Source organism: Cervus elaphus, chromosome 8 (genome assembly GCF_910594005.1).
Source record: "Cervus elaphus chromosome 8, mCerEla1.1, whole genome shotgun sequence".
Classification (NCBI taxonomy): domain Eukaryota; kingdom Metazoa; phylum Chordata; class Mammalia; order Artiodactyla; family Cervidae; genus Cervus; species Cervus elaphus.
This window is the reverse complement of record NC_057822.1, coordinates 17,131,783-17,381,761: the sequence shown is the minus strand read 5'-3', so window position 1 is coordinate 17,381,761 and position 249,979 is coordinate 17,131,783. Positions and strand designations below refer to the sequence as shown.

Sequence of the window (249,979 nt, the reverse complement as noted above, 5' to 3'; positions counted from 1 at the left end):
TCAACCTGGCTTTTGACAGTAAGTCAAGATAGAGTTTCTGGCAAATACCTCAAGTGTAGATGATCCATCTTGTTTGGAAAGAGCTCTGTAAGATTTTTTTTCTCTGTAAGACTAGGTCTTTTTTTATCCCTCTGAAATATTTTAGATTTATTGAGGTATAATATATGTAGCGTGAACTGTATATATTTAAATGTACAACTTGATGAGTTTTAGCATAAGTCTGTGGAACCATCAGCTCAATCAAATAACTCCAAAATTTTTCTGTGCCCTTTGAAAGCCAGCCACCTCACCCGCCCCCAAACTCTCATCTGCTTTCTGCGAAGCTTCTCCTCTGGACCATGGGTACTTTGCATCCAGAATACCCCCAAAAGGCTTTTCTTTTTTGCCCTTCCAACTTTATTGAGGTATAATTGACAAATAAATTATACATACTTAAAGTGTACAACATGATGATTTGATACACACATATATTGTGAAATGACTATCACATCACAATCAAGTCAATAAAAACATCTATCACTTCACATGTCACTGTTTTTTTTTTTTGTTTTTTTGTTTTTGATAGTGGTGAGAACACTTTGTATCTACTCTCTCAGCAGATTTCATGCATACATTTAGTGAAAGTGTTAGTTGCTCAGTCATGTCTGACTCTTTGCATCCTTATGGACTGTAGCCCACCAAGCTTCTCTGTCCATGAATTTCTCCAGGCAAGAATACTGGAGTGGATTGCCATTCCCTTCTCCAGGGATCTTCCTGACCCAGGGATTGAACCCAGGTCTCCCTCATTGCAGGCAGATTCTTTACCATCTGAGCCACCAGGGAAGCCCTAAGCATACATTACCATATTGTTAACTATAGTCACCATGCTGCACCAGAGATCTTTGACCAGCATTTCCACATTTCTCTCACCCACTAGACCCTGGCAACCACCGTTCTACTCTCTGCTTCCATGAGTTCAACTCTTTTTTTTAAGATACTACATATGAGTGAGATCCTACAGTATTTGTCTTTCTCTGCCTAGTTTATTACACTTGCCACAATGTCACAAGTGGCAGGATTTCCTTCTTTTTTAGTAGCTGAATAATATTCCATCATGTATATATCACATTTTCCATCAATGGACACTTACTTAGATTGTCTCCATATTTTGGCTACTGTAAATAACGCTGCAATGAGCATGGGACTACAGCTGTCTCTTCAGGACACTGATTTCATTTCCCATAGAAGGCTTTTCCAAGAAATCATGTTATCTTCACAGGTGTCATTGCTCTTAACTGTCTGGCAGTCTTTTGTTGACACAGCTAGGTTGAAAGCAGACCTGGAGCAAAGGCGCTCACTATCTGAGTCACAGATTGGTGTGTCTGGGTTAAATGAGTAAAAAGCCATTCTAAACCAGAACATTAAAGAAAAGCGCTGAACTCTTTGCATGTATCTGAGGTAGAAGACCCTGACATTATCTCTTGAGTTCTAGGCAAATCACATATCGTTCCACAATAGTAATCTTACTTTAAACTTCATTGTATCAAGAAATAACCTTGTCCTTTAAGGAGATAAAATGACTCAAGTGCTGCTTCTAAAAGACTTTCCTCTTAGTTTTTATTATTCATTCAGCTGATTTCAGAACTCATTGTTGAAATTGAGGTGGAACTAAGGTTGTGGACAATCTGTGCTTCAATTTTGGGGCCTTGTGGTATGGATTAGACAGAAAGTGGGAGCAAATCAACTTTTGAGGAAGTTCTACCACAGAATATTGAAGGTTTTAGGATAAGCAGTGCTCCCCAACCTTTCTTGGCACCAGGGACTGGTTTCCTGGAAGACGATTTTTCTACAGACCAGAGAGGGGAGGGATGGTTTTGGGATAATTCAAGTGCAATATTTTTATTGTACACTTCCTCTTTGTTTGTTTGTTTTTGCTGTGCTTTATTAAGTAGTTTCTTCTTGAACATACACAATTACCATCTCGATACAATTTTGAACAAACTTGTAATTAGCAAATTATTCATATGCACTATTTATTTATAAACTTATATGCTTAAGCATTACTAGTGAGGTAAAATTGTTGGGCAAAGTCTGTACATTTTTAAAAATTTTTATACACACATACACATAGAATCAGTTCAGTTCATTTCAGTCTCTCAGTTATGTCCGACTCTTTGTGACCCGTGGACTGAAGCACGCCAGGCCTCCCTGTCCATCACCAACTCCCAGAGTCCACCCAAGCCTATGTCCATTGAGTTGGTGATGCCATCCAACCATCTCACCCTCTGTCGATCCCTTCTCCTCCTGCCTTCAATGTTTCCCAGCATCAGGGTCTTTTCAAATGAGTCAGCTCTTCGCATCAGGTGGCCAAAGTATTGGAGTTTCAGCTTCAGCATCAGTCCTTCCAATGAACACTCAGGACTGATCTCCTTTAGGATGGACTGGTTGGATCTCCTTGCAGTCCAAGGGACTCTCAAGAGTCTTCTCCAACACCACAGCTCAAAAGCATCGATTCTTCGTCGCTCAGCTTTCTTTATAGTCCAACTCTCACATCCATGCATGACTAGTGGAAAAACCATAGTCTTGACTAGACGGCCCTTTGTTGACAAAGCAATGTCTCTGCTTTTTAATATGCTGTCTAGGTTGGTCATAACTTTTTTTCCAAGGAGTAAGCATCTTTTTATTTCATGGCTGCAGTTACCATCTGCAGTGATTTTGGAGCCCCAAAAAATAAAGTCTGCCACTGTTTCCACTGTTTCTCCATCTATTTGCCATGAAGTGGTGGGACCAGGTGCCATGATGTTTGTTTTCTGAATGTTGAGCTTTAAGCCAACTTTTTCACTCTCCTCCTTCACTTTCATCAAGAGGCTCTTTAGTTCTTCTTCACTTTCTGCCATAAGGGTGGTATCATCTGCTTAAGGCTAGCATTAATGTGCCAACTGCACACTTATTTCTAATCTAATGCTGCTGCTGATCTGACATGAGGTACCTGTCTGCAGTCTGGAGGTTGGGGACCCCTGCCTTAAAGTGTCAGCTTGATGAAACTGTTTTTATAGCCAGTCCAGATATGAAGGTGACCTAGAAGCTACATAGTTATCTCAGACCGTCATTCTGCCCATCTATCAGTTTAGAAGGCAGCCCACCCACACCCGTCCAGGCTTAATGCAATAGACTGTGATGGTTGATTTTATGTGTCAACCTGACCAAAATGTGTTGGTGAGGATATGGGGAAATTGGAACCCTCATACACTTTGCTTTGAAAAAGAGATTGGCAATTCCTCAAAAGTTTAAACATAGAATTACCATATGGCACAGCATTTCCACTCGAAGGTATATGCCCAAGATTAATGAAAACATATGTCCACTCAAAATCTTATACGTGAATCTTCATAGCAGCATTCTGCATAAAAGCCAAAAGCAGAAGCAACATAAATATTGAGCAACTAATGAGTGGATAAATAAAATGTGATACATCCATATACTAGAAGTTTATTCAGCAATAAAAATAAATGAGGTATTGACACATGCTACAACATGGATGAGTCTTGAATGCATTATGCTAAGTAAAAATGGTCAGTTACAAAACAGCATGTACTGTGTGATTCAATTACATAAAATGTCCAGAATAGGTGCAGAGAGACAGAAAGTAGATGAGGGGCACCTAGGTTGGGAACGTTGGGGAGGAAATAGAGTGTCTGCTAATGAGTACAGGGCTTGTTTGGGGTGATAAAATGCTCCAGAATTGATTTTGGTGATGGCTGTGCAAGTCTATGGAAGGAATATAAGTAACTTCTACCTAATTAAACTTAAAAGCTTTTGCACAGCAAAGTAAACCATGGACAAAGTGAAAAGACAACTTACTGAATGGAGAAAATCTTTGAAAATGATATGACTGATAAGGGGTTAATATCCAAAATACATAAACAGCTCATACAACTTAATATCAAAAAACCGACCAACTCAAAACATGGGCAGAAGACATGGACAGACATGTTTCCAAAGAAGATATAATGGATGGCCAACGGGCACGTGAAAAGATGCTCAGCATCATTAATCATCATAGAAATGCAAATGACAACCACAATGACATACCACCTCACACCTGTCAGAACGGCTGTCATCATAAAGACTACAAATAATAGATGTTGGCAAGGATGTGGAGAAACAGGAATCTTGAACACTGTTGGTGGGAATGTAAACTGGTGCAGCCACTGTGGAAAACAGCATGGAGGCCCCTCAAAAAACTACAAGTAGAACTACCAAGCGATCCAGCAATTCCACTGTTGGTATATATCTGAAGAAAATGAAAACACCAATTTGAAAAGATTCATGCACCCCAATGTTCATAGCAGTATTTAAAAAGCCAAGATACTGGAGCAACCTAAATGTCTATCAACAGATGAATGGATAAAGAAGATGTGGTACACACACACACACACACACACACACACACACACACACAGTGGAATACTACTTAGGCATAAAAATGAATTAGATTTTGCCATATGCATTTGTAACAACATAGGTGAAGCTGGTGAGTATTATCCTTAGTGAAAAAAGTCAGACAGAAAAAGACAAATGCTGTACGTTATCACTTATACATGAATCTAAAAATTTCCTGGACCAGGGATCAAAACCACATCTCTTGCATCTCCTGCATTGGCAGGAGGATTGTTTACCACTGAGCCACTAGGAAAGCCCAAAGTTTAAATATTTTTAAGTTCATCAAACTCTGTCCAGCTTCCTGGTTCTTGCAGCCTCCCCATTTGTCTCGCTGCTGGCACATACATATCTGATGAACATGCTGCAACAGAGACCTCGTGTTTTCCTGCAGGTCCAGTTCACAAGACCATGTGAGAAGCCCGTTTGTTTTTCCCAACGGATATTTATAGCAAGCAGGATGGAAGAGAAGTCCTAAGTGCTTCAAGATTTTCTTTGTGGTCTAGGACTTCCCCAGTCTTTATTCCAAAACACCTTCAAAACTTCTCCTGCCTCTGGTGATAGTTACAAGCTTATATTTACCTTGGCTTCAAATTCAAAGAACAGATCAAGGGTGAAGAGATGCGTAGCCAGATTAGCAATGTGTTCCAGTCTTTACATTCGTCTTCCAAGTTTGTTACATTTTTCTTTCTAATAAAAATATCCAATATCCTCATATAGTAGCATATGCTTTCATAAATGTACAGGTCTAAAATGCCAGTTCTGCCATTAATTTGGAAATCAAACACTTTCTCACACATATGTCTTTAAAAAGTAATGCTTGGTTCAGGGGGTTGTATAGTAGTTTTCTTGGCTAATATTATAAATTGTTTAAAAAAATTTTTTTATGAAATCAGTGATGCTAGCAAATGATTATGGCTTTTTCTTACATCTGTAGATTTTTGTTCTTTTCTTTAATACCCATTTCCCTGACAAGTGTCACATAGGTCAAATCTTATTAATATTTTAAAAGCTGTCAGGGTATTCGCTAATGGAATTGCAGGGAATCCTTCTGAGGCTAGAAGAATCCTCATATACTGATATGTTTCTATATCAACCTATCTATTTAATAGGTATGCACTTAAATTTTATTTCCCATGAAACAGAGCATACTTGTAACTTATATTATTTTTAAAATATTTTTGTGGGTCCAAAAATGGGTCATTGGCATCAAACAATCGTGTTTAACATTCAAAAGTCAACTCCAGAACATATTCTTTGAGAAGGTCATTAATAAATAGGACTAAGTCTGGATGAGAAAGATCTAGTGCTTTTTCCTGTCAACCATGACTTCAGTGTGACTTTACTTGCAGGAGCAAATGGTTCTGATGAAAGCAGTTGAAGATATGAGATGTGAATGCCCTAACTTTAAGAGGAAACGAGTTTGGGAGAAGCACTGGCACCATGTTTGTGGAATAAATGTGTTATCTGGTAAAATTAGTACAAGCTACCAAAGAATAATATACAGATGTTTTAAGGGAGAATCAGTAGGTAAAGGTTCTTTTACCTTACATAGGAGGAAGATGGTTCTCTTTTCTATGATCATTTTTTTTTTAATGGATTTCTTATACTTCTACTCTGTACTTTTAAGCTGGACAGATAAACCTAGGAAACCTACTAGCCAGAGATTAATCAGAATGGGTTGCAGCTGTCCAGCCCTGTTGTAGCAATGATCTTGGACCTCTTTGCTCTGTCCTGCCCTTGACCTTGGACTTTCCTCCTGACTCTTGCTCTTGTTGACCTGGCCTTGTGTCTCAAGTCCCCAGATTTCTCTTCACCTTGAGAACAAGTTGACCTTCCGGTGCTCTGAGATACCAGTGGACCTTCCGGCCCCAGGCCAGTTCCCTAGTTGGGCCTGCCCTGGCTCCTCTGCAAGGGAGGATCAGATGATTTCAGTGTATTGTGAAGGCCGAAGGCCGGCATGAGGAAACTCTCAAGAATGTGTAACCAGTGATCAAAGCCCAGGAGCTGTCCTTGTCCTGGTTGCGAAGCAGCAGAGCATAAGTGCAGAAGCCAAGAGAATGTAGTGCTTGGAGGTCCACGTGGTGAAGTCAGACTCAAGTGGGGAGCCCCGCGCCTCCCCTCTGTTCTTCAGAGCCTGGGCATTCACCTGAGAGTGGGTATGATGACAGAACTGCTTTGAAGGGATGTTGAAAGCATTCAATAAGATAGCACATGTAAAGCGCTATGTTGGCACAGTGGTTGGCACACAATTGAGACTTGTTTCTAACGTTGTGATAATGGTGTCATTGAAAGCTTTATCGTCTCAGAGAAAACTGCCTTCCAGCAGAGGACTTTGGAGAGGCAGCAAAAGTGAGTGATTCAGAGCATACACCCTGCAGCTTCATTTGTGTGTGTGTGTGTGTGTGTGCGCGCGCGTGCACATGTGCTCCATCGTTTCTTTGCATCATGACTCTTTGCAACCCCATGAACTGTAGCCTGCCAGGCTCCTCTGTCCATGGGTTTCTCTAGACAAGAAGACTGGAGTCGGTTGCCATTTCCTCCTCCAGGGGAATCTTCCTGACCCATGGATCGAACCCTCATCAAAAGATGTGTCTCCTGCATTGGCAGGTGGATTCTTTACCACTAGAGCCACTTGGGAAGCCTGCTTGCCTGGATTCAGACCCCAACTTTCATCACTTATTTCACCTTTTAATGAGGTTACTTAGCATTTGTAAATCTCAGTCTGATCTTCTGTAAAATGGGAAGAAGTAGGGAAGAGGATTGAGGAGGAGGAGGTAGAAGAAGAAGAACGGGGAGGAAGAAGAGGAGGAGGAGGTTTACCCTTTGGACACTGGTGGGGTGTAAATGACTTAGACTCTATGAAGTCAATCAGTGTGCCCCCCGTCCCCCCAGAGCGTGATACCCTAAGCACACAGCGTCTTTTGTGTGAGACTCTTGACAAAAAGGATACGTAACCTCCATCTAATTGTGAGGATGCATCAGATAAACCTGAATTAAGGGACATTCTAAAAAACAACCGGCCTGTACTCTTCAAGGTCAGCATCATGAAAGATGAATGAAGATTCAGGAACGGCCCAGGGTAAAGGAGACAAGAGAGCTATGACAACCTAACACAGCGCATGATGCTTAGATTGCTTTTACCAGTTGGAGGGGGACAGCTGCCCAAGTCCGACTTAGGGCCAGAGATTAGGTAACTGTATTATAACTTTACCGAATTTTTTATTTTGGAAACTTTACTGTAGTGTCCTTATTTTTAGGAAATGCTCCCTGAAGTATTTAGGAGCAAAGAAGAATTTAGAAAGTATGTAAAGTCCTTAGAACAATGCTTGGCAGGTAGCAGGACAGATGTGTTCTCTGTTCCTTTAACTGAGTTTTTCAATGCTGGATTCCCTATAGTATCAAACAGTGTTCTTATGACCTTCATTAACAATGTTGCACTGCTTTTGCTTTCCCTGTTTCCCAGCCTTTGGTTTCAGATCTTCTGCAGGCCTGGGAAATATATCAGAAAGTTACAAGGAGTTTCCTTTGCTCAGACAAGTAGAATCCCTTAGTTCCTCCGGGTTCCTCCTGCGCCCTCCACCTCTCTCATGGCTCTTTTGTGAGGCACCTTGTGCATTCAGATTGTGGAAGGTAAACCCACCTGTGACCCCCGGAGTGAGACAGAGTGAATCAGACGTGTCGACCCCCGTGGAGCAACCTGCTGCTGGGCACTGAGAGAGCTGCTCAGCTGAAGAGTGAAGGTTTGCAGGAAAGAGTGTCCCCCTTTAGTACTTAGAGAAATGTTCTCTAAGTACTTTACTGTGGTCTCCTCTCCCCTTGTGGGATGAGATGAAAGTGTGTTAGTCACTCAATCACGTCCAACTCTTTGTGACTGTGTGGACTGTAGACAGCCAGGTTCCTCTGTCCATGGAATTGCCTTGCAGGCAGATTCTTTGTGGGATGAGATAATCCCACAGGTGGAAGATGGGGGAGGGTGTTTAAATAAAGATGTTGACCTATAAGTCATGTGCTGGTTCCCAATTCATGGTGTGAATAGCTCCACAGGGACCAAGGTGGCCAGACAAGGGAGCTGTCTTTCAAAACTTCTGTCATGAATGGATGGTTCAATCCCAAACCCAATCCTTAGTGACTTTTTCCTCAGGGTGAATGGACTAATGATGGGGATTACTTTGGCTACTTAGTTGCTCCTACACAAAGCATGGTTGACTCGGCTTCAGTGTAGCTGATGTGAGCATTGTGCACAGATGTGTAACTAGCCTGAGATCCTACCTACTTGAACCACAGTGGGGTCTTTAGGAAACATGGAGTTAAAAACAAAACCAAAAACCTATTCATAATCAAATGTGCTTCATGTGGTTTTAAACCTCTATGGAGAGAGGTGTGTCAGTAGGAAGGATGAAAAACATGGTCTGGCCCACCTCAGTTTGTATATGCCTAAGAGGCCAACAAAGGTCTGTCTGGTCAAGGCTATGGTTTTTCCAGTGGTCATGTATGGATGTGAGAGTTGGACTGTGAGGAAAGCTGAGCGCCGAAAAATTGATGTTTTTGAACTGTGGTGTTGGAGAAGACTCTTGAGAGTCCCTTGGACTGCAAGGAGATCCAACCGGTCCATCCTAAAGGAGATCAGTCCTGGATGTTCATTGGAAGGACTGATGTTGAAGCTGAAACTCCAGTACTTTGGCCACCTCATGCGAAGAGTTGACTCATTGGAAAAGACCTTGATGCTGGGAGGGATTGGGGGCAGGAGGAGAAGGGGACGACAGAGGATGAGATGGCTGGATGGCATCACCGACTTGATGGGCATGAGTTTGCGTAAACTCCGGGAGTTGGTGATGGACAGGGAGGCCTGGCGTGCTGCGATTCATGGGGTCGAGACTGAACTGAACTGAACTGAAGAGGAGTGAGAGTGATGTTGTTCCTTGAGGTTGCGTTGCAACATCAGGGGGAGGTGCTTCTTGGGTGTCAGGACTGGCTGTCAGAATGACTTGAGACAATATCTTCCAGAGAGGGAGATGAGAACACTGGTGATTTTCAACTGTGCAATACCTAGCAATGGCTAACTGAGTCTCTCTCATACACTGGAAAATATTATTGAGCTCCTACGAGGTGCTGGACACTGTTTCTAGATGCTGACAAGTCAGTAATAAACACATGCATGTCCAATTCCTTTTTAGTCCTTTGAATAGAGAAGGAGAAAGTCTCAGGAGTTGAAAGGCTGTAACACTTCTCTCTGGTTAAGGGCAAGAACAGGCTTCAGGCTTAAAAGTCATCTCACAGTAGCCCTATTAGCTGAAATTTAACCAGCTTGTTTGTTTTCATTTATTTATTTATGGCTTCCTTTATTCATTCAGGGCTTCCCTTGTGGCTCAGCTGGTAAAGAATCCGACTGCAATGCGGGAGACCTGGGTTCGATCCCTGGGTTGGGAAAATCCCCTGGAGAAGGGAAAGGCTACCTTCTCCAGTATTCTGGCCTGGAGAATTCCATGGACTGTATAGTTCTTGGGGTCGCAAAGAGTCGGACACCACTGAACGACTTTCACTTTCTTATTTATTCGGCTTCTCGGATGGCTCAGTGGGTAAAGAATCTGCCTGCAATGCAGGAGCCACAGGAGATGTGGATTCCATCCCTGGGGTGGGAAGATCCCCTGGAGAAGGAAATGGCAGCCCACTTCAGTATTCTTGCCTAAAAAATCCCATGGACAGAGGAGCCTGGAGGCTATACAGCCTAAAGGGTTGCAAATAGTCAGACACAACTGAGCACAAGCACCTTCCTGCCTTTGTGTCATTTATTCACTTATTTAACAATAGTTATTAGCTATTAAGAGCTTACCGTGGGCCATGTTAGTTTCCATGATGCAGAATGCTACCCTTGGCAAAGATGGCCTGAGCCTCTGCACTCATGGAGCCTATATTCTAGGGGGGAATAAAATGAGCAATATTTCAGGTGGTGTGTATTAGTGTTAGTTGCTCAGTTGTGTCCAACTCTTTGAGACCCCATGGAATTCTCCAGGCAAGAATACTAGAGTGGGTAGCCATTCCATACTTAGGGGATCTTCCAGACCTAAGGCTCAAACCTGCATCTCCTGAGGCTCCTGCATTGCAGGCAGATTCTTTACCCTTTGAACCAGTATAGAGTAAAACAAGGACTTCCCTGGTGATCCAGTGGTTAAGACTTCGCCTCCCAATGCAGAGGGTGCAGGTTCAATCCCTGATTGGGGAGCTAAGATTCCACATGCTTTGGGGTCAAAAAACCAAAACATAAATTAGAAGCAATATTGTAACACATTCTAGAAAGACTTTAAAAATGGCATACGTCAAAACAAATCTTTCAAAAAAGTAAAACAAAATAGGCTAAGGGGAACAAGGAGAGGGTTCTCTTTGTTCTTTTATATGTTTAGGTAGGTTTGGCAAAGGATAAGCATGTCTTCTATTTACACTATTGATATGACACTTCCTTTTCATATAAAATGTAAGTTAAAAGCCAGCTTCAAAGAGATTTGTAAGTAGATAGCAGTTCAACAAGATGGTAGTCAAATAACTGACATTTGGTATGTTTACTTTAAGGCAATGTTCTCAAGCACTGGCTGAATGTTAAAAATCCCCAGGTGAGTTTTTAAAAAATTCCAGATGGTCAGTCCACACTCCAGATTAATCATTTCAGACAATTAGCCAAGCAATGCCCATCTCCCAACCCACAGTGGGGTTATCTTCTGGAGAAATTGAACTTGAATTTCAATTTCAGGCAGAGAGCTGGAGAAGGCGGTGCAGTACAGTCTGCTCCCTGAACAGTGGGATCCCCCCACCTTTCCCCAGCATCTTTCACCTGCCCTGCTCGCCAGATGCCAGAGGTCTGGATCGTATTTCCCAAACCTGAGACAGGACGAATCTCCCTTTTGTTGTAATTGAATGGGCCCAAGAAGAATAATTTGCAAATAATGATGTTTTGGGGGTACTTGATGTAGAAGTTGACTTTCTTCCCAATCATAATCAGTAAAGCACAGCCTTCAGTCCTTGAACACAGAGCTTCTAGGCAGCTTTCCAACAAAGGGATATGGGAAGGAAGTCCAGATGGACTCACGCTAAGTTAATCGAGTTTGAAGAAGCTGGTTACAGCAGTGGAACCGGAGGACTGGCCCTGTCAGGAATAAAGTAGGTCACACGGGGGTGTGGCCGGTAGGTGATGCCTCTCAACTGGCCGGCCCCTGGTGTGTGCTGGCTCAGAAGAGCACTCACAGCGCTATGCACTGTATTACACAATCCTCACAACTCCTCCGCGAGGGAGACACTCTTATTCCCCCATATACAAGTGAGTAAGCAGGCGCACAGACAGGTTAAGGAACTTGCCAGATCCACACAGCTGAGATTTGAATCAGGGCAGTTTGGCTTCAGAGTCCCTGCACTTCACCACTGCATCTCACATTCTCCTGCTGAGTAAGTATTTCTAGACCAAAAAAAAAAAACAAAACCCACAAAACCCAAAAAAGGCAGGGACACACTCCCTGGTTTCTGCAGGTTACAGTTGCCTTGAAGAACAGGCATACCAGTTTCCCTAAAGCAACTGCTTAAAGATCTCGATCCGAGCCCAGCTCATTTTCTGATGTCGTCCCCTCTATATCTCTGACAAAGGTGATCCAGGCAAAGTGGGTTTTCCTGAGTTTATGCCTCTGTGTTTCCATGTGCTTTTTCCTTCCTTGGCCTGTTGTTGTGCAACTGCTCAGTCACGTCCAACTCTTGGTGATCACGTGGACTGCTGCACACCAGGCTTCCCTGTCCTTCACTATCTCCCTGAATTTGCTTAAACTCTTGTTCACGAGTAGATAAGTAAACAAATAGGTGACTTAACCAGACAGAGATAAAGGCAGAGAAGTGACACATGGAAGATGATGTGATAGGGAGAGGAACTTAAAGGCTATGAAATGTTTTCTTGATCACTCTTATATGATACACATCAGAGATACCTTGCATATTCCCAAGCTCAGAAGCATTTGGGGAAGATGAATAGAGGAATAAACAATTAGATATATTGTAACTCCCTGAGGGCTATATTTATTCTCACTGATTCTAGAATCTTGAGAGGCTCTTAGGTAAAGAATCCGCCTGCCAGTGCAGGAGAGGCCAGAGACACAGGTTCAATCCCCGGGTCAGGAGTAGGAAATGGCAACCTGCCCCAATATGCTTGTCTGGAAAATTCCCTGGACAGAGGAGCCTGGTGGGCTACAGTTCATGGTGTCATAAAGACTCAGACATGACTGAGCGGCTGAGCACACGGAGAATACACATGAACCCTTGTGAACTTACCTTTAGAGAGCCATTCACAGCAGTTCTTACTCATAGATTTCACTGGGAGAGCGCACTCTTCTCACTGGAAGCAGCTAAACACAGATGATTCCCCAGTTTCTTAGGAGAGCAGAGAACTGAGGGGATGAGGCACAAGGTAGGGTTTTTATATAGGTTGAAAGTTTCAAGAGCATGGGATGCTACGTGGCTGCTCCAGCATGGCAGCCTTGCCTTAGCTGGATGACGTATATGGCAGCTCCAACTCTGAGGATGAGTGCTCCAGAATGCTCAGAAGGTTCTCTAGCAGTTGAAGCAGTCACAGCCCACCCTGATTCCAGGGGCAGGGTCGCCTACCTCTCAAGGGCAGGGGTGGCAAAGTCACATTGTGGAGGAGCAGAAAGAGTGGAAGATTTTGCTGTAACCATCTCTGAAAAAATGTCATCTGTCAGGGGTACTGTCCTGAAATTCTATCCCCTGCTTTTTCAGGACCACCTCCAAAAAATGACCCAGCTGAGAGAGGAGTTTTAAGATGCTGACGTTTGGCAGAAACCAAAAAATTCTGTAAAGCAATTTTTTTCAATTAAAAATGAATAAATTTAAAAGAAAAAAAGAGGTTTTCTCCAGTTTTCTTAGCCCTGCCCCCCTCTCAGTTGCTTTCCGGCCTCTGCACAACAGTGGTGCCACGAACTACCTGGCAAACCCTAGATTGATTTCAGTTTGGACTTCGATGGCTATGTCGTTTGGTTCTTCTGTGCTTTGATAGTAAATATATGGTTTTGCACAGGTGGCGTTAGTGGTAAAGGACCCTTCTGCCAATGCAGGAGAAGGAGACCTAAGAGATGTGGGTTCTATCCCTGGGTTGGGAAGATCCCCTGGAGAAGGGAATGGCAACTCACTCCAGTATTCTTGTCTAGAGAATCCCATAGAGGAGTCTGGTAGGCTACAGTCCAGTTCAGTTCAGTTGCTCAGTCGTGTCCAACTCTTTGTGACCCTGTGGACTGCAGCATGCCAGACTTCCCTGTCCATCACTGACCCTGGAGCTTGCTCAAATTCATGTCCATCGAGTTGGTGATGCCATCCAAACATCTTGTCCTCTTCTCCACCTGCCTTCAGTCTTTCCCAGCATCAGGGTCTTTTCCAATGAGTCAGTTCTTCTCATCAGGTGGCCAAAGTATTGGAGCTTCAGCATCAGTCCTTCCAGTGAATTTTCAGAGCTGGTTTCCTTTAGGATGGACTGGTTGGATCTCCTTGCAGTCCAAGGGACTCTCAAGAGTCTATCTAACATCACAGTTCAAAAGCATCAATTCTTTGGTGCTCAGTTTTCTTTATGGTCAAACTCTCACATTCATACATGACTACTGGAAAAACCATAGCTTTGACTAGATGGACCTTGGTCTGTAAAGTAATGTCTCTGTGTTTTAATAAGCTATCTAGGCTACAGTCCATAGGGTCACAATGAGTTAGATACCACTGAAGCAAAACTTAGCATGCAAACATGCATCATTCATTCATTAAAAGAACAACAACAAAACCCTAAATTTATGGCTTTGCACAATCATTTTCTCTATTGCATGGTACTTAACAACTTTGCTTTCCTGATGTTAAAGCGGGGTTGGAACACAATAGAGGTCATTTGACCATTTTCAGGAAGGTCTTTTGGAAAATTTCCAGGAGGGTGAGAGGACTCATTTTCCACCTCTTTCCTCACTACCTTCTGGAGGAAATTGTCCGTCTGCTTCAGGAAGGCCATCTGACCCTGGGAATCTGGGGAGCTTGGCCACGGTCTCTTGCTCTGCACAGCCCCTGATACAGGCCACGAGACCCACACCTGTCTTTCCTCCTCTCTCTCACTTTTCCCTGGCCAACAATTATCCTACTGGCTTTGAGAATTTTTGAGTAGTTGCTTTGGGAAGAAAGCTTATTATATAAACATTGGAATCAACACTTTTAAATATTCCTAACCAGTACCAGCAGTTTGAGAGCTAGTCAAGCTGTTTAGAGAAGAAGGAAAGAGCTTGTAGGAGAAAAACTGGATTATTTACTATTAACTGTCTTATTTATCATTTGTGTATGACTGAGCCATTTTGTAACTTGGTATAATTCAAGTCTGTATCAAAGGGAGGAGAAGGAAATGGCAACCCACTCCAGTATTCTTGTCTGGAGAATCCCATGAACAGGGGAGCCTGGCAGGCTATAGTCTATGGGTCGCAAGAGTCAGACATGACTGAGCGACTAAGCACACATCAAAGGTAGAGTTTTTCAAAAAGAAATAAAATCTGTGATCTTTAACAAAGATATTAGGCAGGTATGTGTGTATACTTTATTTTTAAATTTTTTCTATTTTTCTGTTTTTAATATGTATTATTTATTTATTTTGGAGTATAATTCCTTTACAATGTTGCATTTCTGCCACATAACAAAGTGAATCAGCTATATGTATACATGCATCCCCTCCCTCTTGAACATGCCTCCTTGCTCTCCCACCCTGTTTATATAATTTATAAACTGAATAGTTTCTACTCCCCTCACTGTAGGGAACCCACTGTGAGTTATCATCGACGCTGTATTTGGTTTTTATCCACTGGTGCACGTTCCATCGCAGCTATGTGCTAGTCCTGGCCAGTCCCTGTCCTTCAGAAAATCTGGGCAGTAGGTGGAAGATGTAATTAGGGACCTGTCATGCCCAAGATCTCATTTTTCCATTCCTGGAGTTGGAGACATTTTCTTACACTACCAAGGCCCCTAACTTTATTTGCATTAAAATCACTGCAGGTGTTTGTGAAAACACAGCTTCCTGGGCTTCATCCCTGAAGAGGACCTATGTTGTAGTTCTTGGTGGGGTGGGGGCAAGGAATTGTTTGCCATAAACTGCAAACTGCACTTTGCTAAAGATTTTGCCCATCTCAGCTTCTGTACCTTTTGCTATACTGACCCTCAAGTGAGGTGCTACTTTCTGCTGAACTATGTCCTGAGTGTTTTAAAAATAGATAAATAGATGATAGAAACACCTAAGGGGCAAAGATACAAATCCTCTGCCTTCATGATGTTGTTGTGGTTCATTCACTCAGTCATGTCCGACTCTTTGCAATCCCTTGGACTACAGCATGCTGGGCTTCCCTGTCCTTCACCATCTCCTGGAGTTTGCTCAAACTCATGTTCACTGAATTGGTGATGCTCTCTATCCATCTTATCCTTTGCTGCCCCTGTCTCCTTTTGCCTTCAGACTTTTCAACACTGGGGTCTTTTCCAGTGAGTCAGCTCTTCACGACAGTTGACCAAAGCACTGGAGCTTCAGTTTCAGCATCGGTCCTTCCAATGGATATTCAGGGTTCAGTTCTTTTAGGATTGACTGGTTTGATCTCCTTGCTGTCTAAGGGACTCTCAAGAGTCTTTTCCAGCACCACAATTTGAAAATATTAGTTCTTCAGCGCTCAGTCTTCTTTATGGTCCAACTCTCACATCCGTACATGACTACTGGAAAAACCATAGCTTTGACTATACAGACCTTTGTCAGAAAAGTGATATCTCTGTTTTTGAATACACTGTTTAGGTTTGTCATAGCTTTTCTTCCAAGGATCAAGTGTCTTTTAATTTCATGGCTGCAGCCTCAGTCCACAATACTTTTGGAGCCCAAGAAGATAAAGTCTGTCATTATTTCCATTTTTTCCCCATTTATTTGCCATGTATTTGACAGTCCTGAATATTCATTGGAAGGATTGATGTTGAAGCTGAAACTCCACCTGATGTGAAGAACTGACTCATTTGAAAAGACCCTGATGCTGGGAAAGATTAAAGGCGAGAGGAGAAGGGGATGAAGGAGGATGAGATGGCTGGATGGCATCACTGACTCAATGGACATGAGTTTGAGTAAACTCCGGGAGTTGGTGATGGACAGGGAGGCCTAGTGTGCTGCAGTCCATGGGGTCTCAAAGAGTTGGACACGACTGACTGACTGAACTGAACTGAACTGAACTGAACAGCATAAATTTGACTGTTTAGCCTGAAGGGCCTCTGACTAGGGGTGGAATTCAGCTAAAATAAGCAGTTTGTCAGAGGAGCCCTTCTCTTCCTCCTCTCTCCATCCTCTTGCTGAGAGGGTCTTGTGCCACCTCTGGAATGATTTGGCAGCCAAGCAGCCATTTTAGGTCACATCTAGAGAAGTGGGAGGAGGTACAGCGCTTTTTCCCCAGCCTGAGAGTGAAAAGTTTCTTCCGTCTTTCTGAGCTCACAGCGGGGAATCAGGCTCATTCTCACCAAAATCTCTGTGGCCTCTGAAACTTTCAGGTGCCTACAAATCCCCTGGGGTCTTGGCAAATTGCAGAGTCCAATTCACGGGGTCTGGATGGGGGTTGTGTGTGCATGCATGCTAAGTTGCTTCAGTCAGTCCAACTCTTTGCCACCCCATCAAACTGTAGCCCTCCAGGATCCTCTGTCCATGGAATTCTCCAGGCAAGAATACTGGAGTGGGCTTCCCGTGCCCTCCTCCAGGGGATCTTCCCAACCCAGGGCTCAAACCCAGGTCTCTTAGGTCACTTGCATTGGCAGGCAGGTTCTTTACCACTATCACCACCTAGGAAGCCAGGATGGGCTGGTGGTTCTGCCTTCCTCAGAACCACCTAGGACTATTCCGATGCTGCTGGTCCTCAGACCCCACTTTGAATGGTTAGGAGGTGAACACCGACGAGGGTCTCACGGAAGAATGCACCAAGTCTGCCCTGGGAGGCCCTGACCTGAAAGGACAGGCCAACCAGAGTAGGTGGGTAATTAAATGAGTTTCAGAACTGAGATCTCCTCTGAATTGAGGGCAGGTAAGGAAAGTCGGAGGACTCAGTCAGCAAGCAGAGAAACAGGATGAAGTGAGAAAAATCGTCTGGGGAAATAAGAGGGTTGACTTCCCTACTAGCTGCATTTGTAGGGCTCACGGTGAGGCGGGGGGAGGCGGACTGAGGGCACTGCTCACCCTAGGACCCTCCTCCCAGGTGCAAAGATGCCAGATTTAGCAAATAAAAGCATGGGATTCCTAGTTAAATTAGGTTTTCACATAAAGAGTGAATAGCTGTAAGTATGCCTCAGGTATTGCGTGGGACAAACTTTTATGAAACGATTACTCATTCTTTACCCAAATTCAAATTTAATAGAGCAGCCTGTGGTTCTTTATCAATAAACTGATTCATTGCCATTAGGATAAAGTGAGTGAAACGTGTTTGACATTTGTACTTGCACGTAATATGGCTGTGACTGAGCACTGTTTTCCTGGCTCTAAAGATTTTTTTTTTTTTTGGTCTTAGACTTCTTTGTTCAGGATATGAAAGTCAATGAGGCCCATAGTCACATTTATACTACAGAGAAAGTCATCAGGAAATGATGTGCTTATCAATGATTTTCATAGCCTATTAGATATCGGTCTTAATCAGTAAGAGGGATAAATTTAAACATGGTAACAGTACTGAAGATTGCTTTTTAAAAAAATGCACAAATTGCTTTTGCTTGTTTGTAAAATATCTTTTCAGATTTCTCTGGATTCCTTACTGCAGCCATGCAAGTCAGAAGGAAGGCAAATTTGAGAGCTCTAATTTGAGAACAAGTTTTCTGTTGAGAGACTGAGACTGAGTCACTGGTATTCAAAGAGGAACAACCCAAACAGAGCTTTTCTGACATTTCTGCACATTCTTACACTCTGGCAAAGATGCTCACTGATGCTCTGAACCGCATATTCCAAGGTAGTTAAACAACCTTGTAGATCTAACAGGGCTTCCCTAGTGGCTCAGACTGTAAAGAATCCACCTGCAATGCCATGTAGTACAAGCCCCAGGCTGGGTACCAGAAGTGATGAGATAATGAAAGGTGCTGGAACCTCAAGGAGGTGACAACCCAGTTTGTAGAGATTAGCTTGGTACCAGGGGGTCCGGCCCCAGGGGATTCTTTGCTTTCTTCAACTCCTCCCATTCCTGCTCCCATCACTTCTATTAACAGTTGGAGCTCAAAAACTTACTCTGAATCTGTCCAATGCTCTCTCTTCTCTACCGTCATCCAGATCCAAGGCATAGACATTTCTTGCCTGGATATGGGTGATGGCTGCCAATGGTCTCCCCAGTTCAGCTCTGGGGCCATGTGGTAAGCTGAATAATGTCCCCCAAAGACATCAAGTCCTTTACATGTTGCTTTATTTGGAAAAGGGTCTTCACAGGTGTGATTAAGTTAATAACCTTGAGACTGAGAGATTATCATGAATTATCAGGGTAGGATTGTGTGTGTGTGTGAGTGTGTGTTAGTCACTCAGATCTGTTCAACTCTTTGCAACCCCATGAATTGTAGCCTGCCAGACTGGTTGGCCCATGGAATTCTCCAGGCAAGAATATTGGAATGAGTAGCCATTCCCTTCTCCAGGGTATGTTCCCAACCCAAGGATTGAACCCTGGTCTCCTGTGCTGCAGGCAGATTCTTTACCATCTGAGCCACCATCAGGGTAGGAGCTAAATGCAATCACAAGTGTTCTTATAAGAGGGAGGCAAAGGGAGCTTTGACGCATGGAGAAGAGAAGGCAATGGGATGGCAGAAGCAGAGGTTGTGGTGATGCAGCCAGAAACCAAGGAATGTCGGCAGTCACCAGAAGCTGGAAGAGGCATCTTCTGCCATGAGAGGACACAGAAAGAAGATGGCCATCTTTGAACCAGGAAGCCAGTTTTCCCCACACACTGAATCTGCCAGAACCTGGATCTTGGACATCCCAGCTTCCAGAGCTGTGAGAAATACACATTCTGTTGTTTATAAGCTGTGTTATTTTGTTTTAGCTGCTCAAATGGACTTAGACATTCTCTCTTACTATTCTTTCTAAAATAGCAACCAAGTCCTTTGCTATGACTCCACCCTTTTAAAATTCCCTACATAGCAGTTATTTAATATGTTTCTTATGTATTTGTTGGTGCATTTATTACTTAGCTTTTCCTTTTAGCCTATAAAGTTTGTGAAGACTTTTCTGTGTTGATTATCTTTAAATCCCCAATGCCTCAAATATCACCTGGCACTTACTGGCGTGGGTGCACGTGTGTATGCATACTCAGTCCAACTCGTGTCCGACTCTTTGCAATCCCATGGACTGTAGCCCACCAGGCTTCTCTGTCCATGGAATTTTCCAGACAAGAATACTGGAGTGGGTTGCTATTTCATACTCCAGGGCATCTTCCTGACCCAGGAATTAAACCTGCGTCTCTTGTGTCTTCTTTATTGCAGATGAATTCTTTACCACTGTGCCACCTGGGAAGGCACATACTGGCATGCAAGGAAAATTTGTGGAATGAAAATGAAGGGGAGAAATAAATGCAATAGCAGGATCTTTAAAGAGCGTCATGGGAGCACAGAAGATAGGACTTTTCTAGCCTCATAGCCTTGACGCTTTATCAGGTAATTGCTTCCTGGGGCTGTCATAAGGACTAGATTGATAAATAGCCAGCCTGTGTGCTCTGTGACGTGATCTAACAAAGTAAACTCCTGACAAAGCCTAAAGACACACCAGTCTTCCTGCCAACAATTATCTGTTGCTAGTTGCCACCAAAATCCTTTTTTAAAATTTTGAAATGGTCTAAAATGCACCTGGCTCCCTGCTGTCAGACACAGCTGCACCCTTTGCAATCCCCTCACCCTTTGCCCCTCCCCCACAGCTCAGAGACCGCTAGCAGATCTTTGTCTTTCAGTAGTGGAAGGGGGCAGAAATTGCTTGTGCTTTTCAACCCAGAAATATACCTTTGTCTAAAGAATCCCACTGAATTCCTAAATCCTGGGGTGCTTTGGAAGTCTCTAGAGATGAGTCTTCCTATATTCTGCCTATGGAACCTCATCTTCCATCCATCTTATCCACATTTTGTCCCTGGGTATCTTGTCGTGCTCAAATAGATCAAGTGTAGACACCTGTCGTCTTTGGTTAAATCCTATAGGAGCTCTGAAAAGATCCCATGCTGCATGGGATCCATGAGTGGTAGCCCTGGCATCACCTGGGAGCTTATTAGAATTGGAAGACTCAAGACCTCCTACATTAGAATCTGCATTTGATTCAATCTCCAGCCAATTCATCCAAGCCTGAAAGTGTAAGAAGCAGTGGTATTAAATATACCTTGGAGCTGTCTTCATCAGGCACAAAGGAGTTCCTGTATCTACCAGTGCCAGTACAGGACTGCTCCCAGGGGGAGAGAATTCTTCCAAGGGGGAATCTGGTTTACCAAGTGCAGTAGGCAGGTGGACTTGGGCAACGTGAGGGTAGTCTTCCAACAAAGAAACAGGCTGGCTGCTGGGAGGGAAGGCATATAACTAGGGAAAATAAAAAAGGAATCAAAGAGAGTGTGGGCAGAGCATGGATTCTGATTGCCACACCTCTCATAGGAACAGATTGGATCCAATCTCATCTCTCCTGATTTTATCCATTACTGCCCACAGTAAACTCCTCTGAGAGGAAGTGAAAACGCTTGAAACAAAACATCTTTCCAACTAGCAGCCAGGCTGCCAGCCTTAAAACAGGAGTGTCCAGGTTGGAGGAAGAGAGAGAGACAGTCCTAGCAAAGCTAATTTCTTTCTCAAAAAAGTAAGTAGTCTGTTGCTAAAAATGTCTACAATGCTGGTGTTGTGTGAATGTTCATAGGTGCTTAACTGTGTCTTAAAACTGAAGATCTGGAGCAGGAAATGGCAACCCACTCCAGTATTCTTGCCTGGAGAATTTCATGGACAGAGGAGCCTGGCGGGCTACAGTCAGACACAACTGAATGACTAACACAGAGAAACTGAAGAGGGTTTCCTTTTCTCCACACCCTCTCCAGTGTTGATTTTTTTGTAGATTTTTTGATGATGACCACACTGGTGTGACATGATACCTCACTATAGTTTTGATTTGCATTTCTCTAATAATTAGTGATGTTGAACATCTTTTCATGTGCCTCTTGGCCATCTGTATGTCTTCTTTCAAGAAATGTCTATTTAGATCTTCCACTCATTTTTTGATTGGGTAGTTTTTTTTTTAATATTGAGCTGCAGGTGTTGTTTGTATATTTTGAAAATTAAGCCCTTGTCTGTTGCTTCATTTGGAAATATTTTCTCTCATTTTGAGGGTTGTCTTTTCATCTTGTTCCTTTGCAGGGATGTGGATGGATCTAGAGACACATAATGATTAAGTCAGAAAGAGAAAAACAGATATATTAATCTGTATATGTGAAATCTAAAAAAAGGGGTACAGATGAGCCTATTTGCCAAGCCAAAATAGAGACACAGATGAAGAGAATAAATGTGTGGACACTAAGGCGGGGTGGGGAGGTGGGATGAACTGGGAAACTGGGATTGACATATATACACACTAATATGTATAAAATAGATAACTAGTGCGAATTTACTCTGCAGCACAGGGAACGCTACTCAGTGCTCTGCGGTGACCTAAATGGGAAGGAAATCCGAAAAAAGAAGAAATATATGTATACGTATGGCTGTATACACACGACTAAACAACTATACTCCAACTGTTGTTTAGTCACTAAGTCATATTTGACTCTTTGGACTGCATGAACTGCAGATTGCAAGGCTCTTCTGTCCTCCACTGTCTCCCAGAATTTGCTTAAATTCATGTCCATTGAGTTGGTGATGCTATCTAACCCATCTCATCCTCTGTTGTCCCCTTCTCCTCCCGCCCTCAGTCTTTCCCAGCATCAGGATCTTTTCCAGTGAGTCGATTCTTTGCATCAGGTGGCCAAGGTATTAGAACTTCAGCTATAGCAACAATTCTTCTAATGAATATTCAGGGTTGATTTCCAATAAAATTAACCAAAACAGAGAATGAAGAGTGTAAGTTTTTGAGGAAGTAAAGCTACCTGGCATTCTTTCTTTATGGGACTCTCCTCACATTAAAAAAACTAATACATTCCATTAGCTTTTTTTAGAGAGAGGAGGTGGATTAAGATAATGTGGTTAGTTTTTTAAAAAATTGGATTTATTGAAGTATAATTTACATTCAGTAAAAAAAAAAGTCACACTTTAAAACATACTGTTCTCTGAGTTTTAACAAATGTTGACAGTTGTATAATCACCAGCACAATCAAACAATAGTACAGTTTCATCAGAATGAAAAAGTTTCCTTCTGCCCCTTTGTAGCCATCTTTTTCTTTACCCCTAATTCTTGGCTTCTGCTAATCTGATTTCTGTCTCTACAGTCTTGGAATATCTTCATATGATATTCTTTTGCAGAATATCATAAAAATGGAATTAAGCATTTGGTAGCTTTTCGGGTCTTGTTTCTCTCACTTGACATAATGCTTCTGAGATTAAGTCACATTGGGTGTGTAGGTGTGTGTATATAGCTTAACTATTTCTTCTTTTTTAAATTAAATTTAATTTAATTTAATTTTTTTTATTAGTTGGAGGCTAATTACTTCACAACATTTCAGTGGGTTTTGTCATGCATTGACATGAATCAGCCATGGAGTTACATGTATTCCCCATCCCGATCCCCGCTCCCACCTCCCTCTCCACCCGATTCCTCTGGGACTTCCCGGTGCACCAGGCCCGAGCACTTGTCTCATGCATCCCACCTGGGCTGGTGATCTGTTTCCCTATAGATAATATACATGCTGTTCTCTCGAAACATCCCACCCTCCCCTTCTCCAACAGAGTTCAAAAGTCTGTTCTGTATATCTGTGTCTCTTTTTCTGTTTTGCATATAGGGTTATCATTACCATTTATATATATATATGTATATATATATAATTACCAATTATATATATATGATTATATATAAATTCCATATATATGTGTTAGTATGCTGTAATGTTCTTTATCTTTCTGGCTTACTTCACTCTGTATAATGGGCTCCAGTTTCATCCGTCTCATTAGAATTGATTCAAATGAATTCTTTTTAATGGCTGAGTAATATTACATGGTGTATATGTACCACAGCTTCCTTATCCATTCGTCTGCTGATGGGCATCTAGGTTGCTTCCATGTCCTGGCTATAATAAACAGTGCTGCGATGAACATTGGGGTGCATGTGTTGTACTCTTGGTATGAATGTACCAAGATTTGTTCATCCATTCACCAATCAATGGACATTTGTATTGTTTCCACTTTTAGCTATTAGCCAAATGCTGCTATGAACGTTTGTGTATAGTTTTTTGTGTGAACACGTGTTTTCATTTCTCTTGGGTAACCATCTAGAGTAAAATGGCTGCACCATATGGTAGCTGGATGAATTTTGTAAAAAAAAAAAATAATTTATTTATGGCTGTACTTGGTCATCCTTGTTTTGGGAGGACTTTAGTGGTGAGCAGGGGCTACTCTTCACTGTGGTACTTGGGCTTCTCGTTGCGGTGGCTTGTCCTGTTGCAGAGCACAGGCTCTGGGCACACAGGCTTCAGTAATTGTGGTTCCTGAGCTCAGCAGTTGTGGCTTGTAGGCTCTAGAGCATGGGCTCGGTGGTTCTGGTGCGTGGGCTTACCTGCCCCACGACATGTGGAATCTTCCCGGACCAGCGATCAAACCTGTGTCCCCTGTGTTGGCAGGCGGGTTCTTACCCACTGTACCACCAGGGAAGTCTGTAACTGTATTAACTTCTAAAGAAACTACCAAGCTGTTTCATAAGCTGATTGTACTATATCACATGCTCACCAGCAGAGGATGAGAGTTTCAGTGGATTCACATATTTGATAGTGCTTGGTACTGTCAGTTTCCCCTCTGTAATTTTAGATATTCTAATAGGTATATAATCAGTCTCATTGTAGTTTAACTTATGTTTTCTTCATGACTACTGGTGTTGGGCATCTTCTCATATCCTCATTGGCCTCTCCTCTTATCTTTTCTGTAAAGTATTCAAATGAATTTAAAAAATGGAATTGTTTTCTTATTAAATTCTGAACTGTGATAGATCTTTTATATTCTGGTTACCTTTCTTTTATCAGATGCATGCTTTGAAAATATTTTTTCCTCAGTCTCTGTCTTACCGTTTCCTTAATGTCTTTCAAAGAGCCAGTTTTTTGTTTTTTCTAAAACTTTTAATTTTGTATTGGAGCTTAACCAACTAACCACATTGCTTGTGATAGTTTTAGGTGGACAGCAAAGGGAGTCAGCTGTTCTTAGAATTTTTTTTAAATCTGTTTCTTTTTAAAAAAATGGAGCTAAAATTCTGTTTTAAAGTATACAATTCAGTTGTTTTTAGTATATACACAAAATCTTACAACCACCATCACTATCTACAGGACATTTTAATCCAAAGAGAAACCTCAGACCCACTGGCAGTCACTCCTGGTCCCCTCCTCCACCTAGATCCTGGAAACTGCTAATCTACTTTATCTCTTTAGATTTGCCTATTTGGGATATTTTATATAAATGGCATCATAATATGTGGCCTTTGTTTTCTGGCTTCTTTTACTTAGCATAATGTGTTCAAGATTCACACATGTTGTAGCATGTATCATTCCTTTTACAAGCTGAATAACATTTCACTGCTGAGTTATAACCTACTTCATTGGTTCATCAGTTGATGGACACTTGGGTTGTTTCCTTTTTTGGCTATTATGCATAAAGCTGCTAAGAACATTGGTGCACACATTTATGTGGGGGGACATATGTTTTCTGAGTATACACGTTGGAATGAAATTGCTGGATCATATGGTAATTCTGTCCTTTATTGTGCCCATCTTTGCATGAAATGTTCCCTTGGTATCTCTAATTTTCTTGAAGAGATCTCAAGTCTTTACCGTTCCTATTGTTTTCTTCTATTTCTTTGCACTGATCATTGAGGAAGGCTTTATCTCTCCTTGCTATTCTTTGAAACTCTGCATTCAGGTGGCTATATGTTGGCTCTTCTCCTTTGCCTTTTGCTTCTCTTCTTTTCACAGCTATTTGTAAGGCCTTCTCAGACAACCATTTTGCCTTTTTGCATTTCTTTTTCTTAGAGATGGTCTTGATCACTACCTCCTGTACAATGTCACAAACCTCCATCTAAAGTTCTTCAGGCACTCTATCAAATCTAATCCCTTGAATCTATTTGTCACTTCCACTGTATAATTGCAAGGGATTTGATTTAGGTCATACATGAATGGTCTAATGGTTTTCCCTACTTTCTTCAATCAGTCTGAATTTGGCAATAAGGAGTTCATGATCTGAGCCACAGTCAGCTCCCGGTCTTGTTTTTGCTGACCGTATAGAGCTTCTCCATCTTCGACCACAAAGAATATAATCAATCTGGTTTCAGTATTAACCATCTGGTGTTGTCCATGTGTAGAGTCTTCTCTTGTGTTGCTGGAAGAGGGTGTTTGCTATGCCAGTGCATTCTCTTGGCAAAACTCTGTTAGGCTTTGCTCTGCTTCATTTTGCACTCCAAGGCCAAATTTGCCTGTTATTTCAGGTATCTCTTGACTTCCTACTTTGCATTCCAGTCCCCTATGATGAAAAGAACATCTTTTTTTGTGTGTGTTAGTTCTAGAAGGTCTTGTAGATCATCATAGAACTGTTCAACTTCAGCTTCTTTGGCATTAGTGGTTGGGGCATAGACTTGGATGACTGTGATATTGAATGGTTTGCCTTAGAAACAAACAGAGATCATTCTGTCATTTTTGAGATTGCACCCAAGTACTGAATTATGGATTCTTTTGTTGACTATGATGGCTACTCCAGTTCTTCTAAGGGATTCTTGCCCACAGTAGTAGATACAATGGTCATCTGAATTAAATTCTCCCTTTCCGGTCCATTTTAGATCACTGATTCCTAAAATGTTGATGTTCACTCTTGCCATCTCCTGTTTGACCACTTCCAATTTACCTTTATTTATGGGCTTAACATTCCAGGTTCCTATGCAATATTGTTCTTTACAGCATCGGACTTTACTTCCATCACCAGTCACATCCACAACTGGGCATTGTTTCACTTTGACTCCATCTCTTCATTCTTTCTGGAGTTATTTCTCCACTCTTCTCCAGTATCATATCGGGCACCTACCAACTTAAGGATTTCGTGTTTCGGCGTCATATCTTTTTGCCTTTTCATACTGTTCATGGGGTTCTTAAGGTAAGAATACTGAAGTGGTTTGCCATTCCCTTCTCCAGTGGACCATGTTTTATCAGAACACTCCACCATGACATGTCCGTCTTGGGTGGCCCTACATGGCATGGCTCATAGTTTCATTGAGTTAGACAAGGCTGTGATTCATGTGATCAGTTTGGTTAGTTTTCTGTGATTATGGCTTTCATTCTGAAATGAATGAAACAGAAACAGAAGACATTAAGAAGAGGTGGCAAGAATACACAGAAGAATTGTACAAAAAAGATCTTCATGACCCAGATAACCACAATGGTGTGATCACTCACCTAGAGCCAGACTATATGGAATGCGAAGTCAAGTGGGTCTTAGGAAGCATCACTACGAACAAAGCTAGTGGAGGTGATGGGATTCCTGTTGAGCTATTTGAAATCCTAAAAGATGATGCTGTGAAAGTGCTGCACTCAATATGCCAGCAAATTTGGAAAACTCAGCAATGGCCACAGGACTGGAAAAGGTCAGTTTTTATTCCAAAGTCAAAAGAAGGCAGTGTCAAAGAATGCTCAACTACTGCACAATTGCACTCATCTCACACACTAGCAAAGTAATGCTGAAAATTCTCCAAGCGAGGCTCCAACAGTATGTGAACCTTGAAATTCCAGATGTTCAAGCTGGATTGAGAAAAGGCAGAGGAGCCAGAGATCAAATTGCCAACATCTGTTGGATCATAGAAAAAGCAAGAGAGTTCCAGGAAAACATCTACTTCTGCTTTACTGACTCACCAAAGCCTGTGATTGTGTGGATCACAGCAAACTCTGGAAAATTCTTCAAGAGTTGGGAGTACTGGACCACCTACCTGCCTCCTTAGAAATCTGTATGCAGGTCAAGAAGCAACAGTTAGAACTTGTTTCCCCATCTACTTGTCATGAAGGGATGGGCCAGATGCCATGATCTTAGTTTTTTGAATGTTGAGTTTTAAGCCAGCTTTTCACTTTCCTTTTCACTTTCATCAAGAGGCTCTTCAGTTCCCCTTCACTTTCTGCCATCAGGGTGGTGTATTGTGCCTTTTAAAAAAAACAAACTTTTTATTGTTAAGTTGTGAGAGTACAGAGAGCAGATGTTTTAGACACTGGAAAAAATTATGCAATTTTTATTTTATGGTTTGAGCTTCTTGTGTTCTATATAAGCAATAATTGCCTAACCTAAGGTGGCAAGGATGTTTCTCCTTTTTTTCCCCTACAAGTTGTAATGTTGTTGGTTTTATATTCTATTCAGGTTTATGATCCATTCAAGTTGAATTTTGTTTATGATTCTGGGTACAAGTCAAAGTTCATTATTTTTGTAAATGAAGTGAATAAATATTGCAGCACTATTGAAGATACTTTCCATTTACTTTTGATTTACATTGACATCTTTGTCAAGAATCAATTGCCACATATGTATGAGTCTTTTTCTGGACTCTACTCTGTTCCACTGATGTCTAGGTCTACTTGCATACTCATTTCACATTTTCTTAATTATTGTATCTCCTATAGTAAATCTTAAAAGTCAACAGTGTTGGAACATCCATGGTGGTCCAGTGGTTAAGACTTTGCCTTCCAATGCAGGGGATGTAGTTTCAATTGCTGGTTTGGGGAACTAAGATCCCACATGCCTTGAGACCAAAAAACCAAAACATAAAACAAGCAATAAAGACTAAAAATGATCCACATCAAAAATATCTTAGAAAAAAATCCTAACGATCTAACTGAAGTAAGTATAAATAACATGATTTAAAAAAAATTCAATAGTGTTATTTCTTCAACTTTGTTTTGCTTTTCCAAAGTTGTTTTGTGTACTCTAGGTCCTTGGATTTTCCACATAAATTTTAGAATCAACTTCCTGTTTTTAAAAAGAATTTTTAAAAATTTAAAGTAAAAAAAAAAGAATTTTAGAATTTCTGTTTTTAAAAAGCCTGTTAAGTTTTGTTCAGAATTGCATTGGACATATAGATAAATTTGGGGAGAAATTAACAATATTGAGTTTTCTAATCTATGAACATATCCATGAACAGATCATTCTTTTTTTATTTTCTCTTGGCCATGCCACGTGGCTTGCAGGAATGAACAGATGTCTTTGGAAGGCTCATTGCTAGTCCCAGTCTGGTATGTTTATCTCTCATGATTAACGATCAGTCAAAGGGTAATTCCCTTCTTCTTGCAAAGATGGGTTCAGGAAAGGGTTTGTGACTCGATTCTGGCCTGTGAGGCTGGAGGGAAATTGGCTCTTAGAGTTCTGGGAACAGTGTCTCTGTCCTAAGAAGACACAGGAAGGGAGGCCCCTTTCTTTCTCCGGATGTTGTGATGTCTAGATATGATGCCAGGAATCGCTGTGGTCATCTTATGAGGGGAACCAAAATGAGGCCAAACTGCCAACATGCAGAGGATGACGAACCAAAAAGACAGAAAGACCCTGGATCCTGACAATCACGCTGAGCCAGGCTCCAACCAACCCTGGAGTCAACAAGATGCTTCCTTGTTAGGTGAGAAAAAGATCTTCAGGACAGTCAAGTCTATTTGCATTGGAGTTTTCTGTTATATGCAGTGGATATCAGCTAATAACTTATCAAACTGCTAAAACACAGTCCTGGAAAATCTATAAGCTATAGATTTTTCATTTAAAGAATTTGTTGGCTTATTTTTCCTAGTCTTTATTTAAAACTTTTGTACTGTTTTCCATTATGCACTCAGTATATGAATTCAGCCTCATTATAAAAGTACAAACAATATAAACAATATAAACCAACAAAAAGTCAAATGTTGGTGGAAATGTAAATTTGTGCAATCTCTGTGGAAAACAGTATGGAAATTCTTTTTAAAAAAATAAAAATAAAACTACTGTAGAATCCAGAAATTCCACCCCTGGGTATAAATCTAGAAAAAATGAATACTTTAATTATAAAAGATACATGCACCCCCAATGTTCATAGCAGCACCATTTACAATAGCCAAGACATGGAAGCAACGTAACTGTCCACAGACAGATGAATGGGTAAGAAGATATGGTGTATATACACAATGGAATATTACTCAGCTGTAAACAGGATGAAATAACGCCATTTGCAGAAACATGGATGGATTTAGAGATTATCATAAGTGAAGTAAGTCAGACAGAGAAAGACAAATGTCATATGAGGTTACTATGTGTAGAACCTAGAAAACATTATACAATGATACAAATGTACTTACTTTCAAAACAGAAACAGACTGATAGAAGAAACAAATGTATGGTTACTGAAAGGGCAAGAGGGGGGATATATCAGAAGTTTGGGGTTGACAGAAACGCACTACTATATATGTAAAATAAACAATGGTCCTACTATGTAGCACAAGGAACTCTATTTAATATCTTGTAATAACCTATAATATGAAAGAATCTGAAAAAGAATATATATACAGAACTGAATCACTTTGCCGTACACCCAAAACTAAGACAACATTGTAAATGAACTACACTTCAGTAAAAAAAGTCGGTTTCCTCTAGCTCTCCCTTCTCCCAAAGGTAACCTGATACCTTACTGGAGAATAACCATTATTATCAATTTGCTGTGTATCCTTCTGGATTTTTTTCTATGAGTGAGAGTGACAAATATACATATTTTAAAAACATAGCTTATTTAAATATCTGTAGGTGCAGGTGAATGAATAAAATTTACAAGGAATTTTTTTTTTAAAAATAAGAACTTTTGTCACATGTATATTGAAAGGATTTTGAATATTTTTCCTTTTACAAGGAAAACGTTATGCATTGAGATACATGTGTGAAAGTGAAAGTGTTAGTCACACAGTCATGTCTGACTCTTTGTGACTGCATGGACTGTAGCCTGCCAGGCTCCTCTCTCCATGGGATTTCCCAGGCAAGAATACTGGAGTGGGTTGCCATTTCCTCCTCCAGGGGGTCTTCCCACCTCAGGGATTGAACCCAGATCTCCTACGTTGAAGGCAGATTCTTTACCATCTAAGTCACCAGGGAAGCCCTGCTGAGTTACATATTATATGTTATATCTTAGAATCCAGTAGAAAGTCCTGGTAACCTTTAAAAAAGAAAAAAATGGAAATCTAAAAAGAAATATGATGATGTCATTGAATATTGGTCCAGAGTAGTTATAAAATACACATTGGTTATTAATGATATAGTTCCAGACTCAACCAATTCTGTTAGAACTAGACTATTCCACCTGTCATATTCTTGCACCCTTTCCTCAATTACACTTTTCTTCCACCCATTCTGTCTAGGGCTGTGACTTTACATAAAAAAGGGCTGTTAAAAGAAAGTGTTTAACCACCTTGGGTAATGTAAGTTATTGAGTCAAAACAACCTGGATTAAAAATTGATAATTTCCCCCCCAAATTCCTACAGTCTCATTCCCTGAACTAATAATGTTAACAGTTTGGTATGCCATTTTATTTATCTTCTCTTATGCTGGTGTGAGTGATTGTGTATTGTTGTTGAGTTGCTCAGCTGTGTCCGAGTCTGTGCGACCCCATGTACTGCAGCACGCCAGGCTTCCCTGTCCTTCACCATCTCCCAGAGTTAACTCAAATTCATGTTCATTGAGTCTGTGTTTGTATGTGTGTAAAATGGGGTCATGCATTACCATTTAATTTAGAATATGGGTTTGACTGTAATAAAGACCCAAAACAGTGGCTCACACCCAGCAGAAGTTCAATTTCTCATTTACAAAACAGTCCAGTTTTAAGTATTAATAGTCTAGGAGATATGGACATTCCCCAGTGTCCGGGACCCTGGAGCCTCCTGGCTTGTAGTTCTGAACTTCCTAGGTATTGTACTCATGTGTCTGATTACTGTCACTTATTCACTCCAACCTAAGCAAGAAGTGAAAATCTAAGGAGAACACATTTCCCTTTCTAAGGAGAACAACCTTGAAGTTGCGCACATCACATCAGCTCTCATGCTGTTGGCTGTACTTTAATCACAAACCACGTCTGTGAGGGAGGCAGAAAGAAGCAGTCAGGGATGGAGGGAGGCAGACAGCGTCCCAGCTGCCTCCTAAGGGGACAGAATCTCAGGCACCCTGAGCATCAGTGCGATTATGCCAAGATCATTTTTATGAGCAGAGGCTGAGGCTGGAGGACTGCAAGTTCTCTGATTAAAGAATGACACAAAAAGTGCAGAAACAGTAAAGGGAAGGATTGATAAACTAAAATTTAAAACTTCAGAACCGTCAGAAATATCATATGCAAGTGAAAAGGCACATGGTATGCCGTGAAAACTATTTGCAACATGTATAATAGGTCAATGCTTAGTAAACTCAATATATTAATAGCTCCTACACATATGGAAGAAATAAACAAATGCTCTAGTTGAAATGGGCAAAGGATATCAGTGAGAACTCAGAAAAGGAGAAATACTATAAGCAAATAAATATATGGGAAAAATCCTCCAAGCACTGTATATGGTTTTTAAAAATGCAAATTAAAACAGCAATGGAGTACCATTTATCACACGGAGCCTTTGTGTTGAAACTTTATGTATGTTGAGTGTTCTGGGCTGGGAGAAGTGAGGGAGTTTTTTTGGCATTCTCTGCTCTGTTGGTTGAAATATAAATAAAATAACCTTTTGGGAGAGCCATCTGGCAATATGAATCAAAAATCTTTCAAAAAGGACAGACTCAGAAATTCTACATTAGAAACATGTCCTGGGGAAATAACTGTGTTTTCTAATATTTAGGAGACTCAACACAGAATTGTTTATATAACATGGAAAAACCTGGAAATGACATAAATACCTCACAATAACGGATTAGATATTTAATTTAATATCTGTCCATACAACAGGTTACTCTGAAGCAATTAATAATTTTGTAAAAGTATATTTATCTTGAAAATGAATGATGATTATGACATATTTTTAAATAGGAAGTTATAAATAGTATGTTCAATATGGCCTGACTTTTATAAAAATATTGAGATGGATACACTGTTACAAGTCACAGAAAATTCAATTTAAACTGATTTCAACAAGCAAATTTATTGGTTCATCTAACTAGTGACTCCAGAAGTAAGACAGATTTGGGCGTTAGCTTAACTTAGCAGCTCGGAAAGCTCTTTGAAAACCTAACTTCTTTTTCTCTCTCTTTTTTAACCTCCGAAGCATCTACCTCACTGAGAGCTGATTTGTCTTGTGGAGGCAAGATGGCTGCCAATAGCTCCCAGGTCTCTGAGTCCAAACCCAGAGGAAGAGTGAGTGAGTGTCTCCCCTACCTCCGCCCCGCCCTTTAGTGAGAGTCCTAGGCTTCCCTCTAATTGGATCATCTAGATCACGTGACTTTCCTTGTGGTCAGAGAAGAGCTTTGTATTAATGACTTAGGTCTGGGTTAGATGCTGGTCCTTAAAACACTGTGGCAAGGGCATGAGAAGATGATAATTTCGTTTAGTCAAATCAGGATCTACACGGGGGGCTGAGAGTGGGCAAATCCCAAGAAAACTGTGTGAATGTTCCACAATGGCGCGGCATGGAATGGGTGTTGAGAAGCTCACACCAAGATCCACCTAAACACAAAAATGTCTGGAAGGATATACACCAAAGTGCCAACGGAGGTTATCTTCAAGTGGCAGGAATATGGGGACTTAAAAACCTTGCTTTTTAGGTTTGTCTGCATTTTTCATTTTTGACAACAAGCATGCATGATTTGAATAAATTTTACAAATGAAAACTCTAAATATAAGGAAAAGTTGACACGTAACACTTGCGATGCAATTAATTGCTTGAGAGATTAAAGCAGACGTGTTGGCAAACAGAAACTATGAGTTTTCACAGTGATACCAACTGTGCTTTGCAGAAGTTTCTAACTGTCTTTCTCTTTCCTCTGTTATGAAATTGTGGTCATTTCTAAAGGCGTAATCTGAGATCTTTGAAGGTTAGTCTGGTTTGAAACCACCGGTTCCAGTGGTTAGAATTTTCCCCTAATGTTAGGGTGGGAAACATTTTAGCTTTCTCTAGAGATATTTTCACTTGTCACCTTTCAACACTATGAAGGGGGTCCCAATACCATATGGGGTACAGAGCACGTGTGTCTCTTTGCAGCGGAGCCTCTGTGGGCAGAAGGGGAGGAGCTGGCCCTGTTCCCCCACTTCCTTCTCGGACAGAGGGTGCTGAGTGTTCCTTCAGGAAGTGGCCACCCTAGAGAGCCCCCAGCTTTCTCTGCTCCCTGAATCACAGTGCGACACTGGCTGTAGGCACCACAGAAGGGGCCCCAGGTCTGAAGACTCGGGGAGCAGGGAGAAATCAAAGTGGGGTGCGTCCCTGGCTTCACTTCTGTTAGGTGCTGGGTATCAGGAGTTCTTCCCACAATTCAAGAAGAAACTCCTGCTGCTCTTCCACATACTTTATCCTAGAAAAGAGCACTTTTTCCACTGGCAGAAGAGACTTCCACTGGTGAAAGAAGGTAAGGAAATCTCATGGCAGCCTGGGCATCCCATGACTCCCTTCTATTTCTGCTTGAAATTGATTCTCAGCTCTGCATTTTCAGAAACTTGATTTTATCTGATCCGGCACTTCTGAAAGTATTCTCACTGCTATAGGAAGAAATGAACTGGCAGTTCTGTGTCACAGTGAGAGCTGTACTTACCAAAAGGATCAAAATGCTCCCGTTTGAGAGGCCAAGGCACTCTGGTCTCATTCGGAAAATACATGTGGGAGAGGCAACGAGGCCAGAGGGTGGATATTGGGTGGTCTGAAGGGAACATTCTGTGTTTCTCCTGGTAATGTCATCCACTCCCTCCCACAGGAATGGATTAAAAAAGTGCCACTCAGGGAGGAACCTTGTTTGTCTTGTTCAGTATTGTACTCACAGCATCTAGAACGATTGGAAGTACTCAGCACATCCATGATGAATAAATGGAAGACCAGCTAGTTGAATAGATGAATCTTTATTAATTTCTAGGGATGTTGCCTATGAGAATTTTCCCTGATGCTTCTGGGAAGATTAGACTCCCTCCTCTGGGTTTCCATGACACTTTGAATTCAAGCTCTTAACTCATAGTATTAAAACTATTTGCTTATGTATCTGTTTTCCTTAAAAGACTGTGAGCTCCACAAACATAGGGATTCTGTCTTATTTTTTTTTTAAATGGGATGTTGTTTTCCTTTCTTTTTAAATTAATTTTACTTATTTATTTACTAATTTTGGTTGCAATGGGTCTTTATCACTGCACATGGGCTTTCTCTAGTTGCACCGAGCGGGGGCTACTTTTCCTTGTGCTAAGAGGCTTCTCATTGCAGTGGCTTCTTTTTTTTTCAGAGCATGGGCTCTAGGCACATTGGCTTCAGTAGTTGAGGTTCACAGGCCCTAGAGTACAGTCTCAGAAGTTGTGGCTCACAAGCTTAATTGCCCTGCAATTCTGTCTTATTTTTCCAGATAGCTAACTATAAACATTTTACACAGTACTCTGGCACATGATAGATACTCACTGAATACAGTGATAATACTGTGTCAGGCGAATGTGATAACCACTACACTACGGAAACATAACCACCACATTACGGAAACGATAATACAGTGGCAGCCTTGTGAATATCTCAGCTTGTGGGAGGTACGTTGAGTGGATCAGGATATTACATTAATCAAGGCCCCTTTACTTCTTTGCTCTTGGCCTTTGCTTTTTTTTGCTTCCCAGGGAACAAGTATTCTTCTTCTTCTTTTTCAAAAATATTTATTTTTATTCATTTGGTTGCTCCAGGTCTTAGTTGTGGCATGCAACTCTTAGTTGTGGTGTATGGGATCTAGTTCCTCAACCGGGCATCGAACCTGGTCACCCTGCATTGGGAGCATGGAGTCTTAGCTACTGGATCACCAGGGAAGCCCCAGGCATCCTTTTATTTTCAGCTGTTATTACAGTGTCCTCTCTGCTGAGGATACTGTAATGCACTGAATGGTTTCCATGGTTTACGTTATCTATTTTCAGCTGTTATAACAATATCCTCTCTGCTGAACCCACAAATATGCTGACTGGTTTCCATGGTTTACGTTACCAGGATCAAATTAGTCACCTCCTGATGTTATACAAAGAGACACCTTAATCTTATCAGCAAGCCATCTCTGTGTCTTAGAATTTCCACAGTTTGTTGTGATCCACACAGTCAAAGGCTTTGGCAAAGTCAATAAAGCAGAAGTAGATGTTTTTCTGGAACTCTCTTGCTTTTTTGATGATCCAGTGGATGTTGGCAATTTGATCTCTGGTTCCTCTGCCTTTTCTAAAACCAGCTTGAACATCTGGAAGTTCACAGTTCACATACTGTTGAAGCCTGGCTTGGAGAATTTTGAGCATTACTTTGCTAGCATGTGAGATGAGTGCAATTGTGTGGTAGTTTGAACATTCTTTGGCATTGCTTTTCTTTGGGATTGGAATGAAAACTGACCTTTTCCAGTCCTGTGGCCACTACTGAGTTTTCCAAATTTGCTGGTATATTGAGTACAGCAGTTTCACAGCATCATCTTTTAGGATTTGAAATAGCTCAATTGGAATTCTATCACCTCCACTAGCTTTGTTCATAGTGATGCTTCCTAAGGTTCACTTGACTTAGCATTCCAGAATGTCTGGTTCTAGGTGAGTGATCACACCGTCATTGTTATCTGGGTCATGAAGATCTTTTTTGTATAGTTCTTCTGTGTATTCTTGCCACCTCTTCTTAATATCTTCTGCTTCTGTTAGGTCCCTACCATTTCTGTCCTTTATTGAGCCCATCTTTGCATGAAATGTTCCCTTGGTATCTCTAATTTTCTTGAAGAGATCTCTAGTCTTTCCCATTCTATTGGTTTCCTCTATTTCTTTGCAATGATCCTTGAGGAAGGCTTTCTTATCTCTCCTTGCTATTCTTTGGAACTCTGTATTCAAATGGCTATATCTTTGCTTTTCTCCTTTGCCCCTTTAGCTTCTCTTCTTTTCTCATCTATTTGTAAGTCATTTTGGCTCATCTCTATTATCACCTATGATCCTCTGATCTGGAGACTGCACTTCCTCCTGTAGGTACATTTGCCTTCTGACCAGGTCACATTTCCTTGGGGACCAGGTGGGGATTTACATAGCATCACTGGTAACTCTGAAAAAAGCAAGTGGTCACATGTGGGCATCAGTCCTGGATCATCCATAAATAATATCCATTGTTCTGAGACCAGGAATCTAGAAAGTCAAGACCTAAATTAAGTGGCAGACACACATGTGTGCACGGGGCAGGCTGACAATCTGAAACAAGGTAAATACTCAAGTAGGGTAAAATTGGCAATAACCAGGAAATGGTGATGGAACCTGATGCTTTGGCAGAATTTGCTACAGCAGCACACACGCACGAGGACCCCATGGATAGGTTCCTGGAGCCCATGGATGTGGAAATCCTCTTAGTTATTTGAGTCAAACTTTAAAGCTGGCCAGTATGTAGATCTAGCTAACTGTACCCTTCATGTGTTTCCTAAACCAGATACTTTTCTGACTGATTCTTCCTCTGTATCATCTATAAGTTTGTCTTTATCAGGTTTGCCCTCACCTTCTATCCACAGTGCCAGCCTGTTTTTGTTTGTTTATTTGTTTTTTTAGCAGTTGTAGTTTTCTAGAGGCCTTCTTTGGGCTTCCCAGGTGGCACTAGTGATAAAGACCCACCTGCCAATGCAGGAGGTGCAGGAGACATGGGTTTGATTCCTGGGTTGGGAAGATCCCCTGAAGGAGGGCATAGCATGGCAACCCACCCCCGTATCCTTGTCTGGAGAATTCCATGGACAGAGGAGCCTGGCGGGCTACGGTCCATAGGGTTGCAAAGAGTTGGACATGACTGAAGTGACTTAGCATGCACACACACATCGAAGGATTCTTTACAGCTTTCTGTTTTTCTCAAACAGGCTTATTAAAGGTTTTGATGCCCTTACTTTTTCTAGGAGGTTTTCCCTGCTAGCCCCATGTCTGTACTGCCGGGGATTCATCAACATCTCCCACCCTGACTTTTCATGCAAGAGAAGAAAGAATACCTCCTCTAGAACCTCCTTTTGGGAAAAGGAGAAGGGAACTCACCTGTCTTTATTTTAAAGGTTTGTGGTTTCATATATATTCTTCAACGTAAAATATTTGAAACGTCCATGTTTTTGCCATCTTTCTCATAAATGATACCAGGTTCTCAGAACAGGGAAACAATTAAGACATTCCATGAATTTTCACTTTCAATTTTTAGATTTGTTTAAAATCTTATAGTTAATACAGTTTTCAGGTCTAGAGAGTTAATTTTGAGTGACATGTATAATATGAATGGCGCAAAGATATCTGATAAAGATAAGAATACTGGGACTTCCCTGCTGATCCAGTAGTTAAGGCTCCAAGCTTCCACTGCAGGGGGCACAGGTTCAGTCCCTGATCAGGGAAGTAAGATCTCACGTGCCTTAAATATCTTTTTTTTAAAAAAATAAGAACTAGTTTAACCCAGTAATGTTTATTATATGTAGATTTCAAAACCTAAGGAGTTCTTTTTCCATAAAACCAATCACACCATACAAAAAAAGCTTAGTAAGACTAGTTAAAATTCAATTGTACTTTAATTTGGGGTAGTGAAATCCAATCTGACAGAAAGTTTATGATCATCCCCAGGGCCGAATCAGAGAGAGAAAACCAAAGCATTTCATGAAAGCTGCTGATTGCAACTTTGCCAAGATTGTACTGATAAAACATCTAGTTCACTGCTAAAGCCAGGTGTGGTCGTCTGAGACAGAAAGAGTGTATTTATTGCTTAGGATGGGGCAATTATCACTAACTGTGCAAAGAAAGGAAACCATAGACTATGGAGCAGAGGGCTGCCTGCTAGCAAACACAAAATTCACCATTGTGGCTGTTGTATGTTATTTTATAAGCTTTAATAATGCTAAAGTCATATACAGGTAAGTTAACTTGCATCTAGCTTAATAATTCCAACAATGTAACAATAAAATCACCACAATATTATAAAGTAATTAGCCTCCAATTAAAATGAATAAATTAGTTTAAAAAAAGAAAGATAGCTTTAACATATTTCAAAAGTGAATGCTGCAAGTTGAACTTGTGTTATTAATAGAAACTGATAGACCAAGGACAAAAATCCTTTCAGATTCTGAGAAGTAGTATTGAGAATTATTTTCTCAGCAGTATTTAGATTGCTGCTTGCTTTTTGTGGTTTATAGACATAGTATTGACCTTTGGCATCCGGAAAAACAGGCAGGAAAGGAGAAAGGCCAATTATTTACTACGTGCCAGAAGACTCAGGATTGTGTAAATGCCCTAATCCCAGAGCCTTGACCTGTGTTGGTTTCTGAGTATCTGCAGCTCTTGATCTATGCACATAGGCAATTGGAATTCACCAACCTATTGAGTAACTGTTCATCTCTACCAGTTTTGTTCCTTGGCTAGTCCCATGTCAATGCAGAGAGCTCCATCCAAGTAGAATTGAATGCCTGTTTTATTTTAACCAGTGTATTTTAATTTCATATACATTCATTACTTAAGTTTCTATGATTTATGAAAATGCTATTTTCATATGATACCATTATAGTTAGCATTGCATAATCTTGTTCTGAAATTCTGGAATGACCCCCATGCTTTATTTCTGTTTTCATAGTGCATAGATGTACATAGTACAGTGAGATCTGTCATTAATTTTTGTCCTCTTTGTTCATACAGATATCACCATTTCTGTAATAAGTTGGATCACACACATCTATCAATATCTAAGTTGTAAAATGAAAGAGCTTCATCAGCATTTTTATGAGCAACCTTCTTTCCAATACTTCTTGAGTATTTGTTTATATTCCAGGTCTGGAGATTTGTTTCAACCTGCCCTTGTGAATGGGCTGCCTGGTGTTTCAAAATCTCAAGGTATTCAATAAAGATGTGAGCACAAAATTTTTTTATTATTATTAAAGTAGAGTAGATTTACAATGTTCTGTTAGTTCCAGGTGACCAGAAGAGTGATTCAGTTATATATGTATATGTGTCTGTGTTTGTATATGTGTATACCTTTTCAAATTTTTTCCATTATAGTCTATTATAAGATATTGAATACAGTTCCCTGTGCTATACACTAGGTGCTTGTGCCTTACCTATTTTACATAGAGCAGTGTGTATCTGTCAATCCCAAGCTCCTGATTTATTCCCTTCCTTTGCTCTCCCCTTGGGTAACCACAGGTTTTTCTCCTATGTCTATGAATCTGTTTATGTTTTATAAGTAAGTTTATTTGTATCATTTCTTTTAGATTCTGCTTAGAAGGAATACCGTATGATATTTGTTTTTCTCTTCACTTAATATGATAATCTCTAGGTCCACCCATGTTGCCACAAATGGCAGGATTTCATTATTTTTTATGGATGAGTAATATACCCTTGTAGATATATACCACATCTTCTTTATCCATCCACCTGTCACTGGACATTAGGTTGCACCCATGTCTAGGCTATTGTAAATAGTGCTTCAGTGAACATTAGATACATGGATTAGTATTATTTTGAATTATAGTAAGCATTTTCCAGATATATGCTCAGGAAGGGGATTGCTGGATCATATGACAACTCTAGATTTTTAAGGAACCTCCATAGTGTTGTCCCTGGAGAAGGAAACGGCAACCCACTCCAGTATTCTTGCCTAGAGACTTCCGTGGACAGAGGAGTCTGGTGAGCTGCTGTCCATGGGGTCGCACAGAGTCGGACACGACTGAAGCGACTTTGCATGCATGCATTGGAGAAGGAAATGGCAACCCACTCCAGTGTTCTTGCCTGGAGAATCCCAGGGACAGAGGAGCCTGATGGGCTGTGTCTATGGGGTCGCACAGAGTCGGACATGACTGAAGTGACTTAGGAGCAGCAGCAGCATAGTGTTCTCCAGGCTTCCCTCATAGCTCAGTTGGTAAAGAATCCACCTGCAATGCAGGAAGCCCAGGTTTGATTCCTGGGTCGGTTAGAGCCCCTGGAGAAGGAAATGGCAACCCACTCCAGTATTCTTGCCTGGAGAATCCCATGGACAGAGGAGCCTGGTGGGCTACAGTCCATGGGATTGCAAGAGTCAGTCATGACTTAGCGACTAAACCAGCAGCATACTGTTCTCCATAGTGCCTGCACCAGTTTGCAGTCCTTCTCTTCACATCCTTTCCAGAATTTGTTATGTGTAGACTTTTTGATGATGGCTGTTCTGACCTGTGTGAGGCAAATCATTGTGGTTTTGATTTGCATTTCTTTCATAATTAGTGATGCTGAGCATCTTTTTTTTTTTTTTTTTAATTTTTTTTTTTTTTTTATTCTTTGAATCAGCCATGGATTTACATGTATTCCCAATCCCGATCCCCCCTCCCACCTCCCTCTCCACCCGATTCCTCTGGGTCTTCCCAGTGCACCAGGCCGGAGCACTTGTCTCATGCATCCCACCTGGGCTGGTGATCTGTTTCACCATAGATAGTATACATGCTGTTCTTTTGAAATATCCCACCCTCACCTTCTCCCACAGAGTTCAAAAGTCTGTTCAGTATTTCTGTGTCGCTGAGCATCTTTTCATGTACCTGTTGACCATCTGTGCGTCTTTGAAAAAAATGTTTAGTTCTTCTGCTCATTTTTGATTGGTTTGTTTGTTTGTTTTATACTGAGCTGTATGATGTTTGTATATTTTGGAAATTAAGCCCTTATCTGTCACATGGCTTGCAAATACTTTCTCCCAGTTCATAGGTTGTCTTTTTGTTTTATTTATGGTTTTCTCTGCTGGCAAAAGCATGTAAGTTTGATTGTGTCATTATTTTATTATTTTTTAAAAAAATTTGGAGGGGAGGCTGTGCAGTGCAGTTTGTAGGATTTTAGTTCCCTTACCAGGGATCATCTCATGCCCTCTGCTGTGGAAGTTTGGAATCCTAAGCATTGGACCCCCATGAAATTCCCTCATTTGTTTATTTTTGCTTTTATTTCTTTTGCTTTGGAAGAGCAGCCTAAGAAAGTATTGCTATGACTCTTCTAGAGGTTTTATGGTGTCATTACTTATATTTAAGTCTGCAAGCCACCTTGTGTATGGTGTAAAGGAGTTTTCTGCTTTCATTGATTTACATGCAGTGTTCCCAAAGTCACTTGCCCAAGAAACTGTCTTTTCTCTTGCCTCCTTTGTCAAAGATTAATTGATAGTAGGTGTGTGGTGCATGTCATTTTTTAAGAAGTGTTTTTGAGCATTAAGGAAAGGTCATGTTTCTATTAAAGCAAGGTCTCTAGATTAAGGAATCTAAGCAGTGCTTAGAAGAATGTCTGTAGATCAAAGTTTTAATCAGAAAAAAATTGGGGAAGGAAGCTGGAGGATTTCCTTTTTTATTAAAAAAAAAAGTTTTGGGGGGGCAGGTTAACAAAAGTTAACTGTGTGGGAAAGCACTCACTAGAAAAATATGTGATTCCTCTGTCTTTAGAAGTCACAAGATATACCTTCATGGCTTTGTGATTTCACGCAGTTTCCCATGTCACCTCTGGGAGCCATTACCAGATGGTGGACACTCACAGCTAATACTAAGTGCTTACTCTTGATATCAAGTGCCCGGTGTTCAGTAAATACGGGCTCCCTCCCTTCCTTCCTGCCCACTTAGAGAAGAAAAACAGAGGCGATCACAGAAGCTTCACAGGCGGAAGTGATTTTTAAAGTACCAAAGAAGTAAGGCTGCAATTAGAGCAAAGGGGAAGACATGTTTAAAGAGAAGGTTGCAGGTTTATTGTGGGAAAGGAGGTCTCATTTGGAAAGGTTTTGGGGGCCATTCTGGAAGCATCCACTTTTTCTCATTGGCCTTCTGTCAGCAGCCATTCGCTGCTGAGATCATTTCTGAAGTTTGTTTTCAGCTCATGCAGCCTTCTCCTTGGCAATAAGTCTGACACTGGCCCTAGTCTTGGCAGACGCTGCCTGACTGACAGTGGGCACCCAGGAAGGAAAGGCTGTCTCCGTCTCAGAGAGCGGAGACTTTTCCTCCTTTAGAAATTCCCAGATGCAGGTTCTGGGTTGGCCGGGCGGGGGGGAGTCTAGTTGGACCCAAGAGAAGCTGTCCTCAGCTTCCTGAAAGTAAGTAAGTTCCGGCTTCTCGATGCCACCGTTGCCCGCATTTTGGCGGAGAACTACAGACAGACAGAGGAGTAGGAGAGCTCTCTGATGGAAACAAGGGAGGGTTTCAGTACCCTGAGGGGGGGACTGTGGGCCTAGGGAAGCGGGAGGTGGCCAATGGGAAGTGGGGCATCCTATGTGATCGGTTGTTATTGTTGTCGTTTATAGTCACGCAGTCACGTCCGACTCTTTGTGACCCCATGGACTGTAGCCCGCCAGGCTCCTCTGTCCTTGAGATTTCTCAGGCAAGGATACTGGAGTGGGTTGCCATTTCCTAGTCCAGGGGATCTTCCCAACCCGGGGATTGAACCCACTTCTCCTGCATTGGCAGGCAGATTCTTTACTACTGAGCTACCAGGGAAGCCCCATGTGATCAGTTAGGGGTGCATATTTGGCTTCTACTTGGTCCTAAGTTGGAAGCAGGGACAAAAATTAGAGAAGTTGGCAGCTGTTAACCAAGGCTGGCTGTTCGGGTTTCATAGAAGTTGCTGGTTGGCTTCCTGTATTGTCAGAGACAACCATCCAACTTTCCCCAAGTCTGACGTGCCACAGGCAGGCTGCCTTCCCTGGCCAGTTACCGTAGATAAGGGCTTGGTTTGGGGGCAGGGTGCTGCAGGTGGTAGGTGACAGCTGTGTTTTCATATATGGTCAGGCTACATCTGTTTGTGGATTCAGTCTCTCGCTGAGGGCGGCATGTTGCTCTCAGGGGTTGGTCCTGAGCAGGGCTTTTAGGACGAGACCCAGGTGCTTTGCTGGTCCTGTATGGACCCACTCCAGCCCCGCACACATCTGCTTCCTACAGGATTTGGGTAGGGAGGGGTGACGGCTGATTCTGATTTTTTTTTTCAGGACAGTTGTGGACATAATGTAATTCTTTGCTGAAGTCTCTTAGCTTCAGTGTCTTATTTCAAAACTGAAGCCAAAGTAGCATTTTGGGCTAAAAGGAAACAGTTATTCCCCATTTTAGAACTCCAGAAGGAAAGGACTTTAGGAACTGTCATTAAGTGGAGGTTGTATGTAGAGATGAGGGCTGATTATATGGGTTTGGTAGCTGTGGGTTCTTGATATGCAAATATACCTCTGAGAAGGAAGTATAAATCTGGAGACTGGGAGATTCTTTCTGGCTGCATGATCTTGAATATATTGCTGATCTTCTTGAAGTCTCATAAATAAATTAAAGTCAATATTATTGTCCTTGCTGACTTTGCAGAGTTGCAGCCCTCCTGGAGATTTCATGTGTTTAAAAGAGTATTCAAAGCCCTTTGGTATGGTTGTACTGCCTTCATTGAGCACATTTCTGCCTTGCAAGTTGCCTGCTCTGCAGAGTGAGTGAGCATTAGTGAGTGTTAGCCACTCAGTCATGTCCAACTCTTTACAACTCCATGGACTGTAGACTGCCAAGTTCATGGGAATTCTCCAGGCAGGAATACTGGAGTGGGTTGCTATTTCCTTCTCCAAGGGATCTTCCCAATCCAGGGATCGAGCCCAGGTCTCATTCATTGCAGACAGATTCTTTACTGTCTGAACCACCAGGGAAGCCCCCTGCTCAGCAGTTCAGTTCAGTTCAGTTGCTCAGTTGTGTCCGACTCTTTGCGACCCCATGAACCGCAGCACTCCAGGCCTCCCTGTCCATCACCAACTCCCAGAGTTTTCTCAGACTCATGTCCATTGAGTTAATGATGCCATCCAACCATCTCATCCTCTGTCATCCCCTTCTTCTCCTGCCCTTAATCTTTCCCAGCATCAGGGTCTTTTCCAATGAGTCAACTCTTCGCATCAGGTGGCCAAAGTATTGGAGTTTCAGCTTCAACATCAGTCCCTCCAATGAACCCCCAGGACTGATTTCCTTTAGGATTGACTGGTCGGATCTCCTTGCAGTCCAAGGGACTCTCAAGAGTCTTCTCCAACACCACAGTTCAAAAGCATCAATTCTTCTGTGCTCAGCTTTTTTTATAGTCTAACTCTCACATCTATACATGACAACTGGAAAAACCATAGCCTTGACTAGATGGACCTTTGCTGGCAAAGTAATGTCTCTGCTTTTTAATATGCTGTCTAGTTTGGTCATAACTTTCCTTCCAAGGAGTAAGCGTCTTTTAATTTCATGGCTGCAATCACCATCTGCAGTGATTTTTGAGCCCAAAAAAATAAAGTCAGTTATTGTTTCCACTCTTTCCCCATCTCTTTGCCATGAAGTGATGGGATCGGATGCCATGATCTTAGTTTTCTGAATGTTGAGCTTTAAGCCAACTTTTTCACTCTCCTCTTTCACTTTCATCAAGAGGCTCTTTAGAGTTCCTATCAAATACCGCTCTGTAAGCAGAAGTGGGCATATCTTATTGGCTTCCAACTTGGGGCAAGTGCTGCTCTTAATTTTAATCATGCAAGCCTCCTTATTGCCTACAAAATGAATCTGAACTCTTAGAGTGGTATCAAGGCCCTTCAAATCTAGTCCTGGCTTTAGTCTGTCCGTAGTCCTCTCAGCAAGACTTTACTCCCCCTAAAGGGATCAGAGGTTGGGTCTCAGGTCTTGGGAGGGGGCCTGGCAAGGCAAGGCAGGCCTGTCCTAGAGAGCCAAGGTTTCTATTCAAGTTAGTGAGATGGGGAGTAAGATGAGGATGTTCTAGGGGTAGAGGTGGGGCAGTCTTGTTCTCAAGAGTAAGGTACAAGCCCAGATACTCCAGTGCCCTTGAGGATGTGTGTGAGGTTGACTCTGACTGTAGAGAAAGGATGCTGAGCTTGGTGATGCTGCCTGGCTGTGATTTAAAGAACCCAGGACCAGAGAAGTAAAGTGAGTTCAGCATCCAAAGTCATATTCCACACTGGCAGCAAATCTAGGCTTAGAGCTCAGTTCATGTGATTCCCCCAGGCTAGGAGTGGAGTGGGCCCTCTGCGGGGTCTTCACACAGTCACTCTGGGGGCTCTCTGTTTCTCTGGTGGTGCTCTGTGTGTTCTGGGAGTGAGGGATTAAGAAGGAGGCATTTAATACAGGCAGGTGTGCATTTTCCAGTTTATTATTGACAGGTTCTAGGGTAAGATTTTGATGGAAAAATCTGCAGTTGAAAGAAAGCCTGACAATGACCATTACAATTTCTAGTCCTCTCTGAAGAGCTGGAGAATCCAGAGAATAAAAGCCTGGAGTTCAACAGCGTGACAATGGCACAGAAATCCATCAGAACAGGGCAAATTCTTCACAAAGACAGCACAGTATGTACAAAAAAACTTGTGCCTTCAGCAAGGGATTTCATGAGGAGCTTCAGCATTGGCAATTCTCAGGAAGTCGCCTGGCTGTGACTTGCCATTATCTCCATTATGACTTGCCCTTTAGGAAACTACTGGCATTTACTGTGCCTCTTCAGGGTCCATTTTATATATTTTGCTCTCTAGGAGCCAGAATGAAGGAATAGAAACCTATTTAAGCTAGCTCAAATAATCCATGGGTGTGTGATATTTTTAGAACCCAAGGCAGAAAATGCAAGGCATCTTAGTGGAATCAGAAACCCAGGTTGCTCTCTGCAAGGATTTTTGTGGTTCCACTTTGCTCCTCTCCAACCTCTCTCTGTCTCTCTCTTCCTCTTGTCTACACTCCAACATGAGTGACAGGTCAATTGCATGACATCACACTTGGACTACATTCTCTGAGAATCCTTGGGTTGGATTTTTAAGAGACAGACTCTGATGGATTCAGCACGGTCTGCAGAACAACTTTCCCTGAGACAGATACTCCATCACTCCCAGTCCAATCAACTTTGATGGAGGAGAGAGAGGTCTGGAGGAAGTGAGACAGCAGATGACTTCTTTCTTTGGTCCGAGTCGATGCTCTTGAAAGTTGTCATCGCCTATAGTGAAAAATGGGCAGCCTGTTCCTTGAGACTGTACGCAAGGTCAGAGAGTCAGAAAACCACGAAAGAAACTTTAATACAGATTCATTCTTTCTTATTATTTTCTCCTGCAGGAGCCAGGTTGCCCCGAAGACCATGAACTTGTCTTCTGAACACTGCAATATGTCAGATTGGCTGAGGCTGGAAGCAACCGTGAAGGCCTCCGTGTACGTGGTGGCTTTCTCCTTCGCCACGTTCATCACGGTCATCATTATCGCCATCGTATCACAGAATTCAAAACTGAGGAAAGAGGTTCGATACATCCTTCTCTGTCACCACCTGCTGTGCATCTCCTCCTACTGCGGCCTGGGGGTGGTTTTCCAAGGGATGCGAGCCTTCCTGGCCAACAGCCCTGTCCTGGTATGCTGGGTGGTGTTTGGGGCACAGCTGAGTGTTGGAGAAGGGATCCTCTTCACGCTGGCCTTGATGGCGGCCCACACGTACCTGGTGATCTGCTGGCCCTTGACATCTGTGTCCTTTGTAGATTCCGTTAAGTATAAGATTCTGTCTGGGACTTGGCTCATCATTATACTGAAGAATGCTTGCCTCTTCCTCATAGAGGGCACTGGCCCTACGCAGATTGCTCTTTTAAAATCTGAGCCCCTTTGCCCAGTGGTCTTGAATGGCATTCCTGCTAGAGCCACTGGCATGGTTTTCCTTTTCCTTCTTCTGTCTATCATTCTTATAAGTTACTCCCTGATATACAAAGAAGGGAAACGGACTGGCCACTTTAATAGGTCAAATATCAAAGCAAGGAAAACCGTCCTTATTCATTTAGTGCAATTGGGCCTGCACGTAATACCAACTCTGTTATTCATTGGTTTGGGAAAGATGTGTGGAGTGTTTTTCTTTGCTTTAAATCTGGTGCTTTTTGGAGTCTTTGCCTTTGCCCAGTGTTTTAACCCTCTGATCTACGGGCTCTGGAACAGAGAGTTGAAAAGCAGATTACACTACTGGGTGTGCTGTCAGCTGTGGTGTGGTCACTGTGGTGTGACCAGCAGAGTGTCAGTTTAAATAAAAATTCAGCCATTTTGAATCAATAATGCTAGTCCTAATGGACCACCATTAGGACAACCAGTTAGGGTTGATGCCTCAACCTAAAATTGATGCCTTGATTTGATTTTGAGAGTAATATGAGTAAATCAAATTTATCCATCTGACTTACAAACTTTGACTACTGTGTCCACTGAATTGGACTCAGAGAAATCGTTTTAAGTCTTTAATTCTATACCCAGATTAGCATTTTGGGTAGCATGCCTCGGTGTGTATCAGGAGTTGAGCAGTTTTTTTTTGTGAATGCACTTGTTTTTAGAAACTAAGAAACAGACCATGGTTGATAGGGAGAGAAGTTTGGCTGTTTCACGTATATTAAGTAGGGGTAGGTTTGGCTACATGGCAGCAACAAAATGAGAGTGACTTTAAAAAGTTAGAGGTTGATTTTTTTTCTTATGTAAAAGAAGTCTGGAGCTGCACAATCCAGGCCTATGTGGTAACTCTGTAGGCCGCAGAGATGATTAGTGTACTACCTCATGACCCAGGATGGCTGTTAGTGCTCTTGTCATCACATTCACACTCCAGCCAACAGGAAGGAGGAAGGGACAAAGAAGTCTCTGTACCTTCCTTCTAAAGACACTTTTCAGAAGTTACAAAACATTTTTTTTTACATCTAACAGGCTAAATTTTAGTCATTTGGCTACGACCTAGCTTTAAGGGAGAGTAGTAGTGTAGCAGTGTTCTGTTAAAAGTTAGGTTTCTTAATACTAAGAAAATAAATAGGAGGAAATATTGGATAAAAAAATTATTTCAGGGACCATTTTTCTCTTGACCAAATAAAATACAAAGAAAGACAATGGATAGATTATGATCATTACAAAAATATACTCTACCTTTTAAAATGATACATAGATACAGAGTTATCTGTTCTGGATCCCAGAAAATTTTAACTGTATTATGTCAAAAAGAATGGCATCAATAAAGAGATCACTGAACTGGTTTAAACATGGGAACTCATAATTTAAGTCAAAGTAAGTTTGGGGCCGCAGTATGAAATAACTTCTTTCACAGAAGTCTCCATATGATATTTCTTTAGATAAAACACCCATTTCTGAATCAGTCAGGAGTCAGTCCTAGAAACAGGAATCGTTACCATAAGTATATTGCCCCATAAACATTTAATACAGGAATTGGATGCATACAAATCACTGAAAAGGGCTAGGGAGTGGAAATCAGGGGACAACATTTGTGGATGTCAGGAGCAAACCAATGCAGCTGCAACCTGGAGGTCAGGCAGGTGTTTCTACCACTGCCTGCCCCTCTTCGCCCTGTCTCCTCATGTTACTCATGACTGTGTGACTTTGTCTGGGGGAGAAACAGCAACAGGAAGATGGCCTCCACCTCCTCCATCTTCCAAATCTCATGTGATTGGCTCTAACTGGTAGAATTTAACTGGCATCCAGACTCTAAGAACAAAGGAGTCTGGGAAATGTAGTTCCTAGTTTCACAGAATTGGTAGTACAGAAAGGCACCCTGAAAGGTGTATAAATGAGGATTGAATGGTCCAAATCATGGGCTCCACCATTATGATATTTATATTTTCAGGTAACAAAACAACAACAAGGATAACAGATGCCATGTATTGAGCAATTCTTATGCTCCTGATATTATTATGGAAGCTCTTTTATATACACTATGTCAAGTCCTCCCAACAATTTTATAATGTAGAGATTATTATTCCTGATTTACAAATGAGAAAAACTGAGGCTTATAAAGGTCTTACAGGAGCTTAGGAGGTCAGGACCACCCCTTTAAATTTCCATACACATGACTTGACTCAGGGTGATCATTTCATCACTGTTGAGAGCTGGACCTGTTGCTTGGGAAATTGGGGCCTTGGTTCTCCACTTTGCTTTGGGTGTGGACCGCTGGCTTGTAGAAAAGAGCTCCATTTTACTGATTGTTTTGACTACACTCTACATCCTTAGGCTGCCCATGGTTTCAGATCCTAGCGGTTTCTGAATCATGTCTGGACTCCATTTTGGCTTCCAGTTCTTCTTTTGTCCTCTGGGTATTCATTCTAAGTTTTCCTTCTTCCTCTAAGAATAGCTCTGAGACTTCAAAGCACCACCTTCTCTTTCGCTTGTGCAGTTCTCCTCCAGGGCAGGCGCAAGTCTCTTACCTTTGTCTCCCAGCACCCAGTATAGAGCCTGATAGATGGCAGATCTCAACAAATGATAAACTGGACTCATCAGTCAGTAAGACATGCCTTTGTACAAACTCTCCCCACAAAACCACAAAAACCAAGTTGTTTCTTTGTTTTTGTTGAACTATTAAGCAATCTGAGAGCAGAAAGAGGAAGAAAAACTAAAAAATTGTCCAGGCTTAACTTAATTGTGAGGCCTAAATCTAATACTCACAATTCAATTTATCCTCAGAACTTTTAAAACTGTTTTCTAATATCGAAAGGTAACTTCTACTTGTACCACTGATCATGAGAATGGTTGTTTTATACTTTTAAATGTAAATCATTGCTTTTTAAAATTAAATATTTTGAATTGGGAAAGTATAGTATAAAATTCAAAAGGCTCAAAATGGTATTTAGTGAAAATTAAGTCTTCTTTGGGCTTCCCAGGTGGCGACAGTGGTTAAGAACCCACCTGCAAACGCAGGAGATGGACCCTGGAGGAGGGCACAGCAACCCACTCCAGTATTCTTGCCTGGAGAATCCAATGGACAGAGGAGCCTGGAAGGCTACAGTCCATAGGATCACACAGAGTCAGACACAACTAATGCAACTTAGCACACAAGCATACGTCTTCCTCCTCCCCATTTTTTGATATCTTCCTTCTCTTCCAAGAGTCAACAGCTGATCAGTTTCTGAGCTTTCCTCAAAAGATGATCAATGAAGGGGAAATTATTGAGAATTTCTCATTTGTAAGATAATTTTGGTTTTCACTTCCTGGACTTGCATTTGAAAGTTGTTTAAACTGATATTAAGGATGATAGTTTATGTCATGAATGACATCAGCAATTATGCTTCCCATAATGTGAAAATTCTTTGAGAAACTTAAGCTTGGGCAAGATACAGAGGAAAGGGGAGAGGCTGACGTTATTTGCGTTGTTTGAGAGTACCTGTAAACTGTTCCTTTCCCTTATAGACGTGGTGCCATTATATTGAGTTTAAAGTCAGGAAGGATAGGAGTTTAGGGGAAATGTTCAAATAGCTCTAAAAAGCAAATTACTGAAACAAAAATGAATTTATCAAAATTCCCGAGTTCTTGGAAACATTTCATTTATTGCAACTGTTACCATATTATCACGGCATGAAACCATTTCTGGCTTAACTATAGATATGCTGTATAAACACACTGCCTTATATGTAGATATGCTCTATAAACACTTATTCTAAAAATGAACTCGGGAAACATTTTAAAAAGTAAGAACAGAAAAGTAGTTTATAATATCCATCATAAGAAAATGTAGAATGAATCCAGTCTGTTGTTCAGAAGAAGTTCAAGAAGGTAAGATCAGCCACAATAATGTACTTTAAGCATTTTTTGTTTTTGGAAAGGTCAAAGACTATGGCTAGAATTGCCTTCCTGGTGGCCAAGTGAAGACATTATCTCTGCAGCGGAGAGAAAATGGCACATCTGTCCCTAGGGGGAGTGGGGAAAGCATGCCAGAACATTCCAGTGAACCAAGAGGACTGTGGGAAGCATCTGGCCCTGGAACTGTTGGAAAGGCTTGTTCTAAAACGCTTCATGCCTAAGGGGAGGGGCTTTCATCAGTAAGAGAATGGTGGTTACCACTAGCTGCAGAAGATGAAGATGGGGTGAGAGGCAATCAGCCAGGGACAAGGATTGCCCAAGGGCTCGAGGGGATAACTTTGAGGACCCCACATAGTGCTACAGAAGAGAAAGAATTGTCGCTGGAAATCTATCCCACCCAGAAGATACAAAGGTCATACTATATCTACCTTAGACAAGGATAATCTTTGCTGTCTCATACATCTCCTCCCAGCTTCCATCTCTTCTAGGTCAAGAAAAGTCATAGGCAACCTTGGGGTTGGGGTGGGGGGTGGCTGTAGAAACCTTAATTCCATCTGCAACTTTCATTCGTCCTTATAAGGTAGCAAAACATCCATGGGTTCCAGTGGTTAGGATATCTTTGCCGGGGTAAGGGATGTTACTCTGCCTATCACATTTATAAAATGAGATTGGTCCTTGTAGCTGAAAATGACCAAAGGACACAAGAATTACTTAAGAATGACTAGCCAAAATGCATATCAAAATAGCAACAAAATAATACCTCATTCTCATTTGGATGACTACTATAAAAATAGCACACAATAAGTATTGGCAAAGATATGGAAAAATTAGAACCCTTGTGCACCCTTGGTGAGATGTTCCCATTTCCCAAATGGGAACTGTATAGCCACTACAGAAAATGAGTTCCAAAAAATTGAAAATAGGACTATTCCATGATCCAGCAATCCCACTATTGGGTATAAATCCAAAAGAATTGAAAGTAGAGTAAAAAAAAAAATGTTTCCACATCCATGTTTATGGGAATGCTCTTCACAATAAGCCAAGAAGCGGAAGCAAACCAAAAGTCCGTAAATGGATAAGTAAACAAAATGTGGTATATCCAAACAATGAAATATCATTCAGTTTTCAAGAGGAGGGAAATTCTGTCACATGTTCCAGTATGAATGAACCCTGAAGATATTAAGCTAAGTGGGCTTCCCTGGTGGCTCAGTCGGTAAAGAAACTGCCTGCAATGCAGAAGACCCATGTTCGATCCCTGGGTTGGGAAGATCCCCTGGAGGAGGGAATGGCAACCCACTCCAGTATTCTTGCCTGGAAAGTCCCATGGAGAGAGGAGCCTGGCGGACTACAGCCCATGGGGTCATAAAGAGTCAGACACGACTTAGCTACTAAACCCTCACCACAAAGAGACAAATGCTGTCTGATTCCACTTATAGGAGATATACAAAGTAGTCACATTCATAGGAATAGAAAGTAGAATGGTGATTCCCAGGAACTGAGAGGAGGGGGGAAATGGGAACTATTTAATGGGTAGAGTTTCAGATGAACTTTTTTTTTCAGATGAAAAAGTTCTGGAGATCTTTCACAACAATGTGAATATACTTAACACTACTGAACTGTACACTTAAACATGGTCATGATAGTAAATTTTATGTTATATTTTTAATAAGCATATAATAAAAAAGAATGATAAGCAAAAGTGTAAGAGCCAAGATCTCACCCAAGTTTTCGTCTAAGGTGGAGGGGTAAAGGTTGAATATACAAATGGGATATAAATGGGCCCCTCCTTTATAAGACCCTAATTCCATGGCTTAAGCTCCTCCCAAGCTCTCTCCTACTAATATCATCACATCAGAAGTTAGTGTTTCAGGATATGAATTGCTGTTCAGTCGCTGAGCCGTCTCCGACTCTTTGTAACCCCATGGACTGCAGCACACCAGGCTTGCCTGTCCTTCACTACCTCCTGGAGTTTGCTCAGATGTATGTCCATTAAGTCAATGATTCTATCTAACCATCTCATCCTCTGTCGCCACCTTCTCCTTTTGCCTTTAATCTTTCCCATCGGCAGGGAATTTTCTGGTGAGTTGGCTCTTCAAATCAGGTGGCCAAAGTATAGGAGCTTAAGCTTCAGCATCAATCCTTCCAATGAATATTCAGGGTTGATTTCCTCTAGAATTGACTGGTTTGATATGATATGATACTGCACAATTGCACTCATCTCACAAGCTAGCAAAGTAATGCTCAAAATTCTCCAAGCCAGGCTTTAATAGTACGTGAACCGTGAATTTCCAGATGTTCAAGATGGATTTAGAAAAGGCAGAGGAACCAGAGATCAAATTGCCAACATCCATTGGATCATTGAAAAAGCAAGAGAGTTCCAGAAAAACACCTACTTCTGCTTTAACGACTACACCAAAGTCTTTGACTGTGTGGATCACAACAAACTGTGGAAAATTCTTAAAGAGATGGGAATAGCAGACCACCTGACCAGTCTTCTGAGAAATCTGTATGCAGGTCAAGAAGCAACAGTTAGAACCAGACATAGAACAACAGACTGGTTCCAAATTGGGAAAGGAGTATGTCAAGGCTGTATATTGTCACTGTACTTATTTAACTTAAATGCAGAGTATATCATGAGAAATGCTGGTCTGGATGAAGCACAAGCTGGAATCAAAATTGCCGGGAGAAATATCAAATAACCTTAGATACGCAGATGACACCACCCTTATGGCAGAAAGCGAAGAGGAACTAAAGTACCTCTTGATGAAAGTGAAAGAGGAGAGTGAAAAAGCTGGCTTAAAACTCAACCTTCAGAAAACTAAGATCATGGCATCTGGTCCCACCACTTCATGGCAAATAGATGGGGAAACAATGGAAACAGAGACAGAGTTTATTTTTTTGGGCTCCAAAATCACTGCAGATGGTGACTGCAGCCATGAAATTAAAAGATGTTTGCTCCTTTGAAGAAAAGCTATGACCAACCCAGATAGCATATTAAAAAGCAGAGACATTACTTTGCCAACAAAGGTCCATCTAGTCAAAGTTGTGGTTTTTCCAGTAGTCATGTATGGATGTGAGAGTTGGACTATGAAGAAAGCTGAGCACCAAAGAATTGATGCTTTTGAACTGTGGTGTTGGAGAAGACTCTTGAGAGTCCCTTGGACTGCAAGGAGATCCAACCAGTCCATCCTAAAGGAAATCAGTCCTGAATATTCATTGGAAGGACTGATTCTGAAGATGAAACTCCAATACTTTGGCCACCTGATACAAAGAACCATCTCATTTGAAAAGACCCTGATGCTGGGAAAGATTGAAGGTGGGAGAAGAAGGGATGACAGAGGATGAAATGGTTGGATGTCATCACCAACAAGATGGGCATGAGTTTGAGTAGGCTCTGGGTGTTGGTGATGGACAGGGAAGCCTGGCGTGCTGCAGTCCATGGCGGTCACAAAAAGTCAGACATGACTGAGCAACTGAACTGAACTGATGTGATATGAATTTGATATGAATTAGACCATAGCACTAGGTCATAAAAATGATACCTTCACCTGGTGCACTTTCTCTTTCTCTCTTGGATAGCTCACTCTGGGGATGCCCAGCCACTAAGTCATGAGCACACATAGGTATCCCTTTGAGAGGTCCACACATGGCCAAGTTCGTGTGGGTGGGAACCAATGCACCAGCACCAACCTGCTGGCCGTGTGAGTGGATCCTCCAGCCTTACGAAAGAGGCTCCAGTGAGATCCGTAGCCCCATCGTCCATGTGAGGATCTGGACAAGAAGATCCAGAACAAACTGAGCCATGACTTACGTCTCATAACTATCATAGCTGATTTCATGGGCAGTCCTACCATATTTTTGGAACTTATAAAACTCTTTTTCTCTGGGAATCTTAGGAGTGGGGGTATATGGAACACCATTTCTCTCCTCTGTACACACTCATTCCCTGTGGCAGTGCAATTCTTGGCTTGGTGGCCTCTAAACTTGGAGGAAGCTATGAAAATATCCCTTGACTCCTCCGTCTTGCTTCTTTGGGGTGGGGTAGGCACTTCCTTGGGAACATTTAAGAAGAAGGCATACTGAAGAGGGATAGCAATCTTTGAGCTGATGAGATACAGGTCAGAAACTCAAGGCAGGATTGGTCAGAGTGGGTCAATTCTAGACAGAGGCTATGCAAAGGTAGAGGATGTGAGGGTGGGGCCCAGATAGGATTGGGGTCTGACTGGTAGACAGAACAGGAATCAGCTAAAATGGTGGAAACTTGGACTTCTCTGGTAGTTTAGTGGTCAAAACTCTGCCTGCCAATGCAGGGGCCATGGGTTCGATCCCTGGTCTGGGAAGATTCCACATGCCGTGGAGCAACTAAGCCCTGTGTGCCTCAACTACTGAATCGGTGTTCTAGAGCCCAGGAGCCACAACTACTGAAGCCTGTGTCCCCTAGAGCCTGTGCACAGCAACACGAGAAGCCACTGAAATGGGAAACCTGAGCCCTGCAAATAGAGAGGAGCTTCCGCTCACTGCAACGAGAGAAAAGCCCACACCGCAACAAAGACCCAGCACAGCCAAAACGGAAACCAAAAACCTTTGGAAACTCAGGCAGATCACAACATGTGCCACATAAAACAGGAAGTTGCCTCTTTGTAGGCCATGCCCCCCACTTGGCTCTCTCAGTGGTGCTGGCATCCGAAGAGACCCATTAAAGAGCCTGACTCCTAATGTGAAAATACACCGCTGGGCTCATAGACCAGCCCGGTCTTCGGAATAAGTCAAAGGGCAGAGACAGATCAATAGATGAGGTGCAGAGTCTTGAAATCTTCTTCTTCTTCTTTTAAAAAATTATTTAGTTATTTTTGGTTGCACTGGGTCTCCATTGCAGTGGGTGGTCTCATTGTGGGGGCATCTCTTGTTGCAGAGCACAGGCTCTAGGGAGAGAGGATTCGGTAGTTGTGGCATATGGGCTTAGTTCCCTGCAGCACGTGGCATCCTCCCAGACCAGGGATCGAACCCATGTCCCTGGCATTGGCAGGTGGCTTCCCAGCCACCAGGACCACCAGGGAAGTCCCAAGAGTTGTGAATTCTTTATCTATTTCTTTCCTGAGTAAAAATGAGTTGTAGCAGCTAAGCTTACTAAGTCTAAAGCCTCTTGTTCCTTCCTCAAAATCCTTGTGCGAAACAGCCTGAGGCAACTGTCTCCAAGTCGAGGTCAGAACTGGAGGTGACCACAGGGGTACTTGAGATGACCCCTGAGATTTCAGCTGCGGGCATGAGGGACTGGCAAGTATTTCAGTGATTTTCTGCTTGTCTTCTTTCTGGCTGTGCTGCGTGGTATTCAGGATCTTAGTTCCCCTACCAGGCATCGAACCTGTGTCCCCTGCAGTAGAAGTGCAGAGTCCTAACCACTGGGCTGTGGGACCTCTGAGAAGCTATTCAGTGACCATTAGGAAGCTGTGGGGGGGCATTCTGGCTCCCCAGCAGCCGGGTTCTGCATTGCCCCACCCCGTCACCCACTGCGTTATCTGGAGGCTGTGGGTGGTGGACAGCTAGGACTGGGTGGGAGCCAGTTCTTCACCCCTGCAGGATGTTATTGCCCTGACTTGACTGGACTGGCCTGTTCATCGGGGCAGGGTGGTAGGGGTGGACCCAGCCTTGGAGCCAGATCAAGTGAGGTAGGTGCCGGTGGTACCAGCAAAGGACTCTGCTTGCCAAGGTGAGGATGGAGGCTCTCACCTTGACCAAACCTTACTCAGGCTCCTCTAAGCCTTCTTTGACCTTGGACTTTAGTGTCCCTCCTTGTTGGGCCTTTATTGCCCAGTTTTAGCAAGAATCCTGCTAAGTCAGCTTAGAGAGAATCCCTCATCCTTGTTACCCAATCACCCTTGGTGTGTGATCACCCTCAACAGCTGGCCAAATTCTTCACACCCACCCCCCATTTTGGTATCTGCTTGCCTTCAGCAAGAATTCTACTCTCTTTAACCAGAATCCACCCTCTACCCCCTGACCCTCGATATTTCTTGTTATTAATTTTCCACCCACAGAATCCCTACCTACTCCTTGGTTATAAATCCCCTCTTGTTTTTGTTAGATTCGGCTCCATACTGAGGTGTCTTTGTCTTTCCACCTACTGCAGTGCTGTGGTTGTTTGGTCACTAAGTCATGTCTGACTTTTTTGCGACCCCCATGGACTGCAGCCCACCAGGCTCCTCTGTCCATGGGATTTCCCAGGCAAGAATACTGGAGTGGGTTGCCATTTCCTTCTCCAGGGGATCTTTCTGACCCAGGGATCATACCCTCAGCTTAGTTCCTGCGTCTCCTGCTTGGCAGGCGGGTTCTTTACCACTGAGCCATCAGGAAAGCCCCCTATTGCAATAGTTTCTGAATAAATTCTGTATTTCCTTCTTTAATGACTGCCAGCCTCTGTGTTTTTTTTTTTTTTTTCTTAGTGGAAGCACCTCTCTGCCAGAGCTCAGGTGAGCAGCATGGACAGGTAAAATAGCACAGGCTCCCACAGCCCCCAGAGCCCAGCTGGACCCCAAGTGGGCCAGGGCCAGGGTGAGATGCCTCCATCCAAGTGAAGCAAGGCTCTGGGCAGGGAGGGAACTGGGCCCAGACAAGACAGGCATGGGCAAAAGGGGGTCTCAGGGCAGTTAACCCACCCTGAAGCCTGGCTTACCACATGGGGGCCCGGGAGTAAGACCCCCGCCTCCTAACGAATGGTGTAAAACCATGGGAAGCAGGAGGCTTGCTCAGAGATGCTATGGACCCCCCAGGCCAGCTGGCCTAGACTAATGGGGCATTCAGTCAACAAATATTTATGAAGCGCCAAAGAGCTTGAGAGGGGGTATTCTGGCAAACAAAATAGAGAATTTTGTCCCCAAGGAACTTAATAGTGGTGAGAGACAGACACTGCAAACAATCCACAGACCACATGAAGTGTTAGAACATGCCCAGTGAGGCTCTGGGGAAAGCAAGCCAACAGGCAAGGCAAGAGAGTGGGAGAAAGATGAGGGATGCTGGGGTGGCCTCCCCCAGAGGTGACATTTGAGTGAAAACCTTGAGGACAGGAGAATGAACCCTGAGCATTTCTAGGGGGAGGAACCTTCCAGACACAGGGACGGGCTGGCAGAAAGGCCTTGAGCAGGGGTGACCTGGTGCTCCAGGCACAGTGCGGATGCCGGAGGAAAACCCACCAAGGGGAGTAGATGAGAGGAGGGCTCCCCCACCCCATCAAGGGCCCTGGGATTTCACCGTGAGGGGGGCGGGGAGCAGGGAAGAGCAGATGGGTTGAACTGGCCCAATCTGGCTGCTGAGCTGAGAACAGGCTTTGGGGTGGGGGTTGGGCAGGGTCGAAGTGGGGAGACCAGGGAGGCCCTGCAGACCCAGGCAGAGGTGGGGTCCAGCGGGGTGGAGACTGTGGGCAGCTCTCACTTGGAGGCAGAGCCAGCAGATCAGGGGCCAGCTCTTCGGGGCTGCGGCTGTCGGCCGTCTTCCGGATGCTGGTCTGGAATGTCCATGGAGCTGGACCTTGAATGGATCAGGAATTTCCACCCTGGGGACTTGGGGGAGGAATGGGGTCGGAAGGAGGCAGGGATGACGCCACGCTGTGAGTGCCTCTGAGAAAAACATCCTCTCTTTAAAAAAAAAAAAAAAGGTTTTCCACAATATAAACTACATCCAGGAAACAAAGCACAAGAGGCAGTCAACCTCAAGAATTCCAGTCCTGCAGCTCCCCTCAGCCTCCAGTCCCCTGGGCTGGGGCTGGGGGCCCCTGTTCTCTTTGGGGGTCCCCCTACCTGACCTCAGTGGGGGTCATGGAGCCTGGCTACCATGATAGGAGCTGGTCACTTGTGTTCTGCCTGAGCGGAAGCATGGAGCATGACGGGACCACAGCCCCACAGGCCACTGATGCGGGGTGGTGGAGGGGGGGACACCCTGGACACACAGGTCAAGGGCAAGGAACTCTGGCTGTCTCCTGATGGCAATGACTCAGCTGTATTGAGATGCCAGTGTGTGCCAGGCACTTTGCATGTGTGGCTGGATCAAAAGATACTTCTTTCCTCCTGAGAAAATCGGGATGATTAATTTTGGGCTGGGCAGCCTCTATGATGTGTCGTCAAAGGAAAACTTGACATACCCCATGCTGAAGGCCATGTTCTTTCAGCAGAATAAAGCTCAAGCCAGGCTTAGCAGTTCTTAAGAGATGATCCCCTGGAGGAGGAAATGGCAACTCACTCCAGTATTCTTGCCTGGGAAATCTCCTGCACAGAGGAGCCGGGTGGGCTACAGTCCATGGATTGCAGTCAGGTACAACTGAGCGACTAAACGTGCATACATGCAGAGAAGAAAGTTGAGTAGATGTGCTCTGCCAGCTGATAGAACTAGGAATCTCACCTAGGGATCAAGAGTGGGGGTCAAAAGGAGATGAACTCTTCTGGGTAAAAGCTGTGCCTTGATTATAGCTGTAGGTGTTTTAGGATAGAAAATGAAGCCTATGGTAGATCCATCCCCCCAGTACGTCATCTCCCCCTCACCTTTCCTGGAACAGGGTTCCTTCTCCCCCACCCCACTTCATCCCCCGAAAAAGCCCAAACAGTGGGTACTCGATCCTTTGAGGCACTAAGAGGTGGTTATACCAGAGGCAACTCCAGCCCCCTCCCTCATCTGTCTCCACTCCTCACCTGGTCCCTCAGGTGTTTTCAGCATCTCCCTGGGGCCCATGTTCCTTGTCTCTGGGTCCCTCCTCTCTTTTTTTCTTGCCTCCCTGTGCAGACACTGCAGTGAAGCATCTCTATCCCAGACCTGTCAATATTCTGAATTCTGTGTTTTTCACAACTGCCTATAGCCCCAGTACAATGAGGGTACCTGGCAGCCACTTCAGGGTAATTTCACATTCAAGGATGACACCAACATCCAAAGAAAACTTCCTAAGAATGTAAATATTTCAACTCTCTTGCAACTGACCCAGAGCAAAACATCTTAAAGATTCGTCTCTCTGAAGTCCTATTGACAGCCGCTTTCTTCCCCATCTCTCATGTGTTTCTGTCCCTCCCCCTTCTCCAGTCTGGCCCATTGGGCTGCATTTTCCCCTAGCCCTTTCCCTCTTATTCTCAGCTGCTTTCTCTTCCTGGTTCAGTTTTTCCTTCTGCAAACGGCTTCATTCTTATCACTGTTTCTGAAAATCAATTATACTTACATTAAAGTTAAGTTCAGTCTCTAAGTCGTGTCCCACTCTTTGTGACCCCATGAACTGCAGCACACCAGGCTCCCTGTCCTTCACCATCTCCCGAAATTTGCTCAAATTTATGTCCATTGAGTCAGTGATGCAATCCAGCCATCCCATCCTCTGCCGCCCTCTTCTCCTTTAGCCTTCAATCCTTCCCAGCATCACATTAAAGTTAAAATAACCACAAAATCAACCAAAGCCCACACAGAGGGCTGACACCACTCTGGATATTAAGTTGCGGGCTCCCCGGCTACTGCCTGCACCACCGATACATTCGTCAGATTTGTTCCTTTGTCTAAAGATAAAGACCAGTCTTACTTAGGGCGATGGATGCCAAACATAACTGGGGCAAAAAAGGATCCCTTAGAAAATTTGTGGTGTTAGAAACACCACTTCCTGGGCCTCCATCATAGAGATTCTCCTCCAGGGCCAGGGACCTCACAATTTGCATCTGCACAAGCTCCCTGGTGATTCTGAAGCAATGGTCCATGGACCCTTTTCATGGGAATTAGTCAGACGTGCAGCCATCTCAAGGGGACCCTCTTTAAATAGCATCTGGCCAAATTCACTTTACTGGGGCTGAAGACTTCTTTACTGGTGCAGTTTCTTCAGCAGATCCCCGCCCTTCAACCTCCTGGAGAGCAGATCTCATGAGGCATTCTTGAAAACGGAAGAGCCTAGAATCCAGGCCTGAGGATGCAGCCAGACATCTTCGGAATGGGCCTATCACCAGATTCCAAAACTCCTTCAAATGAGAAAACAAGACCTGCACGGCCCTCTCTCCCCCCGACGTTGCTCATCACAGCTCTGCTGTTACATTGTGCTAGCTGTGAGGCTGGCAGCTTGTGGTAAAGAACAGAAGGGACCTCCTATCACAGTAAGGAAATTCTCACTTACATGTCAGAGGCACAAGCATGTGCCTAACCATGACTGTCCAGCTGGTTATTCTTTATTTTTTAAAACCACATATGATTCTGTTTATATCAACTGTCCAGAGTCAGCTATAAGCTATAAAGACAGAAGGTAGATTGAGTGGTGGCCAGGATCTGGGGTCGCAGAGGGAAATGAGAAGTGACTTAGGGGTCAAGGGTTCTTTTTCTTTTCATTGAAAGATAATTGTTTTACTATGTTGTGTTAGTTTCTGCTATACAACAAATGAGCCAGCTATAAGTGGACATATACCCCCTCCCTCTTGGACTGCCCTCCCACCCCACCTCCATCCTACCCCTCTAGGTCATCACAGAGCCCTGAGCTGAGTTCACTGTGCTATGCAGCAGCTTTGCACTAGCCATCTGTTCTACACACGCTAATGTATATATGGGCTTCCCTGGTGGCTCAGTGGTAAGGAATCCTACCAGCCAATGCAGGGGACTTGGGTTCTATTCCCGGGTCGGGAAGATCCCCTGGAGAAGGAAATGGCAACCCACTCCTGTACTCTTGCCTGGGAAATCCCATGGACAGAGGAGCCTGGCGGGCTCCAGCCCATGGGGTCACAAAGAGCTGGACATGGCTGAGCCCTGCAGCCCTAGCACTAGTGTGTATATGTCAATGCTGCTGTCTGTCTGTCTGTCCCACCCTTGCCTTCCCCTGCTGTGTCCACAAGTCTATTCTCTGCATCTGCATCTGTAATTAATTCACCTAACCTGTGGACATCCTTGGCTGGCTCTCCTGTTCCTGGATGCTCAACTACAGAGCCTCTGAGAGCTCCTTTGACCCTGAAAAACCCTCACTACTTCTCCTAGTTCCCAGTTCTTACATGGTTCTTCCCTCATAGCTCAGTCGGTAAAAAATCCACCTGCAATGCAGGAGACCCGGGATTGATTTCTGGGTCAGGAAGACCCCCTGCAGAAGGAAATGGCAACCCACACTGGTATTCTTGCCTGGAAAATCCCATGGACAGAGGAGCCTGGTAGGCTACAGTCTATGGGATAGCAAGAGTCAGACACGACTTAGAGACTAAACCACCACCACCACCACGTTCCTACCTAGCGCCTCTGGAAGGGGTTCACACTGCCCCCTGGCGGTGGGGCAGCACTGTACCATCGCCTGCAGAAGTCCAGAGCGCCTACTGGGTTCTGAGCCTATTCTGAGAGAGAAGGAAAACTTCTTTTTTTTTTTTTCCTTTATTTATTTATTTATTTTTTCAGTGGGTTTTGTCATACATTGATATGAATCAGCCACAGACTCACACGTACTCCCCATGGAAAACTTCTTCTACATGTTCTGCTTTGCCCGGATTCTCCAAAGAGCTCAGGACCAGGGCTACAGGAGTTCAGGGAAAACTGCTTTGAAGAACTGGAAACTGAGATGGTGTTGATATCAGGCACGGCTGCCCAAATGAACAGGGTCATGGTCCAGACACAGAAATAGCCAGGTCTGCCCTTAGGCTCAGGCTGGGAAAATTTAGGTTGGCATCAGCACTTGTAGGCGTCATGCTTCCCTGTGTTGAGACCAGTCCTCTGTTTTACTTCTGAGGGGTTGCGCCTCTCATGCTGAGATATTCCTACCCCCAGGATGTAAGGATGTGCTGGAACACCTCTGGCTTTTCCTACAGGTAAGTACTAACGTGGCACTTCCCAGGTGGCTCAGTGGTAAAGAATCCACTGCAATACTGGAGACTTGGGTTCGATCCCTGGGTCAGGAAGATCCCCTGGAGAAGGGAATGGCTACCCATTCCAGTATTCTTGCCCGGAAAATTCCATGGACAGAGGAGCCTGGTGGGCTACAGTCCGTGGGGTCACAAGAGTCAGACACAATTTAGAGTCAAAACAACAACAAAGTCCTAACATGTGCCTGTGAACTTGAAGCCCCTTTCACTGGCTGCCAGAACCCACCTGCTTGTGGGCAGAGAGACCAGGCTGTCCCATGCTCCCCAGGGCACTTTCATGGGCCCTTGAATCAGCTCAGAACCTAGTCACAGGGTCAGTTGATCCATCCCCTCCTTCTGTATCTTGACTGCCAGGCACAGTTACAGCCTTGGATCTGAATGTTGCAACTGCGGTGCCTGGGGCTGTGGAGCCTGGAGAACCATTGTTGTGCCTGAAACTAGAGCCTTGATGTTGCCCATGTGAAGGAAGGATGTTTCTGCCTCCATCCATCCCCTACAGCGTTTATTCTGTCAAACTGTCACTCCACATTAAACAGACACTTGCCTAGGGCGGCCTGACAGATGAGTTCTGGTATCAGCTGAGACTCTGGACATGCACCCGCCCTTTTCGCTGCTCCTCAAGTCCTGTGTCCAGGTCTGGGTCACTGTCCTCATGGCCGAGTTCCTGCTTGAGGCTGCGTGCTGTCTTTTGGAAAACTGGCCTCCATGTGACATCCGGATGATGGAGGAGAGAGTTCCTGCAGGGTCTGCTCAACCTCTCTGTACATAATCAGGAGCCAGTGGCTGCTCATGGGGAGAAGTACCTCCAGTGCCAACCGTGTTAGCTCTGGCTTTATCCAGTTGGCATGCCCATTGGCACTTGGCCTGAGAAGTCCAGGCTGGCAGGGCTTCACTGAATGGTACTCTCTTTTCTAGATGGTTCCTGAGATGCAATGGTGCCTTGAGACCAGGGGAGAAGTATGTAAGACCATGGGTTCTTGGATTTCATGATCTCAAGTGCCACCTCACAGTGCTAAAGTGATAGTACGTGTGCTTTTCTTTTTTTTCCAGGGACAATAATAGAAGGGAGAGCTGAGATTCCTATAGCCCTCACACTCAATTGCAGGCAGAAAGATTCTAGGGAATGGAGTGGGAGCATCTTTAGGAGGAAAGAGAAACAGTCAGGGTCCTCACGGCTTGGGGCAGTGAAGAAGAGAAGGCATGGCACCCAGCAGGACTGACCAGGCCAGCCAGAAGCAGATCCCACAGCTACATGTGGGATGTGAGCTTGCTTGGCCAGGTCTGGCTCAGCAGAAGTTTGGAAAGTGTCTAAGAAAGGCACTCAGCCCATTCTGCTCTCCCAAGAGCAAGTGTTCTTGACCAGGAAACCATGCCTGCCCAGCTCCTAAGAATGACTTTTCCAAGGTTGAATTTCTGGAATCAGCTGGAGGGGGCACTATATTTTTATATATAATTCCTTCAGTCACTCTGTAAAGTTTTCTTTATTCAATTTTTGAAGCTGTAGCTCTGCCCAGCTTCAGAGGGTCATTTAAGAGTCATTTATTACCTCCTTCTGCCATGAAATTAAAAGATGTTTGCTCTTTGTAAGAAAAGCTATGACAAACCTAGACAGTGTGTTAAAATACAGAGACATCACTTTGCTGACAAAGGTTCATATAGTCAAAGCTGTGGTTTTTCTAGTAGTCATGTAAGGATGTGAAAGGTGGACCATAAAGAAGGCTGAGCACCGAAGAATTGATGCTTTCCAACTGTGGTTCTGGAGAAGACTCTTGAGAGTCCCTTGGACAACAAGGAGATCAAATCAGTCGATCCTAAAGGAATCAACCCTGAATATTCATTAGAAGGACTGATGCTGAAGTTCCAATACTTTGGCCACCTGCTGCAAAAACTCACTGGAAAAGACCCTGAGGCTGGGAAAGATTGAGGACAAGAGGAGAAGGGGGTGACAGAGGATGAGACTGTTGGATGGCATCATTGATTCAATGGACATGAGTTTAAGCAAATTCCGGGAGCTAGTGAAGGTTTCCCTGGTGGCTTAGACAGTAAAGCATCTGCATTCAATGCAGGAGACCCGGGTTCGAACCCTGGGTCCGCAAGATCCCCTGGAGAAGGAAATGGCAACCCACTCCAGTACTCTTGCCTGGAAAATTCCATGGACTGAGGAGCCTGGTAGGCTACAGGGTTGCAGAGTCGGACACGACCGAGGGACTTCACTTTTCACTTTTTCACTCAGTGAAGGACGGGGAAGCCTGGTGTGCTGCAGACCCCGGGGTCAGAAAGCCAGACACGACTGAGGGCCTGAACAATCGCAACAACGACAGTCACCTCCTGTGTCCCAAGGTGGGAGGAGGCAGTCCTGAGGGGACCCGGACTCTCAGCAGCTCGGGCCAGTAGGGAATGGGACCAGGAAGAGAGAAATAGCCTGGGTGCAGGACTAGAAGCGGTCTCCAGGGAGACACACATCACACTGTCTGCAGGGATGTCACTGACACTGATTTCATTAAGAGTTTTTATTTATTTGTCTACGCACAACAAATTGAACCAGTGGCCCCTGAAGTAGAAGCACAGTCTTAACCCTGGACCACCACAGAAGCCCCACACTAAGAGTTTTTATTGTTGAAGGAGATGGGGGCCAAAACTTGGTGGGCTTGGGCAATGGGAGAACAAAAGGAGGATGGATCTGAGTCTCCAGCTCAGAAGGATTGAGGGAAGATATGGACCACTGAGCTAAGTAGAATAAATCAAACCCCACTCTTTCAAGTAGGAAAGAGAATAGCAACAAAAGGAAGTTAAAGGAATAGATGGTCCCAGGGATAGGGGTCTTGGTTGTCATGGCAACTGAACTGATAGTGGCTGAAACTTTCAACTTGAAAGAAATGACTCTTGAGTAGTTTTCTTTTTTCCCCCAATGATAGAGCAATCCAGAGCCATGATAAAACAGAGTGAGAGAGACCTGATTCAGCTTATCAGTGCCAGAATGAAACAGAATGTCACAAATGGATTCGAGGTAATTTACAGCACAGCAGTCCTGCCTACTGGGAAACCAGTGGGAGAAGGGTCTTTCACCACAATGCATGGAGACTGTGTTGCAAAGAGAAACCTTTAGTGCTCGCTGCAGAAGGAGTTGGACATCCAAAGCCATCATTATCTCTAGAATCCATCATGCTCTCCAGGAAGGGCATCAGAAGTCCTTATGGCCATATTTGTCATCTTCCTTTCCAACTATAAAAGGAGCTCTGTTTCATTACATGCTTTTCTTAAGGTGCCCAAACTGCTTACACCCCTTTCTGGATGATAGGTGAAGTCAATCCATTTCACAGTTCACACTGTTGTGGAAACAGTAGGAAATCAGAACCAAAGGGATCTCTATGCATTTCCAGTTTATTAGTCTGTGACACTAGGTACCTAAATGGGAAGTTGCAAGATCCTGTTGAAGAGTTTTCGACTTGCTATGGGAGCAGGGATGGGGGGCTCTGATGATGGTGTTACTCGATTTTTATTTGTCAGCCTGTGCTGCCTAACAAAATCTCACAGACTGAGTAGCTGAAACTACAGCCATTTATTTCTCACAGTTCTGGAGAATTTGGGTGGAGCAGATCAGAGCAATCTAGTAATTTGTACTGACTTCCTATTTTTGTCTTGAGGGAAGAAAACCACTGTGATAAGAAAAGCTTTTATCCTTTGAGGCTTTGTTAATAGATAGCAATTAGCAAAATGAAAGTGCTAAAAGATCATTAAGTTTAAAATATTGACCATAGAATTGCAATTAAGTTAGTATATTTAAGTCTCATACTAAGAGCCTAAGAAGAAGAATGTTTTTATGAAATTCTTTTTTAATGATAAATAGGAGGACCAAGCAAGGATAAAAGATGTTCTTGACAGTAAGCCCAGAACAAATGGATCAGAAAGATGTAATGGGGCTGAAAATAGAACCACATGTGTATACTGAAAAGGCTCAGTGTTCCAGGCAAGACCAATGATAAGAATATCACACTGAATCCCATCCTGTCAAAAATAGCTAAACATATAATTACAGAGATAAAGGGGAAATTTCATATGTGTTCACACACTAGAAAGATAATTCTGACTGAAATCAGACAGTAGAGTTGCAGAACAGAATGCTCAAAGACAGTGGAACAAAGTCTAAATCAATTTTGAAGGTGAGAAATTGTGATAAAATATATATTGTAGCACAATATGTTGTTAGTTAATGAAAACAACAGAAGACATTCTGAGATATGCAAAGAAAACTTAACAGCCACGTGCCCACCTTTTAAAGTTGCTTAAAAATATACTTTGAAGTATACTTTAAAAATATACTTCTGTTGACTACAGAAAGATGTATCAAAAAAAGAAGTATGGAGATGCCATGGCAAGATAAGACCGGTGGGGAAACTTAAATAGTAAGAACAGAAAACATTACTATTGTTCTCAAAAATCACTGCAGATGGTGACTGCAGCCATGAAATTAAAAGACACTTGCTCCTTGGAAGAGAAAATATGACAAACCTAGATAGTATATTAAAATACAGTGACATCATTTTGCTGACAAAGGTTCATCGAGTCAAAGCTATGGTTTTTCCAGTAGTCATGTACCGCTGTGAGAGTTGGACCATAAAGAAGGCTGAGTGCTGAAGAATTGAAGCTTTCAAATTGTGGTGCTGGAGAACTCTTGAGAGTCCCTTGGACAAAAAGGAGATCAAATCAGTTAATCCTAAAGGAAATCAACCCTGAATATTTGTTGAAAGGACTGATGCTGAAGCTGAAGCCCCAGTATTTTGGTCACCTGATGTGAAGAGCTGACTCATTGGAAAAGACCCTGATGCTGGGAAAGACAGGGCAGGAGGAGAATGGGGTGACAGAGGATGAGATGGTTGAATGGCATCAGCGACTCAATGGACATGAGTTTGAGCAAACTCTGAAAGACAGTGAAGGACAGGGAAGCCTGGTGTGCTGCACAGTCCATGGGGTTGCAGAGTCGGACATGACTCAGTGACGGAATAACAGGGCAACTCTAAGTCTGACTATGGCAATATACAAAACCTGCAGACCTATCTCATTTATAAATACAAACGCAAAATCCTAAAAAATACCCTGTGCAATGGTATATTAGATACATAACAGAAACAAAAATTCCACACAAATTTAGAATTCAACTTAGTTTTTTTTCATAGTGTTATGAGTGTAGAAATTCTGAAAGTATAGTTATGGTAGTCTAGATTTGAGAAAATGAGTAAATGTACTGTGAGGGACAGACACAGATATTGCCTGTAGGAAGACATGGGAGAAGCCTGTGGTGTTGGATGGGAATTAGAGGGATATAATATTTATAAATCATGGGATTATCAAGGAATGGTCTCTGTCCTGCCAACACACAGCTGACTGGATTTCTGAATTGCTATGGACCAGTGACTGCTATATACTATCCATTTCCCCCTGTTTGAATGCAAGCGTCTATAGCCTGTGTCATCATTATATTTAGAAAGAGGGGGAGACTAACTTGTCCTTCAGTTCACAGGTCTTTGGTTCCACAGAAGGTGTACCTACAGGGCTGCATCCAATGAACCACGCCTAAGGAACTTATCTAATTTGAACCTGATTTAGATGATGAGGTCCTGGACTTTGTTCCAGTCCTGCAATGAGTGAGACTTATTGGGATGGGGGGGTGAGTGTCCTCTGCATGTGGGAAGGATGTTAATTGCTGTGGTCAGAGAGTAGACTATGGTAAGGTGTTTCTGAAGACAGTGGCAACATTTCTTGCCAAATAACATTCCCTTTGAAACATGGCTTTGCCATTCATCCTATCAAGAGGTACAGCCCATTTCCCCTCCTTTTGAATTTGGCCTGGTGATTTGCTTGGACTGATGGTATGTGGCAGAAGTAACATTGTACAAGCATGAAAGGGCTTGGTCAATACCATGTGGAATAAAGATAAGGCATCCACGTGGAGCTCTTCCTAAATTTCTGGCCCACAGACTAGTGAACAGTAAGATGACAGCTCCTTGAACTTTGGGGTCTTTTGTTACACAGCAATAGGTAGCTAATATGCTATCAAAGAGCCCTGGGGTCATTTCAAAAGAACTCAGGAGCCAACGTGAAGAGACTCTCACTCACTGATAAGCAATTTGAGCAGCAATAAAGATATTAACTGCAATGGTTTGGAGCACATTAAATATTTAAATCCATGAGCTCAAGATACTTTATAGGAAAAAAACAAAAAAACCTCCATGTCTATCTTTAGAGGCTATTAGGGAAACAACTCATTAACGTGAACATTTTAAATAAAGAATACAGAATTTATCCTTTATTTCCTATATAAACTGTACTTCAAGCTAACCTAATATTATTGAAGGGAGTCCTTTGCAGAATAATTCTAACTAATAAATATAGAAGGAATAGAGTGCTCGTGTGCTCAGTCATGTCCAGCTCTTTGCAACCCTTCGGGGTATAGCCTGCCACTGTCCATTGGATTTTTTAGCAAGAATACTGGAGTGGGTTGCCATTTCCTCCTCCAAGGGATCTTCCTGACCCAGGGATCAAACCCACATAGAAGGAGTAACAGAATCTAAATATCATCATTTTCCAAACCCTAATGAATTGGGTTTAGGCAATAAGCATCAGTGGCTGCTAAAATCATTAGGGGAAACAGTGATATGTAACAGATGGGTTAGGCTGATAACACCTGAAACTGCTTAAGATCTTAACACTAAAAATGAATACACAGATTCCCCCTGGAAAGTCTCTATACTAAACAGTCAACTTGAAACAAACCTCCCCCAAACCTGAATCTAAGTAAGCCTCTAGATCTAACCTTTAGGTCTAAAAAAAATGCCAGAGAGAAAAAACACATGCCACTAAGAGCATGAGGGATTCCCTGGTAGGTCAAATGGTAAAGAATCTGCCAACAGTGCAGGGTTCAATCCCTGGGACAAGAAGATCCCCTGCAGAAGGGAAAGGCTATCCACTCCAGTATTCTTGCCTGGAGAGTTCCATGGACAGAGGAGACTGGCGGTCTATAGTCCACGGAATTACAAAGAGTAGGATACCACTGAGCAACTAACACTTTCACTTTCACAGGAGGATGTAGAAAAACCCAGAATATGGGAATTCCAGTCTAGTGGTTAGGACTGTGCTCTCACTTCAGAGGGCACAGGTTCAATGTCTGGTCAGGGAACTAAGATCCCACAAGCCAGGCAGCATAGCCAAAAATGAAAACAAAGAACTAAGGCTCCAATACTTTGGCCACCTGATGCGAAGAACTGACTCATCGGAAAAGACTCTGAAGCTGGGAAAGATTGAAGGCAGGAGGAGAAGGGGACAACCAAGAATGAGATGGTTGGATGGCATCACTGACTTGATGGACATGAGTTTGAGCAAGTACCGGGAGTTGGTGATGGACAGGGAAGTCTGGCATGCTGTAGTCCATGGCGTTGCAAAGAGTCAGACACGACTAAGCAACTGAACTGAAGGTCCCACAAGCTGCATGGTGTGGCCAAAAGAAGGAAAAAGAAAATTCCAGAACATGAAAAATTTTGTAGGGCAAAGACCCAGGTTATCCAATAAGTAGACAGCAAGGAAGAAAGGAAGTGGGGGATTCACAGATGAAGAGAACCTTAAGAGACAGATTAGCTAAATTCAGTGTGTGAAAGTAGTTAGGATCCCAATTTAAACAAATCAATTGGAAAAGGATTTATGAGACAATGAAGAGAATGTCAACGGTGGTGAGGTATTTAATGGTATTAAGAAACTATTCAATTTTGAGGGGAGTGAAATACAAAAAGAATAAAAGGAGGTGGAGGACATGATGATTCTACATAGAGTCTGGATTTGAGTGAAGAGGGCAGCCAATAACATCCCAGAGTCGTTGGCAATCTAAGGATGGCCAGGGTACCATTATCTGGATCCTGAAGCTGGGATGCTTTAGTCCATCCAGAACAGGATCAAGGATGAACCTGGAAGCTGTTCTCACTGGCTTCATGAAAAATAAACACTTCTTTGAGGTCCTTTTCAAACTCTGCCTCTAAATCCAGTCCTACCTGACCAAAGTCGGAAGCCTGAAAAAGAAAAAAAAAAAAAACGCAAGCACACAGGGGCCTAAGGACAGAGAATTAGGATCATAGATCACTCATGCTTTCTTAGGAGATCTGCTCTCCTTGCCAGAAAGCTGCACGTCCCCAGGTGGCAAGCAGAGCAGGAGGGAGAGGCTGCCACTCAGACATTCAAATGCATGAGGCTCTGCCTGGTTGTTAACCTGGACCCAACAGGTGGTCTGGACCAAAGAGTTGATTTTGACCCCTGCAAAGCCTAACCTTGGGGCAAACCAGATAAAGCTTTTCTTGAAAGCCCACTCTCTGAAGGAAAGATGACCCCTTCCATTCTCCAAGGCTAAGACTGTGCCAGGCATTGAAGGGCTCCCTGGGTTGATTCTTTCCCCCTCCAGCTCCACGGGTGGACACCAGTTTACAGTCTGTGACTCATGAACACGTCAACTGGTGGCAAGCAGGGAGGGAAGGAGGCTGGGTGGAATTGAGAATTAGCTTTATATATGTCCCAAGAAATATCTGGACAAGTGAGAGTTAAAAATCAGAGTAAACACAATAAAGTTAAGAATGCCTTGGATTGCAATACAGTTCAACCAGTTGCTCTTCCTACCAATGAAAGATGAAATCAACACCAGCTGAGAGCAAATCTGGGTGTTTGGGTCCACTGGGAAACTCAGGAGTAAAAAAATCCGAGCATGAGCATCCTGAAAGTTTAATTCATTTCATCTTAATTAATTCATTTCTGTATTTCTGAGGCATGAAGGACCATGTAAACATAAACTGCCTCCCCCGTCCCCACCCCACCCCATTTGAACAAGGAGGCAGGATGAAATTGACCATTCTCAGTGGGTATGGCCTGTCCTTCTGGGACTGAAGATGAAATTTTTTTTCAGGTACCATTTACCAGGACCCTGCTTGCTGTTCTTTTTGACATCCTCCTCTCCACCTCTGGGGCTTCCCTGGTGGCTCAGTCGTAAAGACTCCACCTGCAATGTGGGAGACCTGGGTTTGATCCCTGGGTTGGGAAGATCCCCTGGAGAAGGGAATGGCTACTGATGACAGTATCCTGGCCTGAAGAATTCCATAGACTGTATAGTCCATGAGGTCGCAAAGACTCAGACACGACTGAGTGACTTTCAGTTTCTTTCTCCACCTCTGAGATTGGGAGACAGCTTCCTTCTATAATTCTTGCTTTTTGAGCTCTCCCCAGGACAAGACTAGGCATGATTCTTGCAAAGCTCTGCTGTCCCAGAAATGAGGAGGAAGTAGAAGGGATGTGAAAGGGAGGCAGGAAATTCCCTTTACCTTGTAAAATGTTTTGTGGTTGTGAAATATCAGACGCATGTCCCGTAAAAACCAAGCCATTGTGTACACTTTCTCAGTCAGCCTTTCTTTAACCAGGTCCAACCACATGGCTTCCCTAAAGGGCTCACCATAATCTCGAATCTAGGGGCAAAGACATCAAAGAGGTGATGTGAGCACAGGCAATGTCACTGGAATGGATCCAACTCCAGCCTTTATGTGCAGGGTAATACCCAAGTGGCTTAGTGGGTAAAGAATAAGCCTGCCAATGCAGGGGATGCAGGCAGATGGGAGTTCGATCCCTGGGTTGGGAAGATACCCTGGAGGAGGGCAGGGCAACCCACTCCAGTATTCTCACTTGGAGAATCCCATAGACAGAGGAGCCTGGTGGGCTACAGTGCATAGGGTCTCAAAGAGTTGGTCATGACTGAAGTGACTAAGCACATATGCACGCGCTGATAATGATATCTGATGTCTATGTGCCAGGCATTGTTCTAAGCACTGCCGATACATTAATATATGATCTTCACAACAGCCGTAAGAGATTGTTACTATAATCACCCCAGTTTTATTGATGAGAAACCAGGGAATGGAGAGGTTAAGTAACCGATCCAAAATTTCACAGCTAAAAATTGGTTGAGTTACATTGAACCCATAGTTCAAGTCTCCTGAGTCTGTACCCTCAACCCTATGCTCTCTATAAGAAAGACATTCCCATTGAAGAGAAAGAGAAACTAAGATACTGTGTCCCAGAGCCCGTATGCAATGCCTGTGAAGCAGGCAGCCCCACTCCAGAGCCTGCAGCTAAACCTTCCACCCTCGACAAACAGAGATGCCCGCAGGACGCACACTCCACATTTCTAAAATGAGTTTAACAGCGGAGGGATGCCCAGAGGATGAGAAATGTCGAACAGAACTTACATTAAGTGGGGTCTCCGCGAAGAAAGAGCTTTGTGGATGACAGTAGGCTTTCAAGAGGAGAAATTCACATTTCTGTAAAATACAAAGAGGGATTTAAAGGCAAATGCAGTTTGGAGAAAGTGAGGCCAAGCCTTTGCCCAGAAACCACACACAGGAGCAGCCAGACACAACCAGCCTTCCAACTGCATCTGCCAAGGTGCCGTGGTGGGGAGGTGGATGTTGAATTCTGTCTGTCCTCCACGTTTGGGCGCTGAAGCTCCATCCTCGGAAGTGAGACACTGAAGGCTTTCTTTGGGTGCCTTTCCCTGGACCCTCTGCCTGTTTGAGGGGAAGGTGAAGGCTTGGGTCCCCATCCCACTCACCAGCTGCTCCCCCGGCTGCATGGACCTTGCCCGAACTTCAGATTTCTGGAGACCCTGCTGGTTTCCTGAAGACTCCTTCATCCTGCAGAAGGTGCAACTCCACGGGCTCCTGTGGGGCCCGGCATAAGTGAGCAAGGACAAGGTCCCCGGAAACAGCCACCGTTTTCCTTTTCCTGGTGGATGCAGCCAGGGAAGGAAGGGGCCACCTCCTGGAGTCTCCAAGATTCCCAAGGCAGAGAGGGTTGGAGGTGGGGGGATTGGGGGGTGGGAGTGGAGTGCAGGAAGGGGTCCCACTGAGAGAGCAACAAAGCAGTCAGAGTGTGGAGGGCAGTGTCAGGGTGAGGGGTGGGTTCTCCTTTTCCTCCTCTGCCCTCCGGGGGGCACAAGGAGGGCTGGGCACCCAGCTGGAGTATCAGAAACTGGGTCTTAACCCCCTGGGTGACTGAGGCTCCATCAGCCTGTTGAGACTGTGGGGGAAATCGGAGAAGCAGGCCACGTTTCCTGGCTTTTCTGAGAAATCACAGAGCACAAATGGTGTTTTTCCGCCCTTTGGACCGGAGTCTGGGTTACGAAACCCGGAAAGGACAACTCCCAGGGGCAGGGGCAGTGTGGGGGTCAGCGTGACTCAGCCGCAGACTCAGAGGCACTGATGCCACAGGGAACACAGGCTGCAGGCTGATGGGGCTACACGGGGTCACCGGGCAGAGCCCAGGGTGTCCAGGATGCTCCCGGGCCGGCGGCTCTTCCAACCGGAGATGAGCGATCAGAGGCGGAGCCCGGGCGGGGCGCCCGCACCGGGTGGGGCTGCATCTCACTAACCTCTCAGCCTCCGCAGGTGGGATGTGACAGTCCTCGTGAAAGGCTCGCAGGCAAGTGTCACAGCGGAGCAGCGAGCCCCCTTTACAGCACACCTCACATTCCTTGGAGTTTTCCTGCTGGAAGGGGATTGGTACCTGAGACGGGTTGCCCCCGCTTCCAGGGCCTGGGCCAGAGATGCTCTCAGCCGCTGTGCGCAGGCCCAGGTAAGCTCGTGGGCAACACCAAGAACAGTCCCTGGGGTTACGCTGACACACGGAGGGACGTACATAAAGACACAGAGCTGTTGTGTCCATGGGTTGTTTGGTTGTGTGTGTGTGTGAGGGGGGTGGTTGCTCAGGATCCATAAGGGTCTTTCTCGTGGCCGTAAAATGTAACCTATAAATTCTACAAGTGACTTATGTGAGATGCGTGATCCTTACAGTTGGGTAAAAATTCACGTGGTGCTGGCAAAGACTGAAGGCAAAAGGAGAAGGGGGGGAAGGGGTGCCAAAGTGCCCCACTGTGGTCCTTTCCCCCCAAGACAGATGGTGGGTGGTCAGGTAGACCACCAGGAGACAGAGCAAAGGCTCAAAGCAACTGAGAATCAGTTACAACCAAGGAGAGGACCCTGCCCCCACCCGCCACTGTCCATAACACAAATATGAGCACTCTGAGGAGATGGTTAGATAGCATTATGGACTCAATGGACTTGAATTCGAGCAAACTCTGGGAGATAGTGGAGGACAGAGGAGCCTTGCATAGTGCAGTCCTTGGGGTTGCAAAGAGTTGGACATGACTTGGCCAACACGACTTAGCAACTGAGCAACAACAAAGATATACAGATGGGAGTCCTGATTCTGCTCCCAGCCCCACAAGACAGACAGGGTAGGGCTCCACACAATTGCTCAGTCGTGTCGGACTCTTTGTGACCTCACTGACTCTAGCCCGCCAGGCTCCTCTGACTGTGGGATTCTCCAGGCAAGGATACTGAAGTGGGTAGCCGTTCTCTTCTCCAGGGATCTTCCCAACCCAGGGATCGAACCTGGGTCCCCTGCCCTGCAGGTGGGTTTTTTACCATCTGAGCCACCAGAGGAACCCTCCACATGCACACAGGAACCTTTTCTTTGCATGAAGGGTAGGAGTCTGGAAGAGGGGTCCTTCTTCCTGTGCCCCACCGTGGTACTCTCACCCCAAGACAGATGGTGGGTGGTCAGGAAATAGACCACCAGGAGCCGGAGCAAAGGCTCAAAGCAACTGAAAATCAGTTACAACCAAGGAGAGGACCCTGCCACCACCGCCACTGTCCCTAACAGAAATATGAGGAGCCTGACCAAGGGCAGCAGGGACGGGAATGTTTAGTCCATTTGCAAAACTAGCCACTCAGCCAAAGGGAAACGTCTTCCTGATCTGGGATGGTGTTCATCTCTCTTAGCTGGGGAGTCTTCCTGAGCGCCCTCTCCACTTCCTAAGCCCCAAGGCCTCCTAAGGAGTGCTCCAAAACCCTGAAGGTCAAAGAATCTTTCTGGCCTTCCCCTCCTGGACTTGCCAGTCTGCCTCTCCCTGTCTTTAGGGTTGACACCCGACAGCCATTCTTGCCTCGATGACACCTGGCCCACGCTGGTCCAGAGTATAGAAGCCAGTGCAGACCTACCTGCTCCTCCTGATAGAGAATCTGGTTGGGCCCAGAGCCCTGATACCCCTGCCCCCTACCTCCTGGTTCTGGAGTGAAACGACAGGGAAATGACAGAGAAAGGATGCACGTACCCATGGTCACACTCTAATAAAGAATCTGACTCTGGTTTTCATATTTGATAACTGGTGGTTTCTCTAAGCCCTCTCTCTTCCCCTCTTGGCACACCTGGGCAAGGTGCTAAGAAAACTCATGGGCTCCCTCTTTCGGCCACAGTGAGAAGTTCAAGTTGGACAGACCTTGCCCCAGCAAAGGAACCCTCACCTTGGCCACACGAAGTGAAGAAGTGAAAGTCACTCAGTGGTGTCTGACTCTTTGTGACCCCATGGACTATACAGTCCATGGAATTCTCCAAGCCAGAATACTGGAGTGGGTAGCCTTTCCCTTCTCCAGGGGAGTCTTCCCGACCCAGTAATTGAACCAAGGTCTCCTACATTGCAGGCAGAATTCTTTACCAACTGATCTATCAGGGAAGCCCTTGGCCACATCCCTAACCATAATAAACCTTGGGCTATACCCTTTCTTGTGGTGACACTAGTGGTAAAGAACCCTCCTGCCCCTGCAGGAGACATAACAGACTCAGGTTCGATCCCTGGTTTGGAAAGATCCCCTGGAGATGGAAATGGCAACCCACTCCAGTATTCTTGCCTGGGAAATCCCATGGACAGAGGAACCTGGCAGACTACAGTCCATATGGTCTCACAGAGCTGGACATGACTGAAGTGATGTAGCATGCATACCCTTTCTTCACTCCAGCCACTTTCAGACCAGCTTGGGTGCCTGCCTTGCCTCTCCCCAGAAAGTCTCTGTATATGAGCAATAAATCTTTTATTCTCTCTTGGCACATGTATTGCATCATTGGTTTCAGTATCTGAACCCAGTTTTTAGTGCAGGGCTGAGCTCACTTACCTGCAGGCAACCACAAGACAGTTGGGTTGGCAAGCAGGAGACTGGGTGACCATTCCAACCTAGGGATCTCTCTTTGGATTGCTAACCGGCTCAGGTCCCCGCTGACTTATGCTTGAAGTTATGTTGTTCTCTTCTGGGCACTGAGGTTGCCATCATCCACCAGGAGGCACCATCCATTCTTTCCAAGTTTAAGAGCAGGCCATATTGGACATTTAGATGGAGAAAAAGTAGAGATAATCACTGTTGCTCTAAACAGATCTTGTATGGGCTTTCCTGGTGACTCAGTGGTAAAGAATCCACCTGCCAATGCAGGAGACTCGGGTTTTATCCCTGGGTCAAGAAGGTCCCCTGGAGAAGGAAATGGTAACCCACTCCAGTTTTCTTGCCTGGGAAATCCCATGGACAGAGGAACCTGGCAGGTTACAGTCCATGGAGTCACAAAAAAGTTGGACAAAACTTAGGGACTAAATAACAACACAACAACATGATAAATTTCTATTCTTGAAGGCCCTGCTTTAATTTCTACTGAGTTCTATTAACTATTTTAACAGAGTGGAGGTTCCATGGGCTCCAGTATATAAAACTGATTGTGTCAAAGATTTAATTTTATTTTTTACTTCATCATTTGTCAGCTCAAAGCATCCATGCCCACTACAGGATAGTTTTGAGCAGTGGGTGTTATGGCCCTGGGGCCTTTAGGTAAGGCAGCAGTTTTGATGGTTAAGGTGAGGTATACCTGTTTGTCTTCTGTTTTATGTTTGGCAAGTTCCTTGAAAGGATAGTAGGTACCTTGTTTAAATTTAATGGGATGCAATTACTCACAAAGGACCCAATGATATAGCCAATATCAAGGCCATTACCGATGCCATCCACTTAGCAACTGGCAAATGCTTTACATTCACAGATTTGGCTCATATGTTCTGTTCAGCGCCTATCTCAACAGCATCTCAGCTGGAGTTGGCCTTCCCCTTTGCAGGCCTACAACACACCTTTACCTGGCTATCCTGGGGTACCTTGACAGCTTTGCCATCACACACAGTCTCTGCGGACAAGATCGTAGCTGCAGCCGACTTTCCCCAGGAACACAGAAATGGTACCACATAGATGCAACCCTTCTCATTTGACATATTACGAATATACAGCTACAGAAAGGAACTCAGGAGAAGGGAAGGGTCATCACCACACATGTAGAACAAGGCCCTACCTGCTCAGCAAATTCCTGGGCATTGTTTGGTCAGATGAGGGCTGCTCTATCCCTGACATTGTCAAGAAACAATGACTGACCCTCTTAAAACTCAGTCCAACAACAACTGCCCAACATTTTAAAGCCTTTTGAGTTCTGAAAGTAACACCGTCCTCATGTACAGATTTTACTTATACTCATTTAAACTGTTGGTTGCAAATCAGCCCACTTGAATGGGCTTGTTGTGGCTGTTCAGTCACCCGGTCATGTCTTTGCAACCCCAAGGACCGCACATGCCAGGTTTCTCTGTCCTCCACTATCTCCAGAAATTTGCTTAAACTCATGTCCATTGAGTCCATGATGCTATCTAACCATCTTGCTATCTAATCTGAATGGGGACTCCTCAACAAAAAGTTCTAGGATTTGTTAAAAAAGTTAAAAAAAAAAAAAGCATAAAGCAGAAGCTGTCAGTTTCACCCTATACGCCTTTGGTATAGCAACGGTAGGCTGCCTACTGGGCCCTTCCAGTGGTGGAGATTCTCACAGGCCCGGAGCCCCTGATTCTCTGCACCAGCTGCCCAGGTTGCCTTGGGGTCCTTGGAGCAGCACCCTGCAGGCCAGCCACAAAGCAAACGTTTGCAGTATTGGGTTGGCCAAAAAGTCCATTCGGGGTTTCCCATACAATGTTATGGGAAAATCCAAATGCACTTTTTGGCCAACTCAATACCAGCATCAGATCGCTTGCTGGTACACAGAAGCAGGGCAAGGTGCCAGGAAAGACTTGGTATGCTGCAGCGAGATGGTGGCGTGTTGGGGGAAGGGCCTGCATTGGTCCATTTGCGATCAGAACTAAACTTGGTTTTTCTTTACCTCACTGTGACTCCTGATGGGGTGGTGGGGGGACTGAACGGTCAAGTGTGCCCCTGGCTGTCATTTGCTGACATGTAGCATTATGAGTAAGAAGGAACTATAATATTGGGGCCATTAATTAATGATCTGGATTTTAAAAATCTTTATTTCTTTCTGGTTACAAGAGTAATAAATGATCATTATAAAAATTTCACCTGTACATAGGTATATAACATGGAAGGCAAATGTCCCTTGTCATCCCATCCCAGAATAACAGACTCTTCCAGATGTTTTTTCAGTCATAGCCCTACACATTCACATAAACAAAACTGTGCTCCTTCTGTACATGTTATTACCAGTTTAAGCTTCCTGAAGCTTTCCTGACCTTAACACCCTTAGGTGACTATAGGATGAATATATACTTGCAAAACTTGCATTTTTAAAAACCACCATTCTGTTGATTATCAGTTTATTTTAGAGTACTGACGGACATCTATATTCTTCCTTATTATTTATTTTTTTTTTTTGCTATTACAAGGAACCTTCCTAAACATATCAAGGTATTTAAAATCAGCATGGAAAAGGTGACTTATATAATAAACGGCTTTGGGGGACCATTGCCTTATCAACTTTGAGTGAATCTAGTCAAGGGTCAGGCTAACCTCCTGGGCAAGATGGAAGAGGCATCATTGCACCTATTGGAGGTCCGTATCTAACGGGAAGCCCATGAATGGGACTCGAGACTGGAAGGCCTATCTACGTAAGTACAGGCACCTGAGGAGGAGGAGTGGGTACAGCCAATGAATGAATGCCATCGGGAGGCTCTGCAGAGACAAAGCTCAGTTTAAACACATTATTCCATTCTGCTGCTACCAATAAGGAGCATGTTGAAGTTAGGAATACTTGGAGTTCAATCAAGGATGATCTTCTTACTCTTACTTCTTACTATTTATCTATTCTTGTCTATTTCAATACCGTATTTACTTTTCAAACTAGAGCACTCTATTTCTGACATATTTGGTTGCTGATCATCCAAATATACAAATCTTTTTTGTAAAACACATGCTAGTGTCTCCATCTTAATTTTAAAGAGTTATCTGCTTCCCTATCTTAAGTTAACTATGAACATAAAGGCGGCATGTACAAGCATCAGTGTGCTAAAGCAGTCGTCAGGAAACCGCAGTGCTGAAATGGGAAGGTGACTCAGGCCTGGGAAGGTCGAGGATGCCCAGACTAGCCTTGGCACATGGAAAGTCTGCAACATGGTGGCTGAGAATGTGGTAGGAATTCACCTGCTATTTACCTCTCTCTTGAGATGTTTTCTTGAAGGACAGAGCAAAATTCCTTCCTGCAAGAGAGGACGGGTCAATGAATGGGACTGTTCTGAAGGCTTTTCTTTTGTAAATATCCAAGTCCCCACTTGTGAATGAATATTTGTACATGGCCAGCCTACTGGGTCTCCAACCCAAGAGAGCAGGAAGAATAACTAGCCCCCTCCTCCCATTGGCTCTTCTTCTGGACATTATTTATTCTCTGTCACTCAAACCCAAGACCTGTTCTTCTCTCTCTGTGCTATCCTACCCACTCCTTTTCCTTCCCATTTCTTCTCTAGATAACATCCTTATGATTTCATTTCAGTGATCACATTCTGAGTGTTATGGAGCGGTTTTGTGATGGGATCTGGGATCACAGAGACAAGTACCCTTGTTTGTTGCTCACGGGATGGAACAGTGTGCCAGGAAAGTGGGGAGGAGGGACTGGCCATGGGCAGGATGGTTTGGAAATGCATCACCAAGGGGCCCAGATGGAGTGTGGTCTTGAGGAGGCATTTATTGGGTGGTGGGCACAGGGAAGCTTTCAGAGGGGTCTCTGTCTTCATCTAGTTTCCTTCCAGCCCACCTTCTCCCATACTAGCAGGGTAAGTTTCTTAAATCCCTCCATCTTGCGTTTAGAGTTTCCCCTCATCAGCACCAGTCTGGGTTCCTAACTTCCTCACCCACAGTGTTTTTCTATGATCAGTTAGCTCTTTCTCAGTCACTCTGTGGAATCCTGATGGGAATTTCCTCACACTTCTGTTCTTGTAATTCCACTCATCCTTCAGGGTATTAAACTCATCACCTGTGTGTCTCTTGTTATTACAATACCTGCAGCAGCTTTTCTAGGCTCTTTCCTCCACAAAACACGCTCCGCTTCCAGTTCTTAAGATGTTTCCGCTTTCCTTCAATTTCAAATTCTCTTAGTGTGAACCAAACTCCCTTCTCATTCTGAATACACTTCTCTGAGGATCCTGGAAGGTAAAGACAGTCCATACAACACCCACTTCCATCCTCAGTGAATTCACCCTAAACCTCCATCCCCCTACTCATGATGTTCTACCCTTCTGGGTTCAGAGACTCCCTGTGAGGTGGGAGAAGGAGCGGGGAAACCCAGTTCCTCCTCTCGGATTGAAGGAAGCCCTGAAACCCACCTGAGTGGTGAGGCATTGGGACTGGATTTGCCTTTCATGTGGCAAGGACATGTGTCACAGGTCCATGGATGACTTCCATGCGGGAGGGCAGTGGCCTGGTCCCCAGATATAAAATGACATTGGAAAGGTGGAAAATCCCTTTATCAGAAGCCCAGCCTTTTCTAAAGCAGCCTCACTTGCAGGTCCCCGAACAATGACACACGTGGATACTCTCTTCCCTTCTAGTGATTCCTTCCTCTCGGGGTTCCAAAGGGCAGGAGGTCAAGGAACTCACCTTGCTTCATTTTCTCCGTATATAAAATCCCCTTTGCCTCCCCACAGGTCACGGGGAGTTCAGGAGAGTGAAAATCCAGAGTTTCATCTTCAGGTTTTTCTGAAAGTAGAAAAGAACAGGTTGGCGTTCCATGGTGGTTCAGGGGATAAGAATCTGTCTGTCAAAGTAGGGGACGTGGTTTCGATCCCTGGTCAGGATCCCTGATCACGTGTCTCAGGCGACTAAAGCAGGTGTGTCACGATTCCTGAAGCCCGTGCGCTAGTGCGCCGAGGGCCTGTGGTCCACAGCACGGAGTAGACCCCCCGCCAAGCCCAACTAGAGAAAGCCCACTCACAGCCACGAAGATCCAGCCCAACCAAAAGTCAAACAAATAAATCATTAAAAAGGAAAAGAACAGATTAGTATTCTTCAGTCTTTATTCTGTCTCCCATTGAATTTTCCATGAATTCTAATAATAATAGCAGTGACCAGAATAACATAAAGGAAACTGGGGAGCATTCTCTGGTTAATTCACAGAAGTCTTCCATTTTGAGTGGCAGACTACATGGGTGTACCGAGGGGCCCTTAATAAACAAAACGAACCCCGCCAACACCACATCACATAAAATACTTTAATAAACATATTGTGCTTCCATTGGGTGAATATGTTTTAATTTACAGACTAATCCACAATCACCCAATGCTCCTTTATTCCATAAGCATCCTGCTTGTCCCTCTGTGCTGATAGGAGTTGCCAGCCCAGAATATTCCTTTGCGTTCATGTAGCTGGAGACCATTTCTCTATGATTTTTTTTTCCGCCTGATTCAAACAAAGACAGGGGTAAGGGAAGCAGTTAGCACTGAGAGGAGAATGCTAAGTCTTGTCCCTTTTCATTTGATTGCTCTCCCGTTTCTTCCTCTAAGAGGAGAAGAAAACACCCTAGAGTTCTAGACTAGTCTGCACATTGCCTATGGAGAGATTAGGCAACTCACAGCCTTAGAGTAGGGATCTGGGGTTCTGATTCAGGAGAAGGAATTGTAAAAGTAGAAGGGGTAACATAAACATCGGGCTTCCCAGGGGCGCTGGTGATAAAGAACCTGCCTACCAACGCAGGAGACAGAAGAGACTCAGGTTCAATCCCTGGGTTGGGAAGATCCCCTGGAGGAGGACAAGGCAACCCACTCCAGTATTCTTGCCTGCAGAATCCCATGGATAGGGGAGCCTCTTGTGCTATGGTCCATTGGGCTGCAAAGAGTTAGACATGACTGAAGTGCCTTAACACGAACACAACATAAACATCAGCAATTCCTGCTTTCCCCATCCCCCGCCAACCTCACTGTGGGCAAGTTCATTAAAGACAGACACAGGAGCTGTTTCCTGGGGTGGGGGGGTGGGCAGAGAGAAAGCTGCCCAGAGCTGATGTGCATTCATCCTGGATGTTGTTGCATCTGCAGTGAGGCAAGGAGAATATATAACCCAACTCTTACCCTGGTTTCAAACACTTATAGAAAGATCTAAAGGAAAACATATGAAAAAGCAAGCACATCATTGGGGGAAAAAACCTGAAACAGAGCAGCATTAATGGCAAAGAAACCATGAGTTAGTTCAGAAAATATGAACTAGGTGGAGTCAGATGAGAAATGAGAAGTGAGGTGAAAGTTGCCTTCTATAGAACCCAAAGGAAGCTCAGTCTCGGGGAGCAGGGACTGTAGCAAGGTAGGTGTGAATAAGGGGTGGGAAGACCTTGGTGGGAAGAATAGCTGGCCGGTGCTCTTGCACAGAGATGCTGGCTCCACCACTGGTCCCCAGAACCCGCCCACTGAATATGACCCAGTGGACGAGAGCGTGGCACTGGGAGCCAGACTGGGTGGGCTTGTAATCCTGGCTCTGCAGTTCACCAGCACGGTTACAACAGCAAATGCTGATGTCATCAAAGCTGAGCGGGGCATTTGCACTACGGGTTCCTAACTTGCTGACAAGGCGGAGTCACAAGTAACTTTGAATCACTGTGAAGATCCCGAGGGGGATTCGGATGGCAACAGGGACCTGCCATAGTTGCCTGCGTCACCGAACGATCAAGTACAGGTCCAGTGGACACAGACATCCCAGACATGCCCACAGGCGGATGTGGCCGCCGTGTGTGGCTTTGGGAACTCTGGGCAGCCAGCCCAGTGTGCAGAGTGGTGCGCACGGGAGGCTCCCCCTCCTTTGCTTACTTAGGAGGGACCTTGTGTCCCTAATGATTCCAAAGCCACCCCACCCCCCACCCCTTAGGGAGGGAGAAAGTTTTCTGGTCTGCTTCCCACAATCTTTCATTTGGCTCCATCCCACCTCTCATCTCAGTGAACAGACGTTTAAGGATGGAAGCCTGAAGGGGTGGAGGGCGGTTTGAGTACCGCTCTCCCACATCTACTAGGTCACCGCTAGTAAATGCAAGCAAAGACGAGGAACTTGCTCGGGAAAGTAAGCAATTAAAGAGCAAAGGGAAGGACTTCCCTGGTGATCCACTGGTTAAGACTTCGTGATTCCAGTGCAAGTGGTAAGAGTTCGATCCCTGATTGGGGAACTAAGATCCGGCATGCTAAGCAGCGTGGCCAGGAAACAAACAAACAAAAAACAACCCAAAATCAACCAAACAACAAGCAACAGCAACAACACCACCACCACCAAAAAAAAAAAAAGAAAGAAAAAACAAAGGGAGTTCATAGAGATGAAAAACCTGGTGGAGAAAATGAAAAGAAAAGCCTAACAGAGACAAAGAAGAGCGGAATGGAAAAACCCCCATTAGTGATGGGGAAGACCACCTCCAGGGATTCTTACAGAACCTAGGGAAGAGGCACAGGTGAACACTATGCCTGGGGACTTCCCCGGTGGGCCAGTGGTTGAGAATCCACCTGCCAATGCAGGGGACAGAGGTTCAATCCTTGGTCCAGGAAGCTGCCACACGCCACAGAGTAGCTATGTCCATTTGTTGCAACCACTGAGCCCGCGCTAAAGAACCCTCAAGCAGCAACTACTGAGCCCATGAGCTGCAACTACTGAAGTCCATGCACCCTAGAGACTGCTCCACCACAAGAGAAGCCACCCAATGAGAAGCCCAGGAACCACAACTAGAAAGTACCCTGCTTGCAGCAATGAAGATCAAGTGCAGTCAAAAATAATAATAATAAATAAAAATTAAAACAAAAAAACCCCTCATAGCTTGGGGAAAAGTCTGGAGCTCCATGATCTATAGAGGAAGGGCCCATGTGGAGATGGAGTGGCTGGAAAAGCACTAGTTAGGGGACTAGTGAAAGCAGCACACATATGTTTTCTTGTTTATTTGCACAACAACCTTAAGAAAGGGAAGGCAGTGGCCATGGTCTTCATTTTAGAGTTGGAGACTTTGGCACAGGTTTGGAGAGAGAATTTCTGGTGGTCACCAAACTGAGATGGGGCTGGCTTTGGAATTCAGACATGCCAACCCGTATGTGTGTGCTCTTTCCACGCCATTAGAAACACTGCAACAAGATTCCACATCGTTTAACAGCAGAGTGTGTGTGTGGGTACTCAGTCATTCAGTCACGTCCGACTCTTTGTGGCCCTATGGACTGTAGCCCACCGGGCTCTTCTGTCCCACACAGAGTGTGTGCATGCCTCCTAAGTCACTTCGGTCATGTCTGACTCTTTGCGATCCCAAGACAAGGTGTTAAATCAGAAGTCAAAGCTGGGTGGGCGGACATGCTAAGGAGGTGGAGAAGCTGATGCTGACGGACAGCTGTCAGTTTTGTCTGGACTCTTGCCTCCTACTCGTGTTTACTACAAAGACCTGGAGGGGGAGTATTTATTTTTCAGTGTAAAACAAAGGACTTGAGATTAAAACACCTATGTTTGTTTTAGCTCATGCAAGTCCTTTATGTTCTAATTGAATCTGCAAAATGGACTGGAAAATACCTATTTGAGGATTAGATGGCAAAAAGTAGAACAAATCGGTTTCCAATTGTAAAGTGACGCACACACTTACATATCGTTGGCAGGGCTTCTGCGTATGGTTGTGTGGAACACACACTGAGCAAGGAGTCCCCCTTTAAGGTCGGGGGTGGGGAGCTCCTAGTGACATCAGAGCTATAGTCCATTTGCACACTTCCTGCCTCTTTCCAGCAGGGGGCAGTAAATGGCCTGGTTACAAGAATCGGCTCTGCCAGATGTCAAGTCAAGTGCGTCAAGGAAGGGGCTCTCTTTTCTAGTTGATAGGGGTCAATGGAGGCCCTGATACAGGTATTCATACTTGATGAGGAAGAATGGATAATGCATTGATCTGGCAGCTATTTAAGCACAAACTGCAAGGCACAGAGGAGAGCTGGAGCTAGGAGCAAGGCCTTTCTGACCCCATTTGATTTTCCCGTAGGGAATAGGATATACACAGACAGTTAATCATACTTGTGATAAAACAAACAAACTCACAGCCTTAGAGAAGAACTTACGGTTACCAGCGGGGAGCGGTGGGGGGAGGGATAGTTAGGGAGTTTGGGATGGACATGTACACGCTTGTATTTAAAATGGATAACCAACAAGGACCTTCTGTATAGCACAAGGAACTCTATTCAATATTATCTGACAACCTAAATGGGAAGAGAATTTGAAAAAGGATACATGTATATGTATAACTGAGTCAGTTTGCTGGACAGTAGAAATTAACAGAATGTTGTAAATTAACTATACTTCATTTTTTTTTTATAAAGAGATCTGACGACTTCCCTGGTGGTCCAGTGGTTAAGACTTTGTGCTTCCACTGCAAGATGTGTGGGGTCAATCCCTGGTGGGGGAAGTTCTGCATGCCTTGAGGTATGTCCGAAAAAAGAGAGAACCCCAAAAAAAACTATCCAAAAAAATAAATTACACTTGTGGTAAGTGTCACCAAGAAAAAACATTGTACCTGCTGGGTCCAAGAGGCTTTGTTCAAGGTGAGTCTGGAGCTGTGTAGCAAAGAAGGAAGGAGGATGGAGGGGTTGGCTATGGGGATGGAGTGTGTGATGGGGGAGGAGACGCATGAGCTGGCCCTGAGCAGGATGGAGCCGGAAGCACTGGGTGATGCTCAGAGAACCAGGCTGGGAGACACCCTGGGGGCTGTGGCTAGGGCTTGGAATACGGGTGTGGATTATGTTCTATTTCTTGACCCGGCTGTTGGGTATACCCGGGCTTTTCCTTTGTGTGAGTCCCTCAAGTTGTACACTACGCACCAGCATTTTTCTGTAAGCACAGTATACCAGTGCTCCTCAAGATGTCAACCTGCGATGAGCTTGACCAGAAGAGAAATCAATGCAGTGCTGTCTAGTATAATTCATTGTCTATTTTATATATAGTGTACTATATACACTATATTTTATATATAGTACTATATACACTATATTTTATATATAGTGTAATACTATATATAAAATAGACAACGAATAAAGACCCACTGTATAGCACAGGGAACTCCACTCAATCCTCTCTAATGGCCTAGATGGAAAATAACCTAAAATGGAATGGATATATGTATTACGTATAACTGATTCACTGTGTTGTACAACAGAAAGTAACACAACACTGTAAATCAACTACACTTCAATAAAAATGGAAAAAGTAATAAAAACAGTGCGTGCTAAGTCTCTTCAGTCATGTCCAGCTCTGTGCTAATGTATGGACTGTAGCCTGCCAAGTTCCTCTGTCCATGGGATTTTCCAGGCAAGAATACTGGAGTGGGTTGCCATTTCCTCCTCCAGGGGATCTTCCCCACCCAAGCACAGAACCTGTGTCTTATGTCTCCTGCACTGGCAGGCGGGTTCTTTACCACCAGCGCCACCTGGAAAGCCCCAAATAAAAACAGGGCTGTTAGTAAATGTAGGCCAGAGAATGCTGAAGTCATTTATGTCCTCTCAGAACTCAGTGGTTTATTGTAGATATCAACAAACTACAGCCCAGGAGCCAATCGGCCCAGTGTCTGTTTCTGTAAAGAATGTTTTATTGGGGCAGAGCCAGGCCTACTTGTTTATGTTTTTGCCCCTGCCAGTTTCCTGCTACCAAGTCAGGGTTAAAGTTATAGCAGTAAACCGGTATGGCCAGCCGAGCCTAAATGACTCACTCTCTGGCCCTTTTTAGAAAAAGCTTTTCAAGTTTTGGCTTGCAGTGGCTCTCGCATTTCTGTCCACATTTCTTTGGCCAAGTCACATGGCCCTTCTCGAATACACAAGGCAGGAGTCTGTGACCTTCTGGGATGCTGGCGAGCAGTATTGTGACCTCCCACCTCGTGTCTAACCCTGCGCAGCGCGCAAAGAAGTTCCGAGGAAAACACTGGCAGACTATCACTCTTGGCCTGTGTGTTCAACAAATGGAAAGGGCTTGTTATTTCTGTGTGTGTGTGTGCGTGTGTTAGTCAGTCGTGTCCAACTCTTTGCAACCCCATGGAGTGTAGCCCGCCAGGCTCTTCTGTGCATGGAATTCTCCAGGCAAGAAAACTGGAGTGGGTAGCCATTCCTTTCTCCAGGGCTCTTCCTGACCCAGGGATTGAACCTGGTTCTCCTGTGTTGCAGGCAGATTCTTTACCGTCAGAGCCACCAGGGAAACCCTTGTTATTTCTAGTGCTGGTGAAGATGTAGGGGAAAGTGTGTCCACACCACATTCATGGGAGCCTAAACTGGCAACAATTTGATCATCGGGTATGGCATTATTTATTTTATCTTATTTTTAATTTAATTTTTTGGCCACACCACACCACGCCACTTATGGGATTTAAGTTGTTTGACCAAGGATTGAACCCAGGCCCTCGGCAGTGAGAGCACAGAATCCTAACCACTGGATGACCAGGGGTTTCCCAGTATGGGATAATTTTATTTATTTGTTCATTTGACTGCGTCAGGTCTTAGTTGTGGCACACGGATCTTTGTGGCACACAGGCTCAGTAGTTGTGGCACGCAAGCTTAGTTGCCCGAGCAGGGATTGAACTCACGTCCCCTGCTTGGTTAGATGGATTCTTAACCACTGGACCAGCAGGGAAGTCCCAAGATAATTTTAAATATGCAAACTCATAGATCAGTCTATTTCACCTCCAGAGACAAACCATGAAGAAATAAGCCAGAGAACGTGTCCACTTCGAGGTTTGGTGCTGCTCCCGTCATTGGGAGAGGAGCCCCCAGGCTCCATGGAGCAGAGGCGACTCTGCTGATGGACGTATAAACAGCAGACCCTGGGAGAGGTGATGTGGGTCCACAGGACACAGCTGAGGCGACCTTCACCCCGAGAACACGATTACTTCTCCCAGCAACCACCCCCAGACCCCGAGACCCCAGCTCTGTCTTCATGCCGCCTCATCTATGCTTCTCCCTCCTTCTACTAGTCACTTTAGATCTGCGTCACCTGTGCGGGCTCCACGAGAGACCCTCCCACGCTGAGCATTCTGGTGACCAGTGCCAGCACCAGCTTTATCCTCATGTGCAGGCGTTTGGGCACCTTCAGCCTGTGCCTTTTGGGCTCTTGTCATGACCTTTGAATTTCCGGTTGAGTCGTCCTTCTTTTGAGTCACCTGATTCATCCCTTGGAGCTTCTCTTCGATTCTGAGCCCTGATGAGGCTTCTCCTGGACCAAATAGAGATTTATGATGAGTTTTCACTGGGGTCCCAGTGGCCCTCCCGTTAGCGACCTCCCTCTCACTCTCCCAGTCCCCTCACTTTGAGTTCCCTTTGTATCCCTGCCTGCCTCTGGTCTTACTATTTTTCCGTAACTACCCCTCTCTTTTTCTTGGATGTATCTTTCTTCTCCTCCCTAAACCCTATTTCTCTTTTTCTCCTTCAATTCCTCTTTCTGACTCTTCATTACACGTATCAGTGAGAATATCAGCTCCATGAGGGCAGGGATCTTGTTTTGCTTGTTGCTAAGTCCCCAGAACTGAGGACATGTGTCCAGAACATACCTCAGCTCAATGCATCTCTGTGGAATGAATGTGTAACAAGCAGCATAGTTTAGAAAATATTTAAATTATGTATTTTTCATCCTTATACATTGTATAGTCCATGGAATCTCCAGGTCAGAATACTGGAGTGGGTAGCCTTTCCCTTCTCCAGGGGATCTTCCCAACCCAGGGATCGAACCCAGGTCTCCCTCATTGCAGGCAGATTCTTTACCAGCTGAGCCACAAGGGAAGCCCCTTGTAATGGTCAGGGTTCCCTAATTATGAAGTCAGTCAATTTTCAGGAAAGGGCAGAATCTAGCCCAGGATCTCAGTCGAGGCCACTTTGGAGATACTACCCAAAATCTCAGAAACACAAGAGTGAAAGGGGAGTTCTATGTTCCAAAATTATTTTTATACACCAACAAGAAAAGCTCAGAGGTCTGAATGTCAAGTGTTCCCAGAAGTTGTTGGTAGAGAGAACTCAGCATGTGACAAGGAGGCAATGGGGCTGGGTACTGGGAGAACGAGACAAGGGGAGGAGAAGGGTGAGGGAGGAGGTTCTGGTCCCTTCCCAGGTCAGACCCCAAGACTGAGGGGTATTGGCAACAAGCAGAAAAATTGGGAAAATGTCCAAAGCAGTGAAAGGCATGTCATGATTCCAGTTTGGGAGCTGAGAGGAGATTTCATCCCAGGATGCCACATTACCTCCTAAGGGCTGGGAATCCAAGACAATCCCCACCAATCGGCACATCTTGAACTAAAGAAACAAGGAGAAAGGAGAGGGGCAGGGGAAGAGGGAGAAAGTGCAGAGGAAAAGGAGAAAAGGTGATGAGTGTGAAAAGGAATAAAGCAGAGGGTCCAGAAAAGCACAGAGTTACATACAGTTTTGTTTCTTGTGCTGCAAATAACATGCCTTTTCATGCATGGAGTCAGTGGCACGCTAAGCATCTCTGCGGGTGGTTTTGAACACTCAATGACCACAAATCTAACCCCAGTTTGGGACTGGGAATCTGAATCCTGCCTGCACATTCAGGTTTTTGCTTTGTCTTTTCTTCTTGGCTCTGAACTTGCACTGGACGTTGTGTGTGCTAAGTCACTTCAGTCATGTCTGACTCTGTGTTGTCCTATAGACTGTAGCCCCCCCAGGCTCCTCTGTCCATGGGGGTTCTCCAGGCAAGAATACTGGAGTGGGTGGCCATGCCCTCCCCCAGGGGATCTTTCCGACCCAGAGATTGGACGCGTGTCCCTTGTGTCTCCGGCATTGGCAGATGGGTCATTTATCACTAGTGTCACCTGGGAAGTCCCGTATCTCAAAATCGTCTGATGCCTCCTGTCCACCTCCACCTCATTCCTTCCCAGTGATAAGATAAAAGAAGCCTGTTGGAACCAGCATGGTTCTCCCTTTGTGAGGTATAGTCCTTGATGAGATGGTCTAGGGGTTGGGGTGGAGCTGGCCATGTGGCTGGAAAGAAGAACCCTAATGAACACCAAGGGAATGACACCTTCATCCTTCTTGCTTACCTCTTGAGGGACATTTCTTCTGTCTTTTTTTTGAACTTGACCAGTTATGTATTTTTCTCTTCCTTTCTGAAACAGAAAAGAAAATCATCTCTTGTGGCTATCTATAGTGATCTACAAGTTCGAAATTTTTAAGTAAAATTTTTTCTATCTTCCCATCGCTTTGGGGAGGAAAGAGACCCATGAATCCATGTGAAGAAAATACTTGGAAATGAAAAAGGATTGAATAAAGAATAACAGAGATGTGGCAAAGTATTAGCATTAAAATATGCCCTTTTTTCTATAACTAGTTTTTTCAAGACTAGAAGAAAAAATATAGATTGTTATTAGTCATAGATATAAATGATCTTCTTAGCCAAAACTTAAGACCAAAAATTATGAAGATAAAACATGAACAAATTTAACCATTTAAAAAATTTAAATGCCCATACTTCAAAAAACATCCACACAATATTAAAATAGAACAGGGAAATTCCAATATATGTAACATTAGAGGATGAATCACCTTAATAGTAAAACAAAAGATGAATAGTATACTAGGAAAATGGACAAAAGCATAAATTGAAAGTACTAAAAGACGAAATGACAATATTTTTTGAAAAAGCATCTTTAGACCACCAAAAATCCAAAAAATGCATTGCTTGGTTTGAATTATACCCAAACTTGTGAAAAGTTTTATCATGTCTGGGTTGACGAGGATATAATTAATGAGCACTTGTGTTGTTAAAGGGAACAACAACAACACAACAATATTTTCTGGAGAATAGTTTGGTAACAAATATGAAATTTAAGATACCTAAACTCTAACCAAGTAATTCACACTTAGAAATTAATTCTCAGGAAATTATTGGACAAATGTGTAAAGATACCAACACATGCAACATAATTTCTATTTTTATATAAAAATGAGAAATATCCTAACTTACTGCCAATAGGTTATTATTGAAATAAATTGTTAATCATATAGTAATGAGCTGTATATCCCCTCCCATCCAAAAAAGGAAAATAGGTAATGGATAACATTGACACAATGAGAAAAATGTTTAGAAGTGTTTATAGAATAGACTATGTAGAATAAGCATGTGTGTGTATATATATATATATAAAATGTATATACATATAAATGTAATATATATATGTAAAGAACATGTACATATATATGTACATGAATGCAGGCCTTTTTTGTAAGGTACAAAAATAAGGTGGCAGAAGCAGAATAAATAGATATTTCATTTCCTGATTAATAACTTTGCATACTGTTGGAGGATTTTATGAGGAACTTTATGTGGGGCTGGCCAGGATGGGTTACTCTTCAGCACAGCAGAACCAGGCCTTGGTGTCCTAACGTGCACAGTGTATTTCTCTGTCAGGCATAGTTCTCTGCAAGACAGGGGTCTCCAGGACAGCTGTCTGCTGTGGATGGTGCTGAGACCCATCCAAAGGTGCTTGACCTTTGGCCACCTCCCTCTTCCACACACCTTCCCAGTCAGAGGAAGAGAGTGGGGAGAGCTGAGTAGTAAGCGTCTCTTATGTGTTTTGACTCAGGAGTAACTGGCCTCTTGGTCAGAACTGGTGACACGGCCCTGTCTTCTGCAAGGGGCCGGCAAGTGTAGGCTTCCAAATGTCTGGGAAGGGAAGGAGAACCAGAAATAGTGGAGAACACTAGTACTGCCCAGCAGGCGGTGTGCAGGCCTGGTTGTTCCTTTCTGTCTTCTTCCCTTTTCCTTAGTACAGTTGCTCATTTCCACCTGGATAGTCGTCCTTCTAGAATAAAGACTACATTACCCAGCCTCCTTTGCAGCCACGTAAGGCCATGGAACCAGTCCTGGCAGTGAAATGGTAACAGGATTACTAAATTTAACCTGCAGATAGAATCCTACAGTGGAGGAGGTGTGCCTCTCCTTGACCTTGCCTCTTTCCTTTCTTGTGGGCTGGAGCCCAGTGGAGGGGATGCCGCATGCTGAGGATGATGGAGCGACAACCAGAATGAACTGTGTATGGTGCCAGCCCCGACCTCCTACTTCTCTATAGGAGAGAGAAATAAGCCTTTTTATCTCACCCACTATTTGGAGGGGGAGGGTAAGTGGTGGTTTTCTGTCACACACAGCAAGCTAATCTTAATGGCCACAGTGTATTGCTTTTATAGTACTTTTTTTTTTTAATGTTGCAAAAAGTTAAATTACTGCTGTAAAAAGCACACATCTTTTTCTAGCTTGGATGTCCTAAGGACATAACAATCAATAAAAATAATATCAACTCTACCTTACCAGAGACCAAATAAGTTCTTTACACTTACGCTTTTCCGTAGGAGATTTTCCCAAAGACAGTTTACTGTCATCATCTGTGGAATCTTGAAAGTAATAAGAAAGAAACTTTTGAATAAGCAATCTTTGTATTCATTTCCATCAATATTGAGCTGGTAAAGCTTTAATAGTATTATTTCTACCCCTTTTATTATAATGGCAATGGCACCCCACTCCAGTACTCTTGCCTGGAAAATCCCATGGACGGAGGAGCCTGGTAGGCTGCAGTCCTTGGGGTCGCTAAGAGTTGGACACGACTGAGCAACTTCACTTTCATTTTTCACTTTCATGCATTGGAGAAGGAAATGGCAACCCACTCCAGTGTTCTTCCCTGGAGAATCCCAGGGATGGGGGAGCCTGGTGGGCTGCTGTCTGTGGGGTCGCACAGAGTCGGACACAACTGAAGTGACTTAGCAGCAGCAGTATTATAATGGAGAATGGTGGCTCCTCAAGAGGGCTCTAGGGACCGAGAGTCTCTAGTCCTGCGCATGTACACAGCAAAGTCAGGGGCTCGTGCCCAGACGTAGTATTACATTTGTGTTTATGGCTACTGTTCACTTCCCAGAAAGGTCATGTGAGAAATATGGTGATTGAGGTCTTAGGGAAAAACCAGATGGGTTGGCAGTGTAATAAAGAACCATGAATACACTCAGAGCATGAATTCTTAGCGGCGGTGAAAGAAAGTGAGAGTCGCTCAGTCATGTCTGACTCTTTGTGACCCCATGACTGTAGCCTGTCAGGCTCCTCTGTCCATGGAATTGGCCAGGCAAGAATACTGGAATTGGTAGCCATTCTCTTCTCCAGGGGATCTTCCCTAGCCAGGGATCAAAACTGGGTTTCCTGCATTGTAGATGGATTCTTTACTCTCTGAGCCACCAGGGAAGCCTTAACAATTAGGGTTGCCCCCTAATTGGTTCCTCGGGTGAAAAAAACTTAACTCTTTTCATGTATAAATCATAAATAAATATATCCAGTACAGAAATGGATATATAATATACCTGTGTTATTAAAATACCCTGGGAGGTAGGGTTCATTATTAGAAAAAATTATCTAGATGGGCTCTCTGGAGCAGCGATAATGAACAAATGGCTGAGAAACACTGACTCAGAGTAAAACAACTCTCTAAGTTTGGGTTCCTGATTATGCACTGTGAGACTTGCAATCCCTCACCTTTGTTGTGGATGATTCTTGGTGGTGTGCTGGGTGGCTCCCAGGGTCTCTTCCCTTCATCCATTTCTGAAGGATTATCACTGATCTCTGAAAAAAAAACAAAAACAAAACCAACATTCATGTCACTTTCCTCTCTGGAAAGTCAATGGGGAATCTCCCAGAGAACCAGGAAGGACCTTGAACACTCTGGAGTTGAAGGCTGGAGGTTCCAGCCTTGCTTGAGCCTCCAAGACACCCTCCTGAGACTAACTCTACTACTGATGTGTCTGCCAGTCAGGGGAGGGCCATAGCAAAGCTGGTCAGTAACGGTTCCACTACTAACAGAATGTCCTTTGGGGAGCCAGTCGTTTGAGCCTCTGGACCAGAGGTTCAAAGTGAGGTTGTGAACCCCTTGGAGAGTCCTGGAAACTCTTTCAGGAGAACTTCCAGGTCAAATTGTTTTCATAATAAGATGTTCTTTGCCCTTTTTTTTTTTTTTTGCTATGTTGGCTTTTGCACAGATAAGGCAGGTAAAAATGCTGCTGCTTCAGTACAAATAAAGTCCCCAAATCTTAGAATTATCTATTGCATTCTCTACCACCAGTTACTCAACATGGAAAAAACAAAACAAAAGAGTAGTTTCATTTAAGAATGTTCTTGATGAAACAGTTAACATTATTAACTGTATTAAATTTATACTCTTGAGAACATATCTTTTTAATAGTCTGTGTGAGGACTTCCCTGGTGGTCCAATGGTTTAGACTCTGCCTTGCAATGCAGTTGGACACAGGTTCGATCCCTGATCACGGAACTAAGATCCCACATGTTGTGGAGCGACTGAGCCTGTGCTCCACAATAGAGAGTCTGTGCACTGCAATGAAAGATCCCGCATGATATAACTAAGACCCAATGCAGCCAAAAGGAAACAAGTCTATGTGAAAAAGTGGGGAGCACGTATAAAATAGTTTGTTGCATCTTGAAGTGCCATGGTTGTCTCAAGAACAATACTCAGGTGATTGCGTTGTAAGCTCACTGTAAACTCCAGTGAACCAATACTTTCCAGTTGTATATGATATTATAAAATCTGGCATGAGGAGAAGATTCATTTGAATCACAAGATAGTGTGAAACATCTTACTACAAAATAGTATGAAAAGCTCATTGATGTGGTTTCAGACTCTGGTTACAGCAAACCTTTAAGAAACTACCACTTGTTGAGTTTTGGTGTAGTATCAAAGGTGAATAACCACAGATATCTCAAGAGACTGTTAAAATACTCCACCCTTTTGGCTACAGATTTGTGTGGGGCTGGATTTTCTTCCTATGATTCAACCAAAGGTAAAGGGGATTAAGACGTACAAACATGCAGTTATAAAATAAATAAGCCAAAGGGATATAACATACAGTATAAGAAATAAAGTCAGTAGTATTGTAATAACTTTGAATGGGGATAGGTTGTTACTAGACTTATGGTGGTGATCATTTCATAGTATATGCAAATGAAACCCCTGTGTAGTGTACGTGAAACTAACATAATATTGTACACCAAACATATTTCAATTAAAGAAAACAAATTAAAAGGAGCTTTAAAACAGAAAGCAATTGTTAACAGGATATAGATTGAAGTTATTAAAAATGTTCTCTCAGCTCTCAATATAATACAGTAAAGATATGTACAAAACTATTGAAGAAGCACATTGAAAAGATAGTTAATAAAAGTTTCTAAAAGAATCCAGCTTTGATTAAGGTAGACATTAAAGAGAGTTGCAAAAATGTAAAATGATACCACTCACTTAATATTTTTATTTGAAAAGTGTACTATTTTTCATAAAAATATATTATTTATGGTAATAAGTTATTGGTCTTTTGTGGGTTGCAAGAGAGAGCCTCCCACACTGAGCGTTCAGATGACAAATTCCATCACCAGCCTTACCCTCTGATTTAGACATCTGGGCACATTCTGTCCTCTTTTGTGCCCTTGTCACGACCTTTGCATTCCTGGTTGAGTGGTCCTCTTTATGAGTCACTTGATCTTGCTGTTGGAGTGTCTTTTGGATTCCATGCCCAGGTAAGGCTGCCCCTGGCCAAACAGTGATTTGGAAATAGTCTTAATTGGGGTCCCAGTGGCCCTTTTCCTTCCCCAAATAGTGATTGCCTTCTCACACTCCCAGTCTCCCCACTGTGAGACCTTGGTACCCCTGCTCTGTACCTCACTTTTCTCCTGCTATTTCTTTGTAATTATATATATATATATATATATATATATATATATATTTTTTTTTTTTTTTTTTTTTTCCTTGTATGTACCTTCCTTTCCCCTGAAAACTTACCATCTATTCTCACTCTCTGTGCAACCTGCTGAAACCAATCAGATTAATTTGGGGGAACCCCAGAGCACTGGGGCTGATTTCCTATTTCCTGCCTTCAGACCCCTGCTGCCAGAAAGTGCCACATCCAAGTAAACATGACCAGATGGTCTGTTTCAGCAGAGGAAGGGTCTCGTAAAGCACTTTTCCAGGTTCCCTAGGGCCTGTGTGTGATACAGGGGACAGGAGAGACCCAGGATGCCTCTAGAAGGGAAAGGGCAAAAAGGCATCTAAGAATTGAGAGGCAGGGGCCCTGCAGTGGAGGGTGAGGCTGAGACCCAGAGGATGAAGGGGAGTGGGAGTGGGGGTGTTAGCATTGGGTCTCTCTTCCCCCTTTATTTTGCCAGTGGATTTTGTATTTATATCTTTGGACTAGAATTTTTTTTTTTTTTACTGAGTGCCAAATTGAATTCTCTGGTGGCTCAGATGGTAAAGAATCCATCCACCTGCAAGGCAGGAGACCAGGGTTTGATCCCTGGGTCAGGAAGATCCCCTGGAGAAGGGCACAGCAACCCACTCCAGTATTCTTGCCTGGAGAATCCCATGGACAGAGGAGCCTGGCAGGTTACAGCCCATGGGGTCGCAAAGAGTCAGACATGACTGAGTGACTTGCCCTTTCAAACTGGTGTACTGTGGGGAAATTTTCTCCTTGATTTCTCAGTGCTTCTGTGAAAAGCTCTAGCCTCCTGAGACACAGAAGTATATATGATATAAAAATAGGGGATGTTTTCTTTCATTTCCCCTGAAATTATTACGCTTTTCATATATCATAGAAATTAAATCTCTAGCTAGTTAATTACTGCCTAATCCAAAGAGGTGATAAAACCTCTCATTCTGATCACGATCAAATGGTTGTGGCCAGGGCTAGGCTCCTAGGTTAAGTCCCTCCTAGGTTAAGTAACAGGGACATTGGAGCACTCTATGCCTAGGTGTTTAGTGTCAAAAGGGATGAAGCCCAGAACTTGGAGAATCTTTAGTAAAAGCTGGAGACACCTGGGGTTTCTCTGGCTCTTAGAAAGAGGCATTTACATTCTCCCAAATTACAGTGAAGACTCAGGACATTTTCAATCTTATCTCAAAGCAGTAAAAAAAAAATTGCTTTTCTCTTTTCAGGAGCAAAAGAGGATGACTGTCCTTGTCCTGTATACAAACAGAAAATCCACCCTTCTTTCTCCTGTGTCTATAGGATGTAATCTGCATTCACACAGAAGATTCCATCAGCTCTCTCCTCGTGCCTGTGGGTCTCCATATGAGAAATGCTACAATGTTGAACTGGTTGTGAATATCAATAAAAGAATTCTTCTCCTTGACCCAGGCGCTTTGTGGTTTTACAATATTCATATATCTAAAGAACATCACTCTGCAGGAGGGGGTAATCTCAGAGCCTTGCGGTTCTTGACAAACCACACAGGTGCATAGACAGCACCAATATTGAAATGAATAAGTCAAAAATTGAATTATAAAAATTTCCCCCAATATATTTGCGTCCTTTCTCGGCAACAGCATCACCTACCATTCATCCAGCTGTTTAAGCCAGAAACTGAAGAACAAACCTTGATTTCTTTCTCTCATCCTCAGCTTCCAATTTACCAAATCTTGCCAACTCTACCTAAACTGATCTTGAATAGACCTTCTCTCCATCCACTGCCAGATCTGAATCCAAGCTGCAGTCAGCTCCCACAGCATCTGCCCCTTAAAGGAGTGCCCTGTATCCATTCTTTTCTATTTCCAATTCATTCTTTACATAACACCACAATTTTCTGTTGGTGAAAATTGAATCATGTCATGTACACACTGCTATATTGAAATGGATAACCAACAAAGTCCTACTGTACAGCCCAGGGAGCTCCCCTCAATGCTGTGTGGCAGCCTGATTGGAAGAGGAGTTTGGGGGAGAATGGATGCTGAGTTCCTTTGCCATCCACCTGAAACTATCACAACATTGTTAACTGACTGTATATTCCAATATAAAATAAAAAGTTAGAAAAATTGCATCATGTCACGTCACAGACTAGGTTTCTTCAGTGGCTCCCCATTGCACTTAGAATAAAATCCCATCTCCCACACCTTGACCGGCAAGGATGAGCGCTCTCTGGCCTCCAGCCCCCTCTTGTGTTCTCATCTTACTTCCTCGGTGGCTTTTTTTGTGCTGTCTCTTCTTTGTGGTGGCCCAGATACATCTTTTTCTTTTCTTTCCTGAAAAGATACAGATCATCTTTATAGCTACAAACATTGATCTATCAACTTCATATGTCAACAATGCTTAGCTTCAAATCACAGTGACCAGGAGGTCATTGGTGATCTTTGGTGATGCTGAAATTCTAAAGCATCAGAGGAGAGAGAGAGATGTGAAGAAATGGAGACAATAAGTTTGGGTAACTCATTTCTAGAAGTTTCATTGTGAAACAGAAGGGAGAGCGATGGAGGTGGCTGAAGTGAGAGGAGGATCAAAATTCCTTTCATGAACTGTGATAGGATTGGGCATTGGTTGAATGAATATCCTTGTGAGAAAGTGAAAGTCACTCAGTCATGTCCGACTCTTGTGACCCCATGGACTGTAGCCTGCTAGGCTCCTCTGTCCATGGAATTCTCCAGGCAAGAATACTGGAGTGGGTTGCTGTGCCCTTCTCCAGGGGATCTTCCTGACCCAGGGAACCTGGGTCTCCTGTATTGCAGGCAGATTCTTGACCATCTGAGCTATCAGGGGGAGATGCTGAGTTCTCAAGAAAGAGGAGGGACCATGGAGATGGTCAGGAGAGGTGGAAGGGTTGCTTTGGAGAGAAAGAATGAACTGGAAAGGAGCAGGCAGATGCAGCATTTACAGATGGGAGCAGGAAGAGAGGGAATTCCCATCTGATGCTTTTCTGTGAAACAAGAGGAATGGTCATCTTTTGTGCAAAAGGCAAGCAGTGAGGTATAAGAGGTTTGAAAATTAAAAACTGCTTTTTTTTTTAGATTTGAGAGGATCACAGTAAGTGGAGTGGTCACGCGGTGTGGAGGGTCATTTATGCTGGAGTCATGAAGACACAGTGACAACACGCTGCCCAGCCATGTGCCTCTCTCCGACTGTGCCTGATTTCAGGTACAGTGTGCTGGAAGCAGCTAGTAGTCTCCTCCAAGTTCTGCCAGGAAGTTCTAGGCAAAGACAAGAAGCAAAGCAGGTAAAGATAGCAGCAGGTGACTGAAACAATGGATTTGGTACTCTAAACTGGTAAGAAGGGTTATGAAGAAAGGCAGATAGGGCTTCCTTGGTGGCTCAGTGGTAAAGAATCTGCCTGCCCGTGCAAGAGACACAGGTTCCATCCCTGGTCAGGGAGGATCCCACATGTCTTTTTTTTTTTTTGGATCCCACATGTCTTGAAGCGACTCAGCCTGTTCACCACAACAATTGAGCCTGTGCTGTAGAGCTGGGCAGTGGCAATTCCTGAAGCCCTCATGCCCTAGAGCCCATGCTCCCCACCAAGAGAAACCACTGCAATGAGAAGCCCATGCACTGCAATGAAGAGTAACCCCCACTTGCCACAGCTATAGGAAAGGTCAAGCACAGCACAGAAGACCCAGCACAGACAAAAATAAATAAATAAAAGAAAGGCAGATGATTGAATGGAGACAGGAAAGGCCCATGACTGGTCACCCAAATGATATTGAGAGAAAGCTGCAGAGGAAGAAATTTTAAAGAAGAAATCAGGGCAGGATAGATATTTTTGAATTCATTTTTATAGAGAAGGAGAGATCAGAAGTTGAGCAATAGCTATAGAAGGAGCAAACTTGAAGCACTGAGTGTCAAGAAAAGGAAATCTCAACTTATTGGGAAGTTGAGCCAGATTTTTTTTTTTTTTTGAGCCAGATTTAAATGATGAAAAGGCCCTTTGGGTTTGGGAGGCCAAGAACAGGTTTGGGGGAAAAGTCATTGGAAATAAGGAGTTGAAGGATTTGAGAGGTCAGGGTCTTGGATGGGTCTGTAACTCACATGGACCTTGCAGGTGTCCAGGAGGATAGCAGGACTAGAAGTGATAGAAAGATTCTAAGTCAGCCTTGAGGTCCTTCAGGGAGTGGTGGAGAAGTCAACGTATGACAGTGATGAAAAGGGAGTGAGCCCTTTACTTGATGGTTAAGCCTCAAAAGAGAGGATGGGGAGCAAGGGGCTGGGTGGGGCAGTGGGCAACCAGGGGTGGCATTCAACCTACCTTCCTACGTGAGGAGAGGGTAGCAGAGAATATTCAGTGTTGTCTTAAGAGGAAGCAGTGTCCTACTGGGGACTTTCCATTAAAGAGGGAAGTGTAACTAGCCCTATAAGAAGTTGTGTATGTAGGAGACCTAGATGATTTCAGAACAAACAATTCCAATGGGTGTGTATTTCAATGGCCCCAAATGCCTTCTCATTTCCATATAATTTTCATGAAGGCCTTAGAGGAAGATGCAGTGAATGGGAAACAAACTGTGTTGGGCATGATGCCTACAGTCACCTAGTGGGTGCTCATGACAAGATGCAGCCCCAAAGGCAATCCTTACCTTTCTTGCTGGGAAGTGTCCTGGATGCCTCCTGGAGCTCCTTTGAGTCGCTTGGTTCAGGGACATCATCTCTTCTCACTGACAAAAAGTACAATTCATTTTAGAACTCAGAGCAGGCTGATAAGAAAGTGCTGAGGGATTCTGGTGGGAGAAGCAGAGAGTGGAGAGCACCCCTAGTACAGGTCTGGGGATTCACCAGGTTCCCCGACTTGGCCTGGGTTTGATCAACTTGTGGTTACTGCTCCCTGTGTGATTATCACAGTGAACCGGGAACAACTTCCCACAGAGGACTCAGTTGGAGTTCTTTAGAGAGATTCCCCTTTCCCAATGGAAGAAGAAGAAAAAAGACTCAGCAGCCAGTGTGCATGGTAATCTTGAATTCTGAGGGCCACAAAGAGGGTGAATGCCTTTGCCATATGAAAGGTACATGCTATTGCTTAGATATCTGTGATGGGATATTTTTAAGCCACTGTATCTGTGATTATTCATCTTGAGAAATAGTGAAGAAGACTAAGTGCCTTATATACTTCCATCTATCTGTTGTCGGGAAAGCAGGAGTCAGCTTATGCTTGCCAGCATTTGTTAGCCGCAAGAATACCAAAAGTTCTGCTAGTTTTTGCTGCCCTAAGAAAGACAGAAAGACCTGAAGCCATATCAAATAAGGGCCCATCTCACAAATGGCAGTCACTTTCTTGCTAACATAGTGCTATGAGATCTGTGTCAAGTTCCAGCCTGCAGAGGAATAGCTAACTGAGGCAGCTAGCCAGCAGTCCTCAGACTTTAAAAATGATTTGTTGCATTTCAAATTATTTAAATACCTTAAAAATCCAAATGATGTAAAAAAATGATACAGTTTGAAAATGAAAGTTCCCACAGTCAATGTGGGGGCTGGAAAGGAGGACCATCCATGTCTGGGGCACTGATTTAGAGTTAGGGTCACACAGTATTTTTGTTTGTTTTGCATTCTTTTTTGTCTGGTTTTCCTTTACTGTTCAAGCTATAGCTCAGGATAACCAAAATAGCTGATACGGGGAAGTTTATTTTTCCAGAAGCAATTCAGAGAGTTGAGCAGTTTGGATGGACACGTTACACAACATCATGGAATGCAATTTGCAAAACCCAACCTGTGTAAATATAAAGGGTAAATGACCCAATTTAAAGAGTAAATTGCAGGGGAGGAAAAAAGTCACAAAAGTTGAAACTTGCCGTGGTGGCAGAAGGATGGTGTCTTTATATATTTATTGGCTACCCCTTGATACCTGTGGGATCTTAATTTCCAACCAGGGACTGAACTCTCACTGCCTGCGTTGGAAGGTAGAGTCTTAACCAGTGGACCACTGAGGAATTCCATTTTTTAAAAAAATTTATTTTAAATTGGAGAATAATTGCTTTTGTTTTGCATTTTGATGCAGCAGTTTGGAGTTTTACCTACTCAAGTGGCCTCTGGGAGTTGCTGAGCCAAATAGTCCTTCCCCACTGGGATTCACACATCACCTGGCAGAGGAATGTTCTCTGTTTGCAGACTCCTTAGTGGTGTTTGGAGTCCGGGTCTTGATACTGTGCAGGACCCTGAGGGGCTCCTGGGCACAAAAGCTTTTCTCTGTCCCCCACTTCTTAAATACAGGAAATAGGCTTCATCTGACCTCCAAGGCCTCCCCTAAATTCCAACCAGCATGTTGGATGCTAATTAGGGAAGGGAGGGGAGTGTGGAGATAAGGGAGAAAGGAACAATAGTACAGCCTGGGCTCCCCCTCAAGGGATATACAGGGCAATATTGTGACCTGTTTTGCAGATACTGAAACCCTCACCAGGTGGGAGAAATGAACAGTTTGCTGCCCATAAGCACAGAGACCCCCGAATGGCAGAAACAAGAGGTTGATCATGCTGTCTCCCAATTACCTCACCACCAACCAATCAGAAGAACATCCCTCTCTGAACCACAAATATAAAACTTCTCACTTTCTCTGTCCAAACTGGGACACACAGTTTTGAGAACATTAACCTGCTGTGGTCCCTTTTGCCTGGCGAAGCAATACAGCTGTTCTTTTCTACTTCATCCAAAACTCTGTCTCTGAGATATATCAGTAATTCAGTGTCAGGGTACAGAGGCTGGATTCGGCTTCAGTCAGGTCAGTACTAGTGGGGTATCTGTCCCTCACCCTCAGTGTCCCTTCTCCATCCACCTTTCCCAGACCCATCTCCCTCACCCCACCGTCCATCCCCGCCCCGGGACTCTGTCTTCTTTCAAGAGCTCTGGTTTCCTGTCTGTTCAAGCTCCCGAGGGCAGGGAGTGAGCAGCAGTGGGAAAGCTGGACCAAGATGGAGAGTGGAGAGAAGAGACCTGGGCCTGGGTGTTCCGAATGGCTTCTCCTCATGGTAGACACAAAACTTAAGGTGAGCCTGCATATGTGTGTGTGTGTGTATGTGTTAGTCGCTCAGTCATATCCTACTCTTTGTGACCCGATGGACCCATCAGGCTCCTCTGTCCATGGGATTGTCCAGACAAGAATATTGGAGTGGGTTGCCATTCCCTTTTCCAGGGGTCTTCCTGACCCAGGGAACTTGGATCTCCTGCATTGCAGGCAGACTCTTTACTGTCTGAACCATTAGTGAAGCCCCAAGGTGAGGCTGAGTAGTCCAAATCTAGATTACCTGGCACAGAGTCTGAGGAAGTGCAGGGCATCTCTTGAGTGTCTTCTTTATCTTTTATTTGAGGGATCAGGTTGTCACTGGACACTGAGCAGAGGAAGAAAAGAAATTTCAGATAGCAGGACCCGCCAGCAGGAACCAGGGTGGGAGGAACAAGAACAATCTATTCTAGCAGGTAAAAATGATGGGCCAGCTGAATACCAAGGCTCCTCGAGGGTGGGGTAGGCAGGGAGGGAGAACTATCATTTCCTTTCTTTCTTTCTCCCCCTCCCTCACCTACTGGCCATGCTGCATGGCTTGAGAGATCTCAGTTCCCCAGCCAGGGATCAAATCCAGGCCCATGACAATGAAAGCACTGAGTCTTAATCACCGTACTGCCAGGGAATTCCCCAATCATTTCCTTTCAGTTAGTCTCTTATCAATGTAAAAATAGCACTTATTTTGTTTTAAATCTAGAAGATGGACTCTTGTTATTGGCGTCGTGATTATGTTAACCTTGTGTACACGCAAGCATGCTCAGTTGTGTCTGACTTTTTTGACTCCATGGACTGTAGACACTAGGCTCTTCTGTCCATGGAATTCTCCAGGTAAGGATACTGGAGTGAGTTGCCATTTCCTTCTCTAGGGGTTCTTCCTGACCCAGGGATTGAACCCACGTCTCCTGCAGCTCCTGCAGCTCCTGCATTGGCAGGCAGATTCTTTAGCACTGTGACACCTGGGAAGCCCCTATGTTAACCTTATTTGGATGGTAATTTTAGATGAGTGGAGAAAACATTTGGACCAAATAGGACCCTTTATTCCCAGTATTGGAGAGCTCAGAATTCATGATACCATTTTTAACAGTGGCCAATAATATTCCACAGTTACATTTTACATAATCAAAATGCTTTATCTTGATGGTTGGGGGAGATAAATGACATAACTGTAGAAGTGAAATCAGGCCCAGCAACTTTTAAACATTTGGTCATCTTTCCTAATAATTTCAGTAACATTCCTTGTAGAATCCAAGCTATATGAAAATAAATCTGGCTTAAACGGATGTCCCTGTAATCAGAGGGTGAGCAATCTGTAAAGCGTTAAGGCCGCTTGTTGCCCAAGTTACTTGACAATTCAGAGCAGTGTGTCCTAAGTGCTGGGTGGGCAGGGCTCTTGGACATCACAGCGTCAAATGGCTGTGACAGCATCCCTGACAAGAGGTTAAGAGCATGGACCGCTGCTTCTTTTTCCTTGTCACACCAGTTCTTTTTACTGGGGTTCCTGCCACAGCCCTCTTGACTTACAGGCAAGTGTTCTTCCTTCGCAGCCACCTTAAGCCGGGCGAGTCAGCTCCAAGCAACATTGCTCTGAACAGGGACAGGGGAGTGTGGGCATCCTTTATGAATATTCATCACTTATTTGGGGTGTTGTCGTTGGTCATTTATGTGTGTGAGCGTTAATCGCTCAGTCATGTCCAACTCTGACACCCCGTGGACTATAGTCCGCCAGGCTCCTCTCTCCATGGAATTCTTCAGGCAAGAATACTGGAGTGGGCTGCCATTTCCTTCTCCAGGCAATCTTCCTGACCCAGAGATTCAACCTGGGTCTCCTGCATTGCAGGCAGGTTCTTTCCGGTCTGAGCCACCAGGGAAGCCAGAAGAAAACCATCGTAGGCTACAGGGACAGGAAGTCAGGGAGAGGAGTGAACGGTTAAAATGCCAGGAGCCAGCAGAATACAAGAGCCAAAGAGCAGAGGCTTAGGCTGTTCTAGGGGTGGGAAGCAGGTGTTCTGGGCTCCAGGCCTTACCCAGGCTCCTGGCAGCGCCCACAGTCCCTCTTGGAAAGAGCTGTGTATGGTAATGGGAGCTCGGGAAGAAGCAGGTCAACAAAGAGACGGGACCCTGGGGTTCCAGGGCCACAGGCACCCTAGGCTGGGGAGGCTCCGGTATTGGATGGAGTCTGTGTCTCACCTGGACTGAGTCTTCCTTCCTGGATGGTTCCCTGGAGAGCCATGGTGGGGCTGGTAGGGCTGGGCAGCTCACAGAGGACCTCAGAGCTGTGCTGGGCCGGTGCTCTGGGCTCGCTGACACTGGGTACATAGGGCGGGAGGCTCCGTAGGGGTTGTCGGCAGGGAAGACGCGGCAGGGGCAGGGTCCTCGAGGAGCTCCTTCCTGCTGGGTTGGCTGCGGCTTCAAGAGGGATGGTTGTGATTCTGCTCCAGCCTCCATGGGAAGTGACAACTGGGATTGGGCAAAGGACCGCACATAAGTATGTCGGAATTGTTTGGGGAAGAGATTTCTTTCTTTTTTTTTTTTCAACTTTATATTTTGTATTGAAGTATAGCTGATTAACATTAACAATGTTGTGATAATTTCAGATGAACAGTGAAGGGACTCAACCACACAGATACCTGTATCCATTCTCCCCCAAACCCCACTCCCCTCCAGGAGGACATAACATTGACCAGAGTTCCCTGTGCTATACAGGAGGTCCTTGTTGGTTATCTATTTAAATACAGCAGTGTGTACATGTCCATCCCAAACTGAGAAGAGATTTCTTTAAACTTCATATTCAGTAGGACAAAGTCATGGAGGTATTCACTCTCTCACAGATGTGTAGAATGAATCCATCATCCATTTGTGGACCCGGTAGATTTTCTTTCTTTGATGTGGCCATATAGCGCAATATCAATAGCTGCTAACCTCTGATGTGACACCAGAGTGTTTTTCACCCATGAAGTTGAGATTGGTTTTGTACCCAGGGATTTAATTTTCTTCAGTTTCTCTCTAGTTGTGGCTTTAGAATTTAGACAATTATGTACAATGCTATAGTTTTAAATGTTGTCCTTGTTTTAAGCAATAAACATCTCACACCTCTCTGGAGCAAATGAGAGAAAATATAAATTTTTTCATGCTTCCCTGGTGGTTCAGTGGTAAAATAATCCACTTGCCAGTGCAGGAGATGTGGGTTCGATCCCTGGGTCAGGAAGATCCCCTGGAGAAGAAAATGGCAACCCATTGCAGTGTTCTTGCCTGGAAAATCCCATGGACAGAGGAGCTTGGTGGACCACAGTCCACGGGATCACGAAAGAGTCGGACACAACTTAGCAACTAAACAACAAAAACAACAATTCCTTTGCACACTGTATGTTTTTATTTTTATGAAAGTCGCTCAGTTGTGTCCAACTCTTTGCAACCCCATGAAACTGTAGCCCACCAGGTTCCTATGTCCATGGGTTTCTCCAGGCAAGAATACTGGAGTGGGTGCCATGCCCTCCTCCAGGGGAACTTCCCGACTAGGGATCAAACTGGGGTCTCCTGCAATGCAGGTGCATTCTTTACCAGCCCAGTGTACTAGCACCTCTATGTTCTAGTTTCTGCTCATTTCTGCAGACTCAGTTTCCATGCCTCCTTGCCTTGTACCCTATGCTCTGGCCACACTGAACTTCCCTCCCATCCCACAACCCCAGGGCCTGGGCTCTGCCTGCTGCTCCCCCGCGTGTCCAGGGCTGGGTTTCTTTTATGATTCTTCTCCATTCTGTCTCAATCAGTAAACAAAAAAAGGAAAGTAAGGCCAGATTTGGGAGAGGATCCTAGAACAAAATCACAGAGTTGGATCCAGAAAGATGCTAGAGCTCAGTCAGGCTGGGGGTGGGGGGTGGGTTAGGAGTATATTCAGTGTGTGCATCCCTTTGACTCTTAGACTTACTTAACCTGGCCTTTGAGAACTTGTTTCTCCCAGAACTGCCCTGATACGGCTGCGATCTCAGGCCCACGTGCAGCTGTGCCAGCCTGGGGGAGGTCTCGTCTCTTCTGCTGCCCCTGTAGCTCAAGGAATCATTTCTCCCTTTGAGGAGGAGCCTCTTGATGGTAATGTGTCAAAGAGCAGATGAAGAGCTGTCAACAGTGGTGACTCCAGTAGTAAGAATGATACCATTCAGTGTGATCTTTTCCTTGTGGTTCTCAGATAAATGAACCATATACTTTAACTAAACTAAGTGATTTAACTGCCTGCTTCTCTTACTCTTCCTTCTTTCTTCCCAGCAATGTCATTGCTCTTTTAATACCACTTTTTTTATTCAGTTTTTCTCTTTCTCAGGGAACTTCATTCTCTGCTTCTTACTCATACTCTCTGTTTTTATCTCTGTGTCCACAATTCATTCTCCCTTCTTCTTCAGCTAATTTTCTTACCTCATTTAGCTTTATAATCTGCCCTCTAGCAGATTGTTTAGAATAGTGATTAAAGAACATCCCTGGCAGTTCAGAGGTTAAGACTTCATTCACTTTCTAATGCTGGGGGTGTGGGTACCATCCCTGGTCAGGGAGCTAAGATCCATCCCACATGCCTCATGGCTAAAAAAACCAAAACATAAAGCAGAAGCAATATTGTAACAAATTCAATAAAGACTTTGAAAATGGTCCACATCAAAAATAAATCTTAAATTAAAAAAATAGTAACCAAAATCTTGGATCCTAGTATTAGGAGGTCCAAGTAGGATTCCTGGCTCTACACTTAGCAGACAAGTAACTTTGGAAAAGTTATTCTGAGCCTTAATTTCCTTATATGTCACATGGGGACAAGAATGACTTCGAAGGATTGTTTTAATGATGACATAAGATAACCATACAAAGTGCCTGAGATAATGTCTGTCACACAGTAAGCACTCAGAAAAAACAAAAAAAAACCAGCAACAAGGACCTACTATATAGCACAGTGAACTATATTCAATATCTTGTAAAACCTATATTGGAAAAAAAATCTGAAAAGGAATATAAATATGTAACTGAATCAATCTGCTGTATATGTAAGACTAACATATAACATTGTGAATCAACTATACCTCAACAAAGAAAAAGATACTTATTATTATCCATCCATATCCATTTTTCTTCCTCTCTGGCTCTCCTTCTGTCAGGCTAGGTCTCTTCTGTCACTTTATGTGTTCCCTTCCCTGGAGACTGCCCAGTATGCTGAATTGTACAGTCACCTCCCCCCCACCCTCCCACCCCATAGAACATGTAAGACAGAAATGGTTGTGTCATCTAGAAATTCACCTTAGAGACCCAGAGCCAGGGGCTGTTTTCCTGGCACACTCCTGAGAGAGAATGGTCCATCTCTTCCCAAAGAGAAAGTGGGGAGTTAAAGTGCATATTCCTCAAGGCAGAAAACCAGTTTGAACTTTTAGCATAGCAACTTCTATCATGTTCCTAAAGCCCAAAGGTATTCATGAAGCCTTGGACTTGGTCAAGAATCCACCTGTCAATGCAGGGAACATGAGTTTGATCCCTGATCCGGGAAGATCCCACATGCCACAGAGCAGCTAAGCCCATGTGCCACAACTACTGAGCCTGTAATCCTCTAGAAGAGAAGCCACTGTATTGAGAAACTCAAGCACTGCAACAAAGTCTAGGCCCTGCTCACTGCAACCAGAAAAAGCCGGCTCAAGGCAATGAAGACTCAGCACAGCCAAATAATAATAAATAAATAAATAAATAAAAATTTTTTAAAAAGAGCCTTATACCTCTTGTGAAGCTATTGAGAGTCGTTATCAGGTTGGGATATTCCTTCAGGTTGATTTGGCTGAACAGTATCTTCAAAAATGACAGACTAAATGTCTTCTCCTGTTGGGTAAGAATGTTGTACACGACTCTGGATAAAGGGACCAGATTTTTCCAGGCTTCCATAGATTCCTTAAAAAGCAGAATAAAGGATTATCATACATGAGTATAAAATGGAATGGAGATTTATCACACATTTGTGGTTTTCCAAGCTGTAAGAAAGCGATTTTTGCTCTTAAGGAATTTAATGCAAACTGTGTAGCCAAATCCTCTAACATAGAGAAACCACATTTCCACATGTTTATTTTTGGAGCTTCATATATATTGATATTTGAGTGGTTAGTCACAGGAGTTTAGCATCCTGGAAAATAAGTTTCTCTTGTGAACCTTATTTGAGGTACATTTGAGAGAAGAGAGAAATGTTAAGGAAGAAAAGTGGAAATAAAGACTGCTCTTGTCTAATTCTCCAAGACTCTGGCCAGGACTCTTTAGCTGTGGATCTACGAATTGGTCACAAGTGGCTCTGCTCTCTTTCCTTCTCTCATGAACTTGAAACGCCCTAAATGGGAAATCCAAGAAATCCTCCTGAGAGGTTGACCAAGAGGAGAAACATGGCAGGAGAGAATTCCTGAAAAATACTTGTTGAGCAATGACTTGGTTTGGTGAGCAATGACTGGGTTTGGGTATCTAGCAACAGATAAGACCAACATGGTGCTACCGTGTGGGAGGAAGGGCGCTAGTGGGTTGAAATGATAGGCGTTAAATAATAAACACAAATAAATACCCAGTTCCTATCAAAAGCAGTGTTATGAAGGAAAGTGTAATTTGCTATGAGGAAGAATACTAAGGGGGACTTAATTAGATGAATAGGCTAAGGATGCGTCTCTGAGGAGTGATGAGAGAGTTAATTCTGAGGTAGATTCATAAGGAGTCCAGGGCCCTCAAGGAGGAAGGGGTCTGGGGCCCTTGAGAAGGAGAAAGGGGTCTGGGGATCTCAAAGAGGAGAAAAGGACAAATGCTTTTTTCTACATTGCTTTGTCTTAGTCACATAAGATGTTATTTTCTTTAAGTTCAGAGCTAATGATTACACAACAAAACTCATCTTGAAATCTGTACTAAGGATTATATAACAACAACGCATCTTGCATTGAGGACATGTTTCTTCTTCTTAAAAAGGAACCTTCTGACTTATCTTGTTATCTTAAGACTGTATGTTGTGGGAGTGGGTCTGGTAAGACTTTTCCACTGTTTTAATCTTGTTAAATTAAGATATATGTTGTAGGAGTGGGTCTGGTAAAAGTATATAAGGCCTTGATAAGAGTAGTGGATGGGCACTCTTTGTCCCCCTTCTGATGTCTGTGTCAGAAGCTTTCTTTGTCCTTTTTCACTTTAATAAAACTGCTACACAAAAGCTCTTGAGGGATCCTGATCCTGAAGCTAAATCTTCTTTGGAGATCACAAATCTGACATCGTTCACTGTAAGCTATCAGTGACACCCTGACCATGATCTGAAAAGGGGTTGGATCCAACTGGGCCAAGACTGGGGGAAGATTGTCCTACCACTGCTAGCACTTTTCTGGGGCTCAGATTCTTAGGGCTCAATAAATGCTTTAAGTAACCTAAATTATAGGAAAAGAATCTCACTTTGTCCACATAATCATATCTCCCACACCAGGATGGGCTTTGAGTGACAAACTCTTATGGATTGAATGGTGCCTCCTTCTATCCAAAGATATGTCTGCTTGAAATCTGTGAATGAGACTGTGTTTGGAAAAAGGGTCTTACAGGTAAAATTAAGGTGAGAATCTTAAAATGAGACCATCCTGGATTATGGTAGGCCCTAAATCACAGTGACAAAGTGTCCTTGTAACAGAAGAAAAAGGGAAAAGGTACAGTTGAGAAGGCAGTGTAGAGATGGAAAGAACGTGTGAAGTGAAGTTTCTATAAACCAGGTTCACCACGGGTTGCTGGAAGTAGTAGAAGACAGAGGAATTCAGGAAATGGATTGTCCCTGAGTCTTGAGAAGGAGCCAACTCTGCCAACACCTTGATTTTGGACTTCTGGACCTCAGAACTATGAGAGAACATATTTCTTTGTTTTAAGCCATCTAGTTTGAAGTCACCTACCTTGGACACCTTCTTTCCTTGGTAATGACCATTTTAGTCTGGAACTTCCAAATTCTAGAAGCTCTGGAGTGTTGTGGTTTGAGACCTCAACAGTTGGGCATTCTTGGTGGGGGTGGGTTGCCATGGCAAAGCACCAAGTGACTCACCCTGTACAGTCTCTCAGTGATGAAGAAGTTGTCTCGGAGGCCTTCAAAAAAGGGAAATGGCTTGTTGATGGCATAAGCGATCTCCAGCTTCTGATGTATGAAGTGCTGAAGAAGAGCCTCTTTTAAGGCCCTGGTCATGGTGGCTCTCCTACGGAAGAGGCACAAGAAGAAAGGAGAAGCAAAGATTTTGCAGAGTTAGGGGAGCCATTCTCTGTGCTGCACAGACATCTGGAGACAAGCATTCTGGTTCCCAAAGGCATCCCTTAGTGGTCCACAAAGCCACCTCTGATGAAAAGACTCATGGGCATAGGAAGCAGTGACTATGCTCAGCAACACAGAGGGCAAAGTGACCCACAATGTGACGCAGGAATCCTGAAGGGGCAGCTGGTAATAAACAGGGCCACTATGTACCAAGTGCTTCCTGTGTCCATTTCACATCTCAGAACAGACATGGCTTTTCCCATGCCCGTGGGACATCATAATAGTTGACCATTTATAGGTTGTGCAGAAATATCAATAAGTTACAATAGGAAGAAAATGCACCTTTGATATTCTTTTTTTTTTTTTTAATTTTTTTATTAGTTGGAGGCTAATTACTTCACAATATTTCAGTGGGTTTTGTCATACATTGATATGAATCAGCCATAGATTTACACTTATTCCCCATCCCGATCCCCCCTCCCATCTCCCTCTCCACCCGATTCCTCTGGGTCTTCCCAGTGCACCAGGCTGGAGCACTTGTCTCATGCATCCCACCTGGGCTGGTGATCTGTTTCACCATAGATAGTATACATGCTGTTCTTTTGAAACATCCCACCCTCACCTTCTCCCACAGAGTTCAAAAGTCTGTTCTGTATTTCTGTGTCTCTTTTTCTGTTTTGCATATAGGGTTATCGTTACCATCTTTCTAAATTCCATATATATGTGTTAGTATGCTGTAATGTTCTTTATCTTTCTGGCTTACTTCACTCTGTATAAGGGGCTCCAGTTTCATCCATCTCATTAGGACTGGTTCAAATGAATTCTTTTTGATGGCTGAGTAAAATTCCATGGTGTATATGTACCACAGCTTCCTTATCCATTCATCTGCTGATGGGCATCTAGGTTGCTTCCATGTCCTGGCTATTATAAACAGTGCTGCGATGAACATTGGGGTGCATGTGTCTCTTTCAGATCTGGTTTCCTCAGTGTGTATGCCCAGAAGTGGTATTGCTGGGTCATATGGCAGTTCTATTTCCAGTTTTTTAAGGAATCTCCACACTGTTTTCCATAGTGGCTGTACTAGTTTGCATTCCCACCAACAGTGTAAGAGGGTTCCCTTTTCTCCACAGCCTCTCCAGCATTTATTGCTTGTAGACTTTTGGATAGCAGCCATCCTGACTGGTGTGTAATGGTACCTCATTGTGGTTTTGATTTGCATTTCTCTAATAATGAGTGATGTTGAGCACCTTTTCATGTGTTTGTTAGCCATCTGTATGTCTTCTTTGGAGAAATGTCTGTTTAGTTCTCTGGCCCATTTTTTGATTGGGTCATTTATTTTTCTGGAATTGAGCTGCAGGAGTTGCTTGTATATTTTTGAGATTAATCCTTTGTCTGTTTCTTCATTTGCTATTATTTTCTCCCAATCTGACGGCTGTCTTTTCACCTTACTTATAGTTTCTTTTGTAGTGCAAAAGCTTTTAAGTTTCATTAGATCCCATTTGTTTAGTTTTGCTTTTATTTCCAATATTCTGGGAGGTGGGTCATAGAGGATCTTGCTGTGATTTATGTCGGAGAGTGTTTTGCCTATGTTCTCCTCTAGGAGTTTTATAGTTTCTGGTCTTACATTTAGATCTTTAATCCATTTTGAGTTTATTTTTGTGTATGGTGTTAGAAAGTGTTCTAGTTTCATTCTTTTGCAAGTGGTTGACCAGTTTTCCCAGCACCACTTGTTAAAGAGGTTGTCTTTTTTCCATTGTATATCCTTGCCTCCTTTGTCAAAGATAAGGTGTCCATAGGTTCGTGGATTTATCTCTGGGCTTTCTATTCTGTTCCATTGGTCTATATTTCTGTCTTTGTGCCAGTACCACACTGTCTTGATGACTGTGGCTTTGTAGTAGAGTCTGAAGTCAGGCAGGTTGATTCCTCCAGTTCCATTCTTCTTTTTCAAGATTACTTTGGCTATTCGAGGTTTTTTGTATTTCCATACAAATTGTGAAATTCTTTGGTCTAGTTCTGTGAAAAATACCGTTGGTAGCTTGATAGGGATTGCATTGAATCTATAGATTGCTTTGGGTAGAATAGCCATTTTGACAATATTGATTCTTCCAATCCATGAACACGGTATGTTTCTCCATCTGTTTGTGTCCTCTTTGATTTCTTTCATCAGTGTTTTATAGTTTTCTATGTATAGGTCTTTTGTTTCTTTAGGTAGATATACTCCTAAGTATTTTATTCTTTTTGTTGCAATGGTGAATGATATTGTTTCCTTAATTTCTCTTTCTGTTTTTTCATTGTTAGTATATAGGAATGCAAGGGATTTCTGTGTGTTAATTTTATATCCTGCAACTTTACTATATTCATTGATTAGCTCTAGTAATTTTCTGGTAGAGTCTTTAGGGTTTTCTATATAGAGGATCATGTCATCTGCAAACAGCAAGATTTTCACTTCTTCTTTTCCTATCTGGATTCCTTTTACTTCTTTTTCTGCTCTGATTGCTGTGGCCAAAACTTCCAACACTATGTTGAACAGTAGTGGTGAGAGTGGGCACCCTTGTCTTGTTCCTGATTTCAGGGGAAATGCTTTCAATTTTTCACCATTGAGGGTGATGCTTGCTGTGGGTTTGTCATATATAGCTTTTATTATGTTGAGGTATGTTCCTTCTATTCCTGCTTTTTGGAGAGTTTTAATCATAAATGAGTGTTGAATTTTGTCAAAGGCTTTCTCTGCATCTATTGAGATAATCATATGGTTTTTATCTTTCAATTTGTTAATGTGGTGTATTACATTGATTGATTTGCGGATATTGAAGAATCCTTGCATTCCTGGGATAAAGCCCACTTGGTCGTGGTGTATGATTTTTTTAATATGTTGTTGGATTCTGTTTGCTAGAATTTTGTTAAGGATTTTTGCATCTATGTTCATCAGTGATATTGGCCTGTAGTTTTCTTTTTTTGTGGCATCTTTGTCAGGTTTTGGAATTAGGGTGATGGTGGCCTCATAGAATGAGTTTGGAAGTTTACCTTCTTCTGCAATTTTCTGGAAGAGTTTGAGTAAGGTAGGTGTTAGCTCATAGCCCCGAATGTCAACATACAGGCTGCCCAAGGTGACACCTAACACATAGACCCACCTTTGATATTCTTGAAAATTTGTTGAGAAAAGGGAAGCAGTAACAAAAAATTCAATCACCTAGAGATTTTTAAAAAAACAAAATGAACGCAGATCTTTTTTTCCAACTTTGTATCGAAGAGAAAATTGAACTGTAATTAAGGAGACACAGGAGACTCAAGTTCAATCCCTTGGGTTGGGAAGATCCCCTGGAGTAGGAAATGGCAACCCACTCCAGTATTCTTGCCTGGAAAATTCCATGGACAGAGGAGCCTGGTGGGTTGTAGTCCATGGGGTCGCAGAGTTGGACATGATTGAGTATGCATGCACAATGATTTTCTAGGTATTTAATCCCAGTGGCAGATTGAGCACCCCTGTCTTTTTCTCCTCATTCCCAAATATGTTAAGTTTAACAGAAAAAAAAATATATGTTGCAAAAAACATTCATCACAACAGTACCAGAAAACAAGAGAAGATGCTATTGGGATAATCATGAAGAAATCCTAGAAGATAGAGAACCAATGGGAAAGAAACTAACTGTTCACCATCTGCATAGGGGAAGGATATTGCAAAGATCAGCACAGAGCCAGAAAGCACCAGAAAGACCACTTGCTGAGATGAGGAAGGGGCCCTGAATGACTAATTATACCACAGCATTCAGAACGGAACATCCATCATATTCCTCACTCTTCATCTGTTGTGATTGCCAAGGACGCACTTGAGGCACAGGGAGGTTAAATAACTAGCCTAAAGTATTTGGAAAAGGTCCATTTTCATTCCAATCCCTAAGAAAGGCAATCCCAAAGAATGCTCAAACTACTGCACAATTGCACTCATCTCACATGCTAGTAAAGTAATGCTCAAAATTCTCCATGCCCAGGCTTCAGCAATACGTGAACCGAGAACTTCCAGATGTTCAAGCTGGTTTTAGAAAAGGCAGAGGAATCAGAAATCAAATTGCCAATATCTGCTGGATCATCTAAAAAGCAAGAGAGTTCCAGAAAAACATCTATTTCTGCTTTATTGACTACGCCAAAGCCTTTGACTGTGTGGATCACAATAAACTGGGGGAAATTCTGAAGGAGATGGGAATACCAGACCACCTGACCTGCCTCTTGAGAAACCTGTATGCAGGTCAGGAAGCAACAGTTAGAACTGGACATGGAACAACAGACTGCTTCCAAATAGGAAAAGGAGTATGTCAAGGCTGTATATTGTCACCCTGCTTGTTTAACTTATATGCAGAGAGCATCATGAGAAATTCTGGGCTGGAAGAAGCACAAGCTGGAATTAAGATTGCCGGGAGAAATATCAATAACCTCAGATATGCAGATGACACCACCCTTATGGCAGAAAGTGAAGAGGAACTAAAAAGCCTCTTGATGAAAGTGAAAGAGGAGAGTGAAAAAGTTGGCTTAAAGCTCACCATTCAGAAAACTAAGATCATGGTATCCGGTCCTATCACCTCATGGGAAATAGATGGGGAGACAGTGGAAACAGTGTCAGACTTTATTTTTTTGAGGGCTCCAAAATCACTGCAGATGGTGACTGCAGTCATGAAATTAAAAGACGCTTACTCCTTGGAAGGAAAGTTATGACCATCCTAGATAGCATATTAAGAAGCAGAGACATTACTTTGCCAACAAAGGTCTGTCTAGTCAAGGCTATGGTTTTTCCAGTGGTCATGTATGGATGTGAGAGTTGGACGGTGAAGAAAGCTGAGGGCCGAAAAATTGATGCTTTTGAACCGTGGTGTTGGAGAAGACTGAGAGTCCCTTGGACTGCAAGGAGATCCAACCAGTCCATCCTGAAGGAGATCAGTCCTGGGTGTTTGTTGGAAGGACTGATGCTGAAGCTGAAACTCCAAAACTTTGGCTACCTCATGCGAAGAGTTGACTCATTGGAAAAGACCCTGATACTGGGAGGGATTGGGGGCAGGAGGAGAAGGGGACGACAGAGGATGAGATGGCTGGATGGCATCACCGACTCGATGGGCATGAGTTTGAGTAAACTCTGGGAGTTGGTGATGGACCGGGAGGCCTGGCATGCTGCGATTCATGGGGTCGCAAATAGTTGGACACGACTGAGCGACTGAACTGAACTGAACTGAAAGTGTTTGGTGGCCAAGCAGAACTCATTTGACCAAAGTCCCATTTCTCACTAGTGCAAGATACAGCAGGCATCTCATAGATGAGTATTCAGGTGCGCATTATGTAAAAGGGTCTTAAAAACGAATGAGCAATGGCAAACATCCAGTAAGGGAAGAAACAAAACAAAAGACATACACAGACAACCGAGTCAAATGCACAATAAATATATTAAAAACATGGTAACCCGATAGTAATCAGAGCAGTGTAAGCAAAGACAAGTTCGTAACATTTGCCTGTCAAGTTAGTCAAGATACAAATAATAGCAATAATCATAGACACTCCTAGTCCAGATACAAACAGGTCCCAACATTCTGGAGATTAATTTAGTAACCAGTACCAAATACCCTAAAATATATACCCCCTCGAGTCCTAAATTCCATTTCTGGGAATTTATTTCAAGAAAATAATCATGAATGTGCTTCAAGAAAAAGTATTGAAAAGTGGACACACTAGAGCAGAAATGAAATATCCTCTCCTGAGTTTCCCTTTCCCACTAATTCCCAGCTACTTCTGGCCACTTGTACAGTGAATAATTAATGAGCTGCCAGCTGGGGCCAGAGTGCAGGATCACTCTTCATGGCCAATGAAGATAGAAAGCAAAACTTAAGTTCCAACCACAAAAACAAACTAGAATTTAGGGAAAAAAGAATTGAGTTGCATTTGCTCCCCCTTGTCATTTGTCTTCTTTTTAACCATCTCCTATTAAATCCCACAGTCCCCTCTCTGATTCTTTGGAAAATACTGTTTTACAAAGAAAGAGAGTCACAGTTGAAATTGTTTAGTTTCACGCAGCAGCTGCAGCTGCTGCCAGGACATAAATGGTAAAAGCCAATCACCCAAAGTGAATAAAGCAGCCTAGATGAAAACCCACCTGGATGCTGAGATGGCTACCTGTTCGTGCCCCCTTACGGATCCAGAGGCTGGCCTGGGGTAGCTCCTGGGAGACTGGCAAAAGGGCAGAGAGAGACCAGTGGGCAAAACAGGAAGTCTCTGCTTTGCTACACATGACGTCGGCCTGGCTTCCAGGAAAGGAAAGTGAAAGTACTTGGGCTGATCCTACAGAGCTGCCTCGGAGTCTGCAGCCTCCCTCTACCTCCGGAAACTGGTGAGATTCCCAGGGCCTGTGGGGGCTGCGGAGGGGGATTGCTGCTTATCGGTACCGTCCTGAGAGGTGGGTACAGAGGGGAGGAGGCCTAGGGGTCAGCCCCAGGGTCCCCAGGAATTGGGAATCTGCCATCTGTTTGCTTTCCTACCCACCTCTGTGTTTCCCCTGGACTCCTCTTCCTTCTGTACTTTTTGGAGTAATGAAAATGTACCTAAACTGAGTTGTGGTGATGGTGATGGTTACACAACTAAATAAATTTGCTAGAGATCATCAAATTTAAGGGAAAAAAACAAAGCAGAGGTGAGGTGGCTCAGAAATGCCTGTACTTTGTCAGGATAAAGTTACTACTCAAGAAAATTGAAACCAAAGGAAACCTGAACCTAAACTGAAATCATGCTGTGGCAGGCAGACCTCCAGGCAGAAAAGTGTCTTTGAATAGGCTGGCAGGTGGGAGCTGGGAGCATGTGGAACCCGGATCTAGGGCAGAGTCGGGGCTAGGAGACCCCTCCAGGGAGGCAGGGAATGCCCCCTCTGTACAGTCCATTAAAGATTTCTAATATGTGATGTTGTGCAGGGTCTGTGAGAAATCCTTTAATGTGGAAATCTGTTTAACTTTCTTTAAATCACTGCTTACTCCTTGGGGGAAAAGTTATGACCTACTTAGACAGCATATTAAAAAGCAGAGACATCACTTTGCCAACAAAGTTCCGTCTAGTCAAGGCTATGGTTTTTCCAGTAGTCGTGTATGGAGGTGAGAGTTGGACCATAAAGAAAGCTGAGCACCGAAGAACTGATACTTTTGAATTATGGCGTTGGAGAAGACTCTTGAGAGTCCCTTAGACTGCAAGGAGATCCAGCCAGTCCATCCTAAAGGAAATCAGCCCTGAATATTCATTGGAAGGACTGATGTTGAAGCTGAAACTCCAATATTTTGGTCACCTGATGCGAAGAACTGACTCATTTGAAAAGACCCTGATGCTGGGAAAGATTGAAGGTGGGAGGAGAAGGGGACGACAGAGAACAAGATGGTTGGATGGCATCACTGACTCAATGGACATGAGTTTGAGAAAACTCTGGGAGTTGGTGATGGACAGGGAGGCCTGGCATGCTGCAGTCCATGGGGTCGCAAAGAGTCTGACACAACTGAGCTACTGAATTGAACTGAACTGAAATCACTGATGCTCAAATGTATTCAGTTCATGGGTTCCCCTACCAGGATACATACAGTGTCCTATCCCTCAGGAAAAAAAAAAAAAAGGGAAATACAGTTCTAAGGTCTAAGAATCCTTGAAACCAAGATTAACCTACACGGGCAAGAGCTCAATTTTATTGAAGCATAAAATGCATCTGTTGTAAGTGTGCATATGGTGAGTGTTTACAAATATAATTACAACCACAATTAAGATACAGACCAATTCTATCACCCCAGAAAGTTCCCTGTGCCCTTTGCAGATAGCCTCCTCTCCAACCCCAGCATCAGGCAATCACTGTTCTACTTTTTCTATGACTACAGATTTGTTCTGCTTGTATTAAAGTTTTACATAAATGGAAACACCCAGTATGCACTTTTGGATGTCCGGCTTCTTTTGCTCATCACAATGCTTTTGAGATTCATCCTTGTTGTTGAAGGGCTAGTAATTTTTTTCCTCTTTAGGTGTGTGGCCCACCTCATCCTGTCTGATCACCACCATGTCACCAACATAATCAACCTATGTGATGTTCTTTGAGAGGCCCAGGTGATCCAGATATCTTTGGACTGTGTTATGACAAAGGACAGGTGAGTTTCTGTTACTCTAAGAAAAACTGTGAATGAATGATCTTATCTGTCCTGTGAGAATAAAAAGTTTCTGATCCCCCTTTTAAATCAGTATGGAAAGAATCTATTTGTCAAATCAGTGGCCACATACATGACCTGGGCCTGGGATCTCACTGCCTAGATTGCCTATTTTCTTGTTCCAGTCCTCCAGCCTTCTTATAAACTCTTTGAGCTACCCAATATACTTCTAAGAAATTGATTTTCTGCCTGAGTTAGTCTGAGTCAGTTTTGATTATTTGTACCCCCACATCCCAACTGGTTAAAAAGTTGGTTGTTGTTTTTGAGTTGCCGAGTCATGTCTGACTCTTTTTTGAACCCATAGACTGTAGTCCACCAGGCTCCTCTGTCCATGGGTTTCCCAGGCAAGAATACTGGAGTGGGTTGCCATTTCTTACTCCAGGGGATCCTCCCGACCCAGGGATCAAACCCATGTCTCCTGCTTGACAGTCAGATTCTTTACCACTGAGACCTGGGAAGCCCAAAAAGCTGGTAGCAGAGAGTGAATTGTGGGCAACAGATCTTCACAGAAATGTCATCAATCTGAGATGGGTTATCTGACCTAATTAGACATAAATAAATAATAAATAAAACCAATAGTGTTCAAAGATGAGTAGACTTTGGTAAGTTAATAGCAAATTAACTAATAACATTGGATTGTGATCAGGACTCTGCAATTCACACATCTATTCCAAATGTCAGATCTTAGCACACTTAACAAAGTGGAGAGACATTTTTTCAGGTAGAAAGAAAGTGTTAACCTGCTCCAGAGATTGTCACCTACTTGACCTAAGTCTGGGTGGGAGAATAGAGCAAGGAGGCAGGTCAGAATCTCCTCATCCCAGGTCATATGGAAGAAAAAGGAGACAACGCTACCCCTCCATTATGAGCCAGGGACCATCTGATGGTCATTGGTGGGCTTGCACCAGACATCCCTGATCTTATCCTAGAGACACTGATTCTCTAGTGAACAGAGATGAAAATAGACAGTGGGAAAACAGAAGCTAAAGTTCCTATCATTATCTGACTAATGCAGAATATTGCCAAGTAAAGTTTTCTTGTAAATTTGGCAGAAAAACCCCCTAAGCCCTAATCTTACTACCATCAGCTGAGGAACTCCAAAGACCTTGTGCTTATAAGCAAAAGAGGTGGCATATTTATGCCAGCTGGTCTAGTCTGTGTCCGACTTTGTTGGGGCCACTGTGCCCAATGGAGTTCAAAAACCAAGGACAGTGATGCCCACCAGAGGCAGAGCTTACTAGCCTCTTTGCCCACAAAGTGAGGGAGAGAGAGAAGTGGGCAGCCCCATGTATGTCAGCACGTGGTAGACACATGGACTCTGCTCATCTACTGGGCTCTGCTGGGCTCTGCTCATCTATTGGGATCTGCTCATCTACTGGGCTCATCACGTCCTGGCACCTGGAATCTGGCCCAGCCAGATTCGTGTTCACTTCTTTGGGGGAAAGAGAACAGATGAGGGTAGAGAGGTAGAAATCTTCTGCCTCCTATACTTGGAAAACATGTTTATGCAGATTTTTGAGCATTCCTATAGTGAGTCAGAAGCACTGGGATTCGGTGAAACATACTTCGGAAACGCTACTAGGAGTTTCCCAGTTCTCACCTACTTTGGCCCATGATTCTCACCAAGACCCTGGATTCTATAAACACCTTGACTCTCATTCACCTCTATCTTTGACCCATTGTCCTGCCTAGATTTCTATTCCTCTGGTTTTATTTATTTACCTGTGCTTTGCCCCTGTTCCTTTATCTTTCAACTTTATGCTAATAGTGTGCTTTTCCTGAGTGCCTGTTAAGTCGCTTCAGTCCTGTCTGACTCTCTGAGACCCTGTTGGGCTCCTCTGTGAGATTCTCCAGACAAGAATCCTGGAGTGGGTTGCCATGCCTTCCTCTAGGGGATCTTTCAGACCCAGGGATGGAACCAGCTTCTCTTATGTCTCCTGCATTGGCAGGTGGGTTCTTTACCACTAGCTCCACCAAACTTTTCCAAAGTTGCTTCAAATCCTTTACAAAATGAGAGCTGGGTATAAATGAAAAAATGATGTACAAACATAAATGTAACACACTTGTTGCTAGCGCTATCACTTTGTCCTTTAAGATGTAGGGAGTCTTAGTTCTAAATCCTTCCCCCACCCAAAGAAAAGCCTGTCACTTTGAGATTTCAGAGACTAGTTGAAGGGAGGAGCCAAGATGGCGGAGGAATAGGACGGGGAGACCACTTTCTCCCCTACAAATTCATCGAAAGAACATTTGAACGCTGAGCAAACTTCACAAAACAACTTCTGACCTCTAGCAGAAGACATCAGGTGCCCAGAAAGGCAGCCCATGTTTTCGAAAGGAGCAGGACTGAACCAGCGAACCTAAACAAGAGACCACCTCTGCCCGCCTGTGTCAGGGCAGAAATTAGACACTGAAGAGACCTGCAAACAGAAGCCAAATAAACAAAGGGAACCGCTTCAGAAGGGACCGGTGCAACAGATTAAAATCCCTGTAGATAACACTGACTACACCGAAAGGGGCCTATAGATATCGAGAAGTGTAAGCTGGAAGGAGGAGCTATCTGAAACTGAACCGAACCCACACTGACCACAAAAGCTCCAGAGAAATTCCTAGATATATTTTTACTTTTTTTTTTAATTAAAAAAAAATTTGCTCTTCTTTTCTTTTTTTATTTTTCTCTTTTATTTTCTTTTAAAATTCCCTATTACTCCCCCATTACTCCTTAACTTTCATTTCCATTTTCATATATTTTTACTACTTTTTTAATTAGGAAAAAAAATTTTTTTTCCTGTTTTATTTTTTCCTCTTATTTTCTTTTAAAGTCCTCTATTACTCCTCCATTACTCCTTAATTTTCATTTTCATTTCACTATAACCTTGCAAAAAAAAAAAAAAGAAGCCATATTTTTAAACCTAACTTCATATATATTTCTAAAATTTTTTGTGTTTTTGTTTTTAATATTGTATTTTTAAGAGTTTAACCTCTACTCTAGATTTTTAATCTTTGTTTTTCAGTATTTGATATCAATTTTGGACATTTAAGAATCCAATATTCAGTACCCGTTTTCACTCAGGAGTGTGTTGATTACTCTCTCCCACTTTTGACTCTCTCTTTTCTACCTCAGAACACCTCTATTTCCTCCTTTCCCCTTCTCTTCCCAATCCAATTCTGTGAATCTTTGTGGGTGTCTGGGCTATGGAGAACACTCTGGGAACAGACAACTGTGTAGATCTGTCTCTGTCCTCTTGAGTCCCCCCTTTTCTCCTCCTGCTCATCTCTATCTCCCTCCTCCCTCTCCTCTTTTTCATGTAACTCTGTGAACCTCTCTGGGTGTCCCTCACGGGGGAGAATCTTTTCACCATTAACCTAGAAGTTTTATTATCAGTGCTGTGTAGTTGGAGAAGTCTTGAGACTACAGGAAGAATAAAACTGAAATCCAGAGGCAGGAGAATTAAGCCCAAAACCTGAGAACACCAGAAAACTCCTGACTACGTGGAACATTAAGTAATAAGAGACCATCCAAAAGCCTCCATACCTACACTGAGACCAACCACCACCCAAGAGCCAATAAGTTTCCAGAGCAAGACATACCACGAAAATTTTCCAGCAATGCAGGAACATAACCCTGAGCGTCAACATACAGGCTGCCCAAAGTCACACCTAACACATGGACCCATCTCAAAACTCATTACTGGACATTCCATCGCACTCCAGAGAGAAGAAATCCAGTTCCATGCACCAGAACATCGACGCAAGCTTCCCTAACCAGGAAACCTTGACAAGCCAATCGTCCAACCCCACCCACTGGGTGAAACCTCCACATTAAATAGGAACCACAGACCACCAGAATACAGAGACTAGTTGAAGCTCAGTTTTTTTCCTAAGCACTCCTGGTTGCATTTGAAAAGTGCCCATAGATTCAAGAAAACTTAGAATTGCACATCAGTCTTCTCTGTCCAAACTTAGCTCTTCCTTCTGGTTGCAGGAGTTGGGAGAGGTCTTTCTGGCCTCTGGCTGCTCTCCAGAAATTTGAAGAATATTTTCTCCAGCGTTTTGGTTCTCTCCAGTCCTGGGTCTGAATGCTGGATCTGAATACTGGGTCCGATTTCATCCACTCCAGGCTCACGACTGTGCAGGGTCAGCCCATGGGCCTGTGAGAGAATCTGAAATGTCTGGCTTTCCTTTTTTTTCTTCTCACAGTCACGTTGGCAGGGGGCAGGAGCAAGTGTGGTTTCTTCCTCCTGGTCAGCACTGTGCCCCTTCACCTCAAAACACGTCTGATTTTTTTTTTAGTTCAAAGAGCTTTCCTGCCCTCTCTTCTTTGTAGGAGCAAGGGATTCCCTCTCTGCTCTGGATGCTTTGCTCCTCCTCCCTGGGGCCTGAGACTGGGAGGAGGAAAGACCAGCGTGTTGACACCCCGTTCACCTGTTTCACTTTTCTTTTACCCTTTAGGTGCCGTACCTGAGGGGCTGACAGATGGGCAGACTTTCTTGTCACAGCTCCGGGAAAGGACAGAGGAAGTAAAAATCTAAGCAAGAGTGATCTGGGGCTGGCTCCATGGTCTAAGAAGAAGATGGCAAGTGCAGGCAGCTCCTCTAACTGCAGGTTAGTCCTGGCCTCCTGTGTCCTGCATCTCTCCTAAGGAGAGAGCATGTCCTGGCATCCATACTCGTTATTTCTGTCTGCCCAGTCTCAGCTTGCAGGTATAAACAGAATGAGATGACAAATCAATCAATTAATGAGTGAGGGCGATTTCAAAAATGTCGGTGGATTAGCTGTGGGGGAAACTGAAGGACACCTTGACCGACGCCCCCTTCTTAATTTCCTGTAACCGCCATGGAGCTGGGTGGGCCCTGTTGGAACTCCCTGGTCCCTCGAGGACTTGCGGCAAGGCTGGGGGATACCTTGTGACCTCTGAACCCTCTCATTTCCCCCCAATGCCTTCTCCATCCCTACCTCCAAAGACAATTCTGTCCAGGAAGCATCTTTTTAGAAAAATTAACATCCAAATCAATCGCCCAACTCTTGGTAAAAACGTTGTGCAGTTTCTGGGTAGTAGTGGGGGGGGTGGGTACCAGTTTTGTCAGAGCCCTGAGTCCGAGAGTCAACTCAGGAACTCGCTTGGTGGAACTGAAAGTAGTTGGGGTTCAACATGAATGAATGCAAACAGGCAGGGAGGCAGCAACTGTCTTTTTCTATTCTGGGATGTATTACACATCTGGCTAGAGAAAGGGAAATTGTCTTTGAAAAAGAGACTTATTGTCAACCATCAATCCATTTTTTGTGGTAAATAATTTAAGCAATATAAAAGTGTATGCTGACTCCTCTAACCTGGGCTGCCAAGCTGGGGATATTTCTGGCACTAGCTGGGCCCCAGCATTTCTACCTGCAGTGGTGCAGCCTGCCAGGTCCTTAGTGCCCAGCGCCCTTTCTCGTGGAGGCTGACTCTGCATCCCTGCTCCCACTTGCTCCTGAGAGATGGGAGAATGAGCCAGTGGAGCTTGAAGTCCAACTAGTCTTTGGCTTCCAGGCAGGAAAAGAAAGGCTCTAAGAGGTGAGGGGGGGTAATGCTGATCTCATAGAATGAGCTAGGAGGGTATACCTCTTCTATTTCCTGGAAGAGGTCATAGTTGAAATGGTTTGGTAGAATTCACTAGTGATACCGTCTGGGCCTGGTGCTTTCTTTTTTGGAGGGCTATTAGTTATTGATTCAGTTCCTTTAATAGATACAGACCTATTCAGATGAGCTATCTCTTTGTGTGAGTTTGGAGGTTTGTTTCAAGGTTTGCCCATTTTATCAAATTTGTAGGGATAGCATAATCTATAGTATTATTTCTCTATTATCCTTTTAATGTTCATAGGATTAATAGTGATGAGCCCTGTTTTGTTTTTGATATTGGTAATTTCTGCCATCATTTTCTTTATTAGTCTAGGTAGAAGTTTATCAATTATTTATTTATCAATAGTTTATCAATTATTTATTGATTTTTAAAAATTAGCTTCTGGTTTGTTTTTTTTTCTGCTTTCCTGTTTCAGTGTTATTGATTATTACCTGATTTTTATGATTTCTTCTGCTTGATGTAGGCTTAAATGTCTCCTTTTTCTCTAGTTTCTTCAGATGGAAGCTTATATTATTGATTTAAATATTTCTTCTAATATGCATTTTAACACCACACATGTCTCTCTAAGCACTTTTGTGCTGCATTCTGTAACTTTTGTGAAAGTGTGTTTTCATTTTAATTTCATTCTAAATAATTTTAAATTTCTCTTGAGACTTCTTTGATTCTAGAAATAGGCTATTTTGTCTTTAAGTATTCTGGAATTTTCAAAATACACAGCTACATTTCTGTTATTTCTACTTTTATTGTGGTCTGAGAATATAATTTTTTCTGATTTATTTTCTTTTTAATTTGTTAAGATAAGCTTTACAGCTCAGAATGTGGTACATTTTAGTAAATATTTCATGTGAGCATGAGTGGTGTGTATATTTTGTCACTGTAGAATAAATAGCCTTTAAGTGTCAAGTAAATCAGATTGGTGGTGCTGTTCAGGTCAACTATATTTTTACTTACTTTCTGCCTCCTTGTTCTATCAAGTACTAAAAGAGGGGTATTGAATTCTCCAACAACAGGAGTGGATTTGTCTATTTCTTCTTGTAGTTCTATCAAATTTTGTCTCATATTTTGATGCTACTTAGATTAGTTGCGTATACATTAAGGATTGCTAAATATTCTTGGAGAAATTTGCTTTTTATATAATACTTCTCTTTGTCTCTGAAATTTTCCTTACTCTGAGGTTTTCTCTGAAATTAATGTAGCTACTACAACTTTCCTGTGATTAATGCTGGCATGGCATTTCTTCATCCCTTCACTTTTAACCCATCTGTGTTTTACATTTAAAATTCCTTTCTCAAAGACAATATATAGTTGGGTGTTACTTTTTCCACTCTGTCAATCTCTGTCTTTTAATTGGTGTATTTAGACCATTCATATTTAAAGTAACTATTCCTGTGGTTGGATTAAAATCTACCATGTTTGTAACTGTTTTTGCTTCCATTTTTCTTCCTTTCTTTTTCTGCCTGTTTGTTAATTGAACATTTTATTGAGCATTTTGTGATTTTATTTTCTCATCTCTCTTAGTCCATCAATTATACTTCTTTTAGAACATTTCATTGGTTTCCCTAGAGTTTGCAATATATATATACGACTAACCATATCCACTCTGAATTAAGCTATACTGCTTCATGTTTGGTGCTATACATCAACATGTTTTGTCTCTCCTATTTTGCTTGTATTTCCCTAAGAATTTATTAAATAGAGCCTTCCGGCTCTATCAGCTACAATCCTCACTTATTATTATACTGGAGCCCTCTTGATGAAGAGGTAAGGTGCAGAGGAGAGAAAGCATTCTTTAGTCTTATGATTAAATTTCAATCTTGTAGAGGAACTGTGTCCCTAGACTGTACTTTTTAGAATGACTTCTTAGATATTTTCCCTTTCCTCACTCCATGAAATGAGACAGAAACCTAGAAGAAGCTGGATTTTTAGATAATTTCCCTTCCCCTGGCTCCCCAGGAGTTCCTCATTCTCATGTAAATCCACATTGTGCCTCCATTTAAATTTACCGTTTAAGTGTTTCTGTGGTCTATGACTGTAAGTGGCTTTTATTCCAGATAGCTGATCTCATCTGTGATTCTCTGGATTTGTTTATCAATCAGTTTTGGGGGTGACCATTTGCCCTGTCACCCCAGTTTTCCTGTATGTACATGAAATTCATTGATTTTCAGGTTGTTTAGCTTTTTTTTTTTTGTAAGGATGTCAGTGATGACTTCTTAGGCCTTTGCATTGTTAGAACTGAAACCAAAAATTGAACTTTTTAAACCACTACAAGTTAGATTCTTTTCTTAAAATTTTTGTATTAAAATTATGGTTCTATTGTAATATTATCTTATAGCCAGAACTTGTAACCTATTTAATTTCTCTTTATTATTAGTTATTTCGATCAATTCAGGGCCCAATACTTGGTATGTTCTTGTGTTTATGACCAAGTTATTAATACATACATTTTGAAATTTTAAAAACTTATATCCAATATATCTTTTTAAATACACTTGTGGAGTTAAAAATTGAAAGTAAAAATTTTTAACAACCTTGAAAGATTTGTCTATTAGTAGTCTTAAAGGTTATTAAAATACAGATATTGTGAATTTTGCTCTCTGTCTTGTTTACAATTCTTTAATGTCACTTGCCCATTTTTTTACTTTTAACATTTTTACTGTCACTTTGTTTTTGTTGTATCTTTGGTAGTTGTATCAAAGCTAAATTGTATCTTTGATAGATGAAAATTTAATCTATATAAAATGACACATATCTTCTTGCTAATAAATTTTGAGGACACTTTTAATATCTAATCCCTCTTCATTTTTCTCCATTTAAGAAAAACAGTGTTTTCTTTACTTTTATCTTTTGTAAGATTTATAGTCCATTTTGATTCTATTTGTTACCCTTATGTTTCTAATTAATTCTCAAGTATATGTTTCTCTAATTCAACACATCCAATGTGAAGCCAGGCCGTTTGAGTTTAGTGTCTTTGAAATAAATAATTTAACTCAGTTTTTTAACTTGCCTAGATTTGGTTTGTTAAAATTTTTAATATACTCTGAGGTTTTAGATTAAGTTTACTATAATTTTATTACTATATGCAGTATATATCCTCTCTTTCTAGAATAGGTCTTCTGAAATTTTTTTTGTTTTTGAACCCTTTATATTCTGAAATATTATTAGGAATTCCAAAGAGTTAGCTTTTGTTTATGTAGGTTATACCTATTAATATTTACCATATGAGAAAGTAGAACTTTGGACAATTAAATATATTGTAATTTAATAATAATGATGGTGAGGAACTCATTACTTGCTAACATAAATGACCTATTTTATGAAAAATAATTATGTCTTCTAAAATAAACTAAATTAGTGAGATTAGTGATGTTCACACTTTTGCAAATCTATTAGCTGATTCTGTAGAGGACAGCTTGATTCTCCTATCTGCTTCTTCATTCAATCTCTTGTGATACCACTGGCCATGTATTCTCTGGAAAAATCTACTATACATTTATAAGAGGACGAGAGAGAAAAAGGGTAAATAACATCTTATATGAAAATAGTTTTGGCTTTGATGACACCTGAAAGAGTTTTGCACAAAATCCCCAGGGTCCCCAGACCACACTTGGAGAATTACTGTTGTAAAATAATTTTGAGATGTACTTTCTGTTCTCAAATTAAATTTACAGTTTTTAGACATTAGTATTTTGGCTGGTTTTAATAATGCCTTCCACTTCTTGTATAACAAAACTTGCTGGTATTGATTTCCTGATTCTCTTATTATAGACATCAGCAAATAATTTGTCCCAGACCATGTGTCAGTAATATTGGAGTAGATTATTTTGTTGTAATGAGCTTCCCCAGTGGCTTAGTGGGTAAAGAATCCGCCTGCAACACAAGAGCCACAGGAGATGCAGGTTCAATCCCTGGGTTGGAAAGTTCCCATAGAAGAGGAAATGCTGACCCACTCTAGCATTCTTGCCTGAAAAAAATGGATCAAGGAGCCTGGTGGGCTACAGTCCAAAGGGTTGCAAAGCGTCGGACATGACTGAGCGACTAAGCACCACAGCACATTCCTTTGGAACAGACAGTTCTAAAAATCTCACAGGTCCCTGGCTGCTTCAGGGACTCCTCATCCTGGACTGTCTCTGACTGGTGAAGAGCCACCATCTGAAGGGATAGCCACCACAGCAAGCTGAGGTACAGTGAGCATGACTCACACGTGCTGGCTCCGAATTCCTCTCCCAAAGTGACACTAGTCAGCACAGGAAGGCAAGGAGGTGCAACCCTACCTTTGCCCAGAAGTAAAGAACATTGAGGGCTTCCCTGGTGGCTCAGACTGTACAGAATCCGCCTGCAATGCGGGAGACCTGGGTTCGATCCCTGGGTTGGGAAGATCCCCTGAAGGAGGGCGTGGCAACACACTCCAGTATCTTGCCTAGAATTCCATGGACAGAGGAGACTGGCAGGCTACTACTGTCCATGGGGTCACAAAAGGTTGGACATGACTGAGCAAGTAAGCACACACACAGAGAATATTAAACATTGAAACTGTGTGACCAGCACAGAGAATGCGTGAGTGATGTGTTTTCTGAGCCTGGGTACAGCTATTTTTCTTTCACATTTCACACACAAATGACTGAACAGGGCATATATGTTTTACTCATTTCCTTGTAATTCTGAATCTACATACTTGCATAACTATTTTAGACAGTCAGATGTTTCAAATTTGCTTTCCATTCCTCCTTTATAATTTTTTTCCAGCTATGTTCTGGAAAAATTCTGTTGTCGTTATTTTATGATCATTTTAATTAAACTTTAAAGAAAAAATTCAGTAATCTTTTAAAATTTCGAGGCCCATTATCTTATTTTCTGGTCTTTTCTTCTTGGCATCCTGGACATAATATCATCTCCTATGTGTATGAAAATTGGTTTGTTTTTTTTTTTTTTTTTAGAAATTCTGTTTCCTGTAACATTTCTATTTATGCTGGAGTAATCTTTGCTCTCTTCTCATCTTGGTTCTGCCCTTTCATGCTGTTGGTTTCCATGAATGGCTGTGGTCTGTAATTGTTTGTTCATTCTTAAGGGCAAGGCACTGATAAGCTAGCTTGGGACTCTGCTTAATGAGATGGGCTTGAAAACTTGTGGCTTTGTTGGGTGAATCCCAAATGCCCAAAGGCAAAGATGTTTTTTTCCTGAGTCATCTACAGTCTTCTTAAGAAGAAACCTCTGGTCTCCTGCCTAGATGGAGAAGTTCTGTGTTGGGGTCAGGGAGGAGTGAGGGAGCACATTGATTTATATTTTCTCCTTTCCAACAATCCCTCTGTTTTTATCCTAGTGTCTTCTTCCCTGCCTGCACTACCTCCCCAGGGGCCTCTAAGGCACACTGCACCCCTCTCTGACCCCTGGGAGCATCCACCACCAGTAATAGTGATGAACGTCCTGGCCACTTTTTCAGACTTTGCTTTAAGTATCTCATCTAATCCTTCTCTCTTAGTCATAATGACTTTAATTCCTTTACTAATGTTTTATAGGACTCTCTAGCGAGAGAGGAGAAAAACACTTGTTTTCAATCAACTATCTTTAACCAGAAGTCTTTTTCACTTTTTAAGGAATTCAATGAAGAAATGGATTTTTTTCTATCATGATGTGTATTTGGAGAATGGGAAGTTCCAATGACCCTCTTACAGTGGGATAAAAAATATCCTATGAGTCTATATACCTTTTAGCAGCACCGAGAAGTGGATTGAGAAATAATCAGCAAGGGAAACAACTTATCAAGAAAGAATCAGAATTACAAAGCTTTTTGAGTACTAAAATTGCTTCTCAGAGATGTGGTTATGTCTGAAATCCAGAGCTCTTACAGTTCTTCGTGCATGTAACACTTCCACAGGCAGGTTAAGATACGGAACAACCTTGTCCTAGTTTTGAATATTCACACACACTTCTGTATTAGACCAAACAGAAAGACATATTCTCAATATTTAATTGAAACTTTATTAGAGAAGAGTCTTTGACCTAATTTTATGATGTGGAATGCCATTCCTGTCTCTGCAGTTACAGATGGGAGTGGTCTATTTCTTTTATACTTTCCAGAGATTTCTCCAATTTGTTATTAACTAAGAAGACTTTCAGTTCAGTGGTAGATTCTGTAGTATTATCTCAGTTGATTTTTATTTCTTTGTAACTTATTTTTTGATGATGTGTATTTGTCAGAATTCTTCAGAGAAACAGAACCAATAGGCTGTATTGTGTGTATGTGTGTGTGTGTGTGTGTGTGTGTGTGTGTGGAGAGAGAGAGATTTATTAATAAGGAATTGGCTCACACAATAATGGAGGCCAGCAAGTCCGAAGTCAGCTATGGGCCCGCAGCCCAGAGATCCTGCAGAGTCTCTGAAAGTAGTCAGCTGGGGAATTCCTTCTTAGTCAGGGAGGCTGGTGTTTTTGTTTTATTCAGGCCTTCAACTGATTGGATGAGGCCCAGCTCACATTATGTCGGGCAAACTTCTTACTCAAATTTCACCAATTTAACATAAAATAGTAGTCTTATCCTCCCAAGTCCTCCAGTTTGACACATAAAATTAACCATCACAATATCATTATAAATTCCTATAAAGTTTTATCATTTTAAATCTCAATGTTTTCCAAAGAGAGTTTGGGTGAAAGTCTCTTCACGGTAGTTTAATCACGGTAGTTTAAAGTAGCACAGGGTGAATTCTTTCTAGGTGCAGGTCTTCCTTAAGCCCAGTGTGTTCTATTGCACCCTTGATTATTCTCTAAGTTAAATAGATTCCATCTATTCTGGTCCTTCCACAAGAACATAGTTTTATCCATGTTGACTCTCCACTGAGTATCTATCATCAAAAAGGCAAATAACACATGTTGGTGAGGATGTAGAGAAAAGGGAGCCTTCCTATATTGCTGATGTAAATTGGTGCAGCCGTTGTAGAAAGCAATATGGAACTTCCTCAAAAAACTAAAAAGAGAAATACAATATGACTCAGCAATTTCATTCTTGGGTATATATCTGAAAAAAGCAATAACACCAATTTGAAAAGATATATGCACCCCAGTTCTCCTAGCAGCATTAGTTGCAATTGTCTTTAAATATGTATATATATATATATATACATATATATATATATATATATGGCTTCCCTGGAGTCTCAGATGGTAAAGAATCTGCCTGAAACGCAGGAAACTCGGGTTCAATCCCTAGGTCAGGAAGAATCCCGTGGAGAAGGAAATGGCTACCCACTCCAGTATTCTTGCCTGGAGAATCCCATGGACAGAGGAGTCTGGTGGGCTACAGTCTATGCGAATTGCAAAGAATCGGACGTGACTGACTAACACTTTAACTTTCTTTTCATATATATATATATATATATATATATATATATATATATTCCATATATATGGAATACTGTGTGCTGTGCTGTGCTTAGTCAGCACAGCTGTGCTCGGTCTTTGTGACCCCATGGACTGTAGCCCACCAGGCTCCTCTGTCCATGGGATTCTCCAGGCAAGAATACTGGAGTGCATTGCCATTCCCTTTTCCATATGCAATACTACTCAGCAATAAATAATGAATGAAATTTTGCCAGTTGCCACAACATATATGGATACTAAGTGAAGTAAGTCAGACAGAGAAAGACAAATACTGGATGATATCACTTACATATGGAATCTAAAAAATACAACCAACTAATGAATATAACAAAGAAGAAGCAGATTCATAGATTTAGAAATCAAACTAGTGATTACCAGTGGGGAGAAATGGGGGAGAGGGAATTTAGAGTGGAAGACTGGGAGATACAAACTGTTGAGTGTAACATAGGCTACAATGATGTATTGTACAACATGGGGAATTATAGATAGTATTTTGTTATAACTGTAAATAGAATGTAACCTTTAAAAATTATATAAAAATATATGCAGTAAATATTCATGTAGAAAAAAGAATAGTCATGATAATATACCATTTCATACATAAAAGCATTCAGAAGCTATAAAAAAAAGAAAATAAAATCTAGCCTCCATCTCTTGGAAACCCAGTGTCTACTTTCATATCGTGTCTTTGTTTCTCAGAATGATCACAGGGGACCAGAACCCAGAGGAGCAGCGCCCAGTGGAGCAGCTCTGCTATGAGTTCGTATTCAGGCTCTTCAAAGAAAATAAGGTGGAGATCGCAAATGCCATACCAAAGCCATTTCCTTTCCTCATGGGCCTGCGAGATCGAGACTTCATCTCTGAGTCAATGTACGAGGTAAGTGAGTGGAATTCCCTCTTGACAACCAGCCCCACTCTAGATTCTGCCAAATTTAGAATGCGATGAACAGGCTAAAGGGCCTCCTTTGAACAGGGACCTTCGCCATCCCGTCAGTTAGGAGGGGATAGGAGAAGCAGCATCACAGACAGTATTCCTTCTTCTGTCGTAAATGGGAGGGGGGCCATGACGATGGAAATACAGCAACTCTGGAAATGGGAATGAGACACAGGTGGGAGCGTCTTAGGTCCACTGACACAATGTAATAGCAATAACAAAATTAAAGTGAATAAGTGAGTTGGGCAACATTTCACCACAAAGCCCTCTTCTTTTACACGCTTGAATCTAAGGTGAATGAACTCACAGGGAAGTTGTGTCATGTTAGGATGAATTCAGAACAAGGTGCTTGCTGCTGTCTCCAAACTGTTTGTTGTTCTTTAGGCATTTCTGGATGCAGAATGCACTGTGGGCCTTCCTGGGAATCTGGGGGCAAGTCATTGTTTTGTCTTTGTGAATTTTCTTTGCCCTTTGGCCATGTTCATAGGAGTGGTTGCCAGGTTTCCTGGAAGCGAGGGCAATGGTTATTTCCTGGTCAACAAAATGGCCACTCAATACCAGTAAGGACCACTCCTGAAGCATCCTGGCCAGGCTCTTAAAGTCCCCACACCACATTCAATTTTGAACTTATTTTTATTCTTCAGAGTTGCTCTCTTAAATGGACATCAATGTCAGAGAGGCAGGTTAACAACATAAGAGTCTATTTTTACAATGGAGGATATTTTAGGTGTCATCCAAATACATGTAATGAAAGTGAAAGTCCATGGAATTCTCCAGGCCAGAATACTAGAGTGGGTAGCCGTTCCCTTCTCCAGGGGATCTTCCCAACCCATGGATTGAACTGAAGTCTCCCGCACTGTAGGCAGATTCTTTACCAGCTGAATCACAAGGGAAGCCCAAGAATACTAGAGTGGGTGATGGTGGTGGTGGTTTAGTTACTAAGATGTGTCCGACTCTTGAGATCCCAGGGACTGTAGCCCACCATGCTCCTCTGTCCATGAGATTCTCCAGGCAAGAATATTGGAGTGGGTTGCCATTTCCTTCTCCAGGGGATCTTCCCAATCTAGGAATTGAACCGGGGTCTCCTTCATTACAGGCAGATTCCTTACCAACTGAGCTATCAGGGAATCAGTCCAAATATATGTAACATTCTAACACTTCACCAGGAAACAAATTTGTTTATTTCTGATCTGAGTCGCCCATAACCCATACACACAAAACTACATAATTCTCCATTCAATATTTTTTAAGCATTTCCAAGAAGCTTGTAGAAATCTGGTTCCGGTGGAAAGAGTGATGTATGATGTTCTCAGTGAGCTGGAGAAGAAATTTGACAAGACGGTTCTGGAAGCCCTGTTCAGCCAGGTTAACCTGAAGGCCTATCCTGATTTACTTCAGATTCGCAATAGCTTCCAAAACGGTAATTAGAGCTTTCAACAACTTTTTGGGGACTCAAGTCCACTTCATTCACTGATTCATTCATTCACTTTTCATATGTTTGAAAGTTATTTTACTGAGTGACTATCTAGTGGCAGGTAAAATGGGAAAGAAAACACACATAATCTGTGTCTCCATGAAGCTTAGACGTAATAGGAGTGACACCTTAACCCAGTAATGCCGCAAATGATTGCTCAGCCAGCATCTATATTTGAAGCTGAGAAGCATAGGATTTAAATCTCTGCTTTTTTGGAGGAAGGCATGAATTATGCCCTTTTGTTGGAAAGGAGGGAGCCTTCCCTAACACGTGCAGACACACTCAAAGATGAAAAGATTTTCTTTGTAGGAAAAAATTTATCATTTGGGGCAGTCAGGTGCAAACTTACTTCCCCTAACAGAGTGGAGAACTTGCAGGGGAAGGCCAGTACCTACCCATGCATTGGGGAGGGGCAGCATGGGAAAGCTACATCAGGAAAAAGGAACGGTAGACTTGCAGAACCACGTTGGCTACAAAAGGGAGTGTGGGTGGGAGGTTTTGGAAGCCCCTTCTGGAAAGAGGAGTTGGAGAGGATTTTTGAAGGTTGGACATCCTGTGCTAAGGAATTTGAAATTTATTATTTGAGAAACAAAGAAGTAATGTAAGATTTTTGAGCAGAGAAAAAGTAAAAAAAGTCAGTATAAAGGATGGGATGTGTTTATTTGTGAAAATTCTGTCTTGTAAAATAAGAGCTATCTCATTTCCACAATGTTATATCGAAGTCCAAAAAAGAAATAAAGAAAAGCCACAAATTTCAAGTCAATACTATGTTTGTAACCATGGTGTCCCCAGGCCGCCGGTAGGAAGGGAAAGGTGGTTAACTTTACTGCCCACATCTCAGGGGCTCCAACCCTCTCCCAATACTGTAAGGATTCTCCTCCCTGGACCCCAGCACCCACATCATGTGTGCTAATTTCTGGGGCTTCCTGTGCTGGGACATCCTACCCATCAGGCTTACCCCTGCCCACCTCCTGGTCTAATGCAGCTGGCCACCTGCCCCCAGAGGAGGTTGTTGCTGGTACCTTCCAGCCCAGCTGTCCACAGGAGCTTAGAGTCAGCAGCCCGGAGCCAAGATGCTGGTAGGAGGGGTCAGAGAAGCCCCCAACTCCCATCACTGAAATGCCTGCTTCTGGAGCCTCCTTACATTTCTAAAACCTCTCACCCACACAGCATTTGCCCCCTATGTCCTCTTCCGAAGTTGGCCTGGGCGTGAAGTCAAGGTGTCCTGGAGATGGAAAAAGCATCTCTTACTGCCCTGAACCCTCAGTGGGTATTGCCCCCCCACCAAGGAGGTGTGCTCCTACCATCCATCCTTCTAGCAGCATCTTCTGTCAGCGTCTTTTTCTGTTTCTTGAGTGTTTTTTCCTCATATCTGTGAGTCTTGCTTTTCCAACCATGTGTGCTGTTCAGTTCAGTTCAGTCGCTCAGTCATGTCCGACTCTTTGTGACCCCATGAATTGCAGCACGCCAGGCCTCCCTGTCCATCACCAACTCCCGAAGTTTACTCAAACTCTTGTCCATCGAGTCAGTGATGCCATCCAGCCATCTCATCCTCTGTTGTCCCCTTCTCCTCCTGCCCCTAATCCCTCCCAGCATTAGGGTCTTTTCCAATGAGTCAACTCTTCGCGTGAGGTGGCCAAAGTATTGGAGTTTCAGCTTCAGCATCAGTCCTTCCAATGAACACCCAGGACTGATCTCCTTTAGGATGGACTGGTTGGATCTCCTTGCAGTCCAAGGGACTCTCAAGAGTCTTCTCCAACACCACGGTTCAAAAGCATCAATTTTTCGGCCCTCAGCTTTCTTCACAGTCCAACTCTCACATCCATACATGACCACTGGAAAAACCATAGCCTTGACCAGACGGACCTTTGTTGGCAAAGTAATGTCTCTGCTTTTTAATATGCTGTTTAGGTTGGTCATAACTTTCCTACCAAGGAGTAAGCATCTTTTAATTTCATGGCTGCAATCACCATCTGCAGTGATTTTGGAGCCCGGAAAAATAAAATCAGCTACTGTTTCCACTGTTTCCCCATCTATTTTCCTGAAGTGATGGGACCAGATGTGTGCTGAGTCACTTTGAATTGGCAGTTTTGATGGAGCAGTGCCTTGGCCTGGTTTCTCATGCTTGTTACCATCTCCTGGGTCACTGGTACAGCTATAGCAATATTTACTTCCTGTTTGTGCCGTTCATAAAAATAGCCACTTCCTGTCTGTGCCTTTCAGACAGTGTCTTTCCCTGTTTCCTGGATCTCTCCCCACCCCTCCCACCCCAGGGAAATAAGAGTTTCTCTTCAGTGTTGTGTCTCTCTAACCAGATCTTCTTCCCTGGCCCAAGATCTTTTTTCCTTCCTTCCTTCTTCCCTCCCTCCATTCTTTCCTTCCTTCCTTTCTCTCTTCTTTTTAAAATCTTCAACTTCTAAAGACGTTGGGGCTTTTCTTCTATAACATAGGTCTATTTCTTTAGAAACATTACCTTTCTCTTGAAAAAATCCTTCTGCTTCTTCCCTAGTCTTAGTTGCACATAGAATTTACAGAGCACATTCCATATTTACTATTTATTTATTTTTTCCATTTATTTTTATTAGTTGGAGGCTAATTACTTTACAATATTGTAGTGGTTTTTGTCATACATTGACATGAATCAGCCATGGATTTACATGTATTCCCCATCCCAATCTCCCCTCCCACCTCCCTCTCTACCCGATCCCTCTGGGTCTTCCCAGTGCACCAGGCCCGAGCACTTGTCTCATGCATCCAATCTGGGCTAGTGATCTGTTTCACCCTAGATAATATACATGTTTCGATGCTGTTCTCTCAAAACATCCCACCCTCACCTTCTCCCACAGAGTCCAAAAGTCTGTTCTGTACATCTGTGTCTCTTTTTCTGTTTTGCATATAGGGTTATCATTACCATCTTTCTAAATTCCATATACATGTGTTAGTATACTGTATTGGTCTTTATCTTTCTGGCTTACTTCACTCTGTATAATGGGCTCCAGTTTCATCCATCTCATTAGAACTGACTCAAATGAATTCTTTTTGATGGCTGAGTAATATTCCATGGTGTATATGTACCACAGCTTCCTTATCCATTCGTCTGCTGATGTGCATCTACGTTGCTTCTATGTCCTGGCTATTATAAACAGTGCTGCGATGAACACTGAGGTGCATGTGTCTCTTTCAGATCTGGTTTCCTCAGTGTGTATGCCCAGAAGTGGGATTGCTGGGCAGTTCTATTTCCAGTTTTTTAAGAAATCTCCATACTGTTCTTCATAGCGGCTGTACTAGTTTGCATTCCCACCAACAGTGTAAGAGGGTTCCCTTTTCTCCACACCCTCTCCAGCATTTATTGCTTGTAGACTTTTGGATAGCAGCCATCCTGACTGGTGTGTAATGGTACCTCATTGTGGTTTTGATTTGCATTTCTCTGATAATGAGTGATGTTGAGCATCTTTTCTTGTGTTTCTTAGCCATCTGTATGTCTTTGGAGAAATGTCTGTTTAGTTCTTTGGCCCATTTTTTGATTGGGTCATTTATTTTTCTGGAATTGAGCTGCAGGAGTTGCTTGTATATTTTTGAGATTAATCCTTTGTCTGTTGCTTCATTTGCTATTATTTTCTCCCAATCTGAGGGCTGTCTTTTCACCTTGCTTATGGTTTCCTTTGTTGTGCAAAAGCTTTTAAGTTTCATTAGGTCCCATTTGTTTATTTTTGCTTTTATTTCCAATATTCTGGGAGGTGGGTCAGGATCCTGCTGTGATTTATGTCGGAGAGTGTTTTGCCTATGTTCTCCTCTAGGAGTTTTATAGTTTCTGGTCTTACATTTAGATCTTTAATCCATTTTGAGTTTATTTTTGTGTATGGTATTAGAAAGTGTTCTAGATTCATTCTTTTACAAATGGTTGACCAGTTTTCCCAGCACCACTTGTTAAAGAGGTTATCTTTTTTCCATTTATATTCTTACCTCCTTTGTCAAAGATAAGGTGTCCATAGGTTCGTGTATTTATCTCTGGGCTTTCTATTCTGTTCCATTGATCTATATTTCTGTCTTTGTGCCAGTACCATACTGTCTTGATGACTGTGGCTTTGTAGTATAGTCTGAAGTCAGGCAGGTTGATTCCTCCAGTTCCATTCTTCTTTCTCAAGATTACTTTGGCTATTCGAGGTTTTTTGTATTTCCATACAAATTGTGAAATTATTTGTTCTAGTTCTGTGAAAAATACCGTTGGTAGCTTGTTAGGGATTGCATTGAATCTATAGATTGCTTTGGGTAGTATAGTCATTTTGACAATATTGATTCTTCCAAACTCATTCTATGTGGCCACCATCAGCCTAATTCCAAAACCAGACAAAGATGCCACAAAAAAAGAAAACTATAGGCCAATATCACTGATGAACATAGATGCAAAAATCCTTAACAAAATTCTAGGAGACAGAATCCAAAAACATATTAAAAAATCATACATCATGACCAAGTGGGCTTTATCCCAGGAATGCAAGGATTCTTTAATATCTGCAAATCAATCAATGTAATACACCACATTAACAAATTGAAAGATAAAAACCACATGATTATCTCAATAGATGCAGAAAAAGCCTTTGACAAAATTCAACATCCATTTATGATAAAAACTCTCCAGAAAGCAGGAATAGAAGGAACATACCTCAACATAATAAAAGCTATATAGGACAAACCCACAGCAAGCATTACTGTCAATGGTGAAAAATTGAAAGCATTTCCCCTAAAATCAGGAACAAGACAAGGGTGCCCACTCTCACCACTACTATTCAACATAGTTTTGGAAGTTTTGGCCACAGCAATCAGAGCAGAAAAAGAAGTAAAAGGAATCCAGATAGGAAAAGAAGAAGTGAAAATCTTGCTGTTTGCAGATGACATGATCCTCTACATAGAAAACCCTAAAGACTCTTCCAGAAAATTACTAGAGCTAATCAACAAATATAGTAAATTTGCAGGATATAAAACTAACACACAGAAATCCCTTGCATTCCTATACACTAACAATGAGAAAACAGAAAGAGAAGTTAAGGAAACAATACCATTCACCATCGCAACGAAAAGAATAAAATACTTAGGAGTATATCTACCTAAAGAAACAAAAGACCTATACATAGAAAACTATAAAACACTGATGAAAGAAATCAAAGAGGACACAAACAGATGGAGAAATATACCGTGTTCATGGACTGGAAGAATCAATATTGTCAAAATGACTATACTATTTATTTTAAATTGGCTTTCATTGTTTCCTGGTCATTTGAAAAGGGAGTTGACCACTGTTTACAATTTTCCACTGTCCATTCTTTTTTAAACCTTGAGAGGTGTGTTCAGTGTGGAACAGCCGTAAGATTACAGGGGCAACATCAAGTCTCACAGGACTTGAGAGACCCACTGAAGCCCAGGGTTCTCTGAGGGCTGGAAGGTTTTCCCTGAACTGTGGGAGTCAAGGATGTGACTGGATGTGTAACTGTGAGATGCAACTCCTGGTCCCTATCTGAGATCTCTACTTGTCTTTCCTTTCTCTTCTCAGCGATTTGTGACAACTTCTATTACCAAACCATTGATGAAGGAGAGACAAAGGAGATGCTCAACTCACAATTAAACCATGAACAAGGTAATTCTGACTTGACAGAAGCTTGTTTTCTCATCTGCTAAGAAAGAAGGAGATCAAAGGTCAGGGGATTGAGCTTTTGGTGCAACAGGAAATGGGGAAACCAGAGCAGCAGTGTGTGTATGGGCTCCAGTTAGGCAACCAGATCTGGAATCCAAGAATATTACCAGGCAGCTGTGACAACCGAGAAGGCAGAACATAAGTCCGAGAGAGGTCTCACTGTGACAGTGAGGCAGAATTAAGGTGAAGAACTGATAGCAGTAACCATGAGTTAGGAATTCAGTGGACCTGGGAAAGGATAAGGGTTTGGTGTTATTTGGACTTCGCTGGTGGCTTAGATGGTAAAGAATCCGCCTGCCAATGCAGGAGACCCAGGTTTGATCCCTGGGTCAGCAAGATCCCCTGGAGGAGAAAATGGCAACCAGCTCCATTTATCTGGCCTGGAAAATCCCATGGACAGAGGAGACTGGCGGGCTACAGACCAAGGGGTTGCAAAGAGTCGGACACGACTGAGCGTGTAACATACAGAGATAGAGAAGTCCAAAGAGGAAGTCTTTGATGTGTCAAAAGAAGAAACTATTGTAAAGTTCACTCATAATAAAAAAGAGGAAGAGAGGAAGAAGTAATTGTATGCAGAAGAAAATGTGGAGGAAATAGTGTTTTGTAGAAAAGAAGAAAAGGAAAAGGGAAGGAGTAAAAAGGGAAGAAGAGAACCAAGGTCAGTAATAAATTTCTGACAATAGTTACAACACACAACATCCATGAACCAGTAGACACAAGGTCAACAGTTGACATGGATCAACTTGTTTAATGCTCACTTATGCAATACATAATTTTGCAAGCTGTATGCATGTTTTCTAACTTTTTAATCATTTCATTCATATTATTACTAATAATTATTCATTCTAAGACATTGATTGAAAATTATGATTTCTTTCTAAGTTACTGTAATTCAAATATTTCTTTATCAGGAGCATCTCACTTATTTCTCATAACAATCCTGTCATAAGGGTTTTGTTACTCCCATTTTTCAGGAGAAGAAACAGAGATGTGAAGGTAGCTAGAGATTTAGTGAGTGAAACTCCCTTGAAACCCAGGAAAACTGTCTCCATCCTTAAGCCAAATGATCAATAGTAAATTTAATTATTTGTTAAATGTTGGGTTTTTTTTCCCCCTTGGAAATGACCAGTGCAAGAAAAAACTGAAGAATGGCTTTGCAGAATACCATGAATATGTATCTTTAATTTGTATTTATACCTCAAAGATTACATATTTTAGACATGTATTAATACATTTATGTAACATTTTGATATATTTAATAATAACACTTATTCTTTTGAATGAAGACCAGTTGCTAAAAGTATAAAATGTACATTAAAAAGTAAAAAGTATGTAAAAAATATGTTTAGAGATTCATCTACTACTGGGAATAGTGGAAATGAGAATGGGTGGTGGAAGGATTCATAACAGTTATTAGTAAAGAGTAAAAGGTACATCACATAGAATGATGGAGAATGTATAAATAATTCTTATGAATGAATAATAAAAAAACACAGCACCACTTTTAAAAAAGTGACAGAAGTCTTGAAGAGACATTTCACTCAGAAGATATAAAATGGCCAATAAGGACATAAGTGAAGTGAACATTAGTCATTGGGGAAAAGCCACAAGAAGCTACCATTTGGTTATTAGAATTGCTAAAATTAAAAATACTGACAACACCAAATGCGGTGGGACCTATGGACCAACTAGAACTCCTTTATGTATGTTGATGGTTTGAATATAAAGTGATATAACCACCTTGGAAAACTGTTTGGCAGTCTCTTATAAAGTTAAACATAACCTACCACCCAGCGGTTCCACTCCTAAGTATATTTTCGTAAGGAATGAAAACATGTTCATACAAAGATTTGTACAATGTTATTGTAGCTTTATTCCTAATAGCTAAAATCTGGAACCAATTCAAATTTTCATCAATAAGAGAGGGAATAAACTGTGATATATTTATTAAATGCAATATTATTCAGCAATATAAGGAATGAACTACTGATATATGTAACCACAAGGATGAATCTCAGAAACATTATGTTGAGAAAAGAAGTCAGTTACAGAAGGACATGCTGTGTGATCCTATTGATGTAAGCATCCCTACAGACAAGTCTCTTCTCCGGATACTGCCTGAGTTCTATCATTTCCTTGTTGCTCTCTTTAGTGTCCTTGGAATACTCACCTCTCCAAACGAACAGTGTAAGAGGATTTGAAGGTATGCCCAGACTACTGACATATAATAGGCAAGGTAACTATCATTTAATTTGTCAATTCTATATTAAATCTTTGTTTTCTTGTCTTCATGGAAGCAGAGCCTACCTTCTGTCTCCTGTCCTAAGCCTCTGCCAGATCCCACTTCTCCTACCTGCACTTAGTGCTCTCAGATGAAACAGAGACAATGAGCAAAGGAAACTGAACTCCTGAGCAGGTGGAGCACCCATTGATAGGGAATATGAAAAGAGAAAATGGAGAAAGTATATAAGGTGTAACTATGTGACCAGTTACAGGAATGGATCCAGTTTTCCAAAAGGAATATAAAATCTTACCCTTCCAGGTTGAGATAGGAGATAATTTTCAATTAGGTTCACAGAATAGTTAAGAGAAACTGGGGAACATCATGCCATGTCAGGTTTACGTGGGAGAGCTGGCCAGTTGGAGGTTCCTGGGACTGTAATCAGAGTCCAAGAGGAGAGTTTTGGAGATGATGAGAAGGCAGAACTTGGAGGATGAAATCACGCAGAAAGACAGAAGTTGAGTAGCATTGAGAGTCAGAGGTCAAGGTAAAGTGGGAGGAACAGAAATGGAAGGGGAGCAAGTATAAGACACAGCAGAGGAGAGATAAACTGAAAAATCTCCAAGGAATCTGAGATAAAAATTGAGAGCCAAAAATATGGAAAGAGAAAGAGCAAGAGGAAAATATCAATGCTAAAAATTGGGAAAAGTCAGAGAGAAGTACAAAGGCAACTGTGTAGAGAAATAGTTGGAGAATGGATGGAAAACAGGTTGAGTGAAAAGAGGATAAAAGAGAGAGAGGAACAGATCAGGACATTGCAGGCTCGAGGTAAGAGCACTGGGTATAAGCAACTTTGGGCAGAAGGATTGGCAACATCAGATGTGAGTTTTCAGATCAAACTCTCCTCAATCATTGAAGTGGCACTTGTAAAATGCTCAGATTGAAAAAGTCCTCTCCCCCAATATTCCAATGATTCCTAAGACCAAATCACCACCCTAGATTGTCTTCACAGTGTATTTATCCATGGACTCAAAGACCATGGTCTGCTAGACATCGGCACTTGAATTCTTTCAAGAACCTTAAACTTGGCACTTCAGGACTGAAAGTAGCTTCTTCATTGCTCAAGCTAGATCTAACTCCTCTTCAGCATTCATGTCTCAGTGACGGGTCACTATTGTCTCATGGGTTTTCACGTTGGAAGTCAAGGCGTCTCCAGGACTCCTCTTGCTCTCAAATACATGCCCGTTACTCATCCAGCATAGTCATCTCTCTTCCAGAATAACTCACACCTGTCCAATCTGTCACACCCTCAAGTCTCAAATCCAGATCTCTGTCATGGTTCTCAAAACAGGCTCTACTCATAACTTTCCTCTAACCTTACTCCCATCAAATGTGTCATTTTTACTTCAACCACATGGGGCATATGAAAATGAAAATTAGGTGTTCCTACATACTTTCTTAATACACTAAGGATTAAATATATGTTCCTCTGAGTGGCATCCGTGATCACCCAAGGTGAGCCCCAGGTCTATTTTCACAGCCTCATCACCTGCCTCCTACACTGTTAATTCAATATAGGATAAACTTTTTTCCCCCAGTGATTTTATTTTTTAAATTTGTATTTTTTTCATTTTAAAAATTTTTATGGAAATATAGTTGATTTACAATGTTGAGTTAGTTTCAGCCAATCACTTTACTGATATACATATTCTTTTTTTGCTGATATACAATTCAGATATACATATCTGAGTTGTATATACAATACAGTACAATACAATATACAATACAAAAAATTGTATATACAATCAATTTGCTGATATACAATTCAGATATACATATCTATGTGTGTGTTCAGTCTCTCAGCTGTGTGACCCCATGGACTGTAGCCCACCAGGCTCCTCTGTTCACGGGATTTTCCAGGCAAGAATATTGGAGTGGGTTGCCATTTTCTCCTCTAGGGGTTCTTCCCGACCCAGAGATCAAACCTGGGTCTCCCATGTCTCCCACACTGCAGGCAGATTCTTTACCACTGATCCACTAGGGAAGCCCATATCTATATCTATATATATTCTTTTTTACATGTTCTTTAATTATACATTATTACAAGATATTTGGTTTTGGTTCCTTGTGCTATACAGTAGGTCCTTGTTAACTGATATACAATAGAGTGTATATATTAATCCCAAACTCCTAATTTATCCCTCCCCCATAGCCCCTTTGTAACCATAAGTTTGTTTTCTATGTCTATGAGTCTGTTTCTGTTTTGTAAATAAGTTCGTTGGTATTTTTTTTTTTTAGATCCACATATAAGCCATATCATATGATATTTGTCTTTCTCTGACTTACTCCCATAATAATTTTACTTGTTAAATCTCTCTTTTGTATCTGAGCCTTTTCATATATTTTCTACCTTATTAAGAACTGTTTTCACGTTCCACTGTCTTCCAGTTAACCACCTCATTCTGGCTAAAGCCTACTTAAGACATACTATCTCAGGGACATTTTTCTAGAGAAAGTTAGGAAAAAACAGTTGAGAGACAAAGAATAGCAGAGAAGGAGCAGCACCAGAGAAACAAGAGAAAAAGTTGCAGGAAAAGAGAAAGAGACCGTCCAAGAGACACCAGCAGGAAGAAACAGAGGCAGAGATGGATAAAACACACAGAATCAATGGAAAGGGAAGAAATAGAAAGAAAATGCAGTATAAGAAAAGGAAGATCGTCCCACAGTGGGTGAATTCCTCATCCCCTAGTGAAACCTGGTGAAGCAAAGTTAACCTTCAGATCAGGTTATTTTCTTCTTAGGTGGTGGAGTGGTTAAATAATCTGCCTGTCAATGCAGGAAGCACAAGAGACACGGGTTCAATCCCTGGGTCGGGAATATCCACTGGAGAAGGGAATGGAAACCTGCTCCAGTATTCTTGCCTGGAAAATTTCATGGACAGAGGAGCCTGGTTTGCCACAGTCCATGGGGTTGCAAAAGAGCTGGACATGACTTGAGTGCAATATGGCATGGCATGGCAGGTTGTTTTGGGGAGCAGGGCTTTCCAGTTTCTCAGCCTTTCTTGATTTTCCAGTTATTTTCTTGCTGTGATTCTTCCTTGGTCATAAATTGAAATGCTTGTGGAATCGCAATCTTTTCTGTAGAGATCAGCAACGCCTGGGATGAAGAATGGCCCCAGGAAGCTTCGAGCTTTTCACCAAGATATGTGCCAGGTAAGGATGGGGAGGAACTGCCAGCCGAGGGTGTCAGGTGTCTGAATATATAGCAGGTGTTTATTGAGTGTACTCCACAGTCAAAAGATCTAAAGCGTCCTGGAATCTCATGAGTCCATAACAGCATAAGTAACACAACAAATAGCACAAATGTTCCTAGTGCATTCTACCAGCAATATGCTGGAGAAAAGGGATGTCTCTCATAGCTATGAATGGTAAAAAACTTGCATTAATACCTATTCACCCTTTGTCTTTTCTAGAGAATAAAACCTCAGTATTTTTCTGTTTGCTTATAATACTATTATTTTGTTATATGTTGTGTGCTTATATATTTTGTTTGTTTATAATGCTAACTTTGGAAACCAGCCCCCCCAAAGAAGCATGTCTTCCAGATCAATTGCTTCCAAGTTTAAAGTATAATTTTTGTCAACCAATAATATTATTTATTATACGACTATTATTATTATTTTTGTGTGTGTGCAATAGAGTTTATTAAAGTATAAAAGGGATAGGGAAAGCTTCTGACATAGACATCAGAAGGGGGCAGAAAGAGTTCCCACTTGCTAGTGTTAGCAATGGAGTTATATACTCTCCAATGAATCTGAAGAATGTCTGAAGATTGTAAAGACCTCACCAGACCTACTCCCATAATTTACATTTTAAGATAACAGGATTAGCCAGAAGGTTTAATCCAGAGATTGTCCTCAGGCAGGATACATTATTGTTATATAATCCTAAGGAATGTATTGGAAAGAAAAAAAGCTTGTCCTTTCTTCCTCGAGAATTCCAGACCCGTCTCTCCTTGGGGACCCCTAGACTTCTTATCAACCTGCCTAGGCAATGACTCTCTCATTCCTCCTTTTTCTTTTAGGAGAATTATGTTGCCAAGGGAAAGCGGCATTGTTTTCATTTCATAACTACTTCCTGCTGTTTAGGGGCGTGGTCCCTAAATTGTTGAGGCAACATATTCTCCTAACTTTCATATTGAGGGTCTCTGATCCAGGGGCTCCAACTAATAGTTGGAGGAGGCTGTGGCACTCGTAGGAGCTTAGACAACCATTTGTAAATTAAAAGCTTTTAGATGGTTAGAAAACCCCATTAAATAGTTACAGACCTAAGGCAAAATAGACTATTATTTTTCAAAGAATCTTGGCAAACAAGGTATCATTCTTATCTCCACAGAGTTATGGGTGTAAACAGATGGGCTGTTACTTATTCCTATTGTATAGGTAAGGAAATAGAAGCACTGAAGTGTGTAAGGGTCTTTTAGCAGTCCAAAACGAGTTAAACAAGCTAGGCAACCAGCATTCTCGATGACTCAGAGTGGTGACTGTTGGGTAGGGCTGGCAGAGAGTCAGGGCAGCTAAAACCTAGAAAGAAAAACTGTCGGGAGTAGGGAAAACTGATAAAGAATGTTGAAGGGCAAAAAAGAAAAAGCCCAGAGGGTAAAGGAGGTGTGTGATCCTTCATGGCACAGAAATGACCATGTGTGAGGACAGAAAAATGAGGAGAAAGGTGACTGGGGGCTAAAGAGAAGGAAAACAGGGAGAGCAAAGCTCCAGTGGGTCTTAAGTGAAGTCCTTGGAACAACAGTATTGTTTTCCCAAGGAGAAGCTTACCCGAGCACTGGACATCACAACTTAGCATCATCCATGGTCTGTTCCCCCATCACACTGTCTGGTTGGTCTTTTCTCTGTTTCTCTTCAGGTTCCTCTAAGCACAAATCTCTCCAAAGGACCAGCAAAGGCAATCCTGCAGAGATGCCCAGACTGCAGCCAGGTAAATGGGAGCTGGGGAACAGTGGAAACAGTGGCTGACTTTACCTTTTTGGGCTCCAGAATCACTGCAGATGGTGATTGCAGCCATGAAATTAAAAGACGCTTACTCCTTGGGAGGAACGTTATGACCAACCTAGACAGCATATTAAAAAGCAGAGACATTAATTTGCTAACAAAGGTCAGTCTAGTCAAGGCTGTGGTTTTTCCAGTGGTCAAGTATGGATATGAGAGTTGGACTGTGAAGAAAGCTGAGCACCAAAGAATTGATGCTTTTGAACTGTGATGTTGGAGAAGACTCTTGAGAGTCCCTTGGACTGCAAGGAGATCCAACCAGTCCATCCTAAAGGAGAAAGGTGAAACTCCAATACTTTGGCCACCTGATGCGAAGGGCTGACTCATTTGAAAAGGCCCTGATGCTGGGAAAGATTGAGGGCAGGAGGAGAAGGGGATGACAGAGAATGAGATGGTTGGATGGCATCACCGACTCAATGGATACGAGTTTGGGTAAACTCCGGGAGTTGGTGATGGACAGGTAGGCCTGGCGTGCTGCGGTTCATGGGGTTGCAAAGAGTTGGACATGACTGAGCGACTGAACTGAACTGAACTGAATTAAGTGACCAATGATCTCATTGATTTGTTTACATGTCTGTATGCAAGGAACATGTTCCTCCTCCCTCCAAACACAGATACACCTATTTACTTGGCCTCTGATTGCTTTCTTCCATGTAAGGGAGGCAAGAGGGAAAGAGGGGCTAATGGCCTTAATGGAGGGGCTTCTGGATGGAGAATTTAAGGGCACAGCATAATGAAAATGTAGATTGAGGGCACCACATGGAGTTGCCTAAGTAGGTCTAATTTTATTTAAGTTTGTGGAATCTAAGGCTTCCCAGGTGGTTCAGTGGTAAAGAACCTTCCTGCCTATGCAGGAGCCACAGAAGCCACGGGTTCAATCCCTGGGTCGGGAAGATCCCCTGGATTAGGAAATGGCAACCCGCTCCAACAGTCTTGCCTGGGAAATTCCATGGAAAGAGGAGTCTGGCAAGCTACAGTCCAAGGGGTTGCAAAGAGTCAGATGTGAGTGAGCAACTAAACACACATGCACGCACGCACATATGAAATCTAAATACTACCAACTTGGAGTTTAGAGGAGAGCAGTCATTATAAACTTGCTTTCCAGGATTGCATAGGATTAATGACATACTAAGAATAGCAGAGACAAAGTGAGTGTGAATGAAAGAATAAACAGGGATGGATTAAAGACCTAAATGTAAGGCCAGATACTGTAAAACTCTTAGAGGAAAACATAGGCAGAACACTCTGTGACATAAATCCCAGCAAGATCTTTCTTGATCCATTTCCTAGAGTAATGAAAATAAAAAACAAAAGTAAACATGTACATTACCATGTTCATTATCATGTTCTAAAAGCATGAACTTAATTACTCAGCAGAAATAGAGTCACAGATGTAGAAGAGCAAGTGAAAGTCACTCAGTGGTGTCCAACTTTTTGTGACCCTATGGAATTTCATGGAGTCCATGAAATTCTCCAGGTCAGAATACTGGAGTGGGTAGCCTTTCCCTTCTCCAGGGGATTTTCTCCACCCAAGGATCAATCCTGGGTCTCCTGCATTGCAGGAAGATTCTTTACCATCTGAGCCACCAGGGAAGTCCATACCTTCCCCCAATCATCCTCCCACCACATCCGTTCTCTTCAACTCACCTAGATGATGCTTTGAAAAGGCAAGTTGGCTTATCTCACTTGCCTACCTTAAATCAATAATTCCTGTCATCATAATGATTAAATCTGTCCCTTATTTTTCTTCCCATGGCTCCAGCCTCACGCGTGCCTCTCTGGCAATGACTCTAAAGTTCATGTAAAACTTTGCAGTACTTTAAATTTTGATGAATTTTCTCATTTGCGCCTTTGTGCACACTTAGTCCTATGCTGGGAACAGTTTTCTCACTAACTGGTGAAGTTACATGGAAATTATAGACCATGTCAGAGATACCTTCTCTGATCCCTAGTTCTAGAAAGCAAGAGTCTGAGAAATGGGGCGAGGACCTACAGATCAGCATCGAGGACAGAAGGGGGAGAAAAAGGCAGGTGGAAACAGACATGAGAAAAGAAACAAATCAGACAAAGAGAGGTACCAAGAGGTTCCAACAGCAAGATACTGAGGTAGAAATAGAAGAAGCAGAGATGTGCAGAAAGACTGGGAACGAGAAAGCAAATAAGGTTGGGAGACAAAGTGTGCAAGGTCCCTTAGAGTCTCCATTAGATTATTGGATTGTGCAAGCTCTCTTGCCTTCATGAAACAGTAACGCACAGGCACGTAAATTGTCATAACGACTATTTTATGGATGGGGAAATAAAGCACAGAAAGGCACGGAGGTTATTTTTGCAAGGGCAAGGTAGAAAAGGAAGAGTAGGCACCAGCATCCTGGGTGTGTCCCTGAGGGCAGCGGCATGCAAAGCCAGCTGGCAGTCAGAGTGAGGTCAGGTGGTCAGAAGAGGAAGAGGAAGCCCAAGGAGTTCTGCAGGTTCTTAAAGGAGTGAACTCGGGTCCAGGAGAAAATTTTAGTTAAGGAAAAATTTATATCAGTGGGGAGGGAAGGGAAACCACTGAGAGATGGGGAGTATAGAAACGGACCCAATCATTTGTGCTTGAAGAGAAGTAGAAAGGATAATAGGGGAAAAGAGATACACTATCACTGAAAAACAAACAAAAAAACCTCAAGACATGAAAACAAGAAGCCCAAACAATTAAATGGATGCACAGCTAGGAAACAGAGCTGTGTGGTCGTGGAGCTGTGGGTAGGACACTGACAGGGAGACAGAAGGAGAGGAGGTGCAAGCAGATGGCAAAGAAACAGAAGGAGACGGTGTGGCTCTCAGACCAGAGCTTGCAGCAGCCATGTCGCCGTCCCGTCGTGTTGGCACTAGTGCACTGAGGTCTGTCTCTGATCGCCTCCACGTCCATTATGCCTTTGTTTCTCCACAGTGACCAGTGATCCCAAAGCTCCCCAAGTGCCTCCTGAAGGAGAACCCAAGGAGGTGCTCAGTCTACTACAAGCAGAGGGAGAAGATAATTATGATTTAAATTCCTAACTGCTTGAGTAAATGGACAAAAAACATCCTCCACCTTTCTCATCTTGCCACTCTCTTCTTCATAGTCACATACGTATGTTTGCAATTGTGTCAATTTCTCTTATTTTCCCCCAAACTGAGAAAGACTAAGGATAAAGGTGAACTAAGGTGAGTGGGGAGAAGGTAGGGAGACAGGATGTGTCAAAGGTGGACTGGGGTCCCGAAGTAGAAGTGCCTGGGTGACTTCAGCTGCATATAAAATTCACATTGGCATATGGCAAAAACCACCACGATTTTGCAAAGTAATTATCCTCCAATCAAAATAAATAAATTAATTTAAAAAATCCAATTTGGCCATTGAGGCAAGGAGATCACTTTCAGCTTCCTTACAGAAGTCCTAGGAACATGGAAATAAGTTTTGTGAATGATGGACAGGCTTGTGATTTAGAAAGGTGGTGTAGGATTCTTAGAATAGAGCTGGTAAGGGGAGGCTTTCTGGCCCTGTGGTCCATGGGAAGATGGAGGGGAAAATGGGATGGGGAAAGGCAATAAAGAGCAGTGTCAAGGCTGAAAGAAAAAAAATAAAAGAGAGACAGGAGCAGAGGAAACATCACACACAAAAACAAAGAGAAGCATCTAGAGACACTGGCAGAGGAAACAAGGGCAGAGACAGAAAACTATGCAGAGTCAACGGGAAGAGGAAGAAGGAGAAAGAGAATTAGATGTGTAGGGAGTGCAGGAGATGGTGGCTGATTTTCAGCCTCCGGTGGTAATGATGGGAGGGAGTTACCCTGCAGGTCAGGGGAACTCCAAGGGCAGACCATAATGATCTGGGACATAGACAGTCCCACCCAGGAGAGAACTGAGTTTCCCATGTCTTCACCATGAGGTTTTTTTTTTTTTTGCCATGATTTCCCCTGGTTGTATACTGAGACCTCAGAGGGATTTCATTCCTTTCTGCAGAGGATAACAATGCCTGTTATGGGGTCTGTGATGAAGAAGAGCCCCAGGAAGCCCCAAGCTCCCCACCAAGATATGAGCCAGGTAAGGAAGGGGGATTGTCCGCCCTGAGCTGCAGGCTGTCAGATGTCTGAATTCAGAGCTGAACAACATGACTCTGGTTATAACAGATGAGTTCCCACTTAAAGTGAAATGTTAGTCGCTCCATCCTGTCCAACTCTTTGCAAACCCATGGACTGTAGCCCACCAGGCTCCTCTATCCATGGAATTCCACAGGCAAGAATACTGGAGTGGGTTGCCATTTCCTTCTCCAGGGGATGTTCCTGACCTTGAGATAGAACCAGGTCTTCTGCATTGGAGGCAGATTCTTTACCATCTGAGCCACCAGGGAAGCCGTCATGTTGTAGTGGAGTGGAGTCGCTCAGTCGTGTCCGACTTTTTGCGGCCCCATGGACTGTAGCCTACCAGGCTCCTCAGTCCTTGGAATTTTCCAGGCAAGAATACTGGAGTGGGTTGCCATTTCCTTCTCCATGTTGTAGTAGGCCAGTCCTAAAGAAAGTCTTTTATCCTCCACAATCTTTATGTTTATTTACACTAAAGATTTGATATTGTGGTTTTAACTCTTGAGTACCCTTTATTCCTATGAAGAATAAAGATAGATATTTATCTAGTATTTAACAATAATACTATTAGTAATATATTTTCATAACATTGGATAGGCTTCCAGAGGAAAATGGTCCTTGAGATCTACTTGTCAGAAAGAAAAACCAATGACCCAAAATCTCACAAGACAGTTATTGCCACATACTTTTTGTTTTTTATCAAGCTATTGGATTATATAGTGCTTTATTCTTTTCTAAGTACTTTGGCAAACACGATTTCCTTACAAAACTTTAGGATTTAGCCAGGGAAACAGTTATTATTTCTCCTTAGAGATTAGGATATGGAAACATAGAAAAATGATACTTGTTTTTCCCTGAGATTAAAGTAGAAGGAAGGACAAAGACTCACCTGTGTCCCGAGTATCTCATTGCAGGTAGTGGCCATGTGAGGCTCAGCCTCACACAGGGAATTGGGAGATTGGGATTGACATATGTGTGTGTACTCAGTCACTCATTTGAGTCCGACTCTTTGTAACCCCATGGACTGTAGCCCGCTAGGCTCCTCTGTCCATGGAATTTTCCAGGCAAGACTACAGGATCGGGTTCCCAACCCAAGGATCTAATCCTCATCTCTTATGTCTCCTGAATGGCAGACAGATTCTTTACCACTAGAGCCACCTACCATATATAAAATAGATAAATAATAAGAATCTATTGTATAGCACAAAGAACTCTACTCAATACTTTATTATGACCTATATGGAAAAAGAATCTTAAAAAAGAGTGGATATATGTATATGTATAACTGATTCACTTTCCTGGGTACCTTAAACTAATACAATATTTTAAATCAACTATACTCCAATAATAATTAAGAAATAAATGGACATGAAATCTAAATAGAACCAGGCTGCAATATGCTATTAGGGAAGGGAGATAATTTTCAACCTGCTTTCACTAAGATTGTCCCAAGAACATGGACATAGTGAGAATAATCATAATACAGAGAATTCATGCGAAAGACTTTTGAAATTAGCCTGCCAAAGGGAAGGAAAGATTCATGCTCATTTTTCAGTGGCAGAAGATGAGAACTTTGACAATATGGAGGAGGAATATGTGAGATGGACAAAGTAAACAGAAAGGCTGGAATTTTAACTTTTAGATTTAAATTTTAGCATTGCAAACAGAAAGTTAACAATTAGAGAGAAGAGATAGAAGCAAGGAAATGATTTCCCCAGAAGAAAGGAGTTAAACTTAGTAATCAAACAAGGTACAGAGTTTAAAAGGTAGAGAAAGTGATATGAAGAGAAAGACCCTAAAAGGGAAAGTGCTAAGAAGTAGAAAGAGTGGAGGAAAGCATGACAGTTATACATAGAGAAAAAGATAAAGGAGAATGAGTGAAACATCTGTAGAGAGGGAAAACCATGTACAAGGGATGGAGAAGACAGCTGGGGACGTTGTGGGAACTGAAAGAAGGGTTGCTGCATGGAGGCAACTTCTAAAACTAGGAGTTGAACGTGTTAGCAATGAGTTTTCACTTCAGTTCAGTTCAGTCACTCAGTCGTGTCCAACTCTTTGCAACCCCATGGACTGCAGCATGCCAGGCTTCCCTGTCCATCACCAACTCCCAGAGCTTGTTCAAACTCATGACCATCGAGTCAGTGATGCCACTCAACCATCTCATCCTCTGTTGTCCCCTCTTCCTCCTGCCTTCAGTCTTTCCCAGCATCAGGGTCATTTCCCATAAGAAAGTTCTTCACATCAGGTGGCCAAAGTATTGGAGTTTCAGCTTCAGTCCTTCCAATGAGTATTCAGGACTGATTTCAGATTACCCCAATGATCAAAGTGGTACCTGTAATAGCCTCTGAGGCAAGGGGTCTCTCCTCAGCCATTCTTGTCTACTTCCATCTATAACTTAATGATCCCCAAATTCCTATCTCTGGCCCAGACTTGTCTTTTAGGCTCATTCATCTAAGTGCTTGAATATATTTGTACAGGGATCTGAGAGACTGCTCCATTTGGATGGTTTTGGGAAACTTCAGTAGTAGACACTTCCTTAGTTGCATGGATCATCTTTCTTGAAACTGCATCTGCCTCCTTTCCTGGTGTTCTTTGTTTCATTATGAAACTCTACTGTTCCGTTCTTTAGGCAGACACCTAGGGATCATCAGTGTCTCTTCCCCCTCCTTCAATTCACACAACCCATCAATCATCCAGTTTAATCAGCTACACCTTGAACATGTCTCCTGCTCATCCATTGCTTGCCGCTCTCAACACAAAAGCCCTCATCAGATCTCTCTTCTCTCTGGAACCAGAGCCAGAGCAACAATCTCTATCTAGTCTCATACCTTCCCCTAGTCATCCTCCCACCACATCCATCCTCTCCAACTCACCTAGATGACCCTTTGAAAAGGCAAATTGGCTTATCTCACATGCCTACCTTAAATCAGTACTTCCTGTTGTCATAAGGAGTAAATCCTTCCCTTATTTTCCTTTCCATGGCTCCAGTCTTGTGTGTGCCTCTCCTGCAGTGACTTCTAAAGTACGTGTAAAACTTTGCAGTAATTTCAGCTTTGTTGAATTTTTCTCATCTGAGCCTTTTCCACACACTTAGCCCTGTGCTGGGAACAGTTTTTTTGGTCCATTCCACTGTCTAATCTGCTCACTAATTGGTGAAACCACATGCCAATTATATTTACTTAGTTCTTTATATAGTTTTGAGTGCATTGGATCTTACTTGTGGCATGTGGGACCTTCATTGCAATGTTTGGGTTTCTTTCTAGTTGTGGCCTGTGGACTCCAGAGCACGTGGGCTCTGTAGTTACAGCTCATGAGCTTAGTGGCCCCTTGGCATGCAGGATCTTAGTTCCTCGACCAGGGATCAAACCCACATCCTCTGCATTAGAAGGTGGATTCTTAACCACTGGACCACCAAGGAATCCCTCACATGGAAGTTATATACCATCTCAGAGATACCTTTTCGGATCCTTAGTTTTAGAAAACAGCAGTTTGAGAGATGGGGCGAGGATGTAAAGATCAGCATCAGGGAAGGAAGGAGGAGAAAATGGAGGTGGGAACAGACATGGGAAAAGAAACAAATCAGGACAAAGGAAATAGCAAGACATTCCAACAGCAAGACACTGACTGAGGTAGAAATAGAAGAAGCAGAGATGCATGAATAGGGTGAGAATGAGAAAGAGAATAAGGTTGGGAAACCAGATATGCACATTTCCTTACATTCTGCACCAGATTACTGGGTTGTGCAAGCCCTCCTCTTATCTTCACAAAACCAAAAGACAGGTGTGCACACTGTCGCAACCTCTATTTTATGGCTGTGGAAATAAAGCACAGAGTTATTTTTGCAAGGGCAGGGCAGTTATTTTTGCAAGGGCAAGGTAGAAAAGGAAGGGTGGGCACCAGCATCCTGGGTGTGTCCCTGAAGACAGCGGTGTTCGAAGCCAGCTGGCAGTCAAGGTGGGGTCATGTGGTCAGAAGAGGAAGAGGAAGCCCAGGGAGTTCTGCAGGTTCTTGAAGAAGTGAACCAGAGTCCAGGAGGTTTTAGTTAAGGAAAAAGTAATGCTGGTGGGGAGGGAATGGAAATCACTGAGAAACAGGGAGCATGGAAATGGACCAACCACTTGGACTTTAAGTGATCTTGCGTAAGAAAACTAGAATGGATAACAGAGGAAAAGAGACACACTATCACTGAAAAACAAGGAAACAGGAAACCCCAAGACATGAAAACAAGACATGAGGGGAGAAACCCAGACAATCAAACAGATGCACATCGAGGAAACAGAGCTGCGTGGAGGTGGAACTGTGGGCAGGACACTGAGAGGGAGTGAGAAGGAGAAGGGGCGCCAGCAGATGGCAGAGAAACAGACAGCCTGGGGCTCCCAGGAGCAGAGCTTGGAGCAGACATACCACTGTCCCATCGTGTCGGCACGAGCCCGCTGAGGTCTGTCTCTGATCGCCCTCCACGCCCATCAGGTCCTTGTTTCTCTGCAGTGACCTGTGATCCCAAAGCTCCCCAAATACCTCCTGAAGGAAAAGCTGAGGAGGTGCTCAGCCTACTACCAGCAGAGGGAGGAGGTAATTATGTTTTAAATTCCCAATTGCCTCAATAAATGGGAAAAAATCTCCCCTTCTCTCATCTTGCCATTCTCTTCTTCATGTTCACATACATACATAAGAAATTGTGTTGATTTTCTGTTTTGTTTTTCCCCAAACTGTGAGAGATACTAAGGTTAAAGGTGAGTGGAGCTGAGTGGGGAGAGCACCCCTGGGTGGAGAAGGTAGGGAGACAGCATGTGCCAGAGGTGGGCAGGGGTCCCAAAGTAGGAGTGCCTGGGTGACTCTGTGTGTGTGTGTGTGTGTGTGTGTGTGTGTGTGTGTGTGTGTGTGTGTGTGTGTGCTCAGTCATGTCCAACTCTTTCCAACCCCATGGACTGTAGCCCGCCAGGCTCCTCTGTCTATGGAATTTTCCAGGCAAGAATACCAGAGTGGGTTGTCATTTCATTCTTCAGGGGATCTTCCCGACCAGGGTTAGAACTTGGGTGACTTTAAGTGCATATAAAAATCCAGTTGTCAGCAGGTTATGGCCACTGAGGCAAGGAAATCATTTTCACCTTCCTTCTGGAAGTCCTAGGAACACGGAAATAAGTTTTGTGAGTGATGAGTAGGCTTGCGATTTAGAAAGGTGATATAGGATTCTTAGACTAAAGCTGATGAGGGGAAGCTTTTGGCCCCTGTGGTCCATGTGAAAACGGAGGGAAGAATGGGATGGGGAAAGGCAATAAAGAGCAGTGTCAAGGCTGAAAGAAAAAAAATAAAAGAGAGACAGGAGCAGAGGAAACATCACACACAAAAACAAAGAGAAGCATCTAGAGACACTGGCAGAGGAAACAAGGGCAGAGACAGAAAACTATGCAGAGTCAACGGGAAGAGGAAGAAGGAGAAAGAGAATTAGATGTGTAGGGAGTGTGGGAGATGGTGGCTGGTTCTCAGCCTCCAGTGGTAATGATGGGAGGGAGCTACCCTGCAGGTCAGGGGAACTCCAAGGGCAGACCAAGATGGTCTGGGACAAGGACAGCCTCACCCAGGAGAGAACTGAGCTTCCTGTGTCTTCACCATGAGGTTTTGGGGGTTTTTTTGCCATGATTTTCCCTGGTTGTATACTGAGACCTCTGAGGGGTTTCATTCCTTTCTGCAGAGGATAACAATGCCTGTTATGTGATCCGTGAGAAAGAAGAGCCCCAGGAAGCCCCGAGCTCCCCACCAAGATATGAGCCAGGTAAGGAAGGGGGATTGTCAGCCCTGAGCTGCAGGCTGTCAGATGTCTGAATTCAGAGCTGAATAGCACGACCCTGGTTCCCTCCTCATGTTGGAGTTGTTGTTGAATCACTCAGTTGTCTCCAGCTCTGTGTGACCCCATGGACTGCAGCAAGCCAGGCCTCCCTGTCCTTCACCATCTCCTGGAGCTTGCTTAAACTCGTATCCATTGAGTCAGCGATGCCATCCAACCATCTCCTCCTCTGTTGTAGTAAATCAGTCCTAAAGAGTCTGTTTTTCCTCCATAATCTTTATGCTTGTTTACACTCAAGACTCAATATTATGATTCTAACTCCTGGGCACCTCTTATTTCCTATAAAGAATAAAAGGTAGGTATTTATCTAGTGTTTAATGGTAATATTATTTTGTTATAACTTTGGATTGACTTCCAAAGAAACTTGGTCCTTGAGATCTACTTGTCAGAAAGAAAGACCAATGACTCTAAGCCCACAAGCAGTTTTTGCCACATATTCTTCATCAGATTATTGGATTATATAGTGCTTTATTGGGCTTCCCTGATAGCTCAGTTGGTAAAGAACCCACCTGCAATGCAGGAGACTCTGGTTCGATTCCTAAGTTAGGAAGATCCGCTGGAGAAGGGGTAGGCTACCCACTCCAGTATTCTTGGTCTTCCCTTGTGGTTCAGCTGGTAAAGAATCTGCCTGCAATGTGGAGACCTGGGTTGATCCCTGGATTGGGAAGATCCCCTGGAGAAGGGAATGGCTACCCATTCCAGTATTCCGGCTGGGAGAATTTCATGGACTGTATAGTCCATGGGGTCGCAAAGAGTCAAACATGACTGAGTGACTTTCACTTCTAGTGCTTTATTCTTTTTCAAAGTACTTTGGCAAGTGAGATTTCCTCACAAAATTTTAGTTCTTAGCCAGGGAAACTGTTATTATCTTTCCTTAGCAATTAGAATACAGAAGCAGAGAAAAAAGAATATTTGTTTTTCCCTTGAGATCAAAGTAGGAGGAAGGGTGAAGACCAGTGTCCTGAGTATCTCAATACGGGTGGTGGCTGTGTGAGGCTTGTAGGAAGTCAGTGTCATCATATGATGGGAGTCCAAAGGGAGACCTGCAACATCTCAATTACAATAGAACAGAGCCCAAACCAGAGAGCCTTCCACTTCTCAAATAAAGACTGTCAGTAGGGAGTGGAAGAGATTAAGAGAGAGAGAGTGAGGCAAGAAATGAATTCTGCTACAGGATTTGGGGGCTTCCCCTGTGGCTCGGTGGTAAAGAATTCACCTGCCAATTCAGGAGATGTAGGTTTGATCTCTGAGTTGGAAAGATCTCTTGGAGAAAGAAATGGCAACCCATTCCAGTACTCTTGCCTGAAAAACCACATGGACAGAGGAGACTGTGGGCTATAGCCCATGGGATCAAAAAACTTGGACACGACTTGGCAACTAAACAACGACAATAGGATTTGAGAGACCTAGAGGAATACAGCTGGAGAGAATAAGCAAAAAATGAGAACTCAAGATCATCATTGAGGAAAAAACATAAAGATAGGGGATGTTGGGGGGGGGGTAGAGCACACAAAATCAAAGATACATCTTTATAATTATACACAATTATTCTCCTAGTGCAGAAGCAGAAATGTTAAGAGGCAGGTCTATTGATAGGAAACTGAGAAGCAGAGGGCAGGAGAATGAGGTGAATGAAGTGGAAACAGAGGCAGAACAGGCTCCGTTGGATCTCAGGTGTGGTCCTTGGAGCAGATGTCCTTTTTCCCAAAGGGCAGCTCACCTGTGCTCTGAACATCCTAGCTCAGCTCATTTCCTTCTTTCTTTTTTTTAAAGTGGAGTATAATTGCTTTACAATGTTGTGTTAGTCTCTGTTGTACAATGAAGTGAATTATTCATATGTATACATATATCCCCTCTCTGATGTCCCTTCCATGTCCACCTCCTGCCATCCCACCAGCCTAGGTCATCACAGAGCTGAGCTCTCTGTGTTATATAGCACCTTCCCACTATCTATTTTACACATGGTAGTATATCCTGGTCAATCCTGATCTCCCAATTAGTTCAACCTCCCCCTTCCCTATCCCTGGGTCCACAAGTCCATTCTGTACATCTGTATCTCTATTCCTGCATGGAAATAAATTCCTGTATACCATTTCTCATTTCTTTTCAGTATCACGTGATCCTGAAGCTTCCCAAATGACTGACATAGAAGAACAAGACGAGCTGACCAGTCAACAACTATATGATGGAGAAGGTATTCACAATTTCAACTCCCATTTAACTAATTGAATCTTTTCTGTCTACGGAGAGGAAGATCTCCCTCTTTCAATTTCCCTTCCTACCCTACTCCCCTTCACATGTGCACACAGAAGAAATACAAGGTGCCACATGGAAAGGAGACATGGGTTCAATCCCTGGTTTGGGCAGATCCCCTAGAGGAGGAACTGGAAAAATACTCCAGTATTCTTGCCTGGGAAATCCTATGGACAGAAGACCCTGGTGGACTACAGTCCAAGGGGTCGCAAAGAGTTGGACATGACTTAGAGACTTAACAACAACAACCACAACCACAGAGAAGGTTCTACATTCAGTTACTTGAGATAGTTTTGCTTTCTGTAAGGGAATGAACTCTACAAGGAAATCTGAAGCAGTCACTGCATAACCAGCCTGGTATCTTATTTTTCTTTATTATCTTTTGTCTCAATTTTATTTTATTTTAAAGATAATATTTATCACCAAATAATATTAGGTCATGATTTAGTAAGGAAGTGAACTTCCAGATGTTCAAGCTGGATTTAGGAAAGGCAGAGGAACCAGAAATCAAATTGCCAACGTCCATTGGATCATCAAAAAAGCAAGAGAGTTCCAAAAACACATGTACTTCTGCTTTATTGACTAAGCCCAAGCCTTTGATTATGTGGATCACAACAAACTGTGGAAAATTCTTAAAGAGATGGGAATACCAGACCACCTGACCTGCCTCTTGAGAAGTCTGTATGCAGGTCAAGAAGTAACAGTTAGAACTGGACATGGAACAACAGACTGGTTTCAAATAGGAAAAGGAGTATGTCAAGGCTATATATTGTCACTCTGCTTATTTAACTTATATGCAGAGTACATCATGAGAAATGCTGGGCTGGATGAAACACAAGCTGGAATCAAGAGTGCCGGGAGAAATATCAATAACCTCAGATATGCAGATGATACCACCGTTATGGCAGAAAGTGAACAACTAAAGAGCCTCTTGATGAAAGTGAAAGAAGAGAGTGAAAAAGTTGGCTTAAAACTCAACATTCAGAAAGCTAAGATCATGGCATCTGGTCCCATCATTTCATGGCAAATAGATTGGGAAACAATGGAAACAGTGTTTTGGGGGGCTCCAAAATCACTGCAGGTGGTGACTGCTGACATGAAATTAAAAGACATTTGCTTCTTGGAAGAAAAGCTATGACCAGCCTAGACAGCATGTTAAAAAGCAGAGACATTACTTTGCCAATGAAGGTCTGTCTAGCTATGGTTTTCCAGTAGGCATGTATGGATGTGAGAGTTGGACTATAAAGAAAGCTGAGCACCGAAGAATTGATGCTTTTGAACTGTGGTGTTGGAGAAGACTCTTGAGAGTCACTTGTACTGCAAGGAGAGCCAACCAGTCCATCCTAAAGGAAATAATTCCTGAATATTCGTTGGAAGGACTGATGTTGAAGCTGAAACTCCAATACTTTGGTCACCTGATATGAAGAACTGCCCCATGGAAAAGACCCTGATGCTGGGAAAGATTGAAGGTGGGAGGAGAAGGGGATGACAGAGAATGATATGGTTGGATGGCATCACTGACTCGATGGACATGAATTTGAACAAGCTCTGGGAGTTGGTGATGTACAGGGAGGCTGGCGTACTGCAGTCCATGGAGTCACAAAGAGTTGGACACAACTGTGTGTGTTGGCCATCTGGTGATGTCCATGTGTAGAGTCTTCTCATGTTGTTGGAAGAGGGTGTTTGCTATGACCAGTGCGTTCTCTTGGCAAAACTCTAGTAGCCTTTGCCCTGCTTCATTCTGTACTCCAAGGCCGAACTTGCCCATTACTCCAGGTGTTTCTTGACTTCCTACTTTTGCATTCCAGTCCCCTATAATGAGAAGGACACCTTTTTTTGGGTGTTAGTTCCAAAAGGTCTTGTAGGTCTTCATAGAACCGTTCAACTTCAGCTTCTTCAGCGTTACTGGTTAGGGCATAGGCTTGGATTACCGTGACGTTGAATGGTTTGCCTTGGAAACAAACAGAAATCATTCTGTCGTTTTTGAGATTGCATCCAAGTACTGCATTTCGGACTCTTTTGTTGACCATGATGGCTACTCCATTTCTTCTAAGGGATTCCTGCCCACAGTAGTAGATAAAATGGTCATCTGAGTTAAATTCACCCATTCCAGTCCATTTTAGTTTGCTGATTCCTCGAATGTCGACATTCACTCTTGCCATCTCCTGTTTGACCACTTCCAATTTGCCTCGATTCATGGACTTAACATTTCAGGTTCCTATGCAATATTGCTCTTTACAGCATTAGATCATGCTTCTATCACCAGTCACATCCACAACCGGGTGTTGTTTTTGCTTTGGCACCATCCCTTCATTCTTTTTTAAGTTATTTCTCCACTGATCTCCAGTATCATATTGGGCGCCTACTGACCTGGGGAGTTCATCTTTCAGTGTCCTATCTTTTTGCCTTTTCATACTGTTCATGGGGTTCTCAAGGCAAGAATACTGAAGTGGTTTGCCATTCCCTTCTCCAGTGGAAGTTAGCACTTCTTAATACATTTAATATAGTTTCATTTGCAGGATAAAGCCCTACCTATTAAATTTTTAGGAGTTTCTTTTACGGAAATATTATTAAATGAGTCATTTACTTTTGACATACCAAAAATTCCCCACTGAAACCCAAAGATACCTTTTGTAAGAATTTGCTGTTTATTACATGCAATAGTTAGACTCATACTGAGAGTACAAAGAGGAAGTGAAAGTTCTGCCAGTGGGAGCTTGTGACTTCGGCAGAGACAAACCCATGACAAACAAAGAGGCCACTACACCCAATCATAAGTATGAATGGTGTCCTGCTCGTAAGTGAGGCATTGAACTCATCAACCAAACAGAGATGAGAAAGGAAACATATGATCAATTACATGATAATAGTTATGTACTAAACAGTGGTTTTCTTTCACAAATTAATACAATGTCAAATATCCTCATGAAGGTTTTGGTGAGAGACCCAAGACGAGTGTGACCAAATATATTTGCACAAATTGGCTATGGTCTAATGGAGCCCCACCCACTAATTAGTCTTTAGGGCTGGCAAGGGTTGGAGATTTATCAAGTCTGTGTCTCTATGTATTTGCTTTGGATCACTATCTTCTAATAATTAAAAAGCATGGGAAACTCAGGAATACACAAACACACATGAGATAAGACTTTTAAAAAAAATAGACAAAAGAAAAGTGAGTAAATGAAGTAGTGGAAGCATAAGCACATTGACAGAATATTTGTTAAATGCTGTGCTGCCAAACCGAAAGGTCCAATGATTTCACATCTAATTTCATACACACCTTTAAATACTAAAATAAATTCTATAAAACCTCAAAGAAACAAGTCAGAGCTCAAGTTGTTCTTGGGACAGCTTCACTTGCAAGTGGATAAGGAAGACAATCTGAGTCATGCACAAGAAGCTGTAGGTTTGTATCTGTTGGTTCAAGGGTCTCAAAAGACACCCCTAAACAAGTCTTCGTGATGATCTCACTGGGAGCTCTGTTTTTGAAGGCAGAGGTCATCATGCAATATCTTGTGCTGGCAAGACACATGGTGAGAGGAGGCACTGTGCTTATGGGACTCAGTGTCTTTCAAAAAAGAAAACTGCCAATTTTATTTATTTATTTTTAATTAATTTTTATCGCAGTATGTTAGATTTACAATGTTGTGTTTTTATTTACAGTTTTGGGAAGCATGTAGTTCAGGGACAGAAGATTTTCAGAAACAGGAATGTTTATAACTAGGTTAGCATCTAGCCACACTGACAGGCTTTCTGAAGTGTGTCTGTTGCTGATTGGCTGATTTTCATAAGTGTAAGGCCATCCTTAATTGGCTGGTTTTAAATGTGGTTAGTAATGTAAACAGTCATTGGCCAATTGCGATAAATTTAAAACTGGTTCTGGTAATTATGGTTTGCAATTTTCAAGACAGTTTTTCCCAGAAGGATAAGATTTTTTTCATCTTAAAGCTTAAAGTAGAAAAAGAAAAGTAGAGAAAGCAGTTCAGTTCGGTTCAGTCGCTCAGTTGTGTCCGACTCTGTGACCCTGTGGACTGCGGCACTCCAGGCCTCCCTGTCCATCACCAACTTCCAGGGTTTACTCAAACACATGTCCAATGAGTCAGTGATGCCATCCAACCATCTCATCCTCTGTTGTTCCCTTCTCCTCCAGCCTTCAATCTTTCCCAGCATCAGGGTCTTTTGAAATGAGTCAGTTCGTCACATCAGGTGGAGTTTCAGCTTCAACATCAGTCCTTCCAATGAACACCCAGGACTGATCTCCTTTAAGATGGACTGATTGGATCTCCTTGCAGTCCAAGGGACTCTCAAGAGTCTTCTCCAACACCACAGTCCAAAAGCATCAATTCTTCAGTGCTCAGCTTTCTTAATAGTCCAACTCTCACATCCATACATGACTACCGGAAAAACCACAGCCTTAACTAGATGGACCTTTGTTGGCAAAAGAGAAAGCAGATGAGGTACAAAAGATGGGAAAAAACATGGTTCTGTTGGACCTCAGGTGAGATTACTGGAGCAGATGTACTTTTTTTTCCAGAAAGCAGTTTATCTTAGCTCAGAATATCAGTGTGCAACATGAAAACACCAGGAACTCTATCCTAATTACTGTCTCAGGATCTGTAGACAGTAACGTTCTTGTTTCCCTTCAGTATCTAGCAGACTAGAAGCTCTCCAAATGCATACAGAAGAAGATTCAGAAGCGCTAAGTTCTAGCCCACTATCCTATAACGGCCAAAGTAATTATGAATTAAAAAAAAAAAAAAAAAACAGAAACAAAGTTCTGGTAAAGATAAACAGATAAAGGGAAACAGGGTGACTTAAAGAGTTAGATGTGGGGAACATCAAAGGAAGATTTCAGAGGAAGAAGTAGAAAAAAGGGGATCAACAAAAAGGGGTTCAGAAAAGAGGATCACTGGGGAAATAAAAAATCTTCATAAGCCTTGATTTTGACCCAGGAACAGAGCTACCAACGTTTGGAAATAAGTGCTCCTGTGTGATGTGCTTCTCTAAAGATGTGCCCAGAAGTCCAGAAGGAAGAACTGAAAGTACGCAAGCTGATGACATGATAGGTAAGGCTGCCTGAGGGCGGTGAGGTGGGGGTGGCTCCACTGGCAGCACAGACCCAGGTAGGGTGGTGGCAGATGGAAGGAAGGAATAAGGAATATGGGTGGCTTCCAGTCTATCCCAGTATCCTGATCTCTGCATTTGCTTGACCTGATCCTTTTGGGAATAGCAGGAAAGCAAGAGATCATTATAAAATTGTGTTTAAGGGATGGCCTGTGTTGATTATACATGGTTGATGTATTAATTGGGCTTCCCTGGTGACTCAGGTGGTAAAGAATCTGCCTGCAATGCAGGCAACATGGATTTGATCCCTATGTTGGGAAGATCCCCCAGAGAAGGGAATGCCAACCCACTCCAGTATGCTTGCCTGGCAGGCTATAGTCCATGGTGTTGCAAAGAGAAACACACTCTTTAAAGTGGCAGTTTATTGTTTATTACATCAGTATATTGCTAACAAAGTTTTGTGATTTGCAGTGATTTCTATCCCTGTCACCCAAGAAAGTCAAGTGTATGTCCATTAGTAGATAATAGTGTCATTTTGTCACAATCTTAGGAAGGTCTCAAAAAATAGCTAGTCCTGCCACTTAATTGTCAGAAGGAAAGACTTCAGATCAACTATTCTTAACCCAGCACATATGTTTGATAAATGTTCTTCAGCATGTCACTTGTTTATATAGTGATACTATTCACTTTTGCGGATAGGGCCTTATTTCATCCTAACAAAATTCTTAAGGACTAGACAAACATCCCTGAGTAAACTGAAATTTACAGATATTGAAGAATGTTTTTCAAAGTCCCATTAAGAAACAATGGAAGACCCAGGGTCCCGGGCTCCCATGTCTCAATTCAGTAGGTTTGATTCCTTTACAAGAAAGAGAGATGAGGCCCCCAGCCGCGCGTGACCCTGTTATAACCGCGGCTCGCCAGCGCCCCTGAAGCTGCCCCTTCTCGGGAGTCATGATGGGCAGCAAGATGGCGTCTGCCAGCAGGGTCGTTCAGGTAGTCAAGCCACATACTCCATTAATAAGGTTCCCTGACAGAAGAGACAATCCTAAACCAAATGTATCAGAAGTTCTACGATCAGCAGGACTACCAGCTCATACTTCCTCAATTTCGCAGCATTCTAAGGGAAGTAAATCGCCAGACTGGCTGATGCATCAGGGTCCACCAGACACTGCAGAGATAATAAAAACTTTAGCTCAGAAATACAGACGGAAACTTGTCTCTAAAGAAGAAATTGAATTTATCCAGCGTGGAGGTCCGGAATAATCACTGACAATGAGGCTGCAATGAGAAGAGACAATGAGACTCTTCTTTTAGAAGAGTCTTTCTAAAAAAGGACTTCCAGAATGACAAATGAAAAGTTGTATATTAAATAACTTTAATAAATATTCTATAAAAAGAAAAAAAAAGAGGAAGTATAGAAAATTTAGATGGACACTTATATCTCCTAATTTATGTATCTTGGTCAGCTTCTCTAGAAGCTTACCTGATTGTTTATATACTTTATACCTTAATTAAAGTATACATTTTAAAATGTTAGCCTATTAATTTACTTTTGATTATCAAGCATAACAGTGTTGAACTATTGAAAGCACACAATGTCTAGTGAACCGTCAAAGGCTTCCAGTAATTTCACTTTTCTTGCAGTTTCTGTTTAAACAATATATTTGGCAGAATTGCAGCTTTCTGGAAGTAATTTTCCTAAACTTGAATGAGGATCCATGAAATAATAACTCCTTTATTTGTTCTTACTTCTCAGTGTTTTTGCATTCACAAAGTTACTGGAGCATAACTGGCTTATTAACAAGCATATCCTACTCTAAATGATAAAAATATACCCATGGTAAAACAGTTGACTTTGTGGTATTAAGACCAGGGAGTTAACACATAGCATTATATGTAACCTGTATTCAGAAAATGCCAGAGTATAAAATGGAAAATGAGATAAAAATGAATATAGCATAGGAATAACATTTGACCAGAAATTGTAATTTATTATGTTTTCAGGGAGGTTAAGAAAGTCTTGTTCTTTGGCTTATCTCTGTTTTGATTGTGATTATGTATACAAATCCTGATAATCATAAACTTTCTCAAACTTAATTGTCTGAAAGTCTCATAAAATCAACCTATTCACCTTAAGGCAATTAATAGAATTTTGATAGGGTCTTCCTGTACCAAGGGTATGTATAATTGTGAAAGTAAAGCCTCACAAAGTGAAATAAATTATCTTCCATACCTTTAAAAAAAAAAAAAAAGAAAGAGTGATGATAACCCAAACACCTTTATAAATTCAAGCCTTCTGCAGTATGAATCATCTTAAGATTTGTAACTTTTATTTATTTATTTTTGTTTCCACACCATGTGTTTTTTTCTAGATACGGCGGATCTTGGGAACAACTCTACTGTGAGAAAACTCAAGAGGAGAAGAAGTAAGAATGCATGCAATTTTATTTGCTTTTGATATTAAAATGAGTTTTTAATGCCAGTTTTATTATTATTATATAATAATATGAAAACTCCATAAAGGTGTCTATATCCTAATCTCTGGAACCTGTAATCTGTTATCTTACACGGCAAAAAGGATTTTATACATATGATTAAGATAAGGATCTTGGCAGTGGAGATTATCCTGCATTTTCTGGGTGCACTCAGTATCATCAAGTGGGCCTTAAAATATGAAGAACTGTTCCTGACTGTGAAGAGAGGAAGAAGTGATTATGGAAGATAGTCACAAAGAGATGCAATATTGCCAGCTTTGCAGATGGAAGGAAAATATAAGGAATATTGATGGCTTCTGTTAACAGAAAGTGAAAAAAGAAAGGAAAGAAATTTCCCTCTCCAGCCTTCAGACAGGAATGAAGCCCTACTGAAACCTTGATTTTAGCCCAGAGTGACCCTTGTCAGACTTCTAACCAACATAACTATAAGATAATGAACTGTTTTAAGCCACTAAATTTGTGGTCATTTGCTGTGGTACCAATAAAAGAGTAATATGGATTTTGGTTGTTGGAAGTGGGATGCAGCCATAATTCATTCCTAAAAATGTGGAAGTGGCTTTGAATTTGGGCAATGGGCAGAGGGAATTTGGGTAATAAGAATTTTAAGTAGAACGATAAAAAATGTCTAGATTGCCTTGAACAGTTAGTAGAAATGTGGTGCTGAAGACTGTGAGGACTTGAAAGTGAAGAGTATGGTAGGAAAAATCTATGTCATTTTAGAGAATATGTAAATCATTATGAAAAAGCTGTTAGTAGTAATATGGAGGCTAAAGGTGTCATAAAGGAAATAAGGAACATGTTTTTGAAAATAAAAGGAAAGGGGATCCTTACTATTTAGTGGCAGAAAGCTCAGCAAAATTAAGTCCTGCAGTTATGTGGAAAGCAGAATTTTCTTGATACATAGCTAAGGAGATTCCTAATTACTATGGTAAAGGTGCAACTGGTTTCATGTTGCTGCTTAGAGTAAACTACGAAAGGAAAGAGGTAAGTCAAGGCAAGAGCTGCTAAACAAAAGGAATCAGGACTTGATGATTTAAAAATTTTTTAGCCTATTCAGATTGCAAAATTGCTAGTTAGGAGAGTCACTGTCAGGAAAACATGCTCTGCAGTGACAACCAGGAGCGTCACTATTTAACTTTTTGCAAATGTCCCAGAAGTAGTGCAACATCAAAGTACTCAGTCACACAAATTATTCTTCAAAGAGATTAAGTTTGTGACCCATTGATACCCTCAGCCATCTCAGCAGAAGTGAAAAATGGATATGAGTCTACAAGAAAGGTCTGTGGAGGAGACTCTCGTCTAATGGACGAGATCCTCATGACATACATGGGAGGTATAGAAGATTCTTAAGACATTTATACCAACAGAAACAGAGAGGTCCTTGTTCTAGTCCTTAGAGCCTGTAACCTGTTACTTTACCTGGCAGAAGACACACTGGTGGTGTGATTAAGTTAAAGGATTTTGAGATGGAGAGATTTTTCTAGATTATCTGGGTGGCCCCAATCAAGTCACATGGGTCCTTAAAATCAGAAAACTTTTCCTGCTATGGAGAGAGGGAGATGTGACTATAGAATAATGATCAAAGGAGATACAGTGTGACTGGCTTTGGAGAATAAGGCAGGGAGCAGTGATCCAAGAACTGTGGGCAGCCTTCAGAAACTTGAAAAGGTAAAGAAATCAAATATCCCCTACAGCTTCCAGAAAGAAACAAAGCCCCTAGACGCCTTGATCTTAGCTCAGTGAGACTTGTGTCAGATTCCTGGTCTTCCAAACTGCAAGATAACACATTTGCATTGCTTTAAGCCATGAAGTTTATGGTAATTTATAATAGTAACAATAGAGAACTAAAACTTTTCAAAAGACAATACAGAAACAAACAAAAACCCCGAGTTTCACCTTTATATCATTAGGTTACAATTTTTTAAAATAGCAATTTATAGTTTTTCAAATCTTGTTTTCAAAATTTTTAAATATATGATCTGTATAAATTTTGATTGATGTGTATCTTTCCAGATTTTTCTATGCATGTATTGAGATATTTACATCATATACTAACACATTATATATTATACTAATGTATTATATATTATAGTATATATTATATATAGTATATAGTATATATATATAGTATATAATATAGTATATAGTATATATATACTAACACATTATATACTAACACATAAATCTATTTATACTGTTACATTTCCCTTACTTTAAATCAGTATATCATGCATGAGAGATTATAAACATTTAACATTTTGCCAACTTAACTGTAAAAAGTTTTATTTTATTCTGCTTTAATTTGCATTGCTCTCATTTTTATTGCAATTGAGGATTTTTCACTTGTTATTGGTTATTTGTTTTCCTTCTTCTAAAAATGGATAGTGTGTATGCCTTGCCAGTATTGCTATTTTTTTTTAAACCATACTGAACAAACATAAGAATATTTGTATATACATTAAACTTTGCCTATGTATACTGTTAGTATTTTATTTCATTTGATGTTATTCTCTCAGGTTTGTTTATAACATATTTTGTCCTAGAGAAATTTGAAAATTTTATATAGTAAGATCTATCAGGATTTTCCTTTATGGCTTCTAGGTTTTGTTTACAATATGCAAAGACATTTTCCAACTTGAAATTTTAAAAATACTTACATATACTTCTAAAATATTTGAAGTACTTAATATTTTTAAATGTTTAAATCTATTATTTACAAAAGACTCACCTCTTTGTGTGTGATGTGAAATAGTAATTACAAGGAATCACACCAACTTTTTAAAAAATGAAATATGCTAATGTACAATATTATATGTTATAGGTATATAATTTTGAAGGTTATACTCCATTTATAGTTATTATAAAATATTTGCTATATTCCCCATGATGTACAATATATTCTTATAGCTTATTGTATACCCAATAGTTTATACCTCTTAATTCTCTGCCCCTAATTTGCCCCTCCCCTCTTCTTCTCACTAGTAAGCATTAGTTTATTCTCTATATCTGTGAGTCTGCATCATTTTTGTTACATTCACTAGTTTGTTGTATTTTTAAGATTCCAAATGGAAGTTATATTATACAGTATTTGCCTTTCTCTATCTGACTTATTTCACTTAGCATAATTTCCTTCAAATCCATCCATGTTGACACAAATGGAAAAATGTTCATTCTTTTTTATGGCTTAGTAATATTCCATATCTATCTCTACCTATCTATATATCTCTATCTATCTATGTATCTATCTATATACCACATCTTCTTTTCCCATTCATCTCTTGATGGACACGTACATTGCTTCCATTTCTTGGCAATTATAAAAATGCTGCTATGAATATTAGGGTACATGTATCTTTTCAAATTAGAGTTTTTGTGTTTTTTGGCTATACATTCAGGAGTGGGACTGCTGTGTCATATGATAATTCTATACTTAGTTTTCTGAGAAACCCCCATACTGTTTTCCACAGTGGCTGCACCAGCTTACATTCCTGTAATAGCGTGTGAAGTTCCCCTTCCTCTGTGCTTTTGCTCACCTTGCTATTTGTGTTCTTTCTGATGAGAGCCATTCTGACAGGTGCGAGGTGGTTTCAATTTGCATTTCTCTGAAGATCAGTGATGTTGAACATCTTTTTATGTGCCAGTGGATGCCAACAATATTTGCTTCATGATTTGAATGCCCTTTTGCATCTTTTCTCATGTTCATGGATCTGTGTCTGATTCTACTCTGAGATGCTGGTCTATTTAGTTTTAATGTGGTACCAAGTTGGTTTAATTATAATGTTTTAAAGTAAAATTTTCTATTCCTACTTGTTATATATATATATATATATGTTTTTTTTTTTTTCAAAGAAAAAAGTAAAAAATATAGTGAGGAGCAACAGAAAAGGAGATTTCAGAAGTCTGGCAAATCTGGCTCACTCATTGTGCATAAATTTTAGAATCAATCAAGATTTCCTCCCAACACCTCCACAACTGCATTGGAACTTTGAAAATATATTGAATTTGGAGATTAGTTTGGGTAGAGTTGAGGTCTTTACAAGGAGCTTGAGCTCTTCATTTATTCAGGTCATCTTTTATGTTCTTCAAAAAAGTTTTAACTTTTGTAAATAGATCTTACCAATTTTTACTTTCCTAGTCAGTTTTATTGACCTATAATTTCATATAATAGCATTTATCACTGTTAAGGTATGACTGGGTGAGTTTTAACAGACTGACCTCATCAATTCTTCAGAATTTATTGAAGGTTCCTTTGCATCCTAATTTATGGTCAATCTTTGTGAATGTTCTGTGCCACTTAAAAACTGTACGCTTGAACTATTTGTTGGGGTCTGGTTTCTTCCCATATACGTAGTCTTATTAAGTACAACTTTTTTAATTCTTGCGTCTTCTAAGTTAGGCTATATTTGTTCCATCAGGTTTGTATTTAGGTGTGGTAAACTCCCCCACCCGACCGTCTGTGTATTTGACTCCTCACTGTTCTATTGTTTTACTTTCAATACTTTGAGGGTATTCATGACAGTATAACCTAATGAATTTTTTCCATTTATTGTTATACTGTGTTTCTCTTTATCCCTACTAGTGCTTTTGATATTAAAATCTCTTTTTCTGGGTGCTGATAGTGTAACGTGAACTTTTATGTTTTATGCCTTTTGATGCTTTTTACTCCTTCTACATTAAGCCCATTTTTGCAGCTTTGTTTTATGCCTCTTTTAACAACACTTAGCTTCTTCTAATCTTGCTGATCTTCTTTTAAAATCCTAACCTTTTAATAGTTACATTTTATTTGTTTACATTTGTTCTGATTTCTGATATATATTGACTTGTATATCACTGTTCATTTTTAGTTTTCTGTGTTTTTGTGTCTCTTTCCTACGCTCAAATGGATTGAGAAAGAATTCTATATTCCACCTTTTTCTCTGCTGGTTTAGAGACTAGAGATGAAGTTTCTGTAATCTTTTTGACCATGCCCCAACCCCCAAAGATGACAAGGATCTTAGCATGGATTCACTGAAGACTGACTATCCATCTCTACTATTTAGCTATTATTTAACATTTTATTTTAAATTTTCTTTTAATTATAATTTGGAAGCGATTATGATTTTTGCAGTTGACATTTACTTAAACACTTAAAAATCATTTTATGTACTCATCACTGTTTCTTTTCTTTGATTTTGCTTTTTGTCTAGTTGAAATAAATCATTTAGTTTTTTTAGTGAATGGCCTGTGAAAGTGAAAGTTGCTCAGTCGTGTCTGACTCTTTGCGATCCCATGGACTATGTAGTCCATGGAATTCTCCAGGCCAGAACACTAGAGTGGGTAGCCTTTCCCTTCTCCAGGGGATCTTCCAACCCAGGGATCGAACCCGGATCTCCTCATTGCAGGCAGATTCTTTGCCAGCTGAACCACAAGGGAAGCCCAAGAATACTGGAGTGGGTAGTCTATCCCTTCTTCAGGGGATCTTCCCAACCCAGGAATTGAACTGGGGACTCCTGCATTGCAGGGGGATTCTTTACCAACTGAGCTTTCAGGGGAGACCTATAAGTGGTAAAATTTTCAAGTGTTGTATGTGCAAATTTGTCCTTATTTTAATAGAATTTTTTTCGTGAAGTTAACAATTCTAGGTTGACATTAATTTTTCATCAGTAGAATAAAGTGTTTACTACATTGTCTTCTAGAATCTGTTTTGTGACTGATGAAAATTTCTTTTATTGTGATTATAATTTCTTGGTAAATAATCTGTGCTTTCTCTCTAAAAGTTCTTTCTCCAACACTGGATCATGGAAAATTTAAATTTAGAGAAAACTTGGGAGAATTTTATAGTATACACCAGAATACTTTAATATAGATTCACAATTGACATTGTACTGTTCTTGTTTTATCACATTTCTTTCAATCTATCCACTTCCTATACATCCACTAAACCATCTTCAAGTTTGAAACATTTCAAAGATAGAGATGTCAGTACTCTTTCCCCCAAATACTTTAATATGTACATCATTAACCAGAGTTCCATATTTATTTGCAGTTCTTTTATTTTTTTCTTTTGAAATAAAGTGTTTAATAAAATGTACAAATACTAAGTGTACCACTGATGAGATTTAATAGATGCAATTCTCCCATATAATCCAAATCCTTATCAGGATACAGAACATGGCCATCACCTGGAAACAACCCTTAAGCTCTTTCTGGGATATCCTTACCCCTTACTCATCAGGGACAACCATTATTCTTTTTCTTTTTTTTTTGAAGATGATAATTTGGCTTGCTTTAAAACTTTTTTTTTTTTAGTTACAATGTTTTATTGTCTCCAGGATATTTTGTTTTCCCCCCAAAAAGATTTTAGGGGTGGTGTGATATTTTTCACAAAGGCTAAAATGCAGTGGTAGCATTTAGGATATTAGCATGCATAAAGGCAGAAATATTTTGCAGTAGGACCCATCATCTTATTTCTTCTTTTTTAAAAAAATTTTTTTGTTGCAAGATATTTGATTTATAATATTTTGCTGGTTTCTGCCATACATCAACATGATATGTGATTTTGGAGCATATTCTCTTTTGGCATAAGTCTATTCCGCTCAGCAGAGTGTTTTTGAGATTTATCCATATTGTTGAATGTATCAGTAGTTTGTATCAGTTTTTGATGAAGTAAGTTACATTGTATGACTATACCATATTTTGTGTATACTCTCTCCTTCTGATGGAGATCACTAGTGTTTCCAGTTTTTTGCTAATGTGAAAAAGCTGCAATGAACACTGTTGTAGAAATCTTTCAGTGGCTCTATGTCTTTTTAACTCTTGAATAAATTCCTATAAATGAAATTGTTAAGATACAGAATAGGTGCATCAATTTATTTTGTCTCCCTAGACCCACTGAGGGGTTAGTAGTATGGCACACGCAGGCTGTGCCCAAGCTGAAGAACACCTCCAGCCTTGGAAGGGTTTGTTGTGCAGTCGCTAAGCTGTGTCTGACTCTTTGTGACCCCAAGGGCTGTGGCATCCCAGGCTCCTCTGTCCTCCACTATCTCTTGGAGTTTGCTCAGATTCATGTCCATTGAGTCAGTGGTGCTGTCTAACCTTGCAAAGGGGCTACTAGCAAAACTGCACAGAACTTATCCAAGAGGGAGACATTATCTTATTAGCTGGAATTGAAGCAAAGTTTACTATCTTGGAATACTTCTAAGGAGGGAGACATTCTCTGTTTTATATCGGTCAGGAAACAAATCTGCCCTCTGACCTGGAAAGCTACATTATCTCTAGCTTGCAAAGCTGTTTGTTCAAACATCTTTGGAAAGACTCTGAGGTGTGTGGAAGTACCACAGAGAATCCCCACCCCCCATGACAAATTCACCTCACACATTGTGTGTATGTACATGTTAAGTCGCTTCAGTCATGTCAGACTCTTTGCGACCCCACAGACTGTAGCCCGCCAGGCTCCTCTGTCCATGGTATCCTCCAGGCAAGAGTGCTAGTGTGGGTTGCCATGCCCTCCTCCAGAGGATCTTCCCAACCCAGGGATTGAACTTGGGTCTCCTGTGACTCCTGCATTGCAAGCAGATTCCTTACCGCTAAGCCACTGGGAAAGCCTCATCTTACCCATGAGATTCTGGCAAATTTACCAATGGAGATAACACTTCATCAGCCATCCCGATTAACCCAACCAATGTAGGCTAAGACTAAATTCATCCAATTTATATTTCCTGCTGCATTCAATGAGTTGCATAAACCACAAATGCCCTGTGTCTCTAATGACCACCCCTAAGGTATAATTCTCCCCATTTGAATGGGGGAGGCAGGTGAATGCCTGGCTTTCATACAAGTACAATCCCAAGGGTACACATGGTGCCCCTGGAAGGGAAATATTTAAAGTGGTTGAGGTCCCCTAAAGGGGCATATATCAGCCAGGAGGAAGGTGGACAGTGTCTCCAGGGTGGGCCCTGGCCAACAGTAAGCTTTATAGCTTCCAGTTCTGTTCATTGTGTCGAGTCCTTAATTTGGACGGTGGTTGCTTCCTGAGGACTGTCCTGATCTGTTCTCTTTGTTCATGATGCCAACCAGATGGTGTTCATTCTCCACCCCCACCATCGAATGACTGGGTGGGGGTAGGGGTGTTGTCCTGAGGGATTTTGCATGGTCTGTGCAGATGCTGGGGCCAGCTCCTTTTCTTGTATCTGGTGCAGAATGGCAGATTGAGTGTCTGTGTGGTGGGAGAGCTCTACCAGCCATTCTGCGAGGGATTCCGGGAGGCTCTGAATGATAGATCTTGTTAGTGCTCCTCCATCCCCTGTCCCTTCTGGAGTTTATGGCTGGAGTTTTCCTCTTCACTGCCATAAAATCTCTGTGTACCATTCCAGTGGCTGGGCCTTCACATGTTTTTCCCTAATCATTTTATTCCCCACTCAGACCTTTCATTCAGAAGAGTCAGATACAAGCGGGATAAAGGCACTTTCACAAAACCTAACCAGAACTGAATCTGAACCCCTTGGGCACTCCCAGGCTGTGCCTTCCAGGCTGGTTGGGGAAATAATGAGGCATTGTGCTCAAGAGTGTTGGAACAGAATCCTGAGTTTTCAGAACTGACCTGTTTAACAGCATTAATCCCTCAGTGCCTTTGTCCTAATCATTATCCAGGAAGGCGCTGAGCCCTTTCTGGGGATAGCTGCCTTCAGTAACCAAAGAGCCTTACAGAGGTGTGAGGACAGGAGGAGATGAGGGATGTGGGCCGGAGAGTCAGTGCAGTGTAGATTTTTTTATACAAGGCACATCTTTATCAGAGTGCAGTGGTCCAGGCAGCCGGGCTCAAGATACCATTGAGTTTGTAGGTCCACAGTGGTGTGGCCAGAGTCAGCCAGGACTGACAGAGGCCGGGAGCAGGCAGAGGCAAAACCCCTTGCAATGTGGCGCCCCTCATGTGAAACAAATGGGTTAGCTTCTAGCAGGTGTCATGAGCCTGACCATCAGCCATAACCCTGGCGTCAAAATCATGGTGTCAGTCTCTGTTGGTAGAGATCAGGCATCTGGGAATTTCCCTGAGGGGCCCGGGCAGGCCAATCACGCCACAGGTCATTTCCACCATCACTGGCCCAGAGACTGGTGTTCCTACTCTGCCAGAGTCTGTAGTTCTCCACATGGCAGACCAAGCATGTAGCTCAGGTGGAGGGACTGAGTCATCTGATTTCCTCCAGTCAGAGGAGTGACCACAGCCACTTTGATTCTGCCATTCTGGCTCTGAGACTGAGCAGCCCAGTGCACTTCAGTTGTCAGCTTCGCCACACACCAGGGCACCAGGCCTCCGGGGAGTCTTGGGGAACTGATGAAGAAGGAATTCATAGGGCCAGGACTCCATCTCAGGCCTATCTGTGCTGATCATGCTCGGCTGCCTCTCCAGTGGACTCTGAACTCTCTGCTTAGTGCCTGTGGGAATGACAATGGAAAGATAAGACCCCCTCCGGACAGGGGAATCTTGAAGATCACACATCCAGGTTACTCATTGCCTAAGAGGAAACATACCGTAATCACCCCCTGTCTCCCGACAGGTCATAAATTTTTTTCGTATCTATCGGGATGTAATCACAGGCTTATCGATTATTAACTGGTTGGAACATGACCACAAGCTTATTGATTATTAACTGTTTGGAATGTAACTGCGGGCTTATTGATTATAGACTGTTTGAACACATAACATGTGAATGATGGGGTTATTGTAGTTTTATTTACCCTTCCTTTGTTTATGTAAGTCTCAAGGAAATTGGGGTGGTGGGTTTGGGCACGTACACATGGGGTATAAAAGATTTTCACAAATGCTGGTCGGGGTCCTTGGCTAAGAGGAGACTCTGGCTTGGGCCCACCGGTGTAATAAACTGCACTCCACTATCTGCATTGTCCCTCTGAGCGAGCTTGTTTCCGAGCGTGGCTATAACATTTGGTGCATGGCCCGGGAAACTCCTTACTTTGAGGAGACAGGTCTCATCTGAGGCCACCCCGAGGCTTTGTGGCTTGAATCTCCTAGAGGGGGGAAGGCGCCTCGCCCCTCTGGAAGAATTCAGCCTTTCAAAGCCCGGTTTCTTCGCTTTGCCAGATCGTGAAGGGCAGCAGGGAACTGAGCGCTCAGGTGAGGAGGAGCCCACCCAGCAGGGTGGAAGAGGGGGCCTGATCACCCCCCTGGGAGGGACCAGAAGGGAGCCGCATAGGAAACTGGTTTGGGTTGGCAACAATAGCTGCTCGGCACTCAGGTCGACGGCCGTGCCAGGGATGAAGAGAGGGACTTAGGGTTTAAGAAGGCCAGTCAGGAGGTGTGTCCACGCCGTCCTAGGGAACGTGCCGAGCTGTCGCCACAGGTTTTTTTTTTTACAAAGAGGATATCAATTTCTGCGCGCTCGTATTCTGCCCTCCCCCAGGAGGTACCCATCTGCTGTGTTACCCATCATCTCCCCTGCCAGTGGAGACAGGTAAATTGGCTTCTCGGGAAGGCCCTGGGACGTGGGAATCCAGAGGTAAGAAAATGGGAGGAAGCGGATCTAAGGCCACTGTGTTGGAGAATATGATTAAGAATTTTAAGAAAGGATTCGATGGAGACTATGGGAAGAAAATGACACCCGGCCGGCTCTGTACCCTTTGTGAAGTCGAATGGCCTTCAATGGGAGTTGGCTGGCCACCAGAGGGAACTATGGACTTAAATCTCATAAAGGCAGTCTATGCTATAGTTACAGGAAAGCCCAGACACCCTGATCAGTTCCCGTACATAGACTCTTGGCTGGGAATAGCCCAAGACCCCCCCAAATGGGCCCGTTTTTACGCTCATGGCGGGGAAGGAAAAATCTTGATGGCCCAAAAGATAACCAAGGATGAGAAGGAAATTTTACAGGACCCTGAAGGAGATGAGCTTCCCCCACCGCCATATTGGATGATGGTTCCGCCAGCTAGTAACACCATGGCAACCGGAGGAACCAGCCCGAGACCGGTAAGCCTCCCGACTCCTCAGCAGTCCCGACAGCTCCACAGGTTGTAGAGCCACCCTCCCGGCAGGCTCCAGCCTCAACTGGAGGGGCCATGAGCCCACCGGACTCTACCACCCCGGATGCTGCTCCTACGTTCCCTAAACTCTACCCTCCACTCCCAGTAAGTACTCCCGGACGAGGGGGAGGAACCACTGGAATTAAACAAAGGCTCCACTCTGCAAAAGAGCCAGAGGAAAAAATACCCTTGCAGATGCCCCTCAGAGAAGTTCAGCAACCCCCAATGATAGAGGAGGATGGTAATTATCACCAAGCTCCTGTAACCTATTACTATCAGCCCTTTTCATCAACTGATATACTTGAACTGGCAAAAACACACCTCCTCTTACTCGGTGGAACCCCAGGGCATGACTAGACTAATGGAGACTATTTCCTGCACTCATCGAACAACCTGGGATGATATAATGCAATTACTAGCATCCCTCTTCAGTACAGAAGAGAGATACAGGATCAACGCTGAGGCAAGGAAATGGTTACAGGAGATGGTTCCTGAGGGCACTGCTAACCCAGAGAGGTGGATAGAACAAGTCTTCCCCACTGACAGACCTAACTGGGACTATAATACAGAGGAGGGAAAAATCCAATTAGATAGATACCGGACAGCGATTATACAAGGACTTAAAAGGGGAGCCCAGAGGCCGATGGACATGTCTAAACTGGCTGGAATAGTTCAGAAGGGAAACAAGTCACCCTCTGAATTTTACAAGAGACTTTGTGAGGCCTACAGACTCTACACCCATAGATCCAGAAGCTAGGGGCTCCAAGATTGTTATCAATTCCGCATTCATCTCTCAAGCATTTCCTGACATAAAATGAAAGCTTCAAAAGACTGAGGGAGTTCTATCCATGTCTAGTTCTCAGTCGATTGAAATAGCAGACAAGGTGTTCCGGAATAGGGACACGGAAATAGAAAAGAAATACGAGAAGAGGTATAAAGACGAGCAGAGGAGAACAGATGAGAGGTTTGCAATGTTGGCTGCTGCGCTTGGAAATTCTTCTGAAGACTTTTCCACCGCCAAAGCAAAGAAGCACCCCCCTACCTTCGAGGTCAGGACAGCCCTCCAACCGGTCCCAACGGAGGCCACGGGCTCCATTACAGCCAAATCAATGTGCCCGATGCCGCGGGTTTGGTCATTGGAAGAATGAGTGCCCAGAAGGAAGAAGGGAAAATAAACCCCTCCCAGTTGCAGGACTCACTAACATAGAGACTGAATAGGGATGCCGGGGCTCAAAGACATCATGTCCCCGACAGCCCATGGTAACTTTAAAAATTGGGGACCAAGACATTGACTTTATGGTGGACACCGGGGCAGAATTGTCTGTGGTATCTAAACCCATGGCGCCACTGTCTAAAAGGACTGCTGCTGTAACTGGGGTTTCGGGAGAAGGAATGGTTAAGTCATTCTGCCAGCCCAGAAAATGTCAGATGGGGGGTCACCAAGTGACACATGAGTTCCTCTATATCCCTGAGTGCCCAGTACCCCTGCTGGGGAGAGACTTACTCTCCAAGCTGGGAGCACAGGTGACTTTCTGTCCTGAAGAGAGGCCCACTTTTCAGGTGGGCACAACAACCTACTTACTCTCCCTCTCTGTGTCCCCTCAAGACGAATGGAGGCTACATGAGCCCCCTGGAGATAAACAAGACCAGGCAACAGAGTTGGCGAGAAGGCTGACTCAGCTGTTCCCTGAGGTCTGGGCCGAAGATAACCCCCTCTGGGCTAGCTAGACACCAAGCCCCTGTAAAATAGAACTCAAACCTGGCGCAACCCCGGTGAGAAAGTGTCAATACCCAATACCCATAGAAGCCCGAGTTGGGATTCTGCCTCATATCAACAGGCTAAAACAGGCAGGCATCCTGGTGGAATGTCAATCAGCCTGGAACACACCAATCTTGCCGGTAAAAAAGGAAGGAGGACAAGACTATAGGCCTGTGCAGGATCTCAGATTGGTCAATCAGGCCACTGTAACTTTGCATCCAACCGTCCCAAACCCCTATACCTTGCTTAGCCTCCTCCCACCTAAGACAAGGATCTATACTTGCTTGGACCTCAAAGATGCCTTTTTCTGTATACGCCTAGCACCTGCATCACAACCCATCTTTGCCTTTGAATGGGAGGACCCCATTGGAGGCAATAAGCAGCAGCTCACCTGGACCCACCTCCCGCAAGGATTCAAAAACGCACCAACCATCTTTGGAGAAGCCTTGGCCTCGGACCTGGAGCCTTTCCAGCCTGAAAGTTATGGATGTTGGCTCCTGCAATATGTGGACGACCTGTTGCTGGCCACTGAGACCTGGGAAGAATGCTGGGAAGGGACCCAAGCACTCCTCCAATTGCTGGCAGAGGCGGGATACCGAGTGTTGAGGAAGAAGGCACAAATCTGCAAGGAGGAGGTTAAGGTATTTGGGGTTTGTCTTAAGGGAAGGCACAAGGTTGCTGGACCAATCTAGAAAGGAAGTAATTCTGAGGCTCCCCATGCCTAAGACTCGGCGGCAAGTCAGGGAGCTCCTAGGGGCCACTGGATTCTGCAGGATTTGGATTCCAAGGTACTCTCAAATAGCCCAGCCCTTATTTGAGCTCCTGACAGGGCCTGAAGAAAATCCTGTAAACTGGACTGAAAAACAGCAGGAAGCCTTTGAGGAGCTAAGACTAGCAATCACCTCCGCCCCCGCCTTGGGATTGCCAGACCTCACCAAACCATTCACCTTATATGTGACTGAGAAAGATAAAACAACCATGAGGGTTTTGACTCAAACCTTGGGAACGTGGGACAGGCCAATAGCTTATCTTTCAAAGGTTGGCCTGGCTGTCTGCGGGCGGTGGCCGCGGTCGCCTTACTGGTACGTGAGGCCACAAAGCTGACTTTTGGCCAGGACCTGATCGTAAAGGTCCCAGATGAAGTCAACACCCTCCTTCGAGGAGACCCCCACAAATGGTTGTCAAATTCCCGGATTATTCAATACCAGGGACTGCTATGTGAAAACCCCAACCTCCGTATTGAGCCTTGCCAGGTTTTAAACCCGGCAACGCTTCTCCCAATGGAAGAAGGAGGACCTACTCACGATTGCAAGGAAGTCTTAGAGGAGGTCTATGCTAGCCATCCAGACCTCCGAGACAGGCCAATTTCAAATCCTGACTGGACTCTGTATACTGATGGCACCAGCCTGGTAAAGCTAGGACAGCGACCGTCAGGCTATGCTGTAGTCACAGAGAGGACTGCTATAGAGGCCGGCCCCTCGCCACAGCACTGGTCAGCCCAAGAGCAGAGTTATGGGCCTTTGTCCGGGCGCTGCAGTTGTCAAAGGGCAAGAGAGTGAACGTCTACACCGACTCCCGGTATGCTTTCGCTACACTCCACATACACGGAGCCCTATACCGGGAGAGAGGCCTTCTAACCGCCGATGGAAAGGACATTAAGAATAAGGAAGAGATCCTGACTCTGCTAGATGCTGTCTGGAGCCCCACGGAGGTAGCAGTCATGCACTGCCGTGGGCACCAGAGGGAAGACACCCCACAGGCTCGAGGAAATAAGCTGGCTGATGAGACCACCAGACGAGCAGCCGAGGACAGGAAGGAATCCAGGGAAATCCCCATGAGAACATTTGTCCTAGCTGAGCTACCCGAGCTGGCCCCAGACTCCCTGACATACACCGAGGCTCAAAACCAGCTAGCTGAACCGGAGGGAGCCACCAAAACAGAGAAAGGATGGTGGGAACTGCCAGGTGGTAAGCTACTAGTGTCCAAAGAGATGGCCCCCTCTCTGGTGAGCCCATCTCATCGTATGACTCACCTAGGATGTGACAAACTGGAGGAACTGATCCGAAGGTATTTTCTGGTTCCTCGCCTCTCCTCTCTATGTAGAATGGAATCCCAAAATTGTAACGCCTGCTCTCAGATTAACGCCACTCCAGGGTGCAGACCAAAACCCCCAGGCATCCAATTAAAAGGTACCCTTCCTTTTGAACATCTGGAAGTGCACTTCGCTGAGATGAAACCATATCACCATTTTTGTTAACTGTTGGTCTTGGTTTGTACATTCTTGGGATGGGTGGAGGCCTTCGGAGCCTGCTTTGGGAGATAGTTATTCGATTTGGATTCCCCACCAGCATAGGATCAGATAACGGCCCAGCCTTCATATCGGATCTGATATAACAAGTAAGTAAAGCCATGAATGTAAAATGGAAGTTACACACTGCCTACCGGCCTCAGAGCTCCGGAATGGTAGAACGAACTAACCGGACACTAAAGGAGACACTTTCTAAATGGATTATAGAAACTGACTGTTCCTGGGTAGATTTACTTCCCATGGCCTTGCTCAAACTCAGGATGACCCCACGGTCCCATGGCTACTCTCCCTACGAAATTGTGTATGGGAGGCCTCCTCCCATCATAAGACAGGTAGCAACTGATATACTTCAGGTAGGAGGAGACGGGATATCGCAGCAGATGGAACAACTAGGTAAGGTAATTAATCAAGTAACTAAGTTTGTGCAAGAAAGAATACCGTTCCCCTTGGGGGAGCAAATGCATGAGTTTGTACCAGGGGACCAGGTATGGGTGAAAGACTGGAAACATGACTCACTATCCCCCCGGTGGAAAGGTCCTTATACTGTTGTTTTAACCACCCCTACCACAGTTAAAGTTGCAGACATTGCCCCTTGGATCCATCGCACCAGAGCGAAGAAGGCATACCACACTGACCTGAAAGACGCTGAGTGGACCACCCAGAAGGACCCCACCGACCCATGGGAAACCAAGATCATTCTGAAGAGGAAAAAGAAAACGAGATCCCGGACGAGCTCTCTACAGGATGGAGCTGGGTAAACGTCTCCTGCTGCTCGGCCTCACCACCGTAATTCTGAACCTGACCACTGCTCCTGCACAGGACAACGTCTTCATCTCGTGGGCACATTCTTACGCAAACTTCCACAACTCCTCCAACTGTTGGGTATGTGGGGCTATGCCCCTGTCAGTAATGGACGGACTCCCGTGGTGGGTATCGCCACTCCGTTATGGGGACTTTATACCACTGTGCTCCTTCTTAGAGCAACAGAAAGGAACTTTCCTTTCTCTCACCAATCATAACCTTTTTTTGCTCTCCTGGTGTAAGAAGAAGCCATCAATGGGCCAGGGACATATGATTGCATTTAACATGAACACCAGCCTTATGGAAGTAACAAAGACTTATATATGAAAAACAAAAAGGAGAAGGGCTCTCTTACAAAAGGGGGACAGGCCTCCCGGTACCTTGAGCAATACTACCAGGTCTGGGATGAATATTTCTGGATGACTCCTGAGAAAGGACAGTTGATTACCCCTGCTACTATTTGCTGGGAACAAAAAGAACAGAAAGTTGGATTTGGAGACTGCCCCCTAGACCCAAAAGAATTAAAATATATGGGTTATTTGTCCCCTGAACAATGTATACAAATCTTGGAAGTTACCTATTACCCCAATCAGTCTGCTCAGTGGCCCGGTTCCGACTGGAAATATAATCCTGGAATCCGCTGGGTAGCCCCCAATGGGACCCAGTGGCTCTGTGGGCTTAATTTATGGCCATGGTTACCAGTTGGCTGGGTGGGGCGTTGCACATTAGGATTTGCTTTCGCCCACGGCAGTATTAAGCCTAGCCTACACCAGCCTCCAGTAAACCTGCCTTATCTGCGTACAAGATGGACACGATCTGTGTTCCAGTGGTATGACTATCTTGCTGCCTTGTTTGTACCCTCTGTAGGGACAACGGATATCATGGTTAAGGTAGAGGCCTTAACTAATTTCACTAAACAGGCCCTCTTAGACACTACAAAAGCCATTCAAGCTTTGAACGAAGAACAAATTCAGATGAGGAAGGCAGTAATTCAAAATAGGATGGCATTAGACATACTCACAGCAGCCCAAGGAGGGACTTGTGCCATAATTAAAGTCGAATGTTGTGTGTACATCCCTGACCTGTCTGGAAATGTATCTACTGCCTTGGAGGATATGCAAAATCAAGTGAAAGCCATGTCTAATGAAAATATTCCCTTTTGGACTTCAGTCCTCTCCTGGGTAAAGGGAGACTGGTGGAAAACCATTGTAACTGTTGTTATAGTCATCTTAATCATACTGCTCTGTGGGCCCTGCTTCCTACAATGCCTTGTGAATTTTGTAACCCAGAGGTTGATAGCATTCTCTCATGTGGGTGGCAGGAGGGCTAAGGTACAATATATCCCAATGAATGATGCTCCTTATGGAAACTAAGAGCATCAAGAGGGAGGAATGAAGAAGGAATTCATAGGGCCAGGACTCCATCTCAGGCCTATCTGTGCTGATCATGCTCGGCTGCCTCTCCAGTGGACTCTGAACTCTCTGCTTAGTGCCTGTGGGAATGACAATGGAAAGATAAGACCCCCTCCAGACAGGGGAATCTTGAAGATCACACATCCAGGTTACTCATTGCCTAAGAGGAAACATACCGTAATCACCCCCTGTCTCCCGACAGGTCATAAATTTTTTTCGTATCTATCGGGATGTAATCACAGGCTTATCGATTATTAACTGGTTGGAACATGACCACAAGCTTATTGATTATTAACTGTTTGGAATGTAACTGCGGGCTTATTGATTATTGACTGAACACATAACACGTGAATGATGGGGTTATTGTATTCACCCTTCCTTTGTTTATGTAAGTCTCAAGGAAATTGGGGTGGTGGGTTTGGGCACGTACACATGGGGTATAAAAGATTTTCACAAATGCTGGTCGGGGTCCTTGGCTGAGAGGAGACTCTGGCTTGGGCCCACCGGTGTAATAAACTGCACTCCACTATCTGCATTGTCCCTCTGAGTGAGTTTGTTTCCCGGAGAGTGTGGCTGTAACACTGAAGACCCCAGCGAGGCTGAGATTTGCTTTAGGCTGGGAAGTAGAGTACAAAGCCAAGGAGCTTCTGGCAAGGTCCCTGCATTCTTTTCTTTAATTGATTATAGTTGATTTACAGTATTGTGTTAGTTTTAGGTGTACAGCAAAGTGATTCAGTTATATATTTCAGATAATAAGAATAAATATATATATATTTCAGATAATATAAGAATCTGAAATATATATATATTCTTTTCCATTATAGGTTATTACAAGATGTTGAGTATAGTTCCCTGTACTATACAGTAAATCCTTGCTGTTTCTCTATTTTGTATATAATAGTATCTGTTAATCCCATTAGTAACCATAAGTTTGTTTTTTATGTCTATATTTCTGTCTTATAAATAAGTTCATTTGTATCATCTTTTTTTAGATTCCACATATAAGTGATAGCATCTGATATTTGTCTTTCTCTGACTTACTACACTTAATATGACAATCTCTAGTCCATCCATGTTGCTGCCAAGTGTCATTATTTCATTCTTTGTTATGGATAAGTAATATTCCATTATATCTATATATATTACTATATATGTATATATATCACTCCTTCATCCATTCATCTCTTGATGCACACTTATGTTGCTTTCATGTCTTGGCTATTGTAAATAGTGCTGCTATGAACATTGGGGTGCATGTGTCCTTTTGAATTAGAGTTTTCATCTTTTCTGGGTATATGCCCAGGAGTAGGGTTGAACTCCAGCATTCCTGGATATACCATTTCCATTTGAAGAGCAAGGCTTTTTGGTCCTTCCTGCCTTGTAAGTCAGGACTGAACTATTTGCCCAGCGAAATGGTCTCACACTCACACATTTTCATATCACTCACAGGGAAGCAAAACCCAACACAAAACCCAGTGTGGTTCCTTAAGTCCTCTGGGAATTTCAGGTGCTATATTATTTTTTTTAATATTTATTTATTTGGCTGCACTAGGTCTTAGTTGTGGCTGTCCAGATCTTTGATCTTCATTACAGCATGCGGGGTCTTTAGTTGCAGCATCTAGTCCCCTGACCAAGGATCAAACCCGGGTCCCCTGCATTGGGAGCATGGAGTCCACTGGACCACCAGACAGATCAGGCAGCTGGGCGTTATAGTCCCTCAGGCATTATATTAAATATAAGTAAGAGGGTTTTGTTACAATTGCAAGAGTACAGAGAATATTTAATGGCAACTCTTCACATCAAAGTTGAGAATGCCTCCTGAATTGGGCACAGTATATTATCCATATGCACATTTGAATTTACATGAAAATACTTGAAAACGGAATAAGTTGATATATAACCACAACAATAATCATTCAGTCTATGGCATCAGTGGGAGTTTATTTTCTAATTTTTAAAAAAATTTTCAAAAGAGGGTCATCTCCTATAGTCTCCCAGAGTAAAATATAGCTCAGAATCAACCTCACACTGCTACACTGGTAGTTAAGAAATTTGCCCGTCTTGTGAACTAATGTCTGAAAAAATACCTGAAAATTACTGATATATAAGTTTTTGAAAATTATATTTACAGCTCTAAGTAATTAACTTTATTATTTTTTTAAGAAAAAAAGAAAGGTCGTTCCTGGACAAGAATAAAAGCAAAATCGAGAAACATACGTCGAAAAGGTAAGCAGCGAAGTGAAGTAGTCATACCTGTTTAGCTCATAAGACACTGCTTATCGTATTCCTGTAGTCTCTTGAGGACAATAATAGTTTTCTAGCTAATGTGTCAGTTAGGATACAGGCCAAGACACTGTAACAAAGAGACTGCCATATATACTGGCTTCAACAAAATGGTTTATATTTCACATGTGCAGTAGTGCAGAGCTAAATGGTACAGACACTGCTGTCCTCAATACATGGCTTCTTTCCTAGGTCAAGAAATTATTATTAATTTGGAGAGATGTTCCAAAGAAGCCTCAATGAACAAAGCAGACTATATGTGTATGTGTGTGCAAGTATGTGTGTGTTAAATATATGTATAAGCATTATGTGTTTTTACACCTCTATAAATCCTTATTTATACATATTCATCAATCTATATATATAGAGAGAGACAGACATAGATACATGGAAAAATTAATGTCAGTACATCCAAAAAAAATATGCAGTAGTCATTGGAATATAGGTGATGTTTATATTTTTATGTTTTTTAAAGTTATATGTATAAATTCAAAATATTAAACATGTTCAACTATTGTAATGGAAAAGTGTTATTTAAACAGCAAAATGTGCAAAAAGAAAGGTCTAACAGGATATTTTTGAACAAGGTAACTGTGGCTTTCTCCAGATGGTGATATTTCAAGCAATTTTTATTTTCTGAGTTTTCAGTAATGTGTATGTATTACTTCTCATCAGACCCATGAAATCTTGTTTATTTTAGTAGCAATTTAAGGAACACTCTTCCTCTAGACAATGAGGACTGGACTTCATTTTCCTGTGAAATCATTTTCACATGATTTCCAGGTTTTTTTTGGCCACACCCTGTGTCATATGGGATCTTGCTCTCCTGACCAGGGATCAAACCTACACCTGCTGCATTAGAAGCTTGAAGTCTTAACTACTGGACTACCAGGGAAGTCCCTGATTTCCAATATTTGAGTCAGTAGATCTATGTAAGATTTTAGAGTCCAGTGAAAATTTATTATTTGTCACCAATCTATATATCTTATGTTCTTGCCAATTTCTGTGGCTGCCCTATTAGTGGGATGTGTATAATATTGTTCAGAAAAAAAAAAAAAAAAAAGTGGTTGCATCCATTTTAAGAATGATTTATTTTCAAAACACTAAATATTTGTATTTAATCCTTTTAACATTTTCATACAGGTCTTTGTGTCCACAGATCAATTCTAAACCACATTTCCCCTAAGTGTAATGAAATCTTGTACATAATTTAAAAGTCGTCCCTCATAAATAGAAAATGCTCTGGACACCTGCTTGAGATCCCTTGCCATAACTTTCTTTCTTGTCTGAGTGCACAGTTCAGGGGGTTCAGAATTAAAACCAGTACTCATTGCTTTTCTTTTTGGATACTTCTGAATTGAACTTTTTGTTTTCAATACATGGTCAATGGTAGATTGATACGTTTTAATGTATTTTTACAATTACACAGCCGTAAGGTATGGTAGCTTGTAATATACAACTTATAGAGCACTTTTGAAAAACTTTAACACTTGACCTTCACAACAACTCTGTGATGAGACAGAGCAACAGTAGTAGATCTATATTATGGAGGAAGAGACAGAGAGAGTTAAACAGATTTTCATGGGTTTCTGGCTCCTAGTTCGTATTTTCCCCACTGTCTTATACTCTCTCTCATAACATTCCTCACTTGCTTTTCATCTCACATGTCAGCTGTTTTTTGCATAACTCTGTATTTTCCCCTGCCTAGCCCCAGACAACAGCAAAACTGATGACCAGCCAGCCCCAAGTAAAAAGATGGTGAAAATGCGCCTGCAGGACCCTGCCAAGATCAGGAGTAAGACTGTGACACTTCTATTTTGCCTTGAAGGATCAACAGAAATTTTGCTATGCTTTTGGGGAACACAGATCTTCCCCTGCACATTTTTTTTTCTAGTCAACCTTACCAGTCAATTTGACCGCCATGAAATCTAGACAGCAAACCCATTTGAAGCCAACTTTATAAATCGTTTGCATTTATATCATAGCTCTTATCTGCCCAGGATCTAAATTTTTTTCCTCTGAGTTTTATCTGTTTTCACAAAAATTCCTTTATCTCACATCTTTGGTTTATTAAAATGGCTAGACTTTATAAATTGTAAGTAGAAAGCAAGTTCATTCTTTCATTGCCCTTTCAAATCAATCTTCTATTAGTTAAGTTTTTCCTATTTGGGAGCAGGTCATAGAGCTTTCATGTTCCCTTTTCACAGGAATAAGAGTCTTTTCCAGTTATTGAGGGTCCTTTCTAGCCTGGTATTAAGACTAGTTTTTTCCTCCAATTCAAAGCACCTCCACTCTTTCCTCCTGAGTAAGCTTGGTCTGAAATACCTATAGTGAAGAGGCGGTATAATTGAGGTCTTTTCTCACTCTCTCTCTTGGCTCTATTCCCGCTTAGGAACTGCTAGTCTGAGTCATTCAGGATTGGGAAAGTGGATGAGAGAGGAGAGATCAGATGTGGTAGCATCTTACCCGGCAGGCACAGCTGTGAGTTGACGCTGTGGAGAAAAGTCCACAGTCACTAGCTCTTTTCTCCATATGATGCTTTCATCAACTTGACAGTGAGGGAAGAGGTGAGATCAGGCCCCCAGCTTGAAGTTTTGGGAAAGAAATATAGTCTGTATATGAATGAAGATTTAGTACCTCCATAACCTATTCCACTGAAACTTTGGATGTCACCTACCTGGTTCAGTCCATTGCCTTCAGATGTGGGCATCTTCCTGCTTGGAAGTAGGGCAACCAACTCCACCTGGTTTGCTGAGGACCTTCCAAGTTCTGCCACTTTAAGTCCTATATCCTGGGTACCTCTTAGTCCTGAACAGACTGGGGGACTTGGTCATACTTTTTGGCACTTAGTGAATTGTTCTCAACTTTTGGGACTTAGTACTACTAAGATTTTGAGAAAACAGTATTAAATGAAAAATTGTCACATTTACTTGTAGAGGTTAATACCAACCACTTGGTTTGTTGCCGTTTAGTCTCTAAGTGGTGTCCAACTCTTTGGCGACCACATGGATGTAGCCCGCCAGGCTCCGCTGTCCATGGGATTTCTAAGGCAACAACACTGGAGGGGGTTGCCATTTCCTTCTCCAGGGGATCTTCCCAGCCCAGGGATTGAACCCATGTCCCATGCATTGCAAGCAGATTCTTTACCACTGAGCCACCAAGGAAGCCAATACCAACCATAACAATTAAAAAAAAAATAGCTTTAGATTATAATCTCCCATCCAAGTACTAACCAGGCCTGACCTTGCTTAGCTTCCAAGATTAGGTAAGATCAGATGTGTTCAGACTGGTATGACTATAGACCTAGATTATAATCTGACTGCTATAGTATGTATTAGGGTTTGTTACAGAGCTTCAGTGTTATTAAATGGGTACTATACCCTGGGGACATAGAAATAGTTAAATCCTGCCTTGATCAGCCAATCAGTTTTGAAAGTAAAATGCAATTGTGTTATATTATGAAGCAGTGGGTTTTAAGCTCAAAACTTCCTTTTACCAGAAGCTCCAAAAACTAGAATGGACTGCAGTGTATTTTATTGTTCTCCTTACAGATAGTAGGCTAACAGATTTGATGGCTTCTCTGGTGGTGCGAGTGGTAAAAAAAATCCGCTTACCAATGCAGGAGACATAAGGGTTCAATCCCTGGCTGGGGAAGATCCCCTGGAGGAGAGCATGGCAACCCACTCCAGTACTCTTGCCTGGAGAATCCCATGGACAGAGGAGCCTGGTGGGCTACAGTACATAGGGTTGCAAAGAATAGGACTTGACTGAAGTGACTTACATACACACACACATACACACACACACACACACGCACACACGCACGCACGCACAACTACAACACACCCATTACCCAGGAAAGGCATAACCAGAGAGTGGCAGACAGAGAGAAAGAAAGAGCTCTACAGTTGCTGGACTGTCCAAGGTTGTGATTAGACCTTTAGTGCCAAGCTGAGCCGGAATACAGAAGAGGCAAGAATGAGATATCTGGATCTCTTCTCACTGGTCTGTGAGCATGGACCTTTAGAAGAGGAGGGAGGAATGAGAAAGAGGGCCAGAAATATCCTGGTTTTCTAGAGTATTCTACCACTTTGGCATCTTAAGGGCTTCCCTGGTGGCTCAGACAGGAAAGAGTCTACCTGCAATGAGGAAGACCTAGGTTCCATCCCTGGGTCAGGAAGATGCCCTGGAGGAGGAAATGGCAACCCACTCCAGTATTCTTGCCTGGAAAATCCCATGGATGAAGGAGACTGGCAGGCTACAGTTCATGAGGTCGCAAAGAGTTGGACACAACTGAGCGACTTCACTTTCTTTCTTTCTTTCTTTGGCATCTTGGGTGAGCAAGGAGGGGAGGAGCGCCTTGAGAGCCATACCTGGCTGGATGGCCTTCTGCTGTGTGGTGGACCCACCTTCCAAAGGGAGAAAGTAAGAGGAAGTCAAAAGATTAATCCACCTCTTTAAGAACCACATTTCTACCTTTTTAGTGGTTCTCCCTGGCCCATGGCTATTACTTTTCTTCTATTGGGTTGGCCAAAAAGTTCATTCAAGATTTTCTGTACATTAAAAACCCAGATGAACTTTTTTGGCCAACCCAATACTTTTTTTTTCCATTTATTTTTATTAGTTGGAGGCTAATTACTTTACAATATTGTAGTGGTTTTTGCCATACAATGACATGAATCAGCCATGGATTTACATGTATTCCCCACCCCAATCCCCCCTTCCACCTCCCTCTCCACCCAATCCCTCTGGGTCTTCCCAGTGCACCAGCCCCGAGCACTTGTCTCATGCATCCAATCTGGGCTAGTGATCTGTTTCACCCTAGATAATATACATGTTTCGATGCTGTTCTCTCGAAACATCCCACCCTTGCCTGCTCCCACAGAGCCCAAAAGTCTGTTCTGTACATCTGTGTCTCTTTTTCTGTTTTGCATATAGGGTTATCATTATCATCTTTCTAAATTCCATATATATGCATTAGTATACTGTATTGGTCTTTATCTTTCTGGCTTACTTCACTCTGTATAATGGGCTCCAGTTTCATCCATCTCATTAGAACTGACTCAAATGAGTTCTTTTTAATGGCTGAGTAGTATTCCATGGTGTATATGTACCACAGCTTCCTTATCCATTCATCTGCTGATGGGCATCTAGGTTGCTTCCATGTCCTGGCTATTATAAACAGTGCTGTGATGTACATTGGGGTGCACGTGTCTCTTTCAGATCTGGTTTCCTCGCTGTGTGTGCCCAGAAGTCTTTCTTACACAAGTTTATAAATCTCTGTAGGCCTCTTCCTTGAGCTCATATTACCCTGTTAAATAATAACAGGGTGACCACTTGCAAGGTTATTGTAAGTTTTAGACCTTCTGATAAAGTCTAATCATCAAGATTTGTCCCATAGGGCCATTTTGATCTTGAGGAATTGAAAATCCTCTCAGTAACTGTTTAGTATTAAGACCAGAAAGTAAGATTATTCTGCCAACCAATGGATCCACTTTGGGTTTGATTGAAGGAAAGAGTCTTTTTACTTTGCTGGTCTGATATATGTTCATAGTCTGCTTAGAGTTTATAGCACTTAGGAAGGAGTAGTCTGGAAAATATTTCTTCTTGGAGTCTGAATTACCCTTCCCACCAGATGGTGGTCATTGGATGGTGAGTACTGAACTCAGAAAGAAGGAAATGAATTTATCTTCCTACCTTAGAAATAAAGTACATGTGAATGATAGCAAACTTTGAGATACATTTCCACAGCCAATTAACTTGTCAATGGCAGGACATTCTCTGCTGCAATATTTTCTGAGTCCATTCTTAGTTACTATGTGAAATCAAGGTTTTGGAGGACTCAAATCAACCCATTCCTCTTGGTTAGCATTCTTGTTCTTAGTTTCTTAGATTCAAATATCTTTGTTTAAGCTCAGGTGGACAAAACTCTTGGTTACATTACTAACACTTTCAATACAAATGTACGAATAGCTTCATTCCAGGTGATGTGTATGACATGTGTCTCACCTGCAAAGCCTGCCATAAGCTTCCTTATAACTCATTTCCCTTAATTGTGCATTAGTAGATGTACAATTGGCATCTATTAAACAGTTAACATATGGTTGCTTGGGATATAAGTAAAATGCTGATATCAATTGCTTGTTTGTTTTACTAATGTGCAACAATGAAAAGTAAAATATAAGTCTAAGATTTGCCATCTAATTCTTGGTAGCTTAAAGACTAGGAATGATATATTTTTCTTTGTGCATTAGACAAGCTTCTGGGAAATTACATTTCAGTGGAAATTCTGAAAAGCATTAATAGATGCAACGCAACTGCATGTCTGTGACTATGATTCTGTTTTTCTATTTCCTCAGGGAAAAAGAGAGGCAGACCTAGACTCCACTTTACTAATAATGACAGAACCCCACAGAGAAGAGCTAGGTCAAGAGGTAAGGAAGAAAAAGGAAATATTGTCTCAATAATTAGGCAGCTAATTTCCTGTTTTGCACTCTGTTTTTATTGTTAAATCTATCTCCCTAATCGTTTTATGCAGCTTTACTAACAGAGAAAGTTTATAATTTGGTTCAAAATGTGCCTGGATGAAAAAGAAGATAATTTCACAAACAAGTAAATTGGTGACAGATCTAAACCAGACTCTGTGGGTTCAAGGGCTATCACAGTGATGCTCTCCCTCCCCACTGAACTGATCACTTTCAAGCTGGAAATAGTCTGTTTGCACATAAAGAGCACATACATAACCCACACAATATTTAACTGGCCCTTCTCTTGCTATACAGAGAGTCAGAGGTTGCACAGCATGGATAGCCTGGAGTGGTGGTCAGAAGTCTATTATCCTCTTCTGATTGTGTGGGCTTGGGCCTGTCACTTGACTGCTTCTCCTTCAATTTCTTCATCTGTAAAGTAAGAGGGTGAATTAGGCCAACCATCCTTCTCAGCCCATCCCAATTCTCCTAGTCTACTATCTCAAAACTGGACCATGGACAGCTCCCCCTCCTCCCATCATGGCTCTAAAACATTGACTGCAGGGTCAAGGTCAGTTACACAGCCTCTTTGAGCTAGTTTATTCAAAGACCTTTCAGCCCCACTTCTGTGGACTCAGTCTCCAGCAGCCCTCTCCCCATGTAACTTGCAGATTATCCTAGAGCTTCCTGAACTTCTCTTTTAGCTAAAGACAGTGAAACAAAGCAGAGAACCCAAAGAGAAGGCAGACATCACCTCCATTAGGTTCCCCATCATTGCCCTCTGCTCACTCAGCCAGACCTGAAATAGAGAGATGCAAGTAGAGTCTCTCATTTTGCTCCAGCTACTTAACTGTGGTGAAATAGTTGGAGGATTCCCTTGAAGAAAGAAAGAATTTTTTTTTTTTTTGGCCTTCAGGCATGCAGGATCTTGGTTCCAGGACCAGGAATCAAACCTGTGCGCCATGCATAGAGTCTTAACCATTAAATTGCCAGGGAAGTCCCATGGCTCCCTTCAGAATATGATGCAGCTGTACGCTTCATTGTTGTATAAGAATCAGTGAGGCTGACTGGATTGGGAGCTAAGACAGTTTTATTGAGGCCTGATTTTTCTACTAACACATTCTGTTTTGTGTGAAACTTGAGGGATGAGTTAGAGGTAGATATTCTGTAGTTACGTATCAAAAATGCCACTTGGAAGAAAGGCTTTGACTCTAGTGGTGGTGGTTTAGTCACTAAGTTGTGTCCGACTCTTGAGACCCCATGGACTGTGGCCTGCCAGGCTCCTCTATCCATGGGATTTCCCAGGCAAGAATACGGGAGTGGGTTGCTATTTTCTTCTTCAGGGGATCTTCCTGATCCAGGGATCAAACCCATGTCTCCTCCATTGGCAGGTGGTCTCCTGCATTGCAGGTGGATTCTTTTCCAACTGAGCTACCAGGGAAGCCCTTAACTCTAGAGATTTGTGGTATAAAGCTTTCTACATCCTTTCATACATTTATAGGAACAAACTCAACATGGGAAAAGTGGTACAGATGTAACTGAAAATGAGACCATGAAGGAATCTTCTCTTTCAGGGAAAAGAAGGTGCAGATATGAACATGTGAATTTTCACTCTCAGATAATTCCTGTGACCTGTGGTAAGGTGAAGGGGAAGTTACACAAGAAGAAATTGAAAGAAGGTGAGTTTTAAGGTCTACTATGCAATGCCTATCTGAAGGAGTCTTGAGAAGTAATGGGATTACCTATGTGAATTACACATAGGTGAAGGTATGGTGGTGAAAGTATGCATGAGAAGGAGGAAGGGATACCTAGGTTAATGTTTTCATACTTAAGAAATCATACACATTAGGTGCTCACTCCCACATGGACGTGTCCACAGGGAAGCCAACGAACCGAAGAGAAGTAAATCAGAAATAAAAGGGATGAGGCCCTCAGTCCCCACCTTCATGTCCTTTCTCGCTCGGGATGATCATCACCAGGGCAGGTGCTTGATGTAATGAGGACCAGCACAGAATTCAGAATCAGATAACCTGAGTCCCAGCCTCTCCTGTGCCAAGAGGAACTGATTCATCTGAGTAGAGAAGGGGACCTTTCTGAGCCTGAAATTCTTCATCTAAAAAAGAAATAATTAAATCCTGCTTCATGGTATAGCTGTGAAGAATTAATTTACATAATTGATATAAAGTATTAGTAAACAACTTAACTGTCACCATCAGAGTATACAATTCAATGTTGAATTTTGTTTGTATATTCACAAGATGGTGTAACTATCACCACAATCAAATTATGAAATATTTTTGTCAGAATACTTTCCCACTAAAGGAAACTCCATGTCTCTAAGTAATCAATGCCCAGTATCATACTCACCCCACCACCCAACCCTAAACTGGCTAATCTATTTTCTGCTCCATAAATTGTCCTATTCTCAGTATATGTAAATGGAATCAGGTAGTGTGTGCCATTTTGTGACTGGCTATCTCTCTTATGATGATAATTTCAAGATTCATCCATGTAATGGCATATATTAGTACTTCATTCTTTTTTATTGCCACATAATATAATATTCCATGGTATGGATATGCCATATTTTGTTTAGTGATCCATCAGTTTGGATTGTTTCCACTCTTTTACTATTACGAATAATGCTATTTTGAACATTCACGTTCTAGTTTTTGTGTGAACAGTCTTTAATTCTTTCCGGTATATACCTAGGAGTGGAATTGCTGGTTCCTGTGATGATTCCATGTTTAACCCTACTGAGGAAATATCAAAATGTTTTCTACAGCGGCTGTAATACTTTATCTTCCCACCAGCAATGTATGAGAGTTCCAGTTTCTCTGTTTCCATGCCAACACTTGTTATTGTCTAATTTTTCCAAGACAGCCATCTTAGTGGGTGTGAAATGGTGTCTCATGGTTTGGCTGTGCTTTTCTCTAATGACTAATGATGCTAACATGTGATTATCTTTTATACATAACTTGAGTTTACCATTGGATAGCATTTCACAATTACTTTTAATATCAGCTATCCACGGTTTGGGGGATGGGGAAACATCTGCTCAATAATGCCATTGAACTGGGTAGGAAGTGTGATAAAGGGCTCAGATGCTGCTATGGTGCCCTTCTGAGCCACAAGGCACCCATCGGAGATCTCAGTCCCAACCTGAGTTTCTGCTCCCATGGGCCCAAGGTCCTCTCCCTGGCAAATTGAAATGCTCTCACACTTCAAAATCACTTGCTTTTCCTTTGTAGGTGATTTTGAAATACTTTTAAAAGGTTGATTTTAATGGTAATTATCATTTTTGTTGTTGTTGCACATCAGTTAAAGAAATGTTGCCACAAGGCAGTGAATCTCCTGTGAGGGGACTTGGAGGCTAGGTGTGGGGATTCTGAAGCCTGAAAGGGGAGGCCAGACTCTCCTGTTCTAGATCTTAAGCCTAAACTCGGTGTGTCCAGATCCAGTGTGGTGGAAGCCCACCTTCTGAAAACAAGGAAGGCTGAAGATGAATTTACCCTGGTCTTACAGGAGTCTGGGTGAAGTGCATACAGAGTGAGAACGGAGACTGGTTCACCCCCAGGGAATTTGAAATCAGAGGCGGCCACGAAAGATCAAAGAATTGGAAGTTAAGTGTTCGCTGTGGAGGGAGGCCCCTGCGATGGCTGATGGAGGTATTCTGGGGGCCAGGGCAGAAGATGTGACTTTCCTTGTTGTCCCCCAAGAATAAGGTCACTATTTGCTCACCAAATATTTGTTGAGTTATCGCAAAAGCTCAGATGCCTCTGAGTTTATCCTCTCACCCAGGGAGAGTGTTCCACATTCCTAACCTCAGTACAACTTAGCACATCACTGCTGTGAAAGAGGCAGGAAATTCCACTGCCTTTGTCAGGATGGAATAGGAGTTCAGAGGAGAGAAGGATCATTCTGACTCAGGTGAATGTAGTCAACTTTATGCACTGGAGGAAGAAGACAGTTTACAATCAAACAGGTAGGAAGAGGGTATTCCAGAGGAGAATGATGTGAAAACCAGAACCATGCCCAGTGGGTTGAGATAGACATACTGTATATAATAAGGTATAATCCATCAATTCAATTGCAGTTGTTTGTAGAGGAATTTAATGCCAGGTTAAAGTGCTTAAACTCATAGACAATGCAGAATCAATGAAGTCTTCTGAGATATGAAGTGACATTTTTAGAATAGTGTTTTAGATGGCCGAGGGACCCTGAAACAACTCCAGAATCTTTTCAGCTCAAGAAACCTACACCCAACATGCAGTGCTCAACTCAAATGCCATTCTTCCCTGAATATTCCCTGACCAAATTGGCCCTGACCATTTCTTCCCTGGGCTTCCTGAGCCCATTACTAAGATCCTCTTATAGTTTTACTCTTATCTTTTCACGTTGTTTTTTCTATGTCCATCTTTGTGTGTCCAAGATTGTTGAGAATGTCTGACACCCAGTAGGCATGGGATAAGTGTATATTGATTGACAAGCCTTGGTATATGGACTCAAGCTTGAGTGACTGGTAGGAATGGAGAGCGGGTGAGAGGTGTCAAAGAGATTATATAGGAAAACCTCTTAAAACTTAAGGGGAAAAGCACAAGAGGGGGGAAATGTTCTAAAGATGATTTTTAAAGGGTCACAGATTGATTTCTAGAAGAAATACAAATGAGGAGAGGAAGATGGTTTCTCATTTAGATACCATGGCTTTGGGCTGACAGTGGGACATCCAGGTAGAAATATTTGGGAAGAGGTTGGAAGTGCCAGACTCACAGGCCAACCATATACTTGGATCTTTTTATCTTTCAGAGAAGACTTCTCCATAATCCTCCAAGGAAATATTACGGGGGAAGAAAGGTGATTATTACATAATTTTCTAGAAATTCTCATCACATAATTGATTTTGCATGCACAGTGTATTATTTTGTGGTTTCTCAACTGTGTAACACTCTGCTCTCACCTTTAAAAATCTTTTGGCATATGCCTTCAGTGTCGCTTCTTTGAACACTATGTTGTTCTGAATGGCAAGGTCTTCTTGAATGGTAAACCACTTGAAATAGAAGTGATAAGGAGCCATCAGAATAGACCTCATGGATGTGCTTTAGCTATAGATGTGGATGTTGTCAAAATTGTAAAGGCAAGCATGATTATGGAATATGTAAAAGTATGTTATGATAGGGTGATAAGGTCATCTTCAAGTCAAACCCAAATTTTTTAAATCAGTGTTACTGTTTTCTAACTTTAATGAAATCTGATGGAATGAAAGTATGTTCACAGTCATTCAGAGAATCCTAGTCTAAGATCATCTATCTTGGTCCATATACCATTTTGTAATATAGGCAACAAGAAACATATTTCTTTTCTGATCATTTCACCCCTTAATAGTCTACACACAGACATACTCTTTTTCAGGGGACCATTATTTGCCCTTCATGAAGATGGTGCTGTAGGACAGGAAACTCTTGGGAGATCAGTGGATTGTATAGGAGGGGCTGGCCAAGAAAACTGGTTACTTTGATGCAACTCTTTTGCTGTGCAGACCTCCCTTCTGTCTATGAAAGTGATTCCTTCCTCTATGGAGACAATAAGTATGTAAGATGCAGTGTAGATTCAGGACACGGAGATGGCTTTTCCAAGTTTGGGTAAATGAGAACTTGAAGATGGAGGTGAGAAGTGCCGTTCTTATGTACTCCACATAGAAATGGCCATTCAAGGGACTTCCCTGGCAGTGCAGTGATTAAGTGTACCCTTCCAGTGCAGGGGGCATGGGTTCAGTCCCTGGTTGGGAAACTAAGATTCCACATGCTGCATGGTGCAGACAAAATAATTATTAAAAAAGAAATGGCCAATCAAGACATTCACAGAACTTCTAAGACAGGTTACACATAGTTGGCCCATGGGACTTCATCTTCCACTGGGAATGTGAGATCCAGGACTTGACATTATCTGAGGTCTGGACAGTTGGAATTCTAAGTCCCTGGGACATTTCACCTGCTGGATTTTCTGCAGAGAACTATTATTTGCCCTACTTAGTATCCTGAAGACCAGCATCTGTATCATTCCCCAGGTGCCAAGAGTGACTCAGTTGGTTTACCGGAGTAAGCTGACATCTTCCTAACAACAGATTCTACCCTTAGTCATGGGTACAACACTTTTTAGCAGCAACCTGCAGTTGCCTCTTCATTTCTCATCTCCCCATGCACAAGAGCAGATGTTCCCCGAATGGGAAACCTCAGGACCCATTACTACTTCCATGGGTCTTCTGTGTTTCTCAGAACCTCTTTTTTCCTTGGCTTTGGGACTCTTCAGTGTCACTCTCAGCACCACATGATGGCTTCCTGGCTCCTGACAAACGTCACTAATACCTTTTGATGACAATTGCAGTGTTGTAAAATAATTGTAGGAGATAGTGGAGGACAGAGGTGCCTGGCGTGCCACAGTCCATGGGATCGTGAAGAGTTGGACGTGATTTAGCAACTGTACAACAATATTCCTCTAGAACAATCTTTTTAATATTGGGTAATATTTGCTTAAGAGATAGCAAGTAATTTCTTTTCCTAAGTGGAAAAAAAAGTATTAATTGCTCAGCTGTGTCTGACTTTTTGCAACCTCATGGACTGTAGCTCACCAGGCTCCTCTGTTCATGGGATTCTCTAGGCACAAATACTGGAGTGGGTTGCCATTTCCTCCTCCAAGGGATTTTCTAAGTGAAATTATATTCATTTATTCACTCATCCAACATACAATTATTGAATGCTTACTAAATGCCCAATGGTCTTTAGAAGATTAAAACAATATCCTTGACCTCAAGGATTGTTTCAACTTCATTGCCTAACATGGAACAATAACTAAGAGGATTATTGTTGTTTAGTTGCTAAGTTGTGTCCCACTCTTATGACCCCATGCACTGTAGCCCCATGCACCAGGCTCTTCTGTCCATGAGATTTCCTAGGCAAGAATACTGGAATGGGCTACCATTTCCTCCTTCAGTGGATCTTCTTGACCCAGGGATTGAACCCATGTCTCCTGCTTGGCAGGGATATTCTTTACCACTCAGCCACTTGGGAAGCAGTGAGTTTAGAATGGGCAATAGAAAGGTGGGCAGTGACATAGCCACCTCTCAGGTCATTGACCACTGGATTACACTTGTCCATGACCACTCTGCCCTGGGCTGGAGACCAAAGCTGAGGCTACCTGTGTCCTAGAGCAGTGGTCCTCAACCTTTTTGGCACCAGGCACTGGATTCGTGGAAGACAATTTTTCCATGAACTGGAGAGGAGGGATGGTTTCCAGAGGATTCAAGTGCATTACATTTATTGTGCACTTTATTTCTATTATTATTATCTCAGCTCTATCTCAGAGCATCAGGCATTAGATCTCAGAGTTTGGGAACCCCTGCCCTAGAAAGATGGAGGCCAGGTCATTCTATTGAATATTGGAAAGCAATATAAAGCTAGTGGGTGGTAGTCAGTTATCTTTGAAGAGCCAGCTAGCTGACTTCTTCGGATTCAGAGGGAGGGGAGAGAAGAGTGCTCTTCTGGAAGAAGAGCTGCAGCCCTGGGAAGTTTGGGCACATTTTATCATTGAGGCTGTGCCCCAGGAGACCTGTGACAGGCAGTGGCATTCTCCTCTGGGACATTTGCATGAACTCCAGGACTCCGGGCCCCATGGTTATCTGGGTTGTTGATGATGAATCTTCAGGCTGATACTCTCACTGCAGCTCCTTCTGGTGGGATGGCATTTTATAACGTAGAGAAAAATGCCCAAGGGCCTCTTGAAGTAAGAAAACCAACAGAGCTCCTCCAACTCCATCTGTGGGAACCAGGGCTAAAGTCCCCAGATGGCTCCACCTTGCATCTAAGAGCCACGGAATAGAACTTGTTATTGGGCTAAACAGTGGTCCTTTGGTACTTTTTTTATTTTCCAAGTAGATACATGTATCCATAAAAAACAGGTGTGAAGTAATGGGTGAACCATGGCTTGAATCCCTCCAGTGACTGGTGCTTAAATAAGTGATGGATACCTACATCACATTCAGTATTGTCATTTAATCTTTCTTTTCTGCAGAAAAGAGGACTGAAGTCTCACAACAACACCTTAGATGACCTTTGTGTAAGTACTAACTCCCACCTGTGACCCAGACTAACGCAGGCCTTTCCCTCAGCACGTTTTCTCTGAGTCATCCCATTTCCCTGAAGCACGCTCACACTCAGGTGGAGTGTGTCACCGTGGGTGATGAGCAGGGCATAGCAGATACATTGTCCACTCAGGTACATGGTTCTGGCATTGGGTGTCTTACCTGAAAGCATCCTTTCCGTTTGTTCAGTGGAAACCTTCCCATTTCCTCTTTCCCCTTGAAAGTGCAAATAGGAGACAGAGCTTGAGACCACTGGGGGCTCTAGAGTCTGGGCTTGACATAGTAATGGGCACAGCTGGCCTGCAGATGGGGGATAAGGAGGAAATTAGAGGGACAGCAGCATTTTAAAGACGGCAATAGAGAAGGAAAGAAAAATCCCAAACTTCTATTCCAAGGTACGGGGAGAGCTTGACGGTTTTAAGCACCAATCAGAAGGAACAGGCCAGGTGAAGCTGGCAGGTTAAGATTTAAATACTGTCGTGGATCCTGCAGAGAAATGCACTTGGGGCCCGGGGGTTCCTTATGGAAGCCCTACAGCTAGTCTTGAGGGAACCATCATGGTGCTGAGCTGGTCACCATCTAGCAAATCAGGGCATTTTAACTCAATCTGGTACCTTGTGATTGGCTGCTTTGTGTGTGCGTGTGTGCCCAGTCACTCAGTCGTGTCCACCCCTGTGTGACCCTATAGACTGTAGACCACCAGGTTCCTCTGTCCATGGAATTCTCCAGGCAAGAATACTGGAGTGGGTTGACATGCCTTCCTCCAGGGGATCTTCCCAACCCAGGGATGGAACCCACATCTCTTGTACTGGCAGGCGGATTCTTTACCACTGAGCCACATGGAAAGCCCTTTTGAGTCCTTTCACTGCAACAAGATGGACATTTGCAGCAGAGTCACCTTTGCACAGCTCCGGGGGCAGCACTCAGGTGGGATAGTATGCAGTAATGCTGATGCATGGCGTCCAATAGAGGAGGGATAGTCAAATAGCTTTACATATACTTTACCTCCAAAGTAATGCCCCCAACAAGATTTAGATCTTATTCACACTCTTTCTGACCCTTGGACAACTGAAGGATTCTTCAGTCATCTAAACAGTGCTGGAGTCCAGTGTTTGTGTGGCTTGTTTGGGATGGACATCGGTACAGAGGATCAGGTCTCACAGCCCACAGCCAAGAGTCCACAGGGAGGAGGAAGCAACTGTTCCAGCAAGAGGACCCTCACTGCCGTGACTCAGTTTTCCTGGGATTGATTGTTGCTATCCAGTCACTCATTGTGTCCAACTCTTTGCGACACCATGGACTGCAGCATGCCAGGCTTCCCTGTCCATCACCAACTTCCAGAGCTTGCTTAAACTCATGTCTATTGAGTCGGTGATGCCATCCAACCATCTCATTCTCCGTTGTCCCCTTTTCCTCCTGCCCTCAATCTTTCCCAGCATCAGGGTCTTTTCCAATGAGTCACTTCTTCGCATCAGGTGGCCAAAGTATTGGAGTTTCAGCTTCAGCAGCAGTCCTTCTGATGAATATTCAGGGTTGATTTCCTTTAGGATTGACTGGTTTGATCTCCTTGCAGTCCAAGGGACTCTCAAGAGTCTTCTGCAACACCACAGTTCAGAAGAATCAGTTCTTCGATGCTCAGCCTTCTTTACGGTCCAACACTCACATCCATACATGGCTACTGGAAAAATCATAGTTTTGACAAGACGGACCTTTGTCAGCAAAGTGATGTCTCTGGGACTGATGTTAGAGGACAGTTCAGCATTGAGCTAAACCCCATGCCTTAATAACAGACTTTGCTTTGACTAATATTCAACTTAGACTGCAATTAAGACCTTTGGAAAATAGTATTGCTGGGATTCCAACCTAGAGGAAATTCTGTTTATCATTCTAGGCTAAGACTTGGACATCAGGATTGTTTAAAAGTCCCCAGATGATTCTGATACACAAAATTACCCATTCTATGAATTAAAGAAGAATACCAATAGCTCTGCCCCACCTGGACAAACTGATTCAGACTTCTGGCATTGGGACCAGGACATTAATATTTTATATACACTGCCCTGGAGGTTCTAATGTTCAGCTAGACTAGAAACAAAGAGGTAGATAAATCTACCAAAAAATACACAAATGTGAGGTTCTTGGGGACTTCTCCGGTGACTCAGTAGTAAAGAATCCATCTGCCAATGTAGGAAATGCAGTAGATGCGGGTTCGATTCCTAGGTCAGGAAGATCCCCTGGAAAAGAAAATGGCAATCTAGTCCAGTCTTCTTGCCTAGCAAACTCTATGGACAGAGGAACCTGGTGGGCTACAGTCCATGGGGTCACAAAGAGTTGGATATGACTGAGCAACTGAGCATGCACGAGGTTCTTAGACACTGGTTATATCTGTTATTCCTTGTTCCTCTGGGGAGAGGGGTCATTACTTTCTGGGGAATGATGATGGCAATCTGTGAGTGTTTACCCTGAAGGGAAGAAACACGGTCCCATGGCTCCATGCCAGAGCAGTTTCAGTCCGCAGTTGGGGATGTCCTTGAGGATGCCCCATAACATCGAATGGGAACTTTAGGCAAGATGGTCCTTGGAGCTAGCACTTCCTCATATATGACCATTTCAAAAAAAAAAAAGAAATGGCCAGAATCCCAATTCACCCAACACAAGTAGCTTTATGCAAAAGCCCAGAACAAGACTCAAGTCATAAAATAATCTTGTACTGCTTTCTATACTAAGAAGTTTAATCCACTTTATTAAGTTCTCAATATATCACCCTCCCAGCAGTCAATTTAATTATTGTGGTATAGGCAAACACATGTAACACTTTATTTCAGGATTTTATCTCTCATCTGCGAGGTAATAAATTCCTATAAAATTACCTTGTTTTGCTTCTAGTCTTTCAGTGTTAGACTCTCTGGTTTTACAGGGAAGACTTTTTTGGTCCGACATACCGGCTCTTCCTCGTCAATTTCACTGCAGAGCACAATTTCTTCTTCTGAAATGCCCACACCATGCTGTTCTTTAATGTCTCAGAGAGAAAGAAGCATGTGCATCCATTCAGGTTCACACAAAGGCAGCGGGTTCTTGATTTCCAGACTTCTGGGGTCTCACTGGGGATACAGGTGTTGTTTTACCTTCTAGCTGGGAAACTCAGATGAGTGTGAGACCTGCCGGGATGGAGGAAAGCTGTTCTGCTGTGACACTTGTTCGAGGTCTTTTCACGAGGACTGTCACATCCCGCCGGTGGAAACTGAGAAGTACGTGAGATGCTGCCCCTCCCTTCTGACTGGGGACCTTCCCTCTGGCCACGCCCACTCCCCCTGCCTAGTTCTTACTACGTCTGGATGGGGACCGAGCAGGCCCGTGGGTACAGGGTCCAGCAGTATGATGCAGAGAGCTGCTTCAAGATGTGGGCAGTGGCAGGTGGATGCTTTTTGCCACGCATATCCTCTAGGACACTGAGGCTGGCAGCCAGGTCCTTTGTCCGCATGGCTCCTGTCCTTTCCTAGAAGTTTTCCAACCTGGACTCCTGTTCACAGGGGTGGAAATGCACTTGTTTATTGTTGCTGTTGTTCAGCCACTCAGTCGTGTCCGGCTCTTTGCGACCCAGGCTTCCGTGTCCTTCACCATCTCCCAGAGCTTGCTCAAACTCGTGTCCATTGAGTCAGTAATGCCATCCAACCATCTCATCATCTGTCACCCCCATCTCCTCCTGCCCTCAGTCTTTCCCAGCATCAGGATCTTTTCCAATGAGTTGGCTGTTCTGTGCTGATTCAGAAAACACAGGAAGCATGGGCTGGTTCCCTCGTTTTGTCACATTATTGATGGGCTGAGGGAAGCTGGAGGACCCCAGGGGTAAGGCCCAGTTTTGACACTCAGGCCGGGCGGACAGGATTCCTTGTGCTCCCAGAAGTGGACACAGAAAGGAGAGCCCCCTGCTCTGACACCAGCTCCACACACCATAATGGGGGTCATTGACTCAGACCCCATGTGGTGGTCTTGGAGACTCTGGAGGTACCCCCTTCCTCTCAGAACTGTGTCCACCAATGTTCCTGGAAGGAGGACGGTGGCAGCCATGGGAGTGGCGGGTGTTTCTGGGGACCTTGTCCTCGCTCACTTATGTCTGGCCCCGTAGGAGCCCGTGGAGTTGCACCTTCTGCAGGATGACAGAGTCTTCAGGAAACCAGCAGGGTCTCAAGGAATCTGAGGTCCTGGCGAGGCCGATGCAGCCAGAGGAGCAGCTGGTGAGTCAGATGGGAACCCAAGCCTTCCCCTTCAAGTGTGAAAAGTCAAGCACAGGGTAGGGGGAAGGCAACCACAGGGTGACCATGACTCAGTCACACTCAAGTCACACCAGGACTTGTTTGCAGCCATTGTACGTCTGTGTCCAAGAGCCATCCCCGTCTGGGGAAACTTCCAGAGACTGGTGTGAGTCATGCTTGGCCTGGGTATGTGTACGGGGCTCAATGTCTCCAAGCTGCTTTTTGTTCACAGCTTCCTTCTTTTGCAGAAATGCGAGTTCCTCCTCTTGAAGGTCTATTGCCATTCAGAGAGTACCTTTTTTTCGAAGATTCCATATTATTATTATGTAAGTAACCACAACATGGGCTTCCCAGGTGGTGCTAGTGGTAAAGAATCCACCTGCCAATGCAGGACACAGAGGAGATGTGGGTTTGAGGAAATCCCCTGGAGTAGGAAAGGGCAATCCACTCCAGTATTCTTGCCTGGAAAACCTCAAGGACAGATGAGCCTGGCGGACTACAGTCCATGGAGCCACAAAGAATCAGACACAACTGAGTACACATAGATACATACTGATCGTAAGTAACTACGGCCAACAGTAATCACAGGCTGCCATGTTGTTACCCCATCTGGAAACTGGCACCTGTGATAGTCAAGGCCGGAATCCCATGGGAGCAAGAGAATGAGCTACTGTTATCGTTGCCTTGTTGTGTTTCTACCAGATTTGATGGGAAGCCACAGGAAGCACCCGTTGAACACTGCCAGTAATGCTCCCAGTGACTTTTGTTTTTCCCTAGATTAAAGAGGCTTCTAAAAACCTCAAGGAACCCATGTGGTTGGACAAGATCAAGAAGAGGCTGAATGAGCAGGGCTACTCCCACGTGGAAGGGTTTGTGCAGGACATGCGTCTCATCTTTCAGAACCACAGGGCCTCTTACAAGGCAAGTGGCTCTCTTTGCTTTCATTTCACTTTCTCTTCCTTTCTTAAAATTTTATTTGTTTTCGGCCGCACTGGGTCTTCGTTGCTGTGTAAGCGCTTTCTCTAGTTGAGGCAACTGAGGGGCTACTCTCCAGTTGCCGCATGTGGGCTTCTCATCGTGGGGGCTTCTGTTTTTGTGGAGCACAGGCTCTGGGTGCATGGGTTTCAGTACTCAGCCCACAGGGTTAGTTGCTCCACGGCAACATGAAAGGAAGGTCACTGAGCTAACACAGCCACCCTGTACTATTTGCACTATTACAAAGAACACAGATTACTTTTCTGACTCTCACTGAAATCAGCAACCTAGCCAAATAAGTAAGAGATCTCAAGTGTGGTCATGATTTTCCATTCCTGTCCTGTAAATACGAAATAATCAGGCTCTTAAGAAGCATCAGTTACTCTTCACTGCAAGAGTTTTTAAGCATAACCTGGTTCACATAACTCAGGATATCAAAGATAAGAGTTGATCATCCTCAGTTGCAGGGTGTCCAGTGATATTGATAATAAAGATCATTATTTTGTGTTCATTTTATTATTTTTTTCCCAGTTCCATGACTTTGGCCGAATGGGACTTAGACTGGAGGCAGAATTTGAGAAGAATTTCAAGGAAGTGTTTGCTCTTCAGGAAACAAATGAGGACAGTTGTCTGGAATAGTGGATGTTGTTGGTGTCCTGGAAATTCCCCTTTAGGCCAAATATCTCATTCCCCAGATGCATGAAGCATTGGCTGCTGATGCCAACCCTCCCCAGAGCACTGCCTTCAGCCAAGTGGAGCCAACTTCACCTGGAGATTACATAGCCTTGGCCTGGGGGCCGGCCTCCAGTCGACCCAACCTTCATGCTCTGTGCATCCTATGGGATCAGGCTGAAGCCTGTCTAAATACATCCATCCTTAGCTTTTTGCTTAATACCATCCTGCTTCCTGCATCCCTTTCTAGCAAAGAGACACAAAATAAATTACTTAAGTAAGAGACTTTATCGCAGAGTCTGTTTCTAAGGAACTCAACTTAATATCATGGTCAAGCAGGCTAAGAATGGGCTCTGGAGTTGGATCACAGCCTGTCAGATAGTGCATTGATGGTCCATGGTGTGCTCTAATAATGCAGTTGCTAAACATTCACTTGTAGGAAACTGGATGAGATAAAGGCAAAAAGGTATACAGTGGGTGATATTCTTTGGCATTTACAAAAGAAGAAATGGTGACTAAAAAACTGGATTTTGGTGGCTGTCATTAAGTGCCCCTAATATATTGAAAAGAGTAAATGGCAGGCTTAAATTTCTTCAGTGTAGTTCAGTTGCTCAGTCATGTCCGACTCTTTGCCACCCCATGGACTGCAGCACACCAGGCTTCCCTGTCCATCATCAGCTCCCAGAGTTTACTCAAACTCATGTCCATTGAGTCAGTGATGCCATCCAATCATCTCATCCTTTGTCGTCCCCTTCTCCTCCCACCTTCAATCTTTCCCAGCATCTCGATCTTTCCAAATGAGTCAGTTCTTCACATCAGGTGGCCAAAGTATTGGAGTTTCAGCTTCAACATCAGTCCTTCCAATGAATATTCAGGAATGATTTCCTTTAGGATGGACTGGTTGGATCTCCTTGCAGTCCAAGGGACTCTCAAGAGTCTTCTCTAACCCCACAGTTCAAAAGCATCAATTCTTCAGCGCTTAGCTTTCTTCATAGTCCAACTCTCACATCCATACATGACTACTGGAAAAATCATAGTTTTGACTGTACAGACCTTTGTTGGCAAAGTAATGTCTCTGCTTTTTAATATGCTGTCTAGGTTGGTCATGACTTTTCTTCCAAGGAGCAAGTGTCTTTTAATTTCATGGCTTCAGTCACCATCTGCAGTGATTTTGGAGCCCAAAAAATAGAGTCTTTCACTGTTTCCATTGTTTCCCCATTTATTTGCCATGAAGTGATGGGATCAGATGCCATGATCTTAGTTTTCTGAATGTTGAGTTTTAAGCCAGGCTTTTCACTTGCCTCTTTCACTTTCATCAAGAGACTCTTTAGTTCTTCTTCGCTTTCTGCCATAAGGGTGGTATCATCTGCATATCTGAGGTTATTGATATCTCTCCTGCAATCTTGATTCCAGCTTGTGCTTCATCCAGCCTGGCATTTTGCATGATGTACTTTGCATATAATTTAAATGAACAGGGTGAAAATAGACAGCCTTGACATGCTCCTTTCCCAATTTAGAACCAGTCTGTTATTCCATGTCCAGTTCTAACTGTTGCTTCTTGACCTGCATACAGATTTCTCAGGAGGCAGGTAAGGTGGTCTGATATTCCCATCTCTTTAAGAATTTCCCACAGTTTGTTGTGATCCACACAGTCAAAGGTTTTGGCATAGTCAATAAAGCAGAAGTAGATGTTTTTCTGGAACTCTTTTGCTTTTTTGGTGATCCAACAGATGTTGGCAGTTTGATCTCTTGTTCTTCTGCCTTTTCTAAATCCAGCTTGAACATCTGGAAGTTCACAGTTCACATACTATTGAAGCCTGGCTTGGAGAATTTTGAGTTTACTTTGCTAGTGTGAGATGAGTGCAATTGTTCAGTAGTTTGAACATCCTTTGGCATTGCCTTTCTTTGGGATTAGAATGAAAAGTGACTTTTTCCATTCCTGTGGCCACTACTGAGTTTTCTAAATTTGCTGACATATTGAGTGCAGCACTTTCACAGCATCATCTTTCAGGATTTGAAATAGCTCAACTGAAATTCCGTCACCTCCACTAGCTTTGTAGTGATGATTCTTAAAGCCCACTTGACTTCACATTCCAGGATGTCTGGCTCTAGGTGAGTGATCACACAATCGTGGTTAACTGGGTCACCAAGATCTTTTTTGCATAGTTCTGTGTATACTTGCCACCTCTTCTTAATATCTTCTATTGCTGTTAGGTCCATACCATTTCTGTCCTTTATTGTGCTTATCTTTCCATGAAATGTACCCTTGGTATCTCTAATTTTCTTGAAGAGATCTCTAGTCTTTCCCATTCTATTGTTTTCCTCTATTTCTTTGCGTTGATCGCTGAAGAAGGCTTTCTTATCTCTCCTTGCTATTCTTTGGAACTCTGCATTCAAATGGATATATCTTTTCTTTTCTCCTTTGCCTTTAGCTTCTCTTCTTTTCACAGCTATTTGTAAGGCCTCCTCAGACAGCCATTTTGCCTTTTTGCATTTCATTTTCTTGGGGTGGTCTTGATCACTACCTCCTGTACAATGTCATGAACCTCCTTCCATAGTTCTTCAGGCACTCTGTCTATCAGATCTAATCCTTTGAATCTATTTGTCACTTCTACTGTATAATCGTAAGGGATTTGATTTAGGTCTTATGTGAATGGTTTTCTTTACTTTTTTCAGTTTAAGTCTGAATTTGGCAATAAGGAGTTCATGATCTGAGCCACAGTCAGCTCCCAGTCTTGTTTTTGCTGTCTCTATAGAGCTTCTCCATCTTTGGCTGCAAAGAATATAATCAATCTGATCTCGGTGTTGACCATCTGGTGGTGTCCAAGTGTAGAGTTTTCTCTTGTGTTGTGTTTGCTATGACCAGTGTATTCTCTTAGCAGAACTCTATTAGCCTTTGCCCTGCTTCATTTTGTGCTCTAAGGCCAAATTTGCCTGTTACTCCAGGTATCTCTTGACTTCCTACTTTTGTATTCCAGTCCCCTATAATGAAAAGGACAAAATCTCTTAATCGCCACCTGCAGCTGGAAGGCAGACAGCAAGGAAGTCCTGACACAGGCTCTAATTTTAAGAATGGGAGAACATGGGGGAAGACTGAAGCCTAAACTTAAGATGGGCTCCTGTGCCAAAGGCAGAGCCCTAGTGAAAAAGGAGTGACCCCTGAATCAGAGTTGGGCTTCCCAGGTAGATGCAAGTGAGAACTTTGAACCTCAGGTCTCCCTGAACCCACGGGCCCTGCAGAAGAGTCCTTTCCCCCTGATTGGAAGACAGACCCCCACCCTTCCCCCATCCTAATCTTGCTTGAATGAGAACTCTGCACAGTCCTCCCAGCAGGACCCCACTGGGAAAGTCCTGGGTCCTCTTGCCAGCTGCAGCAAGAATTTACCCCAGTGGAGTTGCAGGACTGGCCAACATGTATAGCAGGTACCAGGAGTCTTGGGGTGAATCCTGGACAAAGAAGGGGAATATGAAACAGGAAAAGGAAAAATTGTTAATACAGAAGCACTCCTCTGTGCCAAGATGTTTAATTACCCTGGCAAGGGACAAAAGGGATTATTCAAGTATGTTCCTAGTAGCTCTTAAAGGCATACATATAAGTATATGTATATGTATGTCACACATGTATGTGTGTGTGTATATATATATATCATTAATGCTATACGCCTTAAGCCTATAGATAGGTGGGTAGCCAACAGGATATATATATATATATATATATATTTACATGTACATACAGACATATATATATGCCTTTAAGGACCACCAGGAGCATATATATATATGGTTAGAATGACAGCTGGAGCCCTGGCCCATAGATGTTTATGAAGATAGTTATTAGGACATGGTCATTCAACTTATTGTGGCAATCACTTTACTATGTATATAGTCAAACCATTATTTGTATGTATATATATATATGTATATATAAAGCACTAATTTAACAAGGTAATAAGGAGTATAAAACTAAGGAGCACCAGCATCCCTGCAATGCTTTCTGGGGCTCTCCTCTGTAGGTTAGCTTAAGGGAAGAATGCGTTTCTGTTCCTTTCATTTTGTACTTCTATGAAATAATGGATGTTCACTAAACTTATCACGGTACACATTGGATGAAGTGGAAGCAGGGATACCAGACCTACCAGGAAAAGAAGATCCAAAAGCTAAAGCCTTAGCACAGCTCTACTTCCTACAACTTGAAAACCCCTCCACCAGGTGCCTGTGCTTCTCAAGAGGCCTCACAGACACTAACTCAACAAGGTGATGAGGAGCACACAGCTGAGGGGCACTAGCATCCTTGAGATGCTCAGCGGAGGCTGTCCTCTGGTCCTCGTAGGTTGGCATAATGGAGGAATGTCTTACAGAACTGGATTCCCAAGTAGCAATGGGAGTGATAGGATTCCAGAATGATAGATACCAGGTGGCAGCAAGATGGCAAGTGTCAGAGCGAGATGAAACCCTATTTGTAACGTGCAATGAGGTTAGAATGACAGCAAGGGACCCGGCTCATAGATATCTATGAAGATAGTTAATAGGACTTGGCCACTAAACTTATTTTGATAATCACTTTATGATTACATCTGTCAAATCATTAATGCTGTATGCCTTAAGCCTATAGATAGGTGGGTAGCCAACAGGATATTGCTATATATATGGCTATATATACACATATAATTGAAAGAGTTTAAAAATGGTGCACAGATGGCTAAGATCAGCTGCCCCAATCAAAAATCAAGATCCCTTGCCCAGTTTCCAGACCTGAGCCAAATCTAGGACCTGCCCATGGAAATGAGGTCAGGTCTCATAACACACTGCAGATGTGGTCGTTCCCTGAGTTCTCCACCAGAATGCCCTAAGGCCATTTATGGAAGTTTCCATATGGCAGACAGAGGAAAATGCACAGATCTTTTAACAGTTGTTGTTACAGCATTTGAGTTGATGCTAGTTCCTGGGGCCAAACACCATCACAGTTCCTGTTAGAGTATGCAGTAAGGTAATGTCCATCTAACAGTGAATCCACTCAATCCACAGAGCCACCCAGCCATCATCACCCCAGTTCCTGGATATGAGGACGATGAGAACATACATAGCAGTTAGCTGAGCTGGTTTTTTAACCTCTGAAATAGCAACGACTGTCTTAGGAAAGGCCAATAAGAAGGCCTTGAAATTGAAGTTTCCCTTGGTGAAAATCAGTTGAAAGAAAATTGCATTCCTGGGGAATGAGGGAATCACAGAGATGAGTGCCACAGGTGAAGATTTAAGGATACAAGGCTCTAGTCCTCTTTACCTCTTTGTTTGAACAGCAGTCTGGATTCTGCAAAAGCTGCTAAATGACTATTAGAAACTTAGCCAATAGTAGCCCCAATTACACTGTTGTGCTATCTTAGAGCAGATCAGCATGGCCTATGGTATGTATCATGCAGTTATCAGTATGCAAAAATGTACTTTAAAAATATCCAGTGGGAAGTAGGATAAGAGGCACTTCACATTCACAGGGACTCGACAATAGTACATGTTTACAGTCTGGCCCCTGGGCTATGTGAATGCTATTGCTGTCTTGTCACATTATATGCTGAAGGGGCAAAGTCAGTCTGGACACTCTGCAGTACGTTACCTTGGTCTACTATATTGATGCTTGTATATATATATATATCTGTTCAGTTCAGTCTCTCAGTTGTGTCCAACTCTTTGTGACCCCATGGACTGCAGGATGTCAGGCTTCCCTGTCCATCACCAACTCCCAGAGCTTGCTCAAACTCATGTCCATTGAGTCAGTGATGCCATCCAACCTCTGTCATCACATCCTCTGTCATCCCCTTCTCCTCCCACCTTCAATCTTTCCCAGCATCAGGGTCTTTTCCAATAGGTCAGTTCTTTGCATCAGGTGGCCAAAGTATTGGAGCTTCAGCATCAGTTCTTCCAATGAATATTCAGGGCTTATTTCCTTTAGGATTGATTGGTTTGATCTTCTTGCAGTTCAAGGGACTCTCAAGAGTCTTCTCCAACACCGCAGTTCAAAAGCATCAGTTCTTCAGTGCTCAGCTTTCTTTATGGTCCAACTCTCACATCCATACTCAGTCTCTCCCGTCAGGAAGCTTCCATAAGCTTCTTATCCTTATTCATCAGAGAGCAGACAGAATGAAAACCACAGTCACAGGAAACTGACCAAACTGATCACATGAACCACAGCCTTGTCTAACTCAATGAAACTATGAGCCATGCCTTGTAGGGCCACCCAAGACAGACGGGTCATGGGAGAGAGTTCTGACAAAACATGGTCCACTGGAGATGGAAATGGCAAACCACTTCAGTATTCTTGCCTTGAGAACACCATGAACAGTATGAAAAGGCAAAAAGATATAACGCTGAAAGATATATGTATATGTGTGTGTGTGTGTGTATATATATATATATATATATATATATGCTTCCCAGGTGGTACTAGTGGTAAAAATTCAGCCGCCAATGCAGGAAACACAAGAGAGCAGGTTCGATGCCTGGGTTGGGAAGATCCCCTGGAGTAGGAAATGGCAACCCATTCCAGCATTCTTGCCTGGTAATTCCATGGACAGAAGAGCCTGGAAGACTACAGTCCCTGGGGTGGCAAAGAGTAGGATATGATTAACCACGCACTCACACACACACACACACACACACACACACATATACATGTTTGTTTATATATAAAATGGGAATTGACTAATGTGAATATGAGGCTGAAAAGTCCCATGAGATGCCATTTGCAAGCCAGAGACCCAGTAACAGTGGTTAAGTCCAGTTCAAGACTGAAGGCCCAAGAACCAGGAGAGCCAAAGGCATAATGTCCAATCTAATAGCATTGGATACACCTGTCCCAGCCCAACTAGGCAGGCAAGAAGAGGACAAATTTCCCTCCTTCACTTTTTTTAAATTCAGGCCCTTAACAGATTGGATGCTGCCTGCTTACCTTGAGGAGGGCCATCTACTTTACTGAGCCCACATATTCAAATGCTGATGTCATCCAGAAACACCCTGAAAGACATCTAGGGGTAATCTGCACACCCCATGGTCCAGTCAAGTTGACACATAGCATTAGCTATCACAATGAGAGTATGTTAATTGGACTTGATGAGCAAGAAGTGTTGAGTGTTCTAAAACCCTAGTTGAGTCACACGCACTCCCAGTGATGAGAGATAAACCTTATAAGATTTGAAGACATGCCATATAGGCAAGTTTTTAGGGATTAAGTGGTCTGGCACTTAACAGAATATCCCTGGGTTTGGAAGATCCCCTGGAGGAGGAAATGGGAACCCACTCCAGTGCCCTTGCCTGAAAAATCCTATGGACAGAGGAGGCTGGTGGCTACAAAGTCCATGGGGTCACAAAGAGTCGGACAAGACTGAGCATGCATGCACACACAGTAAACCTCTCCTCCATCTTGTTAACAAGCTGCCACTGAACAAATGTTATCCAACTGTATTTGAGCTCCTTAATAAACCTCACATGAGAGCTCAACTCCCCAAAGGGAGTCTGGCTGGCCCGGCTTGCTCAATGACCAGTGTCTTGATTAACATTCCTTCTATGCCTACATACAAAGAGGGGAAGTCCTCACTCAAAGGAATCCAGGTCTGTCTACAAAGGGGTGGAGTGGGCTGAACAAACAAGTATAATGCAGCTGACCAGCAGAACCCAACTCAGGGACCACTAGTGGGCTCTGATGTCTAAGAGGAGGAATGGGGTGGTCCCAGGCCAGCCAGAGAAGCTGCAGAGAGTGGGAGTGGTGGAGGGGGGGGCGGGGTGGGTGGGAAACACATTCCTGGAATCAGGTTGACTGTGATTCCTCTGCCTGTGCTTTGAAAATTAAGGCTGAGAGCATCCACTCCACCCCCTGGGTCAGCCAAGGGCAAGGATGGCCACTAAGCCTGTCACCTCTGTCTGTTCCATTAACCTGCATGCAGATGTGGGATGCTGGCTGCAGAGGAGCCTGGCTGTGGTCTTACCTGGGTGGGGTGTGTCTGTGTCCCCAGGATCTGAGGGAGGACCTGGTGCTTCTGGGGTCTGAGTCACTTGGGCACGACCCCTCAGCCTGAACCTCTCAGTGTGGAACCCAGGGCATCAGCACCCATCCTGTTGTCTGGAAGAGAGAACAAAATTCTCCACCTCTCTCTTGGAAACTGGGTGAGAAGATGCTCCTGTGAGGTCAGTAGGCAAAGAACAGCCGCCAGGGCTTCTAGAAAGTGTACAGAAGCAGGTTGATGGAGGAGGGAAGCTGAAACTCGGCGGAAGCAGCCAGGACAGAATGTTTCCTGTTTACTATTACTTGACTCTGAGAGCTGCCCTAGTTTTGCATGAGGTGGCTGAAACTCCGGTGGGAAGCCCACCTTGTCTCTGGTCAGCATAGCCAGGGAAGAAGCCCAGGGCAACCAGGCTTTCTGGGGAGAGAGGGGAAAATTCCAGGAAAGTCATAGAGAAGAACCCCAATTTCTGAGTATAAACCCTCCCCACTTGTGTTCGAAATCGACTCTCAGGCAAAAAGATGAGATAGATGGTGATCAAAATCTCGGCTTTCTTCACTGTAAAAGCTGGATCGGGCTTAGTGCTCTGGCTTAGCATGTGGCAGAAAAAGAAATCCCTGAACTGAACCTCGGAATCAGGCTCATCCACACAGCGTCACACAGCTCCAAGCACTCACACCCCACCCCCACCTCACTCCCCCAGCCCCTGGCCTCATGCACCTGACCGAGCAGACTCATCCCTTCCACCCACCCACAACCAGAGTCTCCCAGGAGTGGGGAGCAGGGGGTCCAGGCGAGCCCTGCTGACTGAGGTGCTGCCCTGGAAGGGGACCCTGGAGCTGGCCTGAGTGTAATCATTGGTCCCAGGTGCCCGCTCCCCTTCACTTCAGCTCCTACGGAGGAGCCAGGGGTCTTGATCCTCTGGCCCCAGGAGCCACAGTGGCTGCTGCTTCTTCCTGCCCTGCAGGTTCAAATCCCAGATCCTACTGTCTCATCTCAGGGACAGGCCTCGGGTTCCCACGGGGCTCTCCCAGTGTGGAGACCACCCCCACTACTCAAGTCTGAACGGAAGCGGCTCCTGGTGAAGCTTGTGAAACCCATTGCCCTGGCAAATCCTGTGCCCCGTGGTCGCTCCTCAACCACAGCCTCTCTTGCCCTGTGGGTTTCCAAGTCTGATAACCAGGCTCCTCCTGTGATAGCAGAAACACTCCTGCTTCAGTGCTCCTCACAGTCACAGAACATGCCCCAGGCGTCTCCTTATTTCCTTCAATCACTCCAACAGGGTCTGTAGGAGGAGTTCAACCTCCTCCTCCTCCTTCTTCTTTTCTAATTGAAGTATAGGTGATGTACAATGTTGTGTTAATTTCTACTTTACAGCAAAGTGATGCAGTTGTATATACACATTCTCTATAGTTTTCCATTATGGTTTATCATAGGACCAACCTGCAACCTGTCCTTTCCCAAACCTGAGTGGGTCTGACATTATTTCCTGGATTAAAGTAACTGCTTTCTCCACAGGGGACTTGGGGTGATTCAGACCCACCCCCCGAGCCCCGCCACTGCTCTCATGGGTGTGGTGCGGGCCCAGCTTTCTCTGACCCATAGGAAGGTCTCCTCCAGGGGCCAGGAGCAGCCCCAGCTCAGGAGTGTCCATCCTGTGTATTATGGGCCCAGCCTCTGCTAGGTGGTCTCTAATTCCAGGTGTTCACCTTGAAGGTCCTAAACAGACAACAGAAAAACTGGCACATTTATGTCAACACACAGCATAGCACTGATCTGGTCCTCCAGCCGCCCGGGAACAGAGAGGAGAGAGAGAGGGGACCCTAGACCAGGCTGGTGTGGTCTGTGCCAGCCTCGTGTGGACCGTGTCCCATGGAGTCAGGGGCAGAGGACAGTCCTGCCCAGATGAGGCTCAGCTCAGTAGCCCTGCTACTCCCAGAGTGAGGGGGGCAGGAGAGGGGTCCACACGTGTGCAGGATCTGGTGCCACTGACACTCTGCCCACTGGTGAAAAAGTCCTCATTGGAGTTCTGGGGTCTCTCCTGACCACAATGCTTCTTGCTCCTTTGGGAGAAAGAAACAATGGAAGTGACGGAGAAGGTGGAAGCCCTTCCCTTCATCTTCAAATGTCGCTGGGTGAGAACTCTACTCACAGCTGGAGGAAGTCACACTCAGGGGCCACCGAGTGGAAACCATCGCTCTAGCGGATATCTGCTTCACCAGCCCTCTGGCTGGATGTGGGGACCTGACTCGACTGGTCCAGGCTCTTCCATGGGCTGGAGAGAGGATCTGAAGTCTTTGTCTTTCTCTCTTTCCCCAACAACCATCTCAGCAAAGGGGAAGGGGCACACCTGAGTTTGCCCTTGATCCCATACTAAACTCTGAACTGCCCTGAGAAGGCAGAAGCCTGAGGACAGTTGGGATCACACAGATGTTGTTGCTGTCTTTGCACAAACAGGTGGCCCCCTGGGGGCTGGCCCTGCCCCTCCCTTGGCCCTCCAGGCCCTGAGGGTCACTCCTTGTCTTGCATCCCTGGGACCACATGTCTTGATGGCTGGAAGCACCAGGGAGCTGCGGGTGGAGGGAGCGAGCAGGTATCTGCCAAGCACAGCTCACTGGCAAGTACTTTCACTTCTCTTTTCCTCTTCGTGGGTGGTGGGTGGAGCCACGGGCCCTGGGTGAGACCCAGAACTGACTTCCTGCTAGGGCTCAGGGCTCCAGCGGCCTCTCGGGAACCTAGGCTGGGGAGACTGGAAGAATTGAATCGGAGGCCAAGCTCAGGCCTAGGCCAGGCTGGGCAGGAAGATGGCCGGAGAGGGCAGAGAGCTCAGCACCAGGTCAGTCTTTCTCCCCCTTCCTTCCGCCTTTCCCTGTGGCCAGCTGCTGTTCAGTGCTGTCTTTGGACTCTGCACTGAACCTTTGCCTTCCACCTGGTGTAGGGGAACCTCCGCCTGCCATATAAGGGTGGACAGGAATGTGTGATGAGGAAATGGGATTTTAACTGCAGCAGGGCGCCTGCTGGTTGGGTCCTGCCTCCACAACACACATGACTGCTTGTTTTGCAACTACTGCTTGGCTGGCTGGTCTGCCTGAAGGGACCTTTGTCCTTTATGAGCCTTTGCAGGAAGATTTTATTTTCTTGTGACCCTGTAGCACTCTTGTTTCCCTCAGGTCACCTCTACCTTGACATAGGTCATTTCAAAGGAGGTAGTTTAGAAAACACGAAATTCGGGGTAACCCCCTGACTTATTTTGAAGCCTTGGGTGGTGTGGTCCCATGTCTGTCCTGTGGATGAGGTCTCCGTCAGCTCTGATGCTATTCCCACCTCTGACTGGGGGCTTGGGGTCTTCCTCCAGCAATCTTGAGCAAAGAAAATAAAAGGAAGAGAAAGACCCAAGACTGTACAAGGCTAGCCCAGGCTGAGTGTTTTCATTTTTGCTTTGATATTCTGTTCTGGACTAGGTTTCCTCTACAAGGAAAATCCTCTTTAGTAATCAGTTCAGAAATAACATTGCTTCATCTATCTAATTTTCTGTTATTTTAACACAAAAGAAATACATTGTACATTCTGATTCATAAAGTTTCAAACAATATGGGAAGCATATAGAGGGGAAAAGTCTCATTCAAGTGGTCTAGTTTCATTCTTTTGCATGTGTCTGTCCAGTTTTCCCAACACTATTTATTATAGCAGCTATACTTTCTCCACTGTATGTTCTTTGACCCTTTATTGCAAGTTAGTTGTCCATATATGTGTGGGTTTATTTCTGGCTTCTCAATTCTATTCCATTAATATATGTGTCTGTTTTTCTGCTGTTTTGATTACTATGGCTTTGCAATATATTTGAAATCAGGGCTTGTAATATCTCCAGCTTTGCTCTTTTTCTCAGGATTACTTTGACTCTTCTGGATCTTCTGTGGCTCCACATAAATTTTAGGATTTTTGTTCTATTTCTATAAAAAATGTGATTGGGATTTTGATAGGGATTGCACTGAAATCTGTGGATTGCCTTAGGTAATCAAACACAGAATGTCTGTCTGCCTTCACTTTCAGCAATGTCTTATAGTTTTCAGTGTACAGGTCTTCTGTCTCTTTTGTTACCTTTATTCCCAGGTATTTTGCTGTTTTTGTTGGATACAAATGGGCTTGTTTTCTTAATTTCTCTTTCTACTAGCTCATTGTTAGTGTACAAAAATACAACAGATTTTTGTATATTGATTTTGTGCCCTGCAACTTTACTGTATTTGCTTATTTCCAGTCATTTTTTGGTGATGTCTTTAGGGTTTTCTATATATAAAACTATGTCATATACAAATAGTGATGTTTTTACTTCTTCCTTTCCAATTTGGAGGACTTTTGTTTCTTTTTCTTACTTAATCAATCTAGCTATGGTTTCCAATACTATGTTGAAAAAGAGCAGCAAGAGGAGGGCATCTTTGTCTTGTTCTTAATCTTAGAAGGCTAGTTTTCAGTTTCTCACCTTTGAATACGATACTAGCTGTGGGTTTGACATACATAGCTTTTATTATGCTGAGGAACATTTCTTTTGTGTGTGTGTGTGTTCTGGTTTGTTTGTTTTTTATCTATTTTTATTAGTTGGAGGCTAATTACTTTACAATATTGTAGTGGTTTTTGAAGTAAGCCAGAAAGATAAAGACCAATACAGTATACTAACGCATATATATGGAACATTTCTTTTATACACATTTTGTTGAGAGTTTTTGTCATAAATGGGTGTTGTCTTCTCAAATGCTTTTCTGTGTCTATTCAGATAATCATATGGTTTTTATCTCTCATTTTGTTAATATGATGTATCACTTTGATTGATTTGTGGGTATTGAACCATTCTTGCATTCCTGGAATAAATCCCACTATCTCACACCATACACAAAAATCAAAGTGGGTTAAAGACTTGAATGCAAGACCAGAAAGCACACAACTTCTAGGACAAAAGAGGCAGTACACTTTTTGACACTGGTTTTAACATTACCTTTCTGGATATGTTCCCTCAGGCAAGGGAAACAAAAGCAAAAATAAACAAATGGGACTACATCAAACTAAAAAGTTTCTGCCCAGCAGGGGAAGCCATTGACAAAATGAAAATGAGTCTGTCAAATGGAGAAAATATTTGCAAATCATATATCTAGTAAAGGGTGAAATGTATAAAGAACTCATACAATCATACAACAAAAACAAACAACCTGACTAGAAACTGGGCAAAAGAACTAAATAGACATTTTTTCCAAAGAGAGCATAAAGATCACCAACAGATGATGATGATGGACAAAAAAATGTCCAAAATCACTAATTATTGGGGAAATGCAAATCAAAACTACAATGAGATATCGACTCACACCTGTTAGAATGACTGTTTTTGAAAAGGCAAGAAATAACAAGAGTAGAGAGTATATAGAAAAAAGGGAACACTACACTGTTGATAGGAATATAAACTGGTGCAGCCACTGTGGAAAATAGTATTAAGATTCTTTAAAAAATTAAGAATTGAATTATCATATGATCTAGCTATTCCAATTGTACTTATTTATCTGAAGAATTAAAAAACACATTTTAAAAGTAATATTAACCACTTCATATGCTCACTGAAGCATTATTTACAGCAGTCAAGATATGAAACAAACTAAGTTCCCATTAATAAATAAATGCATAAAGTCATAGCATACATATACAATGGAATGCTGCTGCTGCTGCTGTAAGTCACTTCAGTCGTGTCTGACTCTTCACGACCCCATGGACTGCAGCCTACCAGGCTCCTCCGTGCATGGGATTTTCCAAGCAAGAGTACTGGAGTGGGGTGCCATTGCCTTCTCCAACAATGGAATACTATTCGATCATAAAAGGATGAAATTTTGCCATCCTTGACAACATGGATGGACTTTGAGCATATTACGCCAAGTGAAACAAGTCAGATGGAGAAACACAAATACTGTATGATTTCATTCATAAGTGGGATATTAAAAAAAATGAAAAAAAATACAAAATAAATGAATAAACCAAATCAAACAAAAACAAACACATAGATACAGAGAACAGTTATTGAAGCTTTCAACCCCAATCCTTTTAGAGTTGTGGGTATAACTTTAAGAGCTTTTTCTATGGATTTGCATATATAATTCATTTTCCTAAATATATAATTTGTGTTCTCATTTTTAATAAAAGACTATATTTTATATTTTGTATTTTTATTTACTTTAATATTAAGAATATTAGAGATTTTTCACCTTTATAATCATATGGCTCTATCTCAGACTCTAGGAGGGACTCTTTTTCTTGCCTTCTTTAGCTTCTAGAGGCTCCCTGCATTCATTGGCTCAGAGCCCCTTCTTCCATCTTCAAATCCAGCAACACAGCATCACCAAATCTTCTGACTAACTTTTCTGCCCTCTTCTTCTCCTTATAAAGATTCCTGTGAATATTTTGGGCTCATCTAAATAATTCAGAATAATCTAATCTGCCCCTCTCAAGATCTTTAATTTCATTTTCAGTTGAGGTAAAATTGGCGTATATTATTATATTAGTTCCAGGTGTACAACATAAAGACTGAATATTTTGTATACATTTGTATATATTGCAAAATGATTATCACAATAAGTCTAGTTAACATTCATCACTATGCTTAATCACAAAATTTTTTATTGTGATGGGAACTTTTAAGTCCTACTCTCCTGCTGCTGCTGCTGCTAAGTCACTTCAGTCGTGTCCGACTCTGTGCGACCCCATAGACGGCAGCCCACCAGGCGCCCCCGTCCCTGGGATTCTCCAGGCAAGAACACTGGAGTGGGTTGCCATTTTCTCCTCCAGTGCACGAAAGTGAAAAGTGAAAGTGAAGTCGCTCAGTCATGTCCAACTCTTCGAGACCCCACGGACTGCAGCCTACCAGGCTCCTCCGTCCATGGGATTTTCCAGGCAAGAGTACTGGAGTGGGGTGCCATTGCCTTCTCAGTCTACTCTCCTAGCAACTTTCAAATATGCAATACAGTATTGTTATCTGTAATCACTATGCTGTAGGTTATATCCTCAGGAGTTAGCTATTTTATAACTATTGTTGTTCTATCGCTAAGTGGTGTCCAATTCTTTGTGACCCCATGGGCTTCAGCATGCCAGGCTCCTCTATCCTTCACTGTCTTTCAGAGTTTTCTCAAATTCATCGTGTCCTTTAAGTCAGTAATGCCATCTAACCATCTCATTCTCTACTGCCCCCTTCTTCTTTTGCCTTCAGTCTTTCCCAGCGTAAGAGTATTTTCCTGTGAGTCAGCACTTCGCATCAGGTGGCCAAAGTATTAGAGCTTCAGCATGAATCCTTCCAATGAATATTGAGTACTTATTTCCTCTAGGATTGACTGGTTTGGTCTCCTTGCAGGCCAAGGGACTCAAGAGTCTTCTCCAACACCACAGTTCAAAAGCATCAGTTCTTCAGTGCTCAGCCTTCCTGATGCTCCAATTCTCACATCCATATACGACTACTGGAAAAACCGTAGCTTTGCCTGCACAGACCTTTGTCAGCAAAGTAATGTCTCTGCTTTTTAATATGCTGTCAAGGTTGGTCATAGTTTTTCTTCCAAGGAGCAAGCATCTTTTAATTTCATGGCTGCAGTCACCGTCTGCAGTGATTTTGGAGCCCCTAAAATATAAAGTCTGTTACTGTTTCCATGTTTCCCCATCTATTTGCCATGAAGTGATGGGACCAGATGCCGTGATCTTTGTTTTTTGAATGTCAAGTTTTAAGCCAGCCTTTTCACTCTCCTCTTTCACCCTCATCAAGAAGCTCTTTAGTTGCTCTTCGTTTTCTGCCATAAGAGTGGTGTCATCTACATATCTGAAGTTATTGATTTTTCTCCCAGAAATCTCAATCCCAGCTTGTGCTTCATCCAGCCCAGGATTTCACATGATGTATTCTGCATATAAGTTAAATAAGCAGGGTAACAATATACAGCTTGGATGTACTCCTTTCCCTATTTGGAACCAATCCATTGTTCCATGTCCAATTCTAACCGGTGCTTCTTGATCCGCATACAGGTCAATGATATAGAATAGAAATTGAGAAACAGTCTAGAATAGAAAAATCCAGAAACAGGCCCATGCTATGCTGTGAATTGCTTTCTGAATTTTTATTAACTTGCAGTAGGCAGAGATTTCCTAGATAGTACATGTAAGTCACTAACCACACACACATGCACACACACATACTGATAGACTGGATCATAAAAATTTTCTTTTTTTATTCCTTTTTTTTTTTCTTCTCTCTTCCTTTTTTTTTTCCCATTTATCTTTACTAGTTGGAGGCTAATCACTCCACAATAAAAAAACTTTTTTTATTCCTACACATGAATAAGTGGAAGACAGCCAGTAATATAAGTGGATAATGGGCCAAAGGCTTGGCCACTCCACAAAGGAAGATGTATAAATTGCCAATGAATTGCCAACCATATGAATATGTGCTCAACATTATTAGTCATTTTAAATAGAAATCAACACTGAAATGAGATACCACATCACACATACTAGGATGGCTAAATTAGAAAAGCCATTTATAACAGATGTTAAGAAACAGTTTGGTAGTTTTTTAAAATGATTAAACATACTCTTACACAATGACCCAACAATTTCACTCCTAATCATTGACCCAAAAGGAATGAAAACAACTTGCTACCAAAAGATCTGTCCAAGAACAGCAGCTTTATTCATTCTAGTTTCAGACTGGAATCAACCCAAAATGTCCTTCAGAAGGAAAATGAATGAACAGATTGTGCTAGATCCACACAATAAAATATCCTCAACAATAAGAGAAACAAACTTCTATTCATCCAACAATATGGATGACGAGCAGAAGTCAGACGCAAAGCACGTGTGATTTATTATTTTCATGTATATGAAGTCAGGTAACAGGTAAAATTAACATATGGGAACAGAAAGGACAGTACTGTTTCCCTCAGAGAGGCTGTCTGCATACAAGTGCTCAGGATGCATGTTGAGGGTATAGGGTGTGCTGTTCTCGTCCTCATTTTTCAAATAACATATCAGTTTTCCACACCATGTCTCCCTTGTGATCTCCACTGCCCCTTCAGGGTTCTGCAGGACATACTGGCTGCTTTCCTGACCTCTGGGAGCATACTCCACCTTCAACAGTGATTAGCGATCCTCTGACCACTTATCGTCTTACAGATTTTGGTAGAAATCTCTCATCTGCTCCTTGCCTCCTGCAGTCTCCTTATCATTGTGAATCCAACCCCTTTATTAACATTTTAGTGGGGGCTTAATAAAAAAGAAGATAAATGTTTCTCTTCAATCTGAGATCTTTAAGTAGAAACTTTTTCATGAAAAATTCAACACAGTAATGTGACATTACTTTTCCCTGATGATTTTGGGTACTAGGCTATGGTTTTTCCAGTGGTCTTATATGGATGTGAGAGTTGGACTATAAAGAAAACTGAGCTCCGAAAAATTAATGCTTTTGAACTGTGGTGTTGGAGAAGACTCTTGAGAGTCCCCTGGACTGCAAGGAGATCCAACCAGTCCATCCTAAAGGAGATCAGTCCTGGGTATTCATTGGTAGGACTGATGTTGATGCTGAAACTCCAATACTTTGGCCACCTGATGCGAAGAGCTGACTCATTTGAAAAGACCCTGATGCTGGGAAAGATTGAGGGCAGGAGGAGAAGGGGATGACAGAGGATGAGATGGTTGGATGGCATCACTGACTCAATAGACTTGGGTTTGGGTGAACTCTGGGAGTTGGTGATGGACAGGGAGGCCTGGTGTGCTGCGGTTCATGGGGTCACAAAGAGTTGGACACGACTGAGTGACTGAACTTAACTGACTGAACTGAACTGAAGTGACAATAATTCTGTTTTGATTTGACTAAGAAAGCTAACATTTAAAATGGGTCTTCATAACATTTAAAAATATGAAATATTGATTAAACATAAATATCAGACCTATAAAACAACTAAGAACCAAATTATAGACTCAGGTTTAAAATTAAGTTTTGAAGGAAAGAACTGCTATTTCTAAAATTGAGATGTCTAAAAACATTCACTCCATATAACAATAGCACAGATAAATTTACGTTAGCACATAGTAGAAGTCCCAGGAGAAATGACTGATATTCTTGTGAAATTCCCGGTTTATACCTAATTATATTATTATTAAAACATTTTATCATTTATGAACCAGTTTATAACATAGGATGAATTTCTCTTTTTTTAATTTAAATTAAAAAGCATCTTAATTGAAGTATAGTTTATTTACAATGTTGTGGTCATGATTCAGTTATACATATAAATATATATATACTTTTTCATATTCTTTTCCATTATGATTTATCACAAGATATTGAATATAGTTCCATGTGCTATACAATAGGATCTTTTTGTTTATCCACTCTATATGTAACAGTTTGTATCTGCGAATCCAAAACTCTCAATCAATCCTTTCCCCAGCCCTCCTTCCCCTTGGCAACTACAAGTCTGTTCTCTATGTCTATGAGTCTGCTTCTGTTTTGTAAATATATTCATTTATGCCATATTTTAGGTTTTACATATAAGTGATATCATACAATGTTTGTCTTCCTCTTTCTGACTTACTTCATTTAATATGACAATCTCTAGGTCCACCCATGCAGCTGCAAATGGTACTATGTCATTCTTTTTATGACTAAGTAGTATTCCATTGTATATATGTATCACATCTTCTTTATTTATTCCTCTGTTGATGGACATCTAGGTTTTTTCCATATCTTGGCTGTTGTGAATAGTGCTGCTGTGAACACAGGGTGCATGTATCTTTTTGAGTTGTAGTTATGTCTGGATATGACCAGGAGTGGGATTGCTGGATCATATGACAACTCTGTTTTTAGTTTTTTAAGGAGCCTCCATGTTGTTTTCCACAGTGGTTGCACCAACTTACATTCCGACCAACAATGTAGAAGATTTACCTTTTCTCCACACCCTCTTCAGCATTTGTTATTTGTAGACATTTTAACAGTGGCCACCCTGACCAGTGTGAGGAGGTACCTCATCATAGTTTTGATTTGCATTTCTTTAATAATTAGTGATGTTGAGCAGCCTTTCATGGGCCAGTTGGTCATCTGTAGGATGGCATTTCTCTTAACTGCTATATGCAGAGAGGAGACACTATTTTCTATCTTTTTGTGGTTTATCCTCTCTTAGTTAATAAAGAAGCATTTTCAAGCTTATATTTTTATTTCATTGTTTTTCATTTTTTTGTTTACTCTATTTGGGTTTTGTTACAGTTTTGTTCCAATTAAAAAAAATTTATTAAAATAGTGTACCAGGTATGTGATATATATATAACTGGTCTCTACTCAGGACCAGTTATCTTACATGTGTTTGTTCTTTGCAACCTGTCCTTTATACACAAAATCTTACAACCTCCATAAGCATCTCATAATCTGGATGACTATTTTCACATGGTATCCTTCCTTCCTAGGATATCCTCAGAAAATCAGAACATAGACAACAGGCCCTTCTATGAGGCTGTATTCAGGCACTTCAAAAGACAAAAGGTGCAGATTTCAAATGCAATAAAAAAGACATTTCCTTTCTTTGAAGGCCTCCGTGACAATGAACTCATCACCAGTAAAATGTATGAAGTAAGTGAAGTTTATTACATCACAATCTGGTAAACTGGCTTGAAACTAGGTTAAATTTCATATCCTGGACCCAAATATCAGGGTATAACTAGCCATCTGAAGAGTCTCCAGTGAGAGGGGGACATTTTCAAGTAGTGATGCAAGTGATCCTAAAAGGCAGAAAGGGAAGAGAGAGCAGAAACAGGCATCACTGGAGACAGTCCCGTCTCTAACCGAGGGGGTGGTACTCATAGTGAACATAGGAGTCAGGGTGAATAACATTGGAGACAGGCTGGATCTGAAGTGGGTGTGCTCTGTAGATATTTACTACCTTGTAGGAATGCACACAATACAGCATAAACTAAATTAATGTCGATGAACTGATGAATAAATTTAATTTATTGATTTGATAAAAATCGTAATTGACAGAGCATTTCTTTTCAATGAATATCAATTTAAATAATTAGATCTGAAAACATTAAAACCCACTGAGACAATGTCATGTTAGAGCAAATTTGGGAGTAGATGCAGGCTATTTTTCTCCAACAGCTTTCAGTTTTCTTTTTTTCTGGTATTCTTGAGTCTTGGAATTTGAGTTAATTTTTGCAATAGGTGTTTCTGGAGTTACAGAGATGCAAGTCTGCAGTTTGACCTACAAATATGCTTTCAAACTGTGGCCAAGTTCACAAAATGGAAAACTGTCACCTGGCTTCCTTGAGCTCTTCCAGGCCAAGTTAGTATTGGTGAAGGGGCAGGTGTTGTCCAGTCAACAGAATAGTGGCTCGTCACCTGCCAAGTCTATGCCTCAAAGAGTTGACCAGGCTCTTAGAGAGTTACATATTCATTAACTTTGAACCCACTTTTAGTCTGCAGAATTGTGCCTTCTTACATATAATGTATATGAGGGTGAGGAGATCAGATTCACAAATGGATTGTTTTAAGAAGAGAGGATTTATTGTTTCACTTAGTGGCCTTACAAATATACAGAAATTCTAAACCTCTACATGAAAAGATACCTATCTATGGAAATTGGAATACATTAACTCAAAATCTCTTTCTAGGGCTCTCTTGTAACTTGGAAGTCTGTATTTCTATTTTTCCCATTCACTGCCTTTAAGGACTGTCAAGATTCTTGTAGAAACCTGGTCCCTGTACCAAGAGTGGTGTACAATGTTCTCAGTGAGCTGGAGAAGACATTTAACCTGTCGCTTCTGGAAGCTTTGTTCAGTGAGGTCAACATGCAGGAATATCCTGATTTAAATCACATTTATAAAAGCTTCGAAAATGGTAATTATCTTATTATCTACCTTTTGATGTTCAAGGTCCATTTTGGTCAACAAGTGTATGTAATGAGCTCCCATCACGTGCCATAATTAGTGCTGAGCAGTGGGGATATAACAGGTAAAAAAACACGCATACCCTAAGTCTTCTCAGAACTCAGGTTATAATGGCTATGGTACAACACCCACCTGGAGGTCTGCTTAACTTAGGCACTTAGACTCACAGGAGGAGCAGAGCCACAGTGCCATCCGCTTTAGGTAGAAGGACAAATGACAGAGCCGCGGTGGTCTACACAGCATCCACCCAGCTGACTACTACCCACTTTAAGCTTAGCTGTGGGTGCAGGGTCCATCCTGGAGTAGCAGTGCCATGTCTATGGGCATCAAAAATTCAGCAACTCTGTAGTCATAACTTTCAGGGACCCCATGAGAGGCAAGAGTCACCGCCCTGAAGGAAGACCCAAGAATAGTCCATAGAGAGTCCCATCCAGTCTACACACAATTTACCAGTCACATGTCATTTTTTAACCTTAAACCCAGGATTGACCTAGTAACACAGACAAGAGTTTACCTCCATCAGATTTTCAGAGTTAATGGAAAGTTAGCTCAAGATCAAATTTGTCCTTAAGGAGAAATGATTTTACTTAACTTTCTCCACAAAGGGGTAAAACAAACAGTGCTTAAATATCACAAAACCTACTGCTCTACCAGACAATTTTTGATGCTGCACAAAACTAAAGCTTTGGTTCACCACTTTTTCCTGAGAAAACACTGCTTATACCTGGTATTATGTAAGGAAGATGTCCTTCCAAGATTTTTTGTTTTGACTTCACACGAAAAATTTGGCCTCAACTAAGACTTCCCAAGAGTGATGGAGAATTCACAGGAAGAATGATTCTATGAGCCGAGGAGAGAGGGTGCTATGGGAACAGGCCCAGAGTGAGAAGGGTTCTAGAGTTTCTGGAAAAGGACAAGGTCAAGTGGTGTCACTCAGAGTGAGAAGCAGACTGTGGGAGTGGACTCAAGAGGGATGTGTTTGAAAAAAAAGATCCTGAAAGGTCTTAAATCTAAAGGTAAGGAATCTGAAATTTGTTTACTGGACAGTAAAGAGATACTACTACAGGCATTGCCCCAGGAGGAGCCCCAGCCATCAGCCCTGGGGCAGCCCAGGCTTACCATCCTTTTCCTGGATTCACAGCAGAGACCTACCCTCTAGGATCCCTGGTTTACTTCCTTCTTCCAACATTTGCCAGGGCATCTACATGCAGGGGCTCTGGGCTTGTGTCCTGGTTCTTGTTAGCAGTCTCGTGGGTCCCTGGTCTAGGAGTCATGGGGAAGTCCTGCAGCGCTGTAACAGGCACTCCCTGCTTGCAGCTTCAGAGTGTCCTTCTTGTGTCCTGGGATCTGGGGCACCCCAGGGAGGGGTCTAGAGTTCCTCCCGCATCTTCTTGTTTGTCTCTTTGCAATCCACTCATTCCCCAGGACCCAGTGAACCCAAATTTCCCCTTATCTTGAACCATCTTTAAAGCTTTTGGGCTTTCTCTTTTATACACACAGATCTCTAGGATCCAAGCCCTTCTCCAGAGGAAACCTGTTTCTTTCTTACAGTTTGAACAGTTCAATATACACATTCCACTTCCCTTAGTTATGTAAACACGTGTCATCCTCACGGTGTGACATTTATTGTACATATCCGACAGCCTCAGGATGTTCCCACGACTCCTTTATCCTTACATTCAAGTGGCTCATTTCTGTGCAGAGAACATAACTGCTCCCTTGCTGGGGTTTCTCTTTTCTGTCCAAGGATGATGGGGGAAATTTATCATGAAGGTTGGGATCCACTAATCTCTGGGTGACCTGAGAGCTGGAAATTTCTAAATGTGCAATTCTGAGATGATGTTCCTGGTCTCTGGTGGAGATTTCCAATTGTCTTCTCTCTCCCTCTCTTCAGTGATCCAAGAGAAAATTAATTATGAAGAAAGTAATGGACAAAAGAGGCCGGCCATCCAACTGAGCCTTGAGCAAGGTGATTGAGACCATGCACAAACCAACTCTCCCTTGCTAAGCGGAAAAGGAGAAGAGGAGGGGGAGGCCTGAATCCTGAGCAAAGATTGGAAATCAGGGAAGAAATGTTGAAGGACCACGGAGAAGGCAGGGAGGGGTGTTTGTGTGAGCATTTAACCAGAGTCTGAGTCCTCGAGGACTGGCTGTGACAAGAGGCTGTTGCCCCAAATACCAAGACAAAGGAAGAGGAACCCAGGGTGTCAGTAACCAGATTTAAAGAGAATGACTGCCAGGAAGTCATTGTGATTTAGAAAGAATCCTATAGGAGAAGATCAAGGTGAAGGTGTGATGAGCTAAGCACTATGGGCCCAAGGTCAATGTCGAAGAGAAGGCCCTTCATGATAGCAGAAGAAAGGACTGATTTAAATGTGGGGGAGGTTGTTCAAGAGCAGGAATATTCAAGGAAAAAGGCAGTCATATAGATTCAGAGGCAAGGAAGTGGTAGAGATGAAGAGGAGTGGATGTGGGTGTTTGAGAGAAAGGAGAATAAAAAGGTAGCTATTTCCTACCCCAGGGGATCTTCTCGATCCAAGGATTGAACCCAAGTCTCATGTCTCCTGCACTGGCTAGTGGGGTTTTTTGGTTTTTGTTTGTTTGTTTGTTTGTTTTACCACTAGTACAACCTGGGAGATAGAGAAATACATAAAGATGGAAAGATACAGAAAATAAGAATACAAGGGCTGGGGAAAGTAGAGGAGAATCAGACATTGAATCCTCATGGTGAGGCCAACAGAACAGATTAAACAGATCCTGTACAGGGAGGGAATGAAGGAAGAGAGGGTGGGGAAGAGGCTCCAGGACTTTGCAGGAAGGTCACCAGTCATGGATAGCTCTGGGAACCAAAGCAGGTTCACTCTGGCTGTAGGGGTCAAGATAAACCATTGCTAGTCACTGAATGGCTGGTGGAAGTCACATGAGGAAATGGCCCGTCTGAGGCACTTTCAACCAGAGGTAAAGCTGATCCCAGTCTCTAGGATCTGACACACCTGTTAGTTGGAATTTCCCAGATGGTCCAGATGGTCTCCATCTAGACATCTGGAGAAGAAAGAAAAAGAAAGAAAGTGAAGTCACTCAGTCATGTCAGACTCTTTGCAACCCCATAGACTGTAGCCTACCAGGTTCCTCAGTCCATGGAATTTTCCAGGCAAGAGTACTGGAGTGGGTTGCCATTTCCTTCTCCAGGGGATCTTCCCGACCCCAGGATCGAACCCAGGTCTCCCGCATTGCAGGCAGACGCTTTACCGTCTGAGCCACCAATCTTCAACTTCATCTTTATCAAGACTAAAAAGGGATCAGGGAAGAATAACATAGCTAATACTCCAGTTTCTGAAATAAACTTTTCCTTTCTGCCCTCTAGGAACTGGCGGAGACTTTCATCACGGCCTGACCTCTTCACAGGCAGTTCCCTTGTCTCGTGATGGTCAGTTCCTGGAAACTGTTCTGTGATCTTTGCTGTCGTGTCCCGTCTGGGGGTGTGCTATGGAGCCTGCTTCTTTGTGTTACTGACTGTGCAGAATTGTCAGTCTTTGCATCTGCATTTTCTCCAAGGAGTTAGACAACAGAGTCTTAGTTCTCTGAGTTGCCTGGGAGGGTTACTCCTTCCACTCCTTGAACATACTTGCTGCCAATCCCTGAAGGCTCTGGGCCTGGACATTTGGCCCAGTCGCCTGGCTTTGCAGGGTTCTGCTCTGTCTTGCTTGGTCTGGCAGCGACCTCAGTGCTTTCATTTCATGTCCAGCAGAGGCCAGTGCTACGACCAGAGTGACGGGGGTAGGGGAGTGGAGAGAAGCAGGTGATGGGTGGTCCTCGAGGGGAAGGGTTCTTCCCCTGCTAGTCCCTCACATGGACCATGGACACCTCATGACTCCCATACAAACCCTCTCCCATCATACCTGGGACAGAGACCAGGAGCTGCCCTCCAAACACCAGACAGGCCTCCAAGAAAAACGTTTTGGTACTTTAACAACCAGTAACCGCTATTTACAACGCTTGACCTCCATTAATCCATAACACTCTTAATAATGATACTAAATTAATAAGATTAATATCAATTTAAGACGTTAATCATAATGATTTCGTTTTTCAGATCAGTCACAGTATTCCAAATAGTGATACAGACAATAGTTTATTTAACTGTCTCAAAAATCCCAAAATGAGGTATATAACATCCTCATTTTTCAGACGAGAAAGAATCAGCTTAGAGAGCTTGGTTATCTGTACAAGTTAACCCAGCTGAGAATCAGAATTGAGCGCTGCTGTGTGCAGTGTAACAGCAGGAATTCAGGGGCCTGTGGCCTGGCTTCAGATTCTGCTTCGAGATATTGGGTTAGTAGTCACTCATTGTTCCTCAGTTTCACTGTCTGTAAAATGGACATGGTAACGGTAGCTACTTCAGAGGGTGATGGATTTTAAACAAATTATGTCATATAAAGCACTCACAATCTCGCCTGAGGCTGCATCAGTGTGTCCATGCATTTGTTATTATTACTACATTTAATCACCATCATTGTTTGTGTCTGGTGCCAGAGTCCAAGCTTTTAACCATTACAGTGACCATTTCAGTGATAAAAGCAACACCTACTCCTGACCCAGAAAGATAAATTGAAAGGCACAGTTTCCCCACCCATAGAGCACACTAGTCTATAATAAATTTCATGTCTTTCTTCCATGAGTCTCCTTTGGAAACTAGTAACATAGAAAAGTCTCAGGAAACTTCTCACAGCGTGGAAAGCCCTTATTATGTAGCTTCCAGATGGGACAGATTATTTAAGGAGGGATGTTCTAAGTTATTATTACATTTTTATAAAAGAAAAAAAAACTTTTCAAGTGACTACTGAAAGCATAGTTATACATTTAGCAAGTGACATTTATTCAAAAAGTTAACATTTAAGAATATAAAAAAAACACAACATGCACCAATCCATACTCTTAGCTGTTCATCTACTAGTGCAGTTGATGGGACTAGAAAGGGGTGAGTGAATGGAATTGTGACGAGTAATGACCGGAAGAGAAGGGAGTGTGTGTGTGTGTGTGTGTGTAGGGTGTGGAGGGAGGAAGCAATGAAGTCTTCTAAAACTCAAAGTGTGGTCTGGGGGCAATCCTGTCAGGAAATGAAATCCCAGAGCATCTTGATGATGGGGAGTAAGGAACATAAAGAGAGAAACTTCAACCTAGGACCCAAATGGTACACAGCAAGTCACCAATAAGTGTGTCCAAGGGTCTGATCTAACAAGAAGGGCTGATGTGCCCAGGTGAGAGGAGGGCTGTGTCTCACATCCCCCCCACCCCAAGGGGAGGCTCCCAATCCTGAGCATGTGGCACAGAACAGGCATCAGGGCCCACAGTCTATATTATAACTTTGGGAAATAATTTTAAATCACGTTTTACATTAATTAATTTGTTTACAAAAGTAGCACTAAATGAAAAATCAAAACTGCAGTGAAAAATATGTCTATGTGTTCATACATTATTGAGGCTGGAGGGAACTGAGTGGGAGGGGCTGATGGAATCAGTGAGAACCAGAGATGGTTGCCATGGAGAAAGGGCGTGTGTGCTGGTCCTGGGTGGTTTGCCCAGGGACTCAGTCCTTCCCCTCCCTTGCTCTGCTCGGCCCTCTGTCTCTGGTCACTGGCCCCCGCAGACTTGTCTGTCAGCTCCCCTTGCTGCTGACTCCCTGCTGGGTTCCTAACATGGAGACCCTGGCAGGAGAGTGGGAGTAAGGGGGGAGCCAGGTGTTTCTCCATCACTGCCTCCGGCCGCAATTCTGGCAGCAGCCGCATCTCAGCCTTGACTGCACCTTCCACAAAGCAGGCAAATCATGGTCTAGCCTCTGCCTGCCCAGTGACCTCAGCCCATGATGTCATCCTCTATCCCTCCCGCAGCTTTCTGTTGACTCCTCTTTATGTCCTCACATTCTTCCGCTTGGTCTTCTCCGCTCTTCCATCAGCTGTGTAGCCAATCCCTGGATTAAATTCCCTCTGCTCTAAAAGCCTAAAGTGGTTTGTATCTTCCTGCTGGATGCTGATGGATGTGGGAGGAAAACAAAATTGATGAATCAAAACATGATTTAGGTATGACCCCACGTGAAAATGGACACTCGGATCGCCTCAGTGAAAGAGAGCAGATGAATGCGAAGATGAAAGATAGAACCAGCGACCAAAATGGTGCTCTAGAAAGCCAACAAACAAATGAACAATATGCCCAAGAGTCTGAACCAGCAGGTAAGACTGACTGACTGGGTTTGACGAGTGTGGAGGGGAACAGGCAAGTGGAGGGACTTGGTGTGTTGGACAATGGCACAGGGGAAGACTTTGGTGATGATTAGAATGCTTGAGATGAAGAAAATATAGAAAGACAAAATTGGTATAGAAGAGGCATACACCGGTCGTGTCAATAATTAAGAAGCAAAGACTCGGAGAAGGTAGGAAGTACAATAGAGAGTAGATAAGCTGAGCAGCTAGGTAGAGGACAGCAGGGCCAGGCCTAGGATGAGGCAGGGAGACCCTTTCTTATGAGATGTGAGAACCATCTCATTTTAGGCACCTTCTTTGCCTCAACTCTAGACCCTTCAGGACCCTGTGGGACATTGACTTAAAATGTAGAGAAAAGAGCATGCATAAATAAAGATACAAAAAAAAAAAATGAACACCAAAAATATAGGGAAAAAAATGGGGGAGGCACCAAAAGAGAGCTCCACAGAGAATGAGTAAAGGGCAATGTGGACAAAGCACAGAGGAAGGAGAGAAGTGGAGACATTGTCCCGTTTGAGGAGGCAGTCATCTGAATGAAGGCACAGGGGCTGTTCCTAATACCATTGAGAAAGATAAGGTGTTCTCAATGATCCAAATGGTCCGGTAACCCCTCAGATAAAAATAAGATACTCCCCAGGAAAGGAAAGACAGAAGAAGAAAGCCCAGAGCTGAGGGAGGAACAAAGGAAGACATGGAATCAGTGTGGGGAAGAGGTTTTGTGGATTTTCTGTCCCCTCCTTTGTTTCTCTAGAGTCACTTCTAAAGTTTAAAGTCACTTCTAAAGTGGTCTGAAACTTCAGGGACTCTTTTGTATATGAGTGCTAGTTCGGATTTAAGCTTGAGTCATCCCATGTCATCCCAGGAATGTAGACAATGGAAGGAATACCTTTCTTGTAGTTTCAGCTCTAGACTGAAAATCTGGGGGAAGAAACTTCATTTTCTATTTTTGCACAAATCAGAAAAACAGCTACTGTGTAGACTTTCCTTGTTGATCTCAGCAGATGAACTGGACTGATAGTGTTTATTCAGATTTAAGACATTATTTGAATCTTGGTTTGAGTAGATTTGGGATCTATCTGTAATATTAACTAGATCAGATCGCTTTTATATTTTCACATGTACACAGAGGATCACCTCACCCTTGTCAACGTCCATCAGTTATTGAACTTTGTGAACTGGCCTTGAAACATTACAACAATGTTTTGTTGCACCAATTTTATAAACTTTTGCAGTTCAATATGTGCTGTTTTTCAGAGACAAAGCAAAGTTTAATTTGTCAAGGTTCATGCTCTTTGTTTTAGCAGCATTTGATAGAGGATCTTTTATATACATTTGTAATTGATAAAAATAAACCAAATTGCAAATTTGCTTTCTTTCTTTTTTAAGCAAACCATGTACCAAGTTTTTTGGTTCAGATGGCATAGGCTAAGTTAAATTGCGTTCTGTTAACCAAGATGAGTATATTTCTGTAAGTATAAATATGTTGAAATAAGGTTTTAAAACACACACACACACAGGAAGGGACAGAGTGGGCCGCAGGAAGGAGAAGGGTGGGTCGGAGCTCCCCCACTCCCAGAAGTGGGATTACAGGGAGCAGACTTCTTAATGCTAGTGAACGGTGCTCACTCCTTTTTGGGAAGACAAATTAAAATTTTTCATTCGTTAAAATTTGATCCAGGAGCAAAGCCATCCAACCATGGACTACAAATAAATTCCTGTTCTGTCCGTCTAGAGGATATAAAGAAGGAAAAGCCATTTTTTAACTCAGAAGTTCAACCACAAGCCCAAGCAAGGACTGACTATAACCAGGTGTCTGACATAATAGGTAAGGCTGACAGAAAGAATGTGGAGCAGGGATCAAGGGAACCAGGCAAGAGGCTGGGGCGTCAGGGTCCAGCCAGCCAGTCCAGGTGGCCTTGGGCAGAGGAAGGAAGGGCAGGGAACCAGCATCTTGTGCTGTGAGTTTAGCGGAAGAGGTTCCCCAGGGACCAGAGAAATATCAGAAGATGGGTTATAAGTATTGATGCCCAGGAGACTATTTCCAAAGTAAGAGAGGAAAGTATGAGAAAGAAAGAAAAGGGGAAAAAAATAGAGAGCCAAGATATTCAAGAGAGTAGATGGAAAAGAAACACATAAAGACAAAGCGAGGTGTCAAGCGATACCGTTCCTGGAAAGAGAGGCATAAGTAAGGGAAAGGGGCCAAGAGGAAAGTGAAGAGGTAAAATGAGAATGAAAGAAAGAGGTAGAATGGAGTAGAGGGTCAGAGGTAGGTCTAGGGTGGGGGTGAGGGGTAGCAGGAGGGTTGGGGAGGGGAGTGTGGGCAGGATGGGCAGAGCTGCCCTCTGTGTGTGAGTGTCGTCACCTTCCATGCAGGACTGGGAGCAGCCTGCAGCTCACCCATATTCAAGCACAGACCACGTGCCTTGAATTAACTTAGCTTCTAGTTCTCCCTGCTGCTCTCATTCTGGGGTTTCCTGCTGCGTGGGCTCCACCCTGAGATCCTAAGGGGGTTTGTTCCTCTGTGCAGTGATCAGCAGTGAGGACTCTGCAGAATCCAGTGATGGAGATGAGTTCCCAGAACCCTCCACACCAACACCAGGAAGGGCGGCTGGTAAGGAAGGGGGAGAGCAAGGCCAGGGCTGCAGGAATCTGCAGGAGCACTACAGGGATACCCTGCCGTGCGTGAACTAGACAGCTAGTGGGAAGCTGCTAGAAGCACAGGGAACTCAGCTCAGTGCTCCGTGGTGGCCTAGAGGGGTGGGATAGTGGGAGGCGGGGAGGGATGTTCAAGAAGAAGAGGACATGTATATACATGTAGCTGATTCACTTCTCTGTATAGCAGAAACTATCACAACATTGTAAATGACCAAAACCTAATAGAAAAAAAAGATTATTACCATTGCAAGCCCATCTGTCTTGCAAGTTATCATAGAAATTATAAGACTTTGGGGGACAGATAACTGTTTCTTCCTCTTACTTGGTAGAGACTGTGTTGTTTAGTTACTAAGTCGTGTCTGACTCTTTGAAACCCCATGGATTGAAGCCTGCCAGGCTCCTCTGTCCATGGGATTTCCCAGACAAGAATACTGGAGTGGGTTGCCATTTCCTCCTCCAGGGGATCTTCCTGACCCAGGGATCGAGCCCGAGTGTCCTCCTTGGCAGGCGGATACTTTACTATTGAGCCACATGGGAAGCCAATGTAGCCCGATTAAGATAGAGCCCAGGAACTTCAGAAAAACAACCACATCCAGAAAAAGGGTTTGGCAAAGAGGTAAGAGCAAATAAAATCTCACCACTGTTGTAAAGGAGCAGTGTTAAATGACCCATTCTAATTCTTTGCTCTACCCTTCAAAGTAAAATATAAACTTGCTCTAATTTAAGATGGTTCATATTTAGCTTTTGTATTCATCAGTTAGGCTAGTGACTGAAATAAACCTGAAGAAGTCAAGGACTCAAAAACCATAGAATTTTTATTTCTTGTCAAGTAAACATTGCAAAGAGTTTTAGATGAGGGGGTGGGGTGGGGGGAATGGGAGTCTGTTTAAGTAGTCTGGCGGGAATAGCCAAGTGGGAGATCTGCCTTCTTCAAGACCAGACTTGGTCTCTCCAAGACTGCCCTGGGAGAGAAGCAATGCTAAAAATAGATACAGACATAGATACCAAAACAGCAACAACAAATCTATAATGGGGCAGTGAAAAAAGAAAGACCGTGATGTAAGAAGATGAAGGGCTGGGACTTCACTGATGGTCCAGTGGCTAAGACTCCATGGTCCCAATGCAGGGGGCCTGGGTTCAATCCCTGGTCAGGGAGCTAGATCCCACATGCCACAGCTAAGAGTTTGCAAACTGCACCTAAAGATTCTGCAAGCTGCAATGAAGACCTAGCACAACTAAATATTTAAAAGAAGAAGAAGATGATAAAGGGCCAATGCAAAGCAGTGAAGCCCTGGGAGTAAAGTGTTCTCAGGTGCAGGCAATGTAAGGGGATAAAATACAGGCCTACAGATTATATGAATATAAAAGACAGATCATGATGGTCTGATCGAGGAACACTCTAAGCCTTTGTTTTCAGAGCTTCCCAGGTTTTTCCTATATTGGTCCCTTTGTCACACACTGAGAACTTCAAGGGACATTTTCTCCATTCTGCAGTGACAGTGAGTGAAGACTCTTTAGAGTCCAGCGAGGACGAGGCACTCTGGGGAACACGGAGCTCAGCCCTGAGGAGTGGTCCTGATGAGGGTAAGGACTGCCATCCCTGGGCTCTGGACATCAGGGATTTTCTAGTGCAATTTACTCTGAGCACACTCCACACATCTGTTCAGTGACCCTTCAGAGCCCATTTTCTGCATTTACTCCTGTGACTATTCTGAAAATTGCAAAGAAACACTTGCAAATTCAGATTAACCAAATGGCTCTAGGTGAATGGCACTGCCGTTTTACTGCATGCTCTCAGATGTATTACCCCACAAAGTATTAGGTTATATAGTGATTTCTGCCTCTGCCCACCCACTATTTGTAAAGAGCAAAGTGAAGCAGTCTGCCATTGCTTGATTCACTTGTCTGTTCAAAACTTAGAAGTTTCTGGCCATGCTCCCCAAGTATTGACAGAAGCAAGAGCTTCTGGTTATTACCATCAGATTCCATTTATAGCTTTTGGCAGATGACCCCCCAACATGGCATTGGTCTATATAATGATATTTGAAAATATTTTCTCCAATAAAATATCCTTTTATGTTTACAACAACCTATTATAAAAGGTAGCTCAGAAAACTGGTTCCCTCATTTCCCAGTTTAGACTCTAGCACATAAACATTTAAGGATCTTTTACACATCACATAGAGAAAGTTACCAGAAGATGCAAAACCAACAACTTAGATTCTTAGCAAACATTTGCAATCCTTTATTCAAAATCTTTAGCACAACATTGTAAAGCAACTAGACTCCAAAAATATTAAATAAAACATTAAAGCAAAATCTTTACAAGCAGATATAAAATAGAAATGTTTTACTATTTTAGAAGAACAGTATGATGTACACCCTATATGTTACAAAACACCCCAGTAAAGTCTGGGACAGAATCCCATGATTAAATATACCATATTAGTGTTCCTGCAGCAAATTGTGTGAATTCACATCAATTGTAATATTTTATTGGACTCCTGGCAGCTGAAGTCTAGATTCATTGGCAAATTAGTTAGCTGCAAGTCTATGGGAAAAAAAAAATGTTGGTTTTCAAAACTTCTTTGATTTTGCAATCAGGGCTAAAGGATAGGGGATATTCACTCCATTTGGTAGTGATCACTTTCCTTTAGATGGGGAGAAACAGAAATGACCATCACTGCATCTGTATAGCCCATGTCCTGTCTACAATGTGAGTAATCACAAGATTTACTACTCTTTTATTTACAGATTACTGATTTTATTTTCCTTTGCTTCCTAGATCCTACAGATATTGGAAACACATCGATTCGCAGTAGAAGTAATAGGAAAAGATGTAAGAACAATTAAAAATTCTTGATGTAACAAATACCTTTTTTGGCTACAAAAGCTTCATTTAGCTTTTTGGCTATACCCTTGAAAATAAAATGATACATTTCTAGGTGTTTTCAATAATTCATATTATACATTTTGAATTAGAGCTGAGCTAATTGATGTAACAGGTAGGCCTCAAGAAGTTCAGTGTCACAAGAGCAATACAAGTTTATTCTTCACTCACATCAAAGGATAAAGCAGTTCCCAGGTTGGAGGGGTGCTCATTGAGGGCCCAGCTGATGGAAGCTCTGACATTGAAAATGTTGCTTCCAGGGTCTCTCTGGGTAAGAAACAGAGTGAAAGCAGGAATGTTAATATATACCGACAAGAGGAAAGGGTAAGAGCTTAGTGACCAAAGGGACTGCCTTCCATAGCAAAGTTGTGTCCACTCCCAGCCTTGGGGGTGGTTCCTGGAGCAACATTGACCACCAGGTCAGATGGAGCCACAGGGTGACCTGGTGGGAGAATTATCCTTAACCCTCTTACACAAGCTTCCCTTTTCCAAATTTTCTGTTAAAGACTTCCATGCTGTATTGGTCCTAGGACACAGACTGAGATTGTAAAGGACTTTTATTTCTTTCTTCAGGATATGCAGTAGTGATTCTTCAGACTTGAGCAACGAAGGAGAGCCTCAGGCAACATCTAGTTCCGCCCTAAGAAATGGGTCAGGTAAAGAAGATTAGGATGTCCAGCCTTGGCCTGCAACATGTCAGGAGTGAAAAGCCACTGTTTTGAAGACCTTTGTGTCCTGTTCGTCCTGGAACTCCCTTCAGCATTTTAAAAAATGGAATAAGGCAGGAAATTTGTGAACTCATATTTAATAGGATAAATCCTATTGATGAAATTATATTTTGTATATTGAAATTATATAGTGTAATTAAATATTGCTTTTGCAGGAGAAATAAATAGCAAATTGAGCTGATAGTATCTTTTTTTAACACTGTCAACTACTAACTGGCCCTTGTCAAGAGCATTTGACAGCGATTGAACAACAACAAAAACAAGGACACTTTCCCTCTGCCTCTGCAGAGACTGAACCCAATGCTACTGCCACTGTTAAACGTCACATCCCCTGAGGGCGTTCAGTGTGGAGTGAGGCACTCTGTGCCCCAGAGAATCTGGTGGGACAGGTCTTTAGATAATTCGATGCTTTCAGGAACTGATTGCGTGATCCCAAGCCTTCCATCTCTTCATATCTATGTGCTGTGATATGTTCAGCTGCTTCAGTAAAGTCCAACTCTTTGTGACCTCATGGACTGAAGTCCACCAGGCTCCTTTGTCCATGGAATTTTCCAGGCAACAATACTGGAGTGGATTCCCATTTCTTTCTCCAGGGGATCTTCCTGACCCAGGGATCAAACCTGTGTCTCCTGCTTGGCGAGCGAATTCTTTAACATGGAACCACCAGGGAAGCCCATACCTATAGATATATCTATACCTAGCTGTATCTATCTATCTATCTATAGTGTGCTCTAACAGTGCTATTGCTAAATTTCCACATGTAGGAAACTAAACAAGATACAGAGGGTTTCACTATACAGAGGGTTTCACTAGTGGGTGAAATTGGCATTCACACAGGGAGAAATGGTAAGCAGAACTGTAGATTTTGGTGGCTACTGCTAAGTGCCACTGATGCATTGAAAGGAGTAAATGATCTATCAGTCTTCGATCTATCAGTCAAAGCAAAGAGACTCTCCTACCTGCAGCTGGAAGGCAGAAAAAGGAAGATTGGACACAAGCCCCAGTTTTAGGAATGGCTGACCATTGGAGAAGACTGAGGCCTAGACTCAGGCCGGCCTCCTGTGCTGACGGCAGGGCCCTCATAAAGCAGGAGTGAAGCCGCGCATCAGAGCCAGGCTTTCTACACAGGTGTATGTAATAACCGTGAACTCCAGGAAGTCTGCCTCAACCTACTGGGCCTGCAGATGTGTCCCCTACCCCTGGTTGGAAGACAGGCCCCCCCCCTTCCCCCATCCTGATCTTGCTTGAATGAAGACCCTGCAGAGTTCTCCCAGCAGGACCCCACTGGTCATCCTGCCAGCTGCAGAGAGGATTTACCCCAGTGGAACTGCAGGACTCGCCAACATGTACAGCAGGTACCAGGAGACTGGGTCTGGGGGTGAGCCCTGGACAAAGAAGGGGAATATGAAAATGCAAAAGGAAAAATTGTTAACCCAGAAGCACTCCCCTGGGCTTCCCTAGGGACTCCATGTTAAAGAGTCCACCCACCAACACAGGAGACACAGGTTCGATCCCTGATCCAGGAAGATCCCACATGTCACAGAGCAACTAAGCCCATGTGCCACAACTATTTAGCCTGTTCTCTAGAGCCCAGGAGCTGCAACTGCTGAGCCCATGCGCTGCAACAACCAAAGCCCTCATGGCCTAAAGCCTGTGCTCCGCAACAAGGGAAGCCACTGCAATGAGAAGCCCATGTACCACCACTAGAGAATAGCCCCTATTCATTGCAACTAGAGAAAAACCCAGGCAGCAATGAAGACCCAGCACAGCCAGGAATAAATAAATAAATGAAATTATTAAAAAAAAAAATCCAACCTAGCCAAATAATTAATTAATTTTAAAAAGAATTACTTTCCTATGCCAAGAAGTTTAATTACCCTGGCAAGGGCCAGGGGTATTCAAGCATGTTCCTGCTGGTTCCCAAAGGCTTGGTAAAAACCATGATACATACTAGATGAAGTAGAAGCAGAGATACTAGACATGCCAGGGCAGACTGTGTAAAAAGGGGGATCCAAAAGCCTAGGAGGTTGGCACAGCTCTACTTTCTACAACTGGAAAACCCTCCACCAGGTGACTGCTCCTCAGGAGGCCTCAGAGACACTAACTCAACAAGGTGATAAGGAGCACACAGCTGAGGGGCACTAGCATCCTTGAGATGCCCAGGCTGTCCTCTGGTCCTCTGTAGGCTGGCATAATGGAAGAATGTCTTACAGAAGGGGATTCCCTAGTAGCAATGGAAGTGATCTTGTTGTTCAGTCACTCAGTCATGTCTGATACTTTGTGACTCCATGAACTGCAACATGCCAGGATTCCCTGTCCTTCACTATTGCCCGGAGTTTGCTCAAACTCATGTCCATCAAGTCGGTGATGCCATCCAACCATCTCATCCTCTGTTGTCCCCTTCTCCTCCTGCCCTCAATCTTTCCCGGCATTAGGGAATGATGAGTCGGCTCTTCGCATCAGGTGGCCAAAGTTTTGGAGTTTCAGTTTCAGCCTTGATAGGATTCCAGAATAATAGAAGCTGGGTGGCAGCAAGGTAGAAAGTGTCAGAGCAAGATGAAGTCATTATTATAATGTGCAGTAAGGTTAGATGACAGCAGGGATGCTGGCTCATAGATGTCCATGTAGATATATCATAAACATGGTGTCCAGGAAGACAGATGGGCAGCCAACAAGTATATTTCCTTGTGTATATCATCAAAAGAGATTAAAAATAGATGAACCAGATGGCTGAGATCAGCTCCCCAATAAAAAGTCAAGATCCCCTGTCCAGTTTCCAGACCTGAGCCAAATCTAGGACCTGCTTATGGAAATGAGGGCAGGTGTCATAAGAAAGTGATTCCCCAGGCTTCACCAAAGGCATCTATGGCCATTGATTCAAGTAACCAGATGCCAGACAAGGAAAATACTCAGATCTCTTATCAGTTGTTGATACAAGATCTGAGTTGATGCTGGAACCTGGAGGCCCAAAGCACTATCATGGTGCCTGTTAGAGTGGAGTGTATGATGAAAGGTAATGTCCATCTAACAGTGAGTCCACTCAATCCAGGGGGTCACTGGGCAGTCATTACCCAAGTTCCTAAATGTATAATCCGGACAGCCACAGTAGTTGCTTAACAGGTGTTTAACCCATAGTTCTTATCTATGAAATAACAATGATATCTTAGGAAAGGCCAAGTAGAAAGTTCTAAGACTAAAGTTTCTCATGGTAAAATAGAAAGTTGGAAGGAATATTCATTCCTGAGAAATGAAAAAATAACATAGATTAATGCCAAGTGCAAAGATTTAAGGATGTAGGGGTTATGTTGTGCAGTCACTCAGTTATGTCTGACTTTGCGACCCCATGGACTGCAGCACACCAGGCTTCCCTCTCGTTCACTATCTCCTGGAGTTTGCTGAAACACATGTCCATTGAGTTGGTGATGCCATCCAACCATCTCATCCTCTGTTGTCCCCTTCTCCTCCTGCCCTCAATCTTTCCCATCATCAGGTTCTTTTCCAAAGAGTCGGCTCTTCGCATGAGGTGACCAAAGTATTGGAGCTTCAGCTTCAGCATCAGTCTTTCCAATGAATATTCAGGACTGATTTCCTTTAAGATTGACTGGTTTGATCTCCTCCTGATGTCTGCAAAAGCTACATGGTTCATGGCTCATGTTGAAGTTGCTCAGTTGTGTGCGATTTTGCGATCCCATGGACCGTAGCCTAACGAGCTCCTCCGTTAGTGGAATTTTCTAGGCAAGAGTACTAGAGTGGGTTGCCAGTTCCTTCTCCAGGGGATAGTCCTGACCCAGGGATCAAACCCAGGTCTCCCGCATTGCTGCTGCTGCTGCTAAGTCGCTTCAGTCATGTCCGACTCGTACCGACCCCATGGACTGCAGCCTACCAGGCTCCTCTGACCATGGGATTTTCTAGGCAAGAGTACTGGAGTGGCTTGCCATTGCCTTCTCCGCTCCCGCATTACATTGCTTTTACCCTCTGAACCAGCAGAGGTTCATGGTAAGTGGATGACTATTATAAACCTAACATGATTGGGGTCTATAGAAAGCAATACTCGGGCCTTGGTAGATCATATTCCTGCTTGCTGTGGGGCCTAAATAAAGATCCTAGCTAGTGGCTCTGCCCTTCTGTAGAGCTAAAGCCAGTGATCCCATCTGGTCAGAGAGCTCGGTTGGCAGTTCTGCTTGATTTGGGTCCCGAGTTGTGCCAAGGAGCAGGTTCTACTACCCGGCCCAGGTGGAGAAGTGTACTTGTAACTTTGCCCATCTCCTGAGTGCAGCTTCCAGTTTTGGTCATTCAGAAAGTCTGGCCAGGCAATCCAAGTAGCCCAGAAACAAGCCTATGATGCCACCTTCCCACAAAGCCCTCTCTACAGCCCTGCCCAGCAACAGAGCTCCGTCTAGTTGCCAAACACAGCCTATTATCTCATCCATGCAGGGAGCCTAACCAGTGAGCCTACTCTAGTCATGGAGCAAAATTTGTGGCCTCCCCCAGTGAGGGCACCTAGAGGGCCACACTCCAAATGTAGAGCAGTTTTGACCCCCACCCAACTGCAGGAAACTGCTGGAGCCCCCTCAACCAGAGAGCTTGGCAAGAAATCATCCCCACAGCAGGGAACAGCCAGCAGTATGACCCTGTCTGTGGCCTCTTTCAACTATGGAGTGGCACCATAGGCTGGCACCATCAGGCTGGCAGCATAGCCTGAAACTCTGTCCAACCAGGAGCTATGGCAGAGCCCATCTTTTAGCCTTACCTAATTGCTATTGTTGTTGTTCAGTCGCTAGGTTGTGTCCCACTCATTGTGACCTCATGGACTGCAGCATGCCAGGCTCCTCTGTCCTCCACTATCTCCCAGAGTTTACTCAAATTCATGTCCATGAAGTCAGTGATGCCATCCAACCATCTCACCCTCTGCCACTGCCTTCTCCTTTTACCGTCCGTCTTTCCCACCATCACAGTCTTTTCCAATGACTCGGCTCTTCACATCAGATGCCCACAGTATCAGAGTTTCAGCTTCAGCAATAATCCTTCCAATGAGTATTCAGGGTTGATTTCCTTTAGAATTGATTGGTTGGGTCTCCTTGAAGTCCAAGGGTCTCTTAAAAATCTTCTCCAGCACCACAATTTGAAAGCATCACTTCTTTGGTGCTCAGCCTTCTTTACAGTCAAGCTCTCACATCCATACATGACTACCGGAAAAACCGTAACTTTGATGCTACGGACTTTTGTCAGCAAAGTGATGTCTCTGCTTTTTAGTACGCTGTCTAGGTTTGTCATGGCTTTTCTTCCAAGGAGCAAGCGCCCTTTAATTTCATAACTAACCATGGAGTCCAAAATGCCGTGAATCAAGAATAGTACCTGACAAAGTTGTCCTTCAGAAATGAAGAAGAAATACACATTCCCAAACAAACAAAAGCCAAGGGAGTCCATCATCACTATATCTGCCTTATAAGACATGCTACAAGGGATTCTTCAACTTCAAATGAAAGGATACTAATTAACATCATAGAAATGTGAATATGCAATACTAGTGATTGTAAATACACAGTCAAAGTCAGATTCTCTGATACTGTAATGGTTAAACATAATTCACCACAACTCCCCTTAAATGTTAAAAAACAAACATATTCAAAATTGCCATAATTACCCCAGTTTGTCATTGGATACACAATATTTTAAAAGATGCAAATTTTAGCATTGATAACTTTAAATGTGAGGGAGAAGAGTAAAAGTATAAAGTTTCTTAATGTTTTGAAGCTAAGTTATCAGCTGAAAATAAGAATAATAAGATATTTTATGTAAGCCTTGTGATAACCACAAAGGAAAAGCCTATAGTAGATACACAAAATATTAAGATAAAGGAGTCAAAGCATACTGTTACAAGTCACCAAACCACAAAGGAAGGCAGCAAGAGAGGAAGTAAGGAATAAAGCATGCATGAAATAGTCAGAAAACAACTCACAAAATGTAAATAGTAAGTTCTTCTTGTTGTTCAGTCACCCAGTCATGTCCGACACTTTGCGACCCCATGAACTGCAGCACACCAAGCTTCCCTGTCCCTCACCATCTCTCAGAGTTTGCCCAAGTTCATTTCATTGGTGATGCCATTCAGATGTCTCATCCTCTGTCACCCTCTTCTCCTTCTGCCTTTAGTCTTTCCCAGCATCAAGATATTTTCCACTGAGTCAGCTGTTGACATCAGGTGACCAAAGTATTGGAGCTTCAGCTTCAGTGTAGTCCTTCCAAAAAGTATTCAGAGTTGATTGCCTTTAAGATTGACTGGTTTGATCTCCTTGCCATCCAAGGCACTTTCAAGAGTCTTCTCCAGCACCACAGTTCAAAAGCATAAATTCTTTGGTGCTCTGTCTTTTTTTATGGTCTAGCTCTGACAACCATATGTGACTACTGGAAAGACCGTAGCCTTGATTTTATGGACCTTTGTGGGCAAAGTGATGTCTTTGCTTTTTAACACACTGTCTAGGTTTGTCATAAGTTTTTACCTATCATAATTACTTTAAATGTAAATGGATTAAGTTCTTCAATCAAAAGACATAGAATAGATGCATAGACTTAAAAAGTAAGATCTAGGGACTTCCCTGGTGGTCCAGTGGTAAAGAATTCATCTTGCAATGCGGAGGATGAAGGTTTGATCCCTGATCAGGGAACTAAGATTCCTACACTCCGCAGAGCAACTAAGCCTGCACACTGCAACTGCTGAGCCTGCGTGCTCCTGAGCCCGAGCGCCACAGCCAGGGAGTCCATGTGCCACAACCAAAAGACCCCGCATGCCACTAGTTAGACTTGCTGTTTGGTCACTAAGCTGTGTCTGACTCTTTGTGACCCTATGGACTGTAGCCCCCCAGGCTCCTCTGTCCATGGGATTTCCCAGGCAAGATTACTGGAGTGGGTTGCCATTTCCTTCTCCAGGAGATCTTCGCAACCCAGGGATGGAGCCCACATCTCCTGCATCGCAGGCAGATTCTTTATGGCTCAAAAACCAAGAATACCCAAATAAATAGTTTTTAAAATAAATAAGATCCAAGTATATACTGTCTGCAAGAGACTCACTTTAGCTTGAAGGAAAGAGTCCATATCTGTGAGCTGTTTGGCCACAAAGGAGCCTGGCTGTGGCCTTACCTGGGGGGAGTGTGCCTGTGTCCCTGGGAGTTACAGGAGGATAGGTGTTCCTGAGGTCCTGGGCCACTTGGTAATGACCCCTCAGCCTGAACTTTCCAATGTGAACCCCTTTATCAAGGAGATCAAACCAGTCAATCCTAAAGGAAATCAATCCTGAATATTCATTGGAAGGACTGATGCTGAAGCTGAAACTCCAGTACTTTGGCCACCTGTTACGAAGAACTGACTCATTGGAAAAGACCTTGACGCTGGGAAAGATCAAAGGCAGGAGGAGAAGGGGATGACAGAGGATGAGATGGTTGGATGGCATCACTGACTCAATGGACATGAGTCTGAGCAAGCTCTGGAAGTTGGTGATGGACAGGGAAGTCTGGCGTGCTACAGTCCATGGGGTTGCAAAGAGTGAGACACAACTGAAAGACTGAACTGAACTGACTTTCCTTGTTTAAAGTCTGTTTTTATGGTATAAGTGTAGCTTCACCTGTTTTCTTTTGGTTACCATTTGCTCGTAATAGCTTTTCCAACCCTTCGCTGTCAGTCTATGTGTTTCCTCTCCTAGAGCGGATCCCAGGGTGGACACTGTGCCCCACTGAGCCAGAGGAAGGACCTTCCATCTGGGGGAGTGGACGGGCATCCTCCAGCTCTCTCTAAACTGAGCAGAGAAAGGTCCCTGTGAGTCCTCACAAGACCCAGATCAGAATCTAGGGACTGAGCTCTCTGTGTTTCCTATTATGAGGAACTCTCACT

The 249,979-nt window shown here is 42.9% G+C and overlaps 5 protein-coding genes across 26 annotated transcripts; 4 read left to right on the top strand and 1 right to left on the bottom strand.

The window, feature by feature from the left end:
- The first annotated feature begins 32,875 nt into the window (after positions 1-32,875).
- On the top strand, positions 32,876-51,100 carry LOC122698572. 6 transcript variants are annotated; one of them, XM_043909755.1, is made up of 5 exons: positions 33,867-34,144; positions 37,625-37,774; positions 39,520-39,581; positions 45,905-46,014; positions 46,763-51,100. In XM_043909755.1, the coding sequence occupies exon 5, from the start codon at positions 46,785-46,787 to the stop codon at positions 47,700-47,702; it is 918 nt and encodes a 305-aa protein (XP_043765690.1). In that variant the 5' UTR covers positions 33,867-34,144; positions 37,625-37,774; positions 39,520-39,581; positions 45,905-46,014; positions 46,763-46,784; the 3' UTR covers positions 47,703-51,100. The 6 variants fall into 6 exon arrangements, 5 of the variants coding, with proteins under 5 accessions (XP_043765688.1, XP_043765690.1, XP_043765689.1 ...); XM_043909753.1 differs by lacking the exons at positions 33,867-34,144; positions 45,905-46,014 and adding an exon at positions 32,876-32,943 and having other exon boundaries at positions 39,520-39,596; XM_043909754.1 differs by lacking the exon at positions 45,905-46,014.
- An 11,477-nt stretch (positions 51,101-62,577) lies between these two features.
- On the bottom strand, positions 62,578-118,528 carry SP110 (SP110 nuclear body protein). 6 transcript variants are annotated; one of them, XM_043909734.1, is made up of 21 exons: positions 118,374-118,528; positions 112,046-112,193; positions 109,737-109,905; positions 106,186-106,455; positions 104,243-104,326; positions 101,591-101,668; positions 99,146-99,274; positions 96,646-96,792; positions 94,735-94,821; positions 93,558-93,611; positions 91,265-91,330; positions 89,212-89,430; positions 81,858-81,956; positions 81,261-81,403; positions 80,420-80,464; positions 74,507-74,622; positions 73,688-73,796; positions 73,326-73,397; positions 72,408-72,548; positions 72,007-72,088; positions 70,775-71,114 (listed from the first exon to the last, which is right to left on the bottom strand). In XM_043909734.1, the coding sequence occupies exons 2-21, from the start codon at positions 112,181-112,183 to the stop codon at positions 71,068-71,070; spliced, it is 2,295 nt and encodes a 764-aa protein (XP_043765669.1). In that variant the 5' UTR covers positions 112,184-112,193; positions 118,374-118,528; the 3' UTR covers positions 70,775-71,067. The 6 variants fall into 6 exon arrangements, with proteins under 6 accessions (XP_043765672.1, XP_043765669.1, XP_043765670.1 ...); XM_043909735.1 differs by having other exon boundaries at positions 74,507-74,619; XM_043909736.1 differs by lacking the exon at positions 72,007-72,088.
- LOC122698565 (nuclear body protein SP140-like protein) lies at positions 118,527-208,928 on the top strand. Of its 9 annotated transcripts, none has more exons than XM_043909727.1 (28): positions 118,531-118,607; positions 120,262-120,384; positions 124,891-125,043; positions 134,127-134,304; positions 135,613-135,781; positions 141,384-141,467; positions 143,677-143,760; positions 146,889-146,957; positions 148,665-148,736; positions 152,786-152,866; positions 157,393-157,476; positions 158,597-158,677; positions 160,860-160,943; positions 165,955-166,068; positions 168,442-168,495; positions 168,871-168,873; positions 188,018-188,080; positions 189,846-189,932; positions 194,497-194,571; positions 196,179-196,283; positions 198,130-198,272; positions 199,411-199,458; positions 202,669-202,713; positions 205,871-205,986; positions 206,865-206,973; positions 207,240-207,317; positions 207,769-207,912; positions 208,498-208,928. In XM_043909727.1, the coding sequence occupies exons 3-28, from the start codon at positions 125,012-125,014 to the stop codon at positions 208,603-208,605; spliced, it is 2,310 nt and encodes a 769-aa protein (XP_043765662.1). In that variant the 5' UTR covers positions 118,531-118,607; positions 120,262-120,384; positions 124,891-125,011; the 3' UTR covers positions 208,606-208,928. The 9 variants fall into 9 exon arrangements, with proteins under 9 accessions (XP_043765664.1, XP_043765665.1, XP_043765667.1 ...); XM_043909724.1 differs by having other exon boundaries at positions 157,375-157,476; XM_043909725.1 differs by having other exon boundaries at positions 118,562-118,673; positions 157,375-157,476.
- LOC122698570 (28S ribosomal protein S36, mitochondrial-like) lies at positions 166,824-167,605 on the top strand. The gene has a single exon (XM_043909751.1). It carries the CDS (start codon positions 167,021-167,023, stop codon positions 167,330-167,332), a length of 312 nt encoding a protein of 103 aa, XP_043765686.1. The 5' UTR covers positions 166,824-167,020; the 3' UTR covers positions 167,333-167,605.
- A 10,364-nt stretch (positions 208,929-219,292) lies between the features above and the next one.
- Positions 219,293-242,609, top strand: LOC122698569 (nuclear autoantigen Sp-100-like). 4 transcript variants are annotated; one of them, XM_043909747.1, is made up of 12 exons: positions 219,293-219,462; positions 228,090-228,252; positions 229,293-229,518; positions 231,463-231,537; positions 232,933-232,995; positions 235,646-235,795; positions 237,504-237,650; positions 238,353-238,436; positions 238,941-239,096; positions 239,975-240,064; positions 241,266-241,319; positions 241,944-242,609. In XM_043909747.1, coding segments are annotated over exons 1-12 (1,242 nt in total). In that variant the 5' UTR covers positions 219,293-219,430; the 3' UTR covers positions 241,946-242,609. The 4 variants fall into 4 exon arrangements, with proteins under 4 accessions (XP_043765682.1, XP_043765683.1, XP_043765684.1 ...); XM_043909748.1 differs by having other exon boundaries at positions 219,297-219,462; positions 229,350-229,518; XM_043909749.1 differs by having other exon boundaries at positions 219,309-219,462; positions 228,212-228,252.
- The last annotated feature ends 7,370 nt before the right edge of the window (positions 242,610-249,979 follow it).

Coding starts and splice junctions, on each gene's coding strand:
- SP110 (XM_043909734.1), bottom strand. CDS start 112,183: ATGACCAGGGCCTTAAAAGAGGCTCTTCTTCAGCACTTCATACATCAG. Junction 104,327..106,185: donor GGAAGGAAGACTCAGTCCAG/GTGAGACACAGA, acceptor TCCTCTGCTCAG/TGTCCAGTGACAACCTGATC. Junction 73,797..74,506: donor CCACCTGCGGAGGCTGAGAG/GTTAGTGAGATG, acceptor CGGGCCCCACAG/GAGCCCGTGGAGTTGCACCT.
- LOC122698565 (XM_043909724.1), top strand. CDS start 125,012: ATGGCAAGTGCAGGCAGCTCCTCTAACTGCAG. Junction 135,782..141,383: donor TCGCAATAGCTTCCAAAACG/GTAATTAGAGCT, acceptor TTCTCTTCTCAG/CGATTTGTGACAACTTCTAT. Junction 199,459..202,668: donor AATATTACGGGGGAAGAAAG/GTGATTATTACA, acceptor TCTTTTCTGCAG/AAAAGAGGACTGAAGTCTCA.
- LOC122698570 (XM_043909751.1), top strand. CDS start 167,021: ATGATGGGCAGCAAGATGGCGTCTGCCAGCAGGGTCGTTCAGGTAGTC.
- LOC122698569 (XM_043909747.1), top strand. CDS start 219,431: ATGGCCGGAGAGGGCAGAGAGCTCAGCACCAG. Junction 229,519..231,462: donor TTATAAAAGCTTCGAAAATG/GTAATTATCTTA, acceptor CCCTCTCTTCAG/TGATCCAAGAGAAAATTAAT. Junction 231,538..232,932: donor CCAACTGAGCCTTGAGCAAG/GTGATTGAGACC, acceptor TCTGCCCTCTAG/GAACTGGCGGAGACTTTCAT.